The sequence below is a fragment of the Cyanistes caeruleus genome, chromosome 6 (genome assembly GCF_971803275.1).
Source record: "Cyanistes caeruleus chromosome 6, bCyaCae1.hap1.1, whole genome shotgun sequence".
In the NCBI taxonomy this organism is placed as follows: domain Eukaryota; kingdom Metazoa; phylum Chordata; class Aves; order Passeriformes; family Paridae; genus Cyanistes; species Cyanistes caeruleus.
In genome coordinates, this window is record NC_141706.1 from 41,654,979 (window position 1) to 41,943,336 (window position 288,358).

Consider the following 288,358-nt stretch of genomic DNA (forward strand, 5'->3'; position numbering starts at 1 on the left):
GAACATCACCTATTTTCTTTGCATTAGGTACACAGTGTATCTTCTCTACTTTATTTAGAACTCAGATATTACTTTTTCTCTATATATATATAATATGATGGGCTACTTTATTCAGACAATATAGGTAGTAAGAAAATTACTAATTTATATTACCTTCAGAACATTCAGTGGGTATGTACTAATTAAGTAAGGATAACTTGTCGATCTCTGGAGGAAAAAAATCAGTTTGCTAATTTTTCAGTCCATTTTTATGTAATTCATGCATACAAGTTGTGATGAAAAATCAGTGAGGATTTGCTTTGAAACTCAATGAAAAACAATTAAATTTTTATATTTAAACTTTGTAATTAATTTTTGTATTAATAAAAGTGAAGCAATTAGTTCACTACAGAGTAATACAAAATTCAGTATGCTAAAGCTGAATTTTGTAGTTAAATAAACATCTGAATGACAAAACAGTTTAAAATTTATATTTCAGAATTTGCATACAACCCATTATATAAAAGTTGTTTCATGTGGAAGTTTTCCCTGAACAGTGTGTTGACTACAACACATCTGAAAAGCTGGACTTTGGAGATGTCTCATTCCACAAAAATAATCCATGCATGTGTTTGAATCCATTCACAAAAGATTCTTTATTATTATTATTCAGGTATATGTATTATTTCAAGGAAGCATATACTCCAGGGATTTTTAACAAACCTGGTTTTTATCGGTGGTTGTGGGTGTCTTCTTATAATTTGCATGCTAAAATGACATGTAGAAACAAAAAACCTTCATGTATTGAAGCCCAAGCCATCAGATGTGAGTTAGGGACTCTTCCACCACAGACAACCAAAGACTGACAAAGCTACTAGTGGACTTCTAGGGGTTTGTGCAAAAAGTTTCCAAAAATGTGTTAAATTAATTAAATAGCACAATTATAAAGTATGTAAATGCTACTGATGCTTTATCGTACAGCTGCTGACAGCACAGAAGGTTTAATACTTCCTAACATCACCCAAAGACTCTATGGTGTCATCAAGAATTGAATTAAAGTCTCTTGAACCTCTGTTCACAACAAACTGGTTTGCTTTCATCTAATAATCTCTGATTGCCAGAGGCTATTCCAGGGTGGCCTAAATTAAAGGAACCCTGAGGTAGTGTTAATTTGTGCCAGAAGGTCAAAATAGTCTCTATTAACTGAGGGCTTTGTTAGCACAATAGGGGCATAGTCACTCCCGCTATTTTTTTCTTGTTGCTCAACTGAGCACTGGCCAGACAGTTCTTAAGACTGGATATTGAGTTGTTCAGTTTTATTTGCCATGAAAAAGACTTGAACAGCAATTTATACTGGCAAAGTTCAGGCTAAGGCTACTAATAAATTGTTTAGGGCATGTGGCAAAAATGCTGTAAAAATTAACTGTTTCTAGACTATTATTGAGTATCTACATTTTTAATAGAAATAACTTAAAAGAAAGTACATAAAACCCCTGGCTATTCATCATTCTTTTCTTTATTTTTTTTCTCAAGAACAGAGCTTCCAGAATGTTGATAGGAGCATGAGTGCTCATAAACAGCACATAATGAAGTGGATAAGCAGTTAATTTGAATAGATGCTCAAAAATTAAACAAAGGCTTATAAAGAGTCTTTCGAAGTCTTTGACCAGCTTATCCTAGACATACTTCAATAATACACATGTGGATCTATTTCAGCATTTATAACATCACATTATATATATATATGCATTTTCTCATTAAACTATGGAGTGGATTTGTCCCATCTGCCATGCTATTGTCTTTATTCATTAGCAAAGAAAAATTTAAGCACAGTGATTATCTCTAAAATGCTATAGCTGTACAGTTCAGTTGCAATGCTGTCTTCATCATTTAGGGGCAGATCTTGAGTGTCAGCTCTGACTTTGGCATTTGTACTGCTTAAAATACATTGGTGGATGGATGAGAAGGAAAACTAGGATCTGGCAGGCAAAAAAAAACTATCTTTGTTCTTCACAAAGAGAAAATAAACATCTTTCCTAATCTTTCAGGGAATTAAGTTTTAAAATGTGCCTGTAAAACCATTGTTGTGTTTTGTTAATCTAGTGTACTAAAACAAGCTACAAAAACTATTGCCTTGTATGGATCAGCTACATGATTGCATGTTGGCTGTCTCAGTTTCAAGAATGACTCCTAAGGTAACATCCTGCTTTCATCCCAAGCCTGTTGGGAAATTGTCAGTTTGTGGAGATTTTGCTTTGTGTGTTGGGACTTGCTGTTCCTGCAATCAGAACATCCATGGATTTAAATTTTCCCTGCTGCTTCTCAGAGCCACTCACACAAACCACCATTTATCTTTCACCATATTTCTGTTTCTGTGGATTTAAAATTCTTCATTTATTCTTTTATTTTAATGTATTTTTTGTTTGCAATTGTATGCTTCAATTTTGCAATTTGATTAATATGTTTGTTCTTGGTGGGAATTTCTTTTTCTATCTAGGAAGACAATGGGATGGACAATATTCAAAAGTATTTTAACTGCATCTCCATTTTAGGTTTTGCATGAAGCTTCTTTCTAGGACTGACACTTTAGTCAGGACAGAACATGAAGTACAAGTACTCATCTCAGGCCACAGTGGAGCAAACAGCTGTTTGTCACCCTGAAAATTAAATCTTCTGATCTTGTTTTCATAGTTTCTAGCCACATTCCCAGGAAAGTAACTATAAACATAGATGTTTATACATTTTTTCTAAGAAACGTCTTTTAATGAATGTCTTTTAATCACATGACCAGTGTGATTGGGAAGATAATAACCTTACTATCCAATCCCTGCTCCTTGTAGAAACTCTATAAATACTGGAGGCAAGAAAATAAAAAGTGCTTTTTCCCTATCATACGTTGAACCATGTCCATGTGAATCATTCCGTGTCCTATGAACAGCTGTTCACATAATGATTGCTGGTGGAAGGGAATCTGGTACAGAGACCCCAAAAGTGGGGTCACCAGTTTTAATAAAACAAGGAATGTTTTAGTAGGGTTGGTTTTTAGCTGGGTTACATTTGAAGTTCTGCTATTCAAGCCATGCATCCTTTGTCACTGGAGAAAAAACTCTATTAAACTACAACACAGTCAACAGATTTCTACTGACCAGCAACTTCAGGGAATGCCATTTCAGCATGAAGCCAGGTATCAAAATACTGGTTATATGTGCCCTTTACTGCCTAAGATTCTACACTACTTTGTAACAGGAAATTTTTAATACTGTTCTTGTATAAGCAGAAGATAGAGGATGGTTCTAGACCTTTTCAATTATCATTCCTCCATTTCTTGATCTGTCCATCTGTTGGTACCACCACCGTCTTCATATGCCCCATAGACATTCTTCCTCCCTCCATGTATCAGCAGTTGGAGATGAGAGACCTTAAATTTGTATGTCCCCATTGGGGCCTGCCTCAGAGGGTTTGTTAGAATTTGTAAGGACAGGAAAAAAACTCTTTTCATGAAAGACTAATATCTGAATAAGAGGTAAGGTAGAAGGGATATCAAAACACACCTGAAAATGTAGATAGGGCATTATTTTCAGATCCCATTGAATCCCTCAAGTGTTGTCTAGCCAAGTCTTGTTTTGATACTCTAGTATTCTTGGCTTTGTGTGCTGTGCTAAAATTAGCTGCATCCTTGAAAGCCTTATTAAATGTCATTGGATATATTCAAGCATTTACATGTTTTGATGTTTTGCCTTGTTTTGAGCAGTGTAACTTAATCAGCAGTCATGTAGCAACATCCAAGACAAATACAATAATAGCCTTGTATTCTATTTTTCATTAATTTAGATGGAGCTTTCTGCCTTCCATTGCTCTTGTATTCATTTTTTTTTTTACAAACAAGAACAGAAATACATTTTTTATTAGCAATAAAATAATGTATGTAATAATACCAAGATGCTTTCATCAATTCCATATGATTATGATTATGATTATGGTAAATGTTGATATTATATTCAATTTGGAGTCTCTCCTATTCGTGTCATGTTGCATTTTTCAGGACTTGGAAGGCTAAACCCATGATCTAGCTTAAACAGATGCAAATTGGGATTATAGCCAAAAATATGATGAACCAGGAAATGTGAGAATGTCTCCTTTAATACCTTAAAAAATAAATCAAACATGCTACATTCATTTTCAGAAATCAATTGCAAAGTGTTGTATACCAACCAGAATTTTTAGTGTTGAGGCCTTTATATTATTCTAAGAAAACTCATAATTTGCTGTTCCAAAATCCAGTTGCTTCTTCCACAGTCTCCATCCAGGCCTTTTCAGTTGAAAGGATATTTCAGCGGTAGCCCTTGGAATTACCAAGAAAGAAATATTATGCAGCATTTCCATACACATCCATAACTCATTAACAGAATTATGGAAAACCACGTTGGAAGGAACATTGAGGATCATCTGGTCCAACCTTTCTTGACAAAACCGTAGATAAGATGGCCTAAAAGTGTAGATAAGATGGCCTAACATCTTGCCCAAGCAAATTTTAAAACTGTGCACTTCCAGGGAATACACCACTTCCCTGAGGAGAGCGTTCCAATGACTGATTTTTCTCATAGCAAAAAATTTTACTTGTTTCTAATTGAAATCTCCCTAGGAGTAACTTACCTTGACTTTTCCGTATGACTCCTTGTAAAAAAAGGAGTGTCTGTCTTAGCCGCCTCTTAAATACTGAAACATGGAGATGAAGGCTTCCCTGTGCCTCTCCTCAAGGCTGAGCAACCCCACTTCTCTCAGCCTTTTCCTCATATGACAGGCTCCCCATCTTTGTTACCCTTCTCCTGACCATCTCCAGCTGGTCCACATATTTTTTGTACAGCAAGGACCAAAACTAAATGCAGTATTCCAAATGTGGCCTGAAAACCACTGAGCAGAGGGAGATAACTATTTCTTTATCTCTGATGATGATGTCCTTGTTGATTCAACCCAGCATCCTGTTGGCTTTCTTTTACACAGCAGCTCACTGTTTACTCATATTGAATTTGTTGTCCACCTGAACACTGAACATTTTTCACTGAATTGCTTCCCAGATCAGTAGATCGCAGCCTGTGCTGCACTCCTGGATTATGTTTCCCAAGGTGCAAGAATTTACATTTCTCCTTGTTGAACTTCATAAGATTCATTTTAGTTTTCTCAAAGTCTATTCATTCTTATCAGTCTCTTTTGCAGTGAAATAAGGCTGAATTATAAAAGCTCGTTTTGAATTGACTGACTTGATTAATGTGTGGCATGTTTTTCTTACAGCTGCAGTTTGCTAAATATTTTTGAGGATCACTGCACTTTTTTATTGTCTATTCCAATTTCTACTGTATAGGTATTTCTTTTTGGTAGGCAGGTATTTCTCAAGACCAGAAAACTATGCTCTGTTTTTATAATCTTTGTACCTGTCAGTACTTTATGTCCTTAAAGATCAAAGCTTTATGTTTGCCAGAAAATGCTTGTATTTACTTATCACAAACTGTCATAATATAAGAGAGAAAATTAAGCAGGACAAATATTAATTTAAGCAGCTGGTATTTTAAATGAAAGAAGTGAAATTTTCTTTGCTATTTTGAAATATTCTTATCATTTTTTGATAATATCTTATGTTCATGCATAGTTATGAGGAACTCTTCTGTACAGTTAAATAGTTCCATTAAAATACAGTTAAGTACTTCATATGCTGTAAAATACTATGATTATGCAAATAAACAACATGGATGAAATAGAAGTTTGGAAAATGTTATTGCATACAAGATCTGCAAGTTGTAGGTGTAAATATAACATTACAGCAGTGGTAATAAGTGCAATTCCATGAGCAGAAATGATAGAGCTGGAATAGAAACGGAATAGAACGAAAATTCTATTATTTCTCCTAGCAGTGTGTTTCTTACAGTTTTCTATACCACATCTGTAGAAGGAAACCAGAACCACCACTTTACTTCTGTACAAAACACAAGCAGAAAGAGGGCTGACATTCAGCCACTAGAGTGGAGAGTACAGACAAGTGAGTGACAGCAGAAAGACTGCTTAGAATAACAACTCAAATAACAAATCAAAGTTAGATTTGTGAAAATTTCAGATTCAAAGTTTCATTTCAACTGATCTCTTTCAGTAGGTCTGAAATACAGGATCACATATGTGGAGCTCAGATATATTTCAATTATGTATGGATATGAACAGCCCACATATTTTTACCGGGGGTAATGAGTTACATAATACTGAGTTTTCAGAAAAGCATGGGATATTCACTTTGGGTGGTGATCTCAGAACCTCACAATGCAGCAATAGTTGAGATACAGTCTTTCTTTTCATCCTGTGATAATTCACAAATGCCTGATGAGGATAGGGTTAACTTGCCTTCCATGAGTTGAACAGATAATAGCAGCTGCCTGCCCTCAATGTAAGGACTGCCGGGGAGGCCAGCAGTGCAAGAAAGAAATACAGCTTGGCTCAGATGGCAACTTACTTGCTCTGAAAGGGATTTCAACAGGAGTGATCTCTAAGAAGCCTTTCATACTGGCGTACAATCGGACTTGGTTCTAAGAGAATGACTAAGAGAAATCTTAACCTCTACTTCCTAACCTTAAGAGCTACTTCTGCTGTTTTCCATTTGTTTCTTGATACATATGTTTCTTGATACGTGGAGTCCCTTTTCACCTGAAACTCCTAAAAATAATCTGTTGAAAAATGCATGTCTACAGATGTCTATAGACAAGTTCTTGTGTTCTAATTATGCCTCAGTGTGAACTAAGGACATGAAAAGTAATAGATCAATTGGAAAATATATAAAATTTAAATTCCTTAATAATAGCCATGTGTTAAATCACTGAGTGATGAAACAGTTTTGAAGATTTATTACCCACGTTTTGATGCATGAAGTCACATTAATACTTGCAATGATAATTATGTTCTCTGCTTTATGTACATGGAGTAAACAGTCTTTTTTGTCTTAAAAATATGAACTGAACCCTGGCTGTTATGCTCAGGAAAATATGTTTTGAAAATATATGTTTTGTTTTCCTTTACAGGATGACAAGTAACCAGTCTTGCACATCCCAAATAAAATAATGCCTCTTGTTCTACCTGATAACTTTAATAACACACACCTTTCCTGCTGGAACTTTATGCATTTCCATCATTGATATGCATATATTATCCATCATATATGGATATATGATATATATATATCATATATGACATATATATATATATCATATATCGTATATGGATATATTAACCATCAGTGATGGATGCAAATACCTTTCACTGTACTCGAGAAATTTTTAGTATTAGCACATGACTGTTGTTAAGAATTCCTTTATAAAAACAGTTTCTTTTAATGTTCTGTATTTATACATCAGTAAAACTTAAAATGTAAATTTCTTTTTTCTGTGTTTTCAATCAAAATTCAACATGTAAGATTCATAAACTCTAAGACTGTAGGCATTATATTGAGGTGACTACAGTTTCTTCTGCGTATAAGCTGTTTTTAATGATTTGCAAAGTTCACAGCCTTTAAACTGCAGGATGAATTCTGCCCTTGGAGGAGTGTGTTGAATTCTCCTTGAATTCAATGTGAGTCCTATGTGAATGACTCAGGGCAGGAAATGGCCTTTAAAAGGGACTGATTTGCCTTTTAACAATTCATTCACAACAAACAGAGGCTTTAATCAGACTCCTGACTAATTTGCTGTTCAAGCAAAATAGCCAACCTCTGACATTAAGTTTGGAGAGATGATTAATGTTCAGTATAAACTGGAAGGGGAAACAAGCTCTTCCCTGTATCATGTCCTCTGCTAGAGATATTCCTCTCACAGGGATTCAGGTGATGAGGCTCTGCCCCATATTCAGCAATATGATGGAAGAAGTCTGGCTGGCAAGGACATAAACACACACTGACTATTGAATAAATGCCTTGTGATTATTTTCATCATCTTTTCTTTTGCAGGGAGTTTGGAAATGGGGACAAATATACAGTGGCCTCCCCATCCCAAAATTTCCAATATATAAATAAATATAAATATAAATATAAATATAAATATAAATATAAATATAAATATAAATAGTATAAATTATATTCCGTTTATGGAAATTGCTTTTGGAGTAAGTTGAGTATACTGAATGGGTTAACCAGAAAAAAAGAACTGCCTTATAATACCTGCCATTTATGATTATTATTATCTTGCAGACAAATATAATTACAGTGTGTGATGTCTGTTTATGTCTGTGAAAGCTTTGATTGTGTTCTCTTGTCTGCATTACACTGCAAAACAGTATAAACATTTATATTGTATAGTAACTCTAATCCAGTGTTAATGCCCTGAGCTATGGGTGTCACTTCAAATTGCCAAGATTTATGTGATAACTATATCTGCCTTTTTCAGGTGAATTTGACCCTAGTACACTTAGTGTTATACTGATTTTTAGAATCTAGAGACTATTAACAGGCTGCAGAGAGGAGTGATATAGGAGTTACATAGAAGCACAGATTATAAAATCATAATTACTCCAGAGTTTCAGTATCTCATACAGAAATTCAGAGACTGGCTGTAGTAACTTTATAATGATTGAAATATTAATATAGGACCTCTCAAATTTTAGAGACAGTGTATATTTTACAGAACAGATTATATACAAATTCATCATAACATTTTACCAATATGCGCATCACATTAAAAATAAGACCTCTTAGGTTGCACAGACCTCTATTCTTAAAAAAAAATCTTTGCACTAAAGAAATAGGTGGCTATTACATATATATTTTTTTTTTTTATATATGTACACTTAAGAAGGGAAATAGACTGAAAAAAGTGAACACAGGATTTGTATGCAGCTAATGCCATCTCTCAGCTTGAAATTAAATTGAACCTTTGGTCTAGAGACAGCCAGTTCAATGGTGCTGTGGTTTAACCCCACCAGGAACCAAGCTCCAGGCAGCTGCTCACTCACTCCCCCACCAGTGGGACTGGGGAGAAAATTGAAAAGGTAAAACCTAGAAAACTCACAGGTTGATTTAAAGACTTATTAACAGGGGAAGCAAAAGCTGCATGCACTAAAAGCAAAAGCAGAACAAGGAATTCATTCCCATGGGCAGGCAGGTGTTCAGCCATCTACAGAACAGGGTCCCATCACACTTAATGGTGACTTGGGAAGACAAACACCATCATTGCAAATGTCCCCCTGTTCCTGCTTCTTCCCCTCACCTTATGTACTGAGCATGATGTCACATGGTCTGGACTATCCATTTGATCAGTTGTCCCCACTGTTGTCCCAACCTTCCAGGCACCCCCAACTTCCTCTCCAGCCTGGCATTACAAAAAGCAGAAAAGTGTCTCTGTGTAAGCCCTGCACAGCAATAACAAATACATCTCTATATTATCTTCACAGTGCTCAGCACAAATCCAAAACACAGCCCCATATTAGCCATCATGAAGAAAATTAACTCTGTATCAGCCAAAACCAGCACAATAGCTAGACATTCAGAGACAAATAATGAGACTTTAAAATATATTCTCATGCTATGTGATGCACATGTACAGACCATATAAAGTGCCACATCCTATTTGATAAGGTATGTGAGGTCTCTAAGGGAAATAACGGCACAGTGTGAATGCTCACTTCAATGGGGCAACAAGTCACTCTCTGAACAGTGCCCAAATCTGCGAGATCTGTGGTTTCCCACTTCCTGGCTGCAATCAGGGAATGAGAAAGGATGAACTGGAGGAAGTTGGTGCCAGAGCCCCTTCATGGGGTTTTGGCTGCTTGGACTCAGGGCCAGCACTGACAGCAGCGCAGCTGTGCAGCCCGGATTCAGAGAGCTGTTTGAGGAGGAGCTGTGGGAAGCCTCAGCAGAGACCATTCCCTTGTACTCAGGAGCTGCATTTAATCTGGGCAGTTGCCCTTGTTCCCTTTCTGGGGTGCACTGTGTCCATGCAGGGGCCCAGCCACATAGCTCACTGATCTGAACCTGACCCAGGGACCAGCATTGCCTGGCTTGACCTTACACCTGCCCTAGTGTTTCTGGACTTGCCTGCTGTCCAGCCCGGCTGACTGTCCCCACACCTGCTCTGCCCTCCTTGATCAGGTGCTGTGGGGCTTGTCCATCAGGCCACTGCCCTGCTGCCCTTGGCCTGGCTCACCAGCCCTGCAGAACAGCACCCTGCTTCTGCTCCTTCTCTCTCAGAGCCCTATATGAACTGGACTGCTGCTAGAATAAGGAAACCATCTGAAGAGGATAATCTTGTTTAGGCTTAGTGTTCAACTTCTGTGGAACACAGGGTTTCCTTTACGATACACATTTCTTGTGCCATTAAAATTTTTCAGGCCCATGAATGGAGAGGTGGGTAAGTAGTGCTTTTAAAGAGACTCAGGTAAAACTCTAACTACTTTGACATTCTAGCCATCTCATATGTTTTTTCTTTCATTTAAATATATTTATTTGAAATTAAATATATAAGATCAAACCTCTGAGGACCAATAATAGAACATTTCTAGACAGGGTAGACAGGTAGTATCAGTGAAGGTGCATTCTCTGTATCTCATCATAGCTGTAAATCAGAGCAAGTAACATTGACATAGCATGAATAATGTCTTGATTCTCTCTATAGAAGCTTAGTATAGAGTCACAGAACTGCAGTAAGGCAAAATGAACATCCTCATTCATACTGTTTATGTCTAATCTTGCTCCAGGTATATAGGAATAAGCTGAGACTTTCAAATAAAGCAAGCTTTGGCACAAACCTCAAGCTCACTCTACTAAGTGTATGATTTTTTTGTTTCTCATCATTTGGAATCCAATATCTAAGAATGTTTTAAGACAGGGGATATTGCCTGTATGAAAGTAAGACTACCATTTTGACAAAAATGGTGCTTAATTTATTTCTGAAGCCCTTGTTTTTTTGCAATTTACGGATTTCCTCTTTTCTTAAAATTAAACTGTTTTTTTCATGAATGGCCATTTTTTTTTATACCTATCATAATAAAAAAATAAAACCAAAACTTAGATACAGAAACTACAGCTAGTTTTATGAAACACAGGTTTAAAAGTTGCAATCTAGTTTTCAGATCCTGCAAATTTCTAAGAAATACAGTAAATAGTTTTTATGCTCATATTGCTCTGTTCCATTTGTGGACTTTGTAAATCAGTTGTACTCTCTCAAACTCTCTAAATGTGATACTGGAACATGAAAGACACATTGAAATTTGTGTCATACTGAAGAAGCCAATTTGTATTTTCCATGCAGCTTAGTCAGTCAGTAAATAAAGTTAAAGTAGAAAATTTTTTTTGAAACTAAGGAGTACCAAATCTGAGCATATAGATTTTTCTTATGCAGTTTTCCAAACTGTTCCCTCTTACTGAAACCAGGAATAACAGACATATGCAGTTTAAATAAAAGTATATAAGCATCTATTAATGAATCAAATACTTTGAAAATAATTTGATTTAGCACTTGAGGACTCCAAAAAAGGAAGAGGGATCTTATCTAAGGACAGGACAGTTCTTTTCTTGGCTGCTAAAGCTGCAGGATATGTTCAAGAACACAGTAAAAGAATGCTGGTGTGCTGTTTCAAAATAGTGAAGTTCTGCACTTTATAGATGGCAGCAGCAGATTGTTTACGCATGCCTGTTATGCATTCCTGAATTCCTTTGTGATTAGCAGGCTGGTGTTGCAGTGTAGGATAAATAATTGTAACAAAAGCTACCCAAATGTTCAAGATGCCTTTCAACAAAGATCATCATGTTTCTTCTCTCTGGTTCTGTGCATGCACATATGTACCTGTATGGAGAGACCCAGAGGATCACAGCTGTTTGTTTTTAGTATTGGTTGTACATAACCTGGAAACACCTTATTGTATGTGGGTTCTCACTCTATCTGTATTGCTTGTTAAGTTTTATTGCAACTTTTCAGCCAAGGAAAAATAGGTCCATCTTGAGAAAGATCTAATTAGTAATGAGTATTAATGTATGCTCCATTTGAACACTTAACAACATTTCACTTTTTAATGAAATGCAATAGTGTGAACCTTTGACCATGAAAGAAAACACAAGATGTTACTTGACTGCAAAGATATGTAGCAACATAGTTATGCCTTTCTCCACACCTGGAATGATTAATTCTTTTCTACTCTTACTTCATGATACTTAGACAAAAATACATACTGGTTTTAAAGTTGCAACCACTGGTGCTTTATCATTAAATCATACACATTCTACAAATCTTAAAAATAAGCTGCCTCAGTCTGAGTGTCTAAGATGAATAATTTTTTCATTAAAAGAAAAGCAGGGTGGTTTTCCATTGTTACTATGTAAAAGTCACTAGCATAACAAAGAACAAATAAGGATAGATCAATAAGCAGTATCAAAAATTAAAGCTTCATTCATAATAGAGAAAAAAACCCACATTTAAAGTAAATGTCTCGCTTGTTAATGTGAAGCTGACCTAGCATTTTTTATTCCTGAGTCATACACAGAAATGCTGCCATGCAGTGGATTGTTAAGAGCATGGAAGTCTGACCATTTTGCAGATTTATGGAATCCTCATAGGATTTTCTTTCTAAATATAAACTATATGCTATACTCACTGGCAGAGTCTTAAAACAACATTAATGCTCTGATATCAGCATCGCCAAAAAAGTACTGATACTTTATTGTTGCTAGGCAAGTCTCTAATTTCAAAACTTGAATGAAATCTCAGACTGTCTGTATCAAACACTTTGAAAATGACCCACAAAAGTAATGGAATTTAATAAATAGTGTTTGAAGGTATTTTTAATCACTTAAATTACCTTCACTCTAATAGTGACTGAATATGGAGAGTGCATAATGGAAAAGGCATTTGTTTGCAGATAGCCTTGAATGTAAAGGCGATACTGTAACTGGCTATGGGTTTAGCTTTTCCATCATCACCCTCACAAGAGAAGGTCTTCAGTGTCTGTCAAAGCAATAGCCATTCTACTGACAGTTCCCTGTATCTTCAGTCTGCTGCAGAAACAATTGTGAAGAAAAAAATCATTCTCTGAATTGTGAGCCAACTGTAGATTATATATAGGATATAATTGATAACATATGCCTGTTATTTATTATATGTTTATTTTCAGCAGAATTGCATCTGGTTTCCATTTGCAAGACAGAGGCATGCTTGTGCATATATCTGGTAAGATTTTTTTGCTTCATTAGCCTGGGATTTGAAATTATACTGATGCAGAATACTTTATTTCATTGGCTTTTGAACTGGAAAGACATAAAGTGACCTTTTAAGTGAAATGTTCATTGTCTATTATTGGGGGGAAGTCAGAAGAGGGAGAGTGCAATACTTTAGCAGAGTCTCCATGAGTAATGACACTGTTCACAGCCCCCTGTGAGTTATACAAACATCAGTTCTCACCTCTGAAGATCCCACAATCTTTCTGGTTGTTCTCTGGATCAGGTTAAAGTCCCCTGCTCCCTCCAACAGTCTCCTGTGATCTCCCCCTCAGACAGACAAACAGGCAGACAGGCACACACATGGCTCTCTGGCTGCTTCACCCAGTTGCAAGCTGGTGTGAGGTGCTACCACTCACATACTCACCCAGTGGCTGCACATCCTCCAGTTACTGGCACCACGGACACACAGACCCTCCAACCCACAGTCTACCCACCCAGAGCCACACACACACATGCACACAGAATAGAGAGTCTCCCACCCAAGAAAGAGTAAGGAAAGAACCAATAAGAAGATAGGATAGACTGCATTTTTCAGGTAAAGCTGTGGTCACACAAGCATACCCACAAGCAACTGTTTATGTTACAGGCCCTTTTTATCCCTTCATTCATCCTTTTTTCCCACATTTCCCACCTAAATTCTTCCCTTTTCCTGCCATTAGTTCCTTCCCTAAACATCCCATAATAAATCCTATGCAATCCTGAAATGTTCTTCTCCTTCATCTCATATGTCCCCTACCAAGTATGAGGTGCTCCATCATTAACTCTTCTTGTTGGGTTTCCCACCTGGAAAATGAGGCTCAGTCTGTCTCAGAACAGGTTTGATAGGATGCTTCTTCCATCCTTACTTTGCATTTCTCACCTGGTTTTGTGCCCCTGTGCTCCTCTGGTCAACTGGAAAGGAACCTTTGAGTGGGTGATGGCTTTTGGGATGGGCCTAGAACAAACATCCCTCAATAGCCATCATCTGAGTATGCAGAGGAGCATAACATAATACATTCTACAAGTAGGCTATAGTAGAGAGGATTCAGCAGACAAAGTATCCTCAGAACACATCATTCTCAGAGCAGCACAGACAAGAAGTTGCTGGACCTTCAGTATGGGTTTGTGTAGTAACAGTAACTAACCCTGTAGCAGTTATAAGGACAATTCCCCTCATATCCTGCAATACTTGGGATTGGAGCATCATCAATTGCAATAAATGGTTCCTAAAACTTTTACCAATTATCACAAATAGAAGCAGAAGTTTCTTACACTTGCCTGAGGATTTCGAGGTAAGCCTTTAGTGCATATTTAGACTAAGGAAGCAGGAGAGAACGGTCCCAGTCCCAATTTGCTTGCAAAGTGTAAGTCTAGTTGTGTCCTGTCTCTTTCAGATCTCTCTGATCTCTCTGGAAACATGAAATCAGGAAACTTGCTGAATTTTCCTGCTTGGCAATTTTTTTCCTGTTTAGATATTCCTTTTTCTGTGTTCATTGTAACACAGAGATAAATACTAATATTTTGTTATTGAAAGTGGAAATGTGCTGCAGAACACTTCAGTGTTTCACTTCGGTTGTTTCATGTTAGGCCTTCCCCACTCTCAACCCTTTCATAATCACCATGCTTTAAAAGAGAGAAATGTAATTTATTGTCATCAGAAACAACATTCTTGATACGGCACCATGAATGACTGTTGTTGCCGTTCAGTTGTCTCTCATATTCTGAGAACTAGTTTCAATAAAAGCATCCTTTATTCCCAAGAATGAACATATAGATCAAAGTATTAGCAAGGCTACCATAGCTGATCTCAAGTATAACATTCTGTATGTCTAAAATTATTATATTTTATTTATGTAAACACCCTTTTAAAACTTACGGACAAGTGTTAACCAGTTATTATGATGTTTCACAAGATCTTTTTGAAAAGAAACTTCTCTCTGCTGCTAGATAAAGCAAGATTTTTAATATATGTTATTCCTCAGCTATACTGGTGGTTTCTAAAGGAGCAGTTACCCCAAATATCACTGACAAATCACAGTCTTGGGGTAAATTGCATGGTACTAGAAGATTTGTAATTCATCACATTCTTTTTTATGTTTACTAACTTTGTTGTTGGTCCATGAGTAGGATATCCTTCAAAGAATGAAATCTATTTTTACAGCTGTTTCAAAATTGATTGGATTGCAGGCACACCTACTGAAATCAATCAACTAATTGAAGAAACAGAATGAGATTTTTATTATAGGGTTTCAGATAATACCAAGTCCCTTGTGAAAAGTATGTTATTTCTTCTCTTTGTTCTGCTTTTGGAAAACTATAACTGTGAATTGGTGTTTTTTTCAATTGTATAGGTCATAGGAATTACAAAGATTTCCAAAGCAAAATCACTGAATAATCTCTGACAGAGTGGCTTACAAAGGTATTTAGTCTGCTGTATATTATCATCATCAGTGTTCTTTCACAGACATAGGAAGATGTCCTTTTGCTATCTGCTCAAAGCAATTCAAATATTTCAGTTTTGATGATTATCTAAATATAGAAAGTTTTAGCAAACCGTTTAGGATGAGACTACACGATACATCACACAGCCATTAAGGATAGAAACCATTTTTGTTAATGTGATAACCAAAGCTGGTTTCATAAATACGGAACTGAAATTCTCCTGCCCTTCTAATTAAATTCCTTTGGGTCAGTCAGTTCTAGAAGAGCAGTGGGCTCAAGGGATTTCAGCATTCATATCTTCATGAGCTGAAGGGGCAAAAAAATAGCTACACCATTCAAAACCAGCTGACTACAGCTGGAGAGCTGGAAAAACTTGGTATTTTTCTGTCAGAAACCTTGAGGTCTATTTGGTTATAGAAGCATTATATATTATATGACACTGAAGTTAATTTCAATGTAGGTTTTCATGTATTTTTTTTTTTTTTGGAGAAACTTTTCTAGTATCAAGAGATGCATTAATTTAGCTGCATTTTTTTGAGCAAAGTAATGCTCATTCCTCTGAAATACTTGCAGTCATTTACATTCTGTAACTTCTGTGTGTTAAAATACTTTGTTTGAATATATCCATGCTAATGCATATTTAAAATGTGTAAACTTGTCTGTATGCAAATATAATAGGAGGGTTAATTTATACTGCCCTTATAGGTCTTTCAGCACTATCCAAAAGCCAAATGAGTAAGGCAAAAGCCTATGAGTAAGCTTACTATGCAGTAAAAGAGTATTAAAGCTTAGGTGGGTGACAGAGATTGCCTTTAATCCAATTCACACAAACAGGAAGAGCAACAAAATCTCACAGACTTTTTAGAGCTCTACATGTTTTCTGGCACCCAGGATGCATGATTTCAGGCTTCATTGTTTGAATGTCCTATTTCCTGATATTTTTTCCCTCTACTATATTCTCTCTCTCTCTCTCTCTCTCTAAAGTTAATACCATTTAATACAATTCACTAAATTAACCTTACTGGAGACCCGTTATATTATTTTGCATGAAGTATGTTGGAAGGTCCTTGACATGTGCGAAAGTTCATGTGGACTAATCTTGTCCACAGTAGGTTTCACTTTTTAAACACCAAGGATACAGCCCAGATTTAGCTGAATTATCACAGTCTAAATCTGTGAATGGCTGAACTGTGATTTCTCTCTCTGAGGATGTTCCTAGTCTGCATAAAATTAAGGAAAATATGGGACTAATAAAACTGAAGTGAGAAATTGACTATTTTACTACCACATAAAGATTTACATAGTTACCTGCAAAAGAACACAGTTTCTAAAGTATCCCCTTCAGAAAAAACACCAAAACATTGTTGAAAAAATTATGGGTATTTCACTTAATAATCACTCTTTGTATGTTTTGGTCTATGTTTTTATTTTCTGAGCTCTTTCATAAAGATAATTAGTAAAATTAGTAAACTAATTGATACTTTTGTGAAATATTTAAAAAGTCCCTGTGAGTAAGAAAATATGGGCATTGAAAGAAATTTAGGCAAAATCTTTTTTATTAATAGCATACTCAGTTACCATAGCTCAGCTGGCACATGCTTAGTTCCACTGTGGTCTTTTTATTTTTAGTCCAAGGCTTTACTTTCTTAAGCCAGACCTTGCAGCACTAAATGAAACAATTCAATAAAACCAATTTGGATACAATACTCAGAACTGGTACTTACTGCAATATCCAGTGTTGGTGACAGGCTGCCTGGAGTCCTGCCAATGCTGATTTAGCAGTATATGCCAGCTCAGTGAGTCAGAAACAGTTTTTACATGTGCCAGCTCAATTGTGCAAGGTTGCTCAGAAATCCCTTTCAATATCCAGGCAGAATAATTGCTGTATTTCCAATCTACTTTCCTTAGGAGAAAGGAACAAAGGAAAAGAGAAGCATCAATAGAATGGCTTTTACTATCAATTTTGTAGCCTGCTGTGGAAGGTCACTGCTTTGAAAATATTTCACTCAAAGTGAATATTTAGGTCATGTGATAGTGGGTGCAGCTCTCTCACATTCAAGTATGCAAGAGAGAAAAACAGTAATTGAAAGGATAACTGCTTTGAAACAGTAAGAATAAAAGTTTAAAAAGTCACTTACCTAAGAAAAAACATGTTTAGCAAAGACTGAGGAGTGTACATGTGTAGTTTGATGTAAATTTAGCCCACATATCATAACAGAACATAAAAGAAAAATGGAGCACAGGTACGATCTTTTAAACATGCTTTTAATAAAATGGTGTGGTAACAGTACAGCTGCAGGAATATTACTTTCCCTTAGTATAGAACAACTTTGTAGAAAATTTCTGTTTCAGACCAATCTCTTTAGATTTCCTCTGTTCAGCTCATTATGAAATATGAAAAGGAGCACTTTTAAGAGCCAAGTCAGAATACCTATTCATCATTTTCCTGGGACAGTGTCATTACTGATGAGTTGCATGAAAAGCAAATGGTAATTTAGGAAACCAGAACCCAACTGGAACAGATATGTCTTGCTTGGTTTAAAAAATAGTAATAAAACTGTATAAGAGAATATAATTTACACTGAAATAGTCACTGAAGCCAACAACTATCACTTACTGAGTACCTATCAGAAAACTGGTTCAGTGTAAAACAAAGAAAATTTGCCATCTCCTCAAATTTCCTTGTAACAAAGTTAGAATCTCAGTTAGAGAAACATTGTCTGAACACACAAACCCAGGTTCCCTATCCCAAAATCAAGTTACAATAGCTGGATTTGGTGATTTGGAAAAAAAGTCCTCCACTCCTAGGCTTTGAAACAGTAATCAACGTGCTTAGTAACACTGTTTTTCCCCAAGGGGCAAAGAACCTCTTTGTACTCTCACCTGTTTTTCCCTACATGACAAGTAACTCCAGTGCGTTTAAGAGTCAGAAAACTCCCTGCTATTTTTAACCTCTGAAAAATACCTGTCAGCATTTTTGTACCAGCCTCTCTTTCTTTTCTGCTTCCACCACCAACTCTAACAAAACTGGCTGACCTTCCCATCGGAATTCATCCTTGATGAGTTTTATATGCTAGTTTCCTTTTTTTTCATGTCTCAGCTTTATACAGTATCAGGCAGGCCAAGGCCTAGCTTATGCCATTCTAAACACTTGAAACACTGAAAAAACAGTTGTCTTTAATTTAGTCCTAAACATTATGTACCTTTTACCCTTCTTCAGAAGGAAATGCTCAAGAATTCTTAACAATTTATGATGAGGTGATTATAATAACCCATTAGATAATAACATTAAAGCAGCACCAAAAAAACTTTTAAATACTGACCCCAGTTCCTTCTTAAATGTGGTTCACAACACATAGTGAAATAAAAAGATGGGTAATTTTTTTAAGCTTACAATTATTTTCTCATTATTTGTCAAAATTAGCCTTTTAAGAAAATCATCTATTTAGATTAAATTTCAGTAGAGTATAAATTTAAAACAATGTCAGTGTAAGTAGTTGGATTGGATGGGTTTAGCTCAAGATTGGATGGGGTTTGGGTTGCTTCAGCTTCTCCTTTCTAATACTGCATTGAAAGATACATTCAAAAATGTAAGTCCAAAAAGTGTTAAAAACAATAAAGTCAAATATCTTCAGGCAGAAAGAAATGGATATAAAAGCTGAATTAGCAAGTGTCTTATAAGCTTGTCTACAGCTTTGGTTGTTCACAAACATCATTTCCACAATGCAAAATTTAGCTCATGATAGAAATTACAATTTTCTCAGAGAAATTCTGCCATCTGAGGAATGTAGCAGGGGTGTCTGGAAAATATTGCATCATAGGAAGATATTACAAGTGTCACAGTGACACACTATGCCAGATTTGTGGTCTGGAGGTCTGTACAGATCATCTTCTGAGCTGTTCAAATACATAAGAGAGACACAGAGCACTATGCCCTCTTTTAATGATGGAAACCAGGCTCTTCTTTGAAACAACAGAGAAAAACAACATAGACGACATTTCTGGATTATAAGTACTTTCACCAGGGATAGATGATGTTCAAAGGCTATAGGGATCAGTTAAATTCAGCTTTATCATGCATAATCTCAAACCCCAATATTAAAATAACTTGTATGGTCATCTTTATTAATCAGAATTTTTCATTTTTTTTCTATGTTGAATGAAGTCTTACTACTAATGAAATATCACAAAACATTTCTGCAGAGTTGCTGATGAAAGTGAATGTGTTGGTCAAATGACTTCTGATATAAAAGATCAAACTTTCTGCAATAGCAGCTTTGAAATGACTGACATAATAGGGAAAGTTTGACCATGGGTGTCATCTGCAGTAGTGGGCACAGTATGTTAATTATGTAGACTGTATAGATGGCAGGTTTTTTATGAAATTTGTACATGCTTGTGCAGTTTAAGAAAAGAATAAATGTGAGAGCATGAAATTTTGATAGTGATGGATCACTGAATTCTCAGGAAAGTGTGTTGGTGGTATTCTCAAGAATTCCCAACATAAACATGTGACAATCATATAAACATTCCCATGTTTTAGCCTCCTCCTGCAGTAAAACAAGTGAAGAGTGGAATTAGTCCAGGAAATTAACTTGGAGGATATGAAACCATCATCCACTAAATTGAATTTTATTCCAAGAACTAAAATTTGAAAGGCTAGAGGGCCATCAACCTGTAGATAGAACAGATATACATAGTATATATGAGTTAATGTGCAATGATTGGACTGTGAGAGAAATCTTGTCCAGCCATTCTTTTCTCCCTCTTCATCTTAATGTCTTTCTAGCTGCACTGGTGCTTTTTGTTCTTTTGAGGAAAGTAACCTAGGTTATACTGGAAATCAGTCAGAGAAGAGGGAAGCTTTTCACCAATTATTATTAAAGGTGCTTGTTGAGAAGAATTAGTTGGAAGTTAGCTGTGATGGGATAAGTAAAATCAGGTTCTGGAATGTGGTTGGGAATGAGCACTGTGTTCAAGGGATGTGATACACTTTGTTAGGAAAGCCTTTGCTGTTCCTTCTTCATATGATATATTTTTCAAAATGAAAAAATTTGTATCACACTTCAAAGAGAAAAGCACTGAGTTTGTACAAGTGAGACAATTTCTTGTAGTGGACCTTTGGAACAACTCGGTGTGTATTTTTGGGTATATAAATTCAGGCACTTTTTTTCCTCCTGTTTTTCCTTATCATTATGCATTATACCTACATTATACTCTAATATCCAATAACCCCTCTGTAGACAAAAGTTGCTAGAAAAAAAAAAAAAAAGTGTAAATTGTCTTATGTAGAATTTTCAGGGCTTAGTTATAGAACTGCTCTTCAAAAATGTTTATGCCAGTCTTGATTCTGCCTCTGATTTGCTATAAAATATCAAACTCAATGTTCTTCCCAGATTTTCCAGTAAGTTTCTGTCCTTTCTAACAAGGTTCTTTTAAGATGTTGGAGCCATTTTCCCTACTGCTCAGAAATCAAGATCCTGTTTCTACTGATTACACTCATATAATATATTCCCACAGACCAGAAAGGGATGAGATCTACTTGAGAGCTTTTGCAGTCACCAAAAGACCACGAGGCTTTCAGTTGCTTGTAGCTTGACTTGCCAATTCGAGCAATAGCAATATTCTCATTCAGGATAGAGAGCCATAAAGCCTAATGTTTTCAGATTGCTCAGATGTTATGAGATAGGGCACCCCTGTTGCTGATTAGAATCAGGTGAAATAATTTGAATAAGTCAAAGTAATTACATCTGAAAGTTCTTGGCTATAAAAATCAAGATTGACTGTATGAATGGTAAGATTGTACCTTTGGGCTGTTTTCTGACAGTGGCAAACGAGCACTATTTTATCCTTAGTGAAATCTGTTTACACTGGGTAGACTTACCTACTTATAAGGAAGCAGTAAAGTAACGGTCCTGACAAATTAATATTCAAGTTTTGATTTTAGAGTTTCAATTTGAAGTTATTGAAATATACAAATCTGAAGGAATTATTGGAATGGAGAGAATAAACACTGAATACAAGGAATCTTCAAGTAGGATGACATCTTTATTATTTAAATGAAGAACATACAGGATTACATCACAATCAAGACTTTATGTGTTCAACTGAAATGTGTGAACCTACATGGGCAAAAATGTATATATTAAACTGATAGAAACTTTCAAATTTACCCTCTATAATTTTTTGTTCTACAAATACATATCTGTCAAGCTCATGATTACTAAATGCAGTTCTGACACATTAAAAAAATGTCTCTGTGACAAAGATGAGATGACTGTGAACAAGGCCAATGACACAGAGCTACAGCAGGACAGAATAAAGCAGAAGGTTTGATAATGAGAGATTACACTTTCCAGCTATTCTTGAGGGCCAGAGGGAGGGAATTATTTGTCTTATGCTGGCAGCAATTTCCCTAAACCATGTGAGATGGCATACCTCAAGCTGTTGCAAATGTAGGCAGAACAACCACAGGCCATGGCTCTTGGTTGGATCTAGGTTCCCCAGGGTATAAAATATATTGAAAAGGCTCCTAAATAGGGGCTGAACCATTAATTTGCCTGTTTGAATGGAAGTCCCTATATTTTTCAATCACTAACCCTTGTTCACAGCTCCCTTGAAGCTTAATAATCAATTCTGGTTATTTTTTTAAAATTAGATTAGCTGCTCATGGTTACAGTTTTACAACTGTAACATATCAAATGTGTTAAGCAGAACTTATGCACTGTCCCCTTTTTTAGGTTCTGTAAAGCTGCAATGGACAAAGGTTATTAAACTCCTGCTGTGTTTAAGTTTCCTACAGGTTAGTTTTAATAAAATGTTTGTTTCTTAAAGAATGGGGCCACATTAATCCCCACTCCTTGAAAATATGAAAGTTAAGCCTAGGTTTCCCAAAGAACATCTGAAAATAGAAATATATTAGTATTTATTTAGAAATATTTTATTAGCCCATGATTCATCAGTTTTCTGTAAGGAAATTGTGGTTAATTGCAAAGATTGTGTTGTGCATGTTTCTGACTTGCTAATACTTAAAGCTTTTTGTCCTTTATAATATCACTGAAAAAAAAAAATCAAAGTTTTCAGTTTTAGTGAACAAGAAACACCTTTATCAGAATACAAAAACCATCTATTCTTACGCAAATTCATGTGAGACATCTAAAAGACCCCTTTTGTCATTCCTCTACAGGAGCTGATTGAGTCATGGTACTAGTTTAAAATATACATACAAATCAGAGCACTAAGAATTTTTTTTATATCATATAGTGTAAACTTCATTATAAAATGCTTCAGTATTACATATATTTATTGCAATTCAAACCCAGTCGAGTGTTCTGTAAGGATAATGTGCCTTAGACTGAAGTAAGGCATTATACTAAAAATGTATTGACTTTATGCACCTTATTCTGTGAAGGTAGATAAGAATGTAAATGTGTATATGTGTGTCTGCTTGTGTGTGTATCATGCAGACCATTCATAAATTGTCATAAAGATTAGTCACCTAATTAGTTGCTACTCTATATTATTTTTTTAAAGATCCAGATAGAAGATACATTGGCAAATGTTCAGACCATCTTTATGTTATTACATCTAATTGTAAACATCAACACATTTAATTATCATGCAAGCATGAACAATTATGCCATTACTTTGTAAACATACATGGAAGGTTATTCATCACTGCCATACATTATAAAATATTAGTAATATCATGAAAGACAACCATACCAAACTTCTTCCCAGTCTTTGGTTTACTCGTCATCTGAGAAAGTCACAATAATGTGGGTAGTGACATGGAAGATTGTCTTTTTCTGATAGAGAATATGTATCTGTTCTATCTGAAACATTGAGATTTATGTGTATTATTTTTCCCATTAATTCCACATTGAAATTACTTAGACAAGTTTTTACATCCTTGGCAATATTTAGTAACATACTTGCCATCATAGGAAAGGGAAGCAAACATCCATTTCCCTTCCAAAGAGGCCTTATAAAACCTGAATTATACATGTTTCAAGGTATGGGGGAGAAAAGAACGTAGGATCATAGAAGCCATAATGTGCTTTTTAGTTTGTTTGAAAGCAGATAAGCAGTAGGCTAACAAAAAAGTAACAGTTTTATGTTATCATTTTTACACATGCTCCTACACATAAAAAACACTAATTTTAAATAATGTCTAGACTTAAGGTTGTCTAACACTTTACTATTTTAGTATTCAAATTTGACTTGCATTTAAATTTCCTAAAATTTCCAGCTCTGGACTGAAAGTCTCATGTCAGGTGTTGGCTGCTGAATATTTTTCAAATATTTCCTTATACTATAAAAATCTTTCATAAGGAGTTCTCAGCCTATGTCTGCTTTGAAGCATAACCTTGGTTTTGTCCAGCCAAATAAGGCCAAGTTTGAACTTCTAGATACTACAGTTCATCTTGTAGTAAGGAGTCGTACTAGATCTTAGTAGGAAGCTTTTAGAATTGAGCAATGTCTTTTCCTGAACAATTAGCATGTGTAACTCAATAGTGCATGACACTGTGCACTAGACATGCTTCAACTCTACCCAGTAGCCAACGTGCCCTTACAGTCCAATGTATTGCAATTTAAATAGTCCAGAAGTGGTTTAGGCATGTCAGCTCCAAACTGCATCCGTTCTAACACATAAATTCTTAAACACTTAGCCTGTGCTAAGACCACAGGCTCATTAGCTCCAGGGCTTCGATCTGCCAACATAACTATACTATTTCCAGCTTAATTGCTCCAGAATTTTTCTGTTGTGAGAAAAATACCTGTGAAGCATGCTGGGAATATGTCTGTCACATCAGCTTAAAAAGAATAGCCTATGACTTACCAGCTGTTTTTCCAGATAGGCTACTAAAGTTCTGTGGTGTGGATTACATGCAAGATGCAACATGGTTTCTTTGCAGCTAATTTTTGCTATTTATTTTCTGGGGAAAAAAATGAACAAACAAACCAAAAAAACATCAAAAACTGTATGTATTGCAGTGCAAGAATATTAATTTTCTACATTCAAAACTTAGTAAACCCAAGAATTAAGGTTGCTTCAGCAATGTTAATTTAGGCCTTACATGTATGCTTTAGGTGGTAGGTCCTTATTTATTTGTTCTTGGAAGAAGATTTTTCACATTTTGCTTAATTGAATAGAATACACTCTGTTCTGGAAACATATCAAGGATAAACTGCGATGGAGAATAAAGATTAAAAGCAAACTGATTCATCCATCATGTAACTAGAAAAGTCTGTAGGACCAGAGAGTGTCTGGAAATGGCAGGTGAAGGATAATGGATTTGAATTGTGACAGTGAGAACTGAATCTACCACAAAGTTCTAATGTGATGGTAATTGAGACACTTAAATTAAAATTTTCATATGGCTGCTAATGGCTGCTAAAAATGGCCACATTTTCTAGGTAACTATTTGAGTCATCCTTGGCAGATCCATGCAAGTGCCAAATGATCGCAGCTGTGATTGAAATGAATTGGATCTATGATTGTTTTTTAAAATGCTCTGAAAATTTGGACCCAAATGCATTCAAGCAGCAAAATATTAGTGAAAACTTGATCATTTTAATCTCTTTAAACTCTTTTAATTTCTTGCTGAGATTCCTCAATAGTGGCAGATTTATTTTACAAGTTTTAATCATGTTATGATTTTAAAACAAATTTGTGTTGTTGTTTTGATGTAGCTTACATAGGCAGACTTGAATGTTCAGACTCAAATGATCTATAACCCATCAAAATATCTGTGCCTAGTGTCAAATTCAGAAATTACATCAATGCTTGCAATACTGTTTTCACTTGCAGCAAGCCAACTGAACCTCTGAATGAATTTAGCACTGTAATGTTAGACTGACTGTAAACCTTAGCTGGTTAAATGAAGTTTCAGATGGGCACAGCGATGCTATTTCTATTGCATTATCCAGGAAGTTCACTTTCTTGCTTGTTTTCACTGTTCCTACACCCACTGGAAATGTGGAGTGTCTTCACCATTTTCAGAAACTTACAGACAGCATCATGCAAGGACATATGTTGAAGACTGAGATAATCAAGCATACATCAAAGATTTCAGTTTCTGACCTCTGGGCTACTTCCAAGCTAGCTTTCATCTGAGATGTGTTTCTATTTTTTTAATTAATTAAATTAACTGACAGTTTATTTCCTGGTGGTAACAAGATCATATTTATAAACAGGATATATTCTGTATATCCTACTTTGCAGAAACAGAGTTTTAGCAGAAAAATTTGGCTGTTTCTAGATAATGAAAGAAATAAGCCTGGGAGGATCACAGAATCACGGAATGGTTGAGGCTGACAGGTCATTACACCCATGCCTTACAAAGGCAGAGTGAACTAAAGCAGGTTGCTCAGGACTATGTCCAGCCAGGTGTTAAGATTATCTCCACAGATGAAGACTCCACAACCTCACCATACTAACCTGCTTGTATTCAAGTTAGCTTATATTTGCCTCCACATTTTTTTCTTTCCCCTTTTTAAATTGTTTGAAGTCCTCCCTACTAAATGTTTATACCATTAAAACGTGTTAGGGATGAACACTCAACCTCTAACCTACCTCTAGGACAACTACTTCATTAAAACAAATGCAAATTAAGCACAGAAGTCAATAGTCTGATAACCAGAAGCAGATTGAAACTTTATAGAATTAAAGACACAATTAATTTGACTGAATTTAATTCTGTATTTGCAGATTTCTACTGTACAGATTTAAATAGTATGATCTGCATTTTCTACTCATGTGCCAGGGCTGTAAAGGTGTAATGCATGCTTAAATTTAATTGATTTTATCTCAATTGAATCCCAAAGCATTAAAGCTTTCCATGTGGCAAAGTTTCCATGTTTCACCTGGCTGTTCTGCCATAGTAGAAGAGCTGGTGTTTGTGGTCTGAGAAACAATATTTTGTTGAATAACATCTGTTCTTCCTGCAAATTGAACTTTGAGCCCTTAAAATTATGACCATTTATAAATTGATAAAGATAGTATGTGTGATAGGTTGCCAACTACTTTCTTTTTAAACTCCAACATATTTTCCAAGTTATTGCTGGATAACTGTCAGGCATTCCTCTGCCACCATTGCTCTGGGTAGGTTTTCTGAATTCTTTTGTGACTGCTTACTATCTTTTGCTAACAACGTGTTGAAATATGGTATTAAAGTGGATGTTCTTCTTCTTATAAAACTGATAGTTATTGGTTCTGATTAAATATTGTGAAAGATAAATATTGTGAGAGTTCAGGAGGCTATTCTCTTGGGGAGAATGAAGAGGTAGGAAAGTCTGTTAGCTAACACAGGCAATCTTCCTGCATGCAAAATTCATCGTTCCCTTTTAAACTATATGCTCAGACTCTTCAGTCAGTAAGTGGTAGTGCAAAATAGGGTATGCATGTGTGAGGTTTAGGGCTACAGTGAGGTTTGGGCTTTATTATAAAAGAAATTGAGTTTTCAACCAAATGAAAAGCTTTGGTCATGAAAGAGAATACAGAAAAGGAAAGAGAAAAGAGTAATACCCTAAGCCTCAAAGTGTCAGATGGAAGTTTCAGTGTTAGTGTTAGTCCTAAAATGATTGAACAGGAGGAAGGGAAATCATAACATGAAATGGGATATTTCTGAAGACAGAGCTTAATTTATCTTGGAGATCTTAATTATGAGTAAAAATTGTTCAATTATGTTGTCAAAACTCAGAGTAGAAAAAAAATGTAAAATAAATCACATACAAAACTGATAGTGTGCATGTTGACGTAAGAGGACAAGGCTTGAGCTAGATGTGAATGAATGAATTTGAGAGTGAAGACAGAGAAGAGGTGACGCATCCAACCTGTCCTTACTACAAGGTGTCCCAGTTTGCTATTCTAGCACTGAAAGTAAGATGAAGAGTGCCCCCTTTTTCTCTTTTTCTTTTCTTTTTTTTTTTTTTTTTTTCTGAATTCCTGGCCAACTTTCCTTTTCCCTGTGCCAGAATGTTTCCCTGAGAACCCCTGAACACAACACCCCAGTTTTTCACTTTAAAAATACGATCAGTCTGCAAGAGGATAGAAAGAATCTGCAGATTGCTACTGACTTACCAGTTAGTTTGGCATCATTTTCCACATGACCTATCTTGGGAGATATTTTAACTCGCATTCTGAGTGATGCTTCCGAATGGAAACCTCGATGTTTAATGGTTGATTTTGCAGCACCAGACAGTCTCATAATTTTGATCTGAGTAACATCTTGGTCTGATGCTTTTCATATTTGCTATCTTTGCTTCCAGTTACACCAGTGTAAATATACTTTTATTGTTGAGTGTGTCAGTCTACTGACACACAATTTATTGTGAATACTGTATCATGAAGGACAATAGAGGTTCTAAGTACACACCAAGTTTCTAGAATGTGGTTAGTCTTTTAGTAATCATCCACCTTCATTAACTGAATGAATACTTATTATATCTATCTGACAGATTTTTCAGGAAAAATGATTCCAAATATCTGTCATCACAGCTAGAAATCTAGAATCTCACTAAAAGTCTCTGGATGTAAATGTAGATTTGATGTTTTAAGGATAGAAGCAGATGGTCAGAAAGCAAAATAAAACCAATGATCTTTGACAGAAAATATAAAATAGATTCTGACTTCCTCATCCCTAGTTACCTAGGAATGACTTGGAAATTTCTTTTGACCATAAATCTAGTGGGAAGGAAAAAACACAATCTACATCCTCTTGGATCCTCAAACCTTTGCCATCCTACTAAAATGATGGTGTTTCTCACTATTTGGGCAATGGAGGAAAAGGAAAAGAAGTTTCTTTATCTGTTTGTGTCAGACAATATATTCCACTACCATTTGAAATGCAGTTTTCCTCCATAATGAGTAAGCCATAGTATTTAGCTTCCTAAAACAGCCTCTGGATGGAAGTGCAATGTGTTCCAATACAGTTTGCTTTCATATGTGCAATTTGTTTGTGACTCATGATTCCCCATCAATATGCCTTCTGTAGAAGATGTTATAAATGCCATCAATCCTTTATTTGTATTTGAATCACATGCATAAGGCACTGAGATTTCATAAGATACCAAGCAGATTTTGAGAGCACAGCAGTTTTCATCTTCAGAACAAAACAAAAAAACAAAAAAACAAAAAAACCCAAAAAAACCCCAAAAAAAACCAAACCAAAAATAAACAAACAAACAAACAAACAAAAAATATGTGTGCAAGATTTTAGTCAAAAGTCAATATGAAAGAGCAACAGAAATTCCTGACAAAGCCTCCTCCCCTTGAATCCCTCCCACTGCTTCTCCGTTGTCATCCTTCTTAAGTATCACCTCTCCTTTCCATCAGGACTGGCACTCAAGAATAACAGATGGCAGCCTCAAGATTGTAGCACCCTTTAATGTCTGCCCTTTACTGTCTGGCAAAAGTGTTGACATTTCTGCCTTGAATGAGAACTGAAAACATGTAAAAATATATTCAACATGAACAGTCAGTGTCTAAGATGTTGTTTACACACTGCTAATGGGCTTTGACTTTAATAGAATGATCCTTAGGTCTGCAGAACCCACAGTCAGGTGTGAACTGGATATTTTCTTCTGTTATTTCCCTTTCATTAGAGAAATAACCATCTTGCTGCCCATGGACTCAAGAGCTGTCCCTACTATTTCCATCAGCAAATATGAATGCATTGTTGTGGGTTTTCTTGCAAGTGTCGACCAACCTATAATCTCCTAGAATTGCCCCAGGAAGCTCTGCCTCCTCCTCTGGTAAGAGTTGCTAAATAGGTAGGAAGAGATGAAATAAGAAGCTCAAGTGCTACTAAACATCGGAGTCTTAAGTAGTTACTGAATTTCGATATTCACCATCAGAGGTTTTTCTCTTTAGTAGTGTACTGATATTCAGAAGGTATAAATGCCTCTTCATTGCTGAAAGCAAAGATTAGTTATTTGTTTGCTGAACTAAACACATAAGTAATGGAGTGAATTGTTCATTTCTAAGGGTAAATTTCAGGGAAATCTCTGGAATTCTTTTTTCCTGAAGTACGCAAAATAGGTACCCAAATCCATAAGACCAGTATTTTCTGTAAAACTTGAAATAGTCTCAATGTGCAGTAGAGCAGAGTTACATCATGGTATTGGGCAGTGGCTGAATGCACTCCTGGCACTTTTGAAGAAAGCACTGCAACACCTGCAACTCATTTATAGCACTGATTTACTTCTGGTGGACATTAAAAATCCCATTTCTTCCTCCTCATAAACTATTAGATAGTTCTTTCTATAATGTTTTTGAGACAGCATTTCATGTTTTATATGTTTATGGAATTTTGGGTTTTGTTATTATTTGTCTTCTACTTGTTCCCAGTTGTTATGAGGCAGAAAATTTCCATTAACAAAATATATGGTTCTTTAATCTTCAAATATGTGGAACAATTCAAGACAAACAGGTGACAAAATACAGGACAATTTACCAACAAATCCCTCACATTAATGTATACTGCTTAAAGATTTAGCACAGAAGGACTACATATGTCTGGGAAATGAGTACTGCTTTCTGCTTGCAAACCCTGTATTTTGACAGGCCATATTGTCTTGAGATAGAACGTCAGAAAAAGAATGAATAATTTAATCAGAAATAAATGAGACAAATTGTATAACGGACAGTACATGGATTTCCTTCTTGAAAGCTGAAGTCTACTCATGCTTCACATGACTGGACAACCATTCCACACTAAACAGTGAGCTGATCAGAAGCAGGTTTCTTCCTGCCAGTTTTTAAACCAAATAAATAAAACATTCAGATTGCTGGCAGTTGCAGGGAGATGTTAAGGAGGCACATGGCTTTTAACACCCTTAATAAAAATCTGTAAGGTGATCTTAAAATTAAAACTATTACCCAGCTGATTTGAAAAAAATTTAATTTTTTTTTTAATTCAGAAAACCAATGAAAATTATAGGTTTCACTTCTACAAAAGTATTACAAGATTTACTTATTGTGTGCAAGCTTTTATCTGAAACAATATTCCATACAATTTGCTTATTTGAAAAAAATTTAATACCTCTGCACGTTATTAGATATCTTCCTTCTCTTCCTCAGCAACATGAAAAGCTGTGGCACAGAATTATTTTTAGATGGAGTGAGCAGCGTGAGAAAATCTGTCTTATTTTGGAAAAAAGTACACATATTACAAATTAAATGTGAATGGTCTCTTTTGATCAAAAGAGTTGGAAAAAGCATGTGGGGCACAAATGTTGGATGTCGAGGCATGCTGTTCCCGAATTTCCTCACTGTTCTTTCACATTTCAAACGCTGTTTTATTTCATCCTCACATTAGAACATACTGAGCGATAGGGTTAGAGAGACCTAGTGGTTTTAAATTCGCACATCTAAGCCCTGTTCATTGGTATTTTGCTGACATCTTGTGGTTACAAACCGGTTAGCCAGATTTCTGTCCTGTACTGATGTAGCAAGATCATTGCATATGAAGAATGCTTGTAACTGTGGGTTTAAAGCTGGCATTTCATAAGCTGAAAAAGAAAATGCTCAGCAACCATTCTCTTCTTTCATTGCCTAATCATAGGGAATTGTGGACTTCTGGTACTTTCAAATACAAAGGAACTGTTGTTCTTGTAGATTATTCTAGAATTTTGAAGTCAGGTTCCGCTAGTGTTGTCAAAAGCAATAGCAAAATAGAGAGCTAGAACCGGGGTTAGATGATGCCATAGTGAAACCTTGATAGCCAGCCTGTTCTTCAGTCTCCACCCACTGCCAACAAGTTAAAAATATTGTGTGCAAATTGGAAGTGTTTGCTTGCAATAAAGAAATACCTGGTGATGACAGTCGCATGGTGATTTGGGACGTGTTGAAATCAAAGAGAACAAATCTCAGCTGCCCTAGTTGTGAATACCAAACCAGTTACATATATTATATGGCTGCCTTTGTTGGAATTCACGTCCATATCTGCAAAATCAGTCTCAGGCCCAATGTATGCAATAAAATAAAAAAAGGAATCAAGCTGTGAGCATTCTCTTTTTTCTCCCTCAGAGAATTAGTGTTGAATAGAGATACTTTGGTTGAACAGCACTATTTTCTACAACACAAACGTTTTATTTTTAATAAATATTTATGAGGAGTTGGCAGGGGAGAAAGAGGTTATATTTTGATGATTAGAAAAAACAGTGATTCAGTAAATGACATTAAGCTACTGGCTTTTCTGCTTTTGTTTCAAAACTATGAATATGTAGTGAGAGAGCGTGTGAGAGCGTGTGTGTGTCTGTGTGTGTGTGTGTGTGTGTGTGTGTGTGTGTGTGTGTGTGTGTGAAAGAGAGTGTGTGAGACAGGTGGCAGCAGGGTTGCTATAGCAATTACTTGTCACTAATGATAGGAGGGTAATTACTGCAGCAAATTCCCACATAGCTATTCAGCACACAAGTTAGACTATTTCCCATCCTAAAATATTCTTTCTGTATGTGCAAGATTACCTTTTTCACCAGATGGCTACCAGCTACATTTCTAAAATTTACAACAGTGTAAAACCAGAAGTTCATTAATTATGGTCTGAATGGAATCAGAATTCAGCCACCACCATTGGTTTCGAAAGATGTGGTGTCTTTTTGGGGTATACTTTTCTCTAGATGCAAAACAAAATTTTGTTTGCCAGAATGCTTTTTGTAAATTCAATGTCAAAAACATATTGAGGTCACCTTCAATGCAGCATTCAAGAAATCGAGATTAGTAAGTGATTGAGGCTGACTCATCATTTAATTGCACAAGATGTAAATCAGGTTTTTCTGCAGTGAACTAATAAAATTAAACTATTAATAACTGTACAAACAGCTACAAATCAGGCCATGTTTGAAGGAAAATAGACCCAGGCATTGAGAGAGTCATTGATAGAGTTTCTTTGCAACATCTTCATAAGTATATTTTTAATTTTCTCTCTTTCCATGATTTGTAGCTTAACAGTGGCTTATCATCCCCTGCAAGTCAGAAAACAGTGTATATTTATCTTTAGGCTGCTTCATTCTGCAGTGTTTGAAACATTTCTAAACTAATAAAACAGAAGAAACTTCTTTCCTAATATCTACAATGAAAATTTTTATTTTGTGTAATCAGCATTAATAAAACAGTCTCAAAGGTGTCTATCTAATTTACACAAAAACGTGATGTTACCTCACCTACAGTATTCCTTAATGATTCTCATTTCTTTAATGATTCTCTTTATCCTTTTATTTCCTTTGGAATGGAAGTATGGATTATGGACATTACCTCTTAACTGATGGCAAATATGTGGAATTACAAGCTGCTTTAGAGGGTTCATTTTTTGCCCCCCAGCTGGCTGGACTGTTATGATTTGAGAGAATACATAATATTTTCTCTCTTTCCAAGAAGTAATGAATTTCAGAGCTAGGAGCTGGAAAGACAGCACTCGGGCTTCCTAGGTGGATGAAATTGTCATAGGTAACAACTGTTTGATGCTTTCCTAAAGTGTATTTCTTTCTGATTCACTTGTTATGGAAAATATGTGCATCTCCAGCTATTAATGTTAAAAACACTGCAAATGTGCTCACCTGGACTTTGCTCATTTATCATCCTTCAGACAAAGTATTGATAGTTTGTATCTACAACAGCTCATTTTATTAATATAAAAAAAAGATAACTTTCATTTGGCATACTAATATCTCTAGAAGAAACACTTATAAAATGCAACTGTTTTCAGATAGTATTTAATACTACTGAGTTATATTTCTAGATGAAAGTAGGTGAACATGCTGAAAGTTAAAATCCAGCTGGTCAGATGGTGACCTTGTACAGTAAGTAAAATAATACTTGCTGTTACAATACGAATTATTGCATAAATAGGTATTGTTTAAAGAAGGACTATCACTATTTTTTCTTTTGTTTATGCCACAGTTAATTTATAATCTGCTTCTGATGTGTAAATCAGTATATTTTATGAATCATTTTATCCTCAAAGACAGCACTTCAATTCCAAGAATTTAATGAAAAGCACTTCCCATTTTTCTCACTAAAAATATATAGTTTGGTGCCAATTAAAATTCAGTGCACAGTGTATCCAGTAACCCTGATAATCAGTAAAAACATGTCAGAGAGCAAAATGGTTTCTCCAACTGAATGGAAATTTCAACGAGCAGTTAAACTACAACAGGAAGAAATTCATTACTGGAATGCCTTGCTGCCTTACAGCAGCTGAAATCTGATTAAAGAAATAACGATATGAAACTATATAAAATCCTGGCAAAAGTGGCAGCGAAGACAATGGCACATATTTCAGCTTGAACCAATACTTATTTTGGTGCAGAAGAACAACAGAAAATATTGATCAGACTGCTATGTGTTAGATCAGTGTACAAAAATGACAATTTCTTCCCCAAAATCCCACACTGTTTTTATTGTTTCAGCTCTTTGACTCTTGCTGACTTGAGTTCAAATCCCAAATGGACTTCTGATCAGCAGGGTAGCTGACTTCAGAATACACAGAGAGAGAGAGAGAGAGAGAGAGAGAGAGAGAGAGAGGGAGAGAAAATGTGTAAACTTCGTGAAGTACTGCACAAGCTCCAGCTTGCAAACCTCACAGAGATTACAGCCCATCCAGCTCACAAGCTCTCACCTAATACAACAGGCTGTAAGTTGTGAAGAAATGTGTTTAAGTATAAATAGTCTCTACTGGCTTCAGGAAGTAAAACTGTTCCCTTAGTTTAGTCAACATATTGCTTGCTGGGGAAGCTGAGAGGCCAATGTCCTAGGCTCACCAGTGATTTCTGCCTGTAAAATAGAAGTTAGCAATAATTGTGTGTATAATATTGTCTATTAGGTGGTGCATAAGGGCTTGCATTGCATGTACATACTGTAATTCTATAGAAAACATTACAGAGTGAGCCTGCTTTTAGCTTGATGCCTCATACAGTGGTAATTGTGGAGAACAGTCTTTTGATTTGCCACTATTTGCAGTTCTGCAGGAAAACTAGGTTTAGGCTATCTTGTGCTGTGCATTGTTGCCATGTTTAATCTTCTGATTCTCTAGGAACAATTATATGCGACACCTATAGGGAATTTAATTCCTCTGCTCCTGCCTCTATGGCAATTGTAATTATGGTGCAGTACTATTTGGGGGAGGGGGGGAAGAGAGAAAAAAAATGTTGTGGTTTTTAGAATATAGCACTGAATAATGCCAAGGTTGGATTTATGCAACAGCATAGCTCCAAGAATTTTCTTCCAGAATTAACCCTGTGCTTCTTTTCATGAGAGGCCAGACAAAATAAAAGCATTGGTTATTGCAAATATAATCATGTAAAGCTTTCCATTCAAGCCTATCAAATGCTTGTATCCTCCTAACATATGTGGGAGTTATCACAGCTTCTTTTTTTTCCCCCTCCTTCTCCAGCTGAGGAAACTAAGGCACAGAAATGTTCTGCCTGATTTGTCTTTATGAAAAATCCAAAGGAGAGAAAATTAGTATGTGAGAAATTTTGAATTTCTAGCATTTCCAAGCTCCTTTTTCTTTTCGTGGATGCAGCTTTGAAGGAAACATAATGGGAAAAACACATAGCTTTTTAAGCTATAAGACCTTCAAAAAGTCTGTGAAATGAAACATAATAAATGAATAAATGTTTCTGTTCGCTATTCTGTGGATAAGTCCTCTTGAGCAGAATTGAAGATGTCATTGTCTGAATCACATATGATCCAAACCAAAGGAAGTTGTAGACAAGGTTATGCTCTTGCATTCTGAAGGAAATTTTATAGAGAATCCAAAAAGCAGTAGTGTATGAGAACTTCTTTTGTTCCTTATAAAAAAAGAAAAAAATTATCTCTACTTCATTTGCAGTAAGGCCTTTTGATTTCTTTTATCATTGTGATGATTTTCAGAAATGATCTTGATAGCAATTCAGTTAGAAATTAAACTGTCAACGAGAAGTCCTCCAGTGGCTTCACAAGTTAATGCTCTTGGAGAAGAGGTGTACAGATTCTATCAGGACAAATGCTCCATGTAATAGAGCCCATTCTGGCTGAAGAACTCGTTTAATAATAATGCAGAGGCTTATTTGCCGTAAATAAACACTAATCATGCAGAAGTGAAATGCACTCACAATTCTCCATGAGCTACCTGTTCACCTTCAGCACCTGCAATAGTCCCCCTGAAATGAAACACGACATGGCCAAATATGATCTATAGAAAGCTAACCCATGCCATTGCATAATTACACTGTACAAGAAATAGAGGTTTAAGATAACTACTAGGTTTTCCTCTTTGCAGTCTATCCTGCATAAGTTTAGTCATGCCAGACTATAATGCTATAATTGCCTGTATGAATCTTGGTAGACAATGTGCTGCAGAAGTGAAGGTGCAGAGTACATACCCTTGCAGATCTGCTACTGTGATTAACCTGAGAAATTTTCATGAAAAAGAAAGTAACTAAGAGAAATGTGTTTTCTTCGGGTAATTATCAACTTCTTTTGATACTGACATCAACAGAACTGACAAGATCTCTTTGAACATCAAGATTACCTTTCTGTGCATTCTTTCTTATTAAAAGAAAAAATACCTACATTGACATTTTAAGCTTTTCCCAATTTTCCTCTTAAAAAAGCAAAGGAGTTGATGGAAGATCTTTTCTAGGCCAAAGGGAATAAATCTCAAACAAGAGCCAGTTTAGTTTTTTCAACACAATCCTTTTTTTTTTTCTTTCTCTCAGTTATGAAAACAGCTAGCCTTTTCACTGAATAGTAGTTCCATGTGTGAACTATCCATGTCCATTATCCCTACCATGTAAGACGTTGTAAAAGACTTTTGGACTCGTACAAGACAGGTCAAGTTTTCAACTCAGAAAACAATCTGTGTGTTCACAGCCAATGTGATGATCTCCTTGAGAAGTCAGCACATGGGAACTGTCATTTGAAGACCTGCATTTTGCCACCATCTGGCCAAACAGCATCGAATAAGTCACTTGCAGTCTTTGTTCTTTGAATTTCTCATTTATGAAGCTATTATCAGCTGGTACTTGAACAAATGTTTTGTGCTTCTGGTGTACATTTTAAGTTGTTTTTGTCTTTACTATGCCTTAAAAGATTTTTTTGGCCTTGTTTTCTCCAAATTTACATATCTAACCCTCAATCTAGCCTGAACTGCATCCCTTGTTTTGTAATATGTAAGTGTGGGCATAGTACAAAAGAGAAGAGACTCCAAACAGTGAATCTGAATGCACTTTTAAACATACTTTTCCATTGCAGATATTTACAAATGAAACCCTGCGATGCAGCATTTAATTCCCACGAGAAGTGTTATTCTCATTATATCTTCTGTCTGTATACAAGCTTCTCTGCTGTGTTACTTGTATTGCCATTTTCAGCAGGGACTCAGAAGAGAGAAAGGATAGGAACTCAGACAGAATTACTAAACTGAAACACAAAGATAATGAACTCTAATGCAACAGGACAGCAAATTAAAAGACTGGGAAGTTGTTAGCCCATGCAAAAATAGGAAGAAAAAGAGCTTTATTCCATACTTCTGAAGCATTCTTCAAAGCTCAGAGAGCCTACTAAACGAAGCAGTCCAGTTAATCTGCCTAGAGCTCCTCAGTTTGGCTCTCTTTACAAAAGAAATCCAAGCAGACATTTTTAAGAGCAATTATTTTTTTATGAAAAGGAAATAACTAAGACCTAGAAAGGCACATTAGGGGCTAGAAGACACACCAATCAGGAAATGGTTTAAGATGCCCATTCAGCTCAATTTGTTTTAAAGTTTTTCAAACCCCCTGAATACAGCAAATTCTACAAATAACCAAGTGGCTGGGAGACATAGTGCATACTGCCAAACAGATTTAAATGCAAAACCAAGACTCCTGTTTCCCAAAGCTGTGGAGGGTGATTATAACATTGTCTAGTCTTAAGGAAAAATTAGTCTCTCTGTGTCTTGGTTGGTTTCTCTGCATGTCCCTACCGGAGTCCTAATGTTCCTCCTGTGTGCAAATATATCCACAAAAGAACAAACTTATATAAAAAATTGGTATAATATATATTTAGAGTATAAACTTATATTCCAAAAATGGTATGGATTTGGAAAAATTGTGCCCTGGTTCACAACATTATCAGAGAGAAGTATATAAGCATTATAAAACACCTCCTGTCCTTTGCTTTGGGATCAAAATTTTAAATACTTAAAATTATGCATGTAATAACACATTTTAGAATTTTATTTACTTTTCATTTGGAAAACCTTGTGAAAATCTATATAATATGTTCTTGGTTTTTTTAGCAACAAAGTCTATAAATTTTTCTTGTTATTTTAAAAATCCTCAGATTCCCTCTCTATCCAAAAAATTTTAGCAGCTAAAACATACAGAAACGCAGCATGTATCACAAGACAGTGAAAAAAGCTGGAAGATCACAATATTGGATCCATTGGCTGCACTTCAGTTTTATTGTTCCAGAAGTTTATGGGTACTGTCACATGAAAGGGTACAAACCTACTATAATACTGACTTTTCAAGTAACTGAAAATGTTCTGACACTTATCTGGCATCGGAAGAATTTTCTTTTTATAAAAAAATAAAGTTCTCTAATTCTCTTAGTCTGGATAGGAACTTAAGAAGTAAAAGAAATGAAGGCAATGTTTCCAGATTTTTGTAGGGGAAAAAAAAGCACTATCACTCAGGAAATCAGACACTCAGCTGTGTCTGCCGGTTATGGAAAGCTACGATACAATCTTTCTGCAAAATGAGAGTCCTTTGCAAGGCTTGCAAGACAGAATAATACAGAATATTTCTAACAAGAGTATTGATTGCAAAAGCACATTTTCTTTCCTCTTACCCTCATTTCTGATTTTAAAGGCCTACACAAAAATGGTGAAGTATATGAAGCTTAAAGCCCAGTAAAAGCTGCATAAGGAATCCCTGATGTCTGATCAAAGGCAAGCTATTTAAGAAATTTCATGAGCAACCGTAACTATCTGAAAGATAAACTAAACCATCTATTGAGATATAACATATGAAATAATGTCTTTTAACTAAAAAATACTGAATGGGCATTAAAGCAGAATATGAATATAGTTAAATGGTAAATATCAGGTTTGTTTCTAAGACATGGGGAAACAATTCCACAGATTTTCAGCAAAGAAGCACTGAGTGACACACAATAAAAGCAGTCAGCTTCCACGTTTCAGCACAAGTTGCACCACATAATGCAAGGAACAGCAGGATGGTATTAATAAGCATGTAACTACAAGACAAAGCTGTTGTGATGACTGCAGTTGTGCAGAAAAAGATTCTTTATTGTATTTCATAAAAATGTTCAAAAGTTATTTTTCAGATTACATATTTGTGATATTTTAAGTAAAGTAATATCAAAGATAGGTCAGGAAATAAGATGATCTAGTGGGAAAAGGTACGAATCGTGCTTCTTTTATATGTCAGTGCCTGTTTCAAATTCACAGGGGCATTTTTCTAGAATATTGTCCATCCTTTCAATTGTGAGATAAAAGTCTCTACAAAACCCAGAGTGGGTTCTCATTATCTGAAGAAAAAGGTGTGAAAGAAAAACACCTTAACGAGCTTAATGACATCCAAAATTAGCATATGTGGAATATCTATAGTACTGAAAACCTTGTGAAATACTTGTATTACATGTAAGATTTCATAACCATTCAGACTAAGTAAAAGCTGACCATGACTGAATTCTCAATCATATGACTGGAATATCAGTGTTTACCACACTAAAGTGAACTATTCAAGAAGTATTGTGGAGTAAGAGCTCCCAGTAGGTGAACACCTATCTTTTCACAGAATAGCTGCAACCAAAGATGAAGGAATAAACTTTCCACCCCAACAGGTAGAACACAGTTACCAGACATGGGTGTTAAAACAGAACTACAGCAACAATGATAATTACATGTAGAAGAAATGTGGTGACTTTAACCTTTGAAAATAATGGTGAAGTGATTCATTCCATGGTCATGATAGCTATTCTTGCAGAACAGTATGGTCACATTCATTCCTGAGGATCAGTCCAGCAAAAAGCACCAAAGCTAAAGAAAACTAAAGCTAATAATGTTTACAGTTATGTCAGGATAGTCAAAATACTACAGCCTATGTTCCTTCACTGACAAATTGTTACCTAATCACTAATAGAAAAAGTCATGTCTTACACAGCAAAAAAATGCTATGATAGGAGCCTAGATTAGTTAATTGTTTGGATTCATTATTTAAACCCTATTAACAAATGTACAATGAAACATAGAATCACTTTGGCTACAAATTCACATCTCCTGGACAGATATCGAAGTGATTTTATTGGATATTTGTTGCTATTTTTATTTGGCATTATGTTTAGGTTTCACTTGCAGTAATTGGGAAGCAGAATGAAGCTTCAACATAAATGTTCAATTAGTTTTATTTAAGCATTAAAAGAATTTCCTGGAATATACTTTCATTTGACCCAGATTTTATATACATTTGCCATTATCTTTTCCTTTCTTTATCTATCCTTCAAATCATATTTCAAGTAAAATGTTTATAAAACCTCATTTTGTTCTGCTAACCCTGCAAACTAAATATGTTTCATTTATTTTTAAATTAAGTGAAAATTAGCCAGGTGTGATAGATAAGTTTTCTATACACAGGTCTAAATATTGACAAAAGGAAGCGTGTCACTGGAAAAATCATCAGTCTAGCAATTATCACGTTAGCATGTTAAGTGGAAAAAGATGTGAAACTTCCAAATGTGTCAATACAGATTATTTCATTTCCACCAGCTATCAGCTATACTGTGAACATCAGTTCCTTAGTGTCTATTCAGCAACAAGTCAGTTTTTGCAAGCAAGTATCTTAATGTGACATGAAGAATTGTCAAATCTCTGGCAAAATTATGCACATCCCCTTCAGAAATGGTCTGCCAAGCAAATATTAGACATTTCTAGAAGGACAGACAGTACCAGGATAGAGCCAAAGGCCAGGAACTGGAACAACCAGTCAGCAAGTCTTTCTCTCAGACATGGCAATGATTTTCAGGCTCTAATGTGAGTGGACAGGGAACAGAGGAGATGGTCACCAATTTTTTCCACTGCTGCTGTCCATCAAAAAATGTTCCAAGAAGTTAAATTAAGGGGCATTGATTAATGAGCAGCAGGAAAGCAAGAAAGATAGAATAATGATCCTTGTAGCAGAACAGAGTGCATTTAAAACACGTATTTTTCTTTACAATGTAAATAATTAACTTCAAGAGCCCTGAGTAGACTACTGCCTAAACCAGTGTTTAACTCTTTCTCTTGTCAATAATAGCAGTGATAATTTCATAGCAGCTTATGACAACTACAGCTCACAGAATTCATTATTTTGGAGGGAGAACTTAGAGACTCAACCCAGTGAGAAATAACAGCATGAGAAAAGGACATTTGAGATGAATAATACTTTCTTGCAAGAATCCTGCAATATTGCAAGATGTTGGATCTCGATCAACAAACCTATCTCAATTTTGGAGAGGTCTTGGAGAGGTCCCAGCTGACTGGAAGCTGGCAAATGTTACCCCAATTTTCAAGAAGGGCAAAAAGGAGGAGCCCAGAAACTTCAGGCTTGTCAGTCTCACTTCAGTGTCTGGTAAAGTTATGGAAAAATTATTCTGTAGCCATTGAAAAACACTTGAAAGACAAAACAGTCACTGGTCACAGCCAGTACAGCTTCATAAGAAGAAGGTCATGTTCATCAAACCTGATTTCCTTTTATGACAAGGTGACACACATAGTTGATTGGGGAAAGTCAGTTGAAGTAATCATTTTGGATCCTTTCAGTAAAGCCTTCTATACTGTCGATACAAGATACTTCTGGACAAAATATACAGCTCACAGCTAGAAAAACACATCATGGGATGGGTGAGCAACTGGCTCACAAGTCAGGCACAAAGTGTGATGGTGAATGGAGTGACATCAGACTGGGGACCTGTCACTAGTGGGGTTCTGCAGGGCTTCATCCTCAGCCCTGTGCTCTTCAGCATCTTCATAAGTGACTTGGATGCAGGACTGGACGGGATACAAAGTCTGCCACTAATACAAAACTGGGAGGGGCTGTTGAACTCCCCTGAAGGCAGGGAGGCCGTGCAGAGAGACCTCAACAAATGACAGGGATGGGCAGTCACCAATCACATGAAGTTCAGCAAGAGAAAGTGCTGGATTTTTCACCTGGGACAGGGTAATCCTGGGTGTACAAACAGACTGGGGAATGAAATGCTGGAGAGCAACGCCATGGAAAGAGATCTGGAGGGTCCTGGTCAATGGCCAGTTCAATCTGAGCCAGCAGTGCCCTGGCAGCCAGGAGGGCCAACCCTGTCCTGGGGTGCATCAGGCACAGCATGGCCAGCCGGGCAAGGGAGGGGATTGTCCCCTCTGCTCTGAGCTGGGGTAGCCTCACCTTGAATCCTTAGGGCAGTTTTGGGTGCCACAATATAAAAAAGACATTAAGCTGTTAGACAGTGTCCAAAGTGGGGCTATAAAGGTGGTGAAGGGCCTGGAGGAGAAGCCTTAGGAGGAGTGGCTGAGCTCCCTTGGTCGGTTCAGCCTGGAGGAGACTGAGGTGAGACCTCACTGCAGTTCCAGCTCCCTGTGAGGGGCAGAGGAGGGGCAGGCACTGATCTCTTCTCTGTGGTGACAGGGACAGGACCCAAAAGAATGGCCCGAACCTGAGTCAGGGAAGGTTTGGGTGGGATATCAGGAAAAGGTTTTTCTCCCAGAGGGTGGTTGGGCACTGGAACAGCTCCCCAGGGCAGTGGTCACAGCACCAGCCTGGCAGAGCTCAAGAAGTGTTCAGACAATGCCGTCAGGCACAAGGTGTGACTCTTGGGGCTGTCCTGTGCAAGGAATAAGAGTTGGATTTGATGATCCTTGTAGGACCCTTCAAACTCGGCATATTCTGGGATTCTGTGATCTCATGCAATCTAAGAATTTTTAATGCAATTTTTAAAAATTACTTTTAGAAAGCCAGTGTTACACTGATGTATGCTGAAAACACCAGATATTCTTGGTAATGATTAATGCAAAAATTATTAATATAAGGTACGCCGAACAGACAGTGCTTCAAACACAGTCTGGGAACATCTAGAGAGAGAACACCAATTTCAGTGACATTGGGCCTGACCATTACTGAATGACTCCAAGCCACAGGTTCAATTTGTATGGTTTTGTAAAGAGCCACAATACACCACTGTTATTTCCTCGTTGAATTATGTCCCTCTGCAAACTCTCAAGGACATCTTCTAGAATATATGTGGGCAAGATAGAATTTGTGCTACAGTTTAATCACAGAAATTTGGCTACTGAAGTGCTGATCTTGCTTATAACCACATGCATTGTACCATGGTCTAACAGATCTTTTTAGGTGAAGAACAACAATATAGTCTTAATTTTATTTATATTGCTTTTTCAGAGGAAAAAGCAATATAATTCCTTATTCTAAATTTTAAGCATCTTTTGCATTAGAAGTGCATTATGCAGACTGCTGGTGTGATAGTCCAAGCATTATTCAAAGTTTAAAACTATTTTTCCAAGGAAATAAATCTGCATTTTCTATGTTTTAATAAGCATTAACATTTTATGAAGATCTGCTACCTTCCCATCTATTTCCTTCAAAAATTTACTAATCTTTGACTTCTAAAAATTCTCAAATACATAAAACAGTGACAGATTACTTTCATACAAATATCATCATTTTTATGTAAAATGCCTCAATGAATGAATAGGTTTTTCCTAATTTTTATTGCAAACAGTTTATATGATATTAAATTTAAGGTATTGCACTCATCCCATTCTTCTCTTTGCAAATATCCTCGGGAGTCCATGACTCAAAATCTCGTTTAGTATTGATTTTAAGATAAAATTTCAGTAGCTAAGTAGAAAGATATTTTAGTATTTCCTTTCTATTTTTTTTTTTACTCTCCCTTGGTGCTCAGCATCAAGCAAGATTTGGCCCCAAGTTGTGGAGATTTTAGGCAATAGCTTCCCCATGCTTAAATTTTAAAAGTAGTTGCCATAGCAACTGCCAGACACAGCATATGGTGTGTCTGTTACCTCCAAGATAACAGAGCAAGTTCTAAAGAATTTTCTTTACAATATGTTATGAACCTTTGTACTTTTTACAATTTTTCAGAGTGCAGTATAAGGTACTGTTGTTCCCTGACATTCTCTTCAAGTTGAATGCTCATTTTGTAATTCTCTCTTTCATATTAGGGAAACATTTCCCTCTCTCACTTGTATTTTTATTCACTCAATATTCAGCAAAACAAGAAAGAATAAGGTGGGGAAAAGGAGACATTTTTCAAGTTTTATCTAAAGATTCTACTTAGTTTTGCTATAGTGTTCCCTTTCCTTCACAGTGACAATCCAAAAGAAAAAATACAGAACAAGACGGAAATCTTGTTTAAAATTCTCTGCTATATGGGTGCTAGGCATGCAGAAATTTTGCAGAACTCTATACAGCCTTCAACCCTTTGACTTCCATATCTGTCCAGCTTCTCTTCTCAAATGAAGAATTAATATCTGTGCAAAGTGGCCTCAAACAAGAGGAACTCAGAAACACACTTATGACCTCTTGTTTGGTAGGTAGTACATATCCCTTGTATAGCAAAGGCTTATGTCCAGAACACTTCCCAAAATGGTTTTTCCCTGCTGTGTGTAGCTCCTAAAAAGAAAAACCACTAGAGCAGCTTGTGGGTGGAATGACACTACCTACCTTCCTCCACACACCGAGAAGATGCCTCTGTCCAGCAGAGCTCACAGAAGTTCAGCCTTTCAATGCTTGTCTTGCTTTGCAGAATGACATTCAGATGTGAGAAATAAGGCTTATAGGCCTTTATTCCTCCTTCTGCACCTCTGTGGTTGTATAGGCTGAGACAGGATTAAAAGAATAGTTACTAGGATACATAATAATGTTCTGCTCTGTAATTTTCTGTCCCCCGAGCCCTTCACTCTGACAACTTTCTGCAATTCAGGCACCTTCTGCAAAAATCTTCTAAAAAATTAAAAAATAAAACTGCACCAAAACAGGATGTAGGAGCACACATTTAATTCTCCCCCTAAGGAAAAGCTAAGAAAGGGAATGAACTATCCATTATACACTTAGCTTAATGCACAACTACAAGATGGTGACACTGCTCTGATGAAGACACAAGATAGTGTGACAACAGAGTAAAATATTTTAAAGGGAATTTTGCATGCTTGTGGGGTTTTTTTTTCCCCTTTATTTACTCCTCTTTTACCATGGTTAATTCTCAAGGAAGGGGTAGTCATCCAGTAATTGGAACTGCATGTTGTTACTTTCAAGAAATACTGATCATATTGGTCAAATGTCTTGCAAAGAAACACTTTTATTTATTTAACAAGTTTCATGGTTCATTATAGCAATTATTAGTGTAGATGTATTTTTTTAAAATCCTCTTTTGCTGCCTGGTCAAGGAGAGAAAGACACCAAAGAGCATAGCAGCAGGTACTATTTCTGGACATTAGCTTTCAGTGTAGCTGAATTTCAGCAAAGGCTGAATGATTCTACTGTGGAAAAAAAAGAAAAGAAGACATTTTTGCTGCTAAAAAGAGACTAGTGGCAGCATTTTTTTTCCCTAGTAATAGCAGTTGAAATTAACTAATAACCATAGTTACAGGAAAAGCAATGGTAGGAACTTCAGGTTTTAGCTGCTAAATGGCATGTAACAGAGAAGGAAGGTCATGTGTATTTCACCTCATCTTGGTCATACATTATCAATTTATTAGTCTGGAGCATTTAGGAAAAGAAAATTACTCCTCATGTCCTGACGGATAGAAGGATGGTGAGAAAATGTGATAAATATGTTTAATTAAGTTTTTAATATTGTATTTATTATAGATAATGTAAAAATCATGATTAAATGAAAATTCTATAATGTAGGAAGACATAGTTGTCACCCACCATGCCCCACTTTTATTTGTGCTGTAGGCAATATCAGAGTACATAGGTAGAATATTGGTTAAATGCCATCTTTGCTTTGAATTTCAGTTTCATAGGTTCTTATGGCTTACTTTTCCTTGCCAGCTCATGGATGGCATTATTTGTTGCATTAGACATACCTTTGATATTAAGGTCTCCACAAGTTCCTAAAGGAATAGTTAATGTCTGATTCACTTCCTTCTTCTGAAACCACTTCCTTCCACTTAATCCTGAATTTTCCTAGTTATGCTCTCAACAACCAGCCATCTCCATGGGCACTGGTGGTGTGTACCAGCCAGCCACCAGGCCACACACTACAAAAAGTGGCTGAAAGAGGTGGGTTCGTTCAGTCCTACAAAGAATAAGCAAAGGTGATATCTCAATGATCTTCCTGCTGTCTTTGACTGCTTCTAGGATGGTCTGGAAGAATTGAGCCCTTCTATGGGGCACAATAACAGCATTGGTAGCATGAATTGCAGCATGGGAAATTTCAGCTGGATTGCCGGAAAAATGCTTTCATCATGGTCAAACAGTGGAACAGGCTTCCCAGAGAAGTTGTGGCATCACCACCACCCAAAACTCAATCAGGCAAGGCACTGAATAACCTAGTTAAGTTGATCCTGCTTTGAGTGGAGCCAATGACCTCAAAACTTCTCTTCCAACCACCTATGTGGTGATTCTATTCAGTTAAGGAAAGCTCAGCAGGCAGTGTTTACCACCAAAAAAACTATTCTAATTGAAAATCTGAGTATGCCTGACAATTATAAGTGAAAGGGTGTGGTTTATCCAAAGTAGTTTGTGGCACAGAAGGAGAGGTTGGTATTTTTCACTTTTGAATGGCTTTTTTCTTTATTACCACAGAGTATGTTGAATTTAGTCAAGTTACTCATGGTGAAAACACAAGTAGCAGAGCATCAACTCCTAAACATGAATGCACCAAAAATAAAATATCTGATAAGTTTACTTTCAGCATAGATTATTCTATTTTAGGAAACACAGAACCCAATAAGATACATGCAAAATCCCTCTGTAATTAATTATAAGTGAAGTATATCACTACAGTGTACTAGTGACTCCATATAAACATATTTTCCTCCTGAATGGTTATAAACAGGCACACCATAACCTCATTTTTAGCTTTTTTTTCACATTATAAATTCATTTTTCTCTTTGCAAAATGTCACTTTCTTTCCAGCAGGTTAATCCCAGGAGGTCTGGTAACTACAATTACTCCATTTAAATATTCCACAGATCTGTCAAGACTCAAAAGAATTCTGTAGTGTCAGTTTAAATATAAATATATATAATTCTAGTTAATAATCATCACTTCAAGTCTGTTATGAAAACTGTATTACTCATTCGGAGTGTGTGTGATATTGTGTATGTATGCAGCATTTGTTGCAGCATTTTCATTGATTTAATTGTTGAAAAACCGACCATACTAATGGCAACACATCAGTGACCTCATGCAGAAAACAGCATTGCTTTTAACAAGGTTAACTGGTCTACAAGTGTCTTTTTCCTAATTACTTAGGAAAAAGCACCATAAATTTTCTAGCTTTTCATATAGAGTATATATTATTGTAAAGACAAGTACCAGAAAAACATATTTGATGCTTTTAATTTCTGTAACATTTCCATCTGAAGAAAATACTTTCATTTACCAGTTACCAGAACTGTTTTTTTTCTTGATGGAGAGTACAGAGGTTTGAAGAAGTTGACAATTTTCTGCTACCTTATAAATAGGCTGAAACACTACACAGTTAAAAGAAAATCTTCTAAATGGCTTCAAAACAAAAAACTGTTATGTTGATTGAAAATAGAAAACAGTATATTTTCTTTAAGTCTAATGTGTTCATTGTCTCTTTGTTAGTAAATAAAGTAAATAAATTAGTAAATTAGTAAATAAATTAGTAAATATCCTGCTAGATAAGTATCCCTTCTTATTCCTTGCAATACGGGCAGAAATGTAGCTCTTTTTGCATCAAAAGTTTCAGAATAGCAGAATGAATATGCCCCTATGCCCCGCAAACTAATACCAATAAATAGCATTTTGAAGCTTTTAATCACCATGACAACCCACCTCAAGCTCTTCAATAAAATCACTTCAATAAAAATCATACTGACTTATGCACACCTACCATGTGTTCATAAATATCACCAGTGTTGTGCATCTTAAAAACATAAAATGCCATTGATGTCTTTCTCTTGGAAAACTCATCAATCAGCATTCCAGCTAAACTTCATTTGTATCCTTCTATTTATATTAAGTGTTGAGTAAACAGTTCAGTTAAATAAAAAGACAAAGAGATACATACAAAATATGTCTCAAACATATAAGGACATTCCTCGAGTTTGACAATCATTGGGAAAAATACCTGATATATAAATAAAGTGGAGGAATTACTTCAGATACCTACAAAACAGAATCAGAATTCATATGGCATAACTCTTCAAAGTACCCTTTCTGTCTCAGAAAGGAAATGGTTGACTTAAATATTATAAGCAGAGTATTCACTAAGCTGTGTGAGTAAGGATATAATTATTGATATGAGTCACATTCTGATGTAAATGCTACTTATGCTAAATCTGGAAAAAACATGAACAATGTCCAAAAAACTGCCCCAAGACCAAAATTCAATTCAAGCCACTCTGGGAAATGGGACATTACAGGCATCTACCTATGTAAAGAAAACAGATACTCACTGCCATTTACCCAGAACTCACAAAATTCACCAATTACAGTCCATTATCTTCCATATATTTCGAACCCATGGTGCCCTGGACCAGCCATGCTGACATAGCTGTAACATACCTGCTGGGGGGAACTCAGTATTGTCACAAACCAAAGAAGAATGTATGCTAAGGCCTGCAGGCAGGCCTGCCACCCTTGTCTATGCATAGCCTGAATAGCTCCCCATATAGCTGTCACAGCCTTGCCACCTGCCCCAGCCCTCTGGAGCCTCTGCTCCAGCACATTTTGCCAGCATTTCCACATAATCTGTTTTAACAATCTCTCATATCTATAGCAAACCCAACCACATAGACTTTATTAGTCATGGTAAACTGAACATATTTCAAGTACAATGTGTATTTGTTAAGCCATTTTGCAAGGTAATAGCTGACAAACTGGGCAGATTTCTTTTTCCTCACTTCTCTCAGGGGGTGTCAAAGGGTAGCCTACCATCAGTATCAATTTTGGAAAAAGCACTTTTCTACACGCACACACACACCAAAAGAAAGAACCAACAAAAAAAGTCATCAGACATCAGCCTTCTCTGTGACACTCCAGGCCATCCCTCACTTTGTCATGAGTTTGCTGACCACAAGACATTTTATCCCAATTTGTATGATCAGTCACAGCAGATGACATGAAGCACATCTGAACCTCTGTGCCAGTCGGGAAGCACGGCTGATAAACTCAGCTGAGATATCTCTGAAATACCACCAGGTAATTTTTGGGATAGAACAAAAATTCTTAGCATTCTCCTCTTCTCTGATCCCTTGTATCATGCCTGCACTGAATTCTACTACAGAACAATACCATACATCCATTTATAGAGGAACAAAGGCTACTTCAGCATACTTACATTTGCATGGTATTGCACAGGGCCTGAAGGGCTTAGGATGGACTCAGGGCATGTTGAAGACCTATGGCATACATGTGAATGGCTCGGTCCCTAGAAGAGTCTCAGAAAGCATCTTGGATGGAGGCTGGTTGATTCCTGTATTTTGCTAAAAGACACAGAACTGTGCTTCTTCAGAAAACATGAGGGAGCAGGGCAGTAGGGGCTCTTTGCACTCCTGGTGTAACCTATCCTGCACTATCTGGCTGCTCTGCAGACATCCTCCAGAGGTAATCTATCAGATATGTTAACTCTGCCATATTCATTTTAAGATTAGCTGTGAACTCTATAATAAAAGCACCAGTTTTAATATCAGCACAAAATTCTGCTTTTGTTCTACATGTCCATCCAAAAATAAAAGCTTCCTAAAAGCGAGTACATCCTATAATGTATCAATACTAACAGAGCTGTCTGTCCCAAAAACCCCCAATTTTTCCACCACTCTTCCTATGACTCTATCATAGTCAAGACATACTGTGCATTCTAAGATGGCATTGCATTATACTATAAAATAAAGGTAACTTTCTTGAGTTTCATAGGTAAGTGCCAAAATACATTTATTTTCAGATTTCAGTACTTGAAGTCTGCAGTCCATTTCACTGCAAGTCAACAAAATTAGTCTGTCAAGATATATTCTTCAAAATTTGTTGCTCTGCTCTGTAACTTCTTCATATAGTATTTTCCCTGCTCAAGAGACTGCAAAATGAGACAGAAACTCATCTGCCTTTTAATTAGCCATTTATTCTCAATCTAAACCTGGCAAAGGGATAGAATGTCTGAAAAGACAAAATTTAATTTTTTCTCTAAAGAAGACTTTCAATTTTTTCTTATACTAAAAATGTTCTGGGGTGATGGGGTTATAGCTTGTAAGAGTTTACAAGACTAAATGGAATTTAGTTACTACAAAAAGATATCTTGAAATTCTTCCTCTTCTAGCCTTTGCTCACTTATGGCTGGTTGCATCACTTCAAAGTTTTCACTATCCTTCCATTACAATGACAATAAAAGTTACCAAAAAGCAATGTATAATATATATAATCACCTTTTGTGTATGTTGAATGTCACATGCAGCTTCAAAATACTAATGCTGAGTTGTACTATCTGTCTAGATTGAATATCTAAATTTTATATGTAAGAATTTTCCTGAAATGCTTTATTTCATAAGCCAGTGCTGATGTGCCAAAAGGGCTCAACTACATTATTTAGGGACTCATTACTCAAACACAACCAAAGGTAAGAGTTATGTTTTACCTGTAGACAGCCCAAGACTGGAGAGCTAGAGCTACCTCTAGAGCATGAATCTTTTTAGAGCATAAACCCATAGAGATTAACCTTATTGTTTTGTCACTATTTCTTTAAAGCACTGTTAAAAGAAAATTAAAAAGACAGCAAGCTGGACTTCTCATGGCACCTGAATATATAGCTGAGAGTAGATTAAGAAAGTCACAAGTTCAAAGACATTAACTCTCATTAATCATAGTTATTTTTTACTGTATAGCAATCACATTGGTAACAACTTAATTTTAGATTTAAAAACTTTCACTTTTTCACAAAAAACTTTAAAGGAAATCTAATATAAGGACCACAGGTTTTACATGGATTCAGCAGAACTTTTGAGTTGTCAAGACTCAATCCAGGCTGTTGGAAGACTTAGCCAGGCAACTCATAGAAAAAATAACCACCTTCTTCCTACTGAATTAGTTTAAGTTTTAAGCCAATACTTCACTTTTTAAAAAAATCTGTTCATTTTATAACTACTGCATCACACAGTTGATTCTCAAGTCAAAAATACCACTTGTCTAGAATCCTAATGACATTTACAGGGCCTACAATTAAATAAACAAAAGATACTTTACCATCTCTCAGTGTCATTTCCTTGTAAAAATTACATACTGCACTTCTACAGAAATGTATCTTTTCTTCTGTTTAGTTTATTAGCTACAGAGAAGAAGTTTTAGGTATCTTTTTATGTCTTTTAGTGCTAGTCTCTAAACTATATGCAAGTACTTTCAATGAAAAGAGAAAAAACTATAGTGGGAATAGCTTTATTGTCATATTTTTACTTGTGGGTGTGAGAAGTGATTTAACTTACAGGTACTGATTATTTAATTGTATTGATATAGAGCATAGAGCCTACCATGACTAGTGAATCATTCAGACTGACAAGAGGAGGTGTAAAAACTTATTGCTTCTATTCTGCCACATCCTTCCAGCTTTACAAAAGATAAAGCTTTATTCACAAGTGGGGGTTAGTAAGCCATTAAAATTCTTGATAACAGCTATGAATGCGTAAAACAAACACATCAAATCCATAGAGTATAATTCTGTAATTGATTGGATAATGATTTTTCCAAGAGATGACTATACCATCAGATGCACAATATAGCTGACTCCAAGCCTACATATGGTTTAAAAATAATCTTTGTAAACTTTACAAAATTAAGCTAGTTTGGTGTGTTCAATTTAATTTGTCAGTGTGTGACCTTTATTCAACACAGTTTTACAAAAAAACTTAATTGTTTAGATGTGAAAAGATACCACAAACTATTAGTCTTTGCTACATTGTATGAAAGAAATTGTACTTTGTATATTTAATCCTATAGCCCTGAAGCAATAGTTGATTTAAAGAACATGAATTTAGTCTGCAAAATAATTGTATTTTCAACAATACATTACCAAAAATTAATCTGAGCCAGCAGTGCCCTGGCAGCCAGGAGGGCCAACCCTGTCCTGGTGGACATCAGGCACAGCATCACCACCAGGCAAGGGAGATGATTGTCCCCTCTGCTCTGAGCTGGGGCAGCCTCACCTCCAGTGCTGGGGGAAGTTTTGGGTGCTGCAAAATAAAAAGGATACACAGCTGTTAGAAAGTGTCCAAAGGAGGGCAGCAGAGATGGTCAAGTGTCTGAGGAGAAGCCTTAGGAGGAGCAGCTGAGGTCCCTTGGTCGGTTCAGCCTGGAGGAGGCTGAGGGGAGACCTCACTGCAGTTCCAGCTCCCTGTGAGGGGCAGAGAAGGGGCAGTGATATCTGCTCTGGGGTGACAGGGACAGGACCCAAGGGAATGGCCTGAAGTTTTGTCAGGGAAGGCTTAGGTTGGATATTAGAAAAAGGTTCTTTCCCCAGAGGGTGTCTGGGCACAGGAAGAGGCTCCCCAGGGCAGTGGTCACAGCACCAGCCTGGCAGAGCTCAAGAAGAGTTTGAGCAGTGCTCTCAGGAACATGGTCTTGGGGCTGTGCAGGGATAGGAGTTGGACTAGATGATCCTTGTAGGTCCATTTCCACAGGATAGACTATGATTCTATGAAAAATAATTAGCAGAATTTAGATAAATTTTCAGTCCTGCTTTCAGCAAGACAAAGAGAAAAAGCTACCTATACGTAGGTTTGAATATGACTATTTGTGTCAGGTTTTAGGAATATTACAAAGCACAGGTTTGGAATCAAAAACATCTGTTTTCTTTTCTTCCTCATAATTTATAAGTTTTTCACTAAACTCAAGATGTTGAAAAGCAAGCAAGTAGGGGATTCAGATAAATCTCTTAATTTCTTTTCAGTATCAATTTATGATGAGGAAAATTTTGAAAAAAATATATAAACTATCTGCTTTCTTTAAATATTTACAATTTTGATTTTTTTTACAGCCAGCAATAGATTTTAAAATCATACTTTTCTCATTTTTTCCCTATAATATTTAGGTAACAGAAACCTTTCTGTTTGTGTGGGGTTTTCCCTATGTATTATACATATACAATATTTTCATCTTCTATTTTTGGTACCATTATTTTTTCCTTTATTGGTATAAATTAACATTCTTGGAAATTCGGTAATAGTATCACACATTAACTAATTTGCCTAGTAACAGGAACATTAATTGTAATGTGAAATTTTTATTCATATTACTTTTTTCCTTGCAATTATCAGAAGAAATAAAATAAGGTAAGAGCTGAATTAGATAAAATTCAGTGCTGGTAAAAGAGTTCTTAACTAGTGATCATATTCACTAAGAGGTAAAAGAGTTCCTATTAAGTACTATTGTGTATTTGCTTTGCAAGAAACTAAGTTGTTTCTTCAACAAACTACTAAAAATCTACCTGTTACTAGTAGTCTAATATTGAAGGGAAATCTTACGTCCTTTTTTCATTTGTCTGTACAACAGACAACTGCAAAGAGTCTGACTGCAGGACACTAGCATCAGAAGATGAAATTGAGAATGGTGTGTATCCTGCACAATTTCATAGATAACACACTAGTAATGTCCCATTGGAAGAAAGCTGGAACATCTTGATAACTCTTTAGTGAAAACAAGTTTTATTTTACAGAACGAAAGTGAGTGACATTTTTGACTGGATAGCTAACTTCAGATAAGGAAGCTAGACTGTACTAAGTAATGCAACAAGAAAAAAATATTGCAATAATCCTGGTCTAAGCTGAAGTTGCAGGTCCCAACAGAATAATCTTTGTGCTTGTAAATTTAGCACAGCTTACTCTTAACACTGGCATTTTATGATTGTTGATGACATCCAAGCTGCTTTTCAGAACAACACATAACAGTCTTTTTAGTTAGACATAAACTAAAAATTATGTCTGGCAATTCACCCTACTTATCAGCTTCTAATTAATAAAAAGGATGAAACCACTACAATTGAACTTACCCTGTGAAATGACAGGATGGAGAAGAATCATAAGAACAACTTAGAGTCATGAATAGGGAAAGTGAGCACTGATACAGGATGTTGTAAATCTCATAAAGAATTATATTAAGATATTGTTATTCAGCTTCAAATTGTAAAAAATCTTTCTACATGAAGTGAAAAATCATAGAATTGTAAAGTTCAAAGAACAGATAATGCAATTATAACAGGATACAGGTGAGCTACTTAAATTATCATATTCCACTTAACTCAGTGATCATAATAATTTTGCAACTCTATTATACTGAGCTATGAAGAATAATTTAGAAAATCATTGACTCCATCTAGTGGTAATTTTCTGTAATTTTTCACTTGCAATTGCTTCAGTAGAGAAATCAATTCCAAACTTCCATTTTAATTGGTTACAAGTCAAGAAACAATAACAGAAAACAACAATCAAGTAAATCAGCCCACATCTCTAGCGAGAACAGTGCTCAAAATATTCTGCAAAGAAAGTCACATCGTTTTTCATACAGTATAGTTTAGGAAGCTGAGATGGAGGGAAATGAAACAATTTTGGCCAATGGCAGAATATGGACAGGGGGCTCAGCTTCCCCAGCCACAGGGCTGTCCCTCAGAGAACCAGGATAATGGAGGCAATTTTTCTCCTTGGATATCTTTGCCTCAGATTACCAGTAGACTACTGGTGACTGCTAGTCTGAATTAAATGAAATGGAATTAAATGAAATGGTATTTTTCCTTTTCATAACTTAGAGGAGGGATGTATATCACTGCAGCTGCCACCTTAGCCGTTACAAGTAACCCTGCTTGCAGGCTGCTGAGACAATATAAAGAATCAGACCTCAGAACATGCTCTGCTTACTCAGCCCCCATAATGTATAATTAAATCAAAGTGACAGCATGGCATGAAGAAATTTACTCTGCAACTCACTGATGATCTACTTTATTTCACAAACTAAAATTCCATAAAATAATATATATATAAAAATATAAATATTGTGTAAAACAAAAAAAATCACACACACAAAACAAAACAACAAGAAAACAAAAACATACAACAGGTCAAGTTTCCAGGGCAATAACTGCAATTTTTCACACTGTAATTTTTCAAAAATTTTTCAAAAGCATTTAATCCAGATGAAGTAATTTTGGGTAATCTTGTTTATATAACTGCTAAAATGTAAGTCTGAGAGGTCTGAGATGTGGAAAGCCACATGTTTATTCAGGGTCACTGAAAGAAAAATTAAGTCCATAGTGATCAGAATCTAAGGAATTATAGAGAAAAGTGATTTTAACATTGTGAAGTTTTGGGGCTTTGGGGGAATGTGGACATCAAAAATGTTAAATTTTATTCCTGTTTTTACAACAATACTTGTAAATTCAAGCACTATAGTGGACATCAAAAAGGAGACACAGTATTCATCTCGAGTTTCCATGACAGGGCAACAAAAATGTCACATTCTAGTCTATGTAAAGTCAAATACATAACACTCTTCCCAATTAATAATTTGGAAAGCTATCAATGAATTCTGAACTGGTCCACATATGAGGGAAATATCAGCTGCTGATAGGAATAAACATCATTCTATAAGCAGGATGATTGGAGTTCAACTCTAACTTGAGCTGATTAACACTACCTTGTCAGTCACAGGCTGCACAGTAAAAAGCTATGACGCTGAGAGAAGGAATAATACTATAGTCAAATGGGCTTTCAGAGCTAAAATTTGAATGTTGAAAGCATTCACTGGTGAAATTATCCAAAGATTATTTTGAGGAAGTAAACTTGGCAAACACGGTGCTTTCCTAAAAGCAGTATAAACAGTACATGTCAATAAAGATGCTTACTTCCCCTCTGCTGGTTTCAGTCAACCACAGTTGCTTCACAGAATTTCTACAGCTAAACCCCATCCCACTCAAACCTATCTTCTCTTTGACAAGAGTACTAGTAAAAAATCACTGGGTTGAAGAAATTCTTAGCTACAAACACTTGTTCTCCCAAGCCATTATGTTCAGTGTTCAATACACTGCTTCCAGGACAAAGTAGAAGTATTCTACATGCTGACCTTATCAACACCTATGGATGAAGAGAGCATTTTTAAATAATTCCCTAGCCAATTGTGAGTGACTCCATAGCTAGTCAGTTTAAAAATGCTGGAATTTCATAGAATAGTTATGTCTCAGATATGATTACCAAAAAAAAATTTAGAGGAAAAGTTCTTTTCAAATTTTCAAGTAATGGAGATACTGGGTAATTTCAGATCTTAATAAGAGCTAATTTCAGCCTAGTAAGAGATTTATCAGTTAGGATATATTACATCCTCTACAGCATCTGTTTAATATTTTGGTATTCATAAATAAGATGTAGATCAACAAAATAAATGCAGTACTTGAAACAAATACAGTAACTGTATTTTTCATTGTAAGTGATGCACCAAAGAGAGTTGTACATAACATAATTAATGTATGGTCACATATACTGGTCACAGGTACTGGCACTTTTCTATTTCCTTTTTAAATTTCGCCACAGAGATGATCCCCAGTGCACAATTCTAATACTGTGGTCCTCTAGCTGCACATTAGAACCTTCCCCTATTACAATCATACCTTAGAGGAAAGAAAAATGTCGGAATAGACTTTTTAATAGGAATAATTTTCCATGCCTCTAGTGTTAAAACTATCCATTTTGTAATAAAATTCTTTATTTGTAACTGTTTGTACTTTTAAAAAGAATAAAGGCTGCTTTCCCTTGATAGTCATTCAATAAAAGAATGTATTCCAGGAATTAAGTAATCACCTGCTATTTTTAATCTTTTGTCTAGCCAGTTTTCAGATCTTGGGCAATTTGCAGAATGTGGGAAGTCTGGATAATCATGGATTGTGGTAGTGAATTTCAGCTCTAAATTTCTGAAATGACGTAACACTTATGAGACAACATCTCAATCTAATTTCTGTTCTCCAAAGCAGGTCTTCCTCAAGAGGAAGAATTCGTAGAGGATACTAAAATAAACAGAACACTTATGTAAGTGCACCTAAGCCTGCACCTGCACAGCCTTAGACAGGTGCAGAATATATCATCATCATTAAAACCATCAAGATTTCAGGCTGTCTAGCCATTTCAGAGCTGAAGACTTAACCTCATCTCAGCACTTGAGAAGAAGCAAAAAAGAGATTTATGATCAAATTTCCTGTCTTCATAAATAAAAAATAAATAATTGGTAACAAATACAAAAATCAGGACTCAGACTAGTTTGTCACCAGCAAATGATGCCTCCTTAGCTGTTTTTAGTTCATCTGGTGTTTTCCTTGCATCTGTCCATGAACTTCATAAGACCAGTGCATAGGTCTTTCCTCCCCAGACTGTTAACTGTGGCAAACAAAATGTAGATATTGTGACCTCCCTGATACCGTCCTGCTTTTTACTTGTTGTGGGTCGCCCCTGGCTGCATGCCAGGCACCCATCAAAGCTGCTCTCTCACTCTACTCCCCTTTGCAACAGGACAGGGGAGGGGAAAAAATATGTAATAAAAGGTTCATGAGTTGAGATAAGGATAGGGAAAGATCATTCACCAAACACCGTCACAGGCAAAACAGACTCAACTTGAGGATATTAATTGAATTTATTACAAATCAGAAGCAGAGAAGGATAATGAGAATAAAACAAATCTTAAGCACACCTTCCCTCTGCCCTTCCTCCTTCCTCAGGGTTCTGTCTCCTCCCCCCCTCATGCTCCCTGCCATGGCCCAGGGAGACGGGGAATAGAGGTTATGGTCAGTTCCTGCCACTGCTCAGGGAGAGGAGTCCTTCCCTTGCTCCAGTGTAGGGTTCCCACTGCCTCCCACGGGAAACACAAGTTCTCCACAAACTTCTCCAGTGTGAGTCCTTCCCACAGGCTACAGCTCTTCACGAAATGCTACAGCATGGGGTTCCTCCCACTGGGTGCAGTTCTTCAAGAACAGCCTACTCTAGCATGGATCCCCCACAGGGTCACAAGTCCTAACAAGAAAACTGCTCCAGCGTGGGCTCCTCTTGATCTGACATCTCAGGAGTCACCAAAATGTTAACAATTTTCCCAAAGAGTTACAGGGAATGAGAAGTGGTTATGAAACAGAGTCCTGCCTTGCTCTTGTAAAAGGTGGAATAAGTAATAATTTTCTTAAGAAAGGATGTTTTTTGATTTTTGATCTTTGTATACTTTCAAGCCTCATCAACAACAAAGATTTAATATGTGAAACAGATAGCCAACAAGCAAGCTCTGAGTGATGTCCAGGTGTTAGAAAGGAAAATTACTTATTTGCTTTGCTAAGGCTTAGGGCTTGACATGCTCTAATGATCTTGGACCTAAAGGGAGGTTAAACAAAACTTGGGAAGAAGGGCAAACCACAAAGAATGCATAATTTACAGGCCACAAGGACATCTGGCAGAATATCCAAGATAAGGAAGAAACTAATAAAACCAACTCAGCAACCGTGCTGAATCAGCTCAAACTGAGTAAAAGGTAATTCCAGCAGGGCAAAATCCACAGACCACCAACCCAGGAAACCCACTGACTCAAGAGAAAGACTGAGTATGCAGACGAATTAGCATGAGAAGCAAGAGAACAATTATCCAATAGAAAATAGAATATTAATTAATAAGAAAACTGTGTAATTTATAGTGAATAAACATCAATGCTTTGGTTCGGTAAAATATATAAATAGTAAAAAGTTTTGACAGTTGGTGTGCTTGATTTGCAGAAATCTCCACCTTGCACCCTGCACAGAATAAACAATGTCTCCTTTCTAAACCAGACTCTGTGTCTGTGTTTGGAGAGCTTCTGAAAGTGTCAACACTTCCTCCACAGGTCTGCAGATCCCTGCCAGCCTGCTGAAGTGCAGGCTTCTGAAGGATTAAGTGTTCTCTTGGGCATCCACCTGGTCCGGTGTGGGTCTCCTCCATGGGCTGCAGGAGGATCTTTGCATTCCTGTGGTTCCCCCACGGGACTGTTTTCACAGCCTGATTCATCAGAGTCTTCAACATGGGCTACAGGAGAATCTCAGCTCTGGCAGCTGGAGCACATCCTGTCCCACCTTCTCCACCGACCTCAGTGTCTGCAGAGTTGTTTCTCTCATTTTCTCACTCTGCTCTTCTCTGGACACAGAGATGTGTTACATCTGCACATTAACTTTTCTTCTTAAATATGTTATCACAGAGGGATTACTGCCACAGCTGGAGTCAGCTTTGGCCAGCAGTGGGTCCATCCTGGAGCAAGCTGGCATTGGCTCTGCCGGACATGGGAAATTTCCGGCAGCTTCTCACAGAAGCCAGCCCTGTGGCCACCCCCAGCCCCCGAAACCTGACCATGCAAACCCATACATATTTAAAATACATCAGCAGAGCAATCACTGAGGCCATCACCATTTTTCTTCTGCTTTTGTCAGACTCCAGTACTAAGCTTTTGTGATGAAATTCCTGTATTAGCATCAAAATCTTTTTAAAATAGATTAATTGTTAAAAATCAACAAAGTTGCAAAGGGACACTGCATCCTGGAGCTGGGATCTTCATTCATATGTAATTCAAAGGTATTTGTGCTGCACAGGGCAATTACACCCTCAGGGTACATCAGTGGTTTAATGTGGGAGCGGATGTGTATTTCTGTCTTGTCTGGGTCTGATGAAAACAAAATGTTTGCAGGGTGCACTGAAGGATGATTCACCATTGCCTGAGAAGGCAAAATTAGCATCTTGATTGTCACAGCCAAACACGAAGGTCTTAAAAAAACATGTATTTTTAAAAATCCAAACAACTCATTTTTGTTAGGGCAGATTCCTTTTCAGATTTGTCCTTGTATCTGTAAAAATTTGTGAATTTGTGAATGAAAATTCAGGGCTTCGTCATGAAAGGAAAAGAAAATATGATTGACTGGATATTAGGTGGAAGGAATTTAGAGTCAATTCTGAATGATGTCAGCCCTAAATGACAATTCAGGGGTATGTCCAGATGTTACCGTGCTTTCCAAAATTTGTGTCTCTTCCTGATATTTTCATTGAGGAGCAGCATAAGCCCCAGACTATCAAGAAAGAAACACTAGTACTAATCACCTCTTCAGTACAACTACTACTACTACTACTACTATTACTACTACTACTACTAATAATAATAATAATAATAATTAATACTAAAGTAGTGCTAATCACCTCTTCAGTAAGGCTGTCCATAAGATTTTGACTGAAATAACATGCTTAGGGTAGAACAGAAACCTTCAAATAATACTAATAAAAAATTATCATTATAACATGCACCTTTGACTGATTTCAAGGTTTGAATTTTGTCTGATTTCTGTGTCCACTGCTTGCTCCCTCATCTGAGTCTTAGATTGCTTAAGGTAAACTGTTTTGCTCTGCTCTTGTTTAGTTACTACTGGAGAAATAAGCTACCTACAGTCTATCCAAAAGAAAAACTTTGGTTCATCAGATTTCACCTAAGTTTGCTCACTTCTGCTTATTTGTAAAACATATAAGATTTTCATAGTAAATTAAACAGAAAATACCAGTCCTTAAAGGAACAACCCCTGCCCACCTTTAAAATAAATATTTATCTAAATGCTCTAAGAAAATATTTTTTATTCTACTTTACCTTTATAAGTAAGATTATTTCCTGAGGTGGATTAGGAATTTCATAAGCAAGGCTACTTACCTTACAAATTATGTCAAATACTTGTATGCTCAAACAAACATCTCAAGAAACATTAACCTATTTTAAAGGCTTAAGAAATACTGGAAGGCATCAACATTCAGAGAACTAAGTAGCAGTAGAATTTCAAAACATTTTCCCAACGAGCTATTTTCCCTAAAGCTACTTACTGTGCAAAAACAGATACAATTTTCTTTTGGAATATTTTATAAGTCTCTGAATCAAAAGTACTTCTTCAGCATCACCCACAATCTACTTTACAAAATGCTTTCTGCAAGGCAAGTATTAGCTGATATTTAAATACAACTTTCAAACAGAAAACAAGATATGAACTATTGAAGTAAAACAGCACATTCATGTCCAGAGACTAGAGTTCACTCATTTTGACTGGGAGAAGTGAAAGTTTTTCTGGCTCTTACAGGATGAAAAAGAAAAAAAATTTAAAATTTTTTTATTGAACCTAAAAATCTTAACGAACTATCAAATAAAAAAATAGAGATCTATAAACTATAATTGGTCATCACATGTAGAAAGAAAATGTTAAAGTGCTTTGTCAGTTCAGAAAGAACACCTTACAGATAAGGTGTGTGCAATTACTCTCACTCAATAAATGCAGTTGTTTCTCCCCACCCCAGTCCACACAAGTGTCCACATACACAAAAGAGACCTATTTATACTTTTAGCTTGGGGAGGAAATGTCGTAAGCAATTTTGTTTATGTCCCATCTGAAAAGCCGAGGAGTGGAACAGGATTGCTGCATTATACAGGCCCATCAAGCAATGCAGGCAGCAGATGATCTCTGCTGGGTGAAGCCCCACTGTCTCACAGCAGGAGAAACATCACCCCAAGCACTGCTGTTCACACACCTGCCTGTTATCAGAGCCAGCCGGGACCAGGAGACCTGAAACTGCTGCTTTGAGAGCAAACTCCTGCTGCCAAGGGCTTGTATGTTTGAGTTTAAAAGACACCAAGAACAGTTAGAAGTGATTTCAGATGAACCATTCAAACAAGAAGCCGAAAATATAATAGGGGAGAAGTAGAAAAACAAAACACTTGTGTTTTGGGGTAAATAGTAAGGTGGTGCTTTTTTAAAGAGTTATGTGAGAACAAAAGAATAAGACAGTCCATGATTTAAAATATATATATATATATATATATAAATTTTAAGGTAAACTGGACATATTTCTTTTAAAAACAGTTAAAGAATAAGGACTTTATTAGTTATTATGTTAGCTTTATTATTATATAACCATGTAAACTAAGCATAACATGCTGCCATCATGGTCCTAAGAACTTTATAAGCTATGATATTACCAAGTATCTCCATATGTGGTTTGGAGTTCTAGATATGCATCAGATGTTTAGAGGATGCACTGCTTGTAAGAGTTTTACATAAATATAGAAAAGTGTTTGAGGCTGTCTTATTAAAAGAAAACAACAAAAAGTTCATAAAATCCACGAGAGTACAGAAATACATTCAAATGTTCTTCCTTTAGAGCTCTTTCTCTCTTATGGGGAGGATTACCTGAATGACTGATAAAGACTGAATGAAAACAAAAAATGTTCAGTTTTTTTTCTGACTGAGAATAATGATAATGATGATGATGATGATAATAATAATAATAATAATAGTAACTCTAACAGAACTTAACAGCTGAACCAAAATTAAATATTCTGTATTTGGAATCATACAGCATACATAAGAGTATACAGCAAATATATTCTGTAATATGTACCAGAAATAGTGTTATATGTTACAAAAGATAGAGGTAGTATAATAAAAACATCCTTTATTTGGTAGGCCATTGCTTGAGACAGATACTTCCAGAATGTGGCCAACTGGGATCAGACTCTCAAAAGACAGCATTAAGGCTTATCATTTCCATTGGCAGCATAACAATTCCTTTTATATATTAGAATAGTCAGCAAGCCAGACAGAGTATAGACAAGAGCAATACTCTACACTTCTTGAAAATGTGCATTTGATTCCATGCAGGAGAATGGAAGCTGTTCTGGATAGCAGGTAGGTCATCATTTATTGGACAAAATGGGACACCCACCATACTGAGGTACATTTATAATCAACATAGTATTTCTTTTTTTTTAAGGGAGAAAATAATTACATAGAATTGTCTTTCTCTACCTTTCACCCTGTTTCATATCCACAGACATCCTTCTTTTCAGAAGTACAGGCTGGAAGGATTAACAGCTGTTTAACATGCAAGACTTGGGCAACACACAGAAGGTAGGTAAGCCCCAGACACACAAACCCAGGAGGAAACCGAGACTGTGACAAAGACCAGGCCTCTGATAGGCCACTGAAGCAAACATTCCATCCCATAGAGATTAAACTGGAACTTTTTAACTGATGAGGGGGAAAGATGATAACATATTTGTCAGGAAAGAACAAAGTCATTATGGGGTATTTCTGGGTGTTTATATGACTGCGCAAAAATGCTTTAGAGATGTTTAGGGAAACGGGTGTGATGAAGGTACATTATAGATGAGCAACCACAGGAAAACAGAGAGGCAGTGGGACACTGGGGCCAGTTGTGTGAAAACAAGCTGCAGGTCACCACACCTGCCTGGCCAACTCCAGGTTCCAGATAAACTCTCTGTTCTGTCTGTGTGCCGCCAGAGAACTCCCAGCCAGGGCAACTGATCTGGGATCTAGCCTGGAGATCTGCAGAGACTCCGGGCTCAACAGCTAAGTTTCCAGGGGGGATAAAGGTCTGGAGCAGGTACTGGAGAGACCAGCGCGGGTAGGGCGGGGATGAGCGGAGGGAGCCGCTCTCGGCAGGGCCCAGCGGGTGGGTGTTGAGCTGACAGCCGCTCGGCCTTCCACCGCCCGGGCCTCGGCACGGCCGCTCTGCTGCACAGGCAAGGAGCGCTCGCCAAACCCCAAAGCCTCTGCAGTGAGCTCCCTTGTGACACAGTGCACCACCGGTGGCCTCCCAGTGGAAACACATCAGTACAAACATCAAATACAGAGCTTCACTGAGAAATCCCATTATTGCAGCTGCCGGGGGGGAAAAGGGTCAGCACGGCTTTACACTGTTGCAGCTTCGGCCCCCTGAGAACAAGCTGCAGAAGACAGAAATTAAAAAAAAAAAAATAATAAAGCCAAACCCTGGATTTCTTACAAAAACCGCAACTTTTTGTTTCCTTAGGTAAATCCTCCACGAGAGGCTTACGGGGCGGCTGCCCGGTGTTCCCGGGCCGCTGGGCGGGGCGGGCCGTGCTTCCGGCAGGGGGCGGATGTTGGCGTTTGAATCGGCCGTCGGTTGGCGCGCGGTGCGGCCCGGCCCGGCCCGGTGAGAGCGGTGAGTGCCGCCCTCGGGGCTCCGCGGCGGGGACAGGCCAGTGCCGCCCGGCCCGGTGCGAGCGGTGAGTGCCGCTCTCGGGGCTCCGCGGGGGGGACAGGCCAGTGCCGCCCGGCCCGAGGCCAGGCAGGGCGGCGGGGCCCTCCAGGGGCTGTGTGAACTGCCGGGGCAGGGAGGCGGGAGCCGCTTCATTCGCCGCGCGCTAAGCGACGAGCCGCAGCCTCCCAGCCCGTGCTTTGCGGAGCCGCCGCCGCTTGGCTCCCGCCGCTCGGAGCGGCGGAGCTCCGGGAGTAGCTAACAAAACGTGCTCCCTCTTGCCACCACGCTAGCGGGAGACGGGCGGCGTCCTGGGGAGTGTGGCACGGGAGGCGAGCGGGCGGGCGTCGCGCACCGGCCCTGCCGCGGCCCTTGTGCCGGGCGGCGGTGGCGGCTGAGCCTGCGGGGGGGACGCGGCCCTGAGCCCCCATCCTCGGCTCCGCGGGACGTGCACCTGGAGGTCCCTCCGTGGGGAATTCAGGACATACAGGCTGTACGGGTGGCTTCGGGAGAGTTCCTTTGTTATTGTGCTGGGGAAAACGTGTGCCTGATAGATTGGTGCCTCTTGGGGCTGGCTTTGTTTTTTTCCTTTTCAACCTCTAGTTAAAAGACTCTTGAAATGCCTTACGTTATGGAGCAGTAAAAAATTACAGAATTAACAAAATCTAAACACCCACTCAGGACTTTTCTAGCATGTTTAGTCTAAGTAGATACATTTTATTTACATGGGTTTTCTAGACACTGGGCGATAATGTGGTAGTTCCTGTCTTGCGAACAGATTAATGCGGAATTGCTTTGTTCCTGTGAAAAGCCCCAGAGGACTTATGCAGGGGGCCTCAGTGGTTGATCCGGGTATCTTTTAACTTGTAAATTCGAACTTTGGGTTTGTTTACCTGTAAGAATTTGAGAAAAGTAGAGGGAATTGCGGGTGGGGGTGGTGTAGCGATTTCTTTTTTCCTTCTATTTTGCTGGAGCTAAGGAAAGGTGGGAAGGCGATTTTCTTGTTTCCAGCTACATAGGTGCTTTGTCCACCTGTAGGGCTTTTTGCAAATAAGATCTCGGGTTGTGTGCCAGTGTGTGGGTAGTTTCTTTGTTGTATTATCGCAGGAGCTTGAGAACGGTGAAGCCATCCTGGGGAAATCCTGAAGAAAGGGAATGTGTGTGAGCTCTGTGCTTGTCTTTTGCTCCCTCTACCTGATAAAGTATAGTTATTCCTTTTTAATTTGGAAAAAGGGAAGTGTGTTTCTGGGAACATGGTAGTCAGCTATTTAATCTGACGGTCAGCGTGGTGTGTCTTTAGGAACTTCTTCATCTAATTTAGTGGTGGTGCTTTTTGGTTTGTTTTTCTTTTAGACTGTTTTTTAGCCAAGGTCCTTTGTGTAACTATTCCAGGTCTCAGTGGCATAGGGAAGTTGTCTTGTGCCTAAGACTTCTGCCTCCCTTCCTTTTTCTTTCTCAAGATTATTGTCTTCTTCCCTAAATCTCCAGTAAAATTGCTACAGTGCTTTCTTTGCAAGAGTTTGAATTAGCCTAAAATTTGTTCCTGAGGCTGATATCTGGTAGTCATCAAAACTGTAAATACTGGACCACAGATAGCTCAGTCTTGTCAGGTTTCTGGTTTGAACCTTGGATTTGTTACTGGCTGCTTCCCTGTTTGCTTCAGCATGCGAGAGGGAGTTGTCTGCCTACCTGAGATCTAGCCTGGAGATGCAGGCCATCACTCTTGATATTTGGCTTGCAGAACTTAGGTAATGCTTTCTTCAGCTTCCGAAGGGAAGGCAAATCAAAGATCTACAGATGTGTTCCTAGAAGGGTTCTGAGAAAGAATAATCATCTTGGTGATGTGGTGAAGAAACTAGGATTATTTGGTTTGGGTTGTTTTTTTCTCCAAGGTGGGCTAGAATAGGATGCATGGTGTGGCACACAGTAAAGGGCAGCTCACGTGATGTTTGAAAGAAATGCAAGTTAGATCAGTGTTTCTAAATAAATTACTTCCCACTTCTGAAGGTAAAATACATTGTCCGACATGGTGTAAATTAAGTTCCCTTGTATGCATGTTCTGGTTTCCTCACCTTTTTAGTTTTTTTTCCTTTGGCATTTTTGCACATCAGGATTTCTCTGATTAGGCCAGGATCCTGCATTCTCCAAACTATAGGAACTCTATTCATAATCACATCACTACACAGTTATATTTTGTTTCCAAGTTTTTTGTATTAGTACAATCTTCATTCGAGCAGAAATTAGAGCTCTTTCCTAGGTTTTCTGTGAACGATTATTTCTGTTGCTTAAAAGAAGTTAAAACTCTTCTGTACAATTAAATTTGTAGATAACTAGCTGTTGCATTGGACTTTATTTTCTATTCTGAAAATAAAATATATTGTTTGTTAGTTTGGGGAAATAGTTAAAAGTTGTTATATCTCTCATTGTTCTATGAATTTTTTTTCTGGACAATTGCATCCTGCTTTCTGAATCCCTATCTCATAATAACAGTTGAATTATTATGTTCTTTTATCATAATCCCACTTTTAGTATATTGAGTTTATGAGGGGGTTTTTTTCAGTTTTAAATAAAACAAAAGAGGTGTATAATGTTTATTAATGCACTGGTTGTATTTAATACTTTGTTTCTTTTGCATGACAGACAGCCAGAAGAACTCAGGATGAGTAAAACAAATAATTTTGATGTTCAAAGCACATGTGAGTAAAGTTTTCATCAAATAATTTCAGAAAGATTTAATCTGCATATATAATGCTAGTTAGAACTTGTTTTATTTGGGTTCAAAGAGCAGTTGAGTTTCCAGTAGTCAAGTTACTGTGTCTAATTTGAGGCTCTTCAGTACAAGCAAGACAAGCAGGTCCTGAGAGGGTTCAGCAGAGGCCACAGAGATTTAAGGTATGGGGCATTTCTCTCATGAGGAGAGACTGTGGGAGCTGGACCTGTTTAGTCTGGAGAAGATTGAGAGGGGATTTTGTTAAGGCACAGAAATATCTCAGAGGCAGGTGCTGAGAGGATGGTGTCACTCTTCAGTGGTGCCCAGCAACAGGATGAGGAGTAGTGGTCATGAACTAAAACAAAAGAGCTTCCCCCTCAACATGAGAAAGAGCTTCTTTACTCTGAGGGTGGCAGGGCACTGGAACAGGCTGCCCAGAGAGGTCATGGACTCGCCCTGTCTGGAGACATCCAAAACCCACCAGCAGGTCCTGTGTCGCCTGCTCTAGGCGGCCCTGCCTTGCAAAGAAAGGGTTGGACCAGGTGATCTCCAGAGGTCACTTCCAACCCTAGCCATTCTGTGAAATTGTATTGGAGCCACCACTTGTTTCAGGAAAAAGAAATAACTTACAAACTTCCTTGGGTTTGTTTGCAGTAATTAGACTATTTTAAAATAGTATTTTCTGCAGATGTTTTAAGAAGGTAACCTTGTGAATTTAGCAGCCAAATCACACAGAGCTGTGTTTGAGATGTAACTTCCAGGACTTTCTTAGGCTGAAGCAGTAACCCTATTCTTGTTATTACTGTGACTGTTCTTAATCTTAGAATATTTTAAATGTATTTTATACATCTACTAGGAATTAAAGGGAAGCTATTAAAAGTCTATGGAACTATGATAGTGGGCCAGAAACTCCAGTAAGTGGGAAATCGTCAAAGTTTTAGTTGAATGCAGTGTTGTCTCAAATTGTTAAATGTTTTTAAAAGCAGTGGTAGCAAATGACTTGGCATCATTCACATGCTTATCACTAAGGTTATCATATAGGTAGACAAAGAAATGGCTGATTCATGGATTCAAACATGAGGATGACTTCATGTGTAGTACTTAAAACAACTAGATGGGATTTCACATGCACCTGGATATTGTTGGCCATTTCATAATTCTCTTTGGTTGTTTTGGGAAGAATATTTCAATTGGGAGGACAGTCTGCTTGTGAATTTAGCTTGGCTGATAGACCACTCCTGCATCAGCAGGCTGGTGAAGTATTTTCTTCCTGGTAACTGGAGGGGGAAGAAATAGTGCATTCTTCTGTATCTATGATAAAATTCAACATTAAGAAAAGTGATATCTACTGTCCTGTATCCAGAAATCTACTTGAAGATGTGTGTGATTAAAAGAGGTGAAAGCTACTGCTCTGTAGCTGATCAGTAGTAATTCCAGTACACTCACTGTGGTTATAAACATGGTTCTGTATTTTAGTTTGTGTTCTCTGTGGACGGACAGATGACTGCCCTGAAAAGTATGGAGAAAAAAGGACCTATGTGGAATACAATCTCACTGTTCATTATTACTGTTTGGTAAGTGTATGGTATTGATCTTGGACTTTCCTGTTTTATCTGAAAAAAAAAGGTGCAACAAGTATTTAATACTAACACGCTGTTGTAACAATTTTGTTGCTATGAAGCTTGAAATGTGGGCTTTAACTCATAGCCTCGTAGTTGTCAGGTGCAGCAGATGAAATAAGTAAATCCTAACAAGCCTTTATTCAAAGCTAAATTCTGTTCATGGTCCATTTAAAGGAATTCATTAATTCTCCCAACCTATCATAGCAAATAGCAGTGAAGGTACATGTTAAGACAAAGGGAACAGTAATATTGTAACACTTAAGTCCTAATTTTCAGTTAAGTTAATGTACACTCTTGATCACATTAGTACAGTTTCACTAATTAGTAGAAGTTCTTAATTTAAACAAAGCTGTGGATATAACCTGCAGCTTTTGTTGTCACCCTTGACATTTTCCAAGATTCATATTCTTAAAGGTATACTTAAACTACCTCTCAAACTTTAAATTTTTGCAGGTCTTTAGACTAATACTACTTTACAAAAAAAGTATTTTGTTTATTAATAAATATAATTTGAATTGTTCTCCCCAATTTTAAAATAAGTGCCAAGTATCAAAAGTAATATAGGATGTACGTTTTCTCAAAAAGTTCTTTAAAGAGTGTTGATTGTAGATGGCTTAATAATTTGGATAGGGAATTCTTTAAAAACTAAGGAGAGTGGAGGTTTTCTTAAGCTACATAAAGATAGAAATATTTGGTTTTAAATAATTTTTAAGCAGCTGTAAGAAAATAGAAGCAATTACACCATGTTAGTGGTAATTTTGTTTCCTATATAAGGCCATATCAAATAATAAGAAAAAATCCTATCCTAATGAACAGCTAGGAAAAATCATGCATGCAAGACTGAGCCTTAGGACTTATAAGGTATTTTAACTCCAGGAAGCTCATCACAGTATCTTTTACATTTTTTCGTCCCTACTTCTTTTAAAAATGAGCAAAGCCCTGTGATTTTACTTAAATATAGTGTATGTTATATTAGAAAAGAGTTCTACAAAGAGGCACATTAGTGACAGTTTAATTATTCTTTTCCAAATGTCTCACAGTTGGAAGAATATATTTAATTGGTTTGGGTATATAATCTTACATTTATTTGAGTAAAATATTGATAAAACTAGTTTCAATGGTGCTATGTTGAAATTATAAAATGAGATTCTAAAGAATATAGACAGCATCAAGTTGTGAAACTCTTCAGTATTTGAAGATTGTAATGTAGCTGCCTAACTTTAAATTATCATCAGGCTCTTCTGATTTGCCTAGTTACTTGATTCTGTGTTTATTTAAATCTCCTCTAAAGTGAATTACTTTTCCTCTTAGGTGACACTTCAGTACAGTTACTTCCTACTGTGCTTCATTATCTCCACAGCACAATTGTCATTTATATTAACTAAGCTAATTTAATTTTACTTCCTCTGAAGGTTTATATGCTGAAAGTAATTGTTTGACAATTATCTGAATAGTCAGTGTATTTTGCCTTCCTTTTTGAAGTATACAATCTCAGGCCCTACAGTACTATACAATACTTTGATATATTTGTTATTAAATATTTGACATACTTGTTTTTCATTTTACTGGTTATTGTCATGTCACACAAAAATGTGCTTTTTTATATAAATACAAAAATTTATTTTATTATAAAATGTTTTTATGTCAGGTTTTTAATCATTAAAATGTTTACATGTGAGCTTTTTTAGACTAAACTCTAACTTGACAAGCACAGTGTATGTAACTTTAAATCTTCAGGTTAGGTGGATATTTTAAAATACTTAATTTGTTTTTGTAGTTGATGTCAAGTGGCATTTGGCAGAGGGGTGAAGAAGATGAAGGTGTAGATGGATTTTTAATCACTGATATTAGAAAAGAAGTAAATAGAGCTGCAAAACTGGTAAGAATGATGTCTTTGGTATTTACAAGGGGAAAAAAGTAACTTTTAAGTGCTCTTAGTAGTGCCTTTGGGGTTTGTTTTCTTCCTCCAATGTACAATGTGCTGAGCCCACTCAAGCACCTGAATTTTGTTTAAGTAACAAATATATTTAATTTGTGGAAGCCACAAGGGGAAAAAAAAACCTGCAGAAATTGTAATGATCCACCCTTAAAGGGAAGGAAGCACCTAAGGTTCATAAATGATCATTGGGCAAAAAGAGTGACAAAAGTCAGAGGCTCCACTAGAGATCAGAAAGTTTTGTTGGTCAATTACACACTTGGCATGAAACTGGCCTGGGCTTTGTTGAGGGGACACCTTTTTAGGATAGGTTTCTCCACCCCAAAGGCAGATTTCTTGCCTTCTATGTAAATTAGTTATAATGAGTAGTCTGTTCTTTCAGGCCGTTCTGGAAATGGGTTGGAGGGCTTTGGGGGTCTAAATCCTACCCTATAGTCCATGCCTGCTTCCTGCCACAAGTTCCTCTGCTTGTGCTGTGTTGTGGTTCTTTCTCATAGCAAAATGAATCTGCCTGGCCCTCTGCTCCAGTGAAGTCTTGTTCTTTCTCACAGTATTGTCCTTGGTTATCACCAACAGTTCTCGTGTGTTACTGCCAGCAGTCCCTGGTTGACTCCAGAGCCATGTGGTTATCAGTGTTTGAGATATGCACATTAGCCCCTTGTCCTCTGGGAACCAAGAGCTCCAAGGGTCTCACTTTGCAACACTGTTTATGGGGTCACGAGAATGGGCTTTAATTACAGTAATTTTCCGTCCTGACTGCAATTTGAGTTGGTAACTTTCTCTGAAGTTTCAGTAACAAAAATACTATTCCACTTGGGTTGTTATTGAGGCAAGGAAAATAAGTTTCCAAGACTGTCTGTTATAAAACAGGAGCTCATTAGTACCTGTTAGTTCCTGGGAACAGACAGTGTTTCTGGTGAGCCTTAAGAAAGGCTTAGTCCAGTGCAGTTTGTTCAGGTTGAAGCCTAGTGAACATTTCTGAGATGACAGTGTGGCCTGGATGCTTCATTTACAATCCATCCCACAACTGAAGTTAGCTTCCCTGGGCCTCTACAGTTTGCAACTATTCTGATTCCTTGGGTAAGCTGCACAAAAATAAGAGTGAATTGAACCTTCATAATACCTCATGACATTGTGCTGAGCTTGAAGTTGACAATAAATAATTATAGATGCCTATATATAAGTATATATATGTCTATGCCTATTATACCTGTATAAACTATAGGTACTGGTAAAATAATTTGTATTTTATCTTATATGTCACAAGACAATATGCATATAAACCAATACATAAAGTCTGTGAAATAACTGCATATGCTTACTCTTTGTAGCAGAGCTAAACCACATTAGTCTTGTCACAGTTTTAATCTATTAGCTACTATTCTTTCTTACGCTTGTTGTAACTTTTGTATTGAATTCCTTTGATTTTACATGTATTTAAAATGTTAATATTCTGTTTCTGAAAAAAATTATTTCTAGAAATGTAATATCTGTAAGAAAAAGGGAGCTTCAATTGGATGTGTAGCTCCTAAATGCAAACGAAGTTACCATTTTCCTTGTGGGCTACAAAGGGAATGCATTTTCCAGTTTATGGAAGACTTCAGGTGAGTTTTGGGACTTTGTTGCTTTTCTATTTTCAATTTATCATATTTATACAGGAGGTGACTTGGGTTTCTTTCATGGCTTGTTTTTGGATAGGCTGATAGTTGCAAATGGCATCAGATTATCTAGGAAACATACCCAATTTGTGGAAGACATGAAAGTCAAACAGTTGTATTGCATACCTAATATTTATGAGCTCAGTTCTCAACACTTTTAAATACATGACTTTATGATTCTACAAGTACTTAAGTTGTTTATAAAATTGAGCAATAAATTCTGAACTCTGAAATAAACTGCATAATGGTTGATTTGGGTTTTTTGTTTGCCAGTCTCCTGTGCCTTTGTTGAAACGGCAGATCTTTGGCTACCTGTATCTCTCAACAGTCAAAACACAGTGTCTGCCATCTTGTTGTTTCCAAGTTATTTGGAGAAGTACTGCAGGGGAAATGGTCTTAATATAAAATGTTTTGTTTTCTTTTACTGTCATCTGTCTAGCATCTTGTCTGTAGTGAAAATACTCTCGAGTGCATTATCCTTCTTATTGTGAGCTGAGTTTGTAGGGTGGGTGGACTGAAGCCTGGCAGGCACTTAGTAAAAACAACTTGCATTACCACAAGTGCATGTAAAGATAAGGCATTTTCAGAAAGGTTTCTTCTAGAACTGTGTTTCTTGGATGTCGTGGTATGGAATATCCCTGAGGCCAGTTTGGGTTAGCCATCCCAGCTGTCTCACCTTCTAGTTCCTTGTGCATCCCTAGCCTGCTTACTAGTGGGGAGGGGTGAGAAACAGAAAAAGTCTGGACTCTGTTCAAGATCTGCTGGGCAATAGCTGAAACATCACCGTGTTATCAACACTGATTTCCTCACAAATCCAGAACATCACTGTACAAGCTACTATTAAGAAATTCAACTCCAGCCTAGCCACAACCAGTGTGTCTGTATTTTTTGCTTGTTGCATAGCACTTACTCATGAAAAATGGATTAATAAATTAATTTTACTGTCTCCAAATTTTATGAAGAAGGTTCTTAAAATGTTATTTTGTTAAGGGAACTATAAATTACTCTTTTTAGATCTTACTGTTGGGAACATAGACCAGTCCAAACATTTACGGATAAAGAATCTAGAGAAGCTTCACAGTGCACAATATGCCTGGATTTGGTTGAACATCTTCCATTGTACACTGTATTGAAAAGTCCTTGCTGTAAAAATGCTTGGTTTCATCGAGAATGCTTGCAGGTAATACAGGTTCTCCATTTAATTCTTTTTGCATCCATGGAGATCACATTTCTGTTCAAAAATAATGGAACAATTGCTTACTGTTAAGTGTACGTAGTATGTATGTAGTATACTAGGTTTGAAGAACAGTGCTAAAATTGTGTTATGGACACAAAAGGATTTTGAGTTTTTAACGCTATTAATTTTCCTTCCCCTGTGGCCCCTCATGTTTCTGCATGTATGGTACATACTTCATGCCTTTACTACTTTTAGGAAATGAAGTTCAACCTACATAGTTGCTTTCTTGCAGGTCATTATGTGTAGAATCTGAGTGCTAAAAATGTAATTTATCCATCCTGAGTTCTCTTTGGCTAAATCCAGGACTAGAAAAAGTTACAACATTCTTTTTGTAAATTTATGCTGGATCTGGAAAGGCTGACTGAAAAGGATAGTGCTTTCATTTATGAACCTTATTCTAGCATATGAGTTCTTTCCTTTAAAGGAAGAGAAAATCCTTGCCATTTGCTTTAATGGCATGTCACATCATGATTGATATCAGCTTTAACACCCATGTCAGGATAGTATCCATGAATGTAATGCGTGTCAATATTAAGACATAATTTATTGGCATCTTAAGGATAGTAGTAATTCAATAATTGGTTTGGTTTCTTTGTTGTGTTTTTTTTTCTTGGCACAGTATCAAGCTTTGAGTGCTGGGATATTTTTCTTTAGGTGCACAGTATGTAATAACAAGGACAGTTTTCAAAAAGAAATGTTGAGAATGGGCATACACATTCCAGAAAGGTAGGTAACTTTGTTAATGATTTGTTTCCTGTATAAAAACTTTGATAGACTGTTACAAACATTTATTTTATTCTGCGAACTTCAGCTATTAATATAAACGTTGGTTCTACCTTTGATTATAGAGTTATTCAGTTTGGTAAGGAGTAGCCTGTTTTCTTTTAGATATGCATAAGAACTGGAAAAGGTGAAGTTAGTTATCTCAAACATGTATCAGGAATCTCTGAAAAGTCATTTTTAATGCCATAATTCAACTTAAACTCTAAACCCAATTAGAAGAGAAAAGCGCTTCTTAAATACCATAATTTTTCCTTAACAGAGATTGCTGAGAAGTGTTATTTTCTGTGCCCAAGTTTAATTATCTGAATTTCTGTCAAGACAGAATTGTAATTGACTGATTACTCAGCTGTACAACTTCTATCTTCTGCCAAGGGATTGCAAAGGTTGTTAGTATAATAACTGCTTCCAAAATTCCAAACTGTTTTTCCTGTTTCTATCACCTGATGAGGCTCAAAATATGACAGAAAGAGATCAGAATGATGTTTCTTTGTTAGAAGTATTATTCCGTAATAACTATTAGTCTCTTCAGAGAGCACTATTAATTCCCTCTTGAAACAAAAGCTTAAGATTCTGGAGAGGAAGAGGACTCAAAATAATTGATGAACTTTGCCATATGGGCCTGGAACATTCTGAGTTACCATTTATAAAACCAGTTTCAGCAGTAACTTGAGTGGGCTGCCTGAACAAATCTTTGTTTTCTGTGAGAGAAAAAAGGGACAGAGACAGAGCAAACATGCACTAAGGTCATGTGAAAAATAATAAATACTTGAGATCAAAGTAACTTTATGGAAGAAAAAGTACATCTGTATTTTATAGACTTTTCTTCCCCCTCTGTTACCTAGAAACCCGTCTGTTACATAGAACATGATGTGTTTGAATTATATTCATATGTTTATTGCATATATCTTTTTTTGAAATACAGAGTAACCCATTGAAACAATCAGAAATAATTGTTTTGATATCCAGTCGTCTGCCTTGTTTACAGGGATGCATCTTGGGAACTTGAAGAAAATGCATATCAAGACTTGCTGCATTGTTATCAACACTGTGATGTTAAAAGATGTCTCTGCAAGAAAGGAAGAGACTATAATGAACCTGACAGGTATGATACTTTAGCAGGAAAGTACAACTTAGGATGAAATAGTTTTTAGACATGTGTTGCTATTTATCAATATTATTTTTATTTACTTAAATGTCTTGATATTTTTCAGCATCAGGTTTTAATGTCAAACAAACACACTGTACAGATAGTGTTTGTTTTACTTAATGTAATCATATTTCAATAGTAAATGTCTCTAACTTGAACTGGTTATAAAAGCCATGAAGACCAAATTTAAGGGATTATCAGTTACTTTCTCCTAATTTTATACAGGCTGAAGTAGAATGTGTGCATCACCATAGTATGTGCCTAAATGAATGTTGTGTATGTGTCATTCAGCATTTAATTCAGCAATTTAATAAGTGTTAAAATACTTACAGCCTTTGCAAGAAGTTTTGCTAAAGTAGTAGACTTAGCTTAGTAGTCAGAATGTTTCCCTAGAGAGCTCTCCTTCAAAAGAATTACCATTTGGAAAAGTTGACTGGTGGATACCCATAAAACACAGAGGATTTTGCTGACTAGCAGGATGAGAAGAAAATAGTGCCTTCAATCAGTTGACTCCAGGGCAGGGGAATACTAATAGCCTCATTCAATAAAACTGCTGGAGCATGAGTAGCTTTTTTTCTTGTTGCAGCTAGATAATGAGTACATCTTGTGTGAAAAAAGTCTCCTTGATTAGAGTCAGTACTGCCAGACTGATAAAATTATGTTTTGTTGGTTTAGTGTCTGGATTGCACTTACTATTGAACAGCCTTTGTTTTAAGTAGCCTTATTCATCTGTATAATTGTAAATACCTAAGCTTTTCCTTTTAGTAAATGGGAAATAAAGCGTTGCCAGTACTGTGGTTCTCGTGGGACTCATTTGGCCTGTTCATCTCTGAGGTCATGGGAGCAAAACTGGGAGTGCATGGAATGCAGAAGTATCTTTGCAAAATCAGGTAAAATATGGGTGCGACAGTGATTTCTTAAATGACAACTTTAAGTTATGTAAACATACTTTACAACTAGCAAATTCATTAAATTAATAAAATGTAATCAATACAGGGAAGTATAGCAAACGGAAAAAGCGTGCTTTGGCTACCTCTGAAAAGACAAATGGAACAACTTGTTTGCTGGAAGAGCCACCTCCAAAGTCCCCTCGGCAGTCATCTGGATCTCCATGCAATTTTCTGCTCCAGTGTGTAATTTTCTGTTTTCTCACAGAAACTGATTATTGCATAAAATACTTAAACATGAGAAAATGATGGCTTATTCTGTAGGAGAATCTTATATTAGATTGCAAATTGAAGTTTTCTGAGTAAGCCATGAACTCTGGAAATTTGTTATAGTTATTTGGATTTGGTGGCAAACCACTTTTTAGTTTGGTAAAGATAAATTCTTGTCAAAGGAATTTTAACCATTTAGTGGTAGCTTAAGAGTATACAAATGGCAAAGCTTTAAGTTTGCTTATTGGTATTTTTTCCATTTTAATACTGTTCTAGAAGTCTGACTTAAAGGTGTTCATAATAATGTTTTCCATTGCTGTAATAAAACTTTTCAAGTTTGTAGAAACTAATATTTTTAGTTTTTACTTATTATGTCAGTCAGGACTTTCATCTGATGTATGAGATGCAACTAAAAACATCCCAAGACCACAGTGTATTAAACCACAGAATTGTTATATTTTAAATGGTAGTTCAGACACCAGTGGACTTGATGAAAATGAAGATAAAAATGAGATTCAGTACTGATTTAGGGGAAAACTATATTGCTACCTAGAGATAGGAAGTGTCCATGCATTCTTCAGTTGTATCTCTTCTTAAAATACTCTTTTGGCTTATAGATCACCAAAGATAATGTGCCAGAACTTGTCACCTTGCTCACACCTAGAATTTCCAGCATCCAACAGAGTGACAATGTCCTTATCTCCAGTGATGTCAAACAGGAACTGGTCCCTGAGGCACAGGTATTTCTTCTATTTTTCTTATTTTGAAGAGTAATCTAGCTCATGGCTTTATACTCTATTTCCTACAGAACATGCAGGAGGGTTGGGGGAGGTCTCTGTGTGTGCATTTGTGTATATACAGTATCCATATGTGTTTGTGTGCATATACGGTATCCAGATATATTTCTCTGTGTGGTTATATTCAGTATGCATATATATTTGTGTGTGTCCATATGTATATAGTCACTGCAAAAATGAGTATACACTTAAAGCCTGAAGTCATAGCTTGAGAAAGGCTTCTGCTAAATGCTAGAGGAGTGTGAGGAGAAAGGAATGAAACCTACTGAGAATTTTTAGATTAGATAGTGAGAGCATCAAAACCCAGAAATGCGTATTTGTCCTTACTGATGCATGGCTAAACATTCTTTAGAAAATATGGAATAAAGAGAATCCTAATTGCTTTCTAATTAGACAGGTCCTAAATTTTAAACGTTTTTGTATTTGTATCATATGAATATTTCATGATTGTACTAAAGACAGTGGTAAAACAACATGTTTTAATATAGAATATTCAGTTTAAGGACATAAAATTCATTATCCTCTTGTGAGTAATTAATTTATGGATTCTACCTGATGTGCTAAAAATTCTGATGAGGGAATAAGTTATTTCTAGGAGATGCAGTATTTGGGATAGTTTTGGTTGGAAGCTAGAAAACTAAGAAAACATCTTGCTTTTTTAAGTGAGAACTTTCTTCCTACTCAAATATATTTTTTTATTATAGTGACAAAGATTGTTCTCATTTGGTTGCAAAACATCTTTAACGTAAAATAAGCTCTTCAATTTCTTACTTGTTTCAAGTTGTTTAAATGTCAGCTCATTGTGTGAGAATTATTTGGCACTGTGTTGGAGTTACTGAATTAAGAAAATCATAATTTGTTTTATGCCAGGGTAATTATTTCTACCTCCTTTTTTCAGTTCTTAGAGGTATTTTAAAACTTGCCACTACAGTGTCAAAATTTTTTAAGGCTATACTAAATGTTTTACTATTAAAATTCAGCCAATACCTGAATGTGCCACAGTGTTCAGAGAAGTGTTCTTAATAGACTACTAAAATGTTTTTTTGTGTAACTTGCTAATTATGAATCATAACATTTCATCTGAAAATACATGCTGTTTTCTTGTAGGCATTTAAGAAAGCAAAGATGGGAGGCTTGTAATATACTGAAGGAGTTAAAGGTACAAGTTAAAACAAAAACAACAAGACTTAACATCAATGCAGAAAATATTTGGAGTAGTGCTTTAAAAGGATTTAGGCAGCGCATTTTTAGTCCTACAAACACTATTGAAGTAAGTTTCTTAAACTGCAAAAATAAATCGAAGACAAAAACTTCTGCTGCATCAAAACATCATTTCTTCCAGTTATTAATGCATCACCTTCAGAATTCATCATTGTTTGAGGGCTCTTCTGGAAAGAATTTGTCCCTTGATTTTCAAGGTAATTAGTTGCTTTATTACTGAGAAGTGTATAGGTTAAAATATTTTTTAATCTTCAGCCAGTATGAATGTCAGTTCAAAAGTACAGTCCTGAAGGATAAAAATTGGGGGTTGATTTTTTTTATTTTTTCAATTCTAATGTGGGATGGTGTGTGGATTTGTAATTAAAATTATTGGGGTTGGTTGGAAAAGTTGATGACAACCATGGAAAAACAGCATATAACTAGATTTGGGGCTTTTTTAATTAGTATATTTGTTCTCTTCAAGTGAATTTCTTTCTTGCTGACACACATTCTCTGCTAATTATTTTCCCTTCCTCAAATTTCTAGAACATTATTTCTCATAGCATGCTTCTTCCCAAAGATGCCAAGTTAGTTTCTTTGAATTCTTATGCTTCATAATTAAATAAGCATTGGGTGTGAAGTGGAGGAGGAAGTTCCATCTCCCACACCTTGATAGTGGCTGAAGAGCTGGTGTAAAAAAACGTGGTACTTCTTTGTAAAAATATGGTCTTACAGTTTGAACTACCAGAAGATAGCAAAAGTCATTAAGAAAAAACAGCACTATGACATTTTCTATTAAAAAATGATGATTGGAAATAATTTCTATGTGTATAAATAGAAATATTTTTCTATTTGCAGCTGTAAAAGAGAATCTTTATTTTGAAGCTGGTAAAATGATTGCAGTTTGTCTGGTTCATGGTGGTCCATCTCCTGGGTTTTTTTCCAAAACACTGTTTGATTGCCTTGTCTATGGTCCAGAGAATGTGAAGCCAGTTTTGGAAGATGTTGCTGATGTTGATGTAGCACAAACAATAAAAACGGTAATATGCAATAAGTTTTATTTCTTACTTAAGACTATATTTGGAGATAAAGGACTTACAGAATATCAATTTTGTTGAAATTAAAAAGCTTATTTTTCACATATATGTATACACACATGTAGTAAACAAGTGCCTAACTTATCTTTTTATGCAGATAAAATATGCAAATAATCTGTCCAGCCTACAGTCTACACTACAGGACTGTTGTGAATTCCTTGCTGCTGCTGGATGTTTAAAACCTGTAACAGCTTTGTGTGATAAGAACATGCTGGTGAATGACCTATTGATCTATCATGTAATCAAGAGAATTACTTTACCCTTAGAAAGGTTTGTTTTGTTTGAGTTTTTGAACTTCTTGGTTCTTTTCCTCACTGCAACTCTAAATAATATGTTGCTAAAACTAACTTTCACAAATTCTTACTTACTCTCCATTTAAACCACTGTAATTTTCAGTTAATTAAGTAGCAACTGTTAACTAGGTAGTTAAACCGAAAGACAAATTGTTTCTCTGCATACCTGCTCTGACTTCTCCTTGGTCAAGGCTCCTTTTTCAGCCTTATAATGAAGGCAGATTCACAGTTTTTAAGCTACAGCATCACAAAGACCGTTGCACTATAAAATTTCTCTAGCTTATGTTCAATTCTAATTTGGAATTGTTTGAATTTAGAATATTTACATTTTAGAAATGCTTAGCATATGTTTAAAATTCAGTTGAGTTTTCTTGACTGCTTTGTGTGTGCCATTAGGAGTGCAGTACTGTCAGCAAGTGTTAAGTTGGCCTGTTTAGAACATAAGCATTGAATTGATGTTACTCTGAGGTAATGATGACCTCATTAGCTGGAAAAGTTGCAGCTCTTGACTGTTCTTTGATTGTCTCTGGCCTTACTTCCAATTCACATTCTTCAGCTGCTCTGTAAAAATTTATTGGATACTAATTTTTTCAACAAGCATAACCTGATTTAAACTTCACATATAGTGTTATCTATATCATATCATTGTATCCTATCTAGTGTTATCTGCATTGGACACAGCACTTCAAGTGTGGCCTGACTGATGCTAAGCAGCAGAGAAAGATCATGTCTCTTGAACTGCTGGCAACACAGTTCCTAGTGTGGCCCAGGATGGTGCTGTTTGCATTTGCCACAGACAGAAATAATAGCATGTAAGCACATGCAGTCTTGCAAAAGCCAAGTGAAGGCTGTCTTTTAAGACAACTTATTTTTTCTATTGACAAGGAATTTAAGGTGTTTTCCAAAGAGCTATTTTTAAGAAAGAGAATTGCTAGGTTTTCACATTAAAGTTAAAAGTATACCTTTTACTTACAGTCTAGTACCTGGAAATAAGGTCTGTTTCGACATATCACTGGTATTCCTTTCATTTCCCCATAAAGCTCTAGAGAAACATTTAGATTGTTAAAATGAGAGTTAAACACATTTCCCAAGACAAAATGAGAGTACTATGTAACCTTTTTGACAAGATTTAGAGACTGGAGATGGGGAAGATTTATTTTATCCCATCTTGCAGCTTTATAAAATGCAGAGATCTGATGTGTGGTCACTCTTTCTTTTTTCCCCCTCCTAGTTTTAGGCAGGGTTTGAAAACTCTTGGCGTCCTAGAGAAAATGCAAATGCACCCGGATGTATTCTCTAGCATATTGTGCCACAAACCCGAAAGACTTTCAGCAGAAACTGTTTGTGATCTCTTTACAATCCATTCCTCATCAGATGTAAATAAAGTTGAAGGTGCTGATTTTTGGATGGGCTATTTGCAAGATGTGGAGAGTAAGTAATTTGATTTTTTTAATTTTTTTTTTTATTTTTAGGGGTCAGTGGTGTAAATAAATCAAGGTTTTGTAGTCACTATCTGTTCCTAATTGTTCTTTCTTTCCCCTCTTTCTTACTAATTGGAATTTTTGAAATTGTTGCCCAAAACCTTAGCAGGGTAAATATCTGAAAAATTTGCTCTAGGATTCCTGTGAATTAAAAAACAAAAATCCAACACACAACCTTAAGAGATACAGAAAAATCCTTTATTAGATAGATTGACTGAATTATTAAAGACCAGTTTTCTATCTTTTTCTTGCAGAAGAGATTCTTGTATTCACTTAAGATTTTTCAGAACTAATTTAAGTTGGTTTTTCTTGCTAAACTTTTTCTGAGGTAGACATATTACTGCTAATTATTCAGCATATTGGTTTGATTGGGTTTTTGTCCACTTAGCACTTAACATGCAGGGTAATGGTTTATGTGCAATAATCAATGATAAAACTTAATCCTATTTTTTTAGGTGGTGAGTCTGTAGTGACGTTGGAGGATATTCTGCTCTTCGTAACAGGCTCCTGTTATATACCATCCATTGGTTTTGATCCTGAACCTACAATTAAATTTTTGCATATAACATATCCCATTGGAAACAGACTTCTTAATTGCTTAGAGCTTCCCATAACAAAGACGTATCAGCAGTTCAAAAATAAAATGGAGCTCACCATCAGGAACACCCTAAGAGCTGAAAAGGAATAAGTATTTTTGCTATTAAACTGAATGTTGGACACTTGAGATTTCTGCAGGATCATCTGCTTTTAATTTACTCCTGTATTTTTGGACAACATACTTTTAGTAATTTTCGACCTTTCCCCCAAAATTATGCTAAAAATTACGTTATGTGGAGGAAGACAATTTCCAAATTTAAAAAAAACCCCAACTTTATCTCCTGAATAATTTTCCTTTTGAAGTTGACTTTAAGAGTCCTCCATCTCTTGCAGAAGTACTTTAAATGTCAGCTTTTGCTGTAGACAGATATGAAATGTTACCACACTCTATAACAGGTAAGTATGTGGATCATATCAAATATTTAGGTAAATTATTTATCAAAAACAAACCAGGTGCGTTTTGAAGACAACTGCTGTATAGCATTGTCTTGTGTAAAACTCTGATGCAGTTCTTCAGTTCCATGTATATTATCTCAGTAATTGATTTGTATATTGATTCATTTGTGTTCTAATGGTTCATAGAAACCTGGGAAAGTTAAAATACTTGTAGTTTCATGGTCATTGTGCCTAGTGCATTCGAGGTCTGGAGAAAACATTGGTAAAATAATACAGCATAAGAAGAAAAACTGATTGAACTTGTGTCTCTGTTTTTAAACAAAATCCTTGACATTTGCACATTTCTGCATTCTGCTGTCATGAATTAATTTTTAATTACTCATAGAGCCAAAATAGTAAACACCAGAAGTTTGTTGAACATGCAACAATAACTGGTCTTTCAAAGTGAAATATATTAGTTAGACTTAATGTTATTGAGTATGAAAGAATAGAAGTCTCTTGCTCATTAGGACATGTAAACTTGTCTTCCATTAAAGTATTTTCATACACCCACATACTAAAGCTTTTCTTTAAACTAAAGGCAGTCAACCATCAAGCTTGTTTGGGTCTGACACTTTTCTAGCTTTTATTCTAAACTCTTCCAATTCAGTCGTAGGCGCATTCTGAGCACTGTAGAAAATATATTTTAGTGCTGCAGTACTTTGTGTAAATGGCCGGGCCATTGAGCTGTGAAAGATAAGTAGTGAAATTCCTATGCAGAAATACTTCAATGTTACTAATGCTTCATCTATGACAGTAAAAGGACATTGAAATACATTCTTTTTAAATGTATGCTGCTCTCTGTTTTGAAATTATACTATTTCCCTCTGTTAGTTTTGACCACTTTGTCCTGAACATAAATTGTGCTATAGATGTAATACAGATACATATGTGTCTGTATGTATGCACATTCTTCAAAATACTGGGAAGTAATCATTCACTTTTTTATTAATATAGCTTGGTTTGAAAATATAAGCAGGATTGCTTTACATTTGAATTCCTTGGCAAGGAAGTACATCCACAGTAATTATAAATGAATAGGTGCTTCTGAAAAAAAATGTAAGAAATTCTAAGGAAATCATTGCAAGTCTTAGATATTTCTCATTACTGAATGCCTGAAACAATCTAATATCATCAGTCTTGTCATTATAAATTTAGGAATACTAGAAATTAAGACAGGACTAGCCGTGGTTTTTGCTTGTTAGCCAAAAGCATATTCAAGTCTCCTTTAAAATAAACATGATCTCTTGGAGAATGTAATTTGACTTGTTTATATATAAGCATTTTCTCAGTGTCTTCTTTTCTCCAATAATACAGTGTTTCTGATCTTTGCATAGTTATGACTCTCATTCTGCCAATAAATTCTTTGTATTCTTACCCTTCACAATGGTCTATTACCATTATAAGGAGAGTGGTTTGGCACAAATTTGTTTACATAATAAGGATTCATATTGTATGTTTGTATTTTTCAAATATGAGTTTCCTGCAGATACTATACTTTAAAAATGATTTAAAAATTATTTTCTTGCCTAGCTAAAGATATATGTGTTCTGTAATGTTAGTCTTCCAGATTTTACAAAACTGGCAAGCAGAGTGTGAGTAATTTTAAAGGACAAGGACTTCTGGTGCCTGCAGTGTCAAGAGAAATTGTTCAGAGCCTGGAACAAAATAAACTGCATTTTAAAACTTTGGATGGAGAAAGAAATAATAAAATAATGTGAATATAAGGCTTCAAAACATTCCTGAAATTACAAAAAATAGAGTTTACACTTTTTATTGCTTTTTACTTTTGAACTCATCAGTTGAAAGGCTTTTATATAAAAGGCAGAACCTAACCTATATGCCAGGTATAAAAAGATGTTAACTTTATAACGAGCTTTTATACAATGCTATATTCAATCACTGAACTTGTAAAATTTCATAGTGCGTAATATTGCTTAAAAGGGTTTTTCTTGCACAGAATTTGTTTCCATTTTCTAATACTGATGTGTACCCATTCAAGACAAGTTGTGTTCTCCTTTTCTGTTGGTTTGATCAGCTCTATCTAGACCCACCAATATAATACTTCATATATTCAAGTTGTATTCCTGAATGTTGCTATGGAAAGGAATTTTCTCATTTTCAGCATTTATTTATATAAACCAGTCATAAATTTATTTGAACTGTTCATTAGAATTCCAATGAATAAGCTAACTTCCAAGCGCAGAATGGCCTCCCTTGTCTTGAAATTGTAAGAGCAATTTATATAGGTATAAGAACCGTAGGTTTTTTACTGTTGTAGCAAATCACTGAAGTGCAATATTATAAATTAAGTTTTCATTTTACATAAATATAACCTGAGGCACACCTAGAAATTAGGGAGGCTGCTTACTTTCAGTATTTCTGTAACACAGGGAGAATAATTGTGTATGCATCAGTTGTGTATTAAATATATTCTTGGAGAAGCTGCATCTTTTATAAAATTTGTCAGTGCCACAAAAGAACTGTTGCAGTATTTTTTTGTGTTTGGCCAAAGAACTTTATCCCACAGTTTCTGCATCAAACCCTTAGTTTTCATCTGGAATCAGCACATCAAATAAGCTATTTTCTAGAGATAATTTTCTACTCAACCATAATATATTAGTATTAGTGGGTTTAGTATGGTCTCCTTAACAATGCACATACATTTAAAAAAAAAACCCTCAAATATTTTAGCTCTGTGTTTGAAAGACCAAGGAATAAGAAATTTCTGTGACTTGCTTTTTTTGCCCATTCAGAGAATGCTTGCCAGAAAACTGTTAACCTTTTTAACTTAAGAGTGAAATATAGTCCAAAGGAGAAAAAATTTGTTCATGCAAATATAGAAGTCTAAACCACTGTGTGCTGCAGATTTGATTATTTTCATTAAGATGTTAAGTCCTGGAATTTGAAAACATGAGGATTTTGAGAGTATTAGTAAATCCTACTCACATTCTGCATATGCATTTTGAAAATAGTATCAAAAAATCTGATTTAAATTTAAATAATTGCAACTTTGAATCCTACAAAACATTCTTTCAAGTTTATATTGCATCTGTTTTATATGGTGAAACATGTTTAAAGCTCAAACTTTACTGTTTCTTATCTAAGGAAATATCTAGTTGGACAAAAGAAAAACTAAAATGCAAAAACTTTTGAAGTGTCAAATCATATGTATAGAGAAAATAATTTTCAAAATGTTAATGTTTGTAAAAAACTAGTCTAACCCTCTGATTTTTGTATTACATAAGCAATGTTCTTTTAAAAATTATGGTATTTAGAATGTTATGCAAAAAAATGTAATTTTGTAAATTTTTTTAGCTCTAACTTGAACTGCAGGGATCAGTGCCTGAACTGTTGCATCTCCAAGCAACGTTTTGCATGACACACGTAGCATCTGTGTTGAAATAATAATAACTATGGGGAACACCGTGTATATGTCCAAAGTGCAATAAAAGGTTAAATATGTAGCTTCCGTGTTTTCATTTTGTTGATTTATGGGTTTTAGCTCTAGAAGTGTTAACACGATTTTTTTTTAGCTTCATTCGTGTACCTGTAGATTTCTATAAAGGTGTATATGGCGTGTTTATCCTGATACCGTTGTGTCCAAAGCTGAGCTGGAGCAAGGGGCTCTTTCCCCGTAAGATTGCTGTAAGTGCGACCTGAGGCAAAGGAAAGCAAACTTGTAACTATATTCCGCTGTGATAACTCACTAAAACTTCATGACTATTTGTAGCTAGCTCCCTGGTTTTGAAACATCAGACATTTCATTTGGTCTTGAGGTGGTCGTATCAAAGGTGTTTCAGTTACTTCTTGAAACTTCAGTCCGAGAGCACAACCTCCCGCCTCCTCTACAGCGAAGCGGTGCACAGGGCGGTCCCCAGGGCGGTCCCCGGCGCAGCTGCCGGCCGGGGCAGAGCCCGGGCCTGTACTGTCCCCTCAGCGGGCGTTCCCGGCTGCCGCGGGGCCGCCCCCGGCCCGCCACGTGTCGCGGCGGCTGCGCAGGCGGGGCGGCGCGGCCGGGCCGGCGGCGCGGGAAGATGGCGGCCGGGATCCGGGAGAAGCAGACAGGTGAGCTCTGCCCGCGCTCCAGCCGCTCGGCCGGGGAGCGGGGCCGGCCGCCGCCGCGCCTGCCGCCTCCCCGCGGGGATTCGCGCCCTCTCACCCGCCTCGGGTCTCCCGGCAACGGGGTGGCGGCCGCCTTCTCCTCGCCTCTGCGGCGGTGGGCTCGGGGCGGCGGGGCTCCGAAGCCTCGGGCCGCAGTTCTCGCACAGGGACCCCGGCCCCGCTTGGGCCCCAGGCCCGGGGACGTGGCCGTAGGTGCCGCCGAGGTGTGGAAGGCGCCCCCGGGGCGGGACTTGGCCGGGCCCGGGCCGTGAGCGGTGCCTTCCCCGCGGCCGTGGGAGCGCACCCTCCGTTTCGTTGCTTTCTTCCCGTGGGAAGGATCGACGGGAAATAGCGTTTAATGGTGCAAAAATAAAGCTGCTGTTGTCACGTTCGTGTTTAGACAATACAGGGGCGTCCGAGCTTGTACTGACCCTCAAGAAATTGAGAATACGATAATAACAACTAAACTAATTGTGCATGAAGGTTTCTGTGAGTAAAGGGTTTCTTATTCAGTCCTTTCGTAGACTTTGCTGAGAGTCCTTAATGGATTCTTCTCTGCCTTGATGCTGCTTCGTAAAGCCTTGAACATACTCCAAAAGCACAGGGTATGTCAGCTCCGTAGTCCTCTACTTCTCTTGCTTGTCGAAGTTGTAGTCAGTAGTTAAGTTGTAATCATGACACTTTCTCCTTGACAACTGCAGTATCTTTGGTGTTATAGAGGATTCTGGATGTATTTAGTTAGCATGAAATAGTTCAAATCATCTGCCTAAAAATCTCAGTTGCAGTCTATATGGACCTTAAATATTTTGCTAGTCTGCTTCATTTTTTGGTACTAGTCTACTTCATTCCTCTGCCATCTACTGTTGATAGTGCTATTTGATGTTCCTCTGAAGTCCTTTATCCATCTTCTCTTTGCTATCTTTCTAATAAAGTGTATTTTCTTTGAGCTCATATTCTGTACAGCTTTATTCTTTTCTATTCTGTTTCACCGTGCTCATAGAATGGTTTGTATTGAAAGGGACCTTGAAGATGATCTCATTCTAACTCTCTGCCTGCTATGGGCAGGAACACCTTTCACTACATCAGGTTTCTTAAAGCCCCATCCAGCCTGGCCTTGCACACTTTCAGGTAGGGGGTATCCACAGCCTCTCTGTACAACAGTTCCAGAGCCTCACCACCCTCATAGGGAAGAATTTTTACCTTATACCTTATCTAAACTTACTCAAAAATAGTTTAAGGCTATTCCCCCTTGTCCTGTCACTACATGCTCTTGTGAAAAGTCCCTCTCCAGGATTCTTGTGACTCCATTTAGGTACTGGAAGGCACTATAAGCTCTCCCTGGAACCTTCTCCAGGTTGAAAAAACCCAACTCTCTCAGCCTTTCCTTATAGGAGAGTTACTCCAACCCTCTGATCATCGTGGTCGTCCTCCTCTGGACTTAATCCAACAGTTTCAAGTTCTTCTTATGCTGGGCCCAGGTGTGGGCACAGTACTCCAGGTGGGATCACACCAGAGGAAAACAGAGGGGCAGAATCCCTTCCCTCACCCTGCTGGCCATGCTGCTGTGGATGCAGCCCAGGGTACACTTGGCTTTCTGGGCTGCAAGTACACATTGCCAGGTCATTTCAAGCTTCTCAAGCACCAACACCCCCAAGTCCTCCTCAAGGTTGCTGCAAATCCGTTTTCTGCCCAGCCTGTATTTGTGTTTGGGATTGCCCTGACCTAATGGAGGAACTTGCACTTGGCCTTGTTGAACTTCCTGAGATTTACACAGGCTGACCTCTCAAGCCTGTCAAGGTGCCTCTGGATGGCTCCCTTCTTTCCAATTTATTGAGGAGAAATTTCTTCATAGAAACGGTTAAACATCAGAGTGAACTGCCTATGGACATGGTAGAGTCACCATTCCTGCAGTTGTTCAGCTGGACATGGCACTTGGTGCTGTGGTCTGGTTGACAAGGTGGTGTCAGTCAAAGGTTGGACTCACTGATCCCGGAGTTCTTTTCCAACCTGAGTGATTCTGTGATTTGGTGGCCACACATAGCTGGATGTCATTGGCAAACTTGCTGCAGGTGCACTCACAGTCCCACTGTCCATGTCACCAACAATTGTTACTAGATTATTTTGGTCAGCTTTTACAACTGAATCCATGTTGTCTTCTGTTAAGGAGGTCTTTTCCAGGGAGCTAGATTCACCAACTAAAGTATACTGGGAAAAAGGTTTCTTATCATTTAGTTACAGTATTACCATGTATGTGCACCATCTGTTGTGACCTTTATCCTGGTTCATAACCAGAATTGTTATTTCATAACAAAAGCATATAATTGTGCAAGCACAGTAAAAACCTGATCCTTACTCCAGAGAACATTCAGCATTAATGTAAATTAAATGTCAGTATGAAGATAAAAAAGGAACTCAGACACTTGCTGAACATTGACATGATTGTCACAGCACATTCAATCACAGTCTGATTACTCTTTCTTAGCAGAGAGTTTATGCCAAGTTTTACTTTAGATTATAAACTCTGCAATGCAGCTGCTTCAGCTCCTGTAGTACCAAAGCATATAACCATACAGCTTTATATAAAATTGCTTATGTGGCTGAAGATGTCAACAGCAGTGTGGGGCCAAAGAATCCAGGAGCAGCCTGTAATCAGCTTTCAGGGCTGCTTCATGGTGTTTAAAAAAGAAATGAAAAAAGTATAAAGCAAGAGCAAGGCTGGAGCCCATCAAGACCCAGCAGTCAGTGCCAGTTTGGATTTTCCCACATTTGTGTTTCACTGCTAGTAATGTCACTTGAAAGGACTGTACACAGGAGGAAGCAGGGCATCAGAAATACTGCCTGGCCACGGATAGATGATATTGGGAAAGCCAGAGTTCTAGTGAGGTTGAGCTATGCAGCATGTATCTCGAGAAAGGTGAAGTACTTCTGCTGCAAGATTAGAAGCAAAAATGTAAATAAGAAAAAGCATTGGATCTTTGCTAAATGGAGCTGGTTATTTAGTGGTGATAGACACAGATAGGGCTGAGGTAACCAGTGCTGCCTTTGCCTCAGTCTTCACCTACAAAAATCTTTCAAACTGTGTATTGATTTTAGTCAGGCATAGAGGTGTTTTTTGTTTGGTGTGTATAGTGTTGTCCCTGTGGGGTAGGAAAAGCAGACCAGGGAATGAAGCAAACTAGTTCCCACTGGACAGAATGCATCTTCAAGAAGATACTGGAATTATTATTAAGGCAAACCATATTAGAATATAGCCTGTATAGCTAAGGAGAGTTAATGTTTTAGAACTTGCCTCTACCTTTTGCTGTGTCCTCTGGAACCCATAAATTCTAGCAGATGTGAGCCACTTGTCAATCAAATCTACATAAAAATAATGAAAATGTGACTTGTTGCATTTATATTTTTTGATGGTTTTCCTTTCAAATTAAATGTATAATAAAATCCTGCTAAAGTCTTTAGTCCCCATTGTTGAAGTGTAGAGAGTAAAGTATTCTTTGGCTTTATTTTCCAGTGGCTTTGAAACGTATGCTGAACTTCAATGTTCCTCCTGTTAAAAACAGCACAGGAGAACCAGTATGGAAGGTAAGAACTTTTGGAACTGGAACAGGAGAATTTTAGAGTGTTCAGAAAAGTTCAGGTTTGCAGATTTTAACTAAATCAAGTTCATTTTTATGTTATTAACTTGTACAAAATATTTTTCATGTATTATATATTATTATAGAATTGAGTATCAGAGCTGCTGAAAAAATAGCACAGTCAGAAAGAAGCCCATACAAATTGAAGAGCTATTGATAGCTTGAAGAAGCTGAGCTTGGGCTACCTTTATTACCTTTAACATGTAACTTGTAGGTCATGAGGAGTTCTTGCTACTAAAAAGCATATATTCTGTCTCTTCATCTGTTGTCTTTTTTTCACTAATTCCTGATTTGCCTAAATTCACTAATTCTTCTGATTTGCCTGTTGTTTTCTTCCAAATACAGTCAGGAAAACTCTGCACATACAATAACAAATTTCTAACAGCAAACTCTTGTTTGACAAAAGACTTTCCAGGAGATGAAAGTGATGATTCTTTTTCCCCCTTTATCACTGAGTTTCTCTTTGGTTTTTATTTTATATTTTATTTATTTGTAAGTGCAAATGGAAGTCCATGACAAATTAATGATTTATTATAAATTGGTAGGTGTCTAGATGTTGACACACTTTTGAAGTTAGGGTAGTAGTTCCCTGAACCTGAATTCCTGTATCCACTGTATTCTATGGTGTCCACTTTTTACAGCACTTTGTAAGATGATGTGTATCTGTTTCAGGTTCTCATTTATGACAGATTTGGCCAAGATATCATCTCACCTTTGCTGTCAGTGAAAGAGCTGAGAGATATGGGGATCACTTTACATCTGTAAGTACTTTTAAAAAATCGGGAGTTTTTTCCTAGAAAGAACATTACTTAATATTCCCCAAAATAATGAGCAAATTAGTGAAAAATCATTGAACAATTAACTGCTAAAATAAAGATTATACAGTGACTTGTTCCTAAAATCAGATGGCATTATGCAGAATCAGGGAGTGGAGAGAGAGTTCCAAACGCTGTTCAGTAGGATTTCTTGCTCAAGACAGGAGGCCCTTGTTCAATAATAAAAATTATCCATTAGGTATTATTTTGAAATTTTTCTCTACAAATCCTTTTGCAATCATATCCATTAAAATTGTATTGGCACAAACTCTGTAATGGGACTGTGTATGTTCATCGCTTATCTTTTTACATATAGATTTTACTTGTCTACTGTCAAACATGAAATCTTTAGGTATTATTTTAAGAGTTTTCTCATTTCTTTTTCCCCAGATTACATTTACCTAGTCCACTGTCATTCCTTAGCTGTGGTAATAGTTATGAAGAAACTTTGAACATACATTTATTTTTTTACAAGTTTATTAACTTTTGCTAAGTGAAGGCTAGAACAAAAACAGTTTAACCTGCTGACACATTAGGAGAAACATGAGGAAAACATCTAAGCACCTTGTCTTCAAGCAGGAAAGGCAAGTTTAATAGAATGAAGTACAATGGTTTTTTACCATGTCAACAGTTCACATATGAACTTCATGGATGAGGTATTTTAGCTTCCTCTGAATGGATGTTTTTGAGCATTTGTAAAGCCTTTTCTCAGGCTTTGAATAAACTTTGAATACATCTATTAATACATTCAGCCAAAAATATACAAATACAATTTCTTTTCTTGCTAAAACTCTATCTAAATATAGAAAGAAATTGTAGGAAATTACATTTGTCTGTACAAATAAAGTTTCTTTAACTTATGATTTTATATGTATCAGAGAAAAAGCACACTAGAGATGTCTTTTTTCTTCCTGTCAGGCTTTTGCATTCAGACCGGGATGCTATTCCAGATGTTCCAGCTGTGTACTTTGTAATGCCAACAGAAGAAAATATTGACAGAATGTGCCAGGTAACTTGCATATGTAATGTTTCAAAAGAGCCCACTCAACAAGGTGTGTGAAGTAATCCTCCACTCCCCAGAATGTAACTAGCACATATTTGTCAGGAAAACATTACCTAAAATATTATTATGCAAAACTTCAATTTCCCAGCAAGCAGAAGGGTAAACATGCCTTCTGTGTTTCAGAGAGAGTTTGGGGAGCGAAAATACAGGAGGCAGTGGGTACAAATATTCCATATAACATTAGAATAACCTATTTTGATAAGGGTGGCTGAACACTGGAACAGATTGCCTGGAGAATTTGTGGAGTCTCCATCCTTGGAGAGGTTCAAAACCTGACTGGGCACAATCCTGAACCACCTGCACCATTTGATACTCCTTTGAGTGGGAAGACTGGATTAGGCTAACTCAATTTTTCACATTCCTGGGAATGAGATGGATGGAAGGTTGACATCTTTGCCAAAGGAGAAGAGCAAAGGGTATTTTTGGTCAGCAGAAAGGTGTGGAGTTGTAATTGCTGCCTTTTAGCTTAAGTGTCATTGCCTGGTTTTTTGCAGTTCTGTGTTAGGTTGTTTATATCTGGATATGTAATCAAAACACCGTTTGCAGAACTGTATGAACAGACAGCTAAGCACTTCTGAAGGTTTAGTTTTACTGTGGATAAGTGTAACATCACATAGTAAAAGTATGATTTCTTCTTTTAATTAGTCAAAAATGTATTAGTACTTATTCAGGAAATTTTTCTTTTCTTTTAGGATCTTCGAAACCAGCTTTATGAATCTTATTATTTAAACTTTATTTCTGCCATTTCAAGAAGTAAACTGGAAGATATTGCAAATGCTGCCATAGGTGCTAATGCAGTAACTCAGGTGGCTAAGGTAAGAAAGTCTCCCTGTCTCTAATATTAGCACCATTAAAAGTGTTACTGCATTCTTATTTTCAGGTGTATTGGGGAAAAAACAGAACCTACAGTAATCCTAGTAATGCAGCTTAGTACCATACTTCAGCTGTCAAAAGTCCCAAGTGCTGCAAGACTTTTGGGCTAAATGACAAGAGGAGAAGTACAGTGGTTTCAGAGGATTCCTGATGGCATCAGCTAAACGAGTGCTTTCAGGGCATATATATTTCAGTATTATCTCCAAAATACACATAAAGAGCAGTATGAGTGCAGTTCTCATTTGAAATAATATTTCATTTGTACACACTTTTACGAGGACTCTCCAATACCTTTATGATTTAAAGGCATGTGTTAGGGATTTACTTTTATTTTTGTTGAATGGCTGTATCAAAACCTGTAAAATATTAAGTAATATACTTAAATACATTCACTTTTTCTCACTCCTGTTACTACTACTGACATGAGAGAAAACCCATTGTGAAATAAAATGAACAGTACTAGTATTGTTTCAGCCTTTGGTCCTTTTGGTGTAGCACTGTAAACTAACTTTCTTAAATCTGTTTTTCAGTTATGATGTCTCATTAATAGTTTATGCTATAGAGAAGTTTAATTTTTTTTCCTGAATGTACAGGTGTGTTACAGAAGAGTTAAAATTCATGAGCTGTAATATCTTACTGTTCAGATATTGCCCTCTTTTCTCTCTTCTGCCTGAAAGCTCAGTGCTGATTATGTTCTAGTCCTTCATATTCGTAAAAAGTGAACCTATAATATTGAAATGTCCTCTGTATGTGTTTTTTCAGTGATACTTGGCTGCTAAAACTTTATCCACAGAAACAATTGGACAGTTCTGGCACTTTGCAGTGCTCTAATATTTTGTGTTAATCACTCAACCCTTACACAGGCTTTTTAATTCATAAATTATATCTTGCATTTTTTTTTTTAATAGATACTCTGTAAAATGTAGCAGTAAATCAGATATAGGGGTTTTTTTTACACTTTACTCTGGACTATTCTGACCATTATTCCTTGCTTTCTAGGTATTTGATCAATATCTTAATTTTATTACTTTAGAAGATGATATGTTTGTATTGTGTAACCAAAACAAAGAGCTTGTTTCATATCGTGGTAAGTAGAATTCATATAAAAATTATACCAGGATGTCTGAAGTTGAAATTTGCTTTTGAAGTTATAGCTAATAACCAGCAATTACTTCATTTTGCTTTGATCTGCTCAGAATTCAGGATAATCTGTTAGATATGTAAAATGATGAAAGAAGCCGTTCTTAGATGCTCATTTCAGCATCTTTTATTACATGGTGATTGTGATACTGAAAAATAAATATCTATTTTTAAATAACAAAGCAAAACTGTGGTATAAACATTTATGGATAGTAACACTTTTTATACAAAGAATAATATTGGAAAAATTACATATTGTTTTCACATGATAGATAGATAGATAGATAGATAGATAGATAGATAGATAGATAGATAGATAGATAGATAGATAGTCACTGTGGGTGGGAAAGGTCATTCTAGAATAAGCAGTACTGATGGCTTCTGCAAGCATGTGAGCCAAGTATGTCAGCTTGTTCATAAAGTTTCAGAGTTGCAAGTGAAGTCAGCCTCCTGGAACCCTTTTCTTTCTTTTTCTTGAGACTTCTGTTCAGCTTGGTTTGGAACCTAGCAAAGCAAGTGTTTGCCTTAGGTCAGATACCTTGGTGCTATGGCAGCTCAAGTCAACATACATACTAGTTGTCATAATTGTCCACATGATTTTCCTTCCTCCATCGTGCTCATTCTATGTATGCCTCTGACCCATTCAATGTGCTAAATGTTCAGAGAACTACCACTCCACCATCCTGCTCCTTACTCTGGATGTTACAGGGTATGTTGTCTGGCTGCTTCTGCTGTAGTTTCACTCTTCATCTCTTTTTACATCAGAACCAATAATTTCAGAGCTTCAGGGTATGTTTAATTGACTTATTCCTTAGAAAATACCAACTCATTTGTGTGATGTACAAATGCAGTGTAAGGGAAGAAGCAGAAGACAAGATAATCCTCTTTTTGCAGCAGCTTATCATTACTTTAGTGTAGTTGCAATGTCACACAGCTAATTCCTGGTGCATAGAATACTCCCTTGTAACCAGATAGAGATGAGAAGTCTCTGTATGTCTAATATTTAGCAGTGAGATTTTTCTCCTCTTTTGTCCAATATCTGAAGTCAGTACCTTTCTTTAAAACTGGATCCATAATAATTGAGTTGTGTCTCACACTGGGGATTGATTCCATTGGCAGAATGAAGGCCATTTTTGTTTGAAAAGCAGATTTTATTTTTTTTCACAAGAACCTGATGTTGAAGTTTCAATAATAATTGTTTTGTGATGCGTTCCTATGTATATAAAGATACTTAATTTACTGTCATAAGATTTCTTATGCTGACAAGGAATTAGAATTAAAATAACTGAAAATGTTTTGCACCCATCAGTTTATTTTCCTGTCTTGGGCCGCTGAAATTTGCCAACATGTTTAAACCAATGTAGAAATGGGTTGTTACCAAAAGCTCATCAAGCAGCAATCTGATCTCCCACAGAGAGTGATGAGTTTTCCATTAGAGCTCAGTAGCTGATCTGTCTCATTCTTTGAGTTCTAGATCTGACACAGACAGGCAGTAGGAATGCAGAGGTGAGGAAGAAGTGGGTTTTTTGCCTTTGGAGAGTAACCCTAGCAAGAGACTGCCAGTTTCATAATCTATAAAAGTCAGTGTAAATCTGAGGGTACTTAAAGATGGCTGCTATTTTTGCAGCTGCACCACTGTGTGTAACCACAAATGTATCTGAAGGGGTGAACTAAGAACAAATAAAACAAAACAGGCTACTTTTCAGTTTCCTGATTCCTTGGCTGTATGACGGCTTTTACAGAGAGGTAATGTCAGGACAAATAAGCAACATAAAATCCTTCAATTATGTGAAGGACTTTCATAGACAGAAAGAACACCATACATTCTCTCTGTTTAGTAATGGGCAGGAAGTGATGAGTTAAATGCAACAAGAAAGTTTCTGATCAGACATTAGGAGCACTTTATAATTTGAAAAATAGAATATAAAAATATTAGATTACCTGTAAACATTATGGTATTTTTTTGACTGGGAAGCTCTTTGAATTGGTTTAGATACAGAAATTACATGGGTTTAACTCATCTTAAAGGAGGACCAACTAGTTAATGGCTCAGGCTCCCTCTGATTCTGGTTTTCTAAGAATGTGTAGAAGGAAGAGTAAATGAGCAATATTGGTATAAAGTTGATATTTGAGACATCCTGTTTCATGCTATTTGAGTGCTTCTTTACCATTCTTTACTATTTTGTTGAATTTTGTAGTACAACAGGACCATGTAGGAGTTGTATGCTTACTTTTCTGTAATAGATGCATTCCCTGTAAGTTTGTTAGAATGGAGAGAGAAACTTAGAGAAAACATGGTAGAACATTTTACCAAAAGATTCTTAATGAAGTTTCTCAAAGGGTGATCTAAGGAACAGTAATATTAAGTATCTGTGTTGGTTGCTATAGTACAAGAAAAGGAATGTGCTCGTAAAATGTGCATGGTAGACAAAGTTAGAGGGCAGTGACCATATGCAGATTACTGAAACATCAGAAATGAGTGCTTTAAACATAATAAGAGGATGGGAAATAAATTTTAAAATTGGAAAAGGCAAAAGAGTAAAAATGAGGGTTTTTTCCCCCCTGTAAACTGGGAGACCATTAGTTGGAGATAACTACAGAATGCTAACCTCAGTGAATTTCAAAGCTTTGTCATTATAGAAAAATAAAGATATTGGGAATGGTCTGCTTTTCTTGATGTTGATATTTCAGAAACTTGAAACTTGTATTGCTGCTGGTAGCCTAGTCAAAACTTTGGCTTACTGAGTAGAGTTGCTGAGATACAATCCATGCCTCAAAGTTGTTACAGGAGAAAAGCTGGGGGAGAAAAACCACCTTTAAAGGTGGAGAATGGGTATGTCTGTCCCTGCATAAAGTTAGGATGCAAAGCTCATTAATGTTTAGAGCTTTGAAATTCATGTTTGAAGAAAGAGGATAAGACAGGTAATTATGTGAGAAATTTTTAAAGGTAAAGTAAAACAAACAAGGATAGGATTTATGGCATGAATCCTGAGATAGTGCTTGACTTGAGATCTGTGATAAGATTTGATTTGATGTTTCCTGTTGGCTATTATATTCTTGTCAGGGTTAGTTACTTAAGAAAAATGTTGCCGCATGTCCCCTGTTCTGACCTAAATATGGGAGGGAAATCTCTCTTATCTGTGAAGTAAAATGTTTTATAACTTGGGAATTGCCCCTAATTTAGAGACTCATGGTAAATTTTTGATAAAAAAGAAGGAATCTCCATACAAGAGATGGGGTTTATAAATTTTAAATATCAGTAACTGCATACTGTAGCTAATTATTTTACACAGGTAATTTTTGAGGATTTTCTTCCGGAAAAATATTTGCCAAGTGGATGGCCATTTCTCTTGTATAACATGATTCTTAGTAGGTTTTTGTTAATGCAATACTAACACAATCCAAAAGCTACATGTGCAGTGAGAGAGATTTGGAAATGATTGTGTAGTGTTTTACCTTACACAGTAAACAAGTTCTGCAAATTTTTTTTCTCAGAAAAAAAAGGGATGGAAACTAATAGATGTGCAATGAGGGGCATTTCAGGATGTAATCTATTCTGCAACAAAAGATGTTGACTATTAACAGCCATCACATATGACGAGGATTGCTTTCTCACTATTAAAGTGGCATGAACTTATTTAACCCTATTCTTTTTTCCACACTGTTTTAGCCATTAACCGACCAGATATAACAGACACAGAAATGGAAACTATAATGGACACTATTGTTGATAGTCTCTTCTGTTTTTTTGTTACACTTGGTAAGTTTCCAAATTCTAGCATATTTTCCATGCTCAGTGAGATAACTAGAAGTGTAGTGATTTCATATGGAAAATTAAAAGCAGAATTAGATCTGTGACCAAAATCTCAGTAATTCACAGGGTGGGATAATGGTCTTGCTCAGATTCTTTATATCACTGCAAAGTACAATAAAGGCTGTCCTTCATGGGAGTTGAGTCTTAGTTTTCAGTATCAATGGGAGAAGAATACTGAAATGCAAAGGTTTGGACTCACTGTTGTAACAAAATCCTAGTTTGCAGTGAAGATAATAGTGCTTTGAGTTTGGATTTGTCATTCTCAAAAAAAAAACCCCAATCCCCTAAACCCCGCAGAATTAGAAGAAAAAAACTCACACAGACCCTGCAAAGTTAGGAAGCCTAACTTTCATAACTTTAACCCTAAAGTTAGGAAGATATAATAGGAAGATATATTAAGTTTATTTATTTTATTTGTGAGTTTCCTTGATGCTTAGCTGATATGTTTCACAGCGATTACATTTAATTTAGGTAGTAAGTGAAATTGGTCCATCTCAGATAGCTTTCCTACAAGGAGAACTTGGGATTGCTATGGGCCAGTCTGTTCAAGAGAGATTCCCTTGGACCTATTCAGTTCTTATAAGTGTTTGTGTGATACAAATTAATGTATTTTCCTCAGTCACTTAAAATCTGTGGTTTCGGAATTTTCATATTTGTATAGATAAGTGAGAAACAATAGCTAAATATTTTGGAACCTGAAAGCCAGTGGAAAATTTGCTTTTAAAAACAACATTACCACAGATAGACCTGGACATGAGGACTATCATGAGCAATGAGTTGTAACATATACATTGTGGTGGTATAATACTTATTGTTGTGTTCAAAGGACTTCCAACCTTTTGAAAATAACTTCCGATGCATCTGTATGAGATAGTTTGTCCCCTCCAACAGTACTTTAGCTTTCTTTCTAGTATACACTCTATTTCTTATAAATTGTTGTATGGGATATTCACTTACTTCTGTAAAACTTTAATATTTCTATATAGTATTTTTTTTTTCATAGATAAAGAGTGCAAGAGAAAAGTTTAATGTAAGTTTGTATTTAATCTCAGAGCATTAGTAAAAGTTGTTTATGAAAAGTAATGTAATATAGAATCTGAAAATGATAATGCACATAGAAGTCAATGTGTCTTTTATCAGGCGCTATACCTATAATCAGATGCTCAAGAGGAACTGCAGCTGAAATGGTGGCAGTGGTAAGAACTGTTTTTCTAAGCATCTATCATTGCTTTACAACTTTCCAAACATCACTTTTGCTTTTCTCGGTACTAGGTAGAGATCTTGTCATTGTATCCTTTTCGTTATGAAAGAAATTAAACTGGAAAAAAGATACATACATTTTCCTTTCTGATTTCAGTTCCACAGAACTTCTGTAGAAACTGTAATGCTAGGGAATCAGATAATGAGAAACTTAAACATAAATAACTATTCCTAATCTAGAGTTTATCAAGATCTTCTAATAGGCATTATAATTAGTTTAAAAAGTGGCTGTCAGGCCTGTGTTCCTCTGTGTGTATCAGTAAGAAATTTTTACCTATCTTACTGGGAAACCCTGTTAAGTACAAGATACTTTTAATATAGCAAATTAAACTGACATTGAACTTGATCATCTAATAGGGATGAAATGACCAAACTAAATCACAATTAGTCTCTACAGACCTGTTTTCATTAGGAGTCACTGTGGTTCATTTCTTCCATCTTCATCACATCTTCTTTGTCAGTGAAATGATAATACTGATTAAACCTAAGCATGCAGTGTGCATGCACTCATATTGAGTATAATCTCACTTTTATGAAACAATTGTTGTGGCAATGTCTGATAGCCCAATTTGCTGCTTCTGCTGTGGTTCCCTCTTGATGCTTCCTACTGGTATTTTCTACTTGCATGTTTAGGGAAAGGGTGCTAATTATATGGGAGATTAGTAGACATTAAGGAAACATCTTCAGTGTGGTCCTGGACATAGATATAAAAGCTGCAGGGACAAAATAGATAAAGATTTCTTTCTTTCCCATGTGCACCAGACCTAGTCTTCCTGCATTTAAGACATCTATAAACTACAAAAAAGGCACAATGAATCTTTTAATGTTGATTGTGTAAAGAGGTTAGGTAGCCATTGGTTTGTTAAAAGTGGTTTTGTTTCTCCCCTCCTCAGAAATTGGATAAGAAGCTCAGAGAGAATCTGAGAGATGCCAGAAACAGTCTTTTTACAGGTGACACTCTTGGAGCTGGCCAGTTCAGGTATTGTGTTAGTAATTTTATTTTTCTTATTTCAGTTGTCTGGATAAGTCACCACTGTACTGAAAACAGTATTTACAAGAATTTGGTTTGAATTCTATATTGAAAGAATTTACATACTTTCAAGGGAGTTTTCCAATCCCACAGCATAACCCATTTATTTAATGTACATACATTAGTAATCTATGGTCCTAGGACAGTAAGTCAGAAGTTATGTTACAAACCAATTAATTTTGTTCAACCTCTAAACCCAGCAAGAGCCAAACGTCTGCAAATACACTCTGTTAACAGGGCTATGAAATGTAGTTGGATGTCTCAACATAGCTCTGAGCAGCTCTTAGTCCTTTAAAAGAAAGACATATTCTTGCTTTAATTTAACCAGTTTAATTATATCAAAAGCCAGTGTTTCTCAGCTGATCCCTATCTTGACTAGAGGAGAACTGCTTGAGGACTACTGCCTGGATAATCAGGGTCTGTTAAATCATGACCATTTGAATCTTTTGTGGATGCCTGTGAGCATCTGATAATGTGTTCTCAGTGGCATCCCTGTATACTGTTGCCTCCAGGTAGCTGAATACTCCACAGGCTGCCTTAGGAAGGTGTGTGATGAGACTTTATACTGTACATGAAAAGGAGGAGATGTATTGGCAAGATTGTAGCTGAGGGAAACTTATCATCTGCTCACTGGGTATAAAACAGTCACCCTACTTTTATCTCAAATTAAAATCAGAGCTTGGATAAAAGGCACAAAAACATCAAAGCTGGCAAAAGGAATGAGGTTGAAAGGAGAGCAGAACAGTTGTGAAATTCCAGTTTCTTCATTTTCATGGGAACTGAATTGTAGCACTGCTTTTCCTTCAGAGGTGTGGCTTGTTTTTCTGATAGTGTAGCTCATTGCCCTCAGAACTAAAGTGCACAGTAAAGGAAACATAGGAAACTTTAACTAGTTGAATGGCTTCAGATCTGTAGTTTGGTTTTCCAGAATCAGGTGACTAACACTCTTGAGACTATATATTTAAATGAGTATATTTTCTGCAGGGAAATCCAGAGCATGGAATTTTAATGCTTTTACTCTGTTCAAATGCACTTTAACTGCATATTGTAGGAATAATGTGCTTAAGAGAAATGGTTGTTATAATGTTGTCAGCTCACAATCTTCCTATCTTCACTATAAATTTTTCATGTAGCCGTAGCCCAAGACCTATAGGCATGAATGTGTTTTTTACCACAAAATTGAGTATTGATGGAATTACCACAGTGCATGTCAGAAGTTCATAATTTATTTTTGTATGGACTTTATATACAAGTAAAGAGAAAAATTAAATTAGAAACCCTTGGAAGTGAGATTTTATATTTGAGGATCGTAATGAAGATTAAGGTCAAATATTACCCATTGAAAGCTTTCTGGAACTCAAATGTGTATCCACTCAAAGATATATTAGTTAATACCTAAAAAGTTAGTTGATATTCAGTGTTTCGACTTCTGCTCAATATTTATATATTGATAATTTCACTTAGTACAAAATAAAATAATCTTTTTATCATTACTAAGATTTGATTCACAGAATTTATCATCATGATCAGCCCCAGTTATTTCAGGAAGGCTGGAGGAGCTCAGCAGTAGGCAGTTTTGTTTATCTTGAAATATGATATAGAAGATGGCTGATATCTCTCAGGATGTTACTGGGGTGCTTTAACCATTTTTAAAGAAGTACTAACACAGTGTCATCTTTTCAGCTTCCAAAGGCCCTTATTAGTCCTTGTTGACAGAAACATAGATTTAGCAACTCCTCTACATCATACTTGGACATACCAAGCTTTAGTGCATGATGTTCTGGTAAGGATAATTCCGATTTTGTTACCAAAACTATTTATTCACTCAGTTTCTTGTTAAAACTTATTACCAGATTCTCTTTTAATCCAAAATCTGTTATGTCTGTTTTACTTGGAAGTTGCTTTAGTAAAGAACAACTTGGAAGAGTTTCTCTAGAAGGTTTATTTAGTAATAATTTCCAAAATATTTTAAAAGTTGAAATGTTGTTATCATCAAAAGATCACTGTTTCAGAAATCCTGGGTTTAATTCAGTAGCTCATGATCTGTATGTTATGTAATACCCAAACTCCATTAAGTACAACTCAATTTTGAAAAAGAAATGCTTTTAATGGTGTTTTTAAACCAGTTTTGGTTTTAGTTTGAACTTCTAAAAATTCTTTTTCCTGTTTTTCTCCACAAGGTGGTGTAGGTGTTCAGTGCAGAGTGGTATGCAGTCCTACTGTAAAGAATCTAAAATAGATTTTAAGAAAAATTCTTTGGAAATTTAGATAGCCTTAAGCTGCCTTTCTTTCCTCAAGTTTATTTTATAAAACCAGTAGTAGAAATGTACTTGAATGATATCTCATTCTTTTTACCTCAGATTTGTGTATTTTGTGTATAGGTGTTGAGTAAATAATTTTTAAAAAAGAGTAGAATAATTAGTATCTGGAGACTTTTTATATGCTGAGAATTATTTGTAAAAATTATTTCAGTATCTAGCTTTGAGAATTATTTTGGGTTGATTATTGTGACTATTAGAAGCATACATGAAATATGCACATGCACATATGTGTTGATACGTAAAGTTGATGGTGAACTGTATAGTCCTACGTAGTGTCCAGAAACTTGTGTTGCTACCATGAAAATATTTCAGCACTACTGGAATGTTTTAAGGTACTTGTAAATTTTATTTTATGTAATTAATTTGTTATCCCAAACCTCTTTAATTTAAGAGGTTTCTTTCCTCTTTAATTTAAGAGTGCTTTCTGTAAATAACAGTTTTTGGCCTAGTTTCTTTAGGAAAGGTGTATCTGAAAAAAACACAGTTTGCACTGAGTTTTCTCCAGTAAGTGTTGAACTGGAGACTCACAGGTAGAAGTAGTGAATTTCTACAGATTTCTTCTTGAAATAGTGTTGGGTGGCCTCAGGTGTGAGTTGAGATAGGACTCCAGTTCATCAGGATGCAGAGTGATCAAAGGTGTACGGGAAGCTGAGAGCAACTAGTGCTATGAATGTGATGGGGTATTGGAATAACACTAGAAGACTTACTCAAAGATCATTGGATCTCTACTGCATCAGGCTTCTGTAGTTTCTCTGGACCAACTTGTTAAATGTTGAGTCTTTAAAGTACACAGCATTAGGAATTTTTTTAGTGAAATTGTAACCAAGGGGTCTGTGGTTCCATGACAAGGGCAAAAGTTTAATTTCAAAACTAATCAAGTTACCTTAGAGGCAAGTCTGCCAAACTCTTCATGTACTGAGCATAACATTTCATGAAATAACTGCAGTAGTTTTTTAAGAGGCCATAAATTGTAACCATGAGTGTTACCAAGATGTTGGTTATGTGAACTATACTTTCAAACAAACTGGGTTTTGTTTAAGGTCTCAGTTATCAAAGTCCAGGAATGCTATACAGTGTTGAACTACCCAGTTGAGTACTGCATCCATTGAGATTGTAACCATGCTGTTTCTACACATAAACATGCTTGCATGAATAGATTCCTATTTCTGAATAAAAAAAACCTTTCATCAGTGCATACAATAAAATGGGAGGCATGGTTAGAAAGCCTTGTAAGGACAAAATGGGGAGTTGAAAGGAAGAACACAAATCAATAAGAATTGTTTTAGAAAAACTTGTAAATGCTAAAGCTAACTTGAAAATGCAGGTCACTGCTGAGTTAAAATGATCCAAAACATAGATCTCCATTAAAAATTACAGCTAAATTTGCAATCAAAATAATTCTTTGCAAGTTTTTATCAAATAGGTGTACTTGAAAAATGCTATTTTTTTGCCGAAACCTTAAACACCTCTTGTAAGATGAGGTTTGCACTCATCAACTGCATGTGTTTCTATTGAGTTAACTTGGTTTTGTTTCTATTCGAGCATGAATAATTTGTAGTATTTAAGTCCCTGCCAAAGGATAACTAGAAACATTTTAAAACTTTATTTGACAGTTTCACTCACAGTGATCCCTATCTATATGCTTTGATGAAAATCAAAAAGTGATGTTTTATTTCTGGAAAAAATATCTATTCTAAGAGGTTCATAACAGTTTCTGTGTAGTTGAAGATTTCACTCTATTTGTCAAGCAAAGAGGACCTCAGAAGTATTAAATGTTCTTGATAAGGGCTAGGACAAAGTCAAGAAGTGGAATACTTGTTAATACTTTTTGTTGAAAACCAGAGAGAATAGTTAAGCTGAAGAAAATACAGGGCAGTCTTTCGCAGTGGGGTAAAGAACTAGAAGACCCACAGGGAGCAGTGTGGTGACATGAGCATAGTTGTGTCCTCTAGCAAAGCATTTTATGTTCATTCATCTGTGGAAGAAGAAAAACTATATGGAAAAATAGCAGCTTTGTTGCAAAGTTTTGTTTTATCATGCATTCACTATTTTACTAGTGCTCAAAAAATTAGGGAAAGAGCTGTGAAGTTGTGGCTAAATAGTTCTCAGAGAGAATAATCCTGTTGCTGATATCAACTTCTTGGCAGCTTTGATACATATGTTGTAGTTATGTAAGTAAGCAGCCTTAGAAACACTTTGTCTGCAACATAGAAACTTCTACTTCAAAGTTTTGGAGAGTTGTTAGAGCACAGTCTTTGCTAAATAACTTACTTTACTATGCAGAAAACAATGTTCAAAGTTCAGTGTCAGAAGAGTGTTGTTATTATCTAGTTAACTAGTAAACTGTTTTCTGCCTACTTATGAAGTGCTAATAAATAGCAGTGTTCATATTTTTTTAGAAAGTAATCTAGAAGATACTTTGTTGATTATGTTCTTTATGTTGAATAAAGAATTAAACTGTCAAATATTTACATAAAATTCCTCTTTATTTTAGGATTTCCATTTGAATAGAGTTAACTTGGAAGAATCAGCAGGAACAGAGAATACTCCAGCAGGTGCTAGACCTAAGAAAAAAAATAAGAAGTCCTATGATTTAACTATATCTGATAAATTCTGGCAAAAGCATAAGGGCAGGTAAGCCATAAAGGTATATAAATTCTAAGTATTCTTCATATATAGTAGTTTTGTTTTTAAGCTTATTTGAAAATACTTTCTAGCTTGGGTTTGTTGGTTTTTTTAAGTTGTATTGGGTCTGGCTGAGATGAAGTTTATGTTCCCCACAGCAGCCCTCACAGTGCTGTGCTTTGCACTGGTAGCTAGAAAGGTGTTGATAACACACCAGTGTTCTGGCTGCTGCTGGGCAGTGCTCCGACAACATCAGTTCTGTCTCCCCAGAATTCACCCTCACCAGCAGGCTGAGGGTGGGCAAAATCTTGGGAGGGGGCATAGCCAGGACAGCTGACCCAAACTGACCAAAGAGATACTCCACACCTTTCTGTACCATTTCATTCCATACCACTGTTCAGCAATAAAAACTAAGAGAAAGTAGGAGAAGGGTGCAGCATTCCATGGTTTGGTTTTTTTAAAATGTTTTTCTTCTGGAGCAACCACTCTGCCTACTGAAGCCCTGCTTCCTGGGAAATGGCAAGACATCGCCTGCTGGTGGGAAGCAGAGAATAAAACCTGTTGTTTTCCTTTGCTTTCACACAAAAGCTTTCCTTTTTTCAATTGCCTGTATCTTTACCCATGACTTTGGGGGTTTTCTACCTTGCTTTCTCCCCACCCAGTCTTGCTGAGGAGAGAAGTGATAGAGTCACTTGGTGAACACCTGGCATCCAACCAGGATCCATCCAACATAAGGAATGATCATTGCCAGTATTCATTGTCCATGATATTTGTCTGTCAGCTATTTGTTACAAAGCTCAAAATTGTTCTTACTAAAATTATATAAAATTATTGAAAGCAGTGGATATATCTTAGAAAGTTTAAGTAAACCTACAGGAAGATGTTATTTTCAGTGATTTGATTCTGCTGCATGATTTGTGTATTGTTATTTCCAAAAATGTTTTTATTGTCTGGTTCTGGTATTTCAGTTTGTTGATTTAACTGAGGTTAATGCAGACTATTGCATTAGTCCTTTTCCAGAGGTGGCTGAGTCTGTTCAACAAGAACTGGAATCTTACAGAGCCCAAGAAGATGAAGTCAAAAGACTTAAAAGTATCATGGTAAGTTTTATCACCTCTATGTGTTTTTACATAAAGCATAATAGGGCTTGTAGAGATGCCTAGCCCACCCTGTCATCCCACAGACAAAAATTTTCAGTGTATGCTGAATTTTAGGCATGATACAGTCTTAAAAGTAACACTGGAAGTACCATATTTCATAAGAAGCTTCAATTTCTTGTTCTTTGGTGTTACAATTATATAACTTCCATACTAACTGAAAAACACAATCCAGACATTAATATCATTATGAGAAAATAAGTTCTAAATGTACTGACTTTATCTGCGTGTATGATACTTGTATTTCTTATGACTGTTTTTATTCCTCTTTTCGAACCTTTCCTCAAAACCCAGGGCATTGAAGGGGAGGATGAAGGAGCAATAAGTATGCTTTCAGATAATACAGCTAAGCTAACTTCAGCTGTCAGGTAAGTAGTCAATAATGCATTATTTTTTAATTATCTGTGAATCATTTCTAATTTCTTCTGTTATTGTACTGTCAGTATTCTTTGAAATAAATACCTTTAAATGTAGGCTGTTCAGCTTTATAATATAGTTTAAATGCTTTATAGTTCTGATAAAGTTAAATGCAGTGTCCTAAAACAGTGCTTGCATATGTAACTTCCACAAAGTGCTTGACTTTGGAGTGTTTTCTCAGCAAAGACAAGTAATCTAAGTGCATCATAAATTTTCTTGCACTGTTCCACCAAAATCCCCAACCTCTGCATTCTTTCATTAAAAAAACTAGTGAAATCCTCTTCTTCAGGTATGGTTATAAGAATCATTACATCTATATGCTGTCATTTTTTATTTCCAACCCTATTCTGTAATTTTAGATTTTAAGACCCTTTAAAGGTCCTTTCCAACCCAGACTGTTCTATAATTCCATAAATGTTTTAATACCTACTGTGTACAGTACACAATTCAACTAACAGTGCAAATCAGCAGGTTAGTTTGTATTTAATCTCTTCAGCTCTCTTCCAGAACTTCTGGAAAAGAAGAGGCTCATTGATCTTCATACAAATGTTGCAACAGCCGTTTTGGAGCACATAAAGGTACAATTGCTCTCTAACTTGAGTTTTTTGCCAGTAGTACTCTTTAACTGAAGGAATATATTTGAGGCAGTGAAGATATGAAAGTGAGCCTTCTCAATGGTGCTACTTTTTCAGAATTCGCTCTTTAGCATTTCTTGGTGTTGAAGGGTGAAAAATAATGAATTTTGAGTGTCTCTGCAAGGAAAGCAAAGAACACCAGTTTTTTTCTTACCAGAATTTACTAGTATATTCTCATTTTTCTTAATGGTGGTCACAACTGTTATTGTGCGTTGAAGTCTTTCAAAAAATAAGTCTATGATGGGAGTGTTTCTTTTATTTTAGAGATGTGTCATGGCAATTCATTACTTCAGTCTAAGCAATCTTCTGTTCTGTATGTGTTTGTCAGAAGGGCACTGTTGACTGCTCACCAACAAAACTCATACCCAGAGATGTGGCAATAATGGTGCAGGTTACTGAAGTGGGCTTTCCACCAGGGTCTGTGTTAGATGTCTTGTGCATAATTTAAGAACTTCACAAGGGGGTTTGTCTTTTCTCTTTTAAGTCTGCTGCTTTTGTCAGAGACCTTGCAGAGGGATTGGTGCCAAGTGAAGGCCCTGGTTACTGCTAGGATAACTTGGAAAATGGATTTGTTTTCATAGTGGGAAAACAGAAATTGTAGATGAGGCTTTCAGAAACCCTGAAATTCTTTTCAGTTTTGGAAAGTGCTTCAAGCTGTCTCGCTGAAAATCAATAATTAGAGTTTTACCCCAAGCTACTTAAAATTCATGGAAGGCCATGTGTTTTGAAGCTAGCTTTAACATTTGTAAAGAATGGAAGATCTGTCCTCATTTATTATTGTTACTGAATTTCTTTGAAGTTCTCTTCAAAGAGACAAAGGATTAATTCTTAATTTTAATTTCATTAATTAAATGAATAAATTAATTTTATGTATTTATAAGTTGGAGAAGGGGTGATGAGTGTCTCTCTGTGATTTACTTTTTCATTACTTTAGGGTGCTAATATATGGGCTTTCACACTATTAGATATGTCAATTTTCATATCTGACAATTTAAAAGCAGTACTTTTAATACCACTGGAAAAAAAATGAAGTCAACAGTATTGATATTTTGATGCCTTGTCTATAAATTCCCTTTTCTAAGAAAGATACTGGTGTGATAATGCCAGGCCTAGACCAGTAGTGTTCTTTATATGGTTTCTTGGTGGGAAAACAAGTTTCAGAGCAAGATGTAGAATGGCAATAACATCAGTTTGGCTTTCCAGTACCCTGTTGGCAATTAGCTGGAGTCAGATGCATTAGATGATAGCAACACACTTGATTACCTAGAGGTGGAAGGAGTTGCCTTGTCTGGGTGCCCAACCAGCCCTTGACTTGCTGCCCTGATAGGGAGCCTGCTGTTAGGGAGTGCCCTAGGAGTGGTGGTCCGTTCCTCCATGATTCTTAATTCTGGTCCTGCAAAGTTTGCAGGCTCTTTACCTTCTTATTGTATCAATGTCAAAGAAAATTGTGAGACAAATGGCCATGCAGTTTCTTCAGTATATTGATATGTACATCTCCATCATCTTTTCTTTTGATTTAGAAAACATCAGTTCATCTCCAGATACTTGGGAAATTGTCTTAAACTAATGCAGACAGACATGTTTTTTCTACTGAAATTTGCATATGGTAAAACCTTTTAACTGAATCACTGTAAAGTTTATCTCAACTGCTTTCTCCTGACCATTTTGTCCTCTCTTTTCACCTCCAGTGTTAGAAACTACGTATCTTTCAGTCTTGATCTGTGGAATTTTAGTATGCAGGATGTTATGCTACCTAATGAATTTCTTAAAAATACTCTCAAAAAGGGCAGTGTCTCATCCAGTACTTTTAAAAGAAATTCTGATGAGACCTTGACTTTGTGGTTAATAGGTTTTATATACAGTTAAATAATGAAACCAGATTAGGATAAGACAGAAGTTTTTTTGAAAGTGCTGAGGTCAGGAGGAGCTAGTGAGGCACCATGCTCTTCTTCAGGTTGCTATATTTTCACTTCTAAAATAATCAGGGAGTGCATTCATACTTTAAAATAGACTATTTGCATTATCCATTGTGGGGTTTTACTATATTAATTATTTGAGCCTTTTTCTTCACTGCATATATAAGGATCTATGCAAAGAATGCAACAAAACCTGCTTTAGATATACTAAGTGAATACAATTTTTCTTGTCATGTTTTAATGTTCAATTTACAGCTGCTTTCTACATTCTCTTGGATCATTTTCTAAGACACAGCAAGAGGAAAGCAGAAATTAATCACATACTTACAGGTCTTGGCAGATTTTTGGCTTAAGTTTTTAGTGAAATAATGGAAAGTATGCATCACTTTTTCATGAAGCAAACCATCAAGTATTTATGGTCAGTGCTTAGAACAAATGCATCCTTGTTTTGCATTTATTGTTTTTTCCTCTGCTGAACCTGATGACTGAAGGTCTGGACCCAACAGAGAACAGATTTAGGGCTAGACTTGCCTATGTAACTGCTTTGAAATTTCAAGTAATGCTTATCTTTGCATCTCACTCTGATATGAATAGAAATACTGATGTATGTTAAATCATGAATATAAAAAGATACATACATATACTCTTCTAAAATGACGGTTGGGGATAGATTAGATAACCTCTTGCTAGAATTCTACAGATGTGAATTTAAGTGGCAGATTTTTATATGAATTGTTGTCTGTCTTAAATTACTTGTATTTGTTTGGTTTAGGGGTTTTTTAAATTCCTATATAGTTTTATTATGTATCTCTACTTTTGCTTGATCTCAAGATCTGGTACTTTGAATGATCTCTTAATCGGGAATCCCTTAATTGGGATTGACAATAGCCTTTCAAATTTTCAAATTCATATTTTAAATATGAATATTTAATTTAAATTCAAATTCCTCTATTTTAAGTACTCTGTTTTAAATAAGCTTACATTTTTGTCTTACACCATGGGAAATGGTATGTGTTTGTGAAATATGTATGTCACAATGGCCCAGGCTGTTTTTCTGTAGTTCAGAAGTGATAATTCAGTAGCCTTCTAGCAAAACAGATTTTTCTGAGTTCAGTTACAGTGACCTTCCTATCATCATTCTGTGCAGTTCAGTGGAAAGGAATTAGCTGTGACTGCCACTTCCAGCTTTCTTCCAGAGTTTCTCTTCCTCTTGATAGCAGCACACTATTAACTAGCTGACCAGCCTCCTTCATTCTGGATGCAGTTACTTCTGGTTGCTTTCTGTCAGCATCTTTGAAAAAGACCTCAGATAGTTTCTTAGAAAATGTCTTCTCTCTTCTGCATGTTCTCTCTGTCTAAAATTAAGAACTTTTGTAGTGTAAAGAGGACCGGAGATCTTCCAGCAAGTCTTTACAAAAATTTCTCTCAAAGAGATTTTAATGGGTCCTGCTTCCACTTACTTGCTTTAAAAAGAAGGAATTTTGTGTTCATTTTGGAATACAGTGCTCAAGCAGACTTTCCCATGCACTTTAGTGATTTTCCCTAAAATAAGTTTTGGCTTACAAACAGCCTATTTCTAAAGATGATAAGTCGAAAGCTTTCACAAATATATTTTTTTTTAAAAAAGCAAGCTGAAGTGTGGCACTTTAACTGCAGTATAGAATCCCGTTTCTGAAAAGGCAGCCAGAAAGGTCTTTTGACTGAGATTGGTGTGGAACAAGATGTCATTGTAAAAAGTCTAGAGCAGGAGGCATAAAAGGAATAACTATTTTTTATCATTATTGATTTTCTTCACATTGCTTGCCATTTTGGCACCCATAAGAACCTATTCTTTGCTGTTTTGTTTTTTTTTATTGAATCTACAGGATTGTTTAGCTCCTATTCCCCAGCTTTTCCTCTTGGCATGTCTGAGTTTGCCATTGAGTGAGCAAAATTGCACTTATTTAAGTTAAATGGGACATCTGCTTCTTATCAGCACCTCTTAGACAAGTTGGCTCTTCAAGAAGTAACTGTCTCATTGATGTGGCATATCTGGGATATCTGTCAAAAGGTAACTAGTAGTGTTTAAGGCTGTTCAGTAACCCATATGAAATCTGATTTGGGGTCCTAATTCCTAGCAAAGCAGTTTAAGAAAAATATTGCCCTAATTGGCATCTTTGCTAGTAACTTTTGTTAGTTATTTAGTGAAGCAGCTGAGTAGACATACCATATTGATCTGTCTCTTTAGTTTGTCACATCAGAAAGAGTCTCAAAAGTTTTACATTGCTGCTTACCTCTGATGTCCCTATTGTGGATAGAAAAAAAAAAAAATAGACAGTAGATAGAAAAATGTGGATATAAACTTTTGAGATTTTCAGTTTGGGTTTTTTCCCCAAAAGAGTGCTGAGTTTGCACTTCGAAAGTAATTGTGCAAAATTTTTGAAAAGAGTGAGTGTCCATGTATCATTAATGTTTCAGATTAGACTCAAAGTATAGCACATATATGCAACCAGTGAATTTTCTTTGCTGCTGGTAATCTGTTTTGTTCAACAGCCATAGTCATACAGTCATAAAGTTGCACATGGCTGAGAAGAATTTTACCTAGCCTGGGCTCCAAGTAAGTTAACAATTGCCAATCTGCTCTTACAATTGAAAGTAATTGATGTTTGAATTATGAAATTTTATTTAGAAGTTGATCTGTAAACAAATACAGAGACTCAGTGAATCTTTTTATGTTGTACATTTTTACATGCCATCTGAATAAATTTCTTGTAAACAGATCACCAGCTAAGATAATATAGGCTTTGCCAAATTCAACAGTAATAAATTTAACTTTATAAGATTGAGTTTCCACATTTCAAGACAATCCCTTTTTTATTGGATGCCTTTTGTCTGGGAAAAATATTTTAAACTTAAAAGCATCGAATTTAGCCTCACTTAACAAGATACAAATGTAGATAAAGCACAAAAAGCAACTGAATGTAATGGAAAGACTTAAAAAAATAGTGCTAGTTTCTTTGCAGTTGCTTTATGTCTCTAGAGAGATTTAAGGAAACTATAACCCAGAAAATCTTCAAGATGCTGTAGTATTGAGTTCTCACATGGTTTGCCAGATACCAAATTGCATCTGATGTAAGGTTTTAGAAAAAGGCTGGTAGTTCAGTTCTATTCAGACTTCATACTACTCTTTTAACGTAAACTCAAGGTAAATATAGCTTGAAAGAAGCTATAGCTTTTTTGGGGTTTTTTTCCCTCATTTCATGCACTTTCTATGTAGTCATAGTCTCTATAACAATCAACAGAACACATTCTTCTGCCCCTAAAAGGGGGTAATTTTTGAGTGCTCTTCATGGTAATTTACTTTATAAGCTGTAATTGCAAGCATCCATAAAAGCTTTAAATTAAGTTGTTGCTTTGCAAGTAACTGCTCTTCTCAAGGAGTTCATGAAGTGGTAGCTGAGAAATGGAAGTGTTGTATAGCTACCTGCATCATAAGCTGATCACCATATGCTTTCAATATAAAAATATTCTTGTAATTCATATCTTTTTTACTTTGTTTTCTCCTCTCTAGCTCTTTTTTTGAGAACTTACAGTACTTAGAAGGTGAAATATCCTGATGGCTTTATGCTAGAGAAACACTTTTTTTTTTTTTTTTTCTCGAGGCGGTAAAATAACTTTTTTTAAAATAATTTTTTTATTTGTGATCTCAGGAATAATTTTAGTAGAATTCAGAAATATGTGAAAGCCAAATTTTCAAAGTTTTTATGTACTGTCACTACAATAACTATTGCACTGGATTAAAGGTGCCATAGCAGTTTTAAATGCTTTAGCATTATCAGGCAAAATTTCTCAAGTCATTTAACCCAAGAAAAGCAAGGTGACTCTTGCTCACTCTGGCAGTATCATTTCAGTCTCAAGGTGGAGATGATGTGGAGCTGACACACTTCCAAAGCAGCAAGATGGAGATCCACTCTGCCAGCTGAATGTGTTCAAACATCAGGATTTAGTTAGTTACCAGATACTAAGGTTTTGTAAGCTGAGTAGCTATAACATTTGTTGTGATGCTACATTTTAATGTTCAAACACACATAATGATCTGCATTGTAATATTTTAAAATAAGTTCTGGACTGTATTTTTCTATTTTTAGCTTGTAAGATCATGCTCAATAAGTGCAAAGCTTGTCTGTTTGTGCAGATGTGCTGCAGTGCAGTCATTACTTGCATGGCCATGAGATGTCTTCCATAAAGCTTTTGCCTCAATAATTTTGTATAGTCCCTGTGCCATCATCCCTAAAAAGGATTTTCACAACATCTTGGTGTGTCATTGTATAATGAGAGACTTCTTTTCCAGTGTTAACCAGATAATCTAATAATAAACTTCTCCATCTTTGGTGTGAATGAATTATTACAAGCCTTTGATCTGAGGTAGTATTTCAGTACCAACCCAAGTTGGCAGTTGCCAATGTTTCTTTGGCATGATGCCATAATGTATAAAGGATTTCCTACATTTATCTGCATTGAATAATTGTCTTGTGTTCTGAGAGCCTGGAGGTTCAGAATAAATTTGACATAATATTCACTTGACCATTATTTTTTCCTATTACAACATAGTAATGTATATGATGGCATGTAGTTTTCAGCTGTGACAAAGCCATAGTTGAAAACAAAGCTTCTCTTCCAGTTCAGTATTCACATCAGTCATCCCACGCTTAATTTTCTTTTTCACTTTTAGTATGATAATTAAATACACATCAACTTTCTGAGAGTTAATAAAAGCATATTCTAATGCAAGCATTAGTTACTTTTATTGATAATTTATTTAAAAATAAAATTTTTTAAACTGTATTTATAACTAAAACTACATACCTTTTAAAAGAGGAAATATTCTTTCACAGTTTTAAGATGTTAACCCTAATGCTTACTCTTAAACAGAGTCGAAAGCTGGATGTGTATTTTGAATATGAGGAAAAAATAATGAGCAAATCCACTCTGGATAAATCTCTGCTGGACATGATTTCTGACCCAGATGGTGAGTACTTTAAATCTGAATTTGGTATACAATTTGTTAAGCTACACAATAAATCTCTACCTGTTTGGATTTCAGGGTTGGTAAGGAGCAACCTGTACAAGATTTGTAAAGAAAACAGCTTTTGATTGATCTTCAGTAGCAATCTAGAGAGTTTAATACTTCAGTTGAGCAGTATCCAAAACATTAGCAACTTCTGCAGCTCCATTAAAATCCTTTCCTAACCCCTTATTTTTGAAGGTCAGCATTTTATTTTTTGTGCTTTTCCAGTATTTAGTGTAGCATGGCATTCTGTGGTCTGAACAACACTAATTCTTTAAAATTCTACTGCATGTTTTACAACATACACATACCTCATGAACACAATGGAAACTTCATAGAATTTGGTTAGATCAAGGGGCTGCAATGTAGGTAGCTCCTGCTTGTGTGATGGAAGAAATGAATGGGACAAGTGGAGAGAAGGGACACAAGATGTAAACTGGCCAGTTCACTGAGGCTCACCGGAAGCTTTGCATGTGTTGATTCAGCTGTGGCATGTCTGTTTTCATCATGTAAGAGCTCAAGCAATGCATCCCAGCTTCTGTGTCAGGTATGGGTCATATCAGACCATCACACACCAGGGGTGCTCGGGTTCTCTATTAGCAAGAGTCACCAGGGGCCTTTCTCTGAAAGGCTGAGACCTAAATGAATTCTCAGCTTTTTGTACTATTCCAGCATCAATTCTTCTTTCAATCTATCACAGCCTGACGCGTGTCATAACCCTCTGACAGATTTCAGTATGATCTGATACTGGTTGGCTGGAAGAAAATAACATGCAGAGCAAAATTGTAAAACTTAAATTACGATCTCTGACTTGTCTGCATACTGGCAATTATGTTGGCAAGCCTCAAGCATTTGGAGACCCAGGGTTTCTGCTCTTTTTCAGTGTGCTCTTTAAGAAAATGTTTTGTTACTGCATGATTATGTGTGTAACTTGCAGCTACATACTGGGCTTAATGCCTGCTTGGAGTTTGTATAATGATTCATATTTATAGAAAGAGTATAGATACATCCTGCTGACTTTTTACAAAAATCTTTTAATAGTGTCCATGCTGTATAATCAAAAGGAAGGAGATATAGTGCACAGTTGGTAGAAATCTCAGCCAAAAATTTGAAGATCTCATAATGGGTCAAGTCTAGAAACTAATAAACTTCCAGAAAATCTAATGTCAGGTATCAATCTGTAATTCAGTAAATATATTCATTTTGTATATTAAGCTAATAAAAATATGTATAATGTGTACTTTTATTAAGCATCAATACAAACTAGTCATTTTCCATGTTCAGAATTAACATTTCATGTACTGTTTTGATTTCAGCTTTTATGTTTGCATAAACTTAGATATGAAAACAAATTTTTATGCTTGCTTATATGTCCTACTGGACCAATTACTTTTTACCTGAATCCACATATTCTATGCCTTTTTAGATTGCAGTGTAAAGCAAATTGTTTTCCAAGGCTGATGCATCATACCAACATTCCTATTAGCAAGGTTCCTGGATTTTATACAAGAGAAAGATTAAATTTACAAGCTAGAGTTTTTCTTCATAAGCTAAGTATTCAGGTATTCACAGTGTTATGTTAGCATTTCATAAGCATTGCCAAGGTTTAAGTCCATGTAAGAAAAAGATTTAAGTTAAATCACAGTGATTATTTCCAGGCATGCTGTCCTGTAAAACTGTCCAGCCTCATATTGTGTGATTCACTGAGAAATACCAGCAGAAAACATTTCTAAGGAATAATACATCAAGTCTTCCTGTGCTTCCACTGGTGAACTACTTATTGGCATTATGTGTGGGGATATTTGTCTTGTGGATGATGAGATCTGCAGAGCTCTTCATGAAAGCACTTAGATGTTACCACTCAATAGCTTCAGCCTTCAGCCTCCTATTTGTTACTGTGTTGTTCTAATCTACCACACAGGACTATAAACTGCCTCCCAGTTTAGTGCGTTTTACTCTATCCTAGAGTAGTGAGCTAAAGGCTGCCTGCTGGTTTTTCAGTTGAATATATAATTGGTCTGTTCTAGGTTTGCCAAGTTACATTTTCTTCAGAATGTTGAGCATTTTGCCTCTCTGTGCTGCCAGATCATAGTCTAGAAAAAAGTAGTGAATAATTTCAATTGACCTGAGTCTTACAGCTGTTTATCAGAGGTTTTTTTTGCCCAAGTGAATTCCAGGTGGATCTCTACCTTGAAATTTGGCTTTTGGTTTAGGTAATACAAAGTTTCTTCAGTTCTTGATCTTCAGACTTACTGGTGTTTGGTAAAGGTTAGTAAAACCTACTTTGCAGAGAAGATTGTACCAAGTCTTAAATGCTCATTATGACAGTGCTTACTCTTAACTTCTGCCAGACTAAATATATGCTCACTTATAAATAGAATTTCCAGATTAGATCAGATGGTCTACTCCTGAAATGATCCACATTCCGTAGTAGGGGAAAACAACCCAAAACAAACAAAACAGAAAAAGGAAAACAGGAAAGAAAGTAATTTCTTACCCACAAGTACAAGAAAGTGCAGTCTTATAAAATGTTGTACTAAACATATCAGGCTTTTATAATGAATTTTAATTTACAATGTTTGTTTTTGAGAAGTTGTTCTTCTGAAAACTTCATTTGAAGCTATTGTCTTTACTAACAGTGATTTTCTTCTAGAAAAATAAAAAAGATTCTGTCCAAAAACTGATGTAGTAGTTTATAGTCTAAGTAGTGGCTACATTAGCCTTTTGATCTGGAGAGATGAATTTTGATTGCATTTGAATAATGCTTCCCAAGAGTAGGAAGTGTTTTTCTCCAATGAAAGAGGATTTAGGAGGTGAAATCCTTTCTGAAGTTGGAAATTTAGGGTTTTTTTCCTGACTAGAGGTTCATATAAATGCTTTTGCAGTCCTCAAGTATTTCAATATAGTGAATCATAGAGCTGTGTAAGCAAGTTGTAGAGCTAAAAAATAATATGCTGTGCCTTTTACTTCTATGATTTTTTTTCTTTAGTCTGCTTTTCCATAGACCTACTTCCAGATGATGTTTCCAATCTCCACATAAAATAAGTCAAAATTTCCCTACATAATATATTTACTATGTTATATGAAGAATAATGTGTTCTACAAACAAAAGGAGAAAGCATAAAACTTTCTGAAAGAATGAGAACATCTAACCCAAGTATTACTAAAATTGCTGTCTGGCTTTCTACCATCTTACACATTGAAGAAGGCCATGGTTATTGATAGCATTTATTATCATAACTAATGATTTGCATGTACATATATATGGCTGCTGAAGAGCAGTTAATGTAGCAGCAAAACAAAGCAGCAAACTACAGTTGTAGTTTTTAATTCTTTTTTTTTTTTTTTCTTATTGCAGCAGGAACTCCTGAAGACAAAATGCGATTATTTCTCATCTATTACATAAGCTCAGCTCAGGCACCTTCAGAGGTACCCATGTTCTTTACAGCTTCCAGCACCAGATTCTACCACAAAGATTTTTCTGTGTCGTTTCAACACTAAGTAGATATTTCTGTTCCTTTGAAAAGTGAAGTATGAAATGCCCAGGAGATTCTAGAACTTTAAATAAATTTTGTCTTATTGCCAGGAAATCTGCTCACAAAGCTTTAGCCACCATTTCAAAGGATATGAATGACTAGTAAGAAGGAATATTATACTTTGACATATTTAGATCAGAGTTACTGCAAGACACATCTTAGCATGCTGTCTATTATTCCACTCCACTGATTAAAGAAGTAGATAAAGCAAAACAAATATATGAGTCATTTCACTCCATATAGTCAAGAATGATCGAGTCAATTGACTAGCAGGTGAATGAAGGAGAAATACATCTGCCAATATCTGATTAATTCAGGAAATAATTTCTTCATATTTCTTTTGAACTTAGGATGATTAATTTCAAGGAAAATTTTTACTACATGGAAACATTATCTGATGGAAAAAAATGCAGGGTTAGGCAAATAGAAAGTATTTGTATTAATGTACATTAGCTCCTCTTCATTTATTATTTACTGTTTTGGCATTCTACAGAAACCAGCATTCTGTTGATGCTAGTATAAAGACTGTTCCATGTCTGAAAGTGCACAGGATTTAATTCCACAAGCACTGTTCAGTTTAATGGGATCTGCTTATCACAAATTGTATTTCAAGTTGCATTTCCATACTTTGTAGGAAATGAGATTGAGATTCATAATAACTTTTTAGCTTGGGTCAATGCTATAACTTTGCACTACTTATTTAATATTTAGTATATCTTGTCCTTGTAAAAGAGTTGCTTCAACCTTTTATAATTTTCCACTTTATGATTTCAGATTGATTTGGAGCAGTATAAAAAGGCATTGACGGATGCAGGTTGTAATCTCGCTCCTTTGAGCTACATAAAACAATGGAAGTAAGTAATTTCTTTTTTATCCTATTAATGAGTAATATATATAGGTAATACAAAACCCAGCATTGTGTTCAGGAATTATGTGTTACTTCTCTTAAATTGTAAATTATTCTTAAATATTCATTTGGTATAAATTATGTTATGGTAATACATGCAAATCTTATTTTAAAACTAAGCTACAGTAGTGCCAGAACACTCTAGAACATGACATGTAGTTTTGCCCTTAATGATCCAGGACAGAAACAACTTACTGAATTAAATGAAAAGTTGTGCCAGTTCAGACTCCGAGGTTTTATTAGTTCATACCGAGGAGTCGTGTTGCATATCAGTTATTGTAGTTTTACATATTATCTGAATGAAATCTTTGTCTTTTGACTATAAAATCTAATTTCTATTTTATTTGTAGGCAAGAGTGATGCCTGTAATAAATAATTACTTCCTGAAAGAGTTAGAAATACAGTTTTTTTCACTTTCAGATGACTAGAGTGGAACATTCTACAGAAATATGTACCTGAGATAAATATTTGTTTTTTACCCCTGCTTTCATAGGGCTTTCACTAAGATGGCTTCAGCTCCAACCAGCTATGGAAATGCTACGCCTAAACCTTTGGGGTATGCTTTTGATTGATTTTTTGTAAGCCTTTAGGTTTTCTTATCTTATTTTAGTAGTGCTGAAAGCATGGTTAGTGTTATATAGGGCCCAGAACAAGACATCTCCCTGTTTGCAAACAAACATTGCAAACAATGACAAGTATTCATCTCCCCTTAACAGTGTGCAGTACACACAGAGAGTAAAACAAAAAGGATCTGTGACTAAATTCACAAACTATCTTAATACAGTGCAGTCTGCACCTGCACATTAAATGCACTCTCACATGAGGAGAATTCAGTGCCAGGAACTGGATCTATAATAGCCATCACTTTGAGCCTTAAGTAGTCAATGGCAAAAGGTAAAAACAGCCCTGTATATTCAAAATCATTTCTCTCCTGGGTTTGGAGACTGTCAGGGCTGCAAGAACACACTGCTGTTTCATTAGAATGTCCTGGTCTGGGTGTCTGTCTGCTTGTTGAAAGGTGTAGTTATTTATTTCAAGACATGAAAAAAAAATTACTTAGCTAAGGTTACATCCCATATAGGATATAGGACTTGGGTTTTTCCATTCTTCAGAGGACTTCAGTCCTCATTATCAACTTTACTTTCAGGAATTCCCTGTCACTGTCACTGTAAGGAATCTGGCACAGTATGGTTAGAGAGAATTCTGGTGCTGTTTCACTTGTAAAAATTTCACTTTGGTTTGTTGGAGATGCTCAGCATCTCTGTTAACCCTGGTGATTGGCATACCCACTTGAAAGGAGCACTCAAATCCTTACATTACGGAAGTTGTAAAACAACCTGTTCAGTGGACTTAAGAATCCAAGACTCCCATTGATAGGTGAGGATCCATCTGGTAGTGTATTCCTATACATTTGCTTGCCGTGTGATATGAAGAATATATTTTATGACAAACTGAAATACTTGGTACTTAGGTCCTATTGACTTTATTGGGAATTGGAGGTTAGTATAAAATTTAAGAATACAAATTAAAAACAGAGATCTTACACATCATCTTTGTTTTGTTTTTTCAGTCTGTTTTCACGTGTTATGAATACAGGATCGCAGTTTGTAATGGAAGGAGTGAAGAACTTGGTACTGAAGCAACAGGCAAGTTTGAAAAACAATAATTCTATCATGAGTATTGTGAACATTAGGAAAAACAAATTTCAGTACCTTTGGCATACTAATAAAATTCACTGTACAGTGAAAACATAAACATAAATCTCTGCTTATGGATAGATCTATCACTTTGTAACTTCCAGATATCAGATGAATAATGAATAATTCACATTGTCTTTGAAGACCTCTTTGTAGCAATTAAGACAGATTTCAGCATTATGAAAAGAACAGCTGTGGAATACTCAAAGTAGACTAGACTTTCATAGACTTTCATAATTTTTTTTTCATAAAAAAACCATATAGTTATCTGTATCTTTACTTAGAACTACATGTATTAAGTTGAACTATTCCAGAGTGATTAAAAGGCTGAAATTTTAATTCAACCATTTGTTTTCCCATACAAATGTAATGTACAGCAACCATAATCTTGTAATGTGCATGAAAATACAAATGTATTTATAATGACATGACAACCTTCAAATATTCACTTAGCTTTATAAAATATTTCTGAGCATAACTTGCATGTACATGTACACCCCCCCGACCCCACCCCAAAGAAAACAAACAACAATAGCAAAAAACTAACTGGTTGTATAACTTGTAGGTGGAATGTTGAATTGTGATTCCCAGAAACCTGCTTCTCTGTAGAGGATACATTATTTTCCCAATATGTACTTTTGTACATATAAATAAATACTTACTGACAGTTTAAAATCTTAATTGTGTAGTATTTTCACATCAAGATTTCTGAAAAAAGGGATTATTCATCACATTATAATTTAGTTGAACAATCAGAATTTAAATTAGAAATACAGCATATCAGAACTAAATAAAATGAAATCTTAACTAAAGGTTCATCTTTTTGACCTACTTAATCTTATCATTGTCGCTGTTTGTTTATTCAGCCTGTTACACACATAATTTATACATGAAAGGTATTAGCTATCACATAAAAGTTTAAAATTGGGATCTCAGTTTTGTAGGTTAGTTAATGAAGTTAATTCTGCAGAAATTTCACTATGACTAGAATGATAAGCTGCATTGCAGAATTACTCAGTGGTATATAATGAAATATATACTCAGTGGTATATAATGAAATATGATTGAGGAAAATTTAAATATGCAACTTGCCTGTGTGTTATATTTTATAGAGAACTCTTCAGATGAACTGTTAATTGTAATAATAGAAAATAATTCTATTCTCCAGGAGACTTCCTCCTCTTCTTGTATTAAACATTTTGTCATTTCTTTAAATGTCTGGCTTTAAAGAGTTAATATTATTCTGTACAAAATGGCTTGCATTGTTTTGCATCCTGAGTGAGCAAAAAGCCAATTTGCCAATGTTTTCGGAATATGCCTTTTCTGGCTTTTCATTTCTTCTCCAAGTATTTTAGGGTAGCCAGATGAGAATCCTTTCTTCCTCATATTTGTAAGCCTAATGTAGGTCTGTGGTATTTCTGTTGCAGCTAAATTTTTATTTTTCCTTCAGTAATTTAGGGATTCACATAGATTATCCAGTGTAATATGTAGATCATCCTTTGGAATGTCCTCTTTTGATACATTCTGTCAACAAGATTCATTTCCAATCCTGTTGCTATGTAAACTCACCCTCAGTTTATTATAACTGAAGTAGTTTAACTCTTCAATATTCAAATCTTTTGTCCCAGCTGATATTTCCCATGCTAAATAAGGAACAGTAATCTTGAATTTCACCTCCATTTATTCCTTTGCAGGTTATCCAAACATTTGTTGCAAGGTTGATTTTTTTTTACCCGTTTCCATGACAACATTAGTTCTTTTTTAGAATCACACAATTATAAGCATCAGCTTTAAAATTCTTTTCCTAACTGCAACGTATTTTTAATAAGAATTAATATTTGATCAAATCTGCATGTGTTAGTAATACCTAAATACAGCCCTGTTCCTATCTTCACAGTTTTTTGCTCTTTGTCTTATCTTTATCCCCTAGCTATATGCATCTCAGATGTTTACCTTTTTTTACAGAAAAGTAATTTAGTTGATAATAAATAAGCTTAACCTTTACAAAGCATAAGAGGAAAACTGTTTAAAATAGTATTTCAAATGCTCTGTAAACTCTTCCAAAAGTAATAATGTGCCTGGGAGTAGTTCTTCATAAGCTTTTCAGCATTCCATCAATTTCACATTATGTTTTACAGAATCTGCCAGTCACACGTATTTTGGACAACCTTATGGAGATGAAGTCAAACCCTGTGAGTACAATTGCCTTCACACAGAGAGGTGGAGCAGATTAAATCTTGAGGCTGTGATATGTAGTATCACATTTGCTATGGCTAATTGTTTTCATGGTAGTGCAGTTGAATCCAATCATGCTGTATTTGAAGAATAGTAGCATTTTCATAATTATTCAATAATCCCTCTCATTAAAATAGTCCTAAACAATGGCAATTTACTGTGTCTCATTGGAACTAGTACTTTTAGTTGGTTTTTTTTTCCTATTCTGAGATTCTATTACACGTGTGCTATACTAAGCCTCTTTTGCTCTTAAATTTCTACATTAAGCTGTGGACTGAAATTTTCTTTGCATCAAAGTCTTTGGTTTTTTTTCTAAAGAGCACAATTTCAAAACTGAAATATTTGCAGAGAGTAGTATTAGAGAAAATTACATTTCCCACATCTTTAAACTTTGCTATGTAGAGGAAAATATTTTACTACTGATTTAGTCATTCTGTTTGCAAGTAGAGGTGGTTTTTGTAAGAAAATTCCTCTTCTTGTTTCTGTGAAAATCTACTCAGACTATTTTAAATTTATATGTTATGAAGTTTTGAAATGCTTACGTGTTAGCTACACAGTCAAGGCATTTGCTAGAGCTTACAACTAAAAGTAGGCCTCAGTGTTTATGCATGAAGTCATTCTTCTTGCCATGTGTTTTGTTCCTTATATACAACCAACCTGTACACATACTTGTCCTGAAAAAATCACCTCTTAGAAATCATTTAGAAAGCTTTAATGTTTGCCATATTGTATCAGTCTTCCTCTTTTGGTGCCATCAGTGTCAGTCAGAGAGATAAAATTGTAATATTTCACACTGGTTAGTACACTTCTTACTCTACTTTCACCTTCATGTATTAACTGTATGTACAGAGAGAAAAAATAATGGTAAAATATGAAAATTACCAAAATGCAAGTAATCCTTTATTAAACTGAACTTCATAGATTATATATGTAACGATTCTTAGCAGATAATTTGCTTTCTCTTAACTAACAAAGGAATTGACACTAATGTTTCCAGTGTTAGTGGATTGTTGTTCCTGTTTGAAAGACTTGGAAAAGATGTACAGGGCTAACTTTATTTAGTCAACCAGCAGAGGTCACTCTGAACATTTACCGTAGAAAGTTGAAATGCAAACTACAGATAATTTACAAGAAGGTGAAAAATTAAACAAATATTTTAAAAATAAACATTAGCTTCCTCAGGCTACAAGTTTGGGAGTTGATTTAGAAAAATTTACAAGTCATATGAGGTTTTTTTCTGACTTGATTTTTTCACGTTTTACTTAGTAGAAAGCAGCTACCGGCATTTTGATAATTTGGAGAAAACATTGATCTTCTCACTTTAAAAAGCAGCGATTGAGCCAATCTGTCAGTCAGCAGCTTCCTGTTCCACTGCCATGGCAGAGACTGATACTCATGGCACAGGACAGGGAGTCCCACTTTTCAAGTCATAGGAGGCCAGGCAATCCCTAAAGACTGATTCTCCTAACCTGCAGGAAAACTGACAGCAAGTTTGGGAGTAAGTTTCAGCTAAAAGAATCAAGCCAGGGAGTCATTATGGAATGTGTTCAGACTTTCTGTACTATCAACAGAAGTGAAATTGTATCTGGAAAAGGTCAATGCATGGAAATACACCATTGTGGCTTCTGTTCATCTTCTGATGTGTGGGATCCTTTTCTATTCCCCAGAATAGAAAACAACTGCACTGCAGGCAAAACACAAAGGGAGAGGAAAAAAGTTCAAGACTTTATTTTTTTTACTACACAGAAAAATGGTTCCTTTATAATTCAAGAAATCTTATTAACCACAGTAATCAGTGTATGAAATGTACATACAGATAAAAGGTTTAATGCAAAATTAAAGCAGATTATTAAAAAGTATTACAATGAACATAAATAACTTATTTTCTAGATATTAACTGCAACAATAAAGGAAATACATGAAATGTACATACAACTTGTACCACAAACATTCACATATATTATTGTCAGTTAAAATCTTAAACCTATTTAGAATGATATCCTGTACAGAACTCTGGGAGTTGTCTGTAAATCACTTTGTGTGTTGCTTGTCTCTGCTGTTTCTTTTGTCTCCCTGGCAAGGATAAGTAAGTGTACACGCATGCTTTCCAAGTTTTTCAGAAGCAGGAGCAGCTAGAACAGATCTTCTGAGCCATAATACTATCTTGTAACTTCTTAAATTTTTCTAGATTCTTTAACTACAGTTACACTTTTTCTTGAAAAACATATTCAGAAACATTCCTTGATGACCTTAAAAGTAATCACTTACTTGTGGGTATTTTAAATAATAATATTTCTTGTTAAAAGCACGATTTTAGGCAATTGCTTTTGAGGTTATATTTTAATTAAGGAATATTCTGTTCATAAAACTAAAACGTTTAAAACAGTTGTTTTGTTTTGGTGTCATTAAATAGAGGTTGATTAAAACCTTAAATATTCATAAACCAAAAAAAATCATACTGTTAAATATATACAAATTTTAATGCATCACTATGAAATTGACCATTTACTGTAGAGTTATGGAGTTTCTTCTAAGGCTCTTCTAGAAATGGTTTGATTACTGAGTGAGGAAAATCTTTGAAAAGTGGACCTTTACAAAGTGGTTTAGCCTCTGTCAATATAGTGTGTGTATTTGTATTGACCTAAGAAGTAGATAGATCTTATTTGTGATATATTAATAAAACTATTTTGGTTAATACTGTCCCTTTCAGTGTATATGGTATCTTTCAGACTTAGGATATATCTTTCATGCATTACAAATTAAAATTCTGAAAGTAGGTTTCCTTAATCCAAATTAGTCCTTTTAGATTCTGCAGAAAAACAAATACAGACTGAAAGCCAATGACATTTCCATGGGTCTTTTTCCATTTTAATTTGAAATATTGAAAACTAAGTTTATACATTCAGAAGTATTTATTCTGGAATTGCTTAGGGAAGTCGCAAATTCAGTTATGGGTAGGGAAAGCTCTATACAGTTGTTTTTATTGGCAGACTTGCTATTTCTTAAAGAAAATATAATCTACTAGGGTTTCTTTTCCCTGCACCCTCAGCACTGATTTCAGCAGGAATAGTGTATTTAAACAGCAATGACAGAAAATCCCTAGGTTGTCACGTTTCTATTGCTTTACTACTTTCCGTGTATCTGCTTACACAAGCCCATAGTGAAAAAACACAGCAGTAATACATTCAGGAGTAAATATTTGTAATAAGTTTATTAACTCTGATTTTTAGTTCTGTCATTAATCTGTAATTCAGTCTAATAGGCAGAGAAAGTGCATCTCTTTATTCCAGGTAAAGGTTTCTCAAGTACCTCTCAGTTTTAGTCTATCAATATGTGTCCATTCCCAGCTCTCTCATTACCCCAGAGGTACTATATCATCTTTAGGTGTGAAGCTGCAAAGTCATGAATGCTGGCAGACTTCAGTAGCTGAAATTCCCAATGGAGCATATAAAAGCATTTTACAGAGATTCAGTGGGAAATTAGATCTAAATTATTTTCTTTTTAAAAGCCAAACTGCAGGATAAGAGAGTTATTTTATGTAATTATATAAAAGTTTATAATATCAAATAGATTTATTTTTTGTGTGTGTGTTACCACCATATTATATTAAATACTTTTTAATATTAGATGTAGTTATGCTATGTGAGCTCTAGTAAATTCCCCAGATAATTTGTCTACTACTCGAGAAGTATTATTTCTGCTCTATAAAATCATCAGACTTCAGAAGTCTTTGCATGTAGGCACACAGATAAAATCAACTGTAGTTCTGCATGCAGTTTATCGACAAACTAAGCTTCATAGTGCCTGGATGAAAATGTAGTATAGAAACAGGAGAAAGCCAAGAAGTTGTCAGAAGGAGTTATGAAGAAGTTTTGTTTTTCATCCATAGTAATTGGCAAAAATCCTGCTTGTTGCCAATAAAAATATTGAAAGTGCCGCAGTGTTCTCTGTGAAAAAAAAATTTTGCTGTAGTTTAGACAGTCAAACTTTTCAAATTTTTGTGGAACTCATTTCTTCTTCAAGAGCTTAATTTTGGTTTAATAGTAGTCATAAATCATGAAATGAGAAGGATAAGTTACATAACAGTAGCAGGTTTTGATCTGTCTTGTCCTTAACACTCATTGCCACAGAAGTGCTTAGTTTATAATGTTAAATCAATAGCAGATCTCCGTAACCTGGAAAATTTTAATGTTTATAACTAACCACTGGTGTTCCTCTAAAGCTGGTAACAACATTTTTCTTTCTGCATGCTGTCTTTCTGTTGGGATTTATTATGCAACCAGGGTATTTTCTGGGAAATATGTGATAGTCAGTTTTAGGGGAACCAGAAATAAAAAGCTCAATAGCACCCTTCATAGCTTCTCACTGTTTATTCTATACTAGTTCAGTTATATACAAGCTTTTTAAATATTAGTGGACACCACAATTAATGTTGAATGATGTGATGGGAAATGATACTTGTTTGAACAATGTTTTATGCAATATATACAAGCAAAAATTCATTAGACAAAATTCCAGTGTTCTGAGATAAAAACATACTTTTAATAGGAGACAGATGACTACCGGTATTTTGACCCCAAGATGCTACGAGGCAGTGACAGGTGAGTTTTGCTTCTTTTCTTTTACTCCATGAAAATACTAACTTAAGAAATCTATTTTATTTACTTGCTGACTACAAATAATTATTTTAATCATTAATTCTAAGTTAAGACAGTTGGTCTTGAAGGAATTCACAACTGGGAACTTGGATTAATCAGATAAATTTTTGTAAAACTGCAAAAAAAATCTAAAAAAAAATAAATGCTAACGTACATTAGTTTAGCTACAGGAATCTGCATTAATATTTAGCAATAATAAATGTTGGAGTTCTACATAGTTATACTATTTGGTTTCTTAGAAACTTTCTGAATTTTCACTGTTAATGGTCATTGGATAGTGCACCAGAATTTCTTTGTCACTCACTTTTTAAACAGTTACAATTTTGATTTGATTACAAACCTTCTTTAGTAATTTGTTAATAAGTTGGAATAAAAAGTAGAATTAGGCTGGTTTTAGTTTTGTTGAAGTAGATGCACATTTTATGTTCATGTGCATATGGGGAGGCTTGGATATAGTTTATTTTGCCAGTAAAAGAGAGGAAGAGGAATTACATCGGAAGTTTATAAATCTTCGGTTTTGCTTTGTATCTTTAACTAATAATTGTCTAAAAGCCTCACCTAATCTAATATCCTAGCAACTGAGAAGATATTTAATTTTGATATTCCTTCTAAAAATAACTGCCATCAAACCTGTGGGAAAGCAATCATCTCATTTGGTTGCACCACTTTATTATAGGATCAGTGTGGAAAAAGCAGATCCAGGCTTGGTTTTAGTTATTTGCATGAAAATTCTGTCTCTGCTTTTTCTTGAAATATGAAAAGTAAGAACATAAATTTCAGAGGATAAGTATGTTAAGTATTACAGGTTATGGAATTTCAAAGATAAGCAAACTTTGAAATTATCAAAAGAGAAAAGTACTAGTATTTTATGTTTTATTTTGATTTCAACTGTCACTGGTTTGTGATGCTTTTATAGCATTTTTGGTGGATTTTGTGCAAAAGTGCGAAGACTTATTTTACTTAAACCAAAGGGTTTTCTCAATTTTTTTGCCCACTCTGTATTGTTCTTACATTGCTTTAAACAATGTAGAAATATTCATTTACAGCAGTTCATAAATGTGACATTCTGTTTAGCTATAATAGTCATCATAGTGAATAGCTTTTAATTTCTTGTTTTGGATTTGTATGTAAACTCAAGTTATAGTCAAATCATATTTGGACATGATAGCAAAACCCATATAGTGGTTTGTCTGATTCTCCCTTCAAATTTTTGTAGATAATAAAAACATGTGTTAGTTGTCTTGACAAAATAGTGATATAAAATAGTACAATTAATGGATTTAATTACAAAGTGACTGATTTTATTTTCTAATCTTCTCCCATTCTAAGAAATACTGGCATTTCTACTTACTATGTTTTAAATAGAGTAGTAACTGCATTGCTGTAATTCAGTGTTAGCAAAACAGTACCTTTCTATCCTGTGTACAGCCAACCTCAAGTATAAACAGGCTTTGTCCTCTGAAAAGATGACACAAAATGTATGTGGATTTGTCATATTGTACTCACAAGATGAGAGAATTGGGGTAACAGTTCTGCTTATGGGAAGTTTATAGTATTCCTGACGGACAAAGCAACACATTAGAGATAGCCATTCCATTTTCAAACCTGTTTTTCTGATACACTGGAATCTGTGTTGAGTCCATTGTTCTTGGTCACTCAAAGAAAACATCTTGAAACAGGGGAAAAGGTAGTTTGAAGGGGAGAATGCAGTGGTTTTAAGCTATGTTGGAATATAAGGTGTATTTGACTGCCTGGGGCTGCAGGCCAGGACGGGGCAAGAGGACAGTGTGTGAGCAAAAGGCAGGAGAACAGACTGACTCTTCACAGCTTTTTCTTCAATTTCCCCTTCCCTTGAAGGTGCAAAGTGATGCAGGAAAAGAGATTTCTCCCCCTCTACCTGCTACCTGCCCATGTACTCAAATGGAGAAGAAGAGTCAGTACTACCCAAACTTGTAATTTCCTTCTTCCTCCCTTAATCATTTTTATCCTACATACCTACTGCCTATAGTAGTTTTTGAGATTTGGAAGCATCAGTAGGTGTGTGTGCAGGCATTGCAAACTGGCTTACCTACCTAGCTAAGATTCCAGGAGGTAGGATTTCTAAGTTGCATGGATTGTGCTAATGCTGATGACACGTTTTACTCATTGTATTTGCACATAGGTAACAGCACTACCGTTGGAGCTTTTAAACGATGGAAGAATTGTTGTCATAAAGCTTATTATTCAAACAGCAACATTAGAAATGATGAAGTAAAATTCCTATTTACTCATGTCCTGTAGAATGAATAGTTTTCCATAACAAATGGAAAGACAGTTACTGTTCTATTTTATATTTTTATCTAATACTATAGAGTACTCCATAAATGTGATGGGTACATGATGCTTATTTTGCATATTTCTATTAATGTGTAATGAAATCTGTGTTGTATTTTTTATAGCTCAGTTCCAAGAAATAAAAATCCATTCCAGGAGGTAAGTCACACAGAAATTATTTTTCAATTAATGTGTTAAAAATAAATAAATCCTGAAGTACAGTCATTTTTGACAATTGTGATAAAGAAAATGAGAGGTCTTACTTGCAAAAAAGCACTTAGACTAATTATATCTAGCATTAATTATAATTAGCTGTTATTCTAAAGCTTTTCATCTTCAAAGGGCTATGTAAGTATTAACTAATACTGGAGAAAAAAATGTAGAAAATTTTCCTGAAGGTAAATGCAGGGGTTTACTAATATCACAACTGAGTGAGCTATTTAAACTGCCCATTTTTAGACCAGATTTTCAGAATGCTCTCTAGATTTCATCCTTTGTCCAGCCTTAACCAACGGTGTTGTCAATGACTATATTAAGGAGTCTCTGCAGTTAAAGGAGAAAAAAGCAAAATAATGAAAATTATCATGTCATACAAATGCCTGTAACTTTCAATATTTTTCTACATAAATATTTACAAATAGAAAAATCTTACCTGATCTTACTACCAAGTTTCATAAGCAAAATATTTGCCTTGGCAATATATGAATGTTTCAGATTTCTCATGAAATGTCCTAATTATCCTCAGGAACAAAAGAAATACCATGTGGTATCCTGGATAGATTATATATATATATGTATACATGGCTACAGATGGTCATACCAAAAATGTCAGTAGTAAGATAAATTCTATATAAAATCCATATAATCCATATAGTATGCTCAAACTATTTTGGATAATGAATGTTAACAATAATACAGCTATTAAGTCTCCTTGCTCTAGCCATTATTTGTTCTCTTTTAAACACAGCCCAGAAAATACTGATGGGCTTTACATGTAATATAAATTATTGCCAGTAGTAGGTGGGAAGGGAAAAAATGATGAAAAACTGTATTTCTTTATGATAGAAGTATTTTATTTATGGCCCAAATGAATTCTTAAACATCCATGGAGATATTTTAACTCTTCCTGTGGTCACTGGTGACATCTCTGGACGAAAAAAGGAACATGTTGAAACTTTATATGTATTGAGTATGTCTTAATAGAAGAGAGTGATGTGTTCAAAGCTCTCAGCTTGCTATTCTGCATCCTACCAAAGCTTCAAATATCTTCTTTCAGACAGGAAGCAGTGCTTCCGTATCCAGTTGATTGTGATGATTTTTGTTGCAGGTTTAATTATCTGGTATATCACTACTGAAATTTTAAGAACTTGAATGCGTACTCTAGTAATATGTCTGTTGCCTTTTAGGCCATAGTGTTTGTAGTTGGAGGAGGCAACTATATTGAATATCAGAATCTTATTGACTACATAAAGGTATGTGTACTTCTGTCAGTTGTAGTCCTTAACTTACTGATAGAAACCAGATAGAGCATGTTTTCTGTAATATTTAGTATTTAGAAGACAAAGTCTATAAAATTAGCCTTAACATCCTTATTCTATACAGAGTTTGAGAAAAAATGAATGTAAGTAAATCATCAGTAAGTAATGTAAGAAATCAGTAAAAATTGTGGGTTATTAATTCAGACCAACAAAGACTTACTGTTTCTGGTATTTTGCTCATGTTGTTCTTTGGAGTTGAGTAAATAAACTGCATTCTCTTTCATTTTGTATTCATACACACCAACGTCGCTGAAAACTGTCAGCAGATGTAGCAAACTGAATTAACCTGTTTTAGAGTCCTGTTAGTAGTTTTCATGTGCTGGTGTTAAATAAAGCAGCTGTAGCATATCATAACCTTGAAAGTAAGGAACTGCTCAGAATTCTCTAGTTTTCATAAATCTTGCAAAAGAGGTACCCCAGTGCTTTTTTGTATGCAACTGCAATATGGAGTTAGTTCAAACTCAGACCTGCAGATAACAACATTTTATTGTATGACAGTCTTACCTGAGCATAAAGTATGTAGTTTCAGAAACCAACATAATGCAAATACTATGCTATCTGTTAAAGGAAATATCAGATTGGCACCAATATCTAAGCATTTGTTACTTACCCACAGTTACAGGTTTTCTCTAGTGAGTTAATAGAAGCTTATTCTTGTTAAACTGCATTATTTAATTCATGTAGTGTAGAAATCATACAAGGTGTCATATGCGCAAGTAAGAAAATATGTAACCAGCTATGTAATCCTGGTGTAGCAGATTTAATTTCTCTGGTTCTAACTGGCCAGACTAGCTGAACACAGGTATACCAAAAATCAGCAGATGGAGAAAAATAGCTGAATTGTTACAGTTCCTGGGAGGCAGGGGTCATATTCAAGCACTTTCCAAGAATTAAAAAAAATGCCAAAGTAACCTTAGTAAAATTCTGAAGAAGGTAATAAATTATTTAATTTAAGAACTGTACCATTCTTTCTTCCTGATCTTAACCTTGTTCATGATACAGTTGTCTGTCTTCTGGTACACTGCACTGAGGCTTTTCACACAAAAGAATAAATATGGAACATTAGTCATTGAAAAACAGTTATTCTACAAAGCACAGGAGAGATTTATGTCCAGGTAAATTTTGAAGAATGCAAAGTCAGAGCGTGTGTGCTGAGTTTCTCCCTCTAACAGGCATCCATTTCAGAACAGAGATGGCCTGGATAGAGGAAAGGATAGGAAGAGGAATGCAAATTAAAGAAATCATTTAGATTTGCTTAGCATTTGTCACTATCCTCTATAACTAATTCAGTGAGGCATCTACCTTTGGCAGAGTGTGTTGTCAGACATTTAGGTTGCTCCTTTGTATACCCAAAGCCACTTTAGCTACTGTATCGATCCAAAAGATGCCTAAGAGGATGAGTATTTGTTACTTTCTACTAAAAACAAAATCTCTGGATTCCCTAGAGGTTAGTTCACCTCCCTGATTGTAGCTGCATGCTGACAGAGCTGAGGTTTGCTCTGTGTGTGTGTATATACCGGGCACTTGTGTGATGACAAGTTAAACACTCAGCACTTCGTACAAAGTGGCAGGAAGCTGAAGTTTCAGAGGAGTAAGAGGGCAAACAGGAGGTCATTTGTCAAACAGAAGGAAAAACTATGGAAATGTTAATGTTAGATCTTACAGAGAGTCAGAAGTTGAGCATACTCCTTCTGGAACCTGCGAACAGAGGTTTTTCATCACAGTTGTCACAGCTGAAGGGTGCTGTATGTTTCTCCACTCAGACTGTGTACTTGAGCAGTGGGAGATGACCTCCCAAGGGGGAACACTCCCTCACCTTTACTCCACTTAGCCCTTTGCTCTTGAAAAAACAAGGTTAATGAAAACCTTTATTCTCCCAACCACCACCTGGAAACCTGCGTGCCTCTCCCAGGTGACACAGTCTTATCCAACAAAATTTGCTTTTCCACGTGGTAGACTTCCGGCATCTGTTGTTTCCACAGATGTAGCTTATTAATTATTCTCAAATTCAATCAGTCTTCCTCCAGAATAAAAAAGAGAAAAATCAACAGCTCTGTTCTTGCAAGCAGATACCACAGAGATTTTATTCACGGTTTTATTTTTCTAAGCACGATCAGTTTTGCCAGTTTGCTTCTGAAAGCACAGAGAAAGTATTTTAAAACTTTCTAAAACAGGAAGCAATGTTCATTCAGCTTTGACGTTCTGGGTTTTTTTTGTAGAGGAATTAAGAGAAACTTTCAAATCTAATTATTTGTAGTTCTGTGCTAGAGTAGACTATCTCACAATGTCAAAAAGTAAATATACTGTCATTAAGGTAGACTGTGCCTTAAAATAAATATATTTTCCAAGTTCAATTCAACATGCTGAAAACATTTCGTCAAAATGGCAAGCCATAGGCAGCTTCCAAAAGGAGGCTAGCATACTGTTGTGTGCAAAAGAATTCAGTACATTGTTTAATTTCCATTTGTAGATGCTTTAAAAATACTGCTTGTTAATCTTCTACCGCTCTTTTCAACAACTGATTTCCTATGGACTTTTCTTTTTTAGGGTAAACAAGGAAAACATGTCCTGTATGGCTGCAGTGAACTTTTTAATGCTACACAGTTTATAAAACAGGTAGATAACTTTGATAACCTCTATAATATTTATTACTTCTTTATCTGTAAGTTGACTTATATAACTCTATGTCTCCATGGATTTTTTACTGAAAAAACTCAAATTAATCTGTGAAAGATGAATGCATGCTACCTGTTTTTATGTGCTTGAAGTGGGTTTTGAAGTCATTATTTTTAATTAGCTATTGAAGGCCTGTTGTCAATGTGAGTTCACAGGTAATGCAGGTAAACAAGTTCCTAATAATTGTCTTTACATTAATCCTACTGAAAAAAATTAAGTCAGTTCTTGGGACTTCCACAAACAGCATCTCTTTCCAGGGTTTTCTTGCAACTTTTTCAAGTTACAAGATGTTTAAACCTTTGTCCTGGTTTATAAATATCTACAGATATATAGATATAAAAGTACTGGCCTAGCAGGAGCTTGATGTCCATACCTATACTAAACTCTGTCTGCTATTAAGAACATTATTATTTCTCTATGCCTCATTCCAATGCAAATACAAATAAAAATTATTTGTGGTCAGCAAATAGCAGCCCTTCAGTAGCTGTCACCACCCATGGTTTTATGTCCTACTAAGATGAGAGTAAGTTGTTATTCAAAACTACATTTTAAATAACTAGATTAATTCTTGTTGCACTTCAAGGAGACAAATAGTACTTACTAGCTTTAAACTCTTCAGTCATCTTAATTCACTTTTTTTTTTTGGTCTTGGCTGTGTACACTTTACTTCATGAGATATATTCAAGTCTGAAAATTTGAAGCTCAGGTCTTCTCTTCTGAGGTTATGTGTTAAATATTCTATCACCAGAAGACATTTGGTTCTCAGAGACAAACAAAGCATGTAAGACAGAAATATTTGCTGTATGAACTGGATATTAGTTTGACTGAAAAAGATAAGCAATCTAATGACTTTTCTCTCTTCATGTTTAGCTGTCCCAGCTTGGCCAGAAATAAGACTGAAACACTATTACTTGGATGGAAACATGACAACAGAGAATTGTTACAACATTCAGCTATCTTCTTATCTTTAATTTTGTCATTGTATTAAAATTTAAACCCATTTCATTAATATGATAACTTTTTAAAAAAATCTGTAATTAATAACGGTGTATATCAGCATTTCAGAAATAAAACTTAAAACCTGCTGTGTTTTTGGTGGAGGTCAGTTTCACTATTATTGCATTTTACTTGCAGTACTAGCTATGGTATATGACAGAACTGGCTGATAAGTATGGCATTTTCAAGTTCTTATATGTATATAAGTTTCTGATACAGGGCAGGGCAATAGCTCTAAGAAAAGGTCAAGTCTGTCTTTAGGAGTTATGTTCTTCTTGAAAGCCAGAGTATCATTATCTAACAAAATTCAAAAGAGCAGAACTGCGTTTCAGGACCACAGACAAAGAGCCTTAGTGTAAGAGAGCTACTTCTAGTTCTTACCCTTTTATTTTACCAGTCATTTGATATGTGCAGTCTTTGCATTATCCAGTACATTGAAAGATGTACTGGAAGATACCTTCAGTACAAGTTTCTAGTACAGGAATTTAGCTTTTCTCTTAAGGTTAAGAGAAAATTGCTTGCCAGCAAAGTCAGTTTCAAACTGTAAAACTGAAATATTTAATAATTTTCATCTGCACTTTTTATTGTAACTGCTTTGACTGTTACATTTGGGAAGAGCCCGAGTCATACAAAACAGCTCTTAAATTGTGTAAGCACATATATAAAATACAATTTTTAACAATTCCATTAGGTAGAGGCAGTTTAGTAGTTTAAAGAATCCAGTAATGATAGTTCTGGAGAACGCATACAGGAACTCAGTGGACGTAACAAATTGTCTTTTCTAGATGGAGGTCTCTGCCTTTAGAAACCTCCTCTATGGAAACAGCTACTGCTGAAGCAATAATATGACTTCAAAACAAGTCCTAACACACTCAAAACGTGAAAATATTTCTTGTGGGTTTATTAGCAAACTGTGAGAATTAATGACTTATTGTAAATTTTTCAGTAGTGCTTTTTGCACTGTTTTTCAATGTTGAATGTTAGTTTTGCACTAAACACAATGTCCTTTCCCCACCTAGATTGTTTTTCAGAAAACATCTGTACAAGAAATGCAGTGGATCTATTCCTTAAAAGTATTACAAGAATAATATGCATAATCTAGACCATGTTATCAAAAAATAATAATGTTATTTAATTATCTAAGTGTTGTAATCTACTCCACAATACAGCTATAACTTTCTAATTTTGCCAAGTCAATAAATATATTTACTGTGGTGTTCATTGTAGTTGTTGCATGTGAGCGCTGTCCTAGATTTTAATAAGCAAGGACTCCCCATCAAATGCAGTTTGTTATTCTAATTCCATATGCATACATATATGTATGCTATATTTGTTAGCAAAAACAAGGCCAGAGTATGTCAGGAAAAGAAAATTGCATTTAAAGTGTTTATTGCTACTTGTGGGAGTTCATTCCAGGCGCTTGAAATAATCCCTCCTCAACTGTGCTTCCTGTGCAAAGAGTTTTAACCTTGCGGCTGACAACCAGCTCATGAAAAATCTGCTGCTTGGTTCTTGTCCAGATCTTGGCACTGCTCGCTTGAACGAGAAGCTCTCCTAAATCCCAGATTACAGAATGTGCTTTTGCAGTAAACTGTAAAGACAGAAGAACCTGCTTCGGTGGCTACATTGACAAATCTGTTTTCCGTCTTTACGGTGTATCTGGAGACACGTTTCTTCGTGCCCAGCTTTATAACTGGATCTTCAGGCCTGCTGTGTGGGCAGGCACTGGTCAGTTTGGGTTTTGGGTTTTAAAGAAAATTCATAAATACAACTGTACTTCAAACATTCTTCTTCAAATCCAAAATAGTTTTCTGGTTTAGTTGTAGTAGTAGTCCTGAAGCTCTTTGTTACCTTTAAGTTATGCATGTACTGCTCTGTGTTTTTAACAGTGTGCATACCTCACGTTTTCTTCCTTGCTAACGTAACCTGAGTTATGGCGTGCAAGTTATTGGTACATGATCCTTTTTCCCCAAGTACCTCTGGATTTAGGAATGTGTAAGGTTGTACAAGAAGCCTCTGGTTAATCTAGAGGTAAACAATGTTAAAAAAAGCCCTCTAGTAAGCTTCTTCAATTTATAGCTGTCACAGTGCCCTTCATATCCTCAAAGGTCCCTCAAAGGCCTGTGCTTAAAGGAGAGGTTATGCCTGGCTCAGTGAGTCTTTTAAGTCAAATTGCAGCATTCATGTTGCTAATAAATATTTGAGGTGGCTGCATGGAAGACCGGTGAGGTTTGGAACTTTTCTAGCCCCTTCTCTGTTGATAAAGCTCTGACAGGGCCAGCTGGTGAGGCAGCATCAGCAGCAATGCCAGCTCCTGGCACAGCAGCTCCAGCTTCCACATCTCAGGCCAGGCAATTCTTCATTGCTGTCTACCTTCCCATTTAGGTAAGTAAAGAAACTTGCACAGTGATGAGTGTCAAGTGCTGTACATGTTCTCAGGAAAAACATTAGCAAATCAGCAGTCAATCTTTTGGGAAGTGTGGATAAATCTTATAAACAGTTGCATGTACTTCAGAGTACAAACACATTTTGAAATTATAGCCCTTTGCTTGCTTTCCCATTCTAATTTAAAGGTTTTAGAATACTTAGATGGATATTTTGTGACTCGGTGAATTTAGTGAAAATTCTGGGTTTTTTTTAAGAATTCAACACTCTAAAAAAGTAGCAGTAAAAAAATTAAACAATCAGAATAAAGTAAAGAAGCTTCTGGAGACCAGCACTTCATTTAAATGGCCTTATTTGTATGATGCTCTCTGTTGCAAATCAGATAGAAATCTTTCTAAGGCTAGAAGTAAATTTTGCTGTTGATCTGTGGTGTTTACACCAATCTGAATGGAATGTAGAATAGCAGGTTTTTCCCCAAACCCATAGGTTCTACAGAGAACAGGAGCACTGCTATCAGTCACAGTTACAGAACCAACACAGCTGTGCATGCACGGCTCCAGGACTAGAGCTGAGCAAAGGGCAGTATTTCTCTTTCCACTTAAATGATATGCTCCAAAATGCAATTGCTTAATGGTTAGTTCAGTGCGTTGGCTAGAGCAATCCTACGAACTTCAGGAGGTAAAAGGTTTATAAAGGGGTACGTGGGCACTTCAAAACTACCACAACTGCGTTCTTGAGATCTGAAATAAAAGATGTTGGGCTGGAACAACATCCTATCCCTTATTTACTGACAGTGGAGACACCCACTCCCTCTCTTTGTTTGGATCATTTATTACTTGTGACTCATTGCTGAGAGATGGCTCTGGCTCAGAGAAAGCCAAGCCTGGCCAGTGTTCTGGTGGTACAGAAAAGTTAGCCACAGTGTCAGTGAATTCTATGTACCTTCAGAGATCAGAGATATTTCTTACTGTGAATCAGTAGATTAATTGACCCGCTTCTGTTTGATTTGGAAGTGACTCAGTAACCCTATTCTCTGCAGCAGTTGCAGTTGTTTTCAGCAACATTAAGATACATTCTGCTTAATATAGTCACATGTCACTGCAACACATACCATCCTTCAACAGCATACAAAAACCTGCATATTGAACCCACCAAGCATTTTTTTTCCTACAGTTATAAACCATTATGTAGTTCAGTTACTGCTGGAATTTAAAATTCTAATTATAAACTTTGTATCTTTCCTTTTATCTGCTCATGTCTTTCCCCCTATGTAAACCAAGCAGGACTAAATATTTTATTCCTAAAATGTTATATTATTCCAGTTCCTTCTCATAATTGCATAGGTTGACTTGCTTGATTTGGCAGTGGAGGAGTGATCTTTATCCTGTGGAACCAGGCTCAGGACCAAAAACCTTGGAACTATCCATTCCAGGTCCTGCTTCAGTCTCCCCAGCTCACGTGTGCATTCCTATTTCTGCAATACAAAAGGGGGAGATCAAAGGCATACTGCTTTTACAGAAAATTGATTTTAGCACCTCAGCATAGACAGGTAATGTAACTCATTTACTACTTTGAATTCTTACTTCTATTATGCATGTAGCATGGAAATCAATGGATGAAAATTAATGGATTAAAATGAAGTCCCAGAAGGGGTTTGTAGCTTTCCTTAACAATAACTGATGTGGACTCTTTCAGTACTTATTGATAGGAATACAGTTCTCCATAGTGTTTCCTACAGTTAAAACCATTCTCCCACCTTTTTCTTCCCCAAATAAATTTTAATCTTCTTTCTACATATAGACTTTCCAAGGTTTTCAAATCATACTGAAGATAAAGTTTTTACAAATAATAGGATTGTTGCTATTTCATTTTGGAGAGTAAAATTACACAGGTCAAATCAAATAATTGTTTGTGTGTTAGGACTTAATTGAGCTGTTTAATTTACTCCCTGAACTGACTTAGGACCATTTCTACATTCAAATACAATGACAAAGCTTCCTTGATTCCTCCTGCATCTCTAAACCAGGGGAATAATTGCAGCACCTTGCTTAAATTGCCAAATGACAATGGGAACTCTGTTCTGAAATGTTTATCACATTCAATCTGATATATGTTCTTAAAAGACTTTTTAAACCATAAATCAACACATATATATTTTATCTGTTTCAGATGCAAATATCCATGTTTGTACACTTTTTCTATACCATGATATGGTATATATCATAGGAAATAGGTTAAGTAAGGTCAACGTTTTCTTCCATCTACAAATCCTTTGGAATTAGTATCTTCTTCTACTTGGTTTGTTCATTCTTTTGTGCAGCATATTCTCTGTGTCCATAATAAAGATTCAGATCAGGTCACAAAACCAAAAAAAAAAATGAGGGAGAGATGATGGATTATGACACAAAATGTTTCACAGGCAAGCACACTTTTTTCATGTAGAGCTTGTGTAACTGCAAAGCTAATTGTATAGCCAGTTTTGCTAGCACTGAAATAAACCCTCTCTTTCTATATGCCAAAGAAGTGAGACACAGCTGGTGCAATTCTTTTCTTCAGATTCCCTTACCAGTGTGTTCCAGTCATCTTGGAGGATATCTTTTGCTTCATTTTCCTGGGATTGTTGACAGCTAAACTGCTGAGCTCCAGCTGGGATGTAAAGTCTTCCTTGAACTGGAACATGAGTCCATTCCCATAGATAACTAATTGGCCAAGGGCCCCATTCAGATATAGTTTGAATTGGTAACTCACAAGGAAAGATACCTACTCCTAAGTGTTATAGTCTGCCCAGCTGCAGTACTGAGGATATTTTTTGTCTTCCCAGGGAGAAAAGCTTTGGCTAGCCAGCCTTCTCTCACTGCAATGCTTTGATGAGCCCTTCAAAAGCAAACAACATGAAGATAAACACTACAACACAAGGAAGGTAATTATATAATCTACCTTCAGTGGGTTTTGTATCTCTTTTAAGCTGGAAATCACATTTTTAGTACAAGAGATAAGTGATTGTTTGAAGGAGAATTGGGAGGAAAAACCCTCACATTATGCTGTGGGACTGTTTTGAAATTCTTACAGGGAAACTGTACAAGTCTTCACTGACCACATCACCAGCTTTCTGATGTTTCTGCTGGTCACACTTCTCCCCAGGGGAGGCATCTGTCTCAACCTTGCCTGGCACAGGACAAGGAGCAGCACTTGTTACCAGCCCAGGGCTCTCAGGGAGGAGAATTGTGCCATACTCTCTCCTCATGGGAAAAATTGAATTTTTGCCTGCTCCGGGCCCAATGTGAAAACAGATGAACCTAAAAGAGGTCACTCTTCTGCCGAGCCAGTTTAAGGGGTTTTTTTAATGATAATACCTCTTGCTTATTAGTTAGAATTAATCTTCTGTCTTTTTCTTGCCTTTCCCTCTCGTTTCACTGCAGTATCAGTGATCAAAAGAACAGTCCCTGTACTGTAGGATAGGATCCTGCTTAGTCAAACAGTCAGTGAAAACTTCATGAAATCTGATGTTTTGTAATCGTGGCAGTCAAATCATGAACAGCAAATCAAACAGTGACATTTTCCAAATTGCTTTTCCTCCTTTAGGTGTCATTAGTAATTTGTTCTGCTATTGTCCTGGCCTGGCCTCCCTGTGTGCAGTCTCTGTCTGGTCAGGATCTGGGTTTCAAGTGCCAAGCTCACCTGTATCCCAGCCAGGCTCCAGCGTCCCAGCAGGACAAGGATTTAGCCTCAGAATACTTGTAGTGATAGCTCAGAGGAAACAACTGGTTCCCTTCCCAAACCCACAGAAATATTTGTACAGCTAAAGTTCCTGAAGCAAAAACACATCACATTTAGAAGAATCCTTTGGCACAACATGACCTTGCTTTCTGTTACCTATTTCTAATAAACACACATTTTGGGAACAAAAACAGTGCTAAGAAAATAAGTGCAACTCTGGCTACAGAAAGGAAGAGATCTGGACTGCATTCTTTGGAAATTCTCACAGTAAGATATTACAGACAAATGTCTCTATAATTTAGTTAATATGCCACATTTTGAAGCTATTCATATATATACACCTACTTTTTCTACAACGGCAATAGAAAATCTATGGGACATTTAAGTGTATTCACTGAAAGGCAATTTTCATTGTCCAGTGTCATAAGGATTTGTAACTGAAGCGGTTTCAGCCTGCCTTATAGGAGGAAAATAAGAACGAGACCATTCCCAAGGCATCAAGGTGCAGAGATCACACAGGCAGCAGTGTGTCAATGGGGAGAGATCATAAAAACATTCAAGCACAAGTCCAACGGGGAGATTCTCCCCTAAAATGAAAGTAAAAGAGAGAAGGTAATCCTACCAGTCAGCAAACCTACAGAGGCATCACGCAGGCTCCAGTGCCCTTCCCACAATAGCCATGAGTAGGGGACCAAGAGATAACAGTGGGCTCCATCCCAGGAGTGGTCCCAGGGTAGAAACCTTCTCTCTCCCTTCTTTTCTCTCTTTCACAGGAGGAGGGCCAGGGGAAGAGCAAACATCAGTCACCAAACAGAGCCAGGAGGGAAACTCCAGCACCTAAAATGCCACCCTACTGAGGCAGGTATGAGATGGGCTCCACGCTGGCATTCCTCCCTAGAAGAATCAGTTACCAAGGAACTAGTGGATAAATTCACATATTGAGGCACAGCACCCAATCCCAGGAAAAGACAAATGCTGCCTATACAAAGAATTATGTATTTTGTTGTCAAGCTATAAACACAAAGAAAATGCTGTTCAAGTGACTACAGGTACCTCTGAAATCTTGCACACTGTTAGGTGCCACAGCTCCAGTTCCACCCTATAAAACTTTGTGGGTATACAAAATAAAGGTGGAGACAAAAAGCATTAGGTTGATCCTACAGGAGTTTCATTGGAAAGCCCAGATTGAAAAGGAAACAGCATCTCAGCCATGACCACATATCAGACAAAAGTTGGATATAAACTGAAGTCATTTTTTGCTACAAATACAGCTATTTTGAAAGAAATCACATGAAAACATCAGTTTATGCCAGTGGATTCCCTCACAATGCACACTATCAGTTTCACAAGTCTTTTGAAGAGACTGGTTCTCCTACAAGGATACACAACTCTGTGAGGATCAAATTCTTGTCAAATAATGAAAAGACCAACAGACAAGGAATATTTAACTGCAGCATCTTACTCTGTTTTGTGTGTTCTTTTGTTCAAATTCATCAAGACTCATAAGAAACATCAATACTTTATGTACTATAATGGCAGACCTGCAATATATATTTCCACACACAAATTTCATTATTAAATAAAAAACATGGTTTTAAGAATCTTAACATTTTCCATATCACAGTTATAATTAGACAAATGTGTTGCCTTCCTTATGAAGTGCTTTTATTTTGTTATATGTTTGGAAAATCTCCACATCTAAAATTAAAAAGTCAGTAGTCAATTGTTTTGAAACAGGAAGAGTTGACATGATGATGTGAATTAAAATAAAATTATTACTCATCAAATACATCAAGCTATTTTGCTTGCTATTTACTTTGAACCTGGTAGGTCGGTATTACGGGCTATACTTTAAATGGAATGCAATTAACTTGAAATAGATTTTCTTATTATTATTTTAATAAAACTGTTTTTCATAACTCCGTGTTCCTCTTTGCTTTCCCCACTGTGATCAAAATGTAACTGCCTGAAAGTTCATCTGGCAGCGGAAATGTTGTTTCCAGTTTGCCTACAGATACAGTCATTTCTCTGGGGCTGGCTCAGAGCAGATGCTTTTGGAGGCAGTCTTTAAACTCTGCCATTTCAGAGGCAAACACTTTTGATCAAAGGATGAATAAAAAGAAAGGCCTCAGGAGATTCCTTCTCGGCCAACTACCTCCAAAGGGTCCTCTCAGGTTATGAGCTCTCTGAATAACAAAGCTACCTGTAGTTTCTAGTTTCATCTTCTAAATTTCTAGACCTGTAGACCTAAAAGCAACTACAAATCTTCCTTGTCGATTAAGAATACTTCATCTTGTTTCACCCACTACCTTTGAGGAAAGAGGGAAGGGGAATCATGGATGGAAGCCAATGCTGTAGCGTAAATACCCAATTGATCTGGACCCCATAGGAGAGTGCTGTCCCATGGCCCACAAAGGAGGTTATGTTTGTAGGGAAAACGCACATTACTTGTTTTGGGAGCTGTGGATGCAGAACAGAACCCAGAGAGCAGCAGACATTTCGCGTGACGGCGCAAAGAGCAAAGGGAAAATGCAGCACAGCCACCCGTGTGAACACTGCCCTTTTTCAGGCAGTGAGGAAACAGCACTGGGACACAACGGGGGGACGGGAACGAAGGAGAGAGCCATATGCACGGTAGGAAAGAAATATCCAAGAGGAGTAAACAGCCACTATTTGAGTTAGAATAGCTCTTCACTGGAAACTCTAAAAGAAAAGATGTAAAAGAAAGAACTGGCACGCACGCATACAGAATTATCCTTGTAGAAAGAAAGTTTTTCCTGCTTCAAGAGAAAAGGGCCCTATTTTACTGAAATGAAATACTGGCTACTTAATAGGACTTAACAAAAAAGAAAAAAGGATCTGAGAACAATGTATCTATTATAGCCTTGTTTTCCAGCAGATGTTTTGAGGTGACACAGAACAGTTTAGTGGCTGGGTGTTCTGTTTTAAAGACCATGCTGTGAGTCGTTCCGGAACAGAGCTATTTTGGCTATACAGGGCTCTTAAATTACCATTTTGAAAGTGTACTTAAGCTAGTAAGCTATGTGTAGCTGAAGACTTTTGTTTGAGAAACAGGGGCAGGAGGCCAAGAAAGGTACCTCCAAAAGGAAAATGGGCTTTATCAAATCAGAGTGAACAAAAAATACTAATATTATTCTGGTTTTTTAACACATCACTCTGCAGCCTTACTAAAATAGCATTTTTTACTTGAATTCAAAAGTAACACTTCCAGCACGTAGAAAAGGAGCTTTTGCCTAGCAAAAATATTTTTGCAACAATCAGGTGTCTGAATGCACTTCCCAAAGAATGAGCACATGAAGTGAATAATGATGCTCTAAACTATGTTTGACCTTTAAACAGCTCTCATTTTGAAACAGGCCTTCACTGAAGAAATGGCACTATTCACAATGAAAAAAATGAAACAAGGTCTCTCAGCGTGAACTTACCTTTCAAAAGTTTGAATAAATGAACTGTTATTTAAGTAGAAAGAAATTTGAGAAATTTCCCGATGTCATTAGTTCTTTCTATGTGACAGAGGCCTGGTTGTGACAGACAGGGAGTGGTTGAAGGCGCAATCTGCAGGTACCTGCACAGTGCTCAGACTGGGCAGGCAGTGTCCAAGTCCTACCCAGAGCTTCTGCAGACTTGTGGGCAGCAAAACACTTTATTTTACTCTTCAGAGCCCACCGTCAATGTATTGCTGACAAGCCTCTGTTCTTGACTGGCAACTTTCACATCAATATGATTGAACCATTTTCAGAGCTGTTCTTGCCCATCACTGCCTGGAAAATCCTTGCCCAAAAAGCCTAGTCTTAAGGCTGTTTCACCATCAATGCTTTTATAGAAAAGATTAAAGCAACATAACTTCAAATCTCTCTCCAGCAGCAGCTGGAGTAAAATATTCAAATACAGATGCTACAATTTAAAATGAAGATATGTGTTTATGAAAAAAAATTTATTATGGCCAACAGTGTTAACTGTTGTACTATTACTTCTGTCTATAACAACCTCTTGGAAAAGAACACTTTCTTAACTTTAAATAATTCATTAAACACAAAGCTGTTTAATTTCAAGCAGTGCCCTTATGAAAAGACACCTATCCAAAAGCTGTAGAGACACTCAGTTTATCTGAAGTCCTGAATTAATGCCACAAGTTTTTGAATGCATCATGTTTCTAGTAAGAAGACCAAACATTTAAGAAAAATCAGCTGAGCTAAAATCTATTTAAAATCCCAGAAATCGCAACCACAATGAAAATCACAGGAGAAGGACAGCTTTCTGTCTGAGGGTGAAGCAGTCCTGACACAAACAGAACATTGTCCAGCTGCAAGTGCCCACGCAGTGTCCATGCTCCTGAGGAATCTCCACTTCCAGAAGCCTCCTTGGCAAGCACCAGTGTGCAGTGCAACAAGCTGACAAACACACACAGCCACCATATTCTGCCACTAAGTCAGCTAGAAAATACACAAATGCTTAAATTATTGCACCCACTCTGATGGTCATCTTAATTATTTCCATCAATAACAAAGAAATTACAGACACCACCACTACCAAACAAAACTCCAAACTATTGGTATCTATGCAAAGAGTTCACAAACAAAATTTAACAACCTTAAATGCACAGTAACAACAAAGCTGTTATCAGCCAAGTCTGTTGCAGATTTGTGTTCATTGTCCCCAGGTATCCTAAAGGCTTGTGAGCTGAGAGGTATTTGCAAATTACTTTGATTTTATTAAAACATGTGCATGCTTTGTATAAAATCAGATTTTTTTCAAAAGGGCTCTTTATTATCTTAATTCTACTACAAGTGAAATCAGAAAAACACAGAAAACAGCAATAGCCATATAATGGAAATCAAGCATCCATCCAGTCCAGCTCCAGCCAGATCAATATTAGCAGAGATAAAACATTTCTGCAGCCCAGACCTTGGTTCTAATGCAGGTTCACACCCACTGTTGACTGGTGGAAACAAATTAGTCCAAGTTATCTGTATTTCATAAGACATACTCAATGATCTTAGAGGTCTTTTCCAGCCTTAGTGATTCTATGCTTCATAGCCAAAAAATCTTGTCATTATGACTACTCTGAACATTTGATCTTATTGACATTTTGCAGAGAGGACAGCTGTGTTCTAGCTTAAATGTTTTTCTTAATCACAGGTTTAAGGGTAGCAGCTGAACTACAGTCCAGCTGAAGTCTGTCTTGAAAAATTGTAGACATGCATAGAACACACAATAATTTTTTCCAAGGAAAACTACACCACCCATTGCAAGTTCAGAGCCATGTATTTGCAAACACTGAGAGCAGCACAACAAAAATATCTGTCCATGAGACAAGGGAGTGGGAGATGAACACCAAAATATCCCAATCACCTCTCTTACTTCCCCACAGTTGAATGAAAGAACAGAAATGAGTCTTCTAAAAATCAAATGCATTGGCAGGTGTAGGAAAGAAACCCCAAATTAAAAAGGATACTGCCCCCACTAATGGATCCTTAGGTATTGTTCACAACCATAACAGTCAGAAAAAATGTGCAATTTAAATGCAAGGAAATTCTTAGTGTCTTTATTTCCTTGAAAGTGTGACTTGCATACACTTACTAGTCCTAAATGTGACTTTCTATAATTTCAGCTCTTATTCTGCTTCTTCTAGGAAACTAAATCATAAAATGTTTTGGACTGGAGGGGAGCTTAAAAATTACCTGTTTTTTTTTAAATTATCTGTTTTTTTAAATTTTTAATTTTTAATTTTTTTTTAAAAAAAAATTACCTGGTTCCAAACTTCCTGCCAGGAGTTCTCTGGGCAGGAACATCTTTCTCCAGACCAGTTTGTCAGAACTTTGAACACTTCCAGGAACAGGACATTCACTGCTTCTCTGGGCAACCCATGTCAGCACCTCACCATCCTCATATTAAAGAACTTTTTCCAAATATCTAATCTAAGCCTACCCTCTTTCAGATTGTCCTTGTCCTGTCTCCTGTCACTACCTGTTCTTGTAAAGAGTCCTTCTCCAGAACTCTTGTAGGCCCCTTTGGGTACAGGAAGGCTACAATTAGATCACCCCAAGGCCTCCTCTGAGGCTGAACAGCCCCAGCCCTTTGGCATTTCCTTACAGGAGAAGTTCTCCCTCCCTCTTATCACCTTGTAGCCCTCTGGACTCACTCCAGCAGGCCCATGTCCTAAGAAGAAGTACTCAAATTATTTCCCTATTAATGCTAATGGTATCACCCACCACTGGCTTGCTAATTTGCTCCAGACAAATGACTCTACTAAATTCTCTTCTCTCTTTTCTCTGCTCACTGACATTTTTCACACACGTATTTTCTTTCCCATTCACTTGTGACAATGAGCGCCACTTGCCATTCACTAGAATAATTTTTAAATTATCAACGTCCTTGCAAGGGAATATTTCTTTTTTATTTAAGCACTCTACTAGTATCTTGATTCAATCACATTAAATAAGAACCATCAGATATGGCAATCTTAAAATATATCCTCTGCCTTCAAACACCTCTCTCAGGCAAGCAAGGGTAACAATGCATTTTTCTGCCCCTCTTCTTTGCACAGCCATCTGTAGAGATACCCACCTACTGTCAGGCAAAGGGACTAGTCCATGCCACACCAACCTAATTTGTTTCAATTAAATTTTCATTATAGTTAAAGCACAAATGGTTGGAGACTCTTAAGTTTGAAGAGTGTTGCATGCCAGGAGGGTAAGAGTTTTTTTTCATTTCTGAAGCCTGAAAATCAGTAACATACAGAAGGAGAGGCCAAAGGAACACTTTGAATTTTTTTCTTTACCAAAACCACTTAAATATTGAAAAGGACAAGTGATTCACTTTGAAGTTAGACTTTAAAACCTTAAATATAAGAAGGTAAAATTCTAGTGCTAAAAACTGTTTTGTTTCTTCCTGACTCTCAAGCACTCCTGCCCTTAATTTAAAGTTAGGATAACAGTCACAAATTCTAAACCAGAAGATAAAGGTTCACAGTCTAGACTGAAAACTAATAATCAAAAACAACACATGGAAACAAATTCTTTGACATTTCTACAGAATTTCCAGAATTCTAAATAGTGCCACAAAGTCGAGAGTCCAATTGCTGCAACTACCCATGGCTTTATTCATGAGCCTTTCAGAGCCTTTTACGTATGTGGAAACTGTTCTATCAACAAAGTCATTTTAACCACAACTGCTTAAGCACTATCAGTGAAAAGAGAGTCTACTCAACACTACTTATAGTTGCCAAAGCCAACAGATTAGGCCAATGTACCCATCTGGAAGTCCTATATTGAGCTATTTTGGAGATACAACGAGCCAAAACAGAAAGTGTTCAAGCAGTGAGTTAATCTTATTTTTCTGAAGTAGAAAAATTTCCCAAATGCCTTTTCTAATTTATCTCAATATTCATAAAGCAAAATGACCCTTAGTGAAAGTTTACAGATGTACCAGATCAATTATTTTGGTAACAGTGAAGTCAGTGAATTTGACAAGTGAAAAGATATTTTTAAATATGGAAGTAAAGTCAGTCTCTGAAAAGTGAATGTGAAATAAAAACAAAAGAAAATTTATTTATAAGCACTAAACACTCTCCACAGAAGATTTTCCCTACGTACTACCCCAAACCACATGAGAGAGAAAATAAGATTAATTTCTTAGCAGGTAAGCAAGTAGAGATATTACAAGAATCAGGTACTCTCTCCCTCTAATTAGCCAAGACCTCAAGTTTTCCAAAAATTCAGGCTGGTTAAAGGAAAGAAATGAAAGGACTTCAAGTTTCAGGTGAGGAAATCTGTCTCTTCTCTTCCAGAGGCCTTTGACCTCTGACTTTTTTGTACCCGCCTTCCACCTCATGGCAAGGAAGATCAAGCCCAAAGTACAGAACAAATAATCACAGCAGTGAAAAAAAAAAAGGAAAGGTAAAAGGTGGGCAGAACAAATCTGAGAAGAAATTCATAAGGAGGAAAAAGTATCTGAGCACTAAAGAAAAAAAGGAATTGTTTAACTAATAGGCATCAGGAAAGGTCTTCTCCATAACACCTGACAAAGAGATGTTAAATTTAAATGATGCTTAAACTTCAGCAAAAGATTTTTGGGGACTAAGTCTGGAGGAAAAACCTAGTAGCATTCCTAAATTTCATTTGAAAATATCAAGTATTTATTACAGTAAAGGAAGGAATCTTGCTCAGCATTTGCTGGAGGACCAGTTATTACTGACACTGTCAGGTAAGAAGCATTCTTCAAAACTTGCTTGAAAATTATCAAGTTTATTAATAATCTAATGATAATAATCTTGGATCAATGTAATTAAAAAATAAAACCAGTCACTGAGAAATAAGACAGAAATCAAATAAATAAACAGCTCAGTGGGATAAGGATAGAAGGCTACCTAAAATTTGCCTGAAAGATGATGGTTTCAAAGTGTCCATTTTTTTTCTGGCTGCTCATGAATTTGCAATTACCCACATCTATGTGAATGAACACATAATCACAAGGCACCATTAAACCACAGCTGAAATACAGTGAGTAGACTTGTTTCATTAGCTCCCTAACAAAGCCAGGCTGCAGAGACACGGGACACTGGCTCCATTAGGCTTGGTTTAACCTCAAGCCTGCCTGTGAGAGAGTGTCACCTCTCCACAGGAGTTCTACTTCTCAAAACAGACAGAGGATGAGCAACACTAGGCATAAGAAATAGAGTTTTCCCACACTGACATTTTTAGCATTCTCAGCTTCAAGTTCACTTTGAGAGAAACTACTCCCTCCTCTCATTATTTTAACGCTTTCATCCTAACAACATCCTAAAAATGCTCTATTTTCTGTTAAGGCTTAGCTAGCATAAGAGTAGCAGTGAATTTTTAATAACGCTCACAGTGAACATTGCAGCCACTGTTGGTGAAGCTACTTGACATTATGAGAGATATTAAAGCCAGAATATGAAAAAAATTATTGTCTTTGATCCTAAATTTCTTTTATGAGCTAGTTATGAGGTTGATAAACATACTGGGGAAGACAGGAGAAGAAAAGGGGATTTGCATGACAACTCTTCTAGTGCTGTCAGGGTGTACTATATACATAATAGGGTGTGTATATACATAATAATACACAGGAAAATCCAATGTTTCCACACTGCTTCAGTTTCCAGATAAACTGATTCCCCTATTGCTGATATTTCTCAACACACCCTGCAAAGCACTGTCTTTTGCCTTCAAGTTTGTTTGCAGTTTTTCTTCTGTCTGATTTAACACCAAAACCATCGGGCCATGCACATCGAGGCATTGCAAAGGATTTGTCCTTTGCTGTGTTTTACATGGGTTCCTCCTCTACAGCTGACTCAGGAGATGGCTGGTGGCAGCCAGGACCTAGACCCTGCAAATCAGTCCCTCTGGAAAGAAGGGCAGAGCTGAGCTGATTTATGCAGGGCAAGAATATCTGCGTTCAGTGCCTAGGGTTTAGGAGAGATTGATGATCCAGACCATCAATCACTTGGAGCCCTTTTCTCTCTAGGGCGTCAGCAGCTCTGAAAGATGTGATTCACACCATAGTAACCAGCTGCAACAGTATCAGAATGCAACAAATACAAAGGAGTGTCTGGAAGACGGTGAGTCTTAGTCCCTTATGCCTCGCTGCTGTGGTCACAGGCCACAAAAGAGGCAGGAAAGGCAATGTCAAACAAAGCTTTGTTGCTAAAATAAGGAGTTGTGGGACCGCTTGCACACTGTGGAGCAGCATTTCCATCAGCACTAAAAGGCTTTCCAAGAAGGGTATAACCCAATCCAAACCACTTTCCTCAAAAACTGGCACGTTCTTCAGAGCACATACCCAAACCCAGCAGACTGCAGGGCTACCTCCACAGTAACCAGAGTAGATCTGGTGACAGAGTACTCTGGAGACTGTGCCAAAAGAAAATCTCAGGGCTGAGGAGCAGAAAGGACTTTGGCTTGGGTTTAGCCCCTGGAACTCTGAAAACAGTAATTTTAATTTTTCTTCTCCCTCAGTTCCACTGATCTTAGATTGATATTACAGCCTTATCTTTCTTACTCAAAGAGAAAAATTGACTTTAACAGATACATTATGTAAGCAGTTGGATGAAGGATGTAATTGCAGTAAAATGCAACATGTAACTAACAGTATCATAGCATATCTCAGACTAATCTCATGAAAACTCAAACAGGCATGCCTTTAATTTACTTGCACAAACAATGAAACCTGTTAAAATATGGTCTTTGTAACATTTTTATTTTTATTTCAGTAAAATCACTTTCAAATAGGAAGCTCTTTGGAAGACTGTGGCTCAATAGTATTTTGTCTGACACCATGAAATCCGGTGAGGATGACACTAGTTGAAAAGGTGCTGGTAGGTCAAAGGTATAGCTGACTGATCACAGCTGGGTTGTGTATTCGTGACACAGATGTCTTCTTTCTACTTAGCAAAGGCTTACTCCTGCATGCCTCTCCCTCTCCTCCTCATCTCCAATCCACCCAAGCAAACTCTGCTATGCCATCTCTGCCAAACCTGGCAGGTTCCCAGCAGAGCTCTCATGCAGGTAGAGATCCTCAGAGCTGCATTACACTTAGTGGAGCAGTCATCCTGAGAAGTCAGAAATGTGGTTTTCATGGGTTTATAGCCAGACTTTTGCAAGGATCTGAAGAGCAATACGTGTGTTTTCACACTAGGACATACAACATGGATTGGTCATTTTTCCTTGTTCATGACACCTTTGACACACAGAAAAGGTCTTTACAGTAAATTCCCTTTACCAGCACTCACCAGTCTGTAGCTGGTTTAAAGACAGCCCACCCAACACACTCACTACTTATTCTTCACTAGCACACTTTTAAATGTACTGGTGAAATTCTTCATTTATTCTACCAGCCTGGGAAAAATAAAAAAAAAATAGTTGCAGACTATGTGCTAGGTAAATGTTCTAAATCTGGTACAGTTCTAATAAAATTCTTTTAATCCTTTAATCTTCAAAACAGTCCAAAATGTTTCTTAGAGCCTTCCCAAACTTCTCTTAGAAAAAAACAAAAAACCCAGTTACACTCTATCCTTATTTACAAGCACCACATCTGCAGTGTTATTTATTTATTCCTATTGTCCCAGGTATCACAGCCCAGATGTTTTCCTCACATAGAAGACTGTGGTCAATTCCAGCTACTATTTAACTGACATGCTAAATTGTCACTAGAAACAAAGCTTTATATAAGACAATATTTCCCAGGAAACTCCACTAGCAATTTGCTATATGAAACCAGCAAAACAAGTGACTAAAACAAAGTTAAGCTTTGATCTCATAACTTTTCCCACTACTCTTCTCTTCCAGTCCTCCTTATTATCCTGCCACATTATTTCTTCTCAACTCCTTTTCTAAAAGGCTTTAGTGTGTTTTTTCTAAACATGATTTCTAGCTTCCATGGACTGAAGCCTTTCGAAAGAATCAGATTAGCTATGGAAATTTTTAAGTACAAGAGAACCTGAACACTCAGATAAACGGTTCTGTCAGTCATGAATATCAGTTTTCCAAGTTGTAATATTTGTCTTTTATCCAAGCTTATGAATGCTGTAAAGCCACCGTTAAAAAAAGAAACAGAAAAAAGAAAAACAAATAGTATTTTTTTCTACTATATCTACCAAAATTAGCTGCCCATTTCCCTAGGAATGTTACATAATTAAAATAGAAATGGCATGAAGGAATACTACAGCTTTTCATTCTGTGTCCCAACAGGGGAAAAAAACAAACCCCAAGTATCACTTATATTTATTTATTCTAGGTATAGCGTTTCACTGAAATACAACAAAATATACAACATGTTCTCTTACTTGACTATGTGTTTTACATCTTCTGCTTGCATGAAAGTGTATTTGGAGTGACTAAATGTCAACAGATGTAGTGCAACATGATGCAATACAAGTAAAACAGACATTACTTGCTGTGTGTATTTATATCCAAATCTTCAGAGTGTCCTTAGATACAGCAATTGTTTCAACAGAGATTTAGTGGAAAAAAAAAATAAGTCATTTGAGACACAAAGCTTTAGTTTAAGCCTTTTTGATTTTCACTCATCTGAAAAGGAAAAGTAACTAATTAGCCAAACTACAGAAGGGGTTATGGAACAAACTATCAGACAAATGGGCTCCTCAGCTGGAGTAAATTGCTTTATTCATGTCAGCCTCAGCGAGCTGTGTGCTGAAATCACGGACTCTGCAGCCACTGACCTGGGGCTGCTGGGCAAGGAGCAGCTGCAGTGTTGGCACGCTGGTGTGCTCGGACTGAAGGAAGGAGAAAGGAATACTCTCCAGCTCCATAGAAGCAGGGAGGTGAGGGGGGATACAGTAACATCACCCCAGACTGATTGGTCATTGCCCTGATGCAGCTTGTGCTGGCTGCATCTGCACGGCAAAGCAGCTGTGCCTTGGGCACTTCTTGTCTTGGGTGCACGGGCTAGGGGGCACAGCAAGTAGGGCAAGTGGGTTTCCACAGTCCTGGCCCACTGACAATGCAGAGGAAGTATTTAGGGAGAATTTTATCTTCCCCCATGCTGATGTGCTTCTGGTTCCTTCTGCAGGAAAACAGAACATGTGATGGGATAGTGCACACCCTCACAACTTGCCAGTGACTCAGAGCACATCAGAGATCAAACCTGCAGAGATTTGGTACCTCTACAGTGCAGCCTTTTCTCCTTCATACACAAAGTATGAAGTATTTCTGCTAGTACTCAAAAGGCAGCAGTGTCATGGCTCTGCATGACAATCTGTTTCAAGCACTACTGAATTTTCATTTTCTAATGGATTTTGAAAAGAGGTGTCCTATATCCCTAATCAAAATGTTACATCCTTACACTGCCACACTAACATTTTACATTTCTATGGTGTTTTCATCAGGTGATCTAAATGTAGCATGAATCTCCATTTGGACTTTATTTTTGGTTTTCTCATACCCAGATTTACTGTGACTTCCAATTATGATTTAGAGTAGGAAGCAAACCATGACTTTGATTGGCATAAGTACATAAAAATTGTGAAAATTCAATTAGCAGTACCCAGTCCACAACTATGAAAGGAGTCAGAGAACTGGCACACCAGCAGGACAACCAGCAGGACACACTGCTCTGGACAAGCTGGAATAGGCTGACACACAAACAGTGGCACCCAGCTGATAACACATCCCTTGACAAGCCAGAACAGAGGCTGATCCTTGACAGGAGAAAACAATCCCTTGGACCAGGAAGATCTTGACCCACACACAGGTCAGTGATATGCTGTGGAGCTTGGGAAAGCTTACAGCTTTCCCTGGAGAGAAGTTCTCGAGCCTAGCTGTCTCAGTCTCAGAGGGAAGAAACACCAAAACCCTCAGAGCCAGTGATGTGGCATCAGGCTTGCATCATCATACGCTTAAGGACTGACTAGTAAATGGATTCATGTCTGGGGTTTAGTAGATAATAGAAAAAAATGCCTGTTAACCGAGGATAGGTGAATGTTTGAAGATTGGAGGTTTTGCCTGGTTTGTAGATCTTGCTGAGTACTCCCATCATGCTGATCCCAAACCCACAAATAATAACAGCAGCAACATGTACTGCTGTCTTGTAGCAACTTCACTAAACAAACACCTATTATCCCTATTTTAGGTGTGAGAAAATGGGGTGTAGGGAGGTAGTAGCTGGCTACTACCAAAAAGCTACCAAAGCCTTGATCTCCACAGAGCAGGCTGAGTGGTTCAGCAAAGAGAACTAACACAAGCTTTGCAAGAGATCAAGGCCAACAAGAACAGAGACTTCTACAGTGCTAATGAGAATCTATGCTGCCAGTCCAGACCCCAGCTCCATCTGGCCTGCTCAGAAATCCTAGTTTTCCCTGAGGATCATAAAAACCACAAAAACTAGTAGTTTTCTGTATTCTTGCAAGTGAATTGTTTCATCTCTTACTTTGTTCCTCTCACAAGCGCATGCAAAGTAAACTGTTGACCTATCATGCCCTAAAATTTTGTGAAAGGGTTCTGATTTCTGTGGTATAATCTGTCTACATTGTAAGTCAAGACTTTCTTAGTAAAATTTCATAAACTTCCAAGTACTGCTTTTTTCCAGGCCACAGAGTAACATGATGGCAGAATGTTCTGTAAACCTATATGTATGTGTGTACATATGTTTTTTCTGCCAAGACTTGTAACTGTTGGACAAAATTCTGGCAGTTTGGCAGACACGAGGCTCTAGTTAGGAACAAGAGGGCATTTGCATATAAATCTGTCTCTATTTATGAAGACTGAGAAGAGAAATGTCGTTGGATTTTACTTTTGAAAATGGAGTATGAAAATCTTCATATAAGTTAAGAAAATGGAACTTCTTTCTCTTAAGTTTCAAGTCTTTATATGGTTTGAGTTAGACTATATCCATAGTGTATCCATATATCCACATTTTTGATGACTTATGTTCACATAGTTGTTCAGATTGTTTCTGTGGACAGGAACACAGCCATGTGTGTGTACACTGTGCAGTTTAAACTAGACACTTCTTCCTTTGCTCCTGATGGATTGTCACTGCTTATTGATCCAGTGCTTGGCTTGCTACAGACTGCAAGTCAGTTTTCATGTAATGGGTAGCTAGGCTTTGGCTACAGGCATCTAGATACACTTATAGTCATGTATTTTTACACTTAGTCACCACTTTCCAGGCAGGAAACTGGAGCAAGAGAGGCATATGCAACTAACAAAGATGGGCCACAGGTTTTAGCAACGTAAGGTGAAATGTAACATCAAAATTTGGAGTATAATTACTCATGATGATACCATACCTGTGCTGCATTAAAGTCAGTTTGCCTTATGTGAACAGAAAGTCCAAAATTCTGCTAAGGCTACACTACTGCAGCCCTTCCTTATGAGCGTAGGGAAGGAGTGTAATTTTTTATAAAAATCCCAGACATCAGGAGTGTAATTTTTTATAAAAATCCCAATGTGTTTTAAACCTATATTCAGTATCATCTCCTATCATTGCAGGAAATCCTCACAACTCAACATCCCCAATTGCTGGCATTCCATTGGTGAAGTTTTCTTAATTTGAATAGTTAAACTCAAAGTTCCTTCCAAGTAATTGTCAATATCAGAAAAAAATCTCAGATAGGCGTAGCATTTTCTGCTGTTTTGGATGAACAAATCAGTGTTAGAAATGTGGTTTTAAAAGCAATGATTATTGTATTCTTACTGTTCATTTTTGTGAGTGTCTGTCAACAGATTATTTTTGCAGGGATTACTGGCACTGTAATGGCTTCATTAAAATGGCAACATCATTGATTCCTTGTTTCAACAGTACTTTTGAGACACTTAACATTCCACTGGTGACTAGCTATCCTCCCTTAAAAAACACGCAGTCCTTCTATTAATATATACTTAAAATTCTATGGAATTGCATCTTCCTGTATCTCTGCCCCCTCCATGGAGTAGCATCTGCACTAAGACAAGTAGCAAGCTGTGCTGCTGCTGAAGCTGTGTCTATCCTTGTCCCAATAATGACAGCAAAATGAACCCCATTTTCACTGGAATGGCAGTAGTTATTTTTCTAGGCATAAGAAACACATCAACAACAACTTTAAAAATTTATCAGCAATTTTTTGTTTGAATTTGCCTTTAGCATAGCTTTAATTTTTAATTTTCTCATTAAATTCTGCTGAAATGCAAGGGAAACACCACAGAAATTATTTTAATACCCAAACCAATACCCAGTCAGTTTTGTAGCATAAGGATCAGTTCTCCATCAGCATCTCAACTTCTCTGCACACAACAGGCTGTACAGAGCAGTCTCTGTGTGCATGGGGAATTCACATACAACTCCTTTTACAAATTGCTCTTCTTACTCCTGGGCTAAATCCCACAAAGTTTGCTAACTCCCACGGCATTTGGTGGGAGAGACAGGTGGTCAGAGGTCTGGAAACTCATCCCTGTGTAGGTTGATACCTATTAAACACCAGACCCACTGTTTTTAATCCCCAGGATCAGTTTCTGACTGCCCTATACATATCGTCAGGATTCAGCTGTTACAGGTCTGAAAGAGCAGACATGATCAACCTGATGCCAAGATAGGACACAAGGGAATTTGTCTTTCCGTGGAGAAGAGACTGTTGTGCAAAAAATGTGACCCAGGTCAATATGGAGGAGACAGCTGATGCAGCCACTAGGAGGAAATTTTATCTCCTTGGACCCAAGTTCTGGATGTGCCCGTGAACGACCAGTCTCCACCACAGCAGACACAGGGCAGAGGGCTGAGGAAACAGCTTGATGATATCAGAATTATTCACAAGAGTTTTATGAATTGAAGCTCATGAATTAATACAGTTGAGGCTCAGAAGAGAAAGTGTAAGCAGACTTTGTAACCACAAGACTATGAGACTGGGAAGACTTGGAAATTATTGCAGTTCTTAATTTATAACAAGGTTAATTCAAGCAGTATTTTTATTCTAATAACTAATTCTAATTCTAAATAACTGAGAAGGGAAAAATTTGAAGACTACATATTTTTTACTGCTCATAATGAAATGCATCTCCCTCTGCTGTTTTCCCTTTGGGCCCAAATCTTTTGATTTGTGCAGCAGCTTTTAAGTGTGCCCTGCAGGTCAGGTTGGAGAGCAGGAATCGCTCACTAAGGGCCCACTCAAACTGGGTGAATTCATGTTTCTTGTTCTCACACATCTTCCCAAGCCTGCTATGCCCTGCCAAGTGGACTATCTGTAAATATTCCCAGATTTAATATTATAAAAATTAATTGTCCTGTGGCACTTAAGCAACATGCAAGCCAGTTTAAGAGAAAAAACTTCAAGAGAATAAATCAAATCCAGTTAACTTAATAAGTGATCATGTGGATGTGCTCAGAAGCTCTATTTTTAAAATTTGAAAATTAAAAATTGTGTATTAGAAACTGTTTTAAAAAATAATTTTATAAATTATTTTTATCTAGTCAATTTCATGATTTAGAAACAGGAAAAAATTGTTGATGTAGAAAAACTATTCAGCTCTTTCAAATATCTTGGAGACATCCAAAACCATCTACTAAATTTTAACCACATATCCTTTAGATATGTGCCCAAATTGGAAGAGAAATTTGTGTTGATTTATGGAATATTGGTGTTGGAATATTCTCAGTTGCTAATTTTTGAGTGCAGGTTTCTAATTTTACATGCAGATATGCAATTGACACAAAAAAATTCAATCCACAGACACAGAAAGGAACGGTTCATGTAAGACAGCTGTAGGACTATTAATGACTATTAATTAACTAGCTGCAGAACTATTAATACAGCAAAGGATTCTCAGAGAGAAAAAGCCACTAACAAGCAACTTTTGCAGCTCTAGGGAACTGAGAAGACCACCTCCTTCATAGCCCTGGTTAAGCCCATAGTTTTCCGCAGGAACAGGATCACCCCCGTAGCTCCAGAGGTGTTAATGGCAGCAGGGTTCATCCTGCCTGGGAGGCTGGCATCTCCCTCCCGCCTCCGGCTGCGTGGTCCTGCTCTTCCTCTGCAGCTTCCCCGCTCCAGCTATCCCACAACTGCTTGCAGGACACCGGGGTAAACCGGATTGCTGAAAATAACTCTTTAGCAGAGCTATTTCTAACCCGGATCCCGTCAGATTTTGCCAGGGTGGCATCACAAGCCATGGGCGGCTGTAGAAGGGCAGGATGAGTCGCTGAGAGCGTGGCTGGGGGTGGAGGGCAGAGAGCACCTTTTAATGTGGCTTTCCGCCTGAAGGAACTCTGAAATTACATCCAGGGTTAACAATTGCATGTACAATACACAGAGAAGGAAAAATACTGCTCTTTTGGCTATGAGAGAACAACGACTTTCCAAAATGCTTAAAAATCATCAAAGTATTTCTCCTTTCTTTTTCTGTCCCCATAGCTATAGTATACACACAGAGATGTCTTGCAGTATTAAATATTTCCTCACTATTTTTATCCTCTCAGTGTAATTAACTGCCTCTTCTGAAGGACTCCATCAAATCTGAGTCCTGAGATGTCAGAGACATTCACAAGAGAAATCTCTGCTAATAAATTGGATGGCTGTGATTCACAGCAGAAGCACTTAACTCCAGTGATATTCAGTGGATGGTGATTCTAGACCGCTTTTCTAACAGTGTCACTGTGAGGAAAGAGTAGTACCTTTCTGATAAAAGTAAAAATCTGTGCACACTGATAAAAATATGACATTTTCAATCAGGAATGAAGAGGGCCACTGCTCTGAAAAAATGGGAGAGTAGAGCTGTACTGGAGACTTGTCAGTGCTTTCCCATCCACAGAGACCAAGGTGTTGTTCATGTACTTACACTACTTAAAAGGATGTAGAAACACTATAAATACACTTATAAACACTAAAAGGAGGAAGAGAAATCTTTTTCCTAAGAAGTTCCCTCTCCTTTATTTGTTGCTTGATGAGTCCTACCCTTCATTCTCAGTAGCAACTCTCCTCTTCAGGTTTTTGGGAACCAGCTGCTAGGGGGAATTTTTTTAATAAGGAGGGCGTTTTCTAGCTCAGAAAGCAGCAGCAAAGGAAACCCCCAGGACTGTCTTTTCTCTCAGTACTTTCATATGTTCTTTAATAGCCACTTGGCTCATAGATGTCTATTTGAAGGACTGGCTGCATAAACAAACTGTTTTTCAGTTGATTCAATTGGTGCTTCTGTACCTAAACAGGACATCAATCTTAGCTGTTTTAGTCTTTAATTTTAGATTATTTTTGATACTTTTGCAACTCTTGCACTCTGAGACTGAGCTGGGATTGATATTGCAGCCAAAGAGGATTTGGGGTTTTATTTAATCCTGTTTCTTTGCTGTGTAGCTAAAAGGCTTTTGCTTTGTTATCAATAAAAGTCCAGTTAAGTCAATAAATATTCACCATGTCTGCCTACTTCTTGTAACTCCTGGTTGGATGAAAGCCACAAAGCATTTGAGGAGAGTACAATAAAATCAGTGCTTCAAATGGTAAGCAGTGAAAAAGAACAAGAAATAAAGCTGCCCAGCCAGATCTCTTTTTCCTGTCTTTTCTCTCGTTCTGTAGCCCACCTATCATCTTTTTTCAACACCTCATTCCCTGCGTCTTCCTTTTTCTGGGCTTTCCTCACTTGGTCTCACCCTCATTTTCAAGAGTTTGTTGCTTCTTTTTCTGACATCTTGTTGTCACAGCAATATCAGACATACAAAAATAACTTCTTCAAGCAGAAGATTGTAGCAATACAACTCATTTACAATGCTCATACTTGTGAATTTGCCCTTAAAATTTTCAGCGCTAACATTTACACAGCATGCTATTTTCTGTTATCCTCAACATGCTATAAAGCCTTCTGCTAACCCATCATATTTACCCTTGCAGTTACCACACTTTATAAATAAATGTCCATATATTATGTGTAGATATACATATTTACTTAAGTACAAACACCAGTTTTATAAAACAGTTCCCGCAAAAAGTTAATCTTTTGTATATATGCTATATATACATATACAGTATAAATATACTGTATATGTATATACACTGACATGTACAGACTACTTCCTCCAGTCTGCTGTTACTGTGTACACCTGTAGATTCACCTCTAGTTTTCCTGACTGCTCCTCTACCCACCAACATCCAATCTACCCCTAGCATATGAAAACTCTCATCTGGCTGCTGCTACACTATCACCCTGATTTCCACTTTCAGTGCAAAATCATCTCACACATTTAACAGCCTTTTCCATAGGCTTTTCCATTTTCATCAGTGCTGATATGTGTAAGTTAGTTTTACAATGCAAAACAATTCCATGCTTTATTTCCTATCAGTTGTGGAGGAGATAGGATATTCATGAATTTCCTGGGTCTCCATGGTATGGCAGGAAACAGCAAATGGGGTCCCAGGCACAAGACTGCTTAAAGGCCTGCACTTATGGAAGAGAGGAGTGCCATCTCCTGAATCACAGGATCATAGAAGACAATCATCAAATAGAATCATTAAAGCTGGAAAAGACCTCCAAGATCATTGAGTCCAACCTTTGACCCAATACCACCATGTCAACTAAACCACAGCACTAAGTCCTATAGCCAGTCATTTCATCACTTCCAGGGATGGTGACTCCACCCTGGACAGCCTGTTTCAGTGCCTGGACACCCTTCCAATGAAGAAATTACTTGTGCTGTCCAGCCTGAACCTCCTCTGGTATAGCTTGAGGACATTTCCTCTGGTCCTGTTGCCAGTTGCCTGGGAGAGGAGACTGATCTCCACCTGCCTACAGTCTCCCTTCAGGCAGCTGTAGAGAGGGGTAAGGTCATGCTTCTTCCTCCTTCTCTTCAGGCTAAAACCCCCAGCTCCCTCAGCTGCTTCTTATATAACTTTGCTCCAGACCATTCACCCTTCCCTGGACATGCTCCAGCACCTCAATGTCTTTCTTCTAATGAAGGGCCCAGAACTGAACACAGGTTTGAGGTGTGGTCCCCCCAGTGCTGAGTACAGGGGGACAGTCACTGCCCTGCTCCTGCTGGCCACACTATTACAGTGTGTAATATTTTACACAGTGTGTGTAATATATTACAGTGTGTACTGTACAGGCCAGGGTGCCCTTGGCCTTCCTGGCCAGCTGGGCACACGCTGGATCGTGTCCAGCTGCTCTTGACCAGCACCCCCAGGTCCTTCTCCACCTGGCAGCTTTCCAGCCGCTGCTCCCAGCCTGTTGTGCTGCCTGGGCTTGTTGTGACCCAAGGGCAGGATTCAGCACTTGCCCTTGTTCAACCTCAAACTATTCAAACTGGATATCTCTGCCAGATATCAGTCACACTACGGAGGGGTCCCCACACGAAAAGGAAGGTAGGCTCCATCTGTTCTCTCCGTTTTCGGTGAAGCACATCTGAATGAAATTACTCCTTTGCCTTTTGTAGTACCTGCAGAGAAAGGCAAAGGAAATCAACTTCTAAATTATCAGATGAGCTTGTAGTCCAAAATAAGGGGGTAATGAATATTTCCCAGAGAGTAATACCCAACTTTCCCATTACAATTTTTACTTGTCAACAGCATGCACATGCATCCTGTTTAAAAATGTTTGGTGTCATCAGGGCGTCATCTTGTATTTGAAGTATGTGACAAAGCTTATACTATGAAATACACTCTATATATTCTATTTTCTTCAAAATTTGATTCAAAAACCTGATGAGGCGTGCCTTACCATTCTGTCTCCCAATGAGAAAATTAACTTATTCAATTCATTACTAGAGATTGTCCCCATGAAATTATACAGTTTGGATTTTGAATTTTTACTGACAGTTGAATCACAAAGTTAAAAATTAAAAACTTAAATGTCATTAAATTTGTAGAGATTTTCAAATAAATTAATAGACTTGCATTATAAAAATGCTTAATAATTGCTCACAATGAAAAGAAAGCATTATCTCCAAAAGCAAAGGACAGAATGGGGAAACTCAGGAAGGGAGGGACAGCTGCAGCACAATATATTTTTTGTAGCTAGGGTTATGAAGCGAGGTGGTTTGTTTGGGTGTTTTTGCATTTGGCCTTTTTTCTCCTGGAAGCAAAGAAAAAACCCAAAACAGTTAGATGTGGCTTTGCATATGCCAGATGTGACAATGAGTTCAAATCCCTTTCTGGGGAAAGAATTGCTTCATGGAGTGTTTGATTTTCAAAGAGCAAGGGTTCATTGTCTCTAAATTTTGCTGGATACCAATAAATGCTGGCATTAGTGTGACATTTCCCTTTGAAAGTTAGAGTACAGAATTAATCCTAATAAACAGTACAAATCTGCAACCCTTGCTGAGGCAGAACAGTGCTCACTGTCACGGACTTCAGAATGATTGGTGAACACAACTGTGGGCTGCAGCCCCTGGGTCTTTTAACAACCACACTTTCATCTGCTACCTAGCAAATGGAACTGGTTTTTTCTTATATTTGGATTACCTTTCAAGCACCTAATGAGTTATTAAAATCTGCTGATGAAGTACAGCATTCGTGGTGGTAGCTTGCACATATTTTATCAGTTCAGCTTAGCATTTCTGTGTAGCATTTGCTAAATGATTATACATTTCTTTAGACACATGCTACAAAGAAACATCATAAATTTAGGCATTTATTTCTTCCATCCTATCAGCTGCTTCACTTACGAAAACTTCTTAAAAAAATTAATATATTCCTCTACAACATGGCATAATAGGTTATTTTTTACATCTCTTGGATTGGACATAGTTGTAAAACATCATTTTCTCTCCTGCCCTATGGTAAATTACAATCCACAAATAAAACAGTCTAAATATATTTGTACTGATTCTCTTTCAGGCACATGAAAGAAGTGTTCATGTGTGATCTATTTGTTGGTGGTCTTCTTCAAACTGTTTTCCCCAGATTTTTCATACACATGCATTTCATAGATGCATTTATATTGGCCTAAAGTCCTGCACATTTATCAGCCAACTTGTATTTGGTCTACATTGGCCTCATCCCAGGTCTTGTGGGCCTTAGTGAGGCACAGAAATGTTTATAAAACTGAAGAATGGACCTCCTACTAGTGTTCTTTTAAGAAATTGTCTGTATTTGTATCAGAAACATTAAAAAAGTGTATTTAAGCATTCCTTTAGCATACTTTCATGGAAAACATTCTTAATTTTAATGTAACGAGTTAATTAAATATCTGCAGTACAAGCAAACAAAAAAATTGAGATTTAATGTTTGAGATGTAAATGTTAAAAATATGTATTCTACCAAAAAATCAAAACAATCTTTCCCAGCAAGGAGTAATTGCAATAAATCAACTTCTGAGGGTTGCAGCAGCCCTTCTTGTGACACTGTGTGACATAAACAAAAAATCTGAACACAAAGTACCATTCTTGGGAAGGAATTTGACAAAGCTGTAATGTGGTCACCTCATTAGGGAGACACCAAATACTGCTAATAAAAGCAGATATATTGGAAAGACATATCCATGGGGGAAAAAAAAGTGAGGCTGTCACATCTGCCACTGGCAATAAAGTACCAAAAAGTACTTGGCTTTGTGGACACTTGAGTCCCACAAGGGTTAACTATGGATTAACCTATTGGTACTGACCATTAATTATCAAGTGATATGTGTAAATATTTCTTACAGTACTTGTTTCACACATAAGCAAACGCACCAAACTGAAAAAAAAAAAACCCTGAAGAACTGTATTTTTATGAACAGTGAATTATTCAGAAAACAGAACTGCAGACAGATATTCTAGAAAGTAAAATTAAATCTGGTGAAAAAATTCAGGTATTTTTATCTTTAACTAAGAGTAATATTAGATCATTCTAATATATCAAAATCAGATGTTTAATTTCAGAACAGCATGAGTGTTTCAATGCTTTAAAAATAAAATTGCTCACATTTTCAATAAAAATTCCATTATTTTTAATTGAAACTCTAATGTAAAATAAAACACCACTAATTAGTTTGTGAGCAAATCGAAATAAAATGCTTTAATTTTTGGTTTAGATATAAATTTTAAAATCTTTTCTCTTCCAACAATAGTCAAATTGTGTCACAATTGTTACTACAGAAAGAAATTACTTACATCACAGTGGCAAAAGTCATGCTATATACAAATAAATGAGCAATTCAGAGATAGTGAATAGTGATGATACTTGAGGTAACAAATTAGGAACTTCAAATCCTCTGCCACACTCCCATTTTTGGAATTAACCAATCTTCCTGCCAAGCTGGACAACACAAGAACATACTTCCTCTCTTTTGATATCATGATCTGAGTAAGATTTTAAGAGCCAATACAGACAGTGGTGTCAAAAGAAAGGAAATCAGTATCAGTAAAACCAGAAGGAATTAAAACAAAAATCTGAGAACAAAGCGTACGAGTTTATGGCCTTTAAATCTTTGACAGGGTGTGTGTCTCAGAGACATCAAAGTAAACACTGTCATCCTAAACAGTTCCAGCAATTCTACCATAACCCATGTTGCTCTTCATATTTTTCCAAGCAGTTCTGAACTTAAGGGCTCAGAAAAATCCTAGTCCTACAAAGTAATGCTAGGTATATGTGAATATAATATCTTGAATTTCTGTTGCTAAGGGTTACCACAAACCTGTTTTTAAAAATTCTCTCCATGGGAAAAAAAAGGAATGGCCATTAATTTATGTACTGCTTCTTCATTTCAAAATGTTTTATATCACTTTCAAACTGGCAGTAGCTTTGACAGGGAAAAGAATAAGTTTTGCACAGAAGTGAAAATCTGTATTCATCATTCAGCTTGACTTTTTAAAATAAAAGAAGCATTGTTTTTTCCTATCTTTTAATCTCTGCTGTTTTGGAGGGCAAAATATTTCCTCTCTTTGATTTCATGATCTGAATAAGTTTTTAAGACCCATTTAACAAGGCAGAATACAGTGTTCAATGACAGAAATAAAAATCAATAAAACCCAAAGGAATTAATCCAGAAATCTCTGGTATCTCAAAACTACCATTCACTTGAAGAAGTTTTAAAGAAATTAATTATTCATTCCAACACTGTGCTGAATACTCTTTGTACAATATAGCATCTCTCTGAATTGACTGGAACTGGCAGAGCTAAAGGCCAACATACTGTTTGCTTTCTCCTCTCAAACTTGTGTTCTTTCAAAAGGAACCAGGCTTGTCTCTTCCCATACCAGTGCAAACACCGAAATGGCTCAAAGAACAGCCTCACAAAAGGCCAAGGATACACGCTCATAGAGCTTAAAATATAAAAAGCCTTCAGCACATCCTTAGAGGACCTTAAAACCATCTACACTTAGTAGGAGGCATTTCTCTGAAAGGCAGGGTTTCCCCACCAAAGGTATTTCACCCCTGGAGTCAGTGTGGCTGTCATACTCGGCCATCCAGACTAGGACCACCACCCTCCAAGGAAACCATCACTCTGCACATCCCTGTCTAGGTGGCATTGTTGGTCTCTAATCCATGGCTGCCCTCCAGATACATGCCCAAGCAGAGATGAGCGATGAACCTGGCTAAGGATGGGTTTCAGAATAATTCCAGTTTTAAACCATAGTTTTTGTTGCAAAGGAAATGCATAGGGGGAAATCTCATTTTTTCCCAATTCAAGAAGAGTTAAACAATCTTACTAAGCACCCCTTCAGCCTTACACAAAACCAGCCACCAGACAAACACAGGCATCCTTGACCACCATTCTCTGATGCCACAAACTCTCCACAGCTCTTTACTTTTGCAGGGAAAAAAAGCTGACACATGCCATTGCCTTCAGGGAAAAAGAATGCAAGCAATTTGCTTTCAGCTCTGTAACTTGCACACCCTTTCCATACCTTGGATGAACTTCCTGGAGAAGTTGTGTTTCTAGAAGTACATAACTTGGAGCTAGAGGTAAATTAGTGTTGTGGCAAATAATTCCCATTTTAAGAACATATATTCAAAAAACTACTGAAGGGGGGGAAAAAAGGACAGTAAAGCACTGATAGAGAGAAAAATACTTACAGCTCCATCTGTTGCTGGAGATGGGTAGTAATTCAAGTGCAAAAAGAGTCAAAAGCCAAGTCTACCACCTGGTAGACTGATACGAGTTCTAGCTAAAGGAGTTGAATTCTGGAGAGTAAATCAAACTTCGAGTGTAGAAAATAGTGATTTGACAACAAGTGTCAGATTTTTTTTAAAAAATCATCAAAATAGAAACTATAAAAATATTTTAGGGCCCACATAAATGCTTACAATACATGCCAAAATGAAATCTGACTGAAATTTCATCCCTATAAGTGGTAGACAACAGTGCCCTTGATTTCAAAAAAGAGATATTTCATCTCCAGGGACTACAAACTGCCTTGGATCAAAAGTTATTCTCCTAAAAGCCTATGTTTTATTGAACATGACAGAAACACAGTTATTTCTGAAAACTCTGAGTGTTATCAGAATTTCAGTGTTTAATAAAGATATCATGGTACCTAAATAGATATCATAAATCTGTTTACTTTGCTGTCATGGAATTCTGCAAAAAAAATATTTTAAACAAAAGATTATAAAAATACAGAGATACAGGTATCATGATGTCTGTCCTTTCTAGATATTAAAAAGTGGCTCCTTTCAACCATCTGTGTAGATGATCAAATCATGCTCAGCAAAACCATGGGTTTTCTCATTCAATTAATGACAAACAGCTAGGTTTCATTTCCATTAGTTTATTATATTCAAATATTATTATTTCAAAAAGTGAAATAGAAGAGTTATAAAGGGTTTTGCATGATTCTGACTTTGGGCAGTCCACCAGTGACATATTTCTGCTTGTCAAAATGGCCAAGTACTGTCTAGTTTTGGCAATATGTACTTTTCTGGACTAGCAAAAAAAGCACATTACAGGGGGTCTTCACATATCATGCATATTTAGAAATATTTCTCAATTATCTCTTTTTCCTGGATGTTTCACAACAATCAAGAGCAAAGGTACCAATTCAAATTCCAACCTACAGATATTGCTTGTCCCATTCTACTTCAGTTATAAGGGGTTAAAGTGGGTGAAATGAATTCACTGTATCTTCACTTTAAAAAGTTAGTCAGAAAACATCTTTTACATTTATGAGGACTTGCAAATATTGTGTGGAAATGTAATGCATGAAGGAAAGATGAGGAATTTGTGTTTTAAAGAATGGCTACAGTGTGTGTGTGTGTGTGGTGCCCTGGATTACCCTCAGATTGTGCAGATGACGGTTACCGAAGGAAGTGGAAGGAACAGCATGTTCACCATCTACAGAGCCAGGAATAACAGAAGCCACACATTCAACAACAGCCATATGACTACAGGCAGGCTCTGATCGGGCACTTCCATCCAGGATTAACATAATGTTTATATGAAGCAGAAAAATGCACCTTGCTTGCAGAAAGACACATATTTCTCCAAGAAATGTGTGCCCATGAAACAGGAAGAAGTACCTGCAGCCTCTTGATTGAGCAGATGGATGAACCCTCAGACTACAGGTCCTGGCTACAGAAACAGGATTTGAAATTCTGTTTCCAGAAAGCACACACCTTTATCTGTGTTTCACCACAGAGATCAGTATCCCCAGTTCTCAGTGTACAAAAGAGATTTTCTGACTGAGAGTTTGCTCCTGCACATGATGGCATTGCTGCACCAAGTGAAACAGAAGCACATGGAAGCAGGGCTCCATCCTTGTCCTTATTAATTAAGAATCTTCAGTGTTTTAACACAAAAAAGTTTTCAAACTGTTAATAAAAATACACCTCTAGGCTGAAAAAGACAATCATAATATCTCAAGCTAAGCATCCAAGGATTAATCCAGAGCCATTAACTAATTCTGAAAAAATCATTACAATTTTACATTTTTAAAATTCATATGTGAAGTAAATTTAACCTGTTTCACCTTAGCTATGTTATTTTATCCCCAGGCCTCTTTTTTATCCTCATGTAAGCGAAACATATTAGATAATTATTTTAATTAATACAGTAATAGAATTCACAGTAACAAACATAGTTAAAATTTTATCTTGAAAAAGCAAATCTCTACAGACATCATTGCAAGGACCAACTCTCAGGTTACTCTGAGCACACAACAGGACAGGACAGAGGTGAGGTCAGCGCTGATCATGAGTGAGAGATGGGCAGTCTTCTCTCTTTTCATGGGGAAAGTCCTCATAAGGGAGGAGACAGACTCCCATCTATCGCTCCTCACAGAGCTCTGCAGCTGCTGTATAAAATAAACTACCAGTCTAAAAGGTAAACTGCAGGTAGATGATGCCCAACAGGAAGTTTTGCTAGCAGTCATGCTTGAGCTCTTGAAAGGGGAGGCCTGAATGCAGCCCCATCTTCCGCAGTGCTCAGGCTGCTGGGCTGAGGAGCTGGTTCCACACTGCTTCTGGCCATGGTAAGGAGCCCACTCAGAAAAGCCTTCCTGGAGAGTACTCCAGGCTGTGCAATGCCAGGCAAGCTGCCTGCTGGCCCTACAGCCCCTGCTGAGGTGTCCCCTCGGCCATCTGAGTGCATGTGGCACTCTCTGCCTCCAAAGAAAGGAGGTAATGTTGGTTCCAGGCTGGAGTAACCCCTGTGCTGGGAGCCCAGCAGGGGCTGGGGGACAAAGGGCTGCCAAGGAGCGTTTCAGCAGTGGGACAGGAACAGTGGCAGAGTTCTGATGCTCCAGCCTGTGCCCTGGTGCTGCTTCATACTATATGTCTGCATGGATGTACTTATATTTACATAAATAGCACTTCCCCTGCCACCCAGACTAGAGGGCATAAAAAAATCCCATGCTGCAGTCTTTTTAAGTGCTGCTTCCACAATAATTTTCTTCCTTTTTCTGGCTTAATTTTTTTATTTATTCTATGTGTTTTTTCCTACTTGTTTCTCCTGAGATTCTGTTTGTTTTATTAGCAAGACAGTAATTCGGGAACAAAACAAAAACTAGTGTTTCATAAAGGAGCCTAACTAAGGCGATGGTGTGAATTAACAAATAGAGCCCCATCATGTCAGGAAAAGTGCTGTTTCCACAGACAGTGTAACATCTGCATGTACCCCTCTAAAGTCCCTTCAAATCACCTGTCTCTAAGGCATCAAGCAGCCTTGCTACAGGTGGCTGCCCAGCACCAGGCACATGTGTGTGCTCCGTCAGCCTGGCATCAGCTTGCCTGTCTCACACCAGCATTCCTGGCAGCTCCCTAATGCCCTTCCCAGGACAGCATGGTTTCAAACTAAAAAAGTGAAGCACAGCTCAGGACCTCTTGAACGTAAAATTGAAGGTGACGTGCACAAGTCAGTGCCAAGCAGTTTGGAGGATGATTTAAGTAGCCTTTGTGAAGAAGGTGTAAAGGAAAGCATTGTAGATCTGAAAGGAATGCAGGGACAATCCAGTAACACAAACCTCCAGCAAACGAAGGGAATTAGAGAAAAGAAAAATGTAGAGAGGAGGCAACAGAGGACTGCAGTGAGGATGGGTGAATGTATTTTCCCAGCGAGAGAACTGCAAGGCACAGGAAGAGGCCTTCCTACCCAAGTAGAATATAGGGCTTAAAATTTAATTAGTACTTTCTTCTGTCGTTTTTGATCTTCGCACAAAGCCTTTCTTCACACAAAGGACAGAGAGGTTTCTGTGGGGCCGTGTGGCAGGGCATCCAGGCTCCCTCGGTTCAGGCATTTCCCGTATTTCCCGGCATAAATGGGATGCCTCTCCCGGCTCTTCCTGCCCGTCCCTCGACCTCCGGAGGAAGGTATTCCCGGGACATTTCACTGCGGCAAACACCTCAGCCCGTGCGACAGAAGTTTCTGCGGAGCAATTTGCTCTCGCCACCAGAGAAGTTGAAACATTAGCCCAGGACTAGCCGACAGCATCTCCTCCGCCCCGGCTGGGCTTGAGCTCCGCTTCAGCGCGGCCTCCGCAGGCCCGGGGGAGCGGGGCGGGCACGGGAGGGCAGCGGGGGAGCCCCGCCGGCTTGCGGGGAGGCGGGACCGTCCCCTGCCCTCCCCACCGCTGCCATCCCCCCTGAGAGCCCTTCGGCCGCCCTGACTTTCTCGTTAAAAATAAAAAATTGAGCAAATGTCCCTTCGCTCCTAAATAGCTCAGCTCTAAGGAAATGGGACGTCAGGAGACTGCACCTGCGGGAGACCCCGCACGGCCGGAGAGCTCAGGGACACACCTTTGGCACGGAGGCGAAATGGGACCGACCCGCCCGAGGGCATCTCTAGCTGTGGAGGGAGCCTGCTGACGAGCAGGAATTTCTTGACAAGATCTCGGGATCCTGAGAAGCTGAGAGAAACTCCCGCAGAAGTTCCTGACATCTTCATCATCCGCTTTACATAATTTTGCATTTGAGATGCTCCCGTAGGAGAAGACCCCGTCATGAGGAAACCATCGCCACCTTTATCTTGTGTGGGAAGCACGAGAATGTGATCCTGGGATCAAAGCTGTGGGGGAAAGGGGTATCGTGTTCTCACCAGTTCTGTGCTTTGCTTGAATTAAACTCCAGAGAAGCAATAAATTATGAATACCCAGTCATGCTTCCTATTTTGCTTTTAAGGGCCGTATAATTCTGAAGGGACCACAGAGTTCTCAAATATATTTATTTTCAATCATACAAAGAGATATTTCACAAAGGGCATTTTAATGTGACATTAAAAAAAACCAACAAACCAAATATAGAAACCCCAACAACAGCAACAACAAAAATCCACCCTAAAGCGAGTCGCCCTGAGCAGCTGCCTCCCAAAGCCGCTCGCTCTCAGGGTTGGCTGCAACGCCCTCCAGCACTTAATTTTGTGCTCGGGCAAATCCTAATTCCTATGAAATCATAAACTTACGTTGAAGTTCATTTCGGGAACAGCTGTCCCAGCAGAAGTCAAACAGCGGATGCTGACGGCTGGCACAAAATGCGATTTTAAGGCATTCGTTATTAAAATACACTCACTTCTGCCCTCTGCCCACGATTGCCAGGTGACCTGTGCAGCGCACATCAGCTCCAGCCGGCAGCTCCGAGCTGTGTGTGCATTCAGCTGCCGAAACGGCTTAGCCTGCCAGCTGCGGGCTTGCTTTGCTTTTCGGTTGCTTGGTTGGTGCTTGTTTTGGTTTTGTTGCTTTTTCTCCCCTTTAATTTAATTTAAGAAAAGTTTTACTTGAATGAAAGGCAGGCACCTGCGGTGTTTGCGCTATCGTTTTAGACCGAACGGAAGCGATAGGCGAAACTCCGGTTCGGGTGTTTTCATCTCTTCGAACGATTGAATCAGGCTTAAATCCCCCTCTTCTCCCGCTGCTGGACCAGGTAAGGCCCGCGCAGCGGCGGCTGCCGGCTCGGCAGCTCTCGCAGGGCTCACGACAGCCCCGTCCCTTCGCTCAGGGCAGAGGTTGCGGCGAAGCAGCTTTCACCTCGCTGCTATTCCCCAGGACATCTGGAGTAAAGACTCTGCCTGACATCAGGTGTCGGAGAACCGTAGGTGGAGGGGATACCGAGGTGTGCACGGGCAAGGGCGGGAAGGCAAACCCCAAAGGCATTTCGCCGGCCACGGGGACGTCCTCACACGGCCCCCGCCCGCCGGGAGCGGCGGAGTTGCGGGCAGGGATGCGAGGGGCCGCACCGACTGCCGGGGGAAGGAGCCGGCGGGGGGCGCGGCGGGGGAGGGACGGCAGCACCTGCCGGGCCCCGCGGCGGAGCTGCCCCTGCCCAGCCCCGTGCCCTCCTTCCCTCCCGCCCGCCCCAGTGCTCATGCGCCCGCCGCAGGTTTAAAGCGGGAGCGGCGGCTGCCGCTGCCGTACGGCTCGGCGGAGGTGCGGGGCAGCGCGCAGGGCACGGTGCGGTGACCCGGCCGGCACACGCCGCTCTCCTGGGCTCGGCTCTGGGCTCTGGGCTCGGCTCTGCGGGCCCGTCCCCGTCCCCCGCCATGTGGCTCTCGGCCCTGCTCCTCGGTGGGTAGCGCGGGGAGCGGCGGGGGCCGGCGGGGCGGGCGCGGAGCAGCGCCCCGAGCCACTCCCTGTCTGTTCGCAGGCTCCCTCCTGCTCTCCGGCACCGTGCGAGGCAGCGACGGCTCGGGTGAGTTGGCCGCTGTCCCCCCGCCGCATCCCATGGGGGTTTCCCCCTCCGAGCATCTCTGCCCGGCCTGCCCCGCCCCGCCGCTTGTCCCGGCCGCGGGTCCCGGCTCGGCCCTCCCTTCCCGCATCCTCACGCCGGGATGCGGGGCGTGGAGCCGGGCAGGGGCAAGCTCAGGGGGACACGGAGCAGGTCTGGGAACGCTTCCAGACGGGGATGAGACCTTCTGGCACGGGCTGAAGCAGCGCCGTGGTGACAAGTGTCCCTATCTGGGGGAGTGACGGTAGCAAGAGTGAGTGGGAGTGTGTCTGTGTGTGTAATGAAGGTACTCGTACAGTGCTTGGCAATTTGAAGATCTCTGGCGTATTTTATACCGTGGAATCGATTAAAAACGTTTTAAACTTGCCCTGCCGTTATTTCGACCTGGAAAGCAAAAGAACAGGCTTAGGATGCCTAGCAGGGTATGGCAGGGACTGCCTGTTGCTCCATCCTGTGTTGGACTGCATCCTTGCTGCTGGAGAGCAGGCTCTCCTAAAACCAGAATAAATCCATGGGAGCCAGGAGCCACGGGAAGGAGTTGGAGAAATATGTGACAGAAGGACGCAAGCACTTTGTCTGCCCCTTTCAGTGGAACCTTTCACCAAGGGAGGATAAGAGCCTCCAGAAGAACATGTTTCCAGATGCTGGCCTGGCCTGCAGAAGGTGAGTGACCCCAGGCTTTTCTGAACGGTTGTTAATGATTTCACAGTTACTAAAAATCAGAATTTGCTGGTCATTTTGTGTTGAATCAAAGATTTGGAATTTTTTTTTGTGCTAAACTGGAAAAAGCTATCTGTTGAAGGAATGCCATGGCTAAGAAAAATAAAAACCATACAGCAGTGGAAAACCCTCTCTAACCCCAGTTCCTTTCCCTTTTTTATTTTACAGGTGCTTTATAAATGAAGTGCTGACAGTCAGGCAAGAAACAAATGAAAGTGTTCTGGAATGCTTCCTTCAGGGCTGGAGAAGCCACTGTAACCTGAAGGTATCTGGAACCAGCTTAAATAGCATTAAAAGTTTCTGTAAGACCTTGTCTCTTACCATTATTCTGAGCACCTAACTTCAGCAGCACTTGGTTATTGAAGTAGAAACTTGCCTTTGTAATAGTGCCTAAATTCTGTTGTTTAAAGTAATGAAAGGGCATTAATTTCCTCAAGAATCTACAGTATTTAAGCTCATAATGTTTGGGAAGATCCTGGAGGATCTTACAGCTTTATACTCCACTGGGACAGGCAGGAATGCTGCCAAGATCAGCAGTTCTGGCTGCCACACATGAGGCTATGCAGGTGGTGAGCACTGCCATGCCATGGCAAGAGGCCTTAGGATGAGGAGAAAAGGGCAGTTCTCACATTGAAATGAATGATATAGCCCTGACCAGGTTTCTCTAAATCCCATTGCCCTTGTCCAGATCAGGGTACGTACCAAAGATTTACATGAGTTAGTATGTAATCTGTGAATGTGTTTTCTAATATAGTATGACTAGTATGGTCTTTTTTTGTTTTTCCAGCTATCAATATTGCTTGCATAAGATAGAAAAAGCAGGCTTGTTTGAAGCCTTAAAATTAAAAATAACCTAAAATTTTTCTATTTTAAAAAAAAACCAAACTAAATACTAAAATAATAGGGAGCATAATAGAGATGTATTTCTCTATATTACAACTCATAAAGCTATCTTTCACGTAGAAGCCCCTATTTTTAATTTTGTAATAATGTACATAGGATTTATTTTTTCTTTGCATAAAATTTTCCCGAAGAAATGCACAGAAGCTTCAAGGTGAGAAAATATCAGATTTTGCCTAAGGGCTTTATTTCCTTAGAATAACTTAAAGCAGTGGCTCCTGCTAAAAGTTAAGTCAGAACTTTTATAAATTGACATAAAAGGCAGCTATTCATGGAAAACTCAGAGTACAGGGGAAGAGGCACTGAAATTATGAAAATCGATGGAATGATTGAAAACATGGTTGTTTTAATAGAGAAGTGAGTCTTTGCTATTTTTTTTCTTCTTTTTTTTTAGGTCAACAATGATGGAAGACATTCATCCCTACCCTTTAAATATGGCCTAAATCAGGAAGAATTGCAGTTTCTTTTCTTTGTAGCTTGCTTATGTAGTGTGTTTCTGTGAAGCTTGAAGGGTGTGTGTCTTGAAAGGATGGGGTGATAGTTGTTTTATTGTGGTTCTAAAGGCCTAATTGAATGTAACAGAGCATAGGTCTCACGTTTTCATCGGAGACTAGAACTGAACCCTTTCCTGTAAATTGTAAGCTTATATTTATTTCTTCCAAAATATTTGGATTTAGAGTATTGCATCACATAAATACTGAAAGAAATGCCTCCATTGCATTCTTCAATTACAGTGATTAAAACATACAGGTTTTACCTCAGTTGCTTCATATATAGACAGATGTCTTTGGCTGTTTTTGACATGTTGAAGTACCTTGGATAGACTAACAAAAACAAGCACTTCTTCAATTTCAATAGTAATATCATATATGAAATTTTTGAGAATGATGAGTGTGTAAGATGACAAAGAACGATTTTATATATTCTAGTATTCTTACCTGATTAATACATTTTCATGTTTGCAATGAAATCACGGATGATTTATGTGTGGGATGACTGATTATTAACAAACAGGGAAGAACAAAAACTACTGCAGAGCTGATATCATAAGTCTTAATTTTGGTAATCAACAAAAAAATTTGCTTTCATTTTGGTACTTCACCAAACACTTCCAATGTTAGTCTCTATTTTAGAGTTATGGCTTGGAGAAATCTACCTACAGAGAAAGCTAAAATTAAATGGTTGCTTTCAATTAACAGCATCGTTTACCTGAAAGTGTGTGTTTCTACCTCAGTGCTGAACCAGCTGAGGTAAAACTGCTAAATCCCCCAGCTACAGCATGTCAGCTCTTCAGTTCACACAGCAGCAACGTGCACCCTTCCCTTAGAAACCTACCTCTCGTGCAGACAAGGATCATGACAGTCTTTAGGCTGCCAGTACAGAAAAATCCTGTGGCTGGGCTACAATGGATTTCTGTGTTTTGATTGCCCAGGAAAACACAGAAAGATTATTTTTTCCCCTCTTCTGTGCTATGTAAAAGCCCACCACATGACAGTAATTAGTAAGTACCTGGTGATGAGGGAAATAAAGATCTCCAAGCGATAGAGGGTTTGTTAGCTAGACATGTCTAATTACTGTCTTCGTATGCACAGCCAGCCAAGGAATTCAGTCAAGAACATTGCATTAGAAATGACAGGAGTTAAAACTTCCTGTGGAGTCTTGCACTTTTAGAGGTTGGAAAAATGTTGCAAGGCGAGAGGCACAAGCAGTGCTGCAAGAGCTGAGATTGCCAGTGGAGCTTACTGCAGTTACTCCTCCAAGGATTTCCAGCCTCCCAGCTGCTGTTGGATTTTTTGATGGTCTTGCTAGGGGTCCTTTGGTGGATACTACTTGTTCAGTGCCAAGTAATTAGCAAACACACTTGTAGAACTTCCATTAAAGGATTAGGGGACTCAAACAGCAAAGCAAATCAGCTTCTTTTACCTTACCAATAATACAGCACTTTTGACAATGAAAATATGGAGCTTCTAGGTACAAGCGGTGATTCTGTTTGATTTTTCTGCCTTTTGTTTTTAAGCTAAGCACAGCTAGGATGTGAGTAGATAAGACTAAGTCTTAAAAGAAACTTCTTTAATTCTTAGAATGCTTGAGAATCAGATTAAATCACTTCAGTTCTTGCTAGGTAGACAACTTTTATTATCTTAAGAAGGGAAAAAATAAAGGAGTGCTTACTGCTTTCTTTTCTTCTTACTCTGGACTATACAGGCGGATTCAGCATATATAAGTCCCAAATTTGTGCTACCAAGTAGCAGCAAAGATTTTTCAGGAAGATGTGATTAGGTAGTTTAACATCATTTCAGCATAGCATTAATGATTATTGTATATAATTAAAACTACATGCATAATTGATGAGTGTGTATTTACGCAGTCAGAATGAACAGGCATGCTTCCCTCTGCATTTCTGGCTGCAATTGTGCTGCTTTTCAGCTCTAAAATCAGTGAGATTAGCTGCAGGTATCATCTTTTCCATCTCCTGATGAAGAACAGCATATACTCCAAGTGCTTTCATTTTTAAGCAGTTTGGGCCAGGAAACAGCCCAGGGTAAGAATGAAAACAGCAGGCAGAAAAGCAGGTGAGAGACAGATCACTGATCCCTGAAACATCCAGTCCTTGGCATATAATGCTGCGGTGCATGCATTGGTACCTTGGCCAGCCTCTGCCAGATTTCATCTTAACACTGTGCAAAGGTAGTATTCCAGGTGCATTTAGAAAAGGTTCTTGCACCTTTTGGATGCTAGGGCAAGATGTGCCTTAGGAAGTTCAGAATAAACAGCAGGGCATGGGTTAGATTTACGCTGCTGAATCGATAATGATCTAAGCTAAATCTCTAATTTGCTGTGCAACAAACCAGGGGATTGTGCTATCTTGTGTAGTAGAAGGATGGTAGTTGCCATGTAAGATAAAGACCTCTGTGTTTTCAAAAGAAAAAGCATCAGTTTGCCAAGCAAAATTGTGTACTGATGTTAATCTGTGTCTGCATACCTTCATTGCACACAGGCAAGCACAATGAAAGCTTAATGATGATAACCTGGAGAGCAGCTTCTGAAAAAAGGCAGAGTTCTACATAAAAAATGCATGTGCCTCAGATGAATAAATGACTTTTGTATCACTGTACGAATCTGACAGTCCTCTGCACAATGATAATGCTGTAAACTTCACTGTAATGAATCGATACCAATGTTCTAGGTGTTACTATGTTACCAGGGCAAGGAGAAAAACTTGGTTCCTTTGGTTTTGTTTTTTAACACTGGCCTCAGCAGGATTTATTGCAAGAGGCTAAGGGAAATGCTGCTATCAACTTGCTTCATTAATGCCACTGGAGAGAAGATTCAGAATTTCCCAAGTGACTCATAGATGTCTTATCACTGGAGATTTCTGTGTGGATGTCAGAGTGATTTAATTTCCTCCTTGGAAAGTGCCACCTGCATCTGTGGTCCATCAGCCCTCAAAGGTCTTCCCCTTGGCCTTCTGTCTCTGCAGTAAATTTACAGATGTGAATTGCTTTTCCTTGTGTAATGTTCCTTGGATGTTATTTTCATGCTGTTTGTTCATGGGAAGTTTTTTTTGTAATAACTGTACATTTGCAGGCTCCAAAGACATCTTTGTAGGCATTGTACCTAATTTCAAATTCAGACACTGCTTTAAACTTGGAAACTGTAGAAACATTAAAAAAGAAACCCCAACAACAAACCCTTAGGATTTTCAGATCAAAAATTCTTCTTTTCTCTTTAGCTTCTACTGCTATCACGTGCTTTACAAGAGGACTTGACCTTAGAAAGGGGACAGAAGATGTCCTTTGCCCAGCAAACTGTCCTCTGTGGCAATTTTATGTCTTTGGGGATGGAGTTTATGCCTCTCTTTCGAGTGTCTGTGGAGCTGCCATACACAGGTAAGTCAGATCATTGTTAATCCATGTGCCAAAGTGAGTTTATATAGTCCTTGCCACACTTACAAATCTTAGCCTTTTGATGCAATCACAGTAAAAATCTCTCTGGACTTTGGATCCTATTAACTCAATAGGAATGTCACTGGGAGAAAACAAGGGAAAAAAGAATGTCTGTGCAGCTCACAAGTTGTCAGAGCTGTGTTTGAGTGCTCCTGAAAACAGCTTTGTTAACTTTTTCCAAAACTTCCCAGCACTGGCCACAGGTGGACTTAGACTGTAAAATCACTTGTATCACCAGCAGATATGGAAGGATACAGTATAAATAGTAACTAATTGAAGAACAAAAGCAAATTCACTTTCTGACTTTCTTAAAATCTTGCATCAAACAAACTGTTTAAAAGAAATGGAGGAAAAGTGGTTACAGTATTTTATTTTTTTTTTAGCATCAAGCAACTGAAGAAAGCTTTTTCAGAACATATTGATGTGATGCTGCAGCTATTAGAGTATTTTTTATGTTCAAATACCCACAACAATAAACTTAAAATGTTGCAGAAATATAAATGGCTAGAAGATAAATGAGAAAAATAAAACTTTGTTCAGTAAATATTCATTGCTTGACAATTTAAATGCCATAAAAAAAAAAACAACATGCCAAGCATTTAAAATAATATTTAAGGGGCTGTCATTACTATATAGAATCTTATTTAAAGTGTCAATTAAAATTTTATAACTTTTAACAAGACTTCCAAAATTTGGGCTACTTGTACAGTATTTAAACTCTTAAGTAAATGAAAATGAACTTTTTTTAAAAAAAATTGACCTAAGGAGGGGTTTTGAGTAGAAATTCTGGAATTTCTCAAATGCTGTAAAAGAATCTAAGGCTAAGGTACTTTAGGAGGAGTTAGAAGGAGCTTGGGAATTTTTCTATGTGTATTTTGTTGTTAGATGGGCTTTCTTCTGATGCTTCTGTGAAAAGACTTGAAGTCTCCATTTAGTGTGTTTTAAAAGTCTTCATGGGTGTTTAAAAAACATATTACACTTTGGTTCTTCACTCTTTCCTAAAAAAAGTTTGTGAAAGAACGTCTAGATCAAATGCAGGTAGTGACTTTGGATTTGCTTTTTTAAAATTGTTTTTCTTTTTTGAACTGAGGAAAACTGAGATTTCTTCCCATTGTCTTCTTTTTTTCTTTTTTTTCCTGGGGCAATATTTGTACTTACTGATGTAGCCATTTATTTTAACATTCAATTTCTTGCCAAAGATGTCTTTAAAAAGAAAAAAAATTCTTGCTGTCAGGACCTTTTTCTAAAGACGTTATAAGATTTGAACATTTTGAAAAGACACAGAAGTTCCTGACCAGTTCAACTAGGCAGTGTTTTTGTACCTCCCATGCCAGGGCTGTCTGTGGCTGGCTGTTAGCAAAGTCCCACCACAAAAGCTGCTGGGGCTCAGTTCTGTCACAGCTGGGAAACACTTCTTAAAAAGTAAAAGGTACAAGAAATGGAAGATGCATATTTCTTTCCAGGATTTGCATAGTCTTCACCTAGATAAGATAGCACAAGCTTTATTTTATTATACTTCACTTAGCTCTGCACTGAAGTCTGTACCTTATAAGCTATGTGTACTATTGTTCTCCAGCCTAGAAGCATGAGACTATAGAAAAATCCATACTTTTTCTATAGTAAGAGTCAACATAAATTGTACTACTTGTGAAATATGCAACGCTTTTTGTAAAACCTGCATCTAACAGTCTCTCTCCACAGACACTGTGAGAATAATGAGGGCTCTAACAGCGATAAAGGGATTAAAATATACTCACCGTTGTAATCTGTCTTCCAGATTGGAGTTACGTTAATCTTGTTCAAGTCTCTGAGTATGAAAGGTGTTTTGAAAAAGCAGACTTAAGGTGAAAGATTATCTGTTTAGGAGAACTGCTGTTTCTGAAGACTGCCTTTAAGTTGAGGACTATTAATTTAGCTGGCCTTTCACACTCAGAACAGAAGTTGGTACGTGAGAACATTTTGGTGGCTTTGCTGCAACTGTTAACAGCCATAACTAGTCCTGGCAGAAAGGATTGATGCATGGAGGAGAGGCAATAGCTGATTAGTTCTCAGCTAATTTCAGTGCAGGCTGCAAAGCCCAACAAAAACATAGACAATACTTGCTCCTTCTTGCCCTGTGTTGTAATGTATGAATCCATATTGGTGTGAAAGAAGCTTCAAGACAATATTCCCAACAGGTGATTGTAGTTTGATGTTATTGTGGTGAAAGTAGATCTGTGCTTTGAAAATTCTGTAAATTTCTTCCAGATAACTGAGCTAGCCACTTGTTTCGAACCAGGTGTGCCCTCCATTTCACTGCCTGGTGAATGCAGATAGCTCTGCACCTTTGGCACTGTTGGGTCCTGGCCCTGTGTCACCTACCATGTGTCAGACAACCACCCAGCATTTCAGGAAACATCAGTCGTGGGAGCAGGGCTTGTTTAGGTTTTTAAACTGAAAATGGTTGTGTGAGCATGGATCTCTTCCCCCTTCCACATACACTTCAGTTTGCCTGCTGGGTCTATACTGAGGCTGGATTCCTTAATTTTATATAAATCAAATAATGTTTAGTCCTATGAGTAGTTCCATTACTGTGAGGCAGTTATTAAGGCGAGAAAATACCATGTAATACATAAAAAATATTACCAGAATTCAGCTACAAGTAATTCTGTGTACTACAGATGAATAATCTTTCTGCCTGTTTTAGCTTGTTGTATTTGGCTTTTTCTCTCATTTTATGTGTAATTACTCTCAGGAAACAAAATATTTATATAATATTATTCTTTTTCTGGGCAGAAGGATAAAAGATTTATTTGTTGAGGGAAGAATGGAGAACCTCCTACCAGGCTGACACTATGTAGGCATGGAGAACTGAGTTAAACTACCACTGAGTGATTAATTGGATTAATAACTAGAAGGTCAAATGAAGGACTAGGTTCTCAGCTTGTGCAGTTCTGTTGTAGTGCCAATTCTACTAAATGGAGACCTAGCCCAATGCAGTAGTATTTAGATGTTAAATAGGCAGGTAAACCTTTTCATAACCTTTCTAACTAGTAACAGGGTGAAACCAGTCCTCATTAAGCACTGGGGTTCCAGAACTCAAAGCATATCATGGTACTACTGAGCTGGCTACAAAGTGCCCATAAACACCAATTGCACCTGAGCTGCCCCCGTGTTTGCTAGAAGAATAATGACAAAAATGTTGTCTGGCCAAAGGGATTTCTGAGCAGCTGTAGATCCCTGGGAAATGTTGGTATCATGCCTGCTTTTGCTGCTGAGCTTCTTTCCTGCCAAAAGCAGTAGGGGTGCAGAAAATGAAAGAAAGAACACAGCATAGGGGCCCAGAGGATGCTGGCATGAAATCCTGAGCAGCTCCGTATCAGTGATTGATGGCAATCAGGCAGCAGCAGGAGACCAGTTTGGAGATGGGGAGGATAATTCTTGGGGTGATGGAGAAAGGCTCATTTGGAAGGAGTTGGGAGATGGTGATAGGAGGAAAGATGGAAATTCAAGTGATTCAGCTGTCTTGTCTAAAGTCACTGAGGATAAACTGTCAGCAGTTAAATCTATAAGGCTCACCTCCCATGGCCAGAAGACTTTCTTTTTTTGTCTAGGTATCAATTTTGATGTGTAGATTCCTTAAGAAGTTCATTCAAAATTCAGCAACACCCTGTATCTATTTCTCCAAGAGTGCAAATGAACAATTCTTGCACATTGAGGAAGTGCATGGGGATCTTAAAAAGTTTCCATTTAATTTGGTGATTTACCTCAATTCAGTTCAATTTTAAAGTATGTTTTAGCTGAAATTCCTGTATTTTATGAGACCTTTCTGCTACCCTTGGCTGGTATACTTTCTTCATGAGCTGTTGTGCAGACAGGTACTGGATTACTGCCTTGTGCATCTGCTTTTCTCTTTGTGTCCATTTTTGAGTGAAAAATACCATTTAGGTATAAATTTAGGTCATTATTAACAAGCTAGGCAAGAGAATGGACTGACAGCTTTTACATAAAGTCCCTGTTAAGCAGCACTGGCAGTAGCATATAACATAATGAGCAGGGAAGTGAAAGCTGTTCCTGGAAAATCTGCTGAGTTCCAGTTTAATCAAAACAGCCATGGCATGCAAGTCAGTCACACAGGAGCAAAGCACAGCAGTGAAAAGCAAAGCAGATTGCAGAGATATAAGTCATTCTGAGGAATGCATAGGCACTTCTTCACTCTTTAAAAACCATTGCAAGACCCACAGAGGATAAATCTTGCTTTAAAAGTCAATCATAAATCATTGCCAGAAGAAATTTCCCAATCTGGTTCAGAACACCAAGGTGGGCTGGCAATATATGGTTTGTTCCACTTCAGCATATATAAACGTGCACTCTGAGTAGATTCACCTGAAGAAACATCCCAGGGGAAACTGATCAGATTGTAAAAGATGACCTTAAACTGTTAACTCACCTATGGAACAAAATGGCAAGAAAGAAGGAATAACTTTCATAAGGCTACAGGTCATGTTACATCCACATCTAGTATCAGCCCCCACTTGCATTAAGAATAGCAGTGCTGTTGTACAGAGGGAGTGTATCTCCAGAAGGCAGTATGGAGCTTGTGCTCAAAAACAGAATCAAATGTTTTCAACAAATAGATAAGGAGAATGTAAATCTACGCCAGCATCACTGTAAAGCTTCCAGATTCAGTGGAGACTAGGTAGACTAGTATTTTTCCTCCAGAATTTTCAATGGAATTTAATTGATTGTTATTGTTGCAATTAAAATGTAAAGACCAATAGACAAAATGGAGCTACGTAGACAACATTGATCACAGTGTGCCTATAATAAGCTTAAATCATTGTTTCCAGGAATACTTCTTAGGCTGAGCTTTCAATCTGAATGTTTTTCTTGAGTTCAGTTCAGCAAAGCTGTGAGTCCACAGCCAAGAAAGTGGTAAGCCATACTGAGCTCTTCTTAGGAGTTAATATGGGCATGGATCAGGTTTGCTGATGTTAGCCCAAAGTATCTTCACTAAAATTACAAGTACAGACTTAAAATAGAAACTGTTCCAATTAAACACCTTCTATTTGACACATTTCCTTATCCATTAAGACTGAGACACTAGTGAAGGCTTGAATGCCTAAGAGAACCAGGTACTGGAGAAGAAATTTATATTCTAAGTACATTTACGTGTCATTTTTCTCAAAGATAATTCAGACTTCCTGGATTTTCCTGTCATGTAAAACTAACCAGATAATGGCTCTTGTCTGATTTTTCTCTCACTGTTTTTTGAAGAACTATAAGGTGCTGTTTGTATTTGCCATCTTTATAATCTGATTTTAAATTCATTTAAGGTAACCTTACTAAAGCTCCTTTGTCTATATACTCTATAAATTATTTCTAGATGAGAATATATTTGTATATTTTGAAACTGTTCCAGGCTACAAGAACTAAATATATATAATCACAGTTCAATTTAGAAATTCAAGTCACATCCATGAAGAATTAATGTCTTTTAACAGCAATCTACATAGAATTTTATATGGAAGTTGCCTTTGCCACAGATATCCAGATCTCCTATTATCAGAAACATATGTAAAGCTTTCTAAACTCTGGCCTTGATTATTCTACTTTCATAATATGTTAGATTAGGCCAGGTTGTCTTTTCAAGCAGAAAATCAAACAGAATCAAAAAGTAAATACAAAGGCACACATTGCTGTGTTTAATTAGTGATTATGATAAATGATTGCTTGTCTCCCACAGAACTGTACCTACCCATGCACTACAAGGCACCAAGTTTTGCTCCCTCTTAGAGAAGTTCAACTTTGACTTTTGGCCTCTGAAAATAATAACTGTTCTTTTAGTAGCACACAAAAAAAGATCTGACAGTTTTGATGCTTCTTACTGTCACTTAAGAATTTATATGGCCAGAAGCATCACTGTTCTGCATTAGACTAAATGATGGAATTTTAGGCTTTCCTGACTTCTTTTTTTTTTTTTTTTAATAAATCTGTGTGATGCTCTGTGGAATAGTTTCTTCTAAAGTCTTTTCAGCAGCTTACAGATTGTTCAACTGTCTGCCTCTATTGCATCTTTTTGAGAAGGCTGGTGACAAAAATGGTGGTTCTAATGACCTGTATTGCATTTTCTTGTGACTAAAATGTCTGATTTATACCAACTCTTCTTGAACCTTAGTGGGGTGATTACCAACACAGGAGGAGCTGTAAGGGTACGGACTCTCCCAGGACAGGAAAGCTACCCTGCTGTAAATGCCAATGGGATCCAGTCTCAGGTGCTCTCTAGATGGGCTTCATCTTTCTCAGTGACTGGTAGGTGGATCATACTTACTGTTTTGCAAACCATACTTGAAGCCCTGGCAGAACTGTAGGACACTTCCTCTGTATGTATGTATTTATGAATCATAAAGAAAGTGAATCGGATGAGTAGCAACAGAAGTTTTCATTTCTAATTCATCATTTTAACGTCATTTTTCCTCGATTACCTAAAGAGAAACTATTCCAGCCAGAGTAGCTAGTCTGTAACAGAAGCTGACACATAAAAATGGATCAGTTATTCAGAATATAATGACATGATAGCAGGCAGCTGACAGTTCTGTGCCAGTTTAAGCTGACCAAAGTCAATGCTTCGATCCTGCCATTGCAGTCCAGTACTCCTGCCACTTCCAGACATTTAGTTTTATCCCTTCTCTCCCTCTGCCTGCATTTGTGCAGGCAACAGTACTTTGTCAGGCCCTTGGAATACCTCGTGCAGCATTCCATGCAAAGAGAATACTGACCCTCCAAAAATAGCAGTGACATCAATTTATGTATGATGTGATCACTAAGCTACAGTGCAACGTAGTGGTTTTGTCCAGAAGTTTTTGTCCTCATAGCTGAGGTAGTTCTTAATTATTAATTGCCTAATTGCAAACCAGTTGTCATGCCTTGCCACTCAGGTGAGGCTAAACCACCCTCAAAAAACATAATGCAGGAACATATTGGTTGTATATGTTGTTGTGGTTTCAAAAACTTTGAAGTGTGTTTGCTGGTATAAAAAGTTTATGAAGCAGATCTCTATGATGTGTTTTTACTGTTCACACAGTTAAAATTTAGCCTACTATCTCTAAGTTACTAGTAGTCCTTGTGTAGTATCCATTGCAAGTTGCTAGCTGAGAACTTGGAATTACAGGTGCTTTTGGGGAGGGTGAAAGTCAAATCCAGTTCTCCAGATCAAGTCCTCACTTTATCTGCTAGAAATACTGGTTACTACAGCTCAACACCTCTCATCAGATATATATGCTCATCATCTGCTGTAGTTGCAAATGCAGAAGTTAATTACCTGTAAAATTAGGACTGCAATACTGGATTACAGCAAAAGTTTGTCCAGGGTCATAGCCTACTGCCAGAGTAGCTAATGGCAGGTAACAAAGAAAGGTTATTGCAAGTACAGTAATTCTTCAAGCACTTGTAACTTCATCTAAATACACTAAAATCCAGCAAAACTATTGTTATTTTAGCAGGTACCAAGAGCACAGCACTTGAAGCAGTTGGACGATCGGTGTCAACAGCACGTCCTTCTACAGGTACACGATCCCTGCAGCAAGGGAAGCCCCTTGAGGTGTGAGACATGGCAGTGTGCGAGTCCCTGGCTAAAGTAACATGTTTCATGGGATTCATCTATTTTTAAAGAAGAAAAACAGATGCAGCATCTGGTTTTGCAGAGTATCTTTCACTAGGAAAAAAGAGGAATCATATGGAGATTAGTGAGGTCAGAATCAATGTTCATGCAAATGAAAAAAAAACTGGAATGATTTTTGAAAAGTAATATAGATAAAACAAAGGGAGGTAGGAGTTCATGAGCTCATGTGATGTTCATCCTTTTTAAGTGATGGAGAAGACAGAGTTAATGCATTCCTTCTTACAGAACTACTGAACAACTGAGTGCTGTCTGGACATGCACAGCAGAAATTAGTTGTTATGTGAATTTCACCACAGAAAATGCTGCATTAAACCATTTTTAATTTAAAGTGCTATATAAACAGTGGATTTGGATGTTGTTTATAGACCACCTGGTTTGCAGTTTAAGTCATGGTTTGCTTCCAAACCATTAAAACTCCATTATACAGCAGGGTTGCTAACTGAGAAACAGTAGCACTTGGGAAGGCAAGGTACAGAAATCCACCCGGTTTTGTACAACTCAGTAATCAGTCAGACAGGTGTAGAAAAGAAAGTTAAGCTGTTTCATTTGAAAAAGAATATTCTCCAAGGAGGAAAGCAGTAGTAGCAGAAGTTTAAACTGATTGACAATTCCTACTGCAGATAGATTGCACTGTAATTTTTGGAGTCAGAGCCTTTTCTGGTTTACTTCAGCCCATTCATCTTCTTTGTTCTTAAATGATCCATGCTGGTTTTTTCATCAAAGGTAAAAGACCTAAGAAGACTCTTGATAAAAAGGCTGGAAACAAAGGTAAGAACACACAGATTTAACTTTTGCAAAGCAGAATCCAAGTGTTTATTTGGTGTTAGTAAGTCTAATTATTTTGGATGTTCACAGACTGTAAAGCTGACATTGCATTTCTCATTGATGGAAGCTACAACATTGGCCAACGAAGGTTTAACTTGCAGAAAAACTTTGTTGGAAAAGTAGCTGTAATGTTGGGAATTGGAACAGAAGGGCCTCATGTTGGAGTTGTCCAGGCCAGGTAAGAACAGATCTACACAAAATATAATGCAGTAATTTATAAGAGAAATCAATTAACATATCACTTCTCATTTTGCAGAACAATATCACTCAATAATGGCTGATGAATAGCAAGGGAAAGAAACTCTTGAGCTGTAGCATGGTTTGCTCTGTGCCATATGGAGGTGTGCATGTGAGAGGACATGACAAATATGAACATCTTCTGTCTCTGATATTTGATATTTGACTAGAGAGCAGCTGGACTTTTCACAGCCCCTCTGCTGCAGCTTTGCATCTCATCTTCATAGAACAACAGTAAACACCCTGCAAAGGAGAGATGCCAGTTTCTAAAAATTGTAGAGAGAGAATATCCCTAATGGCTATGTATGTGTACAAAACAAAAGCCTGCTCATACCAACTGATAAAAATTACAGCTGATATTTTTCAAATTGTAACTGGTCATTTGTTTTTGCTTTCTATTGTAAATTAAAAATGAAATCTGGACACAGAATACTTAAAGTCTTTAATTTCTTAGTCAGTAGCTAGCATACCCTGAGCTTCTCAAATCAAAAAACTCAAACCTCATTTTGCAGGAATTTTTTATAAGGAAGGTATTAGTCACAAAAACAGTAGAAGACCTGCCAATCTTTAATTACACAGATGCATTTGGTTTAATATCTGGTATGTTCATTTTTTTTCTTTATGTATTTTCAATGTAATGTTTTCAGCTGTTTAATAATCATGAGAATCAGGCTGTCCTTAATTTACCCATTCAGGTAGGTAACTCCTCTTGCCAAGGATTGCAAGACTTACTAAGCAAGGAGCATACTCACATTTTAGTATTAAAATCCAGAGAAGAATATATATTATCAGGAGCAAAATTTATTCCAAGTGTGTTTTCCCTTGCTAATGCCAGTATGAAAAGTGAACCTTATTACTCTCTTTTATTTTTCCACAGTGAACATCCAAAAATTGAATTCTATCTGAAAAACTATACTGCTGCAAAAGAAGTTTTGTTTGCCATAAAGGAATTAGGGTTCAGAGGAGGCAATTCCAATACAGGTGAGTTCATATTCCCCCTAAAACAGAAATCACTTCTTTATGTATTTTTATATATGTATGTTTATGTGTGTAGGTAAATGTTGAAGTTCTTATAATTCACATAGGTCAGAAAGTGTTTTAGATGCCAGACTTACCTTAATCAGGCTCAGTGATTTTCCACTAGAACATTGCTGCATCTCACATTTAATTTCTAGAAGTTCAGTGTGATTATTACACATTTTATTAGAACCAAGTGTTTATACTTGTATAAATGCTTCCTGCATTTCAACAGTAATTGACTTTTCACTAGTAACAGATATCTTGAACCAAATTCATAAAAGACTTAGTGTTTCTTTCTTGTTGGGTGGCTAATTAAAGAATTAGACTAAGAGTAAGTGGTTGTGAGAAGACATTGTGGTTTAGCCCCATCCAGCAACCAAGCCCCATGCAGCTGCTGACTCACTTTCCCCTAGTGGGATGGGGGAACAACTGGGAAGAGGAAAATGAGAAAAACTGTAGATTGAGAGAAGGACAATTCATTAGAGAAACCAAAAGTCTCTCACACAAGCACAGCAAAACAAGGAATTCATTCACCATGTCCCATGGGTAAGCAGGTGTTCAGCCTTCCCAAAAAAACAAGGCTCCAGCTCACATAGCAGTCCATGCCAATGCTCCAAATGTCCCCTCACCCTCATTCTTCTTCCCACAGCTGTATATGCTGACCATGACACCACATGGTGTGGAATATACCTGTGTGGTCAGTTGGGGTCAGCTGTCCTGGCTGTGCACCCCCCGCCTTCTCACAGGCAGGGTGGCACATGAAGCAGAAAAGGCCTTGGACTGTGCAAGAGCTGCTCAATAATAGCAAAAGGGTCCCTCTATTATCAACAGTTTTCCACACAAATCCAAAACTCAGTCCCTGCTAGCTAATCTGAAGAAAATGAATTATCACAGACAAAACTAGCCAGACATTGAAACTAAGCATCTAATGACATTGTACTTCACAAGCTAAATTTAGGTAGCTCCTGAACTTTCTTCCTTCCAATCCAATTGGCAGGTACTAAAATTCCTACTTCCTAATAGAAAACTAGACCCTTCAGCAAAAAAAGGTCTCAGGGAATTCTACCTCAACTTCATCTGTGGGGTTTTTTTTGGCGGGGGGAGGTGTGTTGACTTGGGGTGATTCGTTTTTAACTTAGAGGTTGCCCAAGCTTCATTATTATCAAATTTCCTGGGGCACCAGTTTGATGCTTAGTCCTGTAGTTATAACATAAATCCTGCACAGTTTCAGATGGGAAGCTGATCCCAGAATGTACCATCACTGTATGCATTATTTCTTCATTTTATTTTCCTGTTCAAAACAAGGGAAAGCTTTGAAGTACACAGCTCAGAAATTCTTCTCTTTGGAAAACGGAGCACGGAAGGGGATTCCCAAGATCATTGTAGTGTTTCTGGATGGCTGGCCCTCAGATGATCTAGAAGAAGCTGGTATAGTGGCCAGAGAATTTGGAGTCAACGTGTTCATTGTGTCTGTAGCAAAACCCACAGCAGAGGAGCTGGGAATGGTACAAGACATTGGTTTTGTTGACAAAGTAAGAAAGAATTAGTTGGTTTTCAATCATGAATATCATTCTGGAGAATTTGAACTAATGAACTAATATATGTATATATATAATAACCCATACAGATGTATAGACATAAAAATATTCTCTCAAACCAGCTGATTGAATTATCCCTGCTCCTAAGAGTTTTAATAGACTAGCAGAAGGAAGGTTAAAGAAATAATGGACATTTTTTCCTGCTGAAGGGGCCACACAAAGGTACCATTGTCCTCCCAGTTCAGAAACTTGGCTAAGCTGTAGCTCCTGGAATTTGTAATTGCATGAAGACTCTCCTATCTCCTATCTGAAAATTCCCCTATCTCAGGCATGATTGAATGTGCCAAAGCAATGAAATGCTGATGTGATACATTCTCTCTCCCAAAAGGGCAGACAGGGAGGTGCTTATTTCTTACCTGCTCTGTGGATAATTATTTACTTACTTTCACTACTAAGTGGACAGAAAATATGGAAAAGCATGTTCTATCAAGTCTGTGTACAAGACTTGTACGCAGAGTTTTGGATCTTGCTCCTTTTGAGTTAGAGCAGGAATTCAAACACCAATAACCTACTCTCACATGAGCTTTCTGATCAGTAGGTCTTCACTTACCCTGCAGTGAGGAAACAGGTCATTTTCCACAGGGAGGTTGTTAATGTCTAATTTCAGCAGAAATGGCACAAACAGAACAAAGCTCTGCTTCTTCTAGGGACAAGATACCTAACTGCTGATCCCAGAGGTATTGCAGACAGGTCCAACCCTTATGAACTTACAGAAGCAACAGAGAGTGGTTTGGGTTGGAAAGGACTGTGAAGGTCATCCAGTTCCTACCCCCTTGCCATGGACAGGGACACCAACCACTAGAGTAGGTAGCTAAAGCTTGGCCTGGAACACTTTTGGGGATGAGGCATCCAGTACTCGGAGTAAACTGTCCCAGTGCCTCACCATCCTCACAGTAAAGAATTTTCTACTAACATCTAATCTAGATCTCTCCTCTTTTAGGTGATCTCTTTCCCTCGTACTATCACTGTCTACCCCTGTAGAGGCACAAAAAGACATGACCTTAAGTGGCTGAGGCCTGTCCTCCCTTCTGCATTTTAATCTTAGCCAGATTAGTTGGAGAGCTGATTTTGAATTTAACCCCTTTCTCAGTTGTCTTGTACTTTATATGCATCTGATGGAAGCTAGGGCAAAAGAAAGTTTACTCTGAATGATCTGGAGCTATATTTCTACCCAATTCTGTGTTTGTGACACATTATAGATTAAAAATCCAAAAGTCTCACCAAGTTCAAAGGGAAAACAAAGGCTAATTTTCAGTGTATAAGCAAAATAGAGAAATTTCAATCCTTTGGCTATTTAGTACCATGACTTAGTTCACATACATAAAACAAAATTACAATTTTCAACTCTTGCACTTCTTGTGAATAAAGCTATATTATTTGAAAACTTTCAGAGCCTGGGGGGCAGGTTGGCTTTATTACTGGATAAAATAAGCTGTGCTACATCTTTCACTGACTTTGAGTGCAGATGTTTCAGTTTCTTTAAAGAGAAGCACACAAAAACCCATCTTAAGCTCCCACCACGAGGCTTCATTTCTAACCTGCTTTTGTAAGAAAAATCATCGGTGTCTGAGTATTATCCATTCCACTGCTCTGCTGGCATTCACCCATTCCGTTTGTTTTCAAACAGGCTGTCTGTCGAAACAATGGCTTCTTCTCCTACCAAATGCCTACCTGGTTTGGTACTACCAAATATGTAAAACCTCTTGTCCAAAAACTGTGCTCACACGAGCAGATGTTGTGTAGCAAGACTTGCTACAACTCCGTCAACATTGGCTTCCTGATCGACGGCTCCAGCAGCGTTGGGGAGAGCAACTTCCGCCTCATGCTTGAGTTTGTGAGCAATGTGGCAAAAGCTTTTGAGATCTCTGACATTGGCTCCAAGGTGGCAGCCGTGCAGTTCACCTACAGCCAGAGAAGCGAGTTCAGCTTTACAGACTACGTCACTAAGGAGAAGGTGCTCTCGGCCATCCGCAACATCCGCTACATGAGCGGGGGCACTGCTACTGGCGATGCCATTTCTTTCATAACCACGCATGTCTTTGGGCCAGTGAAAGATGGACCCAACAAGAATTTCCTCATTGTTCTGACTGATGGTCAGTCTTATGATGATGTCAGAGGACCTGCTGCAGCTGCACAAAAAGCAGGTAAATTACATATTTTGAAAAGCGGTGAACGTTGATCCATCCTACTTCTGCTGTGCTACAAATGTTAAGATTTTAAAGTTTTCAGAGTATCATACTTGCTTTGAACTCAGCAAAATGTAAGGCCCTAGGAACTGTTATCCATTAGGGTGGAAAAAAACCCCAGCAACCAGTATTACAGAGCCAGGTTTGACTACACTGATTTATGGCAGCTTAGGGATATATATATCTATATATATACACCCAGTCTAATTTCCCTAAACAGTAGAGTAGGAGTAACGAGCCAAGTGGCTCCATCATCATCTAGGAAGGGAATAAGCAGTTGTGGCCAAAAAACTCATTGGGCTAATGATGCTTGAAATGTAAGTATATAAAGGCACTAAGTATACACAAAGGAACCAAACTTACTTTCAAAATCATTTTACACAGCACTACTTGTTTTTCAAGACTGACACTGTAACTGCTACACTCCTATGTGTCACTACAAGAACAACTCAGACATCAGCTCTTATGATATCTCATATTTCCTTCGGGATTTTTCCTCAGACAAATCTAATTCCTGGTATTTAGTGGCAAAAGTTAATTATCTTTGACAGACTGCAGGTGTTGAAACATGCTTTTCAAATCCACATTGATTCATTAATGTATAAATGGCTGGTTTTCTTGTATCCACAGGCAAAATGGTGTCTTTTTTATTTCCTTTTTGTAGGAATAACAGTCTTCTCTGTTGGCATTGCCTGGGCACCTCTGGATGATCTGAAAGACATGGCTTCTGAACCAAGAGAATCTCATACTTTCTTCACCAGAGAGTTCACAGGATTGGAGCCGATGGTTCCTGATATTATTAGAGGCATCTGTAAAGATTTTTTGGACTCTAAGCAATAAAAAAATCTGCTGTTCACTACCACTATTTGAAACTAAAAATCATGAAATTGAAATAGTCCCTCTAAAGTACAGATGTTTTATTCTTATAATATACTATCATAATACAAAGGAAGAAGGGCTAGTTTTTGTTTGTATAATCAGTCAAAGATTCTTGTGAGCTTGTTAGAAGTTGTACTTGATACTGAAGTGCAGAATTTGGCCAACAGTTAATATTTTCAACAAGCATATAGCATCCCGAAGTTTAAAGCTTCGCATATCGTGCACTTAAGAATAGCAGATACTCAGAGGAAATAATACAGCTCTGACATTTTTTTCTGACAGTTGCTAGATGCCTTCTTATGAGTTAAAAATAATATAACTCTAAATACAAGGTATTACCTTCTATAAGCTTTCTGTAGCTTAAAATTCCATATCTTTTCAAAAGGGTTCTGCTGATAACATGAAGTACTTTCAGCGCTCCTCTTGTGCAACATCCATTATTGTCAGGCAGCTTAAGAGAAGATAAGGCAGATTGTAGCTGAAAGTCTATTTTTACTAGTTGGGGTTTTGCTGGATCTGGTTGGCAAATTTTACATCAAAAGTAATTTAACTTCTACGTACAGATTTCTGTGGATCTATTTGGTCGGTTCTTTTGGCACAGAATTCTAAAGGTATTTAAGGCACAGTAGTTTTTGAGGATCTGGATCCTAACTTATTAGCTACTACTGCTGCTTTCTGCACCATGAAGTCAGCAGTGATATTCCAAATATAACTGACAACTCGGTATTTCCTGTCTGCTGCCTTCTACTGTCTTGATTTGATAAAGTTGTTATTGGCCAGATAGTTAGAGACAGGAATCTTGGGCCAAGAGATTAAATTAGACCACACAGTGGGAACTGAAAGCGCTCAAACTCAAGTCCAGAGGCATCTCAAACCCTTAAACCTAACGGATTTATATCAGATTACATGGTCAGGAAAGAAGGGAGTAGGCAGACATATTAAGTGGGATTTAGTAGTTCATAGAATAACAATTTCATAATGGTAGTAAAAACATCTTTATAGATGTGTGAGGTTTTCTGAAGATAAAATAATGGTTTTCTTGAAAAAGGCTTTAATTTGATTACATACCTAGTAATGTTGATATAATTACATGCACACACATGTGGTCAAAATGATGTGATATTCACCAAGTTATCCCAGAGTCCTGGTGTGAATAATATATTCCAAATATTCTTTAGCAAATAAAGGGGGGTTTGCAAATAAAATGTATAGTAAAAAACAAAACAGCACTTTCCCTGTCTATCTGGGATTTCCCTTTTTTCCTCTCCCCCACTATTGACTGTAAGATTTCTAGTAGTTATGGAGTGGCACAGAAAGGATTGTATTCATTGGGCTTTTGCTGTGCACTTTTTAATAACTTATAACTGGCTATGTACTACTCTAAACATAAATGGCAAAGATGCCTTGTATTTTTCTAGTAATTGTTATCCTTAATTTTGTTATGTGTTTATAGATAAGAGTATTAAGCTTTTGCTGTATAAATTCATATGCTGTATCAACTTTGTGCAAAAATTTAACTAATTTAGTTTATAAACTTTTTATAGAAATACATACTGCAAGAAAACTGGGACTGCTGCTCTCTGTTTTCATATCTCATCACACAGAAGTCATTTTATGATGAACCTCGTATAGGATAGCTTGAGTAAGTTGCATGTTATGCTTCCTAACTATTATCTTAAAACCCAAGTCATTCTCAAATAATAAGGGTATTATTTTTACAAATATTTTAATTTGAATGAGTCAATATCAAAATTTTAGTCATTGTTCATATTAGGTATGGTGCTAGTTAAATCATCTGAATATAAATTGTGTGCTGGCTGATAGAACCATGTTTTCCCTCCTACTTTGCTTTTACTCTTGCAAAGAAATAGGCAGCTTTAATTCACATCAGTCATTCATCAGGCAAAAAGCAGGTTTACATCCCCAGGACACTGAAAGCTGCAGAGATAAGTGTCCACATATTTCCATTTCACAGGAATGGAGGTGCTTCATACGCTCCTCTTGCTCTCAGACAGGGAGTATAGAAAATACTTTTTAAAGATATAATGTTTATGTACCAGCAAGTATTTGTGGGCAGAGTTTTGATCTGAGAAGAAGATTGGTGGGATACGGATAAAAGGATTGAGACCTGGTGAGATACAGAGGCAGGGTGGAAAGGATGTGGACTGTGCTGTAAGTAGAAGGCAAATTTGGAGGAACAGCATGGTACAGGGTAGCAGACATGGGTTCAAGCTCTAGTTTGTTAAAAAAGGTGAGTAAAGCCCCAGACAAGGACTCAGTTTTACGCTACCAGACCAAGCAGTACAAGAACGTGAAGGGAGATGCAGTTACCATCAGTTATGCAAACTCCAGTGGGAAAAACTGCTGCAGGTTTAGGACTGTCAGTCAAGAATTCAGTCTGCAGGGGATCAATTCTGCTCTCTTGTGAGACTAATGGAAACCACTGTAAAGGGCTGGACTACATAATCTTTAAAAGGTCCCTTCCAACTGAAACCACTTTGTGATTTTCTATGCCATATTTCCCTGAACAGTACTCAGACTCAGGGGGCCTCAGATTTGCACCCCCAGTCCTAATGACATATCACATCAACATAAAAAAAAATAAATTAGGATTCCTTCATTTAGAAAAGAGTAGAAAACTCTGAGGTTAGGGGCGTAGGTACTTAACTGTAACTCCCCATTCAGCTGGTTCAGATGAAATAGTAGTTAACACAGCTCAAAACTCATCCTTCCCACTTAGAGCAATCTAAATTTGCAAAGTTTTAATAATTTGCTGTCATAAATAAATTGAAATCCCTTCTTTGTACCATGATAACTTTCACGAACAGCTACAGCCTACAGCCATGCTTTGGTTAGGACACATGCCTGAGCACTGGAAGCATTCCCTGCCACAAGATCTTTCCTGGGTAAATTCTCCACTCACAGGCTATTTTATAACAGAACAGAGCATGACATGTCATTGGCAGTATGTCAATGTTCTAAAACTCTGTTTTAGAGGGAAACTCAGGCCAGCATCTCTGATTCTGCTTACAAATTTTCTGCACCTCAAATTTTTCACCTTGCACAAATCTCAGGCATTTAGGTCCTCTCTTTAGGAAGAATCACCTTGTACATACAACTCTTGCTAGCATGCCTATTTCTAGCTCTGACAAGTGCAGTATATATGAAAAGCAGGTATACAGTCTAGGACTGAAGGTCAGTAAACTGCAGAGAAATCTTCATACACCAGACATGCAACCTGGTAGCAAAAGCCTTCTACATTATATCCTTAAGCAGAATTCAAAATGGGTCTCAGAAGTTGGCCAACCTTTATTATCATTGTGAAACAATTAATATTGAATCGTCAGGGAATGAGAAAGACCCAAAAGAAAGACCTTCCTAACATTCTTAAGAGAAAATAGTCACTTTAAAAGTATTATGCCTTTTAAAATTAATGCCAGTAAAGAGCTATGTAGAAACGAGCCTAAATAATTTGCATCAAGTCAACAATTACAATCCTCTACAATTTATAAAGCAATTTTGAAGTGGGAAGAGAGAAAGAACAGGGTTGGACTTTTTTGGCACATTAATATAGTCTTATCAGAACAGTAGATTCTCGTATAAATATTTTAATTCCATTTACATTTCAGATTAGTGTTGTCACATAAGCTCTCCCTTCTATGAGGCATGGCCCCATAAAATACAGTATTTTTACCTTCCCTGTTCTGAAGAAGAAAAGTGGGGACAACTGCTTATGCCTTGCTTTTAAGCTTTTTTCCTTACAGGGCAACTCTCAGTATCACTACCTAGCTCCTCCAATTTTGTCAGCACTTTCCTTCCTTTCATTAGCCTAAAGGGTAAGTCAGCTCCAGAAAGCATCAAAGCCACAAAAATGATAGAAAATTTCTCTGTTCCATGCAAGTGTCACAGAAAGCCTGAGCACACTGTCAAAGATGATCTGCTTTATTCTTAAATGAACTGCCTGGAATCTGAGGACTTAAATCCCCAGCCTAATAACATCAATGGTTTTGGTTTGGTCCTGGGACAGTAAACAGAAGTGGTATTTTTGGGAAGTGGAAGCAGAACGTGGTGAATATCTTGTGATCACCTGTCATCCAGAGACACCAAACACATGGAAACTTCCAGTGAACAGTTTATAACTGAAGTATGAGCCACTTCTCAGTCATATACATCTTCTAACTGAAGCATGCATTCTTTTGCCTTCATTGGCCTCCAAAATTTTGCCTCTAGCTTCAGCTGAAGTAAGAGTAGGTTTTGAAAATTTGCTGTCTATGATTAAATCCCAGGTTTTAATCTCAGCTTTGAAGCAAATGACCACTTTAAATTTAATCTCATTAGGATCAAATTTTTCTTTCCTTTCAAACAATCAAGTCTAGTTAGTGAAGTATCCTTGATCATAAGCTGCTTTCATGAAATGAAGGGTATTTATTGTTTTATTACACTCTAATTTGTTTACATTCATCTGCATCTATACACAAACAAATATTGTATCCTATTTGTGTCTGCATTCCACACTCAGAGCAGCTGCCTGTGAACAGCAGCTGGGTCAGTTGGTCTTTAGCCATGCCAGGAGGATGAAGGGAAGGGTTAGTGCTTGCCACAGGCAGAAGGAGCAGGTAGCATCGCTCCCTGCTGCCAAGCAGCCGAGGCTCACACTGCCCCGGCACTGAACAGCCCCTCAGCCCCGGGGTAGAACTCAACCTGCAGCTGAACTTCACACTGGACCAGTTCCTAAGACACCAGCATGGGAATCCTGCACTGCTGTTTTTGCTAGCAAATGTTAACTAAACTCTTCCAACCCTTGCTGAGGTCAGATACAGCCTTTACTACTTAACGGCAATTGGAGTATGGCAGAATGTAACCAAAGGGATAGAAAACTATTTTTCTGCCCTGGTGGATGTGATCATATTACAAGTATGATAAACAATTATCTGCCAAAGAATACAAGTTAGAGACAACAAGAAGATGAAAGGTTGAGAAAAAGACTGGCAAGATTTAAGAAAATACTTTAAAGTAGATGGGAAAATCACTAAAATTACTAACTTAGCACTACGTTCAGATGTTTGGTAAGTTCCAAATCAAACAAAATATATAATTAAAATAGTGATTTTTTTCAAATTAAAAGCAAATTCACAATTATGTAGTTTCTGAAATTCTCTTGACACCCCTGGGTATTGTAAGAATATATTATTTGTTCAGAAACGGTAGATGGTAAAAGAGCTTTCTCTCATCTAAACATTCTAAATTAGGCAAGATACACAAATTTCTTGAACTAATTCTGGTCAGGACTAGGAGCCAGTTTAGAAAAAAAAAAACACCCCAGACCTGTCTGGCACAGCATGTTAGTAGCAAATACATCAACAAGGAATTTACTCCCCAATGGTCAGATTTGCTCAAATCTAAACAGAGACTAGACTAACACAAACAATTAGGAGAAAGTGACCATGATCACTTGCTTCTGTTAAGCCCAAATATCTGCCAAATAAAAGGTTTCTGACAGATTATGATGCATGTGCACCATGGAAACTGTCAGGTGTTAGGTCAGTCAAACTGGGGGAAATATTTCCAGGCTCTAAGAAGTTTTTCTTTATGGCACCTTGCAGCTAAATCTTCACAGGAAACTTTTTTTATTAAGATTAGCAGTCAGTCACCTGAGTTATCTCGGACAAGGGAGACATATCAGTAATTCAGGAAGCCAATACACAGCTGTTTTTGCCAACATCTACCTTAGTAATGAGGATGTATCAGTAGTTTAAAGACTTGCTATCATTATGGTACAAGGTATCGTAAGGTATTTCTAACACCAGAAAACTCCAGCAGAGGGAATCCAAGGGAAACCTCTGGCTACCAGCCAGTCCACCAAAAGCACTGGGCATGTAAGACAGAGCCATGATTCAAACACAGCACCAGTGCATGCAGAGCAGCTCCAGGCCCTTCCAAGAGCCACTGCTTTGGGCTCCTGCCCCCAGCTGCCCCCTGCCCCTCTCCCAGAGGCCTGATGCTCCCAACAGCTGAGCTGCAGCAGCCTGGTCTGCACACCCAGCACCCTCTTCCCTGCCTGCTGCACCCAATTGGGTATTTATTCACCCAACAGAGCTACAGGGTCTGATTGTTGTCCTCCCAGCCACTGCTGAGATTTCAGAGAAGGAAGATACTGTTTCTGCATGAAGCCAAAGCTCTTTATTCCCACCACATTGTAAATCTCACAAGATCTTAGGTGCAGGATGTCCCAAATTGAGCAGCTCTTTCTTTAGAAAGAAAAGCCCCATATATTAATTAAGATACGAATGAAAAAAAACATAGCCACCCATTTCGAGGTACAAAAGAGCATCTGGAAAGATACCTGAAGCAACAGAAAAAGGATGTTTAAAAAAGGTAATGAGGCCAGTCACCACAAAGCCACTCAAGAATACCATCACCACGGGCAGCCCTCCTTTCATGAAGAACCACATCCCCTTGGCCAGCTGCTGTGCACAAGCAAAACCCCAGCAGCCATCAGGCATGGTCTGAAAAGTTCCCAGATGCAATCGATCACTCCAGGTGCACCAGGATCAATGACAGCTTTCCAACAGCCATGTGGCAAGCCAAGGTGAGGTGGAGACAAGCCTCAGGAAACACCTCAATGACATGAGACCAACAGTGGACAACATGAGCAGCTCTCCCTCTCTGCCAACACAAGTTCTGAAGGCACAGAAGGCAAAACTTCTCCTGCCTTGCCTCCTCGCAGCCTGCTGTGGGACTCCTGCAGCCCTGCTCTGTTCCAGGCCAGAAGTGGCCATCACAGCCCAGCCAGCCCCACCAACTCCCCCCACCCAGGGCAGGTGGGCCACAAGACTGCACCAAGCCTATCAAGTCTTCCTCTCAACTCAAGTCAGCAGGAACACGACATAACCTTCCAGGAGGAAAGGGTAAGAGGGAGGACTAAAAAGCATGTTGTTTTACATTATCAATTCAAAGTTTGTTTCTATATTAAAAAGTAAAAACAAACCAATACATCTTTATGACATATTAAAGCTTTTGTAACTTGAACTATTTCTTTTGAAAAATTAAAATTAATTTACTCATTGAATCTGCATAGGACTCAAGGGTGTACATTCTCAAAGTATTGACAGAACAAGTAAGAAAATGGAACATTCTTAAACTATCTTTTTTGCTCATCTGAGAAGTAGCATTTCAAAACAATTCTGAAGCCTTCTGTTTTTGTTATTTTTTTAAAAAAAAGTTCTTAAAGGCAGAACATAAATACAGGTGTGTGTGTGTGTGTATAAATACACACAGGCAAGTGTGTATGTGACAGATTGCTCAGTGACAAGCTGAGTGGTGTGGTAACACACCTGAAGGATGGCATCCATCCAGAGGGACCCAGGCAAGCTCCAGGAGAGAGTCCATGGGATTCTCATGGGTTTAACAAGCCCAAGTGCTGGTGCTACACCTGGGTCAGAGCAGCCCCCGGTACCAGCACAGGCTGGGGATGGACAGATCAGAGCAGCCCTGCCCAGCAGGACTTGGGGGTGCTGCTGGGTGAGAGGCTGGGCATGACCCAGCCATGGGCACTGCCAGCCCAGAGAGCCAAAGGTGTCCTGGGCTGCATCCAGAGCAGTGTGGGCAGCAGGGCAGGGAGGGGATTCTGCCCCTCTGCTCTGCTCTGCTGAGACCCCACCTGCAGTGCTGCACCAGCTCTGGGGTGCCAGCACAGCAAGGACATGGAGCTGCTGGAGAGAGTGCAGAGGAGGTCACCACGGGATAGAGCATGTCCCGGAGCTTTGGGGCTGGAGAAGTGAAGGCTTTGGACTAATCTAATGATGGCCTTCCAGTAGCTGAAGGGAGCCTGTAAGAGAGCTGGAGAGGGACTTTTTACATGAGGATATAGTGACAGGACAAGGGGAAACAGCTTCAAACTGAAATAGAACAGGTTAAATTGGATACTTGAAAAAACCTCTTTACTGTGAGGGTGGTGAGTGACTGGCACACAGATTGCCCAGAGAAGCTGTGGATGTCCCATCCCTGGAAGTGTTCAAAGCCAGGACAAATAAAAAACCTGTTTAGGGGAAGCTGCCCCTGTCCATGGTGGGGGTACAGGCTTGGAGCTAGATGATTTTCCATGTCCCTTTCATCCTAGGCCTTTCTATGAGTCTATGAAATCAAACAGAACAAAAATGCAAGGAGTCAGCACTGTGTGAGCAAGGGGCTTTCCATGGATGTGAGATGGGAAGTGCTGGAGCAGAATGCTATCAGTTTTGAAGTAAACTAAAGCACAATTTAATAAGAGCATGCCTGGACAGAGTGTGCTATCAGTTTCAAAAATAAATTATCATACAATATGTGAAAACAGAGGGCTATTGATAATGTAACTTCAAGCCCACAGTTTTTCCACTTGGAAAATCTACCAATTTTCTCCTGGCAAATAAACTTGTCCTTAGTATTTCTAAATTAGGGAAAGTTCTTAACCAGGCTTGTTACACACTTTTTCATGTGTATTTGCTATTATGTAGACGGCATACCGCCACTCATGCTATTGTGGACTGAGTCACCACCGATCTGCTTAAAACAGCTCCTACAATAAAAAGCAAGACAGAGACTAAGTCTGTTAACATCAATCCCTATTGCTAAATGCTAAAGGTATTATTAAATATATTCAGATATCTTTCCATTCAGGTTCTGAGCACCAGTCCTTTGGGTCTCACAAATGAGATGTAAATCCTTTCAGAAACTGAGGTGTTTTTGCTAAATAAAACCATTTCTTTCAGCACTATAATTTTCCCCATCATCAGTACTACAGCTCTTCCATTCACAAAAACTCAAAACCAAAAACCAGAGTTTTCAGCATGTTATATCCCACAACAAATAAACTAAGATGTAATAGAAATTATTGGTAATATTCAATAACCGATGCCTCACTACAGCATTTGATCCATTATGCGTTAGTGAACTAAGATGATCATTAAGATTTCAATTAAGGAAAATAAGCAAATATTTTTGGTTTTATCATTTCAATTTTAATACAATTAAAAAAAAAAGGTAAAGGTTATGCATGGTAATGTTTATTAAACAATCACATTTTATTTAAGCATTAAAATGCAGCAGTCTGGAAAAGCTGCCAGAAACAATGTTTGGCTTCAGAAAAGGCAATTATGAAATTACTTCCAATAAAATTCGAATACTCTCTTGTCTGTTGATTAGTTGAATGCTTTAGACTGGAAAGAACAAAAAGTGCAAGTCAGCTGAATGTTACTTTTAAAAGTAAAGTCTTAGTGTCCTACAAGCAATTACTGGAAGGCCTCACCTCAATCTTCATGATAAAGGACAAAATTCTCCAATTCCTACACAATTATAATTTACTGTAACATTTCAAGCAATGCAACATTATTACTAAAACAAAATTAATTCCAAAATGTAACTGCAGTATTCTGCCTACCATGAGCACCTCTTTCCTTTTTTTTTTTTTAAGTTCTAATTTGTTTGACATGAGATGGCATGAAATACATTCTTACTGGAAAACTGGAAACTTACATGGAACAATGCAGTTAAACCACTTATAGGAACATGTTCTAGCTTTAGTTAATTTATACTTAAACATACTACTTTACATGAAAATATTCACATTGTTGTATTCTGTTTCTGCTGATACACTTTGAGCAAAGTGACTCATCACACAATAGGTAAATATTGACCTTCAGTTTAGTTTTTTTTTTGTGCATCAACTTTATGGTCGGACTTGTAAAGAAATGGACAAAGGTAAGATATATGGGCAAATTTTGGCATTTAGAAATTATTTTTTTTCTCAAAATTCAACACAGTTATTCAGTGGCAGTTTGAAACAAAATGATAGTACCTTTCTTGCTCCTAAATCACTTCAGAATCATTTCATATGCAAAGATAATGAAAAACACTGAGATTATTACCTTAGAAGGGCTGTAAGAATACACTAGCAATTTTTGATTTGTTCTTACAAAAATCTTTTAAAACATTGTGGAAACATGTTCTTATATGTGGGTACTGCTGCTTGAAACTGAACAGTTGCTCAACATCCAGACAACTATTACAATCTTGCAAAAGCAAAGCAGCTTATAAGCATAATAAACAAATGGTCATTTTGCTAAAATTGAGACCTAATTTAGTAATTTGTAGAATGACTCTTTCAAACTGTGCAACACAAAATAATGTAGCCAACAGTAACATACAGGTACACCATTTAATATTTATTATATGCATTTTATATACATTATTTTTCAACAGCTGTACTTTTGCTATGTGGTACAATCTTAAAAATTTGCTGATTCATAGTTTGTAAAACAGAAACCTTACAAAACTCATCAAAACTTGCAAACTGATCAGAAAAGTTTTGTGGAAGACTAGAAAAAATACTTTCTTGTATTAATCATGCATTACACAAACAAAATTTTTAGTTACACCATAAACTGAAGCACATCTGAAAAATAAAATAAAAGCAGGGAATAACTAGTCAAAACACAGCAGATTTATTAATCTTGAATTAACTACTTTTGTATTCTATTTGAAATGCAAATAAAAATAATTTTCACTCCAAAGGTTCTGAAACAAGATTGTTTTTTTTGGAATCAACTCCACTCCAGGTACTTAACCAGAGGAAAAATAATTTCTTGGTTTGCAACTTTAGAATTATCAAACGTCCCATTTTCTCATCTATTTTAGACTGTTCAAAGAGTGCCATAACAGATATACAGGGCCCTTTAACACACTACATAAAAGGATATAAAGACCAACAAAAAGTGAAATAAATAACAATAGGCCATTAGCAAGATGGGTAATCCTTGATAAATAAACTCGTAAATACAGTAAGATGTACAAAATATCACATAGTGATAGGATGCCAAGATTAATTTTTTTTTTTTAAGAGTTCATTCAGGGGTGTTAACCCCTCTGTGTTTCACTTGAACACATTTTACAGTCCTTTATTTATGAAGACAGTTATGCAATGATGATGAATTAGCATCCTTAAGCAAGGACTTAGCTGAGCTGTATTAGGCAAAAGAAGGGAAGATTGTGGTTACACGGCAGCGGGTCAGTGAGATCTCTGTGTTTTAGGGTTCTATAATGCAGAAAAACATTATCAATACAATCTTGAGCACTGTTGTGACAGGCTAAATATATAAAAAGACTTATAAAAACTAGAATTTTATCCAAACATTTTGTGCAACTAATGCTAAAATATTTTAAGTTAAATTTCCTTTTCTTTAAAGCAAAATAAAAGTTTAAAAGGGGAATCTGTGGCATTCAACTGATAAACAGAAGATTACTAAGAGATGAAAAGAAAGCTACTCTTGGAGCTCACTTCCCCCCACAAGAGCACCACATTCCTAACCCTAAGGCAGCACACAGAGTCCAAAATAAAAGTCTTTTGTAAGATCAGACTCCACGTTTGCTTAAAGACACCTAAAGAACAGACATACGCTCAGTTCATATCCAGTCAAGGCTACAAATACTGGTTTTCTTTTTTGTATTTGTCCCCACCCCCCCCAAATACAGTAATTACAGTTAAATGAATGAGCCTGACATTGTTCAGGATGTGGTGACTTTTCACCAACTTCTACCTGCCCCACTCAAGAGCCTTCACCCAGGCAGATCAGATGTAGTGTCTTATAGGTAACCTTATAATTGATGGCAGTGACGCATTCCCTCTTTTTTGTCCAAACAGACCTGCTGTTATGATGCAGGTTTGTTCTGCTATGTCACACGAATACTTTGGCAAGGGCATCAGCTCCTGCACTGGCAATATATGCTTTTGATGGATGAAATGCTACATCATAAATTGATTCATCCAGCTTTTTCCTATGAGCTGTTATTTCTTGTACACATGTCTTGCTGTCCAAATTCCACAACCTAATGGAGCAATCATGGCCTGTTTAGGAAAGAAAGAAAGGAAAAAGACAAAAGACAAGGTTATATTTGTCAGAAATTCAGTGCATCACATATGCATAATTTATATCAAATATGAAAAATAACCCTTACTTCCAGACATTAAATAGATTCCATTAGGATCTACAGCTAGACTTGTGACAGCATCCAAGTGAGCAACCATAGAATGGATCATTTTACCTAAAAGAAAAATAAACAGTGAATTTCCTGTGAAGTACTGTTTATTTAAAAAAACATCAACCCATTCTCCTTAAATGCAACATAAGATAACATGCTTATTTAGATTCCAGTAATATTTGAATGGTTCTATTCCATTAGAAATTATGAAGTTTTAACTGCAGACTCTTGTATAAACACATGGGCAAATGACACACAACTCTCAAAAAAGCATTGCAAGCAATCTTTTTATCCACTTGGCATCTTTATTGGCAGCAACAGCAATGAAGACCTAAAATGACTGGGTAAGAACCTCTGACTCTTAAATGTCCTAATAACTGCCCCAGTATGAGAGTGTTGATGAAGCTTTGTAAAACGAGACTTACTGAGCCATATCAATGGTCCATCTATCTCTGTCATTGCTAGGAGAGAAAAATAAGGCAACTATAGGATACTTGCCCAAAATACTCTCCAGCTTCTAACAATTAACTGGTTATATCACAAACCAGAACAGTTAACTCTGCATTCAACTACTCTTAATGCATTTCTTGGCATTGACCTTTGTTCCTGGACTTTCAATAACATCTTTTAACACCTCATGATACTTTTTCAAAGGAGTTCTGTAATGTTTAATTGGACAGAAGAACAGTCACCTGTTGGGGATCAGCAACTGAACCTCAGTTCACATGTTAAAAATGAGAGCAAATAAATCCCTGTAAGACCATGACCAACATGAAGAAAGTGTATCAGTTTTGTTCAGTTGTTCCATCTTCCTGAAGAATCTCAGCGTATTCAGCATCTAAGATTATTCCTGAAGAAGCTAAAAGCTACTGAAAATCTCTGATCATCATCTTTCTAACCATTCTCTGAAAAATATTAATTTGGCTGTATCCATTTTGAGATATGGGAGACTTCATTCAAAGTATTCATACAAAGGTATTAAAAATGTTCCCTTTTGCTTTTTATTCCTTTCCCTCCTTCTAATATGCATTTTGCTACTCTGACTGCTAAGCAACAAATTAGTATTTTTATCCAACCTCTTATTTTAACTCCAAGGTTTTACTTTGAATAAGGAATCTGCACAGTGATTATTATTTTGTATTATAACGTTTATTTTTCCTTACATGTATCATTTCCCATTTATCCACATGGAATTTAATTTGCCTGCTTTTATGTCTTTTAAGATCTCCAATTCTTCCTCGTCAGCCCTCATGTTTAATAATCTGAATTAATGAATGTCAGTTTACTGCCAATATACTGTTCCCTGTTCAGATGACTCATTATGTTGAACTATTGCTGATCCCTCCAAACCCACTGATATTTTATTCCACAAAAAACATTTACTTTGACCCCCTGTTTCCTGTCTTTGACCCAATTATTTTTTCATGCAGATTTTTCTCCTTATTCTTTTTTTCTTTGAAGCAATAAATCTTCATTTCAGCAATGTAAATGCAATGCATTTAATGACCACAATTCAAATACATGTGTTCATGGCAGGTGCAAAGTGGAAAAAATCTCCAGCTTTTTTGCTTTAGAAAACAAAAAGCTCAAGAACACCATCCCCTGCTGGGCCCAAACCAAACACCTCAAACAGAGATTTTGTATGTGCTTACTTCAAGTGAGCTTCATCTTTTTTTTTCCTCCAGCTTTGATAGGTAACATGTAGGAAGTGACAGGTAATTTCACAAATAGGAAGTTTAAGTTTGTTCTTAGAATTATTTTAATGTTTTTATCATGACAGGCAGTGCAGTTTTCTCCTGTAGCCTTCTTTACCCTCTTTCTTCCAGATCCTTTTCTGGTTTATAAACCATATCAACAACTTAAGTATAACATATTATATTATAATATATATATATGTATGTGTGTGTGTGTTATAATATATTATATATATATGTTATATATTATAACATATAATATATAACATATTATATTACCATAACAATTTAGGGTTATTCCTTGCCCTAATAGGTACTAAGTGATCTTTTTTACTACTGAGAGCTGAAAAACATAACTGACAATAGTTAGTTAAAAGCATGGAAATGATGAAAGAAGAAACAAAGCAGACATACTCTATAAATTACAAAAGCTCTAAAGTAAAGACCACTTTTTTTTCCCTCACAACTATCTCTGCCTGTTTTGAGAGTGTTTTCTGACTCCTGAAGTCACAATTGCAACAGGTGTCTCTGCTTCACAGAGAAGGTACTGAAAAAGTTTAATCTTCAAAATACCAAAAGTTCTGTTATATAAGACTACATCACCAGTAAGTTTTCTACAAATGGATTCTCCCTATGTCATCCAGAATTTCTTTAAACATATTCATATATACAAATTAGGTTCTCTTTATCCTTACCCGTTTTGTTGTCAAAAAATTTGATGTGTCTATCTTCATGTGCTGTAATAGTTACAGGAAGTGTGGGATGACTTACTACCTTGTTAATATGATTATTTGATTGTACACCTGAAAATAAAATGAAAGAATATTCATCTGCCTTAAAGAAAATGTCAAAGTTAAAATGACAGTATTTTAGCATTATACTTTAGATTACCATATTATTTAATATTATGTAAGCAATATTTTAGGACCAACAGACCTCCTAAGAAATAAAGCTTCTTGCTTTACAGGATGGGGCAAAGTGAGGTAGCCAAAGTACTGTAAGGTTAAACCTTGCAGGCAGTTTACACCCATGAATGATTCTTGCAAGAGAAAACCCAGGAAGTACCGCAGGGCAGCACTAGCCAAGTAGAAACAAACTGTAGCATGAGTAATGTATGTTTATGTTTAGCACACAGCTCTAACACCTCCACATCAAAAAATATTTCATTTGGGGGGATGAAGGGTGGTTGGAAAGAAGACAGAGGCACAGAGTGGTTTGAGTTGGAAGGGACACCTTCTACTAGACCAGAGAATCCAAGTAACTGAAGTCAACCTAACCCTCTTAGATTCCGTCAGATGTATTTGTGTCTTCAGTTTCAACTTTAACAACAAATGGTTTAAATCTCTTCACAAGTCTACAGGATACTCTTAATTTCTGTGTTTAATTTTTCTTGATTCCATTTTAAAGTCTCTCTTCAAACTAGAACAGGTATTTCTCTAAATCGTGATGTGATTCTTCTCACTTCCATATCAGGCTTTGCAGAAGATATCTCTAAGACAGCTTTTACAGTTTTTTCAACCTGTGTTGAAGTCTGGAAATTTAATTATTAAGTAAACTACACTACTTAGAGGGGAGAGGCAGATTATCCCCTTGCATTATTCTTTTAGATCACATTTTATAGAAAGGAATGAGCAGAAACTGGAGGTTTTCCTTATGAAACACTTTAGGAGGCTCACAAAAACAAGTCTCCTCTATTCAGAGTTTCATCAAGTACATGCAATTACTTCTTGATGAGCTACCTCTCCGTAACACTTTATTTGCAGAAACAGGATTTCTAAAAAGTTCAACCAGAAAATGTGTTTAATCCCAAAAGAACTAAATATTCTGTTTAATTTATTTATTAATTTATTATTCACCTACATGTCTTAATATCTTCCATGTCAAGCCTATATAATGAAAACTGTGGTTTAATATACACATCAGACAAGTGAATCTTAAGAAATCTTAGAGGAAAATAACTGTTGATTTCACTATCTCTAACTACTTTAAAATTCTGTTAAGAGTTATAAAATGACTTGGGTGGAAGGGACTTTTAACATCATCTAGTTCCAATCCCTCCTGCCAAAGGCAGGGCCACCATCCACTGAACTGGATTCTTTAAAGCTACATTCAATCTGGGCTAGAACACTTCCCAGGGATGGAGCATCCCAAACTTCCCTGAGCAACCTGTGCCAGTGTCTCACCACTCTCACAGTAAAGAACTCCTTCCTAATACCTAATCTAAACCTATTCTCTTTCAGTTTGAAGCCATTCCCTTTTGTCTTGTCACCGCATGCCCTTGTACAAACAAGTTCCTCTCCAAGTTTCCTGCAGCCTTGCTAAACCTCCTTTAGGTACTGAAAGATCATAATAGTATCTCTCAAAAACCTTCTCCAGCCTGAACAACCCCAAGCCTTTCAGCCTGTCTTCACAGGAGAGGTGCTCCAGCTCTAGGATCATCTTCATGGCCTTGCTCTGGACTCAGTCCAACAGTTCTACGTCCTTCTTATGCTGAGGCCCCAGAGATGGATGCAGCACCCCAGGCAGGGTCCCACAAGAGCAAAATAGAGGGGTTAAAACACCTTTCCGTAGTGTTTGTTCCAAGCATCTAACCACCTTTCAAACTGAATCATGAAGTAGAGGAGTAAAACTTTTTTATTTACTACACCATACAATGAGGTACCATAATAATAGAGCAGGAACCTCATTCAAGATGGGTATTTAATACAAAAGAGCTCTACTTACCAGATTCTACTTGCGATGAAAACATTACCACTGACTGGGATGTTTCTAAATCATAGATGACTGTGCTGCCAGTGTTAAAAGATGCCACCATATGAGCAGGGTCACAACCTATAAAGTCAACTGATGTGGGTATTCCATGCTCTAGAAAGAGTGAAAAATATCTTTAGAAAAAATGAAACACTTTAAAAATTCCTGACAGTATAAACATTTAAGGTCATACATAAAGAAGATATTTACTCTTTTCTTTAAAGCAATGCTATAGCACCATGATTATTTTATTACAAGTTATTCTTTTAGCTATGTTACCTACTTAGGATAAATGGAGATAATGAGCCTTGATGCATCATCAGCTGCCTCATAACAGATTTTCAAAAAAAAACACTGCAAAAAGTTACCTTTCTCTCCATTGTAAGTGCAAATACAGGGAATCTTTTCCGGTGGGTTCCATAACCTAATAGTGCCATCTGCTGAACAAGAGAGTAAGTGATTCTTTACACCACTGTAGGCAAGACCCCAGACTGCATCTGCGTGAGCAATTAATGTGCCAGCTAGAACGTTTGGCTCTGGAAAAAAAAGTTCAGAAAGAAAACCTTTTTAGTGAAGAAGCATTAAGTATTTCTTGTACCTCAACATAAATTATATTCTACATAAACCAGCTGTATGTCCCCCTGCCCTTCCTGTTTAAGCAACAGCTAGAATATTATGCAAGTTATTTTGGACAACCACAGCCGTCTTTCTCAAAAAACCAACCAAATTTTGTTGACAAACAAACTCAAACCAAAAACTCTACCAAATCACCCAACAAAAACCCCCCCACAAACAACTCAAACAACTATAGCCCCTTTTCCAGAATTATACACTCTTGTTGCCACCCCTTCTCTTATTTCTTCCTTTCAAATTCAGTATCTTAAAGATGCTTGATCACAGCCCTTCCTTTGTACAAGGTGCAGAAAATCAGCTTTCTACTTAAACACTGGATGTTTACTTGGTGCAGTTTTTACTCAGCATTCTCTGCTGACACGCAAGGATGGTCTAAAGCTCTCAAGCACACTAATAATAAAAACAGGACTAATTTTTTCCTGTGGAGCTGAGAATCTTATTTTCATCTTCCTGATAGTTTAGAGTTGCCTTTTATAGAGGGTTTTTAAATCTGTGCAGAGTTTCCCAAGAAGTTATCAGCTATTTAATTTTAGAGACATCTAAAATTAAAGATATCTAAAGTTAGGGACCTGAGATGCAAGTTAGAAAATGAGACATAGAATCTGAGCACACTTATCTCAGTTTTCTGCCAAATTTCCATCAGAAGAAATAAATACATAATTTTCAAGAAGTTGCAATTCTAGTTCAAAATTTTTTGCTTCTCAAAAATGTAAGTTATAATAATTTTTTTTCTTTACTGCAAAAATCTCAGGAACTGCTAAGTCTCTAATTCTACACAAAGTACATCAACAGTGCAAGTGGGAATAAAGAACTAATGTTTGCCACACAAGTAGTTGAAAACACACAGCGTAGCTGAGAAATGGCAGTAATATTTCACAAAAGCTCTAGAAAACAGATGATCACCAAGTGGAAAAATAATGTTCAAGACAATGGTCAGAGGTTGTTTATCTTTTTGAAGGTACTTACCATAGGTATCATAAGGATCCACACTAGGGCTAGGCATGTTCCACCACTGGATGGTTGCATCAATGCCACCACTGAAACACTGTTCTCCATTGGAACTAATTGCCAATGACAATACAGGTCCACTATTGAGAGACAGAGAAAAAAGCTGATTGGTAACTGCCTACAGGATAGAAGTAAAAATTAGGCTATTAAAAAAAAAAAAAAATCTGGATTGGCTTAAGCAGTTAAGAACCCCTTAAACTCCATAGAAAAATTCTAGTAAAAAAATTTTTAAGTCTCAAAAAGTGATACCAACCTCTGTTAAGATAATCACAAGTAATTACCTAGAACTATGCAAATTGAAGCAATTCAAAGAACATCACTTATTTCTCAGAAGCAACAGTAACTAAAACCTACAAATGATAAGATTTTACAGTGCATCTATGCCAACCTAATAGCTAGCTGTGCAGAGAGAGGTGGCTGTAGCTCCCTGGCAACTATTTCCTCATTTTACTTTTAGGAACAGATAGTAATCCATGCCCCAGGAAACTGTTCAGAGAAATGATCCTAAAAACTGTACCTTTTGGCCAAAAAACTCCTACTGGTTTAACTTCTTCAACCTGCTTGCAGTGATACCAGACAAGCACAAGTTGTAGCCCAAAGGAAGAAACAGGTCTATTACTTTGGACGCTTACTACCACCACATGTTTAACTGTACTACAGTTAAACCACATCCACAAAATTAGGTGTCTGGGTCATTCGATGGCCATGCTCATGGTGTCAGTGAGTGCAGATAAACAAACTAGAATGACATATTTGAAGATGCTGAAAAGGAAGACTACTGGAACTTATCTTTTCATAGTCACTAAAAACCACATAATTAACAGCTTAAATTTGGACTCAGATCTGGAGAATTCAACTGGTCAGTAACCGTCTATATCACTTACAAGAACTTGTATTTCATGAGGACAAACTGGTCACCCAGTCCTGGGGAAGAGTGTTTTATGCTTTAGGTAATAAATGAGAAAGTAAGACATGATATTCTATCACGTGGGGTAAGGGGAGAGTGATAAGAGCATGTGTAAATTTCCAAACACAAACCATGAATTCATTTTTTTTGCTGTTTTTGAGGCAAGCACAAGAAGTGCAACCGACTTCCATGCTTATTAAAAGAACCCTCTTGAAGCTTACCTGCTAAACAGGTTGGAAAGTGGATCTTTACTTATATAAGAAAAGTACTACTCTGGCTATCAACTGTGCGTTTTTATCTCACATTCTTATTGAAAGAAAGCAGAATTCAAAATTAGCAAGGGAAACTCAGGCAGTAATAAAACAGTTAACACAAGCTGAAAAATCATTAGGACTCAGACCTGTATCTGAAGCTACTAGCCAAGACCAGCCTATACCTTACTCATCTTTTCCACATACTACATATAATACATATATGTATTTATACATACATACATATTTATATTACATATAAAATCTAGACAGTCTGAGACATGTCTTAGGTGAATTCATTATCATAATCTATAATCTCTCCTTTCCACTGCAACTAATCAAATTTGCCACTTTCCTGTTCTTGTGTTATCATGGACTCTGCAATTCATGACAAGGACTTGGTATTAAGCTGCTTTGCAAAGTATAATGGGCCTTTAATGTCTAAACACTGTAAAAATTAGTATAATTTCTGGCTTTTACACTGAAGTTTTTTATGAATACAAGAGATAACAACAATGTATTTATCAGTCATGAATAATGTCAAACACTCACATGTGGGCCCTAAATGTGTAGATGGGTTCTACATCTAAAGAGGCACTCCTGAAAGAAAAAGAAGAGTTATTATAGCACATGAAATCTCTACTTAAAAACTCTGAAAATGTAAGAGTTTAATGAATTCCAAAGGCATTTAAAACATATGCTTTATGAAAACCCATATACTTGCTTTTTGGCAGGAACCGTTTTCTGCAAATTCCAAAGTTTTAGAGTATGGTCCTCAGAGGCTGTAACCAGCACAGGCTCTACAGGATGAAAAGCTAATGCTCGCACTCCATCAAAATGACTGCGTAGCGTGTACTTAGGGTTCCATGTCTTTCGGAAGGCATCTTTATTAGCTGGCAACTTAAAAGAGAAAAGGAAAGGAGTAATTTTATCTTAGATTTTAAAATATGTGTATATATATATATATATATATATATATTCAACCTTAAGTTTGTATTTATCTATTGATTTATCTGTATACATGTATAACCCCATCTGGCCAGCTAGACAGTCTGCAAATTTTTCTCTTGTAACAGTTTCCTTTGACCCATGCTGGAATGATATATAATGTTAAACACACAGTAAAAAAGACTGGATTTTCAAAACTTATTTTAATTCTTTCATGCAATGACACTAATTCTTGCAGAAAGAGAAATGTTTCATTGAGTATCATGTTGCCTGCACCCCAGGAAGAGATTACAGCCATCAAAAGTTCATTTACCACTTAAACACAATAAAAATGAACTTGAGGTCCTCCTCATATAAGTAACTTGACTGACATTGACAAGAAACATATATAGTTCTTGAATACTGCTACAGGTGAAGTTATGTACACAGAAATAGCTAATCAAAATTTCAATACAATTTCTCATTATTTTAAGTGTGACATTACACAAATATTTTTTAAGTCTTTGATGAGTTTCAAATGTATTTGTGAGACAATAACTTAGTTGCTTTGTGAAGCAATACATGCAAACTATACATTTATATACTGTTAACATCTAATTCATACTCTTCACCTACAGACTGTTAGGCTAAAATACAGTAATTACAGCTGCTTAATATTAAATATAGGTAACTCAGAAGAATCACCAGAAAAATTCAAGCCCTTCTAGTGATTGCAAGTGACTAATTTATTGCCAGCAAGAAGACCCTTAAAAGACTACATTCCATTCTAAGCCTCCATCACAAAGAAATAAAATGTCCAAGTACCTCTCTCTCTTGCCCTAAAGGCAGTTTAAAAAACTGACTTGAATTAGATGAACAAAATCAGCAAACTAAGAATGAATGGAAACTAATTGGATCATTTGTCTTACACAAATGGAAACTAATTGTATCCTTTGTCTTACACACTATTCAGTAATTGTAAAGTATGTTTCTCAACTGTAGGCCAGAATAGCTTGACATCTCAAACTAATTTCAGCAACACTAATAAGAAATTAAAATCTCCCATAGCTAATCAAATCTAACTACCTTTTATCTGTCAGGACTGAAAACAGATAATAATTTAACATGTACTGTAATAAGTATTTTTGGACCAGGTCTATAACCTGGATTGAATTATCATTACTCACTGAAACCAAATTCAGTTCTATCCAACAAAACAAAGAGGTTCAGACAATAAGATTTACTGTTCTGAGTTACAGATGTGCAGACATTTGCTTTTCCATTATATTACTGTAAATTTCTGTCCTAAGCGCAAACTCTACCTAATTCAAATCAACTCAAAGAAGCCTGTTGTACCAAGTATGTAACCTGAATTTTTAGGGTTTTTTTAAATACCAACAAAAAAATACATACAATAAGCATTTTGTTTGCAATCTCTATACTTCAGAGTACACTGAATACTGCAATATTTTTACTGAGATTTAAGTTATTTAGCACTACACTGCATATTATATACAAGCTCCATAAAAAGAATAATGGGTTTTTTTTCAGGAAACAGAGCAGAGTGGAATTCTGGAGTTCTGCATTAAACATAATTTGGACCAAACTGTTGATTTATTTCCCTCTCCAAATGGACAAGAGAAGGGGGAGGGAAAACAAAAGGAAAATATGAAGGTATTTTCCTAGTAAACAGAGTCCCTTGATATTTTAAATCCTCGTTATGTAGCGTATTCACCCACCTAGTTAACTTACGTCACCTCATGTATTTGCAGTAATCTGGGGCTTAGAGAAATTAAAGCCAAAAATGTTAAATAGCAATTCTTAATTTTAGCACATGATCTGTTCCAAATTATGCAAAGACTTTCAAATTTTTGGGTGCAACGTGCATCCACACAACAATAGTATCCATTACAGTCATGATGAAAAGTCATTTGAGAAAATCAGAATTGGATACAGTCATCCTTATTTTTCAAAACATGATTTTCTCTCTCTTTTTCTTTCTCTTTTCTTTAAAGGATTGTTACAAGGCTAATTTTGGTTTTGGCAGTACAGAGAAATCTGCTAAAATGCAAGGTAAAGAATTTACACAAGTTATGAAAAGATACATTTCCAATTTTTAGTATAGCTTTGAAGTTTTAATTTTTTTTAAATGGACTGGAACATGTTGGTTCTTTTAGAAGACACCACATACACTTTACTAGAAATCTAGTTATATATAAACCAATTTTTTAAAATTCTTCTCCCTATCTACGTTTCTATGGATCTTGATATCTGTACTACAAGAGAACAACAGATACACCTTTAAAGAGGCCCTTGCAATCTCTAAGAAAAAAAGCTAACCAGTAATGTGTTTCCAAAAAAACAAACAACCATAAAACCCAACCCCACCTCAGAAAAACAGGCAAGGACTTGGAAAAGGGATTTGATGATTACAAACGATAATTGTGAGATTATTTCAAAATGAAATTTTGAGATTATTAACAAAATGGGCCAGAGGAGCAATGGAAAAACAATGAAATGTGACAGTATATATCAATGTTCAAAAGTGGGACATCTCCAAAGCCTCACAAAACATACGGTGTGGATAGACACACTGCCCCACTGAGTCTGGATGCTCTACTCTGTGTATTTATATACACTGGCAAGATAATCAAAATCATGAGAAGACAGACTATGGAACCATACAACTTCACTAGCTGTTCCTCCCTTTTTCCAAGGACTTCAGTGGACTTCAGTAAAGACCAAGAAGGATCAAACAGCCCATTCATTCTGCCTTGTAAAGCACAGGCAAACCAGACTGAAACTACATCTGAGCTAAACAAACAAATAAAAAACAGCTCCCTCCTATGAACAAAAAGCACCAGGGAATGAAGATCTTCCTTGGCCCTGTAGTCAAGAGAATCCTAACACATTGTAAGAAGACATGCATTTCCCTATCTCAAACAAGTACTCCCCAACAGCAAACAAAAATTTTAGAAAACAATAATTAATAACTGCAGTGTCTTTCTATGTTTTAATGTTACTTTTTTCTTGATAATGTTGTAACTTACTGGAGATTTACAAGTATACATGCTCTGATAAAAGAAAGCTTTCCCTTTTTCAGTCAGTCCTACTGCAGAAAAACACCCTTCTCTGCTGCTATGGAATCAAAAAATACACAAATGGGAGCATTTGATTTGGCAACATTTTTCCCTCAGAGTACAAAAAAACTACATGCACTGAGGTCAAAGTAAGTAACTAGATGGTAAGGATGACATGACTGTACTGTTTAAGAGATGACTAGTCTTGAAGACAACCTATGAATTTAATCAAACATACAGAAATCTTTTGAGTTCTAGTTGAAATTCCTATGATTTATACTTAAATACCCCCATCCTGTATTCATATCCTCTCCTTTTGAAAATACAGCACTCATCAAGAAGTGATACATGAAAGCTAGTGGAAGCCTGTTGTGGCTTTATTTATTCATGCACTCTAATGGCTCACAAAAGCTATTTGAAGACCATGAACCTATTGGGAAAAAATGCATTAAGTTTTGGGGTTTGAGGTATTTTCATTGTTCTTGTTCTACTTACACATTAACTTAGCATAACACCTCCTAGTCTGGAGATATACTGGAAAAGGAGGTGACTTCAGCTAAGCTTAGAAGGGCATTCGACTATGTTGCCCTCCAAGTACTGTATTTACAGTGTCAAGGTCTTACTGTGCTGCAAATCCATAGCTATGAGAGAACAACTTCAGAAATTAAGAACTATCAGGTAATTTTTAACCTAAAGAAACTTGTGATGAAAAACTAATAGCATCTGAATTTCAGTCTCTTCAAAGTCACGACAGGACAGTGTCATTTTCAATATAAAAAAAATTGCTGCCATCTGTGTTATTTTATGTTTTGTTTTTTCTGACACACAAAGCCAGAAGCCACTATGCATTTTCCAGCTATGCTTTAAAAGGAAGAAAAGAGTACTGGGAAAGGAGGACTGGACAAGAAGCAGGGAAACCAAATGACTATTATGGTCAATCCCAACTCATTTTCGGTGAATAGTCTAGTAAGAAAATTAAACTCTACCTCTCTCTTTTGTCTCCTGTATACACCAGATACCAGAGCATGAAATCGCCTCTTCCCACTCACCTCCCAAACCAAGCTAAAATTAGAGTCTCTAATAAAGGGCTTCAGTGAGAAAATTTTGAAAATTCAACTACATTGAAAAAGTAAGATCAACTTAATCTACAGGATGATTAACACCTTCCAACCTTCAACAAATGTGTGCTTCTACTGCAAATTTCTTATTAGCTCAGGTAGCACCTCACATTTGTCTATTTATCAGCTATTCACTGCTTTAAGTTTCCCAAGAGCAAAGGTAACCTCTGTTCTGCATCACTCTTCACACCAGAGAAATTGTTCTGTCAGCTTTGTCACAAGTAACACAGATTCTCATGTAACTCATGTAGTTTGATTAGTTGGTATCAATTATATTCATTGTAATGCTTTCTGAGTTTAGTCCTGGCTTGCCTCTAAATATCCCTCCACTTCAGAATAAGCAAAATGGCTACACACTGTTTTATAAAGAATCTGTAGCTCACAAAAGACAGGAGTACACTACAAACTTGCAACCTGCAGTCAAGCCAATACAAGACATTTTAAATACAATACTGCATGCAAAACTTACCTGACCACTCCCCTAACAAGCCATCCAACGTCACTAGCCAATGAAAAATTTAACACTATTGGTAGAAGCTTAATGAATACATTCAAAGGAATGTCAGAACACTCTGGATTATAATAAAAACATCCCCTAAAAAGCTTACATCTGAAAAATACTATTATATATACAGTCTGTGCTGTTAACACTACTTACTCATCAAAAGGACAGCAAATAAGTTAATATCAATATTTGTGTTTCATGCCATGTCTACTCAAGACTCCATTTGAATGTGTAACTGTCATTTTTGTCATGTTAAGACATTAATATGTATTTTATGCTGTAACACATTTCCCCCCAGTGACAAAATCTGAATTAAATTATTAATGTAGAAAAAACCCAAGTCATCTCACTTAATTCTGGTTACCCAAATTACTCAGCTCATTCACAAGGTGTTCTTTCCTTCCAAGTAAAACTTTTTACTAAAGAAGTGCATCTTTAATGTTCAGGGTTGAGGAGAGGGAACCCAACTATTATTGATTAAACTGTATAAAGAATTTTAAAATAAAATTGAACTTACATCATAACTATAGTCTGCATCATTTGTTACTGTCAAGTCTGCAAGGTCTCCAAGGCCCAGTACACTTAACAACACATCATCAGAACCCATAATAAATGACTTGCCTCCTCCAGGTGGAAACGTTATTGGCTCAGCTACAAAGAACAAAACAGTTTCTTTAAGTCTCAATAGAGTAATTCAAACTGATGAAAAGCTGCATTATTCATCACTTAACAGGAAAGCAGAGCTTAAAACTGAACTTGTATGTACTACATACAGCCCCAACTAAAAAAAACAACAAAACAAGAGCATGAAGACACGCACACATGTGCAAACACACACACAGTACATACACAATTCTTGTATCATGCTTTGTCATTTGATTTCAACTTACTTTACAGAGGTTTTGATACGGACAAATGACATGACTGGAATTACTTTACACTGCAATATCAAATGTACATCCCTTCAAATTCTCAGCTGAATTTTTCATTCATTATACCATGCTTCCTGCCTTCTATCCACTTGCAAATAAGTCTTTGTGTTTTATACTAGGCAAATATTCCTATTTGTATACCAAAGTATTTTTTAATCACTCAAGCAAAAGACTCCTGCAAAACATCTCTTCTGAGTTTTTTCAGACAACTGAAAAAATGAAAACATCAATTATTTATTAATTTCCTTTTTTAGTTTCTCAGCATGATTTTAATTTTTTTCTAATTCTAATTTTACAGTACACTCAACTGATACTCATGTTGTCTAGCTATGCCTTCCTCAAATTAAAATTTAACATTCCTGCTAATTATAATTTAGAATGAATAAAAGTTATATATAGCCATTCACTATGAATTCACAACTGAATAAAAAAGTTGAAAATATTCACCCATATTTTTTACCCTCTTCAATCATTCTGTAAATCTCCCTCAAATATCAATTTAGCAGTAAGGAACAGGAATGAAGGCTTAATCATTGGAACACTTCAGCACATTTTAGAAGCTACTTTTACTTCTTGGTTTTCTTTTCCACTTAGAAAAAGCAACACGTGTTAAGTAGAGTATGTAAAAATTAGGTATGTGTGAACTTAGCTAAGTATAAGCTCCTGCAAAATATGTTAGATGATATTTGACATCTTGAAAAATTAAACCCGCTTGATTCTGAATTTCACTGATATGGCAGAGAGAGTTACGGCCTCACTTTAATGCCACTCCTTATTTCTAATCCTCCTAGAAAACTCTTCAATCTCAGAGAAAATAGTTTTCAGTTTCCTGGGGTTTTTGTCTTCTAAAAATTGTTCCGAACAAGAGGAATAATTAACACATTCCTGTTTAGAAAAACACATCTCCATTATTCCATATGGCCTCTATCGGAATGGTAACCTAGCTCCCATTCACTCCTGCTGAAGGAAAGTGACAAACCAGGTGTAAAGTTAGAGATGTCTGTCACCACTGCTAGGGCTAGCCAATGCAGCTAAATCAAAATACATCACCTCTCAAGAACAAAATAGGTTCTAACGCTTCAGCACTATCGTACTATTAAGAAATGTAACCTCATTAGCACAGGCAACACAACAGTTTGTGAGAATCTAAGAACATAATATACGTAAGAATGCAGACTGCTGCTCCTACAACTGCATACAAAGAGTAAACAGTATCCTTACTATGCACAATTACCTCTTGTAAAAGTATTGACAATCCATCCAGAGGTTTGACTCATAAGAATGCTACATTATATTAACAGCCCAAAATGGCTTACCATGCCCTTATATGAATAAGCTTTTTATTTTCATTAGTAATTTACTAAAACTCTATATTTGATACTACAAACAACTCATATTTCAAAAAAGACATATTCCTACTAAACTCCTATTTACTTTCCTGTTATGCCTATTTGATCTTTAGGATAGGCCCACAAGGTTTAGGTGAGCACTGTAACTTGCCATCCTAATTCTTCGCAAAATTAATGTCATCTGACCTTAGCAGATCAACTTTCCTATGCTTTGGAATAAAAATTAAGGACCACCACATCAAGAATCTATACTACAAATACATCAAGTTTTGTTTGTATGAGTGACTATCTCTTTATTTAAAGCTTCAAAATTAATACTACTTGAAATTCAGAAGACTATTTCTCAATATTAAAGCCTGTATGTACATAGAGTGTGTTCTCTAATTTATTTGTGAATTTTGTATTTTAAAGTGAGGCATATTTGAGAAGTTTAAAAAATGGGTGCAATCTGCTTTTGTGAAAAGGAAAATGCAGAATAGTAAGAAAATGAAAAACTCACGATGTTACAGCTAAGATGACTAAAAATTAAGACCCACATCTTCACATAACAAAACAATGCATCAATAGATATATGCAAATGACAGTTAAATGACTTTCTAATGTTTTTCATCTAGAAAAAAAATCCTATTATTTTTCTAACACACAGTACAATATTATTTTCATAGCATAATATAAATGCTTAACTGAGTTTGCAATCAATAAATATTAAAGTAAAAATGTGATGGTACATATTCCTTTATAGGTGAAACTAGGTGAAATAAATATTGAAATATAAAATTGTATAATTAAATAATTGTGTAGCCTATCCTAACCAGCGGTTCTTACCTTCAAGTTCTTGACAGCATACATAATTAAGTCAAAATCAAGCAGTAATACTTGTACAAACTGAAACTGCTGTAATCTTGGATCAGATATGTATATTCATATAGGTTTTTGCTGTTTACTGTTAAACAGGAACACCTTAAGCTTGTTTCCCACAAAGTAATACGTGGCACACCAAAAGCAGCTGTTTGTACCCAAGCAATTAGCTGTCACTGCTTTTTTCTGTCAATCTGTAGACTGACACCTCCGCAATCTATAGATATTAAGACTGAAAAACAACCAGTGAATTAAGTAATTCTCTCAACATTGGATGGAAAATCATGCTGACACCATTTCTAAAAGTAACAGAATATGTTAAAATGGAAACTCCAATTTCTCATGGCCAAACCTATCAAGTGTGATTATGACATAATATCATATTTAACCAGGCAGTTCAGAGTGAAAAAGAAAAAGAAAAACAAAACTCTCACACCTTTAGAGGTGTGAATGAGATATTTCAAGAGATATTTCAAATGAGAGCCAGTTCCTTCCTGAAACCCCTTCAAGAAAAAATTATCTACCTCAGAACTGTAATATTTCAGAGTGTAGCATAAAACTTTCATACAGTCAACAACAAAATTATGGTTTGATAAAATTCATCAGCATAGGCTAGTGTATATCATAGGAGAAAAGCCTAAAGTTATATGCAAATTCTTAGCTTTTAGAACACAACTGAATAAATAATTGAGTAAAATCTGTACTTGTACTGCATGGTGCAAAACCTGTATTTTATGATAATGAAGTATTTGGCTTTGTAACACACCTAGAAGTAAATAAATTACAACATTGCCTGTTTGCACCATATGGTACAGACAAAAACTCAAAAAGCCACATAAGCAGTTGGGATAGAAACAGCAGAATTTACACTCTACTATTCAAGTTAAAAAACCGTGCAGAAACTACAATGAGCAGCTAAAATGACAGAGATTAAATATTATTACGCTTGATAAATAAAGAGCAAACTACACCAACATGTTAAAAACATACAGATATTTTAAACAGCATGAAAATATCAACATGAAAGCAGTTTATTTGAACAGTGTGAACAATCTTTACTTGAAGGGTAACACAGTGTTTATGCCACAAGAACCAGGCAATAAAACTCAGCCCCCATCAAAATCAAATCTATCATCTATTTCTTCAAAAAGATTGCTTTGTTCAGTAATGTTTTAGATGTAAGGCCTCTACCTGAGGTAACATCCCTGTCCCTAAGAACATCTGTGCTCCTTTGCACAATATGTATGGCCTAAGAAAAACAGCCTAAGACAGACCTAGAAAATTGTAACTGTAGGGTCACATGGCCATAATACCTAAACATGGCTGAAAGCCAACCTAAAGCATGTAAACACTAAATCTAAAAACTTAAATATATGTTTACAAGTTTTAGCAAGTGGATTTTCACCAGGAGATTTTTTTCACACTCCACAGGTAAATTTGGTACTGCTTCATCTTGAAGATGGAAATACAATAAAGATGAGAAGGAAGGCAATACAAAAGATGACTGTTGTAAAATGACAGCTTGGGAGGGCAACAGAAAAACCTCCTTGAAATGTGGTTTGGAGATTTTTTCTGCTTGCCTGGTGACAGGCATTTGTGAGGCCAAAGGTGAAAAAACCAGGAGAACCAACAGCTTCCTGGAATCAGTAGTAATGCAAATTCCATTTCTACTATAGCTGATACTATGCCAGGGCTTATGGGTCAAAGATCATCTTAAAAGAGCCAAATCTAAATACACCTGCATATTTTGAATGAATATGTTCTAAGTAGAGGACAATTTACATAATAGTACTCTAATTTCAAAGCTAATACAGGAAAATCATTCCTTTAAAACAAAATACTTAAAAACCAAATAAAAGACTTGTGACTTTATATATAATACCTTGCCATTAATTTTCATTGCCAAAGATTATGCTGATACTTAAAATAAATACTTTGTAAAGAAATAAAAGGTGTCTTTGTAAATTAGTGTATGAAGACCAAGGGAATTTTATATAGAGAACATTAAATTAGAGGAAAATTGGCTAATTAGTCTCATAACTTAAATCACCACTTTTCATTTTAAAATCCAAACTGTGCATCAAATGTCAATACTCACCTTTTTTCCCCTTCAATAAGTAACAACTTATTTGTGAAAGGTTTTGCTAATGGGGGAGTGTCTCTAAACAGGGATTTAATAGTGAATAGTGTCAGAACACACTGCTGTACAAGAAGTTATTTTAAAAGATTTATGAAATAATGGTGAGTTATGATAAGCCACAGAAACTTAAGCCATATTCTCATAAAACCATTTTGGAAGAACAAGTAAAATCATAATGTGGCAATCTGCAACTGCATTCAGCTTCACAGGGGGGGATAATAAATTACAGTGTGTGCTTTCTAAAAGAAATCTCCTGAAATATAGTAAGTAGCTGAATTTTTTGTACCTTCCTCTGCTCTTGCACCTTCATGATCAGTCATTCTAGTAGAGGGTGACCTAGATTGATTAATGATTCCTGAAGGGATGTGGGGTATCTCATCATCGCCCAGATCAGCTATCATGTCGTGAAGTTTTGTCCTGTTGACTCCTGTAAATTAATGTCAGCAGCAAAAATTCATTCGATTGCTACCGCTTGACTTGACTGAAGTTTAAAAATCCATTAAATAAGAAAAATTACTGATGGGACCTCCTTAAAATAAATAGTGCCTTGCTTTTGTTTAGTAATATTTTGGAAATCAAAAGCAGGAGTTAATACATCAAATCTGAAAACTACATGCAAACAATTTTAATTCACTAAATCAAAGAATAACTCCTTTGTGTTCTGCAGATCTATTCTACAATTTCCTGTAGGAAAGAGAAAAAAAAACATCTTACAGCCCTACTGAAAAGTTCAGCTAAATACTAAAAGAACATTCAGTATTAAACAAAAAACATACGAATTAAACATTTTCTAGTAATATTACACAACTTTAACTATACTAAACAATTTAACATTAAAAAACAGAGTGAAAATTAAAAATAAGCTTAAAAATGAGAGCAAAAGTACAGACAACTCATAATGGGGGTGCAACGAACAATTAACTTTCCCTGCTTTGAATGGTATTTAAATTGTATGAAATGTTTGTTAAACACAGGAGCAAGAATGCTTTCACCACTGTATGAAACTGCAGATGTATATTATATTACAATTGTTAGAAAAGCAATCTTCTAGAAACAAAGTATTCTGAATTATATGTATATTTAATTAATATGTAGACATTATCAAACAAAAAAAGTATAATTTAAAGTATCTTTAATTTACTAAATCCATTCCTGCATTCACCTTTATAGCTTCCATGTCAAAAAGTCAAAGCTTCAATCATAAAGTGTATTTCAGTGAGAGAATCTCTTTTAAGAAAACAATCCATAACGATGAAAGACATAACCAAATTTTAAGCAATAAAACAGCCCTTCCTGGGACTGCAAGCAGAAATACTGTAGACCATTTAGTAAAGGAAGCACTGGTGAACAAGTTCTTATACTGAGGTGACATGTCTCACATTTATTAAGGAGGAAATTGAAGTTAAACCAAAGCCTTTCTTGTCAATACAGCAAAACGTAAATCCTGTGATTACAGATGACTTATCAAAATCAGAACCATTCATTTAAAGAGTTAAACACTAAAACACATTCTTTCAAAAAGTATCTGATCATTTCAGATCTTCCTAGTTTAAATCAATATGTTCAAAAATAAGTGCCCATGAATAACAGAATTCTCTAAAGATAATAGAGAATTCCCTGCAGAGAGGGGAAAAAAATTTCTTGAAGAAGAATTATAGCAAGTATACCTCACATACCCCTAGAAGGATGCTATATAATGATTCTCATTAATATCTGCAAAACATTCTCATTTTGCCAAGTAATAAAACTCCCTATATTTATGTTTTTTCTGCTTTTAGTATTTTTTTCTTTCCTTTATGGAACACTTAGTATTCTAGTTAAATAAACAAAGACTGCTACCCAGAAGCAATTTGAGAACAAAACTGGCTTCCAAATGTTTTCCTCACACAACAGATGACTTGAGTAGTTAAGTTTTGTTTCACTCTCCTGTATCTCTAGAAACCTGTGATCCCAGCTAATGAAGTAAATGTAAAATAATAATGAGAAATCTTTTTTTGAACCAACTTTTTTTTTTTTTCTAACAGGCACTATACTGAAAGGATTTAATTTCTAAAATATAGTACTTAATACTGCAACCAGCAGGTGAGATCTCACATTAGAAGTCACTCTTAACAAGGCCAGATCTCTACACCATACAGACTACAAAGCTTGTCTTTGTCCTTATTCCAACTGGCCATCAGCCAGGCACCTACTGTGACCAGCAGCAGATACATTCCTGAAGGTATTATAGAGCAATCAATAAAATGATAGGATAAAAGTCATGACAGGGACACTGTTTATTTTAACAATCCCTTTGCTTTCCAAAAGAAAACACCATCTGTCTTCTCCATGTTGATATGCATGAACTGTTCAACACATTGATGCAAAATGCCAAAAGTGGCATATAAACACTTATTTTATCTGAACTGAAAGCATCTTCTCAAGGTGCTTTCATGCCAAACATATGAGGATGAGAAGTTTGTCTCAAAGCATACTCAGAAGAAAGTAGAAGTAGCCTGTCTGCATTGCTACCTTTAGTAGCCATTCATTTAGTTTGTCACTAATTAGGCGACTGCTAGCCTTGCCTTTTAGTGTTTTTCAGTATGTTTGGGCACTTGTCCTTCAGGCATAATCTCAAAACAGTCCTCAATCACCATACAATACAGAGAGAAGTTTACAAAGGAGCAGCCACTGTTCTGAACAACTTCTGTGCTTTTCCTACTGAAAAAGGTGTCAATATTCAAGACAGTGCCATCATTACAGAAGACTGCACAAGCTTCTGCCTTCAATTGACTGCCTTCAATTAAGTGCAAGTGTACCTTCATATAACTGTTCAAGTATTGTAAATGTTACAAGGAGATTTTTAAACACCTCTGCAGAAGCAACTATGTTCAAGGCACAAAACAGGATGACCCTTTTACCCTCAAAAAAAGCCAAAGACAAAAAAAAATTGATGAGCTTGGTATAAACAGAAGCAAAAGTTACAATACCATCTCAGTGTACTATCTTTCAGAAATTAAAAGTGAAAAAGATAACTGAATATTTAGTGATGAAAAGCTTTAGTCTGAGAAGTGTTAAGCAGAGTTCTATTAGGTCCAAGATGTATTAGCCCAAGTCTGGATATAACACATGGATTCTTATATGTCAAGAACAGGTGATGGTAATGAAGATGGTAGAATTCAGATCTGTGTTCACTCCTATCAACTGCTACACTATTTCCAGAAATCAAGGGTAGGAAAGTGAATGGAATATTGTTTTGTAAGTACAGAACAATTAAACTGAAGGAAAAGAGCAGGAAAGTAAAAAAAGTGCAAAAAAGCAGAGGAAAAACAGTAGTAGTATATTAATTTCAACAGTGATATATATATATATATATATACACACATACAAGATGTGAAACTTCTCTAACTGAGAACACATTATGCTGACCTGATAGAATGAAATGAGATACACACCACCTCCACTATACCCTGCAAAGTTGACAGGCTATATCTGAAAAACTGAAGTCTGAAGTCATCCCCTGACTTACCTAACAAAATTGATCTTATCAAAGTTGGGCAAGAAACAGGACTTAAATTCAGCATACTACTGAAAAGAGAAGCCTGCTTTTGTAGAAATCAAACCTAATAACTCCTTTTATCACAGTAAGTCCAGGATAGGTGAAGTTTGTTTCTCTGCTTCTGGGGTATTTTTAACACAAGGAACTCTTCAATAAACAGATATTGCATTATTTTACAGCTGACATAACAAAGGAAATTAAAGTCTAAGGTGGTGGATTTTTGTTTTGGTGGGGTATTTTTAAAGAGCCTTTCATAAAGAAATAATATTTCCATATAATATGGTGACCACCTGGACAGACACCCTCTTTCTCCCCAGCAAACAAGAGTATTACTTAATGAAAACTTACATGATGACAGAAGATGACCTTAATTAAGGTGTTCCATCCAAAAGCAAACATAGGGATACAAACTAGAGAAGTATCAATACAGTATCAGATTTACTTCTGTTCATTTATTTATGTGTACATGGGGAATGAAAGCTTCCATACCTGGGGCCAGGGCTATGTCTGCCCAGTTATGTTACGGTCTAAGTACAGATTATGGCAGTTACCAGATGCATATACAACAAAAGAACCCATCAGAATGTCTGTCTTACTATTCTGTCTTCAAAGTATTGCAAGAGATGACATTTAATGCACATTCGTTTTATGTTTATGATGATACATACTACCATGCAGATAAGTTCTGATGGTACTCAAAACAAGTTCTTATATAAGTCAAAACACTGAAGAGCAAAGGAAGAAGGAAGCTCCCAAATGATCAGACATGACCAGCAGGAATAAAAAAGCCCTTCAATATTATTTTCAGTTTTCAAATGTTAAAAATCTGAGGGGAAAAAAGTCTACTAATTTTATTTAAATAAATCTGTCTAACCTTGAATGCATACTTTTACTGTGTGTGGAGTTCTCTCATCCAATTACCTCAGTGATTTAGAGGATAATTTTTAATCAAAAACTATCATGAATATGACGAGAAAAGAGTCTCACAAACCACCTTGTGTTCAGGGTTTCCCAGAGGAGGATTCAAACTTAAAACTCGAAATACTAAACAATGACGTATGTCACTTCTCAGCACCATCACACACAGTTGTCTCCCAAATACTGTCTTCTGTGAACCAAAGAATTCAAAATTCCTTTAGATGAAGAAAACTTTCTGTTACTTTGCTTCCACTACAGTTCAAAATGTCTAAAATGTAAAGAATTTAGTAAGAAAATTTCAAATAAAAGAAGTCTATTTTGGTATTAAAAATAAATTTCTAATCCTACCAAATGTTTCATGCAAATTTGATGTCAACTGGTGATTTATATGTTAAATGCTGATACACATTAGCAAGCAGATGACTACTGTAGGCTGTCATTAAAGCAAAGACTAGATGAAAATCTTTGCTTTGTCAAAGCTTTTATGCGTGTGTACATGTCATGCAAAAATGCTGAAAAAACAACCAACGTGCACTAACTGACCTGTAGTTGTTATGTGTTATAAAATAAATTCAAATCTTAATAATTACAGAATTCTTTAGGAAGTGTTATATTTTAATTATCATGTAATTTAGTTGGTGTATACCCATACAATTTTTCAAACTGAGAAATTCATCCAGCTCTGGGGTGCCAGCACAGGAAGGACATGGAGCTTCTGGAGTAAGTCCAGTATGGAATGAATTTAAACTAAAAAGGTAGGTTTAGATTGGGTACTGGGAAGAAATTCTTTACTGTAAGAGTGGTGAGGCACTGGAACAGGAGTCCAGAGAAGCTGTGAGTGCTCCAACCCTGAAGTGCTCAAGGACAGGTTGGATGGGGCTCTCAGCAACCTGGTCTGGTGGTTGTCCCCACCCATGACAGGGGGGTTGGAACTAGATGATCTTTAATGCCTCTTCCAAACCAAACCATTCTATGATGACAGTGCATAAAGTGGTATTAAATCTAAGAACCTTGTATAGTTGGTAACATAATTTCCAAAAGCATTTCTATCAGGCAGTTTAACCCTGAAGTTTGATTTAAATTACATAGTTAAAATAGGTCCACTGATCAGAAAACTCAGAGTAAAGGGATATAAAATCAAATGTTGGTAAATGCATGGAAAAGTCAAGGGCACTACAAAATAAAGATTATCTCCTAAACAAAGCCACCAAAAGGTTCATATTCATATTTATATTACAGGTATTTGCTATTTCTCTATGCCTGGGGCTGTAAAAATAATTACAAGCCCACAAATAGCAATTATAGACTGACTAAAAACAAACAAGCAAATATAAAGAAAAAAAGACCCCACCACCCCCAGAAAAAGCCCAACAACCACCAGTCCCACAACAATATCACAATATTATACTTTAAGAAGTAGATGAAGTTTAAATCTTTCAGAAAACTTCTTAAGAGTAGGAATGTCCTCAAAACGCAAGCTGTTCATTATTTTTACACTAACATTCCTATGAATTTACTTTTCTTCACCTCTTTAACCTTGAATTTTTTCTTTTCAGCATTTCTCATTTATGAAATGGATGTCAAAGGTTTTGACATATTCACATTCAGCAGGTAGAAAGTTAAAGTTGGTTGCCCCCATTACAGAAAATGATGTTTAATGAAAAAAAAAAGACAACAAACAAACAGAACTCGTGAGAAAAAATGTCTTCTATATAGATAGGCAAAAAAAGTGTTGCATTACAAGATTCAGAATCTGCACTTACTCTTCACCCCTTTCTTCCCCTTTCGTTCCTTCTTGTACTGTTCCTTCAGTTTACTTATTAGTCCCTGGTCTACATCCCAAACCTCAGCAGTTGGGGACAGGTCATCTTTGTCTACATGCAGCATATTATTAAAAGAAAAAAAATCAGCAATTGGCAATGCAAGCTGTTGGTGATTTACTGTCATAGCTGTATAAGAGCATTAATAAAGTTATTAATAAATCTTTATTTTAAAGGTGCAGTCTTAGTTTTAAGTTTATGAAAGACCAAGTTTACAGTTTTCCAAGGCACTGTATATTATCAGTTACATATTTGAAAATTGTAGGTTAATTTGTTACCAAGGAGCAAACAAATTAAGCTTCATAAGTAACTGTTTAAGTTAGATGCTTCAAAATACACAAAAATTCATTGGTGTTCAGAAACAATTACTGCATCTTTAGAAAGACAGCGTTAAGAAATTATTCAGCCAGTGTTGAATAAGCAAATAAAAGCATCCATGCTATATCTCTCATGAAAATGCAAGCTGAGTAAGTCAGTGCCAGTTTATTCATGAAGACCACCATGCATCCTTTCGCATTCATTCTACATGCACAAGAAAGAAACCTTGGTCCTACATATAACCAGAGAAAAAAGTCTATAAATACAGTTTTTCACATAAAGATGAAGAAATGTAGTTTGCACAAGTGGACATCCCACTGCATTTCAGAAATTAAATCTCATAATTAGCAGAAATACAACATTCCACTGTCATTTCAGAAGACATCTCTTTTTCTGCTTGACAAATATTGCAGAGTTAACTATTCTTTATGAAAAGTCAGGTCTCCACTTTTCTAAACTATCCATCTCAATAATTTCTGGAAACTTAGAATTAGTAAAGAGATAAACCTGTTTCTAAGACAAGGCAAACATAAAATTTGCAAAAGCACTTTTTCAAGTAGACAACCAGGCAGCAACCAAACTTGGTTTGTGTGCCAGTTCAGCTTCATACTCCCAAATTCTTTAGGCATAAAATCACAAGACTTCATTCCTCAGTTCGCAACTCCAAATCATACTTACAATATGATTGTACCCATTTTGAAATTATAACCATTATAATCATGAAAGTACACAAGAGGAGTCATAAACAGCAGAAACAAAGTAACACACATTTAGAATAAAAACTAAATAGGAATAGGAGTTTGGAAAAGGAATAGTAAATTTGGAATAGGAGTTTTTCCAAGTACATGTTTCATGACAAAACATGACAATGAAAGAGCAGACAGATACCCTAGGATACTGATGCATCTACCATCATTCAATGACAATCTTGATCAAAGAGATGGAATACAGAGATGGCAAGGGCAGAGAAACATGAAACAGGAGCATAATGGCAGAGTCCCCTGAGCTGTCTACAAAGAACTCTGGTGACAAGAAGGGAACATCCTACACCAAACAACAGCTACATCTACCAAACTGCAAATACAAAGACTTCAATCTTTCTGATCACTGGGCCTATGCACTGACAGAGAGGAATAGTGATTACTCAGGAAACACAAGAAGCACAGAAAGATAAGTCAGAGAACGTGCCCAACAAAAAAGGAAAAAAAATCAAAACCACTAAAACTCAATTAGAAGAAAATTCCATTAAAAAGTAATTAAAACTAATGAATAAAATTCCAAAGCACCATTAATAAAATGAAAATAATCAGATAGGTTGCAGCATTGCACAGAAGTATTAGGGAATTAAACTGAACCAGAAGATGACCACATGTAAAATCAATGTAATGCTATTCTAAAAAATGACATTTTGGTACATTTTAAAAGGTGCAGTCCATTAAACCAGGACAGTGCAGGTAATGACAAAGTTGAAAGAAGATGTTCAGTCTGTGTTCTACACTGAAAGTTTAGAAAATGTTTGTAGAGTGCAGAACAAATAGGGCATTAAATATCAAGAGAAAGAATTTGAAGGAACTGGGCTCATTCAGTCAAGAGAAAATGCGCAAGCCTGAAAACATAAATATTCAAAACCAATACTGTTGGCTGCAAAAAATGTAGGCTGTAAATAGAAAACTAAATAAAACACAAGCTCGGATTATCTGGGAAGGCTGTGAAATATTTTTCAAACAAGATTTTTAGGAAAACTCAGAAGTATTTCTGTCCAGCATGCCTAGATATATTAGGCCACTTCAGAACAGAGCCATATAACTAGAAGACCTCTGCAATTACCACCTAACAGTGACCTTCCCTGCACTAAAGTGACACAGGACAGCACAGAGGACCCAGGATGTCCACTGAGCATTATAATTGAGTGGAGAAAGGCTGGCTTTAAATTTTTCTGGTTTTTAGAAATGTTTTGAAGATGACCCAAGAGACTGTGAATTTCAGTCACTCTGCCACTCAGAATTCTGGGCACAGTCAGTCGCTCTCTGACTCACGGTCCATCTGTAAAGAGAACTTTTGTGTTTCATGGGGATGAGAAATCCAGTGATGAACACATGAAACCATAAGCAGAATAAAGAGACCATGTAGTATGTAAAGTCTGCAATATGTAGCACAATATATAATACATTACAATATGTATATATTGATGTTTGCTTAAGCAAACTGGATTTATATATGCATTTTTTATTGATTCTAAATCACCACAAGGAATTCATATTTTTTTTAATCTAAAACTGAAGATTCTTTGTTTAGTATGTCATATACTTTGACTCTTCATTTAACACTGCTTGAACTTGCTGATCTTTCACTATTTTGAAGATAAGCTGCTCTTAAGCAAAACATGTTGCATGACAGGATACTTTAAACCACAATGTTTGGAATTAATTTAACACTCAAATTATGTTAACTTACATAAAAATAGAATGTGCTCATAAAAAGTCATAATACAGAAGAAAAGAAAAGCAATCCAAACTTCACAACACTCAGTGACAGGTTTGAAGAAATCTTCAACAGCAAAAATCTAACTATTAAATTTGGTGCTGAAATATTTTAGGATACTGCAAGTTGCACCTACAGATAATACTTTGCAATTAAGTACTCTAAGTACTGTCCCTAAACAGGACAATTACTAAAGCAAGACTGAGCAATATATTTAGAGCCTAAACATCAGACGCCTTCCAGATACTAAATAGAAGTATTACAACTAATTAGAATTTTTTTCAGAATGCTTAAATGTTTGCAAAAGTATGAAGTGATAGAAGGAGGCTAATGACAGGAAAACTATAAAAGGAAGAGAGTAAAAACTGTGAAAACAGAGCAACTACTACATTATGAAGAAAAATTTAAATTTTAACTGAAATATTTAAGTTCATGATTGATGGAATTGTTTAGGAAGTAATAGTACAAATTCATTTAAATCAAGTTTCCCCTCAAAATAAATAACTAACTGGCTGGATCTGGATATTTGAAGTTAGAGTTCAAAATAACATGACAGGCTAAAATAAATTGGTTTAGGCATTGTAATATTTTATTTTAGAAAGCATTTAAAGGGGACAGTATTTAAAATGTTATTTGTCATAGTTAACATAGTTAACAAAGTTAACAAAGAAGTCTTGTCATATTTACACTGACCTTTAAAAAGTAACACAACCCCAAGATCTGATGGACTGCATCCTTAAATGACCATTTAAGGAAAGATCATCTATACTAAAAAATATTGCCACTATAGTCGTAGGCTTGACTTTGACTGATTAAATAGTACGTTACAAAATATACAAAAAAATATGAAAATGTTGCAAAACAGAATGCATTTTAAAAGATGAAACTAGGTTTATGTTTTATTTCTTCCTTCCCACTTTCTTATTTCAGATATGAGTTTTTTGGAAGCAATGGGATTGCTGCAGTTAAATCAGCTGTCACAAGTGTGTACAAATTCCTGAAATGCTCTGCCTCACTTTTCTATGGGTTCATTTAAATGGTAATAAAAAAACAGCTCTATGAAAAGTGTGGTGGGTCAATTCGATTTTTAAAACAGACCTTAAAACTGGGTAACTACTTGAGAAAATGACAGACATAGAACACACTGGAAAGTAATCTTAGGAAACAACACAGAATTTCAATGAACAAGCTAGTTCAACCCAATAGGTTTCAGCAGTCTGCCATGGATAAATCTTTGACTGCATGAATCACAGATCAAACTATCTTGCCTTTTATTATACAATACTAAGACTCATACTAGAACCACAACTTTCTACATCACTGTATATTTGAAGGGATGTTATAAGCAAAGTCAAAAACTCTTGCTTCAGGTTCTATGAAACATCTTACCAAGAGATCTACCTGTGCACCTAAATGAAAAGATCATCAAGAAACTGTTCAAATAACATCAACTTCAAAAGGGAACAACAGCAAGCAACTAAAATGCTACTAAAAATAGACAGTTTTTACCAAAACTAAAGGTAACACCTTGTTCAGCTTTATCTTCAAACTAGAAAAAAACCCTGAGTTTTAAAAATAAAGGTGACTAATCCTTTGATACTATTTTTTAGGAAAGAACGCTTTCTAATCCTTGGTAGCTCCAAAATCAAGAGTAGATTATTTTCCTGGAGGATGTGCCATTACTATAATTTTTGGAAATCTTTATATTGTCTTTGCTCATTGGGATGTTTATTGTAGTATGACTTCATTGTCACAATGACATAAAATGCTCAAACAACATCATCTAATGGCAGTTTGGGGCTTACAATTTAAGACTTACAGTATGTAGCTACAAAACTGCTTGTATCACAATTAAATTGAGATTAAATTAAGATAGTCAATTCCCCATTTAAAGGCAGATATCAATTACTTGGGTCACTATTCTTTTTCCTATACAAATTTTCTCCTTTCAATCTCCTCTTTTGAAACATGTAGGTTGCAGAAGTTGCTGACTTAACTATGTTGTTTCACAACAAATTACTAATAAAAAAAGTTGGGGTATTAGAAATGGTGTTGGCTTGTTTTTTAATTTGACTAACAGAAGACATATTAGCAGCATCTAAAAATCTCAGAAAAATAAAGTAACTAATTGTCCATTTCTCAAGTACAGAGAAGAAATTAATTTAACTTAGATACAAAAAGTTTGAAGGTCCTGATAAGAAACAAAAAAAAGAAAACTGTATTTGAAACCAAGTTTAATCCAGGTATAAAACCATTCAGAATCCTAGTCTTTCTTACCTAAGAAAGAAAATATTTTCCTGTTAGTTTTGAAATCAAAAACAAAACCTGAAACAAATATAACTATAATTGTACTTGCAGCACCTACAACACCATATATATATATATATATCTATATATATCTATATATATATATCACCATGCAATATATAATCTTCTTAGCATCAATGTTTGATCATCACATTCATCCACACATCCACACCATTTTAGTAGGTATTACTGAACTCTTAGGAACTATCATGGAGAAGTATTCCCTTATTTTTAAATGCTTTTATTAGTGTCTTACCCCACTCTGTTCCATCTCCTGAACTTCGAGCTTCTCCAGCTCCCTCACCATCTTCAGCTGTCACTAAAAAGTCAAATTCTTTCAAAGCTTCCTCAGTATCAGGGTCATCTGTAAGGTCAGCAGCTAAACCTTCATTACCAATCTGAAAGAAGACAAATATTTTCCTACATTTGAATCATAAACAGATTTTCTAGTCATTTAGGTTAGAAGATACATAGGCTATTCACACTGAGTAATGTGTTGCAGGGGAAAACATTTTTCAATTTACAATGCAGAATAAGAAACTTAGATCTCAGCTGGCTTATCAAAACAAAAGAGAGCAGTGCAGTCTAGTGACGTTAGGAAATAAAAAGAACACTGACACTAGTTTTAGCAACAAAAATCCCATATACCCCAGTCTTCAGTTTTTTATTTAACACATAACAATTAGAAAACTGTTGATTTTCTTTCCCTATCAACAGCTCTGCAGAGAAAGCTTACTATGCTTTCTACTGGTCCTGAAGCCTTTCTTTCTTTTTGCTTTACAGTTCTATTTCAGTGTTATCCATAAGCTTGAAATATACAATATTCTAAGAAAACTGTCTTTTTACTATTTCTAACCATATCCTCACCTTAAACCAAACCAACAAACCCTGTACTCAGGCATCAGTGAAAAGTTTTATTTCACTTTTCAGGTGATGAAATTTTCTACATGTGGTTATTTGCACAATGTTCTTAATTTTGCAGAAAGAGATTATTTTTCTAAAGATAACTATAAATGATCCTTTTGCTTTCTATTAAAAAAAAATAAACAAGCTTTATCAAAAGTCAGAAAGTTGAGTGTAAGAGCTTCATATATGCTTCGAGATTTACTTGGTAATATTTTCATCAGACTTTTCAAAGAAAAAAACGGATTCAACTCAATGCTCAACTAATCTCTTTACCAGAATTCCAAGGTATGTTGAAAACCCCTTCCTGACAAATCAGTTTGGGAGATTTAAGACTAGCATCAAGCCAAGCTCATACTGCCAACTATTAAGGAAAATCCAATGCAGCCAGAGGGTCATCATGCTACAGAATACTGTTCTGAGCAAAACGTAACAAAACTGTTAGTAAAATATTCATAAATCAGTATCTCTAAATAAAGAAATCCCAAATACAGGGATTCATTACAGGAGAAACAATTAAAATGGGACAGGCAAACATCATCTATCCTACCTAGAAAGCTGCCCACAGAATGGAAAACTAGACACAAAGAGAACACAATTAACAGAACCTTAAGCAAAAGGTTATTTGAGACAAGTCTCTGCTAGGTTCTTAATATATTTAGTAAAAAAACTGCCTAAAAGATAGAATTAAACACGTATTTGGTAAACATGTATTTGATATGGAAACAATTTTTTTCACATTACATAACTTAATTTCCTCTAAGGAAGTGTTTCTACCTTGTTCAAAATTCAGAATGGATGCACATTGTATTGTGCTAAATTTGTCTCACAAAGGGACTCAAAGTACGCAAAGAAGATAAAATGGCCAATTCATCAATTAATTCATATTTGCAAGCAGCTTGGTTAGCTGAAGTTTGCAATGTAATGTAAACCACCATATTTATTAGTAATGCATCTGTGTATAATCCATTTACATAGAAGTGCAACGAACACTTTGACATATTTAATACTTATAATTTAATAATATTTTATTTATTTTATATAGTTTAATAATATTTTTATCATCTTCAGAGAAAAAATTCTTTTTAAAAGGGAATTTCAGATCTATTAAAAAAAAAAGTATCTTTTACTTTGTGTTTCTTATTTATCCGATGCTTTTCTTTTCCTTCTGCAATATCTTCTATCATGTCATTCTCCTCTTCTTCATCACTATCATCCGCATTTTCTAAGAAATTGAATGTTTCAAGAACATCACCAGAATTCCTATATAAATAAAAACATAAAGAGAGAATCCATTTTACTTGCTGAAGAGATTTGGAAGATTAGCCAGGTTAAACAAAATTTCTACCTGACAGCTTAAGAGCTTTAAAACCAGCAAAACAAGAAATCACTGAATGAAGAAGTTTCTACATCTGCTTAAATCCTTATTACAAAAGCATCACTCAACAGACTCTTTGCTTAAAATAACAACTCCAAAGTGATTATATTACCTAATTCAACATAATTTCCTTTATATCATGCTAGTATACATATATGTATGTAATAGGTATATATTCTTATGTATAATCAATTTCAGTTAAGTTCATAATCGTTTGTGGTCAGCTACTCTCACAGGTGTTCACAGACTCTCCAGCCAAAAGTTCAGTGTGAACTGACCAGTACATATCCATGACTAAGCAAAACAAACTTTATGCATTTCTTATCTCTTCACATACCTTTTGATTTCCTGTCCCTTTTGTTTTGACGAAGGAGATTCACCCCCATTCAGGATCTGTTCTAAGTTCTTCGTCTCTACTGAACCATTTGGCTCTGAATTGGAGAGCCCAAGCAAAGACCTTACCCGCTGGGAGCGTACATCCAATATTGTATCTGTATAACCTACTTCCTGAAGATACCTAGATAATATTAAGAGAAGAAAGAAAGAGGAAAGGATATTTGATGAAAAAGGAAACTTAGTATTCACCATTAAAAATGAATGCCACTGTTGTATCATTTAAGGGAAAATAAGCTTCGCTATCCATCTCACGTGGAAAACCTTAATATGTACAGCTTAAAGCTCAGGATTCTGAGGTCCTGAACAACAAATTACTATTTGCCCACTTCAGTTACTCTGTTTCATAGACCTCCTCAAACTGCAAAGAAAGGAATGAATACACCAATATCCCACAATGGTACTTACTGTCGCAGTAACTGTCTGCCTTGCTTCCAGGTCAATTGGCTATTCTGAGGTACTGCAGGAACCTCTGTATCTTTGGTATCTTCTGAAAGACACAATGTCATAATTAACATCTAACCTATACTGCTTTTAGGCACAAACAAAAATTCCCACCAAGTCTGAAATATGCATCATGATCTCTAGTTTCAAATGGGAAAAAATGTACCCAAAATGTGGTACTTGCAAAACAGAAGCAGGGGGGAAAAATGAAGGGGGTGGCATAAAAATCTGTAGACCACAATTTTAGGCACAAGGCACACTATACAAATACAGGGCACAAGACTTCCCAAAGATCAACACTTCAAAAGAAGTCAAATGCAATTCTACTTATTAAAGCCCAGCATTGTTGGAAGAAATGCTTTCTTCCATCTGCAATACTATGAAGAGCAAAACTAGTATTATCAACTTGATTTTTACAACTACAAAATCAGATGCACCCCAGAAAAGCAGTAAGGATAGCCTATTTTTTTTCTTCTTTGGAGTCTTTTCCTTGGTTTAAGATAAAAACATTCAGAGCTCCTTCATTAAAAAAAAAAGGTTAATTAATTTTGATTTCCAGACTAAAAATATTTACCCCCCATATTCCAACATTCCTAGATATATTCCCTCTAACAGCTCTAAGAGGGAGATTTGGAGAAGAAAACTGCAATAAATTAAACAGACAAGAATGTATTGTGAAAAAGTTACCTGATTCAAAAGTTGGCATTTTCAAGTCACCTTGATTCAATTCTGTGCCATATTTTAATTTATGATATTTTGCCCTGAAAAAGTATGCAGATATTTATTGAATTAGTAGACTAGACTTTGTTCAACTCAAAACATTCTACTGTTTCCATTTAAAGCAACCACACCAACATAGTACAATTAATCCCGCTAGAACTGTTCTAATAATTCTTGCATCAAACAATTATTTCTAGTCTTTTAAGAACACAGTTTTGACATAGTATATGACAACTATTCACAATTATCAAGTAACTTACAGACAAGAGCTTAGTGTGTTCTCCAAGAACGTGGGGTTTTTCCTGTGTATCAGCTAATAAGAGAACCATTCAAAAACCAGCAGGTTCAAGAACTTAGCAGAAAAAAAATTTCCAGCTGTACCACTGCCATAGGTAGCCAATCACACTACAATGAATGAACCTCTTATTTGGGGTTCCTGCCTATCTTGCCACTTTCAATTTCCATTTCAATTTCTCTCCTGCTCTTTGCTTATGACACTTATCCCTCTGAAGAACATTTCTAGAGTGGTTGTTTCTCCCATCACCCATCATATTCTCTTCCAGATTTTCTCCTTCTCATTGGAGGCTTAGCCTCCAATTTCTACTTAGTCCACCTATGCAAATGTGCCTCAGTCCTTCCCATCTTCTGATCTCTGATTTCCCTAACCCTAATCTCTCCTTCTCTATCTGATATGCTAAGGCCTGAACAGCAGGCCTAGGCCTGAGTTGACTTACAAGATGAATCTTAAGCATGATGTGATTAATACCATCAAGGTTCTTTAGTTAAAAATAGATTATCAAAATATTTATATTAGTTATTCTTAATGCCAAACTGGCTGTTGTACAGACATCTGTATAACCTTGTGTAAGCTATATTAAGAAATTCTCCCAACTAACGTCCCTAAAGGCTTGTTAGTAGGAGAAATCCTCCCAACCTATACCCCTAGAGACTTGTTAGTGGAATATTTTAGGCAAAAAGCTTCCCAGCCATGGTCTGGGCTCTGGCTGGGAAGCATGTCGTCAGAAGCATATGTTTTCTGCACAAAAGTCCAGAGTCAAAGTCATTTGGACTTGTTGATTTGGGCCTATAAAAACTGGGCCCCTTTTTGGGTGAACCTGAGACCTCACCTATGAGTGGACACACATCACACAGGATTTTTCCAATTACTGAGAAGGCTTCTCCAGGTCCTCACTGCAAAAGGATTGCGACTCTGGATGACGGTGAATTATTTAGGCAATTGATGATGCACCTTTCTCAATCACTATTGTCTTTCTCATACAGTAATGATAGATACATTACCTTGCTTATATTTGCTAGTTGCTAAAGCTTAATGAGCACTATGCTTATTGTTTTATCTAATGTATCCTCTTATGTCTGTGTTGCCTCAATATTAATAGTAAAACAAGACCATTCCTTCCACTGGTGTCTGTGTGGATTCCACAAGCCCATCAATTGGCAAAACCCCAAGACTTTGTAAAATACTGGTCTTGGTGATACTGTTTTCATGAAAGTATGCATGAGCCTTCAAAATCTTATCCTCTGCCCAAGTAGCCTATCAAAATATCTTCAGCTCCCTTTACAACCAGGGATCTCATCTGAACTACCTATGCCTATATCCTGAAAATTTCAAACTTTATCACTGATCTTTCACAGTTTGACTTTTACCACATAGATCCTTTGCAAAAAACCTCAAAATCTCAAGTTATAGAAGAGCTCTTTCTCTGAATTCTGCAGTACAGCCAAAGTGAAAAATCTCCATAAAAACATTAGCAGCCATATTTTAAAGAATCCTGTAAGCAATACAGTTGTCTACCACTCTAAATTAAACACCTGATGAAAGGTTTAAGAATAACCAAACAACACTTAGCTCCCATCAACCATAAAAACTGACCCTGAATATGAAACTTCTCAAGTAAAGACACATAATGGAACACATGCTGAACAAAATCAAGGATTAAAAAAAAAACAAAAACTATCTCCAATGCCTGAGCCACTATTTCAAGTGTTTTCAAACTGAAAATACAGGAACATCTCAAATAGTGTCTTATATATTTGATGGCAAGGATTTTCTTCTAGATTACAAAAAATTTCTTCTAAAATTGCAATTAGGAAGTCTCAGAACAAACTGTCAGTAGATGGCACTATTGACCCTTTTTAGTAAGACAAAATTCCTCATGTCATGGCAATCACATCCTAACAAAAAAATTGTAAAGCTCCTGAAGACTTTTTGTGACCTGAATCTGACTGCCAAATAAACTGAATCGTATTTTTTATTTATGAATATGTTCATAGCTCATCCCTGCACTAGTTAGACTGTCTACCTCAGGTCCTCTCTTTACACTGAGAGGCCACATTGTAATAGGGCAATATTCCACCAAGCTTTCCAAATATGAGGAGGTCAGCGAGAGACTGGAGAAAATGATTATTGTCTCAAGACAACTGAAATGTGTCTGGTTAACTTCAAGTTGGAAAGGTTAGAGTTTGCTAAGTCAATGCCTTGTGAAATGCTTTCTTTTGAATGTTTGGTTTAAACTTTGCCCTCGTTTTCTAAATTTTGCCAGTAAAAGTTTGTTGTCTCTTTCCTTTGTCATGTTTTCCCATGCACCTAACTCAGGTTAAAAAAAACAACCTGAACCTCTTTAAGAAACTTGTCAAGCTAATCTGGGGTTTTACTAGCACATACTATGATTTACATGCCCTAAAAAATACTGTGCACTTGCGGGATAAAAAACCCAAGCAACCCTAAACAACCAAAATGAAAATAATTCAAGTTAAATAAAGTCGACAAAATATTTTTTTCTCAATTTGTAAGTGAAGCCAATCAAGCACTATAATTAAAAAGCCAACCTAAATTTGTTCAGTTTAGAGCTGGGACATACTATTTAGGAGCAGTTGCTCCATTTTGGAGTCACAATTTCAAAACATTAATTAAAATTCTACTTTAATTGTTCATTAGCACGGATGATGATGTATCTGATATAGAATTATATCAATGACTAGCCACTATAAATAAGACAAAATAGTGCTGCATGCAATTAGACCAGTTGTTTTTCACATCACAACTTCAACTTCACAGCAAAAATTCATCTTATTAAATTCCAATCAACTATATATTCATACATCTATTCCTTTCCCTGATGGGGCCATTACTATGTATCTTAAAAAACACTAACAAGCCACAATGTCATTGACAAGTCAGTGACAATACTCCTCCACACCACAGAGTAACTGAATTCTACTAGAGGCAACATTTCAGTCTGTGGAGTGTTGACTTATCCAATGCTAGGTTTACATGAGTAAAAAAGAGTAGAAGAAACAACACCTTAACTCGATCTAACTGCTTGCTGCAATTTAGTTGTTGAATCACACCATTCAGTTGCAAGGGTATAAGTTAGCTCCAGTCCAAAGCCCATGAAGCCAAAATACAATCACAGCTTTATAATTTCAGCAAGTCTCACTAATTTAAGCACAACACTATGGTAACAAAGCTTGGAGTAGAGTGGCTCAGAGTACACAACAGACAGCATCTGGCTGGGTCTGTAAAGCACTGTGAAGGAATACACACTAGATATAAACAGAGAAACCCCATGCACATAACTGCATAGGACCTAATTTTATTACTAAAAAATTACCAACTACCAAAGCATTTAAGGATGCTAAAATAAAGTTTTACTTATCTAAAGCAGTATTACACATACTTTCTAGTATTACACATACTTTCTAGTACTAATAATACTAGAGATAAATACTAAAAATATCAAACTACTTTTCAACAACTACTGCTTCTTATTTAACTTCACACACTGATGTTCTGCTTCATAATCTTTTTCTGAGAAATCACAACAGTTGTCTGAATGATCTTATTCCTGACTCTCTCTAATTGGTACTTCACTGCATGAAACTTTTTTATGACATCAGGAGTTAGCAAGAAGAAAAGTGTGGGGAATCAGGTGCAACATTGAAATCTGCTGTCAACAATTTTCAGGTCTGAAATTGAGTCTCAGAGTTCATTTTGCTTTGAAGATGGTGTATTTTCATTAGTTGTGATTCTTCACTCAGGGGCCAAGTTCGACAAGCAAGAAACCAACAGTATCATTCTTGGCTGATTTACTGGCAAGTCAGTACCTGCTTGCTTTCAATTACTCAATCCATCATACTTTCACAGTTAGATCCCCTCAAACTACTGGGCATTTGTAGCTTCCTCATTGCCTCCCACACATTCACCACTCAACTCAAGTTTCAATTCCCACTTGTAGCAATCTTCATGAGAATTATGGCTAGAACTTAAGCCAGGATCTTCCTCTTGAAAACTACTGCAGTGTTGGATTGCACCCAGTAGCCACAAGAACTAAAGCAAACAGTATGTTCCTGCTGTTATTCTTCTGCTGTACATGTTTACAAGTTTCTTATCCACCAGATGAATTTTAGAATTTCATGGAAAGACTATAAAGGCAGCTTCATTGCAGGAAAGGAATAAGGTTTCTCCAAAGCCATTCAGCTTCAAATTGTGCATCGTGTTATATGATGCCTTCATGCTCCAGGTGAAATTAAGTGCTTCTGATTTATCTCAATAAACAGACAATTCTCACTGCTTTATCATGTACATTTGCAAAAAGTCCCTCTGCAGTACACAGTTCATTACTGCCAAAAAAAGCAAAACCTATTCCTTCAACCTCAGAAAGTTACTTGCATGCAAGACACCTGCATTTGCCATAATAGCACATTATTTCTTTGATACGCTCAGGTATATCCTCTGATATACCCCAAGACCCTGCATACCTTTCATCTGCCTTGAACCCAGAGTGACTTGTACATTACCTGTAGGACATGACAATGCAACTTTTAATCATACACTGGCTGGAAACCTTGAGTTACTTTCCACTACAAGGACAGGGCTGCATGAAGTAATAGAGCCTTTCTGCCTATTACTTCACCAGAAAATGTATGATGTGCTTCACCAGAAAATGGCTTTCTGTATGAATATACACTGTCTTCTGAAGCACCTCTATACCGGACACCTCACAAAGAGGAATAAAGCCATCTTGCTAAAACATTAGGTTTTCATATGAAAACAACTGAAACTTATTTCTGTACTAGTCCCTTACTCATAATAGTGATCCATAATGTAAAATATATTTAGACATACTTACGCATAGACAACAAACTTAAAAATATCCAGGTGAAACCTCACTACATTTTGCAACAAAATTTTAAGTTTACACTGGGAGGAATGTTCCCCCAAAATCAAAATACACAAATAATAAAGGCCACATATTTTGTTGCCTGATTGTCAAGATGTTTCACCATTGGACTCAGCTACTTTTTAGAATCAAGATAAAACTAAAAATAAAAACTGAGTCCTCTATTGTAAGTATAGGCACTTGACAAGATTATTTCCCAAATGACTTTACAAAATTAACTACCAATTTTGGATAAATGAAATAACAAGGAAACAAAAGAACATGTAGGTTTGAAGGACATTAGCCTGTACAGACTGAATGGAATTTTAATCTTTTAAGCAGGAAATTAATGCTAAGGAAACACACCTAGTGAGGCTAAATATACAAGCATCTACCACATGAAAATAAACAACTTGAAAATTAAAAAAAAAAAAATTAAAGTATTTTGTTCCTTCACAAAATACAGTTTTCATCATGCAACACATACAACATAGTTGAAATGGATCAGGACAGCAGTATTTTTCATCCTTTCCAGTTCAATGCAACTGAAGCACAAATAAAGGTATAGTAATAAAGCATGAACCCTTTGGGTATGTTCATTCTTACTTAGGATACCATAACTCAAACCCAGGAAAGGGAAACTGTCCAATTTGTCTACTGAAGACACAAGTCCAAATATTTTGAACATTATGCAACTTTTTATTAAAGAAGACACTATGTTTTTTTAGAAAACACAAGGTGAACAACCTACCTGAAAGACAGTTTACTTAAAGTAAATCAGAATTATCTAATAAAGACAGTTGTGTAAAATACACTTGTAAATGTGAGGGAATTCATCTCAGTCTATTAAGTTTTTCAGGTCAGAAAAAAAAAACTAAACAATCTGTATACCTACCTTTCTTGTTTTAATGCATATTCTAACATTTTTATTCTTCTCACTAAATCTTTCTTCAAATTTTCTTGGCCCTTTCTTTCCCCTTGCAAAAATGCTATCCGAGCCTGAAAACACACAAAAAAAAGCAAAACATATTTTATTCCTTTCTGTACCCAAAATAAAGCAACAAATTCTGTCACATAAGAAAGAAAAGAAAAAGGAAGAAAGAAAAAGAAAAAAACCTGGTTTGCATAAATTATTTCAGCAACTTAGTAACAACAAAAGTAATTCTACACTAGACATTGAGTATTATCTTCTGTTCAAGACCAATAGGTATTAAAGTCTGTATAGTAACTCTACAAGAAGCCACAAACACCAATCATATGAAACATTTTGATATATGCACACACTTTTATCCTTACAGTATTGTTAGCATAAGTTCCATTATACATTTTGTTCCAAACCAAAAGCCATATTAAATTAGGTACACTGCAATTAGCAATTTTGCTTTTAATGCCACCATACTGAACAGATTAATAAATTATTACATAAATTCAAATACAGAATTTACAAATCCATTATACAGGAAACAACTTTTGTGGATTCACATTTTACTTACTACTTAAAGCACGTGAATGTTAGAATATCAAGGGACAAACTGGTTTAGTGTGCTGCTCTATATGATGAAAAATAATGATTTTTTTTTCAAAGCATCAGTCATACTACCCACTTAATTTAAAAAGAAGCAAGGAAGATCCCTACTTGCCTGCTAACCTAGTAGATGATCATAAATTCAGTATAACATAGAAGCCATCTCAACTACCGCAAAAAATTACAGTTGACAAATAAAGATAGTAACTTTGTTGAAGAAAAAAGTAGTCTCTTCACTACAAAGTGAAAGGACTTGTGTTTAACTTTTGCAAGACAAAATCCTAGGGAAGACAAGGGAATTAGCAGATGGGAATATAAAGTTTAAAATAGTTAATGACACTCGTGGATTGGATCATTACAGGAACATCATTACAAAAACTTATTCATCCTCTCTATGACTTTAAATTGACTGAAGTCATTGCATAGTCAATTCAGTACTAGATTCAATATAAAATTTCCTGGAAGAAGGATTTAGAATAAGGAAAGTAAAGTAGAGACCATGTTACTCTATTGAGCTCAAGAACACCACCAACCATTTCACTACTAAAGGAGGCATGGCGGGGGAGGGAGGAAGTGCTATAATCAGCACCTAATCTATCCGTGAAGATTTTTGTAAAGGGCGAGGTTGCACATTTTCATTACTCAGTGGCTACAGCCTGAAACAGTCTCACCAGGATGACAGCATTCTTGCATTGCTCCTTTCTTGAGCCTGAGTCATATCACCATGTAAGACTTCACACATCAGCCCTGATTTTAGCCACTCTGGCCTTCTGCTCAATGGTGAACCAAATTCAAATATGTTCCTTTACCTTGCATAAGCTCACTACAGATTCAATGAATTAAAATCCCTAGAGATTAAATAAAACCCTGAGAACAAGGCAGTTATGAGTATTTCAGTTAAAAGTCTGTCACAAAAGCACTCAAGTAACCACTGTCACTTGGTGGGAAACAATAAGGAACCAAAGTGTATGGTAAGAGAGGAGGGGCTGGGGAGGAAACAACACCAACTCAACACCAAAAAACCCCCAAAATACCCAAACAGACTGTACTGATTGCACAGATATGTAAAGATAAAAGGTAAAGAACAAGATCCAGAATCAGCAAACCCAACAAGCCATACTCAACTACAACTATGCTAGATTCTAAAAAACACTCCAAAAAATTACTCTAATAAAACAAAAGTTAACAGCCTTCTGCAGAAAACTACAATTACAATTTCCACTCCTCTAGTACCTAGGGCAGCACCTGACCAATTTCACAAGCCTAACATACTATCCCAATTTTCACTAGTCAATGCACAGCTGTTCCACAGCACACCCTAAAGAGTTACAAATGTGGTTTTTTTAAAAAACATGTTACCTGCACACATGAACAACAGCATACAACAAACATTTGGAAGTTACTGGCTGCCCACAGACTTCATCCACAAAAATAAACTCAGAACTACTTTTGTAGGTATCTAATGAGGGTTATGAAAGCTCCTATATCTTTTGACTTGAATGCATCTCTCAAGTCTTTCAAAAATTAAGGTCTTCTGTAAATGATGGGCTTCTCCCCTTTACTTTCCTTCCACTGGCCAGCACCTTTTTGTAACTGTTTGACAAAGCTGCAACTGTTGAGCCATATTTCAACCTCAGAGAGAAAAACAATGTAACTGTAACCTACACAGACTGAGGTATTTGCTGCCTAAATGCTCGCAGCCAAACTTCTTCCTCATGGAAATGCTTCTAGAGTATTTGGCCACATAGAATCAAGTCTCCATACTTAAAAGGTATTGCCTAGATATCATACTTTTCAACCAAACAATTTAATGAGCTAGATGATCTTGAGAATTAATATACTACAGAATAATGGTATAAAACTAAAATTTTAAAAAATGTAATAAGACCCCCAAAATTTGCTTTATAAAAATACCTTGAAAACACTTTTATATACAATAGTATTTATAACAATCTTTAAAGAGTCCAATAGGTTGAACAGAAAGGTTACCACACAATACACTTTCCAGTTAAGGCTCTGACATTTTTTGTCAATATTATCAGACTTCTTTCAGAATTGCTTTCTGTAATTGTTTGTATACATGTTTGACTGATTTTGGGATTTATTAGTTTTTCTCAATTTAACCATCACATGATTAAAACACAACAGAAGGTAGCTGTGCAGAAGAGCTCAATCTTTAGAACCACAAAAAATCAATCTTAGACTTGAGGAATACTTAGTCATTGAGACCTTCAATACAAAACCAAGAATCAGATCACTGAAAATCAGCTCTCTAAATTAATCAGCTTGCTTCCTTCAGTCTTCAACTGAGAACTGACAGGTGTCAAAAATACCCCCTGAATACACTGCATGACCATGAGCCCTATGAATTAACACACCTTTCTTGAAAAGCGGTAAATCTCAGAGTAGATGAAAACACAAAGTAAACGGATTCCATACACAAAGACAAATGCTCAAAAAAATCTCTCTACATAATACCACTTTCACAATTCTTACACATTAATTTCCCTTGAAACAGTTCTCAGGATAGATTTGATGCAACTTTTAAGTATACTAATGACTTCAGACTGTGTAGCACAAAAACTGGGAAACAAAGTGGCACACAATTTGTACTCACTTTTCCACCCCACACTCCACCCTCCCCAGTTACAAATTAGTTTAAGATAGCGGAAAGAATTCTCTTTTAAGTCCTCAGGTTGATACCAAGAGGAACAATTCTCCTCCTTCTCATATTTCCATTTCTTCTACTGTGCTGACTTTGCTGACACACATCAAGCCTACTGAGAAAATAATTCTATTTATTTTTCACTTGGTTCTTGGAATTACATCAGTTTCCTGATCCTACTCTGCCTGTAAAGCTATGGGAGTAATGCAGGCTGGAACAAGGGATGCAAACAGGATACTGAAGTAACAACCCCTTTCAGTGACAACATTGTCTTAGATCAGCCTAAAGTGACCATGATATCATAACCTGCATGTCTAAGACTCAAGGGTTTTAAAAAACATGAGCAGAGAGACTAAGAAAGCCAAATACAATACAAGTATTAACTCTTCTGAATTGAAAATTCAGGCATTTTTTAAAATGTATTAGCAAGAACATTTCTTAAGGGGGAGAAAAACACATTCTTTTATAAAGCATGTAATAGTTCTCTAAAATTATGGCTCATGGCTTTAAAAAATCCAGCTGGATTTAATTGTGCACAGAATCTGTCAAAACAGTTTTCAACACTGCTAAGGACTGTACTTCCAATTCTTCAAAGCCTAGCCAAGGCTTCCATTTTCAGGGCAGGTTCCTTCTCTTCTACCAGCCTGTAAATGTTTGTATTTTCAGTATTTTCTGAAGCCTTGAGAGGTACTATGTCTCTACAAAACTGACATTTAAATAACTCTGGGCTTCCTCTACACCTTGGCCCTCAGCTGCAAGTAAAAGTACCACCACACCAACTTGCTCAGCTTTATTATGAAAGTGAATTCAGGGAGCTTTGAGAAGTAGTTAGGGTGACACACACTTTGTATTTGTGCAAGGATGCATTAAATAATGCCTGAAACTAGGCAAGACAGAATTCAAGGATAAAAAGATTTAGTGAATAGCTACTTGAACAGTATGGAGCCTAGGACAAAGAATTGTCTGGGGTTAAAAAACTACAGAATGCACATAAAGAAAGGAACAAATAAAAATTCTAGCATGTAATATTCTACATTTTGTAAACTTAGTATTGTTTTAATAGCATGTTGCATTTCAGACATATGCATTTTGTAGTTGAAAGAGGTTTTGTCTTTTAAATAGGAAGTCTGACCATACTCAAAACAGTCAACAGTCTTCCACTGAAACTCTAGGATCTCAAACAAGAAAGTTCCCCTTAAATTATAAGAATAATTAAAATCACTTATTTCACTGATACTCAGCATCCCTAGTATGCAATTATACTGTTTGATGAACACTGATGAATACTGTATATCAACCATTTGGAAACTCATTATCAGAAGTTAAATAAAGAAGTTTCTTGGGGAAAAAAAGGAGGAATTTTTTCCCCCCTTATTTTGAAAGAAACTCCTAAAACTTCAGAATTATTCCCTACACTTCATACAGCACCAACCATGGCAGAATTCACATTAAAATTGCATTTTATTGCTTTAACTGCTCAGAAGAGCCTGACAAACTTCATATTGATCAAACATATTTATCTTAGTCATTGAGGTAAAAAGAGGGAAGTTATTACAGCTTTTTGGGAAGGTAAAATTGCATATATAACCTAAAGGCTATATAATAGGATATCCATACAGGATTTGATAGTCTTATTTTATTAATAAATTCTGACATGCAGTATTTTAAGTACTTGTTCAGCATCTCAAACCTAGTGAAATGTATTAAAGGGAAAAAGAAGCATGAAAGAAACCTGGATGGTAAAGCATGGAAGACAGATGGAAAGCTTTCTCTTCCACTGTTGAAACACTAATACTCCTGGTACAATTCAAACAATCAAATTCTAATGAGTTTACCAATACAGGACCACACTCAGAAACTATTTTCTTTCCCTTTTAGTTCTAAACATCATTAGCTCTTAGTCTCTATAAATTTCTTTTGAAAAATCTCAACTATATGTAAAGTAATGCCAGCTATGCACTGCTTCTCTTTTATTTTTCTAAAGTCCATTAAGACTTCTAGAAGGAAGGCAGGAAAGGCCATCAGTAATTCTGAAAGAAGTGGAACACACTGAAACTACACAGTGCACACATTAAGCATATCCTTATCCTAGCAGAGTATGTCACAAACCTCAAAACAACAGGAACATTTCATCACACAGTAACACTAATCTAATCTTGATTTTTAGATATTTATTATACTGAAGGTGAAGGAGAATGGTTTTGGAAAACTAAAAAATATTGAGGTGGATACTTGACTCCTATCAGTCATTTAAGAATGAACACACCTGTGGCAGCTATCAGTGTTACAGATGGAATTTCCAAAAGAGAAACTGAATGTAAGAGAAGCCTTCACCTTCAGTTTACAACAAATACAGTTTGAAACTTCAGCTCCTTCAGAACAACTAAATGTATGAGTTTTAGTGCGTTCTTACAGATCTGGTTATGTTTAATCCTTAAACTGGCAACTGAGGACTAAAAGAAGAGATCTTGACTACTATAAATAAATAAATTTTTTAAAAAATCTTTATTTTGTAAATTAAAGTCTTGAAATTCTGTCTAGTAAGTTGCACAGTACAATAGATGTCACTGGTAACATCAGGATCATACACACTTCAAAGACATATCACTTTCAAAGACCCTGTAGACTTGGAAGACAAAAAATATGGAAACAACATCTCATATATTAACAGAAAATCTTCATATATTCAATAAGCTCAGGTTAAAGATGGCGGGGGGGGGGGGGGGGGGCGAAAGAGATTTTAACAACTAGTTAAAATGCACCAGTGTGCATTTGAACAGTATTTACAAATAAAGTGTGCATTTGAACAGTATTTACAAATAAAGAAGATAAATTTCTGTACAACCTTATGAACAGTCAATTAAACATGTGGATATTTAATTACTACACTTAGAGCAGAAAAGCTAAGATGTTTCCTGAAGGCTATTTCCTGATTTTTACAGATCTTTTCCATTTCAGTTGCTGATCATTTCTCACTCCCAAATTTATACTTTTTTCAAAGACTCAAGTGATCAGTTTCTGAGAGCTTATTAAAAGCAAATTCTAACCACTAGAAAAGTGACATACTGGAACAACTTTTGGACAAGAGAAGCAGAAATAAGAAACCCAGCTAGCTCTAAGGAGGTTAATGACACAGCTGACATATAAGAGGATTTACTCATCCCTAAGTCCCCATCAGTCCTGCAGTGGGTATGGGAAAGACCAGGCTTGCAAAACTTTCTCCTTTCCTTAACCTGTCCTTCCTCTTTCCAACTCGCACCACATCAGCCACATTCAAAGGTTTGCCTTTTCACTACAGGGCCAAGTACTGTCAAGTTTAATCAGCTTCTTAGACCAACTTAGAGAAAATCCAGTCCTCAACTCCATCCTCTTCTGTGCTAGGGTCAAACTTCTACATTAAAACTTACATTCAGCATACAACTGCCTTCCTTCTGTCACTCTTTCTCAGAATTTTTTCACTGAATCATTTTTTTCCCTAGGATTTTTACAGCCACTCTCTTAGCCAAAATGCTATTTAGAACAATACAGTAAGAAAACTCATACAATTCATAATTGTGTTTTTAAAGTCTAATAATGACATCTAATGATGTTCTTTAAACATCGTAGTTTGTAAACAAATTCCCAGAGACACTCCTTCTGAAAAGCAAGCTCCTGCCTTAGGAATGTGTAAGGGAACTTTCATCCTCCTGAAAGCACATTCTACTCTGTAACACTCAATTGTAACATTAGCTTCAGGAAAAGTGAAAATAATCTGGTGATTATCCTCAACAGACTGAGAAAGAACTACCAAAATGCTCCATGCCACAATGTCAGAATATCGGTCACTGTCCCTATAAACCAGCTCTCTTTCTCCCCACAATCAGATATCAGACCCAAGATCCAGCAAATTTTATCTGAAGGCCATTAAACAGGCATTATTTCTTTATTCAACTGACAGTTAACAGGAATGCTTGGAGCCACCGCATTACCTAAGTAGACACAAATGCTCATTTTGACTTCAAAAAATGTTTACTCATTTTTATCTCCAAGTTTTATTCACCACTATCAATATAATACTGAGGAGACTATAATTCTACTGAGGAATTACAATCTTTCCATTCAAATATCAAATGCCATCATGCAAGATAATCAAACAGCCAAGTAAAACATAAGCAGCAAAAGTAATTCTTACTAGTTATAAACACTATTCTATGAAGGGTCTGAACATCATATTTCACCTGCATTTCTTAAGCAGGTTGAGTAATCCATGAAACATGTCTGAAAGCAAGCTCGAAAGACTTTAAGGGGGTCATGTTCCTAATAATAATTTAAGAAAGCTCTGCAAACAAACACAAATTAAACTAATTCTCTTTACAATTCAGACTGACAATATAAGTATCCTTCCTCAAAGAGCTTCCTGAAGTTCAAGTCACAAGTAAAACTAATAATCCTGAATCTATTTTCTTAACAGACTTCCTATGGAATTTTCATTTGTTTCACATCAGTTTTTCCAATAAATAAAATAACAATAAAAGTGTTTCTTTTTTTACAGAAAAAAAAGTTTATACAAGGTGTTAGGTGATCACTCATCCAATGATATGTTTATCCAGCTGTGTGCTAGACACTTTGTCCAGAAAGATCCTGTGAGAGACAGTATCAAAAACTTAACTGAAATCCAAAAGGATTACATCAACTGGCTGCCCTTGCTCAACAAGGTGGGTTGCTCAGTCACAGAAGGAAATCAAGTTTGATGATAAGCAGGACTTTCCTCTCATGAAGTCATGCTAGCTGTGACCAGTGACTCTATTGTCTTTCAGGTATTTTTCAATGGCTCCCAGAATAATCCTCTCCATGATTTTGCCAGTCACTGAAAAGAGACTGACAGGCCTGTTGTGACCAGGGTCATCCTTGAAAACTGGGATGTTAGCTTCCAGTCAATTGGCACATCTCCAGATGTCAGCCAAAAATCTTCCACAAACGAAAAGAAATTCTTAGTGGACTACCATGTGGTAAGAAATTATTGTAGGTTTGCACTTTTAAAATCCATTAAGTTATGGTATTTTCCAAATGTCCGTGCTGGAAAAAAACCCACAACACAGCTTCAACACCAATGACAAAAGCTGATTACTGCCATAAACATCAGCTATAAGTATTCCTTCCATCAATTAACAAGACTGTATACAGCATTTCCTACATAAATTTTCTATTTTTAAATGTTTTGTATATTATTCTAGTATGAACTGCTTAAGAGATGCAAAGCTTGCCAGCAATACCTTCTCTGCAGAAAAACTAATGAAAACAGACACAGACAAGCTTGTGGACAAGTGTAAATCAAGTCACCAGGTTCAACAACCAATGGCAAAATACTCTGTAACCACAGATTACAGAGTAATCTGTACTCTGTAACAGTACAGAGTTTGAAACTCTGTGTAAACGCTGTGTAAACAGCATTTCAAACACTTGAAAAATACTCTTGGCCATCACAGGCCACGACACCACACTGCAGCATGTATTCTGAAAATATTTAGCATCATCCCTGATGTCATTTATTAATGACATGTTCTACATAAAGTAATGCTAAAATAATGCCCAAAGAAATTTCACTTAACTTTGAAGTCTCTAAAGTAGTCGTCTGTCCAGATCCAAGCTCTCATATTTAAACATGCAACAATAATCAGAGATTCAAAAGAAACTGTTGAACATGCTTTTATCTTCTCTCTATATTAGTGAAATATAGAGAATAAGGGTGCTCAAGATAGGTCTGCAATTTTCACATAATGCTGTGGAATAGTGCCAACTTACAGCACAAATTGATTGCAAAAACCAGATTGAATTGCAATGGAATCAGAACAAGTGAAAGGAAAATTCTTCAAGAAAGGTCAGGATTACTTTGCAAAATTGTTGAGACTTAGAATTTACACTGCAAAGGTTCTTGTACATTTTCTTCTACCTTTAATTTTTCAAGAACAGCTTCTAACCCTGGACAGGCATATTCAACAAGCCAACAACAAACTACTGAACTACTTGTACTCTGATACTTGCTATTGATTACCTGTTGAGGTCTCTGCTTTAGTTATTAAACAAAAAGGTCATTGCCTGTCTTAGTAGATGCTAGCTATGTTGACTACGTTCCATCTATTACAGTAGAGATAGCACTGGTTTTCTTCTTGTACAACACAGCCATTCTTAAGAGCCCCTTACTGAGAACCAAGAAATCCCTTAGTCCCCTCAGTTCCAAGGATCCAGTCCTTCATTTAAGTCCGATGCCTTAAGAAAAAGCATGGGAAGAACATACAAGCTTAACAGCAGTAGATAAGACTACAGAGTAATAGATAGCTACTTGTGAATTAATTTCCATTTCCTCTGTGTCTCCATGCAGGAAAGATTCATAAATTTTCACTGTATAAAAATTATTTCAGTATGTTTTACACTTGTTGCCTGATTATTTTTCTGTCTATTGTACCAGAACAAAAAACAAGAACTCCAAAAAACAAAACATCAAAACAAAACAAAACCACCTCCAAAAATATCCACACAAAGAAATGAAGAAACAAGAAGAGCAGTTGCTCAGCTTCACACACATATCTATCACACTATTTACACACTCTCACTAGGGTTTATTTTTTAAGTTGATGTTCCAGTCCACTGTGTCAAACCCCTTAATGAAAAAATTTTCTACTGTAAATTAAAAAAAAACTCTGAACAAGTCTAAAACCCAGTGAGGCACCTAATAAGGCTACCTCTAAGACTGCTTTTTGATTTAGCAAGAAAACTGAATTCTAAAAGGATCAGTCTTCAAGATGTTATTTCCAGACCTCAAAATGGTTTTATGTCAAATATTCAGCATTATTTTTAAAACCGTTACTAAACAATGGGACATTATATTGCAATGTTTATTCTGCCAGTTCTGCACAGATCACAAGACAGAGATCACTTCCCAATTTCTGTATTTATAACTGCCTTACAGCACTTATAAAGCAAACAATCACTCAGAGGTTCTATTAATTTCTTTTAGCAGGAAATTGACAGAAGTCATGGAAGACAACAACTCAGCATGACTATTTCAGACAAGTTCATTCTCAGTTGCAGTTGCTCATTCTGTCATTATCATCTCTATTTTCTGTGTTCCTCCTAAATGCATGAATCTTGCAAATAACATCTCTGAAACAAAACCCAAAAGTAGCTACACACCTTGGACCATTGCTATTTAAAAAGATTCACACAGTCTTTTAAAGAGCTTGACATTTTTGGGAATACATTTTGCTAGTAAAAGAAATTTCTTTCCAATAAAGTCACAACTACAACAAATAAGACTATATATATACATCAAAAGTCAGTATTTGAATATAGTAAAATTTAAAATATCTTTACTATTAGCAGCACTATATTGGCACATTATTGCATTAACATGAAGAAGCTACTTTTGACAAAGTGCCACATTTGGAGCTTTGTTAGATACTAAATAGAAATTAGAACGTTAAGCTCATTCTCTTTACTATTATTAGTATTTGTAGTACAAGAGCACACAAACAAGAGTGAAGTTGTACACTTTGCAGTGTGGCAGGCTCTTATGATCACTATAGAGCTTGAAAGGGAAGGGAGGAACTGCAGTGTGGCAAATATCCTCAAGAATGTACCCTTCCTCTCCAAAATCAGAAGTCCCTATTTCTTATTTGGGAATAAAGACAAAAGCATAACCCACAGCAGACTGAGAACACACTGAGCTGAACTGACCTAGGCTGCTCTAGTGATGAGCACTCACATCAGTGCTCATCAGCTGCATGTCAGTAGCACACACTCCTAAGGGACCACAGAAAGCAACAGCTAGTAAAGTCTCTGAATGTAGGAAGCCATACATATAAAAAGTTATATATTAATATATATAAAATAATAGAATCTTAAGAGTATACAGAGCTTTGCATTAAGGCAATGGCAATACTGACAATAACTAAATTGAATATAATAAAGTTAATGGAAATTAAGTTATGGAAGAGTAAGACAGTTGAAATAGAAGTATAAAATCTAGTATTTTCAGTGAGGCATGATGGAAAGTTGACAAGGAGCAGGTATTTTGCACCTCCTAAATGTTAATCTGGTTTCCTTGCACAGAAAATCACCAGTACTGTCTAATTTACACCACTTCACCAGGGAGTTAACAGAGACAGTAGTCCTGCCTTCTACCAATACAAATGTACTAACCTCGTCTGAAGATATGAAACAGAATAGGTGTTATAAAATTTGTAAACCTATTTAAATGCTCTGCTTAAACTTCCTTCTGAGACTTCTGTTTGCCAAAGCAGGATCTTTTCTTTGCCCAGGGACTCAAGGTGTATTGCAGGATTCTGTTCCAGCACCCTAGGGTCTCATCCTCAAAGAACGCAAACCACCACAGTTTCAAGTTAAATATTGCAGTCAAGCATTCACCAGCTTCTTATGGTGGTCACTGGCATAAAGTCAAGGGACTTTCTTTGGGCTTTTTTCTTCTAGGAGGAGTACTAAAGGATCATCAGCCTCAAATTTGGTAGGAGTTAAAGAGTGACCATATTTTGGGTGAAAAGAAAACAAGATGAACAACTGGAAGAAATTTTAGGGCAATCAACCCATTAAAAAAATATATATATATATATATATATGTATATATATATATATAAAATCAGACAGATCTTTAGGCACCTGAACTTACTGAAGTTTATTCTCTGTTTCAGGATAATTTCAATCAGCATTCAGAGAAGTACTTTTTTTCAGAATGTTACAGCCAACACATGCAGGATTTTTGCAGGCACAGTAAATAAACGTAGGAATGCACTTCATCTCTCATTAAGTGGAATTTGTTCTGGAATCATAAAAAGGTATTTTTACCTTTAACTGCCAGCAACAGGCTGTCTCTACTCAGGCATTTTTATAAAGATACTATAGTGGATACTGTAGAAAACACTGTAGGACAACCTAGACTACTGAAATTCATGCTGTACCTTCAGGACTGGTCCTGAAGAACAGCCAGCTTCATAACTGGCTCCTAATACCTGTTCAAGTTGCACTGATGACAGCAGAAGATATCATTAAACTAAGTATCCTGCTCAGCATGGCTTAGGATAATTCAAGAACAGTCTGAGTGACAAAAAGTAACCATCAGACAGGTAAACAGAGCTCTTGCAAGTCATACATTTGTCCTGAAGATACATCAAATCACTGGAGGATCCAACTTCCCTGGCCACTTTCTTCATCAGTTAGGAAAAACAAATCTATTATCACTTTCTCCCAATTTCTTAAATGGCAAGATGGATCAAGAACACCCACTATTACCTCAAAACCTATTTTCAGCATGAAATATATAATTATACCCACAGATACTTCAACCCTGACAAAAAATTCCTCGAAATGAGATTTCCCAAAGAGCTATTAAATATGCATAGGTATAACTGCAATGAAACTAAGAAGTAAAATGCATGCCCAGTGTTTAAAAAAAGAAGTAATTCTTCGCCAGGAAGTGTTATATAACTTATCTGCCACACACTTCTACATGTGCCTAAAAGAAAACCTCACCAGAGGAACTATTATAAAATGACAGCTCTGTGCACTGATTCTAAGTAAAAGTATTATTATTTGGATTTATTTTTAATATATTTGAATTTTTTAATTTCTGAAAAGGCAATTACTACACAATAAAAACCACTTTTATATCAGGTGGTACCAGAAGGGAATTATTTAGAAACAATATTCCAGAAAAAAGTTACACAACTACTACACTGATGAGTATCCAATACATAAACCTCATAGCTATCCAGGTATTTCCTGTTCCTGTTTTGATATGGAGCTTAATGTAACTCCATGTCCTGCACTCTTATTGTTTTGCCTCCATGAGGCGAATACTACAAGGAAATTTTACAGAAATGTTCAAGATCTAAATCAAAAATAAAATTGGAAGAATGAGGTTATCCATACACTAAAAGGAAGCATCTCTGCACACTTTATTTGGAAGTCTTGCCAAGAAGCCTAAGAAGAATGGCAAGATTTACCCAGACACACAGAACAGACTTCAGGGAACAGGCACCTGAAGTTTTACCAGAAGTGATGTGCCTGTTAATGCAGTTAACTAAACAGCTATGGAAGGCACAGCAGGGAAACCCTTGATTATGTCTAATTGCCCTTTACCCAAAATACACATAACTCTCAATTCAGCGCTTTAAGCTTAAAAGGGACTTAACACTAAAAAATATGTAGCTGTTTTCACCATTACCATAGAAAAATAATTAATGAACAGCAGCTTCTGGGTTTTAACTTCTTACATGTATGTTATTTTATACAGAAAAAAATCATTATAAAAAAGGTATTAAATATTCAAGTATTTTATTATGTGAATAAACGTTAGTTATTTGGATCACAATGTACTTCTGCATCCCTGCTACAGCAAGCACCTGAACAGTTTGCACAAAAAGTTAGACAGTTCAGATGCACACAGTACCCACACACCTTGTAGCATTTACAACTATCACAAATAAGAATGCTGACCAACTTTTTACAACCTACTTAACTTTATTTTCAGTCAGTGTTGCTCAAGTAACCCTTGGGGTTTTTTAAGGACTGATTTAGATTTAGTTAAGCTAATTTCATAATAAATACAGAGATTCACCTGTAAGATCAAATAAAATGGCAGTTTATCAATTAATCATATTTCCAACTTCAACTATGTAGAATGCAATTGATACACAATCATGTGGTAAAAATACACTGTGCATTTCACAACAGCAGCATCTGAATTTCCTGCCTCAACTCTGTATATCACAATTAATACCCCTGGTATCAATCAGGGTTTGTTTTTTAAGGAAAACAGTATTGAGACAGCATCAAAATGGCACTAAATCATCATCAAACAATCAAAGCATTTTCCTGCCCATGGCAGAGAAGTTAGAACTATATGATCTTTAAGGTTCCTTCAAGTTCAAGCTGTTACATGACTCCATTTCAAAGCTACCTCATTGGTCAAAAGAATGTAAGGACAGCTTGCCTGGTCAGACCAATAGACCACCAACCTTAGTGTGCCACTTGTAACCACAGGCTAACAGACAGTTCCACAGGATAAGCATAAAAACAAAATAAAAAACCTCACAAAACGTTTCAAATATCAAAAAACTTGTAAACCAAAAAGCCAGTATCTTTGAATTTAGACGCCCACAGGAAAATTTCTTCCATGAACTTATCCAAACACTTTCTGACCCAAGAAAATGTTAGGATTTACAACAGTCCCCTGCACAAAATGCCACTAATTCCTGAAAAGCCAGGAGTTTTTTTAAATACTTATTTTTACTGTATGCTCTCCAGTTGCTGAGACCCAGATTGTGGCCCACAAATTAACGACAATTCTACAACCCTCATAACCACTTGCAATCTATCATCAAAACAAATTATTTGCAAGCCAAAAGCAAGGCAAAGTCTGTTATGAAAAGGATTAATTGTTCCTCCAAATTTAAGAGAGAAACATTCCCAACATTATCTCCATCCCCCCTTCAAACCTGCAACAAACTAAAACAAGGAACATACAGAAAAGTATTTCAGCAAATGATTCTTGCTACACTTTGGAAATGCTGAAGTACAGCATGACTGTATATATACTCTGAGCATGGTCTCATTTTGTTCACACTTTTGAACACTTTTACATATGTTATCTGAAGATACATTTCTTTTTTAAAGGGCATCCTATATAAAATTCCTTCAAGTCTGCTTTGTTGTCCCCAGAAAAAAGGGAAGCAGGGAAGCATGCAACTGAAATTTGAAATCTATGGATTTTGGTGGTTTTGGATTTTTTAACACCTAAATAAAGAATATTAGAAAATATGCTTTCATGTCTATGAATATTTGGGGGAAAAAACATTTGTAAAATAAGATAATCTAGAAAGTTCAGTTGAGCACCACCAAAGATGTCATTTTTAGGACAGAAAATGTATTACCAGTCATAATAATCTTTATGCACACCTAAGATACTTTAGAGGCTGTATAATGTTTAAACCAAAATTGGATATCTTTTGTTCTGAGTGATTATGTTTCTTGATTACTCCTTCTATTGATTAAAGCATTTGGAAGTAGCATCTACTGGCAATTCTCTCCTAACATATTCTTGTGTGATTCTGAAGTATCAGAGAATATTCAATTTGGTCTTCATCTAGTTCAGAAAACCTGCACAATTGAGGCTTTTACTCCAGACAAGCATTATCAGCCTGCAAGACCCATTAGAAAGTCGATCTCTCAAATTTCCCCGCAAAGTTACAAGCTTTCCTATGATACTCTTTTTTTGACACAACTTTATCCTCCTTAAGAGTTTCTGTGTATCTCTACAGTGTCTGCCCATCCAAGTTTCTTTTAGGATACTATGGAGCCACTTACCACCTTGAACAAACAGCTATTTCTAACAAAAATGTAACTTTTAATATGGACTTACTGTAACTCCTCTAAAATGCATACATGTCATAGAAAAGACCATTTATCTCAGCATAACAGCTGGTCATTATTGACCAACATCAAGGTCATTAGATTGGCAGATCAAAGTTACATTGCTACAGTGAAAATCTTTTAGTTCACTAAACAGCGAACAGACCCTGGCCATTACTTGCAGTGAACTATCTATGCAAGGCCAGACAGCTTATTTTCAACACAGCAACCAGCCACTGCATCAGCCAGTATTACAACTGAAAGAAGTGCACAAGGAAAGAAGTTGCACTATTTTTCAAGTACTACGCTCCTGATATTTAACATTTCTGTACTTGATGCTGGTTTGCATACACAGATTTGTCTAACGATTATGCTGCTTCGCTTCTGCACACAAGCATAACAGCATGCACCTGAAGAGTTGGAAAGACAGCATAGAACTATAAACATTTTAGATTCAAAGTCTTGAGTAAATGTAGATCCAAGTCTACCAGTACAAAACTTCAGATCCAAAAGGCTTAAGACCCTCTGTCAGTCGTTACAGCCATGCCATAAACCCCAACCCAATGAAGTAACATGTGCTTTATTTATAAAAACATGTCCCATGGGCAGAACAACGACAAAAAAAATAATTACAAGAACACAGAAAGAATGAACTGTTACTGCAGATCCTCTCTCCCTTCACCATCTACGTAAAGAGCACTCCTACTAGGGATGCCAATTCCTCCACTCATTTGAACCACACAGATAAAAAAAAAAAAAAAGGTGGATGGATAAACCACACAGGAGGCCCATTAATTGATACCACAGATAAGAAAGTATATTCTTCTTTGGAATAATAAATTCTTCGATTCAGAACACATAAATAAAATCACACATATTACAAAGTCATTTAGTTTTCTGCACACTTTTTGTAAAGCATTGTTAGCTAAGTTATAAAGAACTTGCAATTGCAAGCACTGAGAAGCAATGTTTATGGAGTTTACTGTCATCTTGAAAGAATGAAGAAATAAGAATGAAATTACCTGCTCCAGGAGATCTGCAGCTAAATAAATCCACTTCCATATAAATTATCTACTGTCATGCTATGGAATTACTGTTTTCCTTTCAACCCAGGAGGCCTCAATCATCAAAAGACTCACACTTGTACCTAACATCATGATTAACACTCTCATTAGCTTCAATGGACAAAACTGTTGTTTGGGGTCCAAACGATTCCAGTTTTACTGGCCACAAACCATCCTGTGACTTCACAACTTAAGTCGTAAAACAAACATAAAACCGCACAGACCTAGTAAACATCTAGCTTCAAAAAATATTCACATTCCTGTATTGTATAGGCTGAAACCTAAAATCCAAAGGAAACTTCTCCCCTGCTGCTGCCCTGGGATTCCGAAGTTATTAAAAAACCAACTAAAAACATCCTCAAGTGTAGGCACTGTGCAGCAACTCTGCTGTCTCAGTCCCATGACACTGGCACACATGTGAATCAACACATACATAATCAGGGTCAGAACTGCTACTGTACCTCCACAAACACTCAAAAGAAATGGTATGGCCGTGGACAACAAACAGCAATCACAACCAAAAAGCAGCAGAGTTTGCTAGAGTGCATCAGGGAGTCTAGAGGCCACGTGAGTTCAGAGAAGCACTTTATCGGTCAGACAAAACTTTCCAAGTCTCCAGCCTACTCTTCATGTTAGGGTACAGCAGTACCTCTTTTTAAATTAACAAGCCCATGCCTAAACCAAATATTTCAAGGTGGTTTTGTCTGATAATGAATAGCACTAAGCAACTTATTTATAAACATAATGCTTTATCACTAGGATGCTAGAGAAAACAGGACAAATAGCAATTGCTCTCCCCTATAAACATCCACCCACGTTCATCACAGATTTTAAATCCAACCATTTCACGAAGTTTAAAATGGTAAGACTAGCAATAAGTGAAAGAAGCAGTAAAACCTCTTCAACTGTTTCCCTTGGTGGTTTTGGAGTTATTTTAATTCTTTCTTAATTGTAGTTGTAACAAAAATAGTGCAAATTACATGCTTATTATACAGCTGAGAAGCTCCTAAAGAATTGCCCAGGCTCAGGTATGCATCTTGGTTTTGAAATCCGAAAGTAAGTGCCTTGGAAATGTCAGCTGCTGCTGCAGTGCAATTTGACGGGATGCTACTTCAACATTCACTCAGTACAAAAATCACCAAAAAATTATCTGGAAGCAATAGTCTGCTAACATTTTTTTTTACATTTTTATTACATTTCTGTCCTATAAAAAGATAATGGCCGTTGTGTGGATATCTCACATTCACTGGATTTTGTAACCTGTTCGTAAACTGGTAATAGTCTACTTGAAAAAATAATTAGTAAAATTACCCTATTACTAAAAGCAAATATTAGTGGCAAGAAATGTATATTGCAACTCCAACATTTGCTCTCTATCCTGAAAAGTTGTTAAATTTCCGTTCCCCAGACTAAGCTGGTATTTTTTTGTATACTGAAATGACCACGCCGCAGACTTATCGATTCCTCACTCTTCTTCGATGTGAAATCTCCAAAGAAGCAAGTCCGAAAGGGAGAACAGATTCAACCTGGCTCAAATTGCACGCCTGGCTAAATATTTTTAGTTACGATTTACCTGAACTCCTTTTCCTCGTCCTGCCCTTGCTAGGGAGGCAGGCACTCCTGCCGCCTCCTGACTCCCTCTTTTCCCTCCAAAGTCAGAGCTCGCTGAGCTGCACGGAGGTGTCAGTCCTCCCTCCCTCCCAGGCCCGGTGGCTCTTGCTGTCGGTAGCCCGCACGGGGCCGAGGAGCCCCGGAGTCATTGTGCTGCCAGAGCCGACCGCAGCTGTCAAGGCGTAGCGCAGCTCGCCCCGCCGCCGGGGAGGAGGGCGAGAGGGAGGGTCACAGCCCCGCGCCGCGGCAGCGCCCGCCCGCCCTTCCCCGGCCGCGCTCCGGGCCCCGCGCCGCGGCTCCGGGCGAGCGGCCTGCGGGGCCGGGGCCGCTCCGAGCCGGGCGGGCGCCATGCTACAAACCAAAATGGCTGCCCCGGGGAGGGAGCCCGGCTCGGGCCTCCGCCGGTACCGCCGCTCCGCCCGCCGGACCTCGCCCAGGTACCGTGTCCGGGCCACGGCGACCGGCTCGGCCTCGGGGGCCCCGCGGACCCCGCTCGCCCGGGCAGCGCTGCCCCCGCACTCCGCGCGCGGCCCGGCCCCCGGAGCCAGCCGGGCCAGTCCCAGATCGCCCTCGCCCCCCGTACCTGGAGCTCGGCCCGCTCCACCTCCCAGTGCGCCCTCTCCATCTCGAAGCGAGCCCACTCGTGCTGGATGTAGTGCAGGATCCCCGGGATGGTGTAGTGCTGGGGCCGGGACAGCTCGGCGGGGCCCGCCGCCTCCTGACCGGCCGGGGCCGCGGGGCCCTGGGGCTGCGGCTGTTGCCCTCCTCCTCCGCCGGCTCCAGCCCCCACGCAACCCCCACCCGACTGCAGGTTCATGTTCCCACCCGCCTGCGGCGGCGGCTGCTGCGGTCTCGGGGCGGCCGCCATCCCACCGCCTCCTCCGGCTCCAGGGTGCTCGTCCATTGTCTGCGGGGAGCCCTCCTCCTCGTCCCGCGGCGGGGGCCGGGAGCAGGGGCCGGGGAGGGGGCGAGCGGCGCTGGCTGGGGCGGGGAGGAGGGGGCGGGCCGGGCGGGGGGGCTGCGCCGAGCGGGTCCGGGTGTCAGCGCAGCGCGGAGCCGCCGCCAGCCGCCATTACAGCCCCGCGGCCCTCCCACCCTCCCACCCGGCCGGGCGGGGAGCGAGCGGCGCCTGCCGGGAAACGCGGCCTGGCCTCCGCCGCCTCCCGCGGCCCTACGCGCCTGCGCGGGAGGGAGGTGAGCGCCGCGCCCGGGGGAGCGGGACGGGCCCGGGGCTGGCCCGACAGACCTAGAGCTGGCCGTGGCTGCCGGCGGCACCCGGGCCGGTCGGTGTCGGGGCTGGCGGTCTGGGGCCCGGCCGGGTGGTTCCCGTCTGCCCCGGGTGACAGTCGGAGGTGGCGGCGAGGCTCGCCCCGCCACTCGGGAGTGCCGAACGCCCTGGGAAGAGTCGGCGGGAACGCGGCCAGGCCGGGGCCTGCGTCCTAAAGCGGCGTGCAGCCGGGTCCAACACTTCACTTTTTGAGACTCTGCGCGATTTAATGGTGCGCTGAGTTTGCTCCATAAGGAGGTGGTTTAGAAGAGATGTATTAAATTTATGGTATGTTTCTGGAAGCTGGCTAATTTCTGGTCATCTTCATGATAACTCGGTTGTGATGTGTGTAATGTATTCCCCCCCCCGAGGAGGACCATGTTCGCTATTAGAAACTATTCCACGTGAGGCTGGTTTTGCAAGAAATTGCTGGTCTATTTTATTTGGCTTAGTTTTATCGGTGATAGCAATGCAGTGTTTAAGGCTGTAGTTTGAATATGGTGAAGTTACCTCGGTTGCAAAATACTATTCTCCAATGTAATACTTAAAAACTATCGTCACATTCTATTTCAAATGATCCATAGGTCACTCATTTTAAGTAAGGTAGGTCTTTGGTTTTGCCTCTCTTCAAAATTTTTACATGCTGTACTCATTCACTACATGGGTAGTTTCCTAAAAAAGGTCTATCCTTATCAGACCTGGAATTCTGTTAATTACTGGAAAAAATTAATGTTTGTCTCAGTACCGGTGTTTCCTTTCTTTACCAGTCTCCCCTTAGGTGTGTGTTGATGCTTCAGTTAGTTCATCCAGTCCTTCCTTTCTTCTCCATTAAATCATTTCCTACTAAAATGTCATTGTCCATTCTTCCTGATTCCATACCGATTAGGCAATCTAAATCCAGCTCCTTTCCACCACAGCTGATTTATTTTCATTGTCTACTGACAGTTACCGAATCATTATTAAAAACTGAGACTTAGCTCATAACTAGTTTAACCTTTTGTTTAGCTCAAGTTGTCCAGGACATTCCTCATTCCTGAGTATATAAGAGTTATTGGAGTTTAATTCTGTTACTATATTCAGCCAGCATTTTGACAACAGCAAAGGAAAACGTTTTTATTCTTTCCTTCCTCCCTTGACTTCCCTAGACAATTAAGGTTGCCTTTTTAAAAAATCCCTGTCCTGAAACTGAACACAGTGTTTTATTTAAAAGCCACACAGACATACTTGTTTCATCTTTTTGACGAATTGTTTTGGGCACAGTAGTAAACTGGAATGCAAAAATTACTTTTACTGGTAAATTTAAAATAGTATGTTGTTTTATTAAAGCCTTGTCCACTGACACAACAAAAGTAGGAAGACCAAGGGTTCTGATTATGTTTGTGGTCTTCATTTGCTACATGGTTTTGTGCAATAAATCTTCAGGAAGCCCAATAAAAAAATAGTATTAAAAATGCTTTTTCCTGTGCTACACCTGCTTGTGCTTCGTGCCTGTCATTTGGCCATTTTAAAATTCACTAATGTTTTCATTCCAGTTTAACCCATTTTGTTCTACATTTGATGAAGGGCCCAGAGGGGAAGGCATATGGGGAGCGGCTGAGGTCACTTGGTCTGTTCAGCCTGGAGGAGACTGAGGGGAGACCTCATCACAGTCAATTTCCTCTTGAGGGGAAGAAGAGGGGCAGGCACTGATCTCTGTGGTGGCCAGTGACAGGACCAGGAATGGCCTGAAGCCATGCCAGGGGAGGCTTAGGTGGGATATCAGGAAAAGGTTCTTCACCCAGAGGGTGGCTGGGCACTGGAACAGGCTCCCCAGGGCAGTGGTCACAGCATTAAGCTGAGTGAGTGACAGGGTTCCAGAAGCTTTTGGACAGTACTCTCGGGCACAGGATGTGACTCGGGATTTTCTGTGCAGGGCCAGGAGATGGTCTCAACGATCTTTGTGGGTCCCTTCTAACTCAGAATATTCTATGATTCTACATTTCATACACAAAGTACCATTAGATCTCTACATCCAGAAAATCAGCTTATTTAGAGTTGAACAGTGCAGTACACTATTTGCCTATAGTTCTATCTAACATTTATTTTTAATTCTCGGTGAAGCAATTATGTAATATATGTAGTCATGCCATTTCTTCTTTGTGAGATTTTATCTCTTACATTCTAGCTAAGAGCCCTAGAATGTTGCAAACCTTTCTTAGACTGAAATAACTAACATACTACTAAATCTGTAGACATTGACTGGAGTGGTTTTAGTTTGAGACACGTGTCTGATTTGAATTACAGCTGTACTGCAAGTACAATTCAAACTTAGGTTGTGTTTCCTTTTCTTCAATATATTGTCAGATTATGTACAAGTATTGGTGAAATCTGTGACAAACTAAATTCAGTGCTTGTATCTATACCAGAGGAATAATTAAAATTATATTTAAAATATGCTTTATATTACTGCATGTAGATTCTGCAGGGTTGGCCTTGTGGGAGACTTCAGATCTTTTTATATGCAGAACAGGTATTGCAGGCTTTGCCTCTCTGTGAGGTCTCAGCTGTTATCTGAAAAGGAGTGTCACTCAAACAGGGACAAGTTACTTTGAGGTGTCTCATGTGGTTATGCAGCCTGCAGAGCCGACATGTACTGGAAGCAGCTCTCGAACCATGTCAGCCTGGCAGTGTGAGTCACACAGGCCAATCACTATATGAATTTTCTCTCATAGATACTTATCTGCAAGAGATACTTTAATGAGGATGAGATCTAACAGACCGTAACAGCTCATATTTAAATCACAGCAGATAAACTGTATGTCATCTGTATGCGTGCCAAATTATCCTTACAGAAGATGTATTTTGTTAGGGAAGTAAAGGTCACTCCAGAAGGTAATTTCTTTTGAAGGAAAGTTTGCAATTTCCAGACTTTTCACATCTTCCCCAAGCAATACTTTCTGAGGTTTTTATTTCTGAGGAGTCTTCATTCAGTGGTAGAGTTGCAAAGGTGTTTTGTAGATTGGCTATGCAGGAAGCATATACCACAGGCTGTTCTGGACAAAATTTCTAATGCATGGTTGACTGGGATGGAGAGAGTTGGATTTGACAGTCCATCAGGATCTTGATAGTCTCTTACAGTCTTTGGTTCCTAAGCACATTTGTGCAGATACTTGTTCAGTGACCTGGAATGGGAGAGCCTATTCATTTCTGACAAACAGCCTTCAGATAGTAATGTCTTTTCATTACTAAAATGAGCAAAATAATGGCAGAGATATGAAAGGCTTGCATCTTGTCACCAATTCCCTTGAACCACTTGATTCTGCATGCATAAAAGCATCATAACCAGTGTGTATGGGCATGGATACACACAGACATATGCGTGAGAATGCTCAGAAGAGTATGTAAGAGTTGTATCAGAAGAAAGGTTGCCAGCTTTTTGAGTACTGATTATTGATCATAAAAGGTAGCTTCTCAAATACAAAGAACTTGAAGGAATGGGATTTCTTTACCCATCAACATGCACAGATATGCTTTTTGGTTTTTTATTATATTTCACAGGTTTCCTTACATCCTATATATGCAAAACTCATTTTAATGTGTTTTCTGTATCTGAAAGCCAAGATGAAAAGAGAAGAAATAAATTATGTTTGTTAGAAACAAAACTCAGTCGTTTCCTTTTTTTGCCCAAATTTTGCAAGCAAATGCTTTTACTACTTCAAGTGATTTTTTTCAGAATTAATTCTAAAAGAAATGAACCCCGTAAGATATTTTAAACATTATTCTCAAAGTCAGCTATACTTGCATACTTTTTGTAAATTTTTACAAAGTTATTATTTGAACTTGTTAATTTATACCACTTTTTCTGCACAAAACTGCTTGTGCTGCCATTTATACAAACAAAGTTTCTGGTTAACATCTGGAAAGCTATCTTTGGGGCTGGTGGGAAAATACAGAAATAGCTACAGAAAGGATGGACCTGCAGATTCAATACCTGTTGATTGTTTTCCAATTCTATGAATAATAATTGTCTCATAAATTACAGGTAACACTTGAGTGCTACTATGGTTCTACCTCTGTTACAACATTATTGTTTTTTTCTTTTTTTAATCTATTCTGGATAAGAGCATTTGTGCAGATTTTTAAAAAACAATCTGGTCTAAATATTTTCATCTGTAAAACAATCTAGGCCATTCATAAGGATACATGGAGATAAAATAGTCATAACATCAGAGAGGGATTAAGCATGTACAAAGATTAGGTTAATAAAGGAATAATTAGGATTAGGAGCCAATCCTGCAATAGGATCATACGTATGAATTTGTCATATGTCTTGCTGTTACGTATTGCTTAGCAGTAACTCAAAGTACAACAGCTCTGTCAGTGCTCCTGGGATGGTTGTACTGTTCTCCCTGTCCTGTTCTCAAGCCCTTGGCCCTGTTCATAACTAAATGATTAAAATAGCTTGGATGAAAACAGAGAACTGTTAATTCTTGTTTCAGCAGTGCCAAACACAATGATGAGGTGTAAAACTAAGATGAAAAAAGAAAAGCTGTCTACGCCACTGTTATTATCTGTTTAGCATGGACAGACATCTTTTGCAGTTGGTCTCCTGTGCCTGAGCTTGCTTAAAACAATGGGCAGCATTTCTCATATTGCTTCTCTTTCATGCCACAGCTCCTTCTTAAGTAGCTTTAAAGTTTCATGTTCCTTCTGCCGTGAGGTTGGCTCTTGCTAGGGGGCCTCATTCTGAGCTGGAAGGAGTTGTTTGTTCTTGTCCTTCTTGGAAGGTTTTTATCAAAAACTGACTGCATCATCTTAGTATTTCAACTTTATGCTTAAAAATATTAAGATATATTATTGCAACTCTAACTTGAAGCAGTAATTAAAACAGAGTGTGAGGGGGAAAAAGAGCTATATACTAAACAAAGATTGTATATATGCTAGTCTTCCATTAAGTCATCAACGTCAGTCTACTTGCCATCCAACAGTGAAGATCCCATCATACATTTCTATCTGGGCCCTTTTTTTATTCTAATGACCTGGTTTGTTCTTCCTCAGAGACAAACTTGTGCTGATCCAGAAGCCCTGGGTGCAGTGCACAAGCCGTGTGCAGCCAGCAGCAGCACTGACCAGCACCCAGGATTCTGCTGTCGGAGCGACACAACAGAAGTGAGTGCCTGAGAGGGCTTCACGTGGAAGAGGTGAGAAAGCTCTGAGATTGTCATGATTCCAAATAGATTCTGTTGTCTTGAGGACTGATCCTGAGCTAACTGCATGTCACTCAACTACGAATGAATTCTCAGTATCAAGTCGAATTAATAAAAACATATTTGAAATTTCATGGGGAAATCCAGACTTCTTTGTAGATAGAGTAAGCCACAGTACACTGAGAAAAAGAGGGTTACTTCTTGAGATCCAAGTGGTGGTAAAAGAGGTGGCTTTTCTTTCAGAAAAGTGACCACTGTGAATCAGAAGCAAGCAATAATTAATGTCAGCACAATATTTTGGCCCTTGCTGCATCACTGGCATGAAAGATTTGTCACCCAGGGATGGTATATAGCCAGCTAATTCAAGTTGCTAATAATATGATGCAGCACCTGTGGAGCTTGCCTTGTATTTTTTCCCCCCTTTTTCTTGTCTACTTTAAGATACACTGTTTGTACTCAAAGAGCTACACTGTATTGTTTTGTGTATTCCTGATAGTTTTCTGTTTACACTTTGTCACAGAAGCTGAGACTTAAGATGCACCAGGTAAGGACAAGCTCCTCAGAACTGGAAAAAAAGGAATAGTTTTTGCAGTAGTTGTTGTATTTCCAGTGCACAAACCTTAAGATTACTTGAGTCAATAAATCTGGGATGCAAATAGAGAGTCAGATGGAAAACATTAAAGAGATTGTTCTCAGGCATTAAAGTAAATAACCCAGAACTTCTATTTCAAAAAATTACATTTGCAGCTTACTCTATTTTCATACTATTCAAAACATCAGAGATGTCAATTGTTTTGCAAGCAGATTCTGACATATGCTGTGCTCTTTTTAATGCTATTTTCCACTGTACATTGCATGTGGTATGTTTATATTCTACAGCTATATTTCAGTGGCATTGGGTGGCTTAATATTTATTTACATTGAGATAAAGCTCTTTTGAGTAATTAATGTGAATCAATTTCTCTATCTATTGAAGACCCACATTTAGTTTGCATTAAATGCAGAATTTACCTACGGCATCCGTGTGGGAAATCAGGTAGCTGCTGGTCCAGCTCAAGATATATGTTGATACTGCAGATACCCAAATATTTAGGAGTCTCTCATTCTGCGTTAAAGAAATGATCATCTGTTGTGGCCCATGCATTTCCCTTTGTCATCTCTCCATTCAATTTGTTATGACAATGGTATGAATGTAATTGTTAAATACAAGTCAGGTGGGAAAAAAGTGCTTTATAGGCAAATTTTGCTCTTAGTAGCTGTATAAGAGTGGTTTGGTATTGGGCAAATTTCTGATGTTTACAGACCAGTTAGCATGCAGGAAGAAAGTGGTAAGTAAATTTATGGTTATGAAAAAGTAATTGTTTACTCCTCTGATTTCCCAAATCCTACCAAGAATTTAATTTGATTGAAATATGAAAATTTTAAATATGAAAGCTGTTATTTATTAGGTAGTTTGTGACTAGTTGCATGGGGGGAAAAACTGAGTTTTTCCATGGGATGTGTGCAAAAGATCTGAGAATTTTTTTTTTTTCTTATGCTCTATGTTTTGGCAATAAACTCAGTCATAAATATATGCATACCTGGGCTGGATAGCTTTTAGGAAGGCTTCATTCCTATGTATTACTACTCTTTTTTTTTTTTTTTTTCTGCTCCCAGAAATACTCTTCTTGATTCCTGCACCCAAAATTGAAGTCTACCATTGAAGTCAATATAAAAGAAATGATAAAATTTTTTCTTATGGTAAACAAACAAGGTCAAACAAGACTGTCCAGGTATTATGAGCATGTAGAAATTAATAAACGGGCAATACTGGAAGCTGAAGTAATCAAAAACTGTCTCTCCCGTTCAAAGGATGAGGTAGGTTTTGTAGGTTTTATTTTATCCACATTTCACATCTTTCCTATTGATAATTCTGAAACCTATCAGTGTCTGTCGCAGGTCATTATTTCATTTGTACCCATGATAAAAAAGATTTAGGTTCTAGATTATGGGTTCAGTCAGTTGAACTGTTATTCTGTATTGAATAAATGTTTTTTTGAGGCTTACAGAGATTTTGGAGTTGTGTGTATCACTGTCATGAAGATTCCTCTTCTTTGTTTGAAGAAGCTCAGAAGTCAGGAAATACTCATTTTATCTTTGTATTGCTTGTCTGATAGAGATGGATGGGGGGATATTACTGTTTTGCCAGAAGGTAGAAGGCAGAGTAATGACAGCTCCAAGTTTAAACTTAGGGTAGAGGATTCCAAATTATGAAAACATTATCTAAAGCACAGGGCAGGTTTGGAAACACAGATTTTTAGGCCTCTGTATTAGACTCCTTTATTCAAAAAAAGTGTTCACGTCTTCTCCAAGAAAGTCAGAAAATATAGAAGTTGGAAAATTTTTTGTATGAAAGTTCAGATTTTCATTGCTCTCTTAATTAAACCGTTGGTTCTTTAAGAACAGCATCAAACTTTTGCAGATTGACTTGAATTAGAGGAGAAATATATGACTTCGATAGTGAATGAAGTTTTTTGGTTTGTGTTCTGAAGTCAGCTTCTTTACTTTTCATTAATGATGTGTGTTCTTGCACAGCACAGCACAGTGCACAGCACTCCTTACATACTTCATTCTAGGAAACATTCTTCTTTATTCTGCAATAAAAATAGCAGTTCTTGTAAGTCCCGTAGTTCACAGCTTTGGCTAAAGAAATGACCGTGTTGGTGCCGCTCCTGTGAGAGCATTTCCGAGCGCAGGAGCTGCCGGCGCTGCCGCTGCCATTTCGGGCTCCGGGCGGAGTGACGGGGAGAGCAAAGGCAGGAAACGGCGCCATCTCCTGGCTCTCTCCTCTTGGGAAAGACCTGCTAATTCACCACTGGATCTGGAATTTTCTCATTTCCATTTTTACATTAAAATATTGGTAATTTTTTTAAAACAGGAAAATTACCTTTAGGTCTCTTTTTGAAAGGGCTTGCAAATGAAAATTATGAGAAAGTAATGGGTGCTTTTATAACCCCAAACAAGTCACTTTAGTCCTGTGTGTTTCAGTTTTTCCATTTAAAAAGTGGTGGCACGTTTTCTGCCAGCAGATGAAAACTGTGGTGTAAAAGTTACCGTACTAAATTTCTTTCAAGTTAAAATTGATGAATCTTGGGAAATCCATGTTCTCTGTCTTATGAACTTGAAACCTCAGGCCTTTTGAGCAATGTCCTTTACACTGTTGTATGCTTAAATGGCAGCTGCTCTATTTGACTCATTTTGCTTCTGCCTAGTGCTCTTTCATTGAGTATAAGGACTTCAAGCTGGTGTACCGACAGTATGCAGCTCTTTTCATAGTTGTTGGCATCGACCAGACAGAGGTAAGAAATTATATACCCTCTTGCAATGAATGTTTATAGTGATTATCACAGGCTAGGCTCTTCATCCATGGAATTTTTCAATAGCAATTAGAGAATTTCAAGAAGTCATTGTAAGAAAAAAAAACACCAAAAAAAAACCCAACCCAAACAAACCAATCCCCTCCCCCCAAAATTTTTATTTCTTTGAAGTAAGAGAGGTAATGAGTGTTACAAAAAAACCCCAAAATACGTGTGCTATGTTTGACTTTGGTCTTTAGCAGTAGATTGAACTGTTACCATGAGGTAGTCTTCCTGAGCCCTGTACTGATTCTGCACTAATTTATGTGAGGTGGGTTCCTAAAAAAATGTTAACATTACAGCCGGGTCATCTGTCTCATCTGTGATGACTTCTCACTGTTTTTAATGTCCTTGGACAAAGAAAAAATTCCTATACTGTCAGCTACAAAGATGCCAATTTATTTTGTTTTTCAAAAAGGGAAAAAAGAAAGGTATCTGAAAGCTGACAAGTACTAATATTTCATTTGTTCAGGTTGCACCTGGGAGGCCTTAGTGTTTGCACTGATAACTGGTTCTCAGAAATGAACACAGCATTTACTGTTAGAGGCCTTAACAGGGTGGTGTGGAAGGTAGCTGCTGCCTACCACAGTATCTTCAAATCAGGCAGGCAATTTGGGACAAAGTGCCCAGCAGAGGCTGGCTCAGTGCTACAGCTGGCTGGTGTGACTTCAGCATGGGTAAGCTTAACCTAGTTAGCCATGTGTGTGATAGAGCTGAGCTGGGAGGGGTGGCACAAAGGCAGCAGGGGGCTGGCAGCAGCCCAGGGCAGAGAATCCACTGGCTGTTGCAGAGCTGCTCTGTGTGGCTGCCCTGAGCCTCTGCCCTGAGTGCTGCCCAGCTCTCAGCACCTCAGCTGGGCAACTACACGGCCTGAGCAGAGGGCTTACTGTGCTAGTGGCTTTTCATTCACCACAGACTGAATTAACACAAAGAATACTACTACATTTTGTAAATATTGATTTAATATTCAGTTGGTTTTAATTTCAGAATGAGATGGCAGTATATGAACTAATTCATAATTTTGTGGAAGTTTTGGACAAATACTTCAGCAGAGTGGTGAGTGAGACACTGAATTTGTTATGAAACATTTTTTTCTCTTTCAAAACTTTGGTGAAAGTGCCATTTCAGAGAATAAATCAGAGGAGAAAAATGTTTAATATTTTAGAATTTTAATAAATATTATCCCTGTGGGGAAAGGTAGTATGAGCTGATTTTTCAGAGAAGTAAAAGTATGTGTGGGTTATTAATTATCAGACAAGGAATACCAGAAATATTTCTGTTAGAAAAGCATGGGTTTATGGGGTTTCTTTGGGTCATATACTCTTAAATTAGCCATGGGCATTTTATATATTTTAAAGAAATAAAGAGATTTGACTTTGCAATTCCTATGCAATTTATAGCATTACATTCCCCAAATGAACTTTATTCATGATTAAGATGGTGTAAGCATGAAGCAGGGAACTGACATCACTCTCACTGAACAAGATCAGAGGAATGGAGCAAAAGAAACCTCAAAAACCAGTCTGTACTTGTAGACCCCATATTGTTGGCAGGCAACAGTGGATATCTGATAAAACAGCTATAATAGAGATAGTAATTTTGTTAAGGATTCAACATCAGACATGGCTCCACTTAAAATGACACTGTTCCTTTTGGTGGGAGAGTTTTTTGCTTGCTTGTTTTTACAAAGTTTGAAAATGCAGCATTGTAATTCTGTTTAGAAAATTTGCTATTTAATATAGGGTTTGTAATAATCTTGTTACAAAAAAATTGACTGCAATCATACTTTGGTGCAGTTTCAGTTAACCTTTGCTGAAATGTGTTGGCTATCCCTCTCAGAAAAGAGGGCTGTCTCATTTCCCCTGTAGTCCATGTATTTGAGGGTATTACACTGGTGACTGTACATACAAGGTATCAGTATGCAGGGTCTGTAACTGCTTCCCCAGCTCTAGTACCGTAGCAGGCAGGGCAGAGCTCCCTCTGTGAATTCAAGGACATGCTTGAAAAAGTCATCTGCACCCTTCACTGTTTAGATGCTTGGCAAATCTTTTAGGCTGTTATCTCAACGTCACCCCAGACCATTGAAACTGCTGCTACTAAGTATATCACTTTCTGACTGCACTGAGTTCAGAATTTCTCTTAAAATTCCTGATTGTAGTCTCAACCTAAGCAGTGATAACCAAGAATGGAATTAGATCTCGGCAGCACAGGAACGCACAATAAAATTTAGTCACATCTTATTTGTCTGATTGAGCTAATAGTTGCCAACCACCTCTCAAATTTTATTCAATTAAAGCAGAGCAAAAATAGATGTAGTTCTTATACATATAAATGTAGTGTATATATATGATCTGTTGACCACACATATAACCCAGCCACTGAGAGCTGTTAGAAATTTGCTGAGTTCATCATTCCAGAGGGGTTTTTTATTTTCTGTAGCATTTCGGGTTGGAGACTAGAGGAACCTAAAAGTGGAGAGCTAAAAGAAATCTTTGATGGTTCTAGTTTTAATATCATATAACACAATAAATGGCAGAGCACTAAGACAAGGGCTGCAATTCTAGCTGGTGTTTCTGTCAGTAACCACAGAGCAAGAAAGTATAAATCTGTACTTGTACAGATTACTGTTTAAGATTTACAGAATTTTAGCAGAATCCCAAATTATGATGATGGCAACAGAGACAGAACTCTGGGAAAGGAGAGAACATGTGTCTCTAGAAGGACATTTTGTCATCTATTATTTTTAGACCTGAGAGCTTTAAACATTCTCACGTACTCTATTTTTATCTAATGGAGTTTACAGAGCTTGAATTCAGATATGAGAACAAACATTAATGGAATTAGGGGGAAAGCTTTCAAAGTTGTTCGTGAGATGTAATTCTGAGTCCCCTTCACTTTTGTATTTTCACTACCCAGGAAAAATTCTGCACACTGTTCAGAATTCCAATTTCTCCAACTACTTTTTGATGCTGAGAACACTTAAACTGATCGTACCCTTAAAATGCAACTTTTGTGATGCATTAAAAACTTCTAATTGAAGAATGGCAGGGTCACTCAGCAGAGGCCTGTAGACTAGAACTACTCCAGTTTAGATGATCTGTAGACCACAAAAGTAATAGTAATTTTAGCAGTAATACCTTACCAGCTTTACTCTGCTTTAAAATCAGGTTTAGACCATGAATGAAAACTACTTTATCAAACTAAATTCTCTAGGTAGCAGGTAAAGATTGCCTCTTTTAATAGAGACTGGGGAATCTCCACCCAACTCTGTAAGATCTTAAGTGCTAAGGCTAAGTGATTAATTCTAAGTTTAGCTATTTAACTGAGGCACCTAAGTTAGAAATTTGGTCATCCTAAGCTCCCATTACTGGCACTGGAGACTGATGAGTATCTCGAGAACGTGAGTCATGCCTCAAGTGTGCCGAGTCAACTGGTGAAGATCCCCTTCTCTTCTGCTGACTGCAGAGAGACCACGAGGGCTTGTAACTCAGACATTTTGGTTAAATGAGTAATACTGCTTGGGGTAAATCCAAAAATAGAAGGAAAATTATGACTATATGAAGAATTGTGTTGCTGGCGCTGGAGAAGACTTAGAAGTGCTAAAAGTCCAAAGCTTGGAGTTGCCTTGCCTTCCCTAATACGTGCAGCCACTACCACAGCCATGGGTATATACAGTGTCTAGATTTTGCTGTTGAAATGATCTGCAGCAACAACTTCAACTGTGTAAACTTGGCATTCACATCCTGGTTTTGCAGAAGGAGGAAGAGAGAATATAGGGCCAGGACCACCATGATTACAGCTGCTGGTTTTCCACCCACTCACTCAGATGGCACTGACTATATTCAAATTGTTACTTGTAGGTGACCTCAGTGGGTTTTTTCAAGTAAAACATTAGCTTTGATTACAGAGACAGGTAACATATGTAAAGCAAATCAGTGTTGCAGGAAAGAGCATGTAATTGTCCAGTCCAGAAGAGAAATCTGAATCACTCTAAAATTTTCTATCGATATTTTGAAGACTTTCTTTATCCTTTGAAGGGATGTGTAATGTTTGGTGATTATGAGATCATCTGAGATAAGAGATCAAACTGTAACTAATGGCTGTCTATCTCTTTTCCCTGCAGAGTGAATTAGATGTATCCTTTTCAGTATCAGAAATGCATTTGTTATAGTGTGTATGTTGCAGTTCATACCATCCTCATAGCACTGACTGTCACTCAAGTCAATGCAGATGTTCACCAGTTTTGCACTTGGAGTAAGTAGCACCATTTTGGCACCTTCTGAAAGCATGGCTAATGTTCACATGGGTCACCTATTTAAATCCTCCATCATTAAGATAAGCCTGGTTCCATTTAAAATAAGACACAGAGACCTTGCTTTGAGAGGATGAAGTACGTGAAAAGATAATTCATGAGGAACTTTCAGGCTTAACTAGGCTTACTATTTTAAGCTTTCAGTTTGAGTTTACAATAAAATAGATATTGCAACTACTGTAATAACAACTGAACAATACTGTAATAACAACTCAATGTTACAGCTGTAATGTCTAGAGCCAAATAGCAGTACTATCTGTAAGATTATGTTTGCAGTTTGATCTTACTTCATGAAAACAAGAGGTGAGATTTAATTTCTGTATCTTTGGAGGAAGGGAAAAACCTGGGAGGGGAATATTTAGTAAATAGGAGTGTGCATTACCAACTTACTTGGTCATAGTGGAAAAAATACTGGAAAAGCTCATGTCTGATATGTCTCTCAACACCTATGACATATGAATGAAGTATGTAGTTTTAGCATTCAGAAAGGTACTTTTTTATGATACACATTTTAGGAACAATTTTACAATAAAACATTCTACTTCTATAAATGTACAAAATAATTCTCCCATTTAGGAAGAAGAGCTTAATTCTTAAGCTGAAAGGCTACCTAAAATAGTCAAATAAGATACCCTCCTTTTTTAAATGTAAAGCGGAGGTGTAACTAGGAGGAAGTGGGTTGTTCAGGACTGTATTTGTTTTTGACAACAGCTTGAATAGCTGACCCAGAAGAATAATTTGGACAAGTGCCTTTAGCTAGTATTGCAGTGCAAGAAATAAACCATCAACTTGCCTTTCATAATGTGAAAGAAAATATCCTCCCCTGCAATTGAACTGTTGCCTTTGCCAAATGCTCTCACATTAACTCTTGTGCTCAGTGCAGTTAGCTTGGATGCAAAGTATCTGCTGGAAGAGGTATCACCTGAAGGTCTGCAACAGTGAACACCAAGTAGTATTTACAGAATCTTTGTTTACAGGGTATCTTGCAAGACACTCTCGTGATTTCCTGAGTGGCTGGTATTATTTTTGTGTACAGATCCATAGGAAGTTTATTTTAAATGTGACAGTGGCTATTCTGTATAGCCAGTAGTGTTTACTAACATGAAAAAAAAAATAGCAGGAAGTGACAAACTCAAAACCCATTTGAAACAGATCATAATTACTAAGGCTATTCAGCCACGCACCAAGCAAAGCCCAGTTAAATCCAAGGGCTGAGCCTATCACACAACTGAGATGTCCCTGGAGCCCTCACCAAGCCTGTAGCACATGCACTGGTTCTTGCAGCTCCCAGACATTATTCCAGTATTCCTGGCAATGCAGCTCCATCAGAGGCAGAACTACAGCTTTCATTTAGGTCCACACCTGAATTCATCCAGGACATCCACACTGTAGCTCATGTCATGGTCTCTCTGGAGTCTGATGTCAGGAAGGGTGCCTTGAGCAGCACAAGGGACTGAGTCTGATCTGGATCCTTCCCAACAGGATTTGTACATCATGTTGGTATGTATGACATTGATGCTAAACAATGCACAGTTCTCTCATGTTTCTGCAAAAATGAACACAGAATACCTATTGGCTAAGTACTTGAGAATAGCCAGCTTTTTACAGAAGCTTTCACGTGTCAGTTGTGAACCACTTAGCCATTATACGATGTTCATTTTCAAGAGTCAGTTGCACACTTAAAGAGTACATAAGCTGGAATGACCTATCATTCCTAAAGTTGTTTGGATTGTTTTTAAAATATCAGTAAGGAGTGTTGTTAGGCCAGCTGAATGAACAAATACTGAAATTGTCTTCGGGGTGTTGTGCTCTAATGTGTAAATAGTACTGGATAAGCTTTCCTTTGTCTATAAAATAAGTGGGAGGGGTTTTCTGTAGCACTAAAACTCCAGCTTGGGTGGTGTAGGAACTATTTTCTTGCTATGATGAGGACAAAAGAGCCTATAAAAACACAAGTGTTAGAACAGCAACTTTAAGGAACAAAACGCTGGTATGTATGACAGTTTCTAAAATTACTTTTATAAATAGAAAAGTTACCTTTTCTATTGCTTGAACTGGTGAAGCAAAGCTTGCTTGAAGACACATTATTAACTTCTAGGGAAACAGATATTTACACTCCCCTTGTGGGAAGGGAGAGGGTGACAGAGTGCTCTAGGACTAAGCATCTGAAGAATGTTGTCTTGATCCAAAAAAGCCATGACATTCCATTGCAACTAGCTGCTGCTGCTCCTCCTAGGATAGATAAGAAGCTTTGATACAGGGAATACTTCACGTGAATCAACTATTCTTCAATTCCCCGTGGGATAACACTGAGGATACCATGCATTTAAGGAGTGAGAAAATTGAATGATGAATCTATTTTGAGAATTTATAAGAATACACTTCAGTTGTACTGTAACGTAAGTGGGTGAAATGGAGACCTATAAAGACTAGCTTAAAATTAGCTTCTAGAATTTCACAGAACTTGAAGGCACCTTTGTCTCCTGTTTAATATCAGCATAGTTACTTGACGAATAAATGGTCAAAAAAGCATTTCACAGGTTTCAGTGCCTTAAACATGCCTGCCATTAGATAGGCTAAAGGCTATTGAAAGTGAACATTGGCAAAATAAGTCAGAATGTGTGAGTCTAGACTAAATAAAGAAGCAACTCCAGCTAATCTCTAGCTGAGGATGAATGTACATGATGGAAATCAAGGGCTGTATATTCAGTAGCAAACCATCTGCCCCATATGTACCTGTACTGTAATCTACAAAGCCTTTGTTTGTGTTCTTGGGTGTGTTCTGCGATCACAAGGTGCACTTCAGCATCTCTGAAGCCTGGACACACCCTTGAATTACTTGCCTGTAAAAACCTGAGATCTCTTAAAATGCCTCCATATGAAGAAGTTATTTATTACATGCAAGTCCTAACTATGCCTTTTCCACTTCTTTCCTTCCCCTCTTCCTGCTCAACTGTCTATATATAATGTTTTGGGAAAGGAGACCTCTTACTATGCATTTGCCATAAATACTCTGTGATAATAGAAAGTACCATTAATGTCTTTAAGAAGAGGAACTCTTTAGGTTACCAACAGCCAACATAACATTTAAAATACCAATTGTGTAGGTACCATTTACTTCTGCTGCTTGGTACACAGCCTCTGCAGCACTGCCAGAAATTGGGAAGCCAAAGCCAGGAGGGCTTATCTTTGCCCAGGCTGGCATGCAGAGATGAACATGTTTTCCTCTGCATTCTTGTTTTTCAAAGTCCTGTTATCCTTTGCATGGATCTATTGAAAGTCCCTTAATGTTCTTTTTGTGGGCAGCCAAGATTCTTACTGGAAGCAGGACCTTAAATGACAGCTCTGGGTGGAGCACATGGCAGTGCAAACACCAAATACAGCTTTTTCCTGTTGCCAGCTGCTCAAACTGGTTTGCTTTGCTGCTTCAGTTGGGTGTGGATCTATGACTCCAGGGCTTTAAACCCTGAAATTTGGGGTCACTTGCCAAACAAGTAACAGGTGAGGAGGATGAGCCTTGCTAAGGATCAAATACGTATCTCTCCGTGGGCAGGTCATTCAGACATGAATGGCTGAGCTGTGTTGGGCAATATGTAACCATAAAGCATGGGTGAAACCTAGAGGAAAGGGAAAAGAGCCAGGCTTGCTCCCTGTACAGTCCAATTGTTTGCCAAGAACAGTGTGGTGAAGGGAGGTGGGATGTTGGGTTGAGGGTAGAGGTTAAAGAATGCTTTGGGACCTTCCAAAATCAAGTTGATGCAGAAGTCATTCCACTTTTCTGCAGTGGAGTAAGCCTGTTTGGAAATAACCTGGAATGGCCTGCAGGGAAACTGACATCTCATTGAACTACATTGAGAGTGGAACAGCTCCAAGATTTTTATTGGCGTGGGTAGAGTTTTCCTTTGACATACTGTCAACTCTTCTAGAAATACAGCAGGGGAAAAAACAGTACTAGATGTGATTTAAATGTTTTCCTAAACAGGATGATGCAGAAAAATAAGATGGGAATGGCAGGTTGCTGCATCGTCACTGATCCTGGTTGATTAAGTCATCTGGGTTTTAGAGTTTTGGACTGCTAGAGGAACTAGTCCATGGACTCTGGCATGGGAACTGGGGCAGTGTGAATCAGTGGTAGAGTGTAAAAATTAAAAGCCAGGAGGAGTTGGCTTTCTCACTTGTTGAAACCTGAATGGAATGTTATCTAATTTCCCTAACAGATCTTGTAGCCCAGTGCAGAGCAGTGCCAGAGGTGAACTAAGTAGCAAAACAGCTGTCTTTCTAAAAATTCCCACATTGCTGTAATAAAGAAATCCTAACTTCTCAGATTAAAATATTTCTGTAAAGGCTGATTTACTCAATAAGTTTATCACAGTAAGAAATTTGTCTTCAATCTTTGAACTGCCAAGCCAAGTAAAGCTACCACCTTTGTCTCTGGTACCACAAAAATGGTGACTGTTTGACGTTTTAAGGACAGCACTGCCCCTCAGTATCAAAAGGCATGAGTCAAATTTTTAGAAACAATGAGGGCCTATGGTCAGATTCAAGAATCTGACTTCAGGAAGAAGTCTGGTATTTAAAAAATAATTTAGAATTAAATTAGGTAGTTAAGTTTAGATCAGCAAATTAGAAGCTGTCTGATGAACTATGGCCATCCCCAAGGCCCTGTTGACAGCTATAGTTTCCCACCTAGCAGTAACTAGTAGAAAAGGTATTTGGGGACCTGAATTGTGCTACTACACATACCTCGACATGCTGTGCTCTTGGTGAAGCAGAACACGACCTCTGGAGCTGCATTACAATTGCTTCCCCTTATAGGCAAATACACCGTAGCACTGAGTTCAGCCCATAGCATTCGCAGCAAGGAGGAACAAATACATAGATACCTGGCTCCTAAGCTGTTATCATTTGCAGTTCAGAACTCACACTGCTCCAGCTCTTTGGCAGAGCAGTAGGGCTGACTGCCAAAACCAAATCCTCTGGCAGTCAGGAGACAGAGCAGTCTTCTTCAATGCCTGAGTCATGTTCAAAAAATTAGACTGATATTTATCACACTGAGCAGAGGAAACAGCTAATGCCTTCAAAAACCTGATTCTTGCAACTCCACTGATTAGCAGGCAAGTCCACTAACATAAATACAAAGACTACAGCAAAACCAAGGCTGTCTTCCTGAGTTCAATTCATGGTGTCATAAATAGCAGAATGGGAGAGAAGGCACTCAAGAGACCCTTCAAAATGGAGGGAAAGTACTGAGAGATGTATTTAGCAGTTACTGTTCGAAGACTTGCTAGCTCCACTGCAGCAGTCCTCAATACATGGGCAAGATTTAGAAGGTACAAAATGAAGGCAACGCAAATCTGTTGTGCTCAGCATAGAACACATGTAAAGAGCAGCAACAGGTGGAGAGTAAGGCAGATAAAGGGTTATTCATGCTCTGTGTATGTATGTCAGTGAGGCATAACAGATGCACCCAGCAGGCTGCTTTGCTGTGCCCGTTTCCATTTCAGGTTCTGGTGATAAATGGCAACATCCGAGTCTTTTTTCACAGCCAAACCCTTGGCAGTTGTTCAGTGGATGCACTGGACACTCATGTCTGCATGTATGCACTTGTGTGTCATGAATGCCAACCCCTTCATACCCCTGAAGGCCTGCCATCGTTTTGAGATAGACGCTGTTAGATAAAGTTACTGTTTCGCTAGCTTTATTAAAATAATGGTAAATAAACTAGCATAAATTAAGAAATACCTATTTTTGCAAAATTTTATTAAAAACTTAGGTGCCTACGATTTTTTTTTAAATTATCTTCACATTGTTCAAAATACACTTAACTTGAAATGTTTCTAGATCATGTTCAATTTGGACAGAGTGCACATCATTTTGGATGAAATGGTGCTAAATGGTTGCATCGTGGAAACGAACCGGAACAGAATTCTTGCCCCTCTGTTTGTGCTTGACAAAGTGGCAGAAGGCTAGGAAGATGCAAGAGTGACTAAGGTGTTTTACAAAAGATGGCAAAAGCATCAAGAATGTGCCTATAGCAGTTTTCTGCTGTTGCAAGACTGACTCACACAACATTCAAATTAGTCGGAAAATATTTTCCATTTCTTTAATGTGTACCCAATGGGAAAGATACAGCTAAACATGTGGATGCATTCAGATGTAGCTTCACTGATCCAGCAGAAACATTCCTAGAATGGTCAATAATTTTAAAACATTTTGAGGATGAAGAAACTTACCATCTACCACTTTGAATTATGTAGTATCATGCCAGACCTAGAAGATATAAAACATAGAAATATAAATTCAAACTGAGTTTCAGTCCTTCCCTTAAGCATCAGCTTGATTTATTTTCATACAAATTTACAGTTAATAATAGTTCTGTGACTTTTATGCCCACTTTTTAACTATAGTCATCCTTCATCAAAAAGCTGTTTTTTTCATCAAAAAAAGGTTTCCCTCCCTTTGCAATGCAAGTCATGGACACAAAAAGAAAAGTACAGATGTATTAAGTATTTCTGCATACTTTGCAAGCTGTAACTGGAATAATTTAGCACTTAAATATTATAATATTAATAAAATATAATTAAAATCGGAATTTAAATGCTCTTTTCTCATGTTTGCTTCATAAATTACACAAAATCTTTTCTTATTTTGGCATACCAGGATATTTTTTTTTTCTTGTATACACTATCTATTCATCAAAATTAAAACTTTTACCAAAGATGAGTAATAATAGATATGCAAGTTCTCAGGACCAGGTAGGGATGGAATGAAGTCTCCCTTCTTGAGCAGGAAGATGTAGCTATGCTAAGTTGCATTCCCAAGCATCCAGCATGCCGATTCACACTGCACATGGCGCTGTAAGTCAGGGGACAGTTGGTAATCTCAGCTCACTTCCACTTACCTTTCTAGAACTTGTATCTGCATCCTTCTTCTTAACCTCCAGCCCAACCCTACATATAACCTGATACTGAACAAGCATACTGTGTGTGAAAGGACACACTGGCCACATCAATACCACTTAGAAACCATGGTCTAAGGAGCAAAGAATGGTGTGTGAGAATAATCCACAGGGCTTTCACACAGTAACATGCTTATCAAAACAAGATGATGTTGGGACTGGAGTAGAGTTGCATAAACCTGGACACAGGTGTTTGTCTGAAGCACAACAGGTACAGAAGTGGGCAGGATGGTGGATATTCCTCTCCAGTTCTGCATTAGGGAAAATCCAAGAGACAATGCTGTAAAGTCCTACAAACAATGCCATGAAAAGAAATCTAGCACCAACCTGATGTGCATGTGCAAGGCAGAGTCTTTTGGCAAGCTCCTTTCAATAGTAGCCTGAGAAAAGGTTGTTACCAAAGATGACTGGCACAAAGCAAAACTTAGTTCCACTTACTCTGAAAAGATTTGAACACATAGATGAATTTGTGAGATTAGTAGTTCTCTTATGTAGTTCTTTGAAACCTTCATAAAGGCATGGCACATTGTTCAGAACATGTGCAGAGATTTAGAAAGTACTAAGGAAGTATTCAGAAGAGACAATTTTATATGTTGCAAACATTTTAATGATTACTTTTGAGCTTACACATTGGGTGCTTTTTTTTTTAAACTTCAAACTGCAACAAGTTAAATAAATGTTTATAATATACAAAGAAAATACAACCGAAAGTAAAACTTGCTTTAAGTGTGCCTTGCACTAGGAACCAGTGTTTTTTAATAGCTTTATTGTTGAGCTGCACAAACACACTTAAGGATTTGATCTTTATAGCAGGGCATTTGAGAAATCAAAATATATTCCCACTTGAAAGAAAAAGAAGAAAAAAAAAACCAGTTGTGCATGATTATACGCAAAAACCCACTAAAATACTCCAATAGTGCAGGCACCATTAAAAAAGAAAAGGCTGGAGATGCCCATTAAGTCTAAATTTTAAAGGAAGCAAGTTTCTGACCAGTTAGCTTAAAGCCAGCAAAACAGGGATCAGTGATGGCAACCGTAGTGTACAGGGTATTAAAAGACAAACTTTACACAATACACTGTTAGAAATTTGTATCAGTGAACACTGAAAATCTGATGATCTGTTCTTTGGAACAGTCAAACAGAAACACCTTAATTTCCAGTTGTGCAAGCCCTTGAAGCATCACACAGTGTTCTGTGCCAATTTCTTGCTGGCTGTGTAGTTACAAGGATTTATTTTGTCATTAGCAGCTAACAAACATTCCACATTTTCCTAAAGCCTCACAGGTGAAAAAAAGGCAAGTCTCGTCAGAGCACAGCGTGGAGATCGTATTTTTTGCACACAAACACAAGAGGCTTCGCTAGTATCAAAAACACTTCCACGTGCCAGGCTGCGTGCAGCGGCTCAGTTGAGATGGAAGCCTTTCTCCATGGTAGCAGCCAGCAGACGCTCCCTCATGATCTCCTCAGAAGAATACTCAGGCAACTTTAGGTAATGCACACATGTATTCACAGATGGATAACTTGCATCTGTAGCATCAACCTGAGGAAAAAAGAAGAATGTTTACTGCAGTTGTTCACAGCACTCAGTATGAAAGATAAAAGCTGTGAAGTCCTCTAATTCATGGCACTTGCTACATACCTAACACTAGTTGTCAAGAAACAATAGCATCAGCAAAGCTACAGGCCAATTTATAAATACACTTGTTTTATATGTACATTAATTCTTTGATATTTAAGTATATTAATTATATAAGAAAAATATATATACATATATAGTATCAGAGAGTAGACCTGAAACAAGAGGTTAGTACCAAAACCTTAACACAGTGCTATAAATTAAATAACTATAAGAAAATCATCACTATTAAAGTAGAAGCTCTTGCATTGCCAAACCAAAACAGCTGGTTTAAAGGGTGCCAGGGGCTGCCGTACCTTGCGCACAACAGTGAGCCGGGGGTGGAGGTTTGCTAGCCCTCCTGGTGGGAGTGTTGAGCAACCAGTGGTGAACTGCAGAAAAGCCTTCCTCTCATCCGAAGACATACCACACAAGACTCTCACAAACCGAAGGAATCCAGGGCTTTAAAATAAAGTAAAATAATTAGTTCTGATAACACTACAAGAGAGAGTTAAATTTCTCTTAACACAGTAGAATTACAATCTTTAGTCATGTTTAAGCAGACATTGTAAGATTCTAGGGTCTATTGAGTATTAAGAATAAAACATCCTTAAATAAAAATAAATAGTCTTTAATCTCCTTGCAGAGTATCACACAAAAAAATGTAGGTACACAGTTATCTTGGTGTGTTATTTGGGTATCTTGCATTTGAATGCGTATGACTGGGTAAGGAACTAGAGCTCAAACATTCCAGCAGGCTAATTCTAACACAGGTCCCGAAGTAATTTGTATGTTATTGCTACCAAGCACGACAAGCAGCAAGAACAAATCCCAAACCCAACAAACCCGAAAACATCGAGACCACCTTCTGATAGCCAACCACCAGTAAGTATATTTGTCCCCTGCACACTACACTTTCATTTTTAATTACATCTCAAGAGAAAGGAGTAAGAAATATGGGCAAAGTAACAACTGTACATGGCCATAAAAAGTTATACCTACTATCAAACATGAGAATAAAAACTCTAAAATCTATTTTTAGTATCTGTATTACCTGCCTTTATGTTTTCACTAGTTAGTTGTATTGGAATAATTTTTTTATCTTGTCTCATCACAAAACTATCAAGTACCTTGTAACCTCTCTGTTGTAACACATGGTGATTTCATGTAGTTTTAGACAATCACTTACTCTTCAGTGATCACCAGTTTCATCCAATTTGTCATCTTCATCTAATGAACATTCTGGACATTCTATCACTTAAAATGCTCTTTTAGCTACTCTTTTAATATCACTCAAAATAAAAGTACCTATCTCTTGTATATCCCAGTTTGGGTTCGGTGTAATTGATGATATCCTCAGCTGCCCAAGAAGGTGATTGATTTCCACAAAGAATCATCTGAACCTCTTCATGGCTGAAGGAACTCAGCTTCTCCATTGGAAAGACTCTATTGAAGCCATCTTTAATTTACATAAGACACAGTTATAAACATGAGTCCAAATAATGTTTATAAAATAATGTCAGCATTTAAGTTCTATTTTAGTTAAACCAGAACCAATCAGTAGTTTCTTAATTAAGGTAAATAGAACATCTTCACAATTAAAAACAGCATAACTGATGCAAAGGTGTTCTGAAATTAGTATCTTGCCTGTTGCATTTTTAAGTAACAAAAACGTTTATTTTTGAAAGCCATTTTATGCCACCACTTTTAACCAGCATGCCCTAAACACCCATTATTCCATCTAACTGCATATATGCTGTTATATTTACAATTACCTCTGAAGGCCTCCATTTGTTTCTGTATACCAGTATGCATGCAGAAATCAAACATGAGATCTACATACTCCTCTGCATTATCCATTGTTACAGTCTGCAAAGACAGTAGATAAATACTGTAAGAATTCACTGTTCATTGAAGTTAGTGTTGAGACAATAAAAATTTAACTGCTGGTTAAATTGTAAAAGTAGGTTATTTCCCTACCTCATCTTCACCACCTGGCTTGAGATCCACAGCTGTAAACCCATATACTTTGGATGAAGGGCAAAACTGAAAATTTAAACTTCAAAATACAAAGGTAGTTAATAATTGAAAACAAGTCTGCCACTGCTTTTGTAAACACACCAGATTTACAACCGGACACACCCAAAAGCACATCACTGGATTACAAACCATTGTGAGTGGCTCACTTTGAACCTCTGCTCATGTATATACAAAAGCACAGAACTACAAACAGTAATGAACTACAAAGATAATATGTGTTCAAACATACGATATGCAAATACATATTCTCACTCTCTACTTATTTGGATTTGATAACCACTGAAAATTTCATACATTTGATATCTTTAAGCTATCATTAAGCTATCAACTTCAAAATTACTCAAAACATTTAATTTAGTTCATAAATTCAGAAAAATAATTTCCATTGAATTCCAGCAATAACCATCACAGAGCCACTTAGCCTGTTAGGCACTTAGGCTCTTCAATAGTACTACTTGCTTTCTCTCTGTAACAAGCCACACTAAATTTCACAAGCCCTCTGAGAATATAAAGCTGTTACACATCACTGACAGAAGGGCTACAAAGATGGGGAAGGGTCTAGAGAGGAAGTCAGGGGAGACCTCAATGCAGTTACAGCTTCCTCTGAAGGAAGAGGGGCATGCACTGATCCCTGTGCGGTGACCAGTGACAGGACCTGAGAGAATGGCCTGAAGCTGAGTCAGGGGAGGTTTAGGTTGAATATCAGGAGAAGGTTCTTCCCCCAGAGGGTGGTTGGGCACTGGAGCAGCTCCCCAGGGCAGTGGTCATAGCACCAGCCTGGCAGAGTTCAAGAAGTGTTTGGACAACGCTCTCAGGCACAGCGTGTGACTCTTGCAGATGGTGCTATGCAGGCTGATCCTTGGGGGCTCCTTTCAGCTCAGGACAGTCTGTGATTCCAAGGCTATCAGTAATTACTGAACTCTGACTACACAATTTTTGTGGCACAATATGATATCACAAATAATCCATAATATTAATAGTAGAAAAGCTGTTGTTTCAAAGGAAATATTTAAAACTAGGAAGAATGACATCCTGGCATGGGTTTACACAGGGATGAGTATCTTTCACTGTTACGAAAATCAACACATGCTCTGTTTAACATGGATTCAAACAGTGCACTAGGAACACAATCTGAAATGTCAATCTGTCCTCTTCAAAGAACTTTCAAGTTTTCAAATATCAAGTTATCATGGCAAAGAAATTACTGAATCGCCCTTCTCTTAAAGCTATGATTTTTCAAGTATTTGTGTTTACAAGTATTATGTTTTCAGAGTATTACATCACTGCAGTGTAGCTACATTTAAGATTAGGAAACTGAGCAAGTGAGAAGAGAAAATCTTCAAACCAAGGAAAAATAATATGGCTGCATCTCTATGGATTCCCCCTTGCAATGATGCTACTTAAAACTAAGAAATCTTCAGTTGTAATTATGTGTTAGATTCTGTCTCTAGCACAACACTGTTTGCCTACCTATAAATAAATATGAAAACTTACCCCAAATCCTCTATGCTAAGAGGAGGCCCCGAACCTGATGGATTCTTCAGCATTAATTCCTGCAGTTTAGTGTTCTTTTCATCTTCCGACAGATTTTTGTTGCTTAAAATTTGACGTCTTTTAATTGCAAGGTCCTTAATTTCTTTCAGAAACCTAGCTCTATGTGGGTTTACTAATTCAAAGTCTTCCCATGTCAAAATTCCATTAAACCAGGCAGGAGGCTTAGGT

The 288,358-nt window shown here is 37.0% G+C and overlaps 6 protein-coding genes and 1 long non-coding RNA gene across 90 annotated transcripts in view; 4 read left to right on the forward strand and 3 right to left on the reverse strand.

The window, feature by feature from the left end:
• Positions 1-19,766: 19,766 nt before the first annotated feature.
• Positions 19,767-63,753, reverse strand: LOC111930057 (uncharacterized). The gene is made up of 4 exons (XR_015288527.1): positions 63,665-63,753; positions 51,877-52,036; positions 44,348-44,502; positions 19,767-24,570 (listed from the first exon to the last, which is right to left on the reverse strand). It is a non-coding gene; the product is annotated as an uncharacterized LOC111930057 (long non-coding RNA).
• On the forward strand, positions 63,738-85,497 carry G2E3 (G2/M-phase specific E3 ubiquitin protein ligase). Of its 23 annotated transcripts, none has more exons than XR_015288525.1 (18): positions 63,751-63,844; positions 66,521-66,576; positions 68,067-68,164; positions 69,990-70,091; positions 71,628-71,752; positions 72,821-72,986; positions 73,663-73,769; positions 74,812-74,928; positions 75,739-75,863; positions 75,970-76,102; positions 76,748-76,870; positions 78,035-78,197; positions 78,270-78,345; positions 78,986-79,167; positions 79,322-79,494; positions 80,749-80,948; positions 81,454-81,991; positions 83,593-85,497. XR_015288525.1 is itself a non-coding variant. In XM_086894784.1 (17 exons), the coding sequence occupies exons 2-17, from the start codon at positions 66,540-66,542 to the stop codon at positions 81,684-81,686; spliced, it is 2,160 nt and encodes a 719-aa protein (XP_086750910.1). In that variant the 5' UTR covers positions 63,751-63,844; positions 66,521-66,539; the 3' UTR covers positions 81,687-85,497. The 23 variants fall into 23 exon arrangements, 12 of the variants coding, with proteins under 12 accessions (XP_086750906.1, XP_086750910.1, XP_086750915.1 ...); XR_015288524.1 differs by having other exon boundaries at positions 63,777-63,908; XR_015288526.1 differs by having other exon boundaries at positions 63,792-63,970; positions 78,035-78,086; positions 85,349-85,497.
• A 499-nt stretch (positions 85,498-85,996) lies between these two features.
• Positions 85,997-134,524, forward strand: SCFD1 (sec1 family domain containing 1). The gene is made up of 25 exons (XM_086894793.1): positions 85,997-86,098; positions 89,643-89,713; positions 90,439-90,527; positions 91,500-91,590; positions 92,337-92,459; positions 93,517-93,604; positions 97,328-97,417; positions 98,612-98,667; positions 99,625-99,710; positions 101,445-101,544; positions 104,577-104,716; positions 105,717-105,807; positions 106,159-106,232; positions 106,778-106,859; positions 113,744-113,840; positions 117,238-117,308; positions 118,190-118,269; positions 118,816-118,878; positions 119,893-119,968; positions 122,158-122,211; positions 126,803-126,855; positions 129,351-129,384; positions 130,632-130,697; positions 133,311-133,379; positions 134,310-134,524. The coding sequence occupies exons 1-25, from the start codon at positions 86,068-86,070 to the stop codon at positions 134,331-134,333; spliced, it is 1,899 nt and encodes a 632-aa protein (XP_086750919.1). The 5' UTR covers positions 85,997-86,067; the 3' UTR covers positions 134,334-134,524.
• Positions 134,525-171,693: 37,169 nt separating this feature from the next.
• Positions 171,694-193,595, forward strand: COCH (cochlin). Its single transcript, XM_086892385.1, has 11 exons — positions 171,694-171,899; positions 171,979-172,023; positions 177,413-177,569; positions 183,784-183,917; positions 185,105-185,170; positions 186,010-186,054; positions 186,142-186,289; positions 187,226-187,329; positions 188,674-188,900; positions 190,594-191,110; positions 191,817-193,595. The coding sequence occupies exons 1-11, from the start codon at positions 171,875-171,877 to the stop codon at positions 191,990-191,992; spliced, it is 1,644 nt and encodes a 547-aa protein (XP_086748511.1). The 5' UTR covers positions 171,694-171,874; the 3' UTR covers positions 191,993-193,595.
• Positions 193,596-201,004: 7,409 nt separating this feature from the next.
• Positions 201,005-262,988, reverse strand: STRN3 (striatin 3). 22 transcript variants are annotated; one of them, XM_086894478.1, is made up of 20 exons: positions 262,893-262,954; positions 262,447-262,605; positions 243,492-243,595; positions 237,384-237,457; positions 236,661-236,739; positions 236,197-236,376; positions 235,612-235,744; positions 233,835-233,976; positions 228,416-228,526; positions 222,483-222,623; positions 217,435-217,568; positions 212,012-212,187; positions 211,840-211,887; positions 210,088-210,209; positions 208,857-209,024; positions 208,462-208,602; positions 206,433-206,540; positions 204,020-204,106; positions 203,708-203,909; positions 201,005-201,225 (listed from the first exon to the last, which is right to left on the reverse strand). In XM_086894478.1, exons 2-19 carry the CDS (start codon positions 262,486-262,488, stop codon positions 203,740-203,742), a joined length of 2,160 nt encoding a protein of 719 aa, XP_086750604.1. In that variant the 5' UTR covers positions 262,489-262,605; positions 262,893-262,954; the 3' UTR covers positions 201,005-201,225; positions 203,708-203,739. The 22 variants fall into 22 exon arrangements, with proteins under 22 accessions (XP_086750604.1, XP_086750601.1, XP_086750606.1 ...); XM_086894475.1 differs by having other exon boundaries at positions 236,661-236,742; XM_086894480.1 differs by lacking the exon at positions 228,416-228,526 and having other exon boundaries at positions 262,893-262,955.
• On the forward strand, positions 262,158-282,615 carry AP4S1 (adaptor related protein complex 4 subunit sigma 1). 4 transcript variants are annotated; one of them, XM_086894485.1, is made up of 7 exons: positions 262,158-262,300; positions 268,168-268,310; positions 269,973-270,173; positions 271,568-271,654; positions 272,699-272,767; positions 275,835-275,858; positions 281,865-282,615. In XM_086894485.1, the coding sequence occupies exons 3-7, from the start codon at positions 270,036-270,038 to the stop codon at positions 281,991-281,993; spliced, it is 447 nt and encodes a 148-aa protein (XP_086750611.1). In that variant the 5' UTR covers positions 262,158-262,300; positions 268,168-268,310; positions 269,973-270,035; the 3' UTR covers positions 281,994-282,615. The 4 variants fall into 4 exon arrangements, with proteins under 4 accessions (XP_086750611.1, XP_086750610.1, XP_023784940.1 ...); XM_086894484.1 differs by lacking the exon at positions 262,158-262,300 and adding an exon at positions 262,916-263,057; XM_023929172.2 differs by lacking the exon at positions 262,158-262,300 and adding an exon at positions 263,049-263,418.
• Positions 282,616-283,565: 950 nt separating this feature from the next.
• The window catches only part of HECTD1 (HECT domain E3 ubiquitin protein ligase 1), a 64,696-nt gene continuing 59,903 nt past the window's right edge, over positions 283,566-288,358 (reverse strand). For all 38 annotated transcript variants that reach the window (XM_086894437.1, XM_086894424.1, XM_086894422.1 and 35 more), the window contains 6 exons: positions 288,131-288,358; positions 286,577-286,655; positions 286,372-286,465; positions 285,905-286,055; positions 284,914-285,058; positions 283,566-284,521 (listed from right to left, as the gene is read on the reverse strand). The exon at positions 288,131-288,358 is cut by the window's right edge and continues 380 nt beyond it. In XM_086894437.1, the coding sequence (XP_086750563.1) occupies positions 284,384-284,521; positions 284,914-285,058; positions 285,905-286,055; positions 286,372-286,465; positions 286,577-286,655; positions 288,131-288,358 (835 nt within the window). In that variant the 3' untranslated portion in view covers positions 283,566-284,383. The remainder of the gene's footprint in view (positions 284,522-284,913; positions 285,059-285,904; positions 286,056-286,371; positions 286,466-286,576; positions 286,656-288,130) is intronic.

Excerpts from the sequence above, each read along its gene's own strand:
- G2E3 (XM_086894780.1), top strand. The coding sequence starts at position 66,540 with ATGAGTAAAACAAATAATTTTGATGTTCAAAGCACAT. Across the intron at positions 73,770-74,811 it reads GGCATACACATTCCAGAAAG|GGATGCATCTTGGGAACTTG; the intron begins GTAGGTAACTTT and ends CCTTGTTTACAG. Across the intron at positions 74,929-75,738 it reads GACTATAATGAACCTGACAG|TAAATGGGAAATAAAGCGTT; the intron begins GTATGATACTTT and ends TTTTCCTTTTAG.
- STRN3 (XM_086894460.1), bottom strand. The coding sequence starts at position 262,767 with ATGGACGAGCACCCTGGAGCCGGAGGAGGCGGTGGGATGGCGGCCGCC. Across the intron at positions 237,458-243,491 it reads TATGCATTAAAACAAGAAAG|GGCAAAATATCATAAATTAA; the intron begins GTAGGTATACAG and ends ATACTTTTTCAG. Across the intron at positions 236,377-236,660 it reads GGCAGACAGTTACTGCGACA|GTATCTTCAGGAAGTAGGTT; the intron begins GTAAGTACCATT and ends AATATTATCTAG.
- SCFD1 (XM_086894793.1), top strand. The coding sequence starts at position 86,068 with ATGGCGGCCGGGATCCGGGAGAAGCAGACAG. Across the intron at positions 92,460-93,516 it reads CAGTAACTCAGGTGGCTAAG|GTATTTGATCAATATCTTAA; the intron begins GTAAGAAAGTCT and ends CTTGCTTTCTAG. Across the intron at positions 133,380-134,309 it reads CTACACAGTTTATAAAACAG|CTGTCCCAGCTTGGCCAGAA; the intron begins GTAGATAACTTT and ends CTTCATGTTTAG.
- AP4S1 (XM_086894485.1), top strand. The coding sequence starts at position 270,036 with ATGATAAAATTTTTTCTTATGGTAAACAAACAAGGTCAAACAAGACTG. Across the intron at positions 272,768-275,834 it reads ACAAATACTTCAGCAGAGTG|AGTGAATTAGATGTATCCTT; the intron begins GTGAGTGAGACA and ends TTTTCCCTGCAG. Across the intron at positions 275,859-281,864 it reads AATTAGATGTATCCTTTTCA|ATCATGTTCAATTTGGACAG; the intron begins GTATCAGAAATG and ends AAATGTTTCTAG.
- COCH (XM_086892385.1), top strand. The coding sequence starts at position 171,875 with ATGTGGCTCTCGGCCCTGCTCCTCG. Across the intron at positions 171,900-171,978 it reads GCTCTCGGCCCTGCTCCTCG|GCTCCCTCCTGCTCTCCGGC; the intron begins GTGGGTAGCGCG and ends GTCTGTTCGCAG. Across the intron at positions 172,024-177,412 it reads GCGAGGCAGCGACGGCTCGG|CTTCTACTGCTATCACGTGC; the intron begins GTGAGTTGGCCG and ends TTTTCTCTTTAG.